The 288,358-nt window shown below is 44.2% G+C and overlaps 1 long non-coding RNA gene across 13 annotated transcripts; it reads left to right on the top strand.

Annotated features, from left to right (window-relative positions):
* The first annotated feature begins 50,879 nt into the window (after positions 1-50,879).
* LOC109285791 (uncharacterized) lies at positions 50,880-217,922 on the top strand. 13 transcript variants are annotated; one of them, XR_009462683.1, is made up of 7 exons: positions 50,880-51,149; positions 62,955-63,149; positions 67,345-67,506; positions 71,246-71,593; positions 117,514-117,651; positions 121,095-121,188; positions 126,802-126,939. It is a non-coding gene; the product is annotated as an uncharacterized LOC109285791 (long non-coding RNA). The 13 variants fall into 13 exon arrangements; XR_009462680.1 differs by lacking the exon at positions 67,345-67,506 and adding an exon at positions 71,095-71,160 and having other exon boundaries at positions 50,881-51,149; XR_009462681.1 differs by lacking the exon at positions 67,345-67,506 and having other exon boundaries at positions 50,882-51,149; positions 71,249-71,593.
* Positions 217,923-288,358: the final 70,436 nt, after the last annotated feature.

Here is a 288,358-nt window from a genome sequence, read left to right as displayed (position 1 = left end):
TTCCACAGACCCCAGGACTGCCTGAATTAATTCTTGTTTCAGATCCAAAAACAGTAGTTAAATTGGAGCATATCTTTTAGAAAAGCACTGAGCTGTGATTTAAAAACTGCCAATGATGGGCAATCCAACACAATCTTTGTTAAGTTGTTCCAATCCTAAATATGTGTACCTTCCGTTCAGTCCACCTAGCTTCAACTTCCAGTCATTAGATCCAGTTAAACATTTGTTTGCTAGACTGAAATGATCAGATTTCTGTGCCTTATGTGCATACTTACAGGCTGTAATCAAGTCACCCTTCTCTTTTATAAGATTGAACTCATAAATCTCTCACTCTAAAGCATGTTTACCAGTCCTTTAGTCATTCCTGTGACTTTTTTTAACCCATTCCAGTTTTTCAACATCTTTCTTGAAGCGTTGACAGCAGCACTGGACAAAACAGTCCAGCAGCAGTCATCAAATACATAGGAAATATATATTTTCTCAACTTCCTCTAGCTAAATGTTAAATAGCCAGGAAATAATCCCAGCAGGTTCTCACTAGAAATATAGCTCAACAATGATTTCCTGGTCACAGTTTTATTTTGAGACTGATCCATTTGCCCAGTTTTAATCTATTTAATATGACATGGTGATTCTGTATCATTCTAGTTCCTTAGTCATGATATTTTGCAGCACCAAGTCAAATGCCTTCCAGAAGGCTATGTATTACATTAGTACTACTTCATTTACTACCCACACTTTTAGTGCATGAAAAGGCATAAAGTTAGACAATTTTATTTTCCACAAACCCGTAGTGATTCACATTAATAATACTGCGGTGCTAACTAGCCTGCTAACAACACTATGGAGATGCAGCTACATACCTTTGAGTTTATGAGATAGACTGACTAAAGCACTGCAGAGTACTTGAGGATGCTACTGTTGGGTACAGAAAATTTCCTACTTTGATGTGGCTTAAAAATATGTTCCTGCAAGTCATTTTGTGGAGCACAGCAGGTTCACAAATTTGTATGCCTAAACACATGTGCAAAGAGAGGCTATGGATGAGTGAAAACATAGTAAGGCCAAGATGAAATCCTCCGCACAGAACACAAAACTCAAAAAACACATTGCATGCAGACTCCCTTACTCACAGAAGTGCAATATAAACTGGGCATAGGTGAAGTCTAGACATTTCTGTGGAACAGAGGCTTCAAAATGACTTATCATGGTGCTTCACCATAGGACTGAAGCAGGCTACTAGCCAGAAGCAAACTGGTGGCCATGCTGGAATGCTCTTATCAATGCAGCATTGCATTTCCCCATGCATTCAATCCAACTCCCCAATTTTCAAGTTGTGCTACTCTACAATACTCCACCTGCCTTTCAGGATCAAGCATCATGTAATGTTAGTAGTCTCCATTATTAAAAAGGGTTTCTGGATGGTTCAGGATGTGATGATAGGATATGAGATCCTTCCATTTGTTATTGTCAGCTCAACTCAAGCCCTTCTCCATAGATATATGTAGTTATAACTACCTGATGGCCATTTGGTCTCCTTACGTGAAATAGCTGCAGGTCCCACTTCAAGACAAGGAACCGTGGAGTGATTCTAGTCTCTCCCCAAAACAGGACTGCATATTCTGAAAGACTAATGCACAACTTAAAAAGCTCTCACAATAAAAAAAATGTATTGATATTCAGACTATAATTTCTTCCTTGTCTTAAAACTATATGTGCCAATTTGCTGGATAATGTTATATGGCTGGACACCTACAACTTCTATGAGTAAGCTCAGACCATCGAACACTTTGTATGCATGATGAAAGATTCTTTATTTTAACCTCATATTATTCCTCCTGCCCCATACCCCCAGGTATTCAAAATATGTGATGAAGCTTTGAAAACAGTAAATATTAAAAAATCCTATAGGGGACAGGACTAGAAGCAATGATCTCCAACTATAGCAGAGGAAGTTTAGGTTGGAAATTAGGAAGACCACCTTGACTCTGAGGGTGGTCAAGCATTGAAAAAGGCCAAATAAAGAAGTTGTGGAATTTCTATCTCTGGAAATTTTCAAGAGCAGGTTAGACAGGCACTTGGCTGGGATGGTTTAGTCACTGATTGTGACTAAGCAGGGGGCTGAACTAGATGACCTCGTGAGGTGCCTTCCAACCCTACTTTCCTACGATGCTGTACAGCAAACCACAGAAAACATTATAGTTATCATAAACAAGCATTATTTTTCCAGTAGAACAAAACAGAACATGCAACATGTCAGATGTTCTCTTTCTAACTGAATCTTATCTGCTTCTGTAAGCCTGGACACCATCGACCAACCTCGAAATAATTTAATAAAATTTTTGCTTTTAAACAGTAAAATAGAATAAAACTCAAAGAAGATAATTACATGAGCATTCTGTTTTAATGTGAGATTGTACCTTAATTTGTTCTTGTTTTCATGTTATAATTTTATTAAAATGAACAAAGATTATATTGCAGCATTGCTGCCACCACTAGGACTACACTCCATTCAAAATGCTGGAATGTTGCCATATCAGCCTTCACATAGGCATCTAACCAAGAATACATGAAGCATACAATATCAACTGTAGTAAACAATGTGGCTTGGTTTAAAACTACACACATTGAAAAAAAGCTAACTTCTGCTTTTGTGAGACACCAAACAAATAGAAAGAAATGACCTTTTGTTCTTGGCAGTTTCAATAGCTATAGTTTAATCAAATAAAAACTGTACGTGGGTGGGAACGAACACAGTGTGGGGGATGTTTCTGAGGAAAGTGAGGGAGAAGAGAAAAGAAAATAATTTTGAATCCATGTGCTGTATCTTCAAATTCTATTTTTCCCTAAAGTCAAGTATTTTGGTTCTGAACCATTCTTTTTTGGATGAACTGTTTATTCAACAGGGCTGTGGTGAGCAGGACTCCAGCCTCTGACTCTAAATTGGTCCAGCTTTTTAGTAATGCCAGAACCACAGACAATTTCTGAAACATGGCTTATTGCTGGTTTTACTCATGTCTGCAGGATCTGTTTGTACGTAACAGAAGACATACTCTAGTGATCAAAGGGTAGCAAGCTCGTCTGTATAAATTATGATTATATTTGCAAGGAATCATGACAGCCTGTTTAATACAGATCTTATAAAGTACACATGGAAATTTTAAGATTGTTAGAAGATTGCATTTTTGTTTGAGCACAGCTTGAAGAATGTTGCTTGATTTAATAAGAATTACAAAGGGTACTTTGATGGCTCTTGAGTCTTTTAAAAATAAAATATAATGCAACAGAAGTCAATTTCATTCTAGCTACCTTCAGAACATGCTCCCAAAGGTACTGGAAGCATTATTTCAATTATCAGTAGACAATCATTAGAAATTGATACAATGGTAGTAGTATTACTAGCATAAAAAAACCTTCATAGGATTCCTTTGTATAAAATTCCTTCTTTTTACTGGCTTTCAGACAATACTCAAAGTACATTTTAAAACTTTTGTTCACAACCAGGAGAAATGTCCTTTGTTTTAAATAAAATTAAGATTCACATGCAATCACTTGATTCTAGGAGCTGTGAGTGTAAGAAAAATACAATACACTGCAAGACTCTTGATTAAATGATGAGTTGACACATCTCAGAAGTGATAAGCCAACACAGGGCACATTTACATGTACATTAATGCACGGTTGCTACTGCGCATTAAGTTTAGTACCTGTAATATGAGGTACTATATAAATGCACAGTAGCTGGGACTAATGTGCAGTAGCAATGGCGCATGGTCTTTTTCTGATGCTTAATGAGCAGCAGACAAATTCTATTGTGCATTAGTGCATTAGCACAATTTTGCCATGATGCACTAATGCACAGTAGAATTAGTCTACTGTGTATTAAGCATCTTGTGTAGATGCGCCCACCATATTCTAAATATTTATTGTTGCTGTTTCTCCCAGTCGCCCACTCTAAATACTACAGTCCATTGAAAATGGTAGGAAGATATTTGAGAGGAGAGTGCCAACAGGACATTATGTTCTTATGACTTCAGGATTTGTTTCCTAACAACCTGGAGAATCACAAGGGCAGATTCTGGCTTCATTTAAATCCATGCAGCCCCACTGGCTTGTTTACAAAAAAATATTTGTATTCTTTGTGTGCATGAACTCTGCCTGAAAACAGAATTGTAAGACCTTCATTTTCAATACATATTGATATTTTCTCCCACACTATTCAGTTTTGGTAAACATCTAGAAGTAAACTATGTAGATAAATAAAAAGTTCTGGGACCATCCCACACTGCCAACGCATCATTAAGAAAATAGAAAAGAAAGTAATCACTGCTGACTAGAGTTATTCATAGTCTGTGTAAATGCTACTTTACCTGATCTTTACAGATACACACTTATTTTACTACATCAACTTAGACATATCAAAACAGTTTGGTATTTATAACTTCATGGCTTCACAATGCTTAAAGCCACAAGGAATGATTCAGTTATCTTATCTTACATCCTGTATATCACAGAGCATTACATTTCACCTAGATATCCTCCTTTCTAAGCCCAAAGAGTATACTTAGGCTGATAAAGCATTTCAGTCCTCAGAAAACTAAACTGTGCGCCACAGGTAGAGAATAAGAGAGATTGAGGTGGTATCCATGGTTGAGATTCATGCAATCTCTGGGAACTAATGAGGTGAGATACACCCAGATGTTTCCAGATGATCTTCAGAGGAAGCCCAAGCATACCAAGTTACTTGCCAATCTAATCTGGGGAAAAATTCCTTTCCTAACACCAGACCTGGTGATCAGTTTTAGTCTGAGCATGTGAGTAAAGCAAGTCATCCAGGTACCTTAGAAAGAAGATTTCTATAACCACCCCAAAGTAGTAGTCTTATCAATCCATCCAAAGACTATTTGCAGATGCAGCCAGTATCTTAGTTAGCACAGTAAACTGGAAAACAAGAAGCACAAGACAAAACGGAATATATCTGGCAAAACATGTTCTGAAGTAAAGAATTCCTTTCCAACCTTGGCAGCCAACCAACAAACCCCTTAAAATATGAGATTTGAAGGTGGTTGTTGTCTTAAAGCAGAGCTGCAAGTGTTATGTTGAGGATAATGCAAGCAATTCTGTACTCTCCCAGGCCCACGAAAGAAAGGAATAAGCAGGAGCATTAACACATTCACGTGCCTGAAGGGACCACCATGATCATCTGGTCTGACTATCCACATGTGTAGCATTTTTCCCAGAAGCTGTATTAAGACATATCTTTTAAATCATACCATTTTAAAGGCTCTAACCCACAGGGAGTTCTCCACCATTCCTGGAAAGTTGTTCTTTTGTTTAATCATCTTCACAGCTAGCAAACTGCATCCTATTTCAAGGTTAAATTTGTCTAACTTTACTTCCATTGGATTTTGTTATGCCTCTGTCAGCAAGACTGAAAAGCCACCCACTCTCCAATATCTTTTCCATGTGTAAGTACCTACAGGCAGGGATCAGGTCACATCTCAACCTTCTTTGAAAAACTGATTAAGGTGAATTCCTTAAGACTCATAATGCTTGTTCTCCAACCCTCCCTGGAATTCTCATTAGTATTTCCACATTCTTCTTGAAGGATGGACATAAGAATTGCCATAGTCCTTGCTTTTACATTTGATATATCAACACCAGTATTGAACAAATGTACAAGAATTACCCCTGAACTCACTGACATATAACAGGGTCATCTAACAACTGTGCAATACAGTGTCCCTTGTGAAAAGTGAAACTGAAATCCCAAACTCATGGCTCCACTCTCTCACTACCTGGGGCCAAAAGTAATGTGAAGGAAGCACACACATCCCTTGGAGAAAAAGAATCATGTTTCATAGCTGGCTGTGATGAGCCCTCCTGTCAAGTGCTGAGAGTGGGAGAGAGAATGTAGTGGGACACTCCATTACACTGGAATATGGTTCCTGATGCCTGTGGTCACTATGGAAGGTAACAAGGAAAAAAAAGCACAGAGCCATAAGGCTCTAAGAGGGATACAGAGAATCGTTTGGGGGACAGTGGTGAGCCAGAATGGAGTACTTGCCTATCGGATGGAGAAGGCTGCCGCTTAAGATTTTCACCAAGGTTTAAGTTGATTCAGAGGCAGAGTATCTCTCTCACACATACATACAAACACACTCTATGTCAAGAGATTATTTAATTCCCATAATTTTATAACACTTGTTATTGCAGAATGTGAATGGAATAATTACTTGCAGTACAACACACTGGGCACATCTATACATGTTCTTACAGCGCTGTTGTTACTGCGCCGTCATTTAGTACTTTCTTTCAGAAGTACACAGTGCACGCAGCACATGGCTATTTTAGCTCCTCCATTGCCATAGCGATATGCTGTACTGAGGGAGTCCATTGCTATGGCAACATAGCTGCAGCATCTTGGTTTTTACCCGCGGATGTTATGTCACTGTAGCACGTTGCTACAGTGACACAGCATCACATGTAGATGCACCCTATTTCTAATTGATCACCTGGAATGATTTTAGCCAACCCCTTTAATATAGCTCATGGCTCCACTCTTGAAATAGCTCGAAAGGGTGCAGAGAAGGGCCACCCACGTGGCCAAGGGCCTAGGGGACAGGCCATATGAGGAGAGACTTTGGGATCTGGGACTGTTCAGCCTGAACAAAACAAAGAAGAGAGGAGACTTGATAGCTGCTTACAATTATGTCAAGGGAGAACACCAGGACCCAGGTGAAGAACTTTTCAGAAAAGCCCCCAGGAAGATGCAGACCAATTGACACAAGCTAGTTGAGGAAAAGTTTCAGCTGGACATAAGGAAAAACTTCTTTTCTGTACGGGTAACTAGAATCTGGAACACACTTCCAGCAGAGGTAGTGCAGTCACCATCTCTGGCAGTCTTTAAGAGGAGGCTGGACAAATACCTTGTTGAGCTCGTTTGAGCCCAATTACCTCCTGCCTATGGCAGGGGACCAGATTTGATGATCTTATAGGTCCCTTCCAGTCCTTCTTTCTATGATTCTATATAGTAATCTTCAAGAATATTTTGAAATATATAGATATCCATTATAATACAGGATAGTAAAGTATAAAAAATAGATAGTAAATAGTTGGGACCATTTATTTATTTAATAAATTACTTTCCTGATGGATTAATATTAATTGCTGATAACATGATATAAATAGGAACCAAACAGAAGTTCATTATATACTATTTCAGCCCCAAAATGTAATTCCATTTCATTAATTGCAATTTAGTTTAAGTATTATTTTCAAAATGGTTCTTATTTTTTCAGGTTTAATAGAAAATGGTTAAATGATCAATTTCTCTTAGCTGATGGTGTTTTACCACTATCATCAGGTATAAAAACCTGGGCTAGGGACAGACATTCAAAAAGCCCGAGCCTGAATTAATTCAATCTTTGCAGGTTAGACTAATGTGCAGAGATTGAACTGATTTAAAAGTGGACAAACATTAACTTTTGAATCAGGAAATGCAGGCCATGTCTGCAGTGGCTCAGGCTCACAGGGGTCTAGAGTGAGCCCTCCCTTCCCTTCCATAATGTTGAGCTGAGGAGGGGAGGGGAGCAGGCCCCGGCAGGACGCTATGATTAGGGAGGGGTTTAAACCCCTACCCTGGCCTGCACAATCCCCAGCTGGGGTGTGCCTGGAAGGGAAGGGGGAAGCAGCCTTTGCCAGGCTTTTCTCCCGCTCACTGCTCAAGGGGCAGAAGTGTTGCCAGCCCCCATCTAGCACTTTGAGGCAAGATGGGAGGCGGGGGAAGAACTGCTTGTGTGGACTGCATGCATTGGTTGATGATACTGAGCTTTTCAATCTCTCTCTCCCTGATTCTTCACACTGTCTGCAGCAAACTGATGGCACTCAAAGGTCCCATGCATTGTAAACCAGGTCATTTCTCACACCTCTCTTTGTCCCCTGTTGAACACTGCAGGCTTTGAAGCAAACAAAGTGATCAGAAACTGGATTAAACCAGGCTTTGAAGCAAACAAGCTAGCAGGCTTTGCAGGCTTTGAACCAAACAAGCTAGCAAAGAGCTTGTCAGAACACAGAACTTATCAGCATATCAAGCCCTACAAAAGAAAACAAACACATCTCTCTCATTAGTTTCAAGCTTTTCTTATCTGCAGTGTGCATTTGCATTTGCAAGCCACTGGCTTCTAGCCCTAAGTAGACACTGTTCTGTCTGCCTTTGTTCCAGTGAAATTGGAGACACACATACAGACAATTCTCAGCATTAACTAGCATGTGGGTGGTCAGAGGGGGCACGGCCAGATGCTGGCTGGGGTCCCTGCTGTGGGAGAGGGGTGGGAGGGGGGAACTCTGTTTAAGCAGCAAGTGGTAAGGGGGAGGTGAGGCAGGGGGAAGCCTGGAAGACATTGCAGTCCCCCACCTCCTTCTCAGCTAGCTGGAGCTTCAGCTAGAGAGAAGAGGAGTGGGCCAATCCTGCTCTCCAGTGCAGTCCACCCAGCCCAGGGATGAAAAACATGCTGGAGGACTCTGATTTAACTTAAACCAGGAAGGGGTCTGGGACAGAAGTTCCATAAACTGGTTTGACCAAAATCATTTAAGTCTGACACTACATTTAACCAGGTTTATCTTAAACCAGTTTCAGCCATTTTGAAACTGGTTTATGTCCAATGAACTTATGTTCTGTTACAGGTTTAATCCAGTTTCTGATCACTTAAACTAGTTTATGTGTACTTTTGGGCTGTCCCGAGCCCAAAAGTAGAGCCAGAGCGCATATCTAGATGTCCCTATAAGTCCTCTCTCCCTGTTGATAAGGCAACATATGGCAGACTTTTGGAAATACCCCTGAAGCAGGGCTTAGGTGAAAAGGGTGTTAGTGTGCTGGCAACACACAAGTTGCATATATTCAGTGCTTTGTAAGTGCCTTTAGTGAGAAACTGGACTTGGAGAAATTGAAAGAAGAATGCTTGGATCCCAGTTTAGCAGGTCTATATCCTGAAGGGAGGCAAATATTGAATGGCTATGTTGATGTAGCAGTGTCCTTTTCCTGGCCTTGGGCTTTCAGATTCAACATCATCACAAGTCTCTAAGCAGCAGTGTTTTGGCCTGAGGTCCCTATGAACATTATTTATCATGCACTTGAATTTAGTCACACTCCCACAATTAAAACTGCACTGTTTCAGAGCTTGAAAAATCACTACTAGGTCCCTCCTTGTCCAAGCCCCCTCATGTTCTTAGAGCTATTTTCACATCACAAATAAAAACACCATTGTTAAAAAGTATCATGTTTTCAGTTCCTCAGTAGTCTTCATCAGAACTGGACTTGCTATATACTGGGCGTGTCTACATATGCACTTTAATGCACATAAGCTTATTTTAATGCACATTAAAGCATCACAAAAAACCCCATGCTCTTTAGCTAATGCACATTACAATAGGCTAATGAACATGCTTCTAGTACCTCGCAATAGCGGTACTAGATTTAATGCACATTACCTAAAGAGCATTAATGAGCATGTAGATGCACCCACTAAGGATTACTATTTGTGTTAATTAAATCCCACTTAATTTCATAGAAGTTGTTACCAGTCATAAAAACCTAGTAGCTGTATTTGCTATATGATAAGTAACTCTGAATATTAGGGCTATTCACTTATTGAGGTGATATCTCAATAAACTATAAGTATAAAATTCAACTACATATAGACAATTTGGGTGTGTTTCCACATCACCCTATATTGCTGTAGCAACGTGCTACATCACTGTATGGTGTACTATGGTGACGTAGCGATCAGAAGTCTACGCATGATTGGCAGCTACTTTGCCACAGAGGCACGTTCCCCCATTTTAGCATGCTGCTACAATGAAGTAGTGGTGAAATCTAACTGTGCGCTGTGCACACAGCTCAGTACAGGCAGTTACTGAGCCATGCTTTACTACTTCCAAAAGAAAGTACTAAAGCACGGTGCCGTAGCAACATTGCCATACAGTGACACGTAGATGCAACGTTTAAGACTCTTTCATTCAACACCTATTGTTAAGTGTGTTAGATACAGATATAGATACATTCAAACCTAGACAGGTGTTTCTTTTTAAATCCTCTCTCCTGCTCTTCCTTTCTCAAATAAAGTAACTCTGCTAATGTTTATGAACATAGATGCATGGTGTCACAGGAAAGAACAAGAAGGGGGCACAACAAAGCAAAGAAATGAAATAAATAAAAACACTTACCCGCAGCAGGAGCGGTAACGAGGCGGGAGCAAGAAGAGGAACCTGCGCGGCTTGTCAGACGCGTCTTTATTCAATTGAGACTGGCCGATGACGTCATCAATAATTGCCGGCCAGCGAAGATAAAGATGGCGGTCGGCAGTGAGAGGGGAAGAGGAGGGAGCTGGAGAAGCGTGCGGGCGGAAAACACACGCCTGGAGATCGCTAGGAGGCACGAAGCCTCGGATAAGGAGCCAGAAGAGGCTCCTGAGGAGGAGTGTGCCGGCGGCGGCAGGGAGCATGCTAGCAGCTATACAAACAAATTAAAAACAGTCTTTGCAGACTGTGGAGACGGCCACTGCGAAGAAGGGAGGAATGAGCCCACAAGGATCCACAAGATATCAGGTGGGAGCCAGGGGAAAGATGGGGAGGAGGAAGAAGCAACCCCGTGGGGAGAGCTTCGAGAGGAGCAACGGGGAGGACTGCGGAAGAACAGGGCGTTTGCCCCGAATCCAGAAGGCGAACAGCCACGTGTGGGGAGGCCATGAGACACCTGGCTTAAGCCATTCCAGAGAGAGGGGACTACGGGTACACGACACACAGAGGTCATACCTGGGGTGGACCCCAAGGGAGTGAGGCTCACAAATCTGTAGACAGGGGACTACCTAGAGCCCTGGCTTGATGCCAAGCAAGGCACTTTAGAATTTCATTACTGGTTTTGATTGATTTTTATTTCCCCGCGTGAAGGGGTTGAGAGGGAGAGAGGACAGGATTAGCCAAACCAAGTCCACACAGGGAAAGAGCTTGGGGCCCCAGGGCTTACCAGTGTGATTTTGTTTTTCTTTTATTTTTCCCTGAGCGAAGGGGTTGAGAAGAAAAGGGAAAGGGCCCAGGTACCCGAGTGCGTTGGGGCAGGAAACTTAGGGATCCACATTGTGATGTAATCCAGGAGGCCAAGATGGGTGTTGATCAAGCACAGGTTCTTCAGTCTGGTATAAAAGAAGGAATCCAGGACAAGGGATTAGCCGGATACCCTCGACTGCACCACAGAGGAGGGATTTGGCCCATCCAACCGGCAAGGTGCAGTAAGGATGGGGTGTAGGGGTGGCGGAGCCCCTTAAGTGACTGTCGGACAAACTACACCCGACCGAGAGACCCCGAGGAGGCAGCCCCCACTTGAAACATTCAAAGTCGTATCAGGCAAGATACGGGCAAACCACCTTGGAATTGAACAACTACTTGGTCAGCAACGAGAGTGTGCAAGATGAACATCACCTATCATACAAAGTAAAGTTGCACGTGACTGGGTGTTCGAGTCCCGACGGCCACACATGGTTTTAAAGTTTTACTTGCTTGTGCATTATAAAGCTAATCATGGGATGTTTAGTATTCTTGAAATTTAGCTTCTTCTATTAATAAAACAGAGTTAGAAAAAAAAGTGGGGTGAACAACAGAAACGAAAAGCTCTTGGAAAGCCACAGCTGATGCTGATTTTTTTTTTTAACAGTCATTATTCTCTCTCCTAATCTTGTGGACTCAATCACAATTTTCAGCGAATCAGAAATTTACCCAGAAGGGCACTACTGCTTATATCTCTTGCTTTTTACTTTAAGGAACTACCCTATGAACTCTAAACACTCCTTCCTGATTTCAGAAAAGATCACATCAATCTACAAAGAGAATCTTAGTACACTGCAGATAAACAGGTGATGTGTGAGAGACCAGTGGATACAATATAATCCAATCAGTCCTGTCTATGTTAATGAGAATTTCTATACCATACATATGCCAGATAAGAAGTGGCAAAATCTCATTCATTGTTGTCCATGGGACCATTTGTAAGATATAGTTCCCTGTGGCCACCAAAATGTAAGAAGAGTTTAAAGTACAGTCACCCCACTCCTAATTCCATTTGGGACACCAGGGGCACATCTACACATGTATTTACCCCAGCCTAGATTTACTGTGCAATAAGCTACTGTGGGGTAAGGATATTTGGATAGGTGTTTACACATGAGGAGATCAGGGAGAAAATTTGCCTCTAGTTCCCTGCAGCCTTGCAATGGGCCCCTGCTGCCACTGAGGGGAACTTCGGGTTCCACCTGGGTGCTAACCCAGGGGCTGAAAGGGAGCACTGGGCCAGGAAACAGCTGTCTCTTGGCCCTGGGGGGGCTGCCTACTGCTGGAGTGGGGAAAATGTCCCCCTGGCCTGGCAGCAGGGAGCTCCTGGCCCTAGCTCCCTGATCAGGGTCATGGGGCTTGGAAAGAGCTGCAGGGGAGGGCAGGTCCCAGGTCTGCCAATGGGGCAGCTAGCAGTGGAGCCCATCCTGGCAGCATGTAGCTTCCAGAGGCAAGGAGTTATCTCCTGCCTCCTAGTGGACGGCTGACTGGGAGCAGATTTTGCTCCCAGTTGGGTGTCTACATGAGAACTATGGCACCCTTACTAATGCCAAGTATATTTGCTACTTGCATTTCCAGGTAACAAATTTACTTGGTATTAGGGAGGTTTACAGCAAAGTACGCATGTGCAGAGGTAGACGTACATGCTTACCTCACAGTAAACTATGCTAATACAAAGTTAAGCATCTCATGTAGATGCACCCCAGAAGTCTCAAAGCTAAAGCTTTTTTGGCCTCGCCTCCTCTATCATTGCCATGTAGTTGCATGCTCATAAACAGCAATCCCAAAACAAACCAAAGCACACTAAGCCTACCTATATAAGATGTAAATGCTGAATAAGTGCTGGCTTCCAGTAAAAATGCACCCTGATTTACTGGCACATCTACATCAGATGCTACATCACTGTAGTGATAAGCTATGGCTACATAGCTCATTGCTATGGTGACATAGCATCAGTGGGTATAAACCATAATACCAACACTACTGTACGGTAGCAAGAAGCTACTGTGCAGTAAGGTCGTAAATGACCCATGCACCACCAGGACTGTGCAGTAATGGTGGTTACTGCACAGTCATTTAGTACTTGCTTTAGCAACAACTTGCTTTAGTAACAGCTGCACAGTCAGGGGCACATGTAGACTTGTCCACTGTGTACTAGCCTTCCTACAGAGACAGGCCTTCTAATTCTACCACGATAAGCTCGGTGGAAGAACATGTTTAGAACCCAATAAAACTGAACTTTTAAGGAAGGGAATTTGCTCGCCCTGTGATGATTATTTGTACTGTTTTCTCAAAACTGTCTTAAGCTTGTTCTTTTATTTCTCATTGCATTGTGAAAGCACAATAAACACCTGCTCTTACAGTTGAAACACCAGATGTTTTGTTTCTGAAAATCTTCCCAAATTAATTTGCTTTTGTTACTTCCTCAGTTTATCATATTTCTAACTCACTCCCCTTTTCACTTCCAAAGAATGAAAGAGAACAGTTTTTATTAGTCAGGAGGGTTCTTGAGGACAAACAATAATATACCTTCAGTTGTACACAGTAAGAAACCTTTTACTAAGAAATTTTTCAAGGAATGTTATGATTGCCTGACTTGAAAGACACCTAGCCAGAATCTTTTCATTAGATTTTCAAACATTTAACAGCCCTTTTTACTAAATGATCAAAACTTACAAAAAACTGATGGCAGTTTCATAACTGTGATTATGTAATGGACTTCCATTTTAACAGGGAAGATGGGCCTGATGGAAATGTGTATTGGAACGTATTGTCATCAAAGCCAATGCTCTTCTCAAATTTGGAGAACATGGACCTAATGGGAAAGAAGATTTACAATCAGTTTATTAGTGTAATTAATGGTTACTTTCCAAATGAAGAGAGTCTTTCACTATCTTCATACATCTCCACAATACCATTTCCTTACCAAGAGAAGCTGATGAACTGGGGCAGAAAAAGCATTATTTCCTCTCTCTCTCAATATAAGAATTAGGGGTCACAAAATGAAACTAGTAAGTAGTAAGGTTAAAACTAGTACAAGGAAGTTCTTTTTTACATACCATGTAATTAAAGTGTGACATTTATTGTCACCAGATATTGTGGAAGTTGACCTTTTAGCCAGATTGAAAAAAGGAATTGAACATTTTTTTGAAGGAAAGGGCCACCAGTAGCTATTGTGCATGGGAGTTAGTGATACACAGCCTCTGAATCAGAACTTCCTAGATCTTAAATGCTAGAGGCTGCAAGTGAGAAAAGAATAGTGGAAAAAACCCTGGTCATACCCTATTCACTCTCCCTTTCAGAATCTACTCTCTGCCACTGTGACACAGGACACTGAGCAAGATGGACCTATGGATGGGCCCACTAAATGACAATTCTTATGTTCTTATGTTTGTAACATGAATGTTTCAGAAGTATGAAGCAGTCCTGCAAGAAAAGGGTACCCATCTGCGATGCTGACAGTGCACATAGGATGAAAAGAATAGAGCTTAAATGCCCAGCCAGATAAACTAATATTTAGACCATTCTTTCCTTCTCTTCTACCCAAGTGCTATGGACCTATTTTATTCTGAACACAGAGGAAGGATGATCATATTACTGCTACCTAGTGGGCAGTATGCAGTTCCCTGACCTCTTCAAACCCTTACACACAGGAGGAATTTTTGAATGTGGGGCTAGGGACAGAAATTACACATACACTGGTTTAAGTGACCAGAAACTGATTTAAACCTATAACAGAACAGAAGTTCAACGCACATAAACCGGTTTCAAAATGGCTGAAACTGGTTTAAGATAAACCTGGTTGAATGTACTATCAGATGCAACTGATCTGGCTCAAACTGGTTTATGAAACTTCTGTCCCAGGCCCCTTCCTGGTTCAAATTAAATCACAGTCCCCCAGCATCCCAGCATGCTTTGCAGCCCTGGACTGGGCTATGCTGTCTGCTCCAGCAGAGAAGGGTTGGACTTGCACCTCTGTTTCCTACCTGGAGCAGTGAGGACTGGTTGATAAGGTGGGGGAGGGGGCAAGCCCAGCTGGGGATGCAGCCCTGTCTGTGGGGGTGGGGACAGGACTGTCCCCCCAGGCAAACCCCAACTGGGGTTGGGGGCAAGGGATGGGGTTAAACACCCCTTCCCCCGCTAAAACTTACTGCTGGCTGTGACTGTGGACTACAAATCCCAGAGGCACCTGGAAGCAGGAAGAGGAAGTGATGAGCAATCCTGCAGAGTCCCGCTGTTATGATTCTGGGCTAAAAATCCCAAAGACCTTGGGGCAGCAGGAAAAGTAAGCGAACAAACAGTCCATGCTGGCTACATGCTAGAGAACCATGCTTTAGCGCCCCCCCCCCCCCCCGCCAGCTTCCGGCCTGAGCCACTGCAGGCATGTGGTTGTATTTCCTGACTCAAAGGTAAATGCCTGTTCACTTGTGTCTCAATTTTATCTCTGTAGCTTAGACTAATCTGCAAAGACTGAATCAATTCAGCCTCAAGCTTTTTGACTGTCTGTACTTAGCCTTGGAGAGGCTCCATAATGGTTTAGGGTTGTATATTAAAACAAACATTTACAATGCTATATTGTCTAAAAGCAGCATGTATTGCTCATGCATGCAAATGCCTTCCAGAAACATGAGTTTTCAGATCGTGGACTCAGCAATATGTATCTTCTGTTGATTCCAGTATAGAAGTTCCAAAAGAGGGATGAATACATTTGATCCTGACTTTTAGGGTTCTGGTCTCAATTTCCTACATAAGGTTTTCTACTTCCCATTTCTATCACATGTACTCAATGCCAAACTGCTATGTAATAAGCAGATACATTCCAACTTCATTCATTTTAAAAATTCTTTTAAAGAAGACCTAGAAGGCCCAGCTATCCTTTTCATAGCTATTCAAACCAGAGCATATTTCAGGAATACTGTCATTATTATAAAACAGACACTTTACGAGGGTGAGGACTGTAGGACATTTACCCTGTTAGAATAGATTTCTGTTTTCCATCCTGTAGCAGACTGAGCTGAGGTATTGCTGGAGTTGTTCCCAAAACTTTGAAAAATATATAGCCTGCTCTTCAACTTGAGCCTAAGGCACTTCATGAGCTGGCTGTCCTGTGGGGGTCAAACAGTAGTTCTATGTACATGGAAGACTCTGATCTCACTAGCTGTTCTACACAGATAAATCTCTGAACCTGCCACTGAGTTCTGCGAAGCACACCAAGGCTGCACTGATGTATGCAGTATATAGAATCACAGAGAACATTGCTCAGCCTGATAACCTTTCCTCCCAACCCAAATATACACCTAATGATCTCATCTCTCTTGGTTCACTTTCTAAAATATATATTGCTGCTGATACCACTTTTTCCCTCAGCCACTTCCTAATCCCCATGGGAAAGTAGGTGGCCAGAAGATGGTGAAAGGTAATAAACTGCTAAAGATTTCCAGCATATTTGTAGTGAGCATAGCAGGCAAGGTGGTCAAAGGGGAGAGAAGGGGTTTAATAGATTTCATAGATTTCATAGACATTAGGGCTGGAAGGGACCTCGGAAGATCATCGAGTCGAACCCCCTGCCCAAAGGGCAGGAAGTCAGCTGGGGTCATAGGATCCCAGCAAGATGAGCGTCCAGTTTGCTCTTGAAGGTGTTCAATGTGGGCGCTTGAACCACCTCCGGTGGCAGGCTGTTCCAGACCTTGGGGGCTTGGACAGTAAAGAAATTCTTCCTTATGTCCAGCCTGAAACGGTCTTGTAGTAGTTTATGACCATTCGACCTAGTCGTCATCCCTTGGGGCACTCTGGTGAACAAACGTTCCCCCAGATACTGGTGGTCACCCCTGATAAACTTGTAGGTGGCCATCAGATCACCCCTGAGCCTGCGCTTTTCCAGGCTAAATAGCCCCAGGGCTCTCAGCCTGTCATCGTAGGGTCTGCTTCCCTGACCTCTGATCATGCGCATGGCTCTTCTCTGGACTCTCTCATCTTCTCCACATCCTTTTTGAATTGTGGAGCCCAAAACTGGACGCAGTACTCCAGCTGCAGCCTCACTAAGGCTGAGTACAAGGGGAGAATGACGTCCCGGGATTTGCTTGAGAAGCATCTATGGATGCAAGCCAGTGTTTTGGTCGCTTTACTAGCCGCAGCATCGCACTGCAGGCTCATGTTCATCTTGTGGTCAATGATGACCCCCAAGTCTTTTCCTTGCATAGTGTTGGCCAACATAGCACTGCCGAGCCTATAAGGATGCTGCGGGTTTTTCTTCCGAAGGTGGAGAACCTTGCATTTATCGGCGTTGAACACCATCAGATTCTCGTCCGCCCACTTGCTGAGCCTGTCCAGGTCAGCCTGGATCACCCGCCTGTCTTCTGGTGTGGATGCTTTTCCCCAAAGTTTGGTGTCATCAGCGAACTTGGTCAGTCCACTTCTGACTCCAGTGTCCACATCATTAATGAAGATGTTGAACAGTATGGGTCCAAGGACAGAGCCTTGGGGGACACCACTGGTCACAGGACACCACGATGAGTGACTTCCAACAATTACTACCCTCTGGGTCCGACCCCGGAGCCAGTTTTCCAGCCAGTGGATCGTGGAGGACCCAAGGCGACAATTGGCCAGTTTCTCTAATAGGTGATTATGGGAAACCAGGTCAAAGGTTTTTTTGAAGTCAGGATATATGACATCAATCTCTTCTCCCTTGTCCAGGTGATAGGTCACCTGGTCGTAGAAGGAAATGAGATTGGTCAAGCAAGACCTACCCGCAACAAACCCGTGCTGGCTATCCCTTAAGATGTTGGCGTCGGCCAGTCTATTAAGGATGGCCTCTTTGATAAACTTTTCTAAGATCTTCCCCGGGACAGAAGTCAGGCTGATGGGCCTATAGTTAGCTGGATCCACTTTCCTCCCTTTCTTGAAGATAGGCACCACATTGGCCTTCTTCCAGTCTTCGGGCACTACACCAGAGCGCCAAGAGTTTTCAAAGATCTACGCTAGTGGCTGGGCTATGATGCTCGCCAGCTCCTTGAGTATCCTGGGGTGAAGATTGTCAGGGCCGGCTGACTTGAAGGTATCCAGCTTCTCAAGATGTTCCTTCACAAAGTCAGCATCAATGGAGGGCAGGGGTCACCCTCATCTGTACTTCCCTGTCCCGTAGCGGGCATGGGCGTCCCATGGGACTGATGAAAGACCGACGCAAAGTACCTATTTAATAGGTTGGCTTTTTCCTGGGCGTCAGTTGTCAGTTGCCCCATCTGGTTCAGCAGGGGTCCAACGTTGCCCCTGCTTTTCCTCCGGCTCCCCACATATCTGAAAAAGGACTTTTTATTGTACTTGATGCTCAAAGCTAGCTGGAGTTCAGTTGCAGCCTTGGCTTTCCTGGTCTGCTCCCTACAGGACCGGACCAGTGCAGAATAATCCTCCTTGGAGGTGACTCCCATCCTCCATCCTTTGTAGGCCTTTCTTTTTAGCCTCAGGAGGTCTGCTAGGTCCCTGGAGAGCCAGAGGGGCTGCTGTGCCCTCTTGCTGCCTTTCCTCCGAGATGGAATAGACTTAGTTTGTGCATTGAGGATCACTCCCTTGAGGAGCAACCACTCTTCTTGAACTCCCCTCTCCCCGTGGTCATGGTCCCTTAGGGCCTCACTGACAAGCCTCCTGAGCTTGTCAAAGTCGGCTTTCCTGAAGTCAAGGACTTCCGTGTTGCTGACTGACTTGCCAGCTTTTCGGCGGATGGTGAAGGTGACCAGCTTGTGGTCGCTGTCACCCAGCTTCCCATCAATCACTAGGTCGCCGACTAGGTCATCCCCAGTAGCCAGCACCAGGTCGAGCAGCGCTTTGCCTCTCATTGGCCCATAGACTTCTTGAGTCAGGTAGAGGTCATCCACACACGAGAGGAAGCTTTGCGACCGCTCAGATTTTGCTGAGCAATCCTCCCACGAGATGTCCGGGTAATTGAAGTCACCCATGACAACCATGGTCCTGGAACATGCGGCCTCAGCCAGTTCCCGGGCAAACTCCTGGTCCAGCTCAGGACTTTGGGTGGGAGGTCTGTAGTAGACTCCCACCATTGTGTCCCCTGTGCCATGTTCCCCACAGATTTTAACCCAGAGGGTCTCCAGCTGTCCACCCTAGTCACCAATATCGACTTGCAGGGACGTGTGGCTTTTCTTAACATAGAGAGCTACACCCCCGCCCCTTTTCTCTACACGATCCCTCCTGTACAGGATATAGCCTGTACAGGAGCTGTACAAGGTTGTGCTTGTCTTCACTGCTGTGTTAAATCAAGATAAACTAGAGCATTATCAGTAACACAACTCCTATCTTCACCCCCAAATCCTAGCTAAAGTAATGCTTTAAACTTGACCCAGCTACCCCATCCTGGGATATGGACTGACCTTTGCGTTTTGATGATGGCAATGCAGTGGGACATGGCTACAGACTACAAATGTAAATTGGTATAAATCAACAGTTGGTGACAGATTACAGAACAAAGAGCAATGGTCTCAAGTTGCATCAAGGGAAGTTTAGGTTAGATATTAGGAAAAACTATCTCACTAGGAGGGTAGCAAAGCACTGGAGCAGGTTACCCAGAGGTTTTTAAGACCTAGCTACACAAAGCCGTGGCTGGGATGATATTGTTGTGAATGTTTCTGCGTAGAACAGGGTGTTGGACTAGATGACCTCCTAAGGCCACTTCAAACCCTAATTTTCTATGAACAGTTTGTAAACAAATCATGCCCTGTACCTTCAATGTCATCTGACAACTAGGCTGGACTGAAGAAAATCAAGCAAACTGTCAGAATGGAAATAAACATTTAGAGGTCACAGGTTTTAGAATGCCAGCTCTTCTTCTGGAGCCAGGTTTTTTGTACTGTAGTGCTTCTTCCAAATGCCAGATAGGCCTTCTCTCCATGTCCTTCCCTCCCTTCCCCCAATCCAATGCTACTTTACAAAAAATGTCTCCTCCTATGATAACTCCATGACATTTTCCTAAAGCTGGAAATGTTATTTGATTGACATAAGACTTTCCCCTTCAAAGATAAGGGAATATATGTAATATCCACTCTAGATTCATAAGGTGTTTTTCAGGGATAGAGGGGAGTCCTTGCTGCTATAAAATTCTGAAAAACATGAAAGCTTGATATTGTCAACATGACTATTCCATGACACAAAACAAAATCTACCACATGCAACTGCTGAAGCATTTTTTTTTCTAAGCAGAATATAGCAGAAGATCATCATAACGAGCTAAGAGAGGAAATCATTCCACATATTACTTTGGTTTAACATTGGTCCCAGACGTTTGCTATATTTTAATCTGGATGGTTAAACTCTGTGTCCTGCCAAGGAAATACATGTCTTTTATAAAAATGAACAAACAAAAATCTCCTACCATGGAAAGTCCCAAAGCTGAGAAATTATCCTGGCCTCCACCCATTGTCTGCTTTAAAACTTCCTCTGTGGTTTTGAATTACATCTTTTTAATGTAAGTAAGAGGAAATCAGCTGAACAAAGACATTAGATTTCAGCCATAATAATAATACCCAAAACATCACAGTTGTTTCAAGAATGAGAACCTTTTTGATGAATGTTTTTCCCTAATCTCCAAAGAAATGAAAGAATCCTTAAAAGAAATGTTATATACACCTAAACTACAATTTCCCATTGGTTATTAACTAAGTAGAAAGATGCGTGTGAACAGCATTACCTAGAAATTAAATACCGCATGGAATTCACTGGTTTGTGACCTGTATGCTATTGCCCTCTACTGGGCAGATTATTTATATTCATTAATGTTAAGCAGTTAGTTCTTTCTTGGGACCAGGATCTTATGACCCCCGCCATCCGTAAGTGCTCAAGTAAAGGGCCTGTGCAAGGGATTTACTTTATTTCTGAGATGGTGTTATCAGTGGCGGCAGCAGTACCTCAGAAGTAAGGATGACATCCATCAGGCTTGATGGATCCTCAGATGACTGAGGAGCCCAATTTTAGATACACACATTCTTTGGCAATGGTGGGATTCACAGCCCTGGGTTGGTCTCCTTCTCCTTCTTCTGCTGCCGCTGTTCCACCTCAGTATCAAGTTGTTGGGCCTCGAAGTGGTGTGCACCTTGGTGGACCAGATGGTGACCCCATCCCTGGCCCCCAAATGGTCAGCAGCTTGCTCCTCCCAGCCATTGCTGTCAATGCCTCCGTGCTTGAGGGCAACCTTGAGTGTGTCATCGTACAATTTCCTTTGGCCACCCTTTGAGAGCTCGCCAACTGAGAGCTGGGAAAAGAGAATCTGGAGAGGAAAGTGGTTCTCAGACATCTGTCTGTTCTTCTTCTTCTCCATCCATTGGAGTTGATTTCTCAAGAGCAAGGCTTCAATGCTGGTGGACACAGCTTCATGGAGGATGCTTGCACTGGTCCAGCAGTCCTCCCATTTGATCCCCAGGATTCGATGAAAGCACTGCTGGTGAAAGTGCTTGAGGGTCTGAATGTGGTGTCAGTAGATAGTCCAGGTTTCACCACAGTAGAAGAGGGTGGGCATGACAGCCTGTAAACCAGGACCTTCGGTGACTTGTGAAGGTCTTTATTTTCAAAGACACATTGTTGCAGCTTGAAGAAGGTGGCACTGGCACAGCTGACCCAGTGCTGGACTTCATCAATGGTAGCCTGTTGAAAGAGGTAGCTGCCAAGATACGAAAAGTGCTCCACATACTCCAGAACCTCCCCGCCTTATAGATAGAACGAGGGATGTTCAGCTGGCTTGGGGAGGGTTGGTGGAGAACCTTTGTCTCAGTGATGTTCAAGGACAGGCCAAGTCTCTTATATGAAGCATTGAAGAGTTCTAAGGTCACTTGCACATCCTGTGTAGAGTGAGCCATCACACAGCAATCATCTGCAAACTGAAGGTCATGGATGTCCTTGGTGGTGAGTTTCATTTTTGCTCAGAAGCACCCAACATTGAAAAGCTTCCCATCCAGTCAATACTGGATACTGACACCAGCTGGTAGATTATCTTGAATGAGGTGGATGATGACGGTTAGGTAGATGGTGAACAGGGTGGGGGCAATCACACAACTTTGTTTGACTCCATTCTGGATGCAGAAGGCGTTGGTTTCAGATCCTCCACTCAGGACAATGGCAGTCATGTCATCATGCAGGAGCTTCAGCATGGTGACAACCTTCATTGGGCAGCCAAGGCATTGGAGGATGGTCCACACAGCTTCATGATTTAAGGAATCAAACTCTTGGTCAGATCAATAAAGGCGAGGAACACTTCTTCATTTTGATCCTGACATTTTTCTTGGATCTGCCTGGCAACAAAAACCACGTTCACAGTGCCCCAGGATGGTTGGAAGCACCATCACCTGTTTCTTCTCAAGTTTAACCCTTGGCCATCTCACCCATACACTAACTAAACAGATAGGGTAGAATTCATCTCTGGACTGAGGACAAGCACAAGGAGTATGGACCACTTAAATTCCAATTAAGTCCTCAAAATTGCACTTAAATGGCAATTGAATAGTTTGTAAAGGTTACACTTGACCCTCTTTACAGAGACAGAATTCACCCTACAAAAGAAGACACCGCCCCATGTCACTTGCTCTGGTTGTCGAATTTATAATGCCAGTTCATTCTTAAACACTGCTATAATTCCCTCAGTATGGAACATAAAGACCTAACCTTTAAAAAGGTTCTCAGCTATTTTTATTGCTTGCTTTGGTTACAGTGGTTCAACACTGGTTGAGGGTAAAAGTTTTTAAGCAAGCATAAAATAGAATGGCAGAAATAAGACATAAAACTAAAACAGTTTTAAATTGTACATGAATTCCTCTTTATATATTTTATTGCTTTTTTAACATTACTAGTTTTGCTTCAAATCCTGAGAGCACATTAGAGTTGCCCTTAGAAGGAGAAATACCCAAGTAATTTATAGATAAAATTCAAGAAAAGCTTAAACCTGGCAAAGTTTTTATACGTATTAGATAAAGGACTTAGAAAACAGATGCTTCTTCCTATATGCAGCCAAGATCTTCTAATATGCCAACAACTTGTTAATCAGCCAACATATGGTACCACTTTAGGAAACACACTGCTCAGACTTTGCATTTACATGTTCTTGTCCTACAGAACTATTGTCAAGATTCAGCCATTGATGTGGAATCAAGTGGTAGTAATTTTTCATCCCCACATTTCAAAATTAATCTTAAAGTGCAGAAGGGAATAGAAGGTTATTTCAGTTTTTCAAAAGGCTAAAAAATGTGTCATACATTTAGACATTATAACAAAATACTGAGCCTCGTTTGCCAGAGTTCATGTAACACATGAATTTAATCAAGTATACTTTTATAGCAAGGGGATGATCTTCTCTCCACTGCAAAATTGCTAAAATTATATTAGGATTCACAGAAAAACTACTGCACTGAACAGGTGTTAAGGGTTTGGCTATAACCCACAAAAACTAATCAAATCATAGGTTAGGGTCATACCTCCATCATCAGGGCAAAGTTGAATAGAGAGCGGTAACAGCAGCATTAAATGGTTTATCATCTAAGAGTAAACAAGATAGGCCAGCTGCTGAACTGTGATTTTTTTTTTGGTTTTTATTCTAAGACAGTATTAAATAAATAGTTCCTGTTTAATTTTTATGAATGTGAATTTTGAATCGCTGGCCTACCCATCATCCATATGGTATACCATATTGTCTCTTAAAGACCTATTATAATTCATGCCCAATACATTTTTTAAACATTCACCCAATAAAGAAAATCAAATTTATTTTAATTAATCCTAGAAATGTATTTAAATATTACAGTAGCATTGGGTATACTATCCTAGGTTCCCACAATCCTTGATCGACATAATTTACTTATCACCCATCTGTTAGGCCTTAATTAGGCTTCTGATGTTGCTGTTCTACTGTACTACAGTTCTGTTCTATTAAGACATTTATTCTATCCACATACGCTGCACATAGAAAATTGTTTACTATGTATATGGGGTCTACAGTGTTTTTTCATGATACATCTATAGTGTACCATAAGCATTGTTTATTCTGCTTACTAATAAAACTGTGCAGAACAAATGTCAGTTATCATTAAAGTCACTGTGAATAATTGTGGTTTTTTTTTTAAAGAAAACTCTTGCCATGATGAATACACAAGCCTATCACAATTTAAACTCTTAAACCCATTTTCTTTTTGTGAAGAAAAAGGCCAGAGGCTTTTAGTTTTAATGGCAACTAAGGTTGGATTGTGGTAAACGAAACAAGTCACTTGACTAGACCTTTTCACAGCAGTAAGCACATATGTAGAAAAAACGTTTTTGACTTCCAACATGGTAGAAAAAGTACTACACGTGCTAGTTCTTATTAATCCTCATTAAGGATGAATTATTATTAGGCATTGGCTAAAACCATTTCTGTTATGAACTGTGATTAAATAATATTAAAACAACGTTAAAATCCTAGAAAAACCACAACTTTTCAAAGTTTCATAACTGCAGAATAATTTACCCAATTTATGTCAAACTTTTAAAAATGTTTATTGAGCCTAATCAAAAGAAAGGAGGTTCTTTCAGTTTAGAGGACAAATATCAGGAAACTACCTAACAAATAATTATGGAGTCATTGGTGGTTTGAGTCAGCTGAATGCCAACATACTAATAAAATTCAATAAGGTTAAGTAATCTAAACAACAGCTCTAATACAGGAATTCTAATCCCTTGCATAGCATGGGCCACATCTTAAAAGTATGAGAGAGAGAGATTAATTTGCAATTTTACAATATTTTTCTAGCAACTATGGCAATTACTTACAATGAAAAAGCAATGCTAGGGAAGTTCTACATATATTTTACTGGCCTTTAGTGTGTTATTGTTCATCTCTTGCTTGCAACTGTTCTGATGCTCTTAGCTTGGAAAAAAAAGTAGGAGGAGCCATCCCAGGCAGCAAGAGCTAAAGGGACCCCAGTTTGGCAACTTCTTTTCTATTGCATCTGAGTTTTGCTGTCACTTCATAAGACATTACAGGCAGTCCTCGACTTACAATATTTCGAGTTATGTTTTGCACTTACAACGTTTATGAACTGACGCCCTGTTTCAACTTTACAACGCCAGATTCGACTTACAATGCTTGATCCAATGCAATGCCATGCCAGTGAACAAGTTCGCTGCATTGCTCATCTCCCTGGAGAACATCTGTCCAAACTTCCTGGGACACTTTCTTTAAGAAAGCAGACAAGACTCCAGAAAAACATGCAGCCAAGACCCCTGACAGGACTCCAGACAAGAACCCTTCAAAAAGTCCAACCAAGAGCCCTTCAAAAAGTCCAGCAGTCACCTCAAAGAAGTCTTTCCAAATCAAGATGATTGTTACTTACACTATAAATACATTAATGTAGCTATATTACTCATCTATAATTGATTGAGTACAAAATTCTGGAGTATTTTTGGTGAAAATAGGGTATCAGGCCTTGGTTCAGAAACGAATCCCCCTTTTATAACATTGTTTCTTATGAGAAAATTGGTTCCGAGTTACAATGTTTCGACTTAAGATGTGGTTTTCTGGAACCAATTGTATTGTAAGGATGAGGACTGCCTGTAGTTTTAAAATGACAAATACTTTTTTCCAACAAACTTACTTCCATTATAAGTTTTCTGTAATGCCTGTGAAGTGCCTCTTAATAGGATGGTAGGTTTAGGCATGTGAAAAAAATGGAGGATGTTTCTGTTGAGTCATCATGCTAGGTGCATAGATCATCTCTCCTGATTCATTCTGCTGTTAAATCAGGTATGTTCAATTATAGAAAAACCTCCTTATTACAAAATGCAGGGGACCAAAAAAAAAAAACTGACTTCAAAATAACCAGGTTTGAAATAAACATATCCATAGTAATTTGCATGTATCCAAAATACTAAGGGTACATACAAGACTTAGTTCACCTGCATGCAGACCTTGCTACAAACAGAACAGTTGGTTGAACAGTTTGGCACTTACACTGTCCTAACCAGAGAAAAGAGGGCCCCTAATTCATTGCTGCTGTTCTACATTAGGAATTCCTTGTGCCACAGAACCATGAAATCTGCTTAATTGGTCACTGGCATAACTCCTCACTTTGTTCTTATCAGTTAGTAAGGTCTGCAAGTGGGTGAACTAAGTCTGTTGTAGTCGGTATTTTTTGGTCCTCTGCATTTCAAATTGATGATGTTTTCCTGGTTCAAGGGATCAGACAACAGCTTCAAATTTCAAAGTAGCCATATTTCAAATTATCCATATCATAAAGCATAGAAAAACCTATCCTTTCAGCTAGGGAGTGAAAATAGCTTCAAAGTATCTGAGACTTTGACCTATCTGATATTGAACCAGTAAGATAAGCACCCAAACAAATGATTCAGGAAATACAGCCACATGCCTACAGTGGCTCACACCAGGAGACCATAGGGCATGGGCGACTGGTGCCACCTTAGTTGGGGGGGCAGGTGAGCCCCTAGTGACCAGTCAGCGACCGGGAGGGGCCCATAGCCAGTCTTGCTGATGGGGGGGGGAGAGGGGGGAGAGCTGTGGCCACTTCCAGAAATGGCTGTGGTTGCTTCTGGAAGTGGCTGTGGCTGCTTCAGGGAGCACCCCAGCACTCCTGCTCCCCAGCTGGCACTTGCAGGGGGACACCAGCACACCCGCCTACCTGCCTTGCCCGACGCCTAACTGGAGAGCATGGCTGGTTGGGGGTGCACCGGCACTCTCACTCTCCCTTGTGCACCCGCTATGCATCACCACTGCCAAAGGGGCTAGAGCATGGCCATGGCTCTCTTGCACTTCCACCACCTGCTGCCCCCAAGGTCTCTGGGATTTGCACTACAACATCACAGAAGCAGGACTCTGCAGGGTTGCTCATCACCTCCTCTTCCTGCTTCTAGGTCCCTCCACAGTAGCAGCTAGCAGTAACTTTCAGTAAGCTGGGCAGGGCAGGGCAGCTCTGTACTTGAGGAAAGCTGGGTTTAACCCTTCTCCCTGGCCTAAGACCCCAGCCAGGGTTTGCCTGGGGTGGAAGTCCCTGCCTCTCTCTCCTCTGCCCCCCCCCCCCCCCAAACTTTCTCTGCTGGAGCAGACAGCACAGCCCAGTCCAGGACTGCAAAGCATGCTGGGATGCTGGGGGACTGTGATTTAACTTGAACCAGGAAGGAGCCTGGGACAGAAGTTTCATAAACCAATTTGACCCAAATCAGTTAAGTCTCATAGTACATTCAACCAGGTTTATCTTAAACCAGTTTCAGCCATTTTGAAACCGGTTTATGTGTACTGAACTTCTGTTCTGTTACAAGTTTAAACCTGTTTCTGATCACTTAAATAGGTTTATGTGTAGCTTCTGTCCCTAGCCATGAGGAGATAGTTTTGGATTGCATACAGTGTATACATACTGCATTTGGCAAGTTGAGACCTCTATGATTTTTTTTTCCAGAAGGCACAGCTATGACATGATTTAAAAAAACAAAAAACAAACTTAAAAATCTTCTAAAGGTTTGCCTTACAATTGGATGTTTTAATAGCCAATATGGCAATGATCACATTGCTAGAACAAGTTAATTGTTGCTGTATCTGGCCAATGTCTAATATATTTAAAAGTCACTTTTTACAAACTGAAAATAATTAGAGATCCCTTTAAAGTAATGACAACAAGTGATCCTTACCAATTTTCATTGATGACTCCAAAGGCTAGGACATGGGACTGCTCTTAAAATGTACAGCATTTGATTTCTGGCTAAGAGTAGAAACGGAATTGTTACAGGGTTTCTGATAGAGTTTTCTGGATGCTGTATTTTATTTTTATTAAAATAAAATGCTTAATAAAATTTCTTCTTAGTAAAATATTTCCTATCTAAAATTACTGGCCATAATTTTGTAAAATGTACTTGTGAATGAACCTCTTATCTAAAATACAGCACAAACAGTTTCTGATTTTGGCACAGATGCTATATAAGCTACAAGACAGCCCCAAACCTGCTGCTTCATGTGCAAAATAATAAGAATGTCAGGCCATGTTTGTTTTCATTCTTTTGGGGGAAAATAGAAAAAGGGGCACACAAAATTAAAGTGTGACTTCTTTTGATGGCTAACACGTGCAAATAGCCATAATGTCAAAGGGTGGCACACTGGGTATACAAGCAGCTTTTTTATGAGTGAAACAAAGACTGGAAGCAACATTTTCAGCTTGGGAGGGATGGCAGAGGATCCTTTGATAAATTACTTAGCTACTGACATTTTTTTCCACTGTTCTTTCTCTTATTTATTCATTCTATTTATTTATTCTGACCTACATCCAAATGAGAATGTCTATCTTGAGCTCTGATATGATGCCACATTTTTACCCAAAACATAAATTAGCTTAGCAGCAAGCAAAGTTAAACTTCCCAAAGAAGAATTTAGGGTCTGGGGATACAGACCATCTCTTTTTTTGCACCCTTGGATCCCTATCACTACTAGTGAAATCCTAACACAGCAAGTATTGTTTTAACGCTCAAGGGGTGGGTCTACACATGCAATTAATGCTATTTGGCTTTACTGTGCAGTAAATGTATTACCTGCATTAACTGCACAGTTAGCACCTGCACGTGTAGATGGTGATGCTTTACTGCTCAGTAGATTAGTCTCATGTAGACAGCCAAGGATAAGGCATATAGGTATGGTTCAAATCAGAACTAATCAGAATTGACTGAGATTTTAGACTTTTTACCAAAACCATTTGTTCACTCAGGCCAATAACACTAGTCTATTTGTGGTATTATAGCATATATTTCTGGGTAAGGTTAAAAACTGTACTCTTTTTTTTTTTTTTTTTATTATCATCCTCCTACTTTTAATCCAGCTAAGAGAAAGTACAGTTATGCAAAAACTCATCTAATAACCTCAGGCTTTCCTGAAGGTAAGTGTATATTGTACCAACATTTTAACAAATATGTTAACACAACCATTTGACTCCAAATTTTTGACCAAAGCCCCCAAAAGAGTCTGAAAAGTCTGATGAGAATATGGGTATTATACGAATGCAGATTGGCAATAGTACTTATGCCCAATCATCCTATTTCTTGAAAAATAAAACACAATCCAAATGCCTCGGACAGATACCTACTTAACCTGTTTCAATGTTTGATACCGGTAATTGAACCTTGTGTGCTATTGTTATGCACTGTATAATAACATTTGGCATTCCAGGATCACCAAACTGAGTTTTACTGAGTTCAGTATTACTGTGCACGATATCTCATATTCCCCGTCCCCCAAGAAACAAATAACTCATTTTATAATTCAGACTATAATTTGCAGATAAAAGTCAAACTGCATGAACCAAAGTTACATTCTGAACTTTTAACTTACTTAACAATTACTCTTCTCCAGCAAAGCCTTCTGCCCCAGCTATTAGCAACAAAGAGTAAATTTCCTCCTTCTCATATTATCCTTGACACAGACTACAATGAGTCTTCCTTTCCAAGTTAGCTTTCAACAGCAAAAGGAAACTACTTTCAACTCTATGCTTATCTACAGGCAAGAATGACCTCCGTACAAGAAAAAAAAACACCAACAACCCAACCCCCCCACAAAACCCTTAAGTTTTTGGCTGCAGTTTCACTGAAAGTCAGAATAGCAAGAGAGCTTTAAGGGAGATGAACTATAAAAGCTTTGAACAGGCAGGTTTAAAAGTTCTACAAATGCAAAAACCTAAAACCACAGCATAGTGTTTAGTACTCTCTTTTCCTCTCAGGTCCAGAAAAAGTCTTTGTTAAAATCAGCTGTAGTAAGAAAGACAGTGTTCACTGATCTGTACTAATGAATTATTATAAGTAGTTAAATAAAGCAGCAACAGTTTATGGATAGTAACAGGGGAGAGAATGCCTTCCTCTGGAATGTTAACTCAATACTTCCCGTAACAGCTGCATCTACATAATAAATTCTGGGAAATCTCCCACTATTGTATCACTAACAGCAGCCAGAGGGCTCAGCTGTTTTCACCATGATGGTCTAGCCCTGCTCAAATCAGATCTCCTTGCAGAGTAAGGCAGGGGTAGATGTTCCACAATTGTTTAATCATGTGGCTTTATAAGCTTGTGCTACACTGTGCAGGATCACTTTGATTCTAAGAATTCAATGACATGGAACCTGAATTAATATCTCAACAAACAAATAGAGACTTAATTGAAGATAATGTTGATTTTATGACTGAGCATATACAACTGTCCAGTTTTACAGGCAAACTTAACATTTCAAATCAATTGGCAAAATTTTGTGATTTATAACAGACAAAGAGAAGTGTGTTCTGTTCCAAAACCAATGGACACAATAATCATAATTTTATTCTCTACTAGGGCTGTGCAAAATTTCGCCTGCTGTTTCATTTCAAAACTGCTTTGATACATTTCGAGCTCAAAATAGCAAAACTGAAATTAAACAAATTCCTTCAAAACAGTTTCAAAATGAAACAAGGGCACTCAAAACATTTTGAAAGTTGCAAAACATTTTGAAATTCAAAACCAGGCTTACTTGGCTTCAGCACCGGTCCCAGCTGGCAGCACCAGCCTCCTGTCATCCAGCAGGCAGATGGGGGGCTCACCTGCACCCCCAGGAGGGCTGTGGAAGTTGTGCCAGACTACTTCTGGGGGTGCAGACCCCCGATCTGCCTGCTGGACCACTGGAGTTTCATAAAATAACTTTTACAACTTTTTACAAGGAGAAAACTAAGAACATTGGCAGATGCTTAATGAGCTCAAAAGGAGAGATCCCAAACTGGATACAGAAATGTGGAGAAACAAATTATAAAGGAAACCCAAAAAGAACATTTCTGTAATCAAAATGACAGGGAAGAGTGTTGAAATTAATGGATATTTTCTACTGGGAAAAGTATTAAGAAATATAGGAAAGACACTTCCCCTAATTATCTGGCAAAAAATCTCCCATTAAAAACAAAGAAATAAAACTGAACATACTTCTGGGAGAACTGAAAAAGACAGCAGAAATAGCCTGACATGGAAATATGTCATCTGATTACAATGAATGCTACCACCAAACACACAAAACATAGACAGGGTCTTTATTGATAATGTGAATCCTTATCTTGGGCAGATACTGCAGTGTACTTTAAATCCCTTACTGTCACAATATTTGTTACTTATCAATTCAGAAAATGATTTTTATTTCATGAGGAAAAAAAGAAAGAAGTCATGCTCATTTTGTTTCCATATTAAAATCCAGGTTCCTCCAAATTCTGGGCTAAAAGCTAACAGATGATGGTTTGGTCTCTGTGTTTAAAATCCAACATATATGCTGCATCTAAACTTGTATATTTAAAATAATATGAGAGGCAACTATTGCTGTGCATGATATCTTTTACTGGATCAACTGAAAGGTTGGGATAGATGCAGACAAGCTTTCAGGTGTTACAGTAATCTCTCTCAGACCTTTAGGAGAGAAGCAGACACAGCAGATCTATGTAGAAGATGGAAGAAAAGCTTGTTTGAAACTCCATTTGTAAATAAAAGGAGGATAGATTATCAGGTAGACAACACGTAGGAGAGATGCAGTAAAAACCTGAAAATGGAAGGATAAGATTGTTCAGAAGAGTAATTATCACTTGTGAAGTGCAGCAGTTAGTATACAGTAGATTATAATAGACCATGAAGTCATTGTCTATGTCAAGTCTCTGGAATTTAAATGACTTACAAATTTCTGTTCCCATGCTCATCTTGTAAAGGTATTTGGTAATGAGTACAAGTACTGTGAGGCCAAAGAGTGCTTTTTTTTTGTGTAAGAAATATTCTCCTACCTGTGCTCTAGTGCAGTGGTGCCCAACATTTGGCCCCAAGGGCTGGATGAGTGATGTGGGGTCAGTCTGTGAGACAGATACAGTTCATGAGACCAATCTGGTGAGCAAAACCATCTTGACTGGAGCCTGATCTGGTATGAAGGGCCAGCCCAGCAAGGGCCCAATCCAGTGTGCCAGATTTCACTCACAGCCCCAGCCCTCTGCACAGGAACACATCTTCTGGCCTGCAAGGCTTGGAAATTCGGCAGAGGAGGGGAGCAGTGGCAGTGCTAATAGCCACTGCTCCCCTGCCACCAAATTTCCAGGTCTATGGGGAGCCCTATGGGCAAAATGACATGGCTCTGCAGGCTGGATGTGACCTGTGGGTTAGAGGTTGAGCACCACTGTTCTTTTGTCTCTCTCTTTTATCTTTTTTTGCTGAACATTCATTCTAGTGCATAGTTTTTGTCTAGTTTTACCCACATTGTTGCCATGTGGACATTTTGGTGCACTGGATGAGGTATATTGCATTCTTGGATAGACATGTGTAATCCATCTGTGGATTTGGATGGCTTTGTTGTGGGAAGTGCTGATTGTGCTGGTTGTGGCAGTATAGAAGTGTTGACAGGTCTTGTTTTTCTTGTTAAGGCAGGGCTGGGACCCATTAGGTGCCTGTTGATCAGCAGGGAGTTGATGGTTAGTTGGGCAAGGTTAGGGGGCTGTTTGAAGGATGAGAGGGAAGGGGCCTGGCAATATTTTTCTACAGGTCTGCTCTTTTTCAAGCATAGGCTGTAGTTGTTTGATGAGCCTTCTTATAGGTTCAGGTGTGGGATGGTAGGTGACAACCAAGGGTGTGAAGTCAGTGGGACTTTTTCTCTTTTATTGTAGTAAGTTGCTCAGGATATTTGGGGGCCTCTTTCAAATTTCAAATAATGTCTTTTACCAGATCCTGGATCAAGCAGCCATGTTAACTATATCCCTAGGATAACATTTTAAAATGGAAAACAGAGTGATATGTTTTTACTAGGATGCCAAAAAAATAGACTCATTTAGTAATATATGGACATATCTCCTGGCCATGAAAATAGAAAAAGCCTAAAATGGAAAAATTAGATGTAGTTCCAAAGGCCCTGGAAGTATTTGGGTTTTAGCTACTGAGGAAAATAGTATAACTTTCCTAGCAAATGAGGGACACACCTCACTTTTTCTTGTCAGAAAATTTATCAAGTGCAAATTCAGTGAGCAGGGGGATAATGAAAAGGACGAGAAGTTACTATTCCTCAATATGGAATATATCCTTCAAATTAGTTATTACCACAAAATACTTTCATAAGAATTCTGTACTAGCTGAAGTATTTCATAAGTATTCTGTGTGGATTGATTCATTGCAGAGGGAATGTGTGATATCATTTGCCTACATCTACAGATGTACATATATTTCTTCTAATTCTTTTTTTACTTGAACATAAATATCCTGACAATTCATGTTTTACACTCCTGGTTTTCATTGTCCTTGCAGCATGCACAAGAATACATTTACACGACACAAAAATCTGTACCAAAGACAACTTGCGTTTAAAAGTCTTAAGAAATACTTAGGTTTTGACTGTGAACCTGAATATCTGTATACTGAGTTCATAGTTTGGAATTCAGCCTCCAATATTCTTCACTAAGTCAGTTAAAAAGGTCACTATTGAATGCACAATTAGTCACATCATGACTATTCAAATTCATCTGTCTTTTTTTTTCTTTTTTTTTTGCTGGCTAATGGTAACACCCACAATGTGCTAGATAATTTTGGTATATTCCAAAAGAGCTCTTGCTTGCTCCAAGCACTACAGAGACTAGGAACAAACAGACAGACAAAAGGTGAGAAGAGAGAAATAACTGGATAGTTATATACAAATCAGCTTAGTTCAGTGTAAATAAAACAGCCGAAATAGGACTTTAAAGGACAGTAGCCTAACTAAGGGTGGAGGCACATGAGCAAGGCACTAGCTCCAGGCACCAATTTAGGCAGACACAAAAATAGCTGCCGCTGCCCAAGGTGCAGAAGTGCCCAGATATACCTTTGTTAAGAGGGACTGACACAGCTTTCATACATGAGTTCAGATGGAGCATCTCTCACACAAGGGGCTGTTTGGGAGTGTAACAGGGGGTCATGCCTCTGTTACAAAGAGGGAGGAGAAAAGTCCAGAAAGATGGCCCTGGCCCCTTTAAGAACAGGACCTTTTGGGCTAACAAGGACTAGTAGCCAAGTGGGCCACATGACCGGAAGGAGGGAGTGGTCTGGATAGATAAAAGCTCATGCAGCAGAGGGGGAGAGGTCAGTACGGTTCTGACTGTAGGGAGAACTGGATCACGCACTTGGAGGAGAAAGGGCCTTGCTAGACTCTGTAAACAGTCCCAGTGGGGAGGAAGTTTTGTTGAAGTTTTCCTTCTGCTACTGGTGTGTTAAACAGCAGGTCTATGGAGCAGACCCTTGAGATAGAACTGAGTCCAACACCCTGGTTTCGTTTTGGGTTCCAGTCCTGGAAAGGTGGAAGCCTGGGAGTAGCCTGGAGCTTGAGGCAACCAAACTGGGAGATAGAGACTGAGAATCAGAATGGAGAAAGAAGAAAAGCCCAGGCAGAAAACCCAGGGGGGCATCTGACACTCAGAGTCAGCCTTAGGATTCCTCCCTTCTTCCGCTTCAAGCAGGAGTAAGACACCTGCCAGATTAACCCTTTTTACAACAAGGCATGGCAAATGAGTGGGACTGGGAGGCCTGGAGTGAGTGGTGATGGCAGGACTGGCCATAATGGGACAGAAGGACTCCCCTTCCCTCTGAGTCCTTTCCTAGGGAGAGATCACGGAGACAGTAGGAGAACACCATCACTTGTGGACAAGCCCAGCAGCACTGGCAAAGCAACTCTGGAGGGTGAGGGAGTGTAAAGCCTGACAGCAGACTAAAGAGGGAAAGGCTGAAATAGGTAGATCTTTGAAGGGGGTGGTACATGGGGGAGTCAATGGAAATGTCACAGGCAAGTGAGGTGGCATGAAGATATATAAGATAAACATAAAAGTTACAATTAGAGATGGATCACCAAATTAAGATTTACAGACCAAATGGGCAAGGAGCCTCACTTACCCTCTCTATCCTATTACAAACATAAACACCTGTTGAAGCACAGTTGCATGTAAGGGTGGAAATTTGCACTGCTGCTGGCATTGTGAATGTCCAGTGTCTAGTATCATTTATCTAACTTAGGTTAGTGCTAAACTCCCTGTGTAAAACTCAAGCTCTGGTCCTGCTACCTTCTCCCTGTCTTCCTTTGTTTCTTTCTATTCCAGAAAATTGATAAATAACTTGCCCCAAATGGAAAATCATTATCAGGATTTGAGAGGTATAACTGAGAGAGAGAGAAAAAAAAAACTTCACAGCCTTAGAAGGTGAAAGGCAAGTAGCAAGAAGCTCAGGAAAAAGGAACCACAAACATCTAAAAATAGAAGGTCCAGTAGGAAGTTCCCTCAGAGAGCTTTAATTTGCTATTGTACTCAGATCCTGGCACTACAAGTAAAACTCTACAAGAAGTCATCATCTTTACTACATCATCTCCTTCCTGTTGTTCCTTAAAGCAAAGGAGCTGATTAAACATCCTGCCACACTCTGGTAACTCTAATGTTACATTTCTTCATTTCACATTGTAAAAGGTCAGTCACATGCTAAATTGCTCCTTTTTGTGTAAATTTACATTAATCACAAAACTGAGTCAATAAGACTTGCACTTTTGGTTTTTCCAACCAACCGTGAAAGCATTAAAAGTAGCATAAGGCAGCCAATTTCAGACACATGTTGAGAGAGAAAAATATTTGTTTTTAACAAGCCTGACTTTTACATTAATTCAGTTAGACTCCAGTTTTTCACTTCTCTACCTTCCCTTCTTCTACAGAAAATGAATGAGGAAGGTTCTGACTACATATATGTAACTTTTCTTGATCTCTCAACTTTGTTACAAGCATAGAAGAACAGATGGTAATAGCCAACTTTTAAGCATTGCAAAGCACATTACAAAAGAGGTTACTACAATTTCCCACATTTAGAGAGGGAGCGTAAAGATACTTCTTAGAGGAAATGTGATGCTGCAATTTTATTTAGTTTTTTTTAAAACAGTTAATAGGCTCTTAATGGAAAGACTAAAACACACAATACAAATTTAAAGCATTAAAGAAGTTAACTTCTATTAGCTTTTTCTTTTCTAGAGCCAATGTTGCTCTGAACATAGCTATTTATGAGCAGCTAAGTTACCAACTGGAGAAAAGCCACTTATAAACTCCTGCCAAGTTAAACTGGTGAAAATGCATCAGATTCTTCTCTTCGGAGAGACAAAAATGGCAACAACTAAAAGAATTGTAGAATCTCAGCAGTGCAGTTTGCAAAGTCCCTGCTGTTACATGGTGAATTTTTTTAAAGGCTTTTGTGCAATTTTATATTATTAGAGTTCATAAAGATCTTGGGATTAGGTAGTTTGTGGATTCACATGAAACTCCTGTTGGAAATAAATGGGAGCCTAAGCAATGCTGTGATCTCCCACTGCAAAGAACACTATCCCATGGATGAAGTACTATATTACAGGTCAAGAGACATGGGTTATATTCCTAGCTACATGAACTTGGGCAAATCACTTCCCCTCTTTATATCTCTCTGTTTTGCTCTCTGTTGAAGAAGGGAATGATATTTGTATTCCTTTGTGACCCATACATTATCAGAGATAGATATCCTTGTTTTCAGTGGCCAGCACAGCTCTGCATTGTTTTAGTGTATTTTTGTATACTAAACACAATTAGATTGCTTTCATAAATTGTTTTTAAAAACAAACAATAAAATATCCTATATTTCTGGGTGATCATGCTGTGGGATAGCCATCATCCATTTCAGCAAGGGAGGTGCTCATACACAATACTGATGGCCTGTATCTGACTACTCAGGTAATAAAGACATTAAAATTCTATCAACAGGCTCCTGCCTGCTTTAACAGAATATTTGTTTGAAACAAATCAAATGCATACATTTTATACGAATGAAAATGAGATCGATCCCAGATTGTAAGACCCTCCTCCTTTCTACCATATCACAAACTGGACTGTGGCTGGATTGCTCAGGACGGTACCTAAGGGGGTGGGGGTGGGAACTAGCAGGGCACCAGCCCTGTGTGCCAACTTGGCAGGGGGTGGCCCCAAAATAGCAGCTGCCATTGCCATCCAGGGCACACAACTGCCCAGCTACAGCTCTGTGATAGCCTAGAACAAGGGCTGGAAAAGTCTGGCCTGCAGGCTGGATCAGGCCTGTGGTGGACCCCATTTCCCAGCAGCCCCTGCCTACGTTGCTGCAACTGGTTTCCATGGAGACCCCAGCAGTGGTCAGCGGTGACAGTATGGGGCCAGGATTTCCATTGAGACCAGCCCCAGCAGCACTGGCAGGGCACGCAGCTGGGCAGGGAGCTGCTCTGGGACTGGGATCTTGTGGTGGTTTCAGCGTGGTCCAGAGCTGAGGCAGACCCATGATCTGCTGCTCACACGCCCCAGGCAGGGGCATGCAGGAAGTGGATCATGGCTCTGCCCTGGCTCCAGACCACACTGTCACACCACTGCACTATCCCAGCCCCAGTCCTGGAGCCCCTCCCTGCCCAGCTGCGCACTGTACCAGCACTGTTGGGGCAGGTCTCCATGAAAACCCTGGCCCTGCGCTGTCACAGCACCACTGCTGATGGGGTCTTCATGGAAACTGGCTGCAGCAATGTGGGCTGGGGCTACTGGGAAACAGAGTCCAGCTGCCAGCCGGGTCCACCATTTTGCCCACCCCGCCCTAGAACATTCTGAAAACAACAGTTCATGTCTGCTCGTTTGACAGTGACAATCTCAAATAATTTAGAACATCAGATAATAATAGTAAAGCACTACAAAAACCTCACCCTTTGCTTAGTTACTGTGTTTAAGAATTTCTAACCTTTTTATAAAAAAATTAAATGAGTGACTCTTTTCCCAGTAGGGAATTGCACAGACATTACACAAAGACTCACCAACAGCCCTCAGGAGGAAATAGAGTGCTGAGAACATTTAAAAAGTGCTACTGCCTCAGACCTCATTTCTTTCCTTTCCACTCTTCAGAGGCTGGAATAAATGGGGCAGAGGGAACAAAAAGATATCCCCTGCTCCCCTATAAATTGGCTAGGTACAGCCTCCCCTGCTTCTGCCTTTCCTGAAGATACCTTCAGCGAAGAGTACTCCTCATTTCTAAGTACACAGCATTCTCACAGGCAAGCTGGGAAGGACGGGCTGGATGAATGTACTTTAAGATGGATAGAAAACTGGTTACAGCACTGGGCTCAGACAGTAGTAATCAATGGCTCAATGTGTAGTTGGCAGCTGAAACCAAGTGGAGTGCCCCAGGGGTAGGTCCTGGGGATGGTTTTGTTCAATATTTTCATCAGCAACCTGGAAGATGGCATAGAGCATGTGGCAGAAATGCCACCATCTGTGTCCCTCTCCAGAAATCTGTCTCTGCCAGCATGAGAGGCTGGTGTTGAATTCCTCAGGGAGGGGGATTTTCCTCCCTGCCTACATGATAAAAGCCTAGTGCCTCAGATGTGGATTCTCTGGTCACCTGGGGAGGGGGAGGGAAAAGCCCCAGTCACCGGTCCAGGTGACCCATGATGCTTTTTAAATTGGTTGGATAGGGGCCAGCACTGGCAGCTTCGATTGGATTGGGCTGCTGAGGTCAGAAAGGTTATTTAAAGGCCCGTTCCAGGAAGAAGGCAGCCATTAGCCATGCAGTCATTGAGGTGAATCTGAAACTGGGAGAGGAGCTTCACCATCTGAAACAGGCTCTCTCCTCATAACCGCATGCTCAAAGAGTGACCTGCCTCCAGAGGAAAACTCCAACCACCTCTGGATGATGTGTGTGAGTAGGCTACTCGAGATTCGACTAGATATTTAGCTTACAGTAACTAAGATGCGGGATCAAAAGGCTACCTCAGCCATACTGGTTTGCTCTATGGGGATTCCTCTGATATTCCTCTGATATTCCTATGATACTGCTCTACCTTTTACCCTGTTTTCACCCCACCCCCTGTAATCAATAAAGTTCTCCTTGTGACCGGTGTGGGAGACTTATTGAGGGGTAGGTCTAAATTATGCCAAGGAAGTCCCTTAGGTCTGTGGACCAAGGGAGACTTTCCTATTAAGCCCCTGGCTTGGGGAAGTGCCCCAAGTGCTGGTATTGGGTCTAATACCAAGTGGACAATCAGGCCTGTGTTTTCCAAGGTGCGCAGAGCCAGAATTGAGTCCAGAGCCTTGGATGGTGGCAATGGAAACCCCAGGCTAGCGGGTGTGCTCCAGGGAAGGGGTCGGCCGGATGTGAGGCACCCCAAGGGAGGCACTTGGAGCCTGGAAGGTGGTTGGGCACAGTGAGGTGGGTGGCTCAAGGCAGGAGAGTCCCCCTACTGGCCCTCCAGAGAGCACATGCTCAGCAAGTTTACAGACGACACCAAGCTGTAGGGAATAGTAGATATACTGAAGGGTAGGGCTAGAATTTGTCTTGGCCGGGAAGAGCCGACCGAGGGAAACGCTGGTTAATTAAGCGAATGTCAGGCGGGCTGGTGGATGAAGAGGCGAGACAGCGTATTGGTTGCAAAATAGTTTTTACTTATGCCGCTGGTGGCCGCGACGCAGGCTGTAAAGGCTGCTTACGTAGTTGCAATGAGTTGCTCCAACTGGCAAGAACCTGAGCCAGTGAGTCCACAGACGAACTGGGCATGCAGGGGAAGGGTACGTCGGGGATAAGCGCTCGGCGACGGGGAGAAAAATCGGTAGTTGATCAGGCTACTGATTCGCTCTGCCACAAGTCAGGAATTCTTTTAAGTCACTCTGCAGCATGCTCAAAGTTCTCCAACTTGGGCGGAAGTCACGCGGATTTTTATACGGCTAGCGAGCCAATTACTAGCCGTTAAGTAGGAATAATTTAGAATCAGCCAATAATGGGGTGCGAATTTACATACAAATGGCGGGAATCTCTTTGCACCGGGATTTCCTCTCTGCAGCAGAAAATTCCACCGTGCAAAGAAGCTCTAGTGTGGCGGGAAAATTCCACTGTGCCGAGGCATCAAAATCATTGGGTTATGACATGCCCCCTTGCCGATGGCACAGCTGGAATTATAAACACGTGTATGTGTTATAAGTAATTTTTGTCTAAGGACTCATCGGCTTTACAAAACTTAAACAATTAACAAATACATATAAACAAACAACTCTATAGACCGGTCTTCAACAAAATATAAAATACAATAACATAAACATATAACAACAATTATTGGTCGTCATCTGACTGGAGAACATCTATTTGGGACTCCCCTTTTTTACTAGTTAGTGAAATGTGGTTCATAACAAAGTAGTCGCCACGGAGCGTCCGTCTGTTTCCATAGCAAAGAATGCCAACTAAAATACTTACAAGCATTAGAAAGAGAGTTCCACCCACTGCACTACCGATGATGGTACCCCAATTGCCTTTCTGCATTGCTGTTCAGGTTAATGTTGACGCTAAACCTGTAATGCTATTAGTTGAAGGATACCATGAAACTGTGGGCGGTCGTGTGGTAGTGGTGGTAGAAAGATCTAATATGTAAATAGTCTTTTGATCGCTTCTTTGACCAAGGGAATTTGTCACCCTACAAATGTAAGTCCCAGCATAACTGTGGGTTAGTGGGCTATTGAAATGCAGAGTATTGTTTATAGTCAGTAAGCCTTTAGGCCATTGTCCATCTAATCTGGCCCAGGTAAATTTTATAGGTGGTAGATTAGAATTAGCATTGCACTTAAGCTGAACATTTTCCCGTCTAATAAACCAATTTTCATCATAGCCAGTTATTGACACTTCAGGAGCGTACTGAATGTCTAGTATATAAGAATACCTTATCTCCTTGTCCAAAGCTGGGTGACTTACAACACAAGTTATGCATCTTCCGTTTGCAAATCTAGTAGGAATGATTTTATATTGACTTACAACTGTCACTGTTTCATTTGGAAAGGAAGCTGAACTAAATTCTTTTTTACCAAGATCTCCCTCCCAATCAATATCTGCAGCAGGTTTTCCTGTGGCTGCTATACACATGGCTGCTACTGTCCAATTTTTACCATCTATTAAGGGAGTTGGTCCCTTTGTAAAGTTCACAGTGGGTTCAAGAATTACAGTTATAGTTGTTATTGACTCTGCATTTCCTAGTGGGAATTGAACTGCTTTGCATACATACTTTCCTGCATCAAAGAAGCTCACATTGTTTAGGTCGATTGTTATATCACTGAACGAGGCGTTTTTAAATGCCACTCTTTCATGGTATTTTCCTTGAACAGAAAACCCATGTTCAGGATGGTGTACAACAATAGTTTGTGCACTTTTACCATGCAGTTTTTCCCATGAGATTTGTATTATGGTGTCATTTATATTAATTTGCACTTTAATGTGACATTCTTTCCTCAAACTGCTGTTACGTGTGGATCAACAACTGGTTTGACTAAAGCACCACAGCAGAAACAGGAAAGAAGCAGTATAAGAACAAGTTCTAACCCAGCGAACATTTGCCGTCTCGGTGTCCCCGCGGCGGTCATTGCTGCATTGACTTGAAGGTGCTGCGATTTGGTGCTTGGTAGATCTAGTGATCGAGCAGCTGTAGATTGCCGCTTCGTTATGGTCGGACCTGTAAGGAAACAACAAAAAAAACAAGAGAAAACCATAATCGGGTTCACTATAAGGAAACTGGGTGAACGTCAGAACGGCGAGTCATCCAGTTGTGGTGAGCGATAATAGAGGGACGATTGGGCTTTTCTTCTAGTAAGATGGAATAGGTGTTAGGATACTTTTCCGAGCGTTGAACTATTCCCTTGTAGACCTGTGGATGAGATTGACGAGGGTGCGGTACTGAAACCCATACTAACTCATTTGGTTGGAATTTAGGTTCCCAAGTTAGAGGTTTTTTGGTTTTAGCCTCGTCCCATAGTGGCTTTGAGATGTTCAATGAAATGAGGATGTCATGATTATGCTTAGCCCAATTTTTGTACGTCCCTCCTCCCTTGAGACGAAGTTGTTCCTTATATAAGCCGATGTGTCTCTCCACAATGCCATTAGATTGCGGGTGGTATGGCAGATGGAGATGCCATGTGACGTTATGAAGACGAGCGAATTTGTCCAGAGCGCTAGAGTTGAAAGGGGGTCCTCCATCAGACTGAATTTCATGAGGAGGTTCCCAGGCGGCAAATGCAGCGGTTAAGGCAGAGACAACAGCAGTGGCGTTGCTCTTTCGTAAGGGGATGACCTGTAACTGACGTGTCCCCAGATCAACAATGACTAACCCCTTATTTGGCGGTTTAGACCCCGGGAGGGGCCCAAGCAGATCTACTTGCCAGACCTTTCCCACTTGGAACTGTGAAGTGTCGAAAGCCCCAAGTTGATGTTTGGTTCGATGGCATTTCTCCTTGGCACATACCTCACAGGCTTGTGCTACCTTTTCCCAATCACGTCGAACTCCATACGAGGTCGTCTCGGTAGTGGCTTGGCGCCAGCGTCGATGGCTGGCCCGCGGTCCTGGGTGACCCCAATTTTCATGAAGCCACGCGAGGAATGGGTTTACTTCAGGACCGAAAGTAGAGGTGATAGGCAAAACTATGTCAGTCCGGAGTGGGTCTTCTAAGAGTTTATCAATGACCTCATGCACTGGGTCAGTATCCGGACGGTGTGATTTGGTATGCTTAATCAATGGGAGTCGTGTAAATTTAGTTAGAGTTTTCCAGGTGTCTTCCCACTCACCTAAATTTTCGCTGGGAAGGGCTGTACCGGTGAGAATCTTATAAATGTACTGTGAGTCAATTGCAATAATTGGAACTGGGAGTGTGTCATCGTGGTGTGCTAAACAGTGTTGTAATACTTCAAAGAATCCCAACAATTCACATTTTTGGACAGAGGTGTCATTTGGGTGGACCCAGGATATTTTCACATCGTGGCAAGCCTTACAATAATACCCATAGCCTCCACCATGTCGGGAGGTCCCATCTGAAGCCATCCAGGCCGGGGCGGAGGTTCCATATAGCGCTGGGAGATTTTCCTCATCCTCCGGGCTAGGACTAGGTTTTGTGTCCTCAAATTTCCAGCAGCACCAGTTGTAGTGGTGGGTAAGCACCAATGTGTTCCATGTCTTAGGTTCCCCCTGAAAATGCGGATCGATTTTCTCTGCATCTAGCAAGGGCAGCAATGTGGCAATGGGAGCGCGAAGTGTCCCATGCCCCCTTGCTAATGGCTCCACTAGCTGTCCAGCTAGGAGGATTTTTCCTATAGCTCCATACTGATGTTGTGCTGCTTGAAGAGTCTTATGGGCAGTGTATACCAGTTCATCACGAGGGTTGTGCGCAACAGCCCACACGTAGTTTGTGGTGAATCCAAAGGTTATGATCAATGGTTCACCAAGATTGATTGCATGGAGCTGCGTACTCTTGACAGCGGCTAACAGGCGAAGCAGATTCTGCTGGTCCCCCTCCGTCCAAGGTGTGGATTTTCGGGACTTGTTACGGATCTGTTGCTGTAATTTAGTAAGGAGTGCTAGATGACTAGGGTTAACATAATGCCGATACCAATTTAGGTGACCTAAGAGCTGCTGAAAATGTCTTTTAGTCACAGGCAGGGATTTCTTTAATGGGTCGATGTCAGGACCATCATGTAAAATTCCGCGGCGGATGGAGCCAATGAATCGGGTGCCAAGGAATGTGATGTCATCTACGGGATGTAGGCATGACTTTTCCTCGTTAATCGTCCATCCCTTACTCTGAAGGTGGGCGGCCAGTTGGTTGACTATGCTGGTAACGATGGAACCGTCACGACCCATGATAGCGATGTCATCAATATAACTCCAGATTCTCAATTCCTCTTCTGGTGGAAGGGTATGTGAGGCGCGAAAGTTCTTCAGGGTATCATTCATGGCACTGGTGGCTAGTGATGGGCCATTGCAGTATCCCTGCGGGCAGACCATCCATCTGTACATGGTGCCCTCGGCGCACATATTTAATACTCCTTCAGGGTCAACTATCGGAATCAAGAAGAACATGTTCTTTAGGTCCAGTGTGACCCCGACCCATTCGTTTCGCTGGAATTGAGCCATTTCAAACATACATTGTGGTAGGGTAGAAGGGTTGGGTTGCTGAAGCACTTGACACCTTTTGTTGGCCTCCCTGTAATCAATGACTAGCCGGGCTTCGTTGGGTTTCCCAGGCTTTGCAACTCCCCACCCCAGTGACAGGTAAGTACTGGCAGTTACTGGTTTGATGCAAACTTGTTGTTCCAGTCGTTGCAGGAGATCAATGAGGGATTTTTTGAGGGGGCCCTTGGTTGGAATTGGTCGGTATCACCAGGTGGAGGTGTTGTAAAGCGTCAGTTGATGCCAATCCGTCTTCGGGATAGTGATGGGTAGCGCTTGTAACACTTGTTCCTTGAGGTTAAGCGCTTTGATTCCCGGAATTCTCAGAATATTGATGCCCCCTAACACTGCCCCTAGAGCGCGTTGATGGCCTTGGACAGTAAATCTGACTTTTGTTGTAACTGCAACAGCGTTAAGTCCCTGTACCCTAATTGTTTTTGTGGTTTTCTGGTGGGGTATTGATGAAGTAATTACATTAACTTGAGCTCCAGTGTCGAGGAGGAAGAACACTTGTTGTTGATTACTTGGATCGGTGGGATTGTAGACAGTAAGTTCGGCGTAGGGACGGAGATCAGTGGGGTCAGGCTTGAGTTGAAGAAGGCTGCTGGCAGAGCCGACGGCCGTTATTCGTTTTTTGGCCGTTCCCCAAATTTGAATCCCAGTGCATCAGCTAGACGACGTTGGCCCTCATTCCCAAGGATACGCAACTGCTGCTTTGTAAGTCCAGAGTGGCTGAGGAGGAATCCAAACATAACTCTTTCCTCCGCTAATCTTTGGGGTGACCACCATGGCTCTCGCCGTAAGTCAAATTCCTGACCCCTTGGTCTTGGTGCTCGAACCAGATGCGCCAAAGGTTGGTCTTTTGTATCAATTGGAGTTTCCTCGCTTTGCTTCATGAGCCCCTGTAATCGTGGGAGATGACCCAAGAGGTTTCCTACCGGTTGACCTGCTACTGAATTAAGAAAGAGTCGGAGTGTGACAGCGTCCGTCCCTCCGTACACCTCTACACAGGCGTCTATAGCTTCCAGAGGCGTTGGAATTGCTCCAGGGTTTGGTAAGTGGCGATGAGCCCATTTTTCCCTACGCTGGGCAGCTGTTAGTCCCAGTGGATGCATTCTTGGGTTCCACGTGAGGTATGACACTCCAATTATGGCCAAGAGAAGTTGTTCCGCGCTGGTCTTTTGTGGGTGGCGCTCATGCCAGGTGTGGGATTTATGGGCTACCTGTCCCACCACGAGCGCTGGGAGAGGAATGGGCCAATGTGTGTTTTCCGAGACCACGTTCAGATCAGTGGCACGTCCTCCACTCCACGCCACTTGTTGGGTCAAGGTACTTGCCTCTTGTAGGTCTAGTATGTCGGATGCAAATTCCACAATCAGTCGTCCCAGCCATATGGCCAGAGTTTCCTCAGGTTTCATTTTTGAATCCCTACAAAGTTCTTGTATCTCTGGTTGGGTACGCGTACGAGATGTAATGATAGTACATGTGGTACCTTCCTCATCTGCGACATGCTTTATTAGTGCTACTGGGTGAGCCGCAACCGAGAAAGGGTTAAATTCATCAGGCGGGAGCATTGGATACATCTTTCCTCCCATTGCCCCCTCCCCGTGGCAAGGAGGCGGTGCTGTTGGGAACGACGTCACTTCCGGGGGCGGGCTTGCTGGGCGGATCCCCGCCTGTTTTTCTGAAGCCCCACCCCCCTTTTCCGGGTTCTCCGGACAGCTTGTGTTTCCCTCAGTGCCATTTTCTGGCAGCGAAGCCATGCGACCGGCACTATTTCTAAACGCCAGTTTGGAGTCCTCTACCGTCCGCTCCAGTGACTCCTTGCCCGCTGTATATAGCTGAGCCTCTAAGTTTGCATTCTCCCGTAGTAGACCCGCTACTGAACGGAATAACACATTTATTATTTTTCCCTTTTTCCACTTTGTTATTCCCCATCTTGCCACGTGGCGACCCTCAGTCTCCAAGCCTTCTCGGAGTTGAACAAGGAGTTCATGACCACGCGACCCAGGCACTAAGGCCGGACAATTAAACCAGTCTGTTGGGGTGGGTTCCCCTCCTTCCCTCAGGTACCAGGTGCACTGGGCAAACTCCTGAGCGGGGGTCAGCTTTTCCGCCTTCCTCACCTTCACCCCCGCTAGGGATAGGGTCGGTGTTTCCTCTGGAGGTCGATAGTAAACCTGCTCGCTGCTCATTACACACCCGAACTCCCCGAGAGACAACTTTGTTCTCAACTCCTTTATGACTGCTCCTTCCCTTTTTACTGAGAAGTAGCCGTCAATGTTTCTTCTATCCCCTCCTTCCACCTAGTGGTAGGCGATATGCGCCCAGAGCTCGTTTGCGCTTTCTACGCAGTGGATCCCGGTGCGCCAGGGGCAGCACGCAATTAGATTCATCTCCACCACTGTGCCCTTAGATCCTGTTCATGACGCCATGTCTCGGCCGGGAAGAGCCGACCGAGGGAAACGCTGGTTAATTAAGCGAACGTCAGGTGGGCTGGTAGATGGAGAGGCGAGACAGCGTATTGGTTGCAAAATAGTTTTTACTTATGCCTCTGGTTGCCGCGACGCAGGCTGTAAAGGCTGCTTATGTAGCTGCAACGAGTTGCTCCAACTGGCAAGAACCCGAGCCAGTGAGTCCACAGACGAACCGGGCATGCAGGGGAAGGGTACATCGGGGATAAGCGCTCGGCGACGGGGAGAAAAATCGGTAGTTCATCAGGCTACTGATTCGCTCTGCCACAAGTCAGGAATTCTTTTAAGTCACTCTGCAGCGTGCTCAAAGTTCTCCAACTTGGGCGGAAGTCGCGCGGATTTTTATACGGCTAGCGAGCCAATTACTAGCCGTTAAGTAGGAATAATTTACAATCAGCCAATAATGGGGTGCGAATTTACATACAAATGGCGGGAACCTCTTTGCACCGGGATTTCCTCTCTGCAGCAGAAAATTCCACCGTGCAAAGAAGCTCTAGTGTGGCGGGAAAATTCCACTGTGCCAAGGCATCAAAATCATTGGGTTATGACAGAATTCAGAGTGACCTAGACAAATTGGAGGATTGGGTCAAAAGAAATCTCATGAGGTTCAACAAGGACAAGTGCAAAGTCCTGCACTTAGGATGGAACAATCCCATGCACCACTACAGGCTTGGGACAGACTGGCTGGGTTCAGAGCTGAATAACAATAAGCTGGACAATAAGCTGAATAAGTGGACGATAAGGTGAATATGAATCAGCAGCATGCCCTTCTTGCCAAGAAGGCTAATGGCATACTTGGCTGCATTGGCAGGTGTGTTGTCAGTAGGTCAAGGGAAGTGATTCTTCCCCTCTACTCAGCACTGGTGAGGCCACATCTGGAGTCCTGTGTTCAGTTTTGCCCCTCCCCCCCACTATAGAAAAGACGTGAACAAATTGGAGACAGTCTAGTGGAGGGCAACAAAAATGGTGAGAGAGCTGGGGGACATGACTTACGAGGAAAGACTGAGGGAACTGGGCTTATTTAGTCTAAAGAACAAGAGACTGAGAGGGGACTTAATAGCAGCCTTCAGCTACCTGAAGAGGGGCTCAAAAGAGGATGGAGTTACACTGTTCTCAGTGATGGCAGGTGACAGAACAAGGAGCAACCATCTCAAGTTGCAGCAAGGGAAGTTTGGGTTAGATATTAGGAAGAATTTTCTCACAAGGAGGGTAGTAAAACACTGAAACAGGTTACCTAGAAAGGTGATGGAAGCTCCATCCTTGGAGGTTTTCAAAACCCAGCTAGACAAAGCTTTGGCTGGGATGATCTATTTTGGGATGGTCTTACTTTGAGCAAGGGGTTGACCTCCTGTGGTCCCTTCCAACCCTAACTTCCTATGATTCTATAATTCACTGCAGTAGTGCAGATGGTCTTCTTTGTAGCCCAAGGGCATAAGACACATGTGGCCAAAACACAATTAGTGGTGGTGAAATGACTATGCAGAGACCAAAACAGCTTTCCAATCTGAGTAATGAGTACAAACCAACCTTAGTAGTTGCAAAATGAAGCTTGTCAAATTTATGAATGGGATTTTAGGACAATAGCAGAAGCTTGGACCTGATGACCCAGAAGTTCCTTTGCAGTCCTATTTCCTACACAAAACAATCAAGCAAAAGGCAGAGTATCCCCAAAGCTATTTGGGGGTCAGACTCAATGACCTATTGAGGTCCCTTCCGACCCTAACATCTATGAATCTATGAATCTATTCTAGGCTGAAGCCCCAGCCAGCAATCAACCCATGTCAACTGCACTGAGTAGAGATGAGTTGCAGCTGAGTATTGAGCTCCATCTCTAAATTCCTGTAAGTTGGAAGGTGTTATAAAATATAAGTGATTATATATTTGCTGTGCTAATAGTGGTGCTGAATATAGTTTCTGGTATTAACAATGTTTCATTGCCATCTGTGCTCTGATCCTTGTTTCACAGGAATCTGATCTAATTAAGAAAAAGGCCTGGACTGCTCCTGGAAGTACTTCTCTTCATTTATTTGTGCATTGGCAACTGTTATCTGCAGAAGGAGCAAAATGTACTTTAATAAGGTAGAAAAAGAAATATTTTTGTAAATAATATGTCTGGCTTGGTCTTTTATCATGTCTTTTCCTACCTAATAAAAGGTACCACACTTTTGCCCCCACACAATACGTATAACACTAGGAAAAGGACAGACAGTTAACCACATATGTAGGACCCTTCAGTTAAAAATATAGAAGAAACCTCATCTTCATGTGAAAAAACCCCAGTCTAACAAAATGAACATATATACACACCATTCATACATTTCTCAGCATTTTCATTCCCAGACCTTTGAATCCAATAATAAAACCCTAACATTTTTTTAACTTAGTTTCTTGTATAGAGGAATGCTGTCAATGCATCAAAGAAAGACAAAAATTCTGCTCTGTGGAACAGCTGGACAAGATACCACCAGAATATCATTCACCTAATTTTATTTTGGAAAATGCACCAAATGAGGATCCTTTTAAGCTATGCTTCATCGAGCTTTCCTTTGCAATATACTACAAAGAAAACGTGAACACAAACTCATGTGCAGCAGAATCCAGTTACTGCACCATCCTACCCTTCCCCTAGAACTTGACATCAAGGTGGGAGGGAAGAGGACCTACAAGAGAGAGACAATACAACCACTTGTATCAGCCAGGAGGTGTTGTGGGGTGAGAGTGGCACAGAGAGCTTTCATGAGGGCCACAGTTACAAGAAAACAATACCTGCAGCGTTGGAAGTCAGAACTTTTGCATTAGCAGGAGAAATAGTTAGAAGCCAAGTAGAGGTCACACCATGCTTTGAATACAGAGGGTTGTTTTTCACTGAACAATGTGTCAAGCATGATAAGAGGTAATTTCTTAAATTTTGTAGAAATATTCTCTTTTGATTTCAGAGTAAATCTGGTTATTTTCAGTCCAACAATCTTGACTGAGGGTGTGCAGAGTGTGCATTTCTGACTGCTTATATATAGTCTTATATTTAGTCTTCATGCCCAAGAGAAATAGCATAGGCTGCCCAAATTGGTTGTTTTAAAGGACAAGATGGCTTCTTGTTCACTAATGATAGAAGTCACCCAGCTGGAACTTGCACAATCTGTATCACATCCATTCTGCCCAGCAAACTGTCTCCCAGAAATACATTGGTATAAATTAATCTATTGGTAAGCACCTAAAGAATAAGGAGATAAGGTATAGCCAGGACATGTTTTTTTCAAGAACAAATCATGTCAGAAAAATCTGATTGGTCTCCCTGACAGAGTAACTGGCTTAATGGATAGAGAAGAAGCAAGAGATGCAATATGGCTTGACTCTAGTAAAAGTCTTTTGACATAATTCCCCATGACTGCATTTGTAACCTGGCAGTGCCCTAAAAATCTTACATTCTTATAAGCACAATAGGGAAATAATTTCAAAATGAAATTACTGTAAGCTGGGTGCATAACTTGATAATAGTTATTGTTCACTGTCAGATAGGGACTGTAGGAAGTGGGGTTGTAAAAGGCTTTTGTCATCAATATGAAACTATTCTATATTTCATTAGCAATTTTGATGGACTAGAAATTATCTCCTAACTGAGCATGGGATATGTGGGTTAGAAAGAACCACGAACTAGTAAAAAGTCAAGAATATGGTGCTTTTGCAGAATAAAAAAGCAGCAACAAATCTTATTCTGGTATGTTGTACACAAGACATTATCATTTCCTCATTTCCCTCTACTTGGCAATGATGGCTGTTAGGGTAACGATCTAGATTTTGGGGAGTGCTGGGTGTGCAGCTGAATACGTTTTTTTCCTGTGTCTCAGCAAAAGCTGCTGGTCACAAGGCTGGATGATGTATTAAAAGTAACCTCAGCAAAAGTCGCTAGTCACAAGGCTGGATGATATATTAAGAGCAACTAACTTGGCTAATGCTTAAGTAAGTGGATTCTTAACAAAAGGATAGGGTGCAAAGTGCATGATATGTTGAGTAAAAATAGGATATAGCCCACCAGTTATCATTAGGGGACAAAAGCAGAAATATGGCCTTGGAGATGGTACTGAAGTCAGCAGGAAAACCAGAAAGAACCAGTGAGAAACCGCAAGTGACTGAAAGAAGATGGGGGTCAAAGTCTTATGCATACACTCTTAGCAGAGGAGCATGTAAATGAATGAAATGCATAGGCAAGACCATGCTAAGGAAGCAAACAGTAAACAGAGGTGGAGCTTGAGATGGGAGGAGAAATGGGTGGAACCAAAGGAGGGACATAGGCAGGGTGAATGTTAATATGTATGAACCAAGGTGTATAAAATGTGAAAAGAACTAATGTTCAATGCTGCTCCCCTGGTTTCACGGGCTGTGTGTCTGTGAGAGAGCTCGCCCGAAGCTGTCTCCATTCTGAATAAAGCTGTTGAGAGGAATGTGTGCTGGTGTTTGCTCCCTGCTTGCTCTGTCTAATGAGTACCAGGATCCATGAGCAATTGGACCGTCGTCTCCCTAGTCACTGAGTGCCGCATGGAGTCGGGGTCTAACAAGGGCCTAGAGATCTTCTGGACTGCATGAACCTGATCTCATCTGGAAGCTAAGGTACTTCCACGCCTGCCCACTGCTTGGATGGGAGGTCACTTAGAATCCTGTGCATGTAGGCCCTAGCCAAGTGGTCATGACTTAATTCTTCTGGAATATTAAACTATAGAAACAGAATGAGCAAAAATACTTCATTTGCTCCCAGCATCACTCCTGAGTTAACAGAGGAATAAAAAACAACAAAGAAGTCCTTTCTGGTAAGACCTCTCACCCGGAGAAAGTGTCTGGTGTTGGTCCCTGTAGTTTAACAGAGATGTTGACAAACTAAAGAAGCTTCAGAGAAAAAAAAGAAACTAGACCAATAAGAGGTCTCAAAAACATGACATGTAGAATGGTTAGAATCAGGTTTGCTTAATCCACAAAAGAAAAGACCTTGGTACAACATAGTGACAGGCTTCCAGTATATGAAAAGTTGTTATAAATAAGAGGTGATCAACTATTCTCTCTTTACTGACTGTAGGACAAGAAACAAATCAACTTAGTTCACAGCAAGGGTAATTTAGCTTAGATATAGGAACTACAAAAATAATTAAGCACTCTAATGGGTTATGGAGGGAGGTTGTGGAAACCACATCATCAAAAGTTTTAATACAGACAGTGATCATACAGACAGTGATCAAGGTGTATTTTATTTTGCTTCAGAGCAAACAGACAGATTAACTGACCCTTCAAGGTCCTTTACACACTGTATTTCTATAATTCTTTGGCATTTGTAAGAGATGAACTTGAAAAACACTCCCAACATGCTAAAGTACATTATGACGACATGTTTCATTGTAAAGTTCAGTTTCACATTCAAACTTTCTAAACAACATGGTTAGGGAGACAATCCAAAAATAGTGCCTATGCTGCCTATAATTTCTCGTTGTTTCTAATGTCTAACTGCAAATACAGAATGCAGTAAAAATTCATCTGGAATCAAATGAAATGTTTAACACCTCTTAACATGGGGATGTGCTCAAACTCCCCAGAGACTTGGAGTCAGAAACTGTCCAACTTATAATAATAACAATGATTATAGTACTCTGCGGTTTGTGCTACTTGTAGTTAGAGTCCTTCCAAAACATTTGTAACATCCTGTGGTTTTTAGACTGAAGATTCCTCAGCTTGCACAGAAATGCAGCAATTTCTGAGCTACATTATGATAGCAATCCTAGGCTAGCAACATCTTACAAAAGCGTTTATGAAGAGAGGTGAAAAAGAATTTCTCTCTTTGCAATGACAGATGGATTTATCCTTTAAAAGTAGGCAATGGAGTTTTCCAGACTGAAATTAAGCCAGAACATTAGCACTGAAGTACTATTGGAACTTTAAGGATGAGTACTTATTTTGAGGTTTCATCTAAAAGGCAATTATAGTAGGCAATACATTTAAAAAGTACCACAAAATTTAGCCCAAAAAATATGAATATAATGCTATAGAAAAAAAATTTGTAACTACAAGATTTTGCTATACTTGGAGTCTTTGACCCTGGTTTATCCTGGAGTTCAATCCCTGATAATCTATGTCCTTGAAGCTCATCCTGGTGGATAATGGAAAATTCTGCTCCATTTCCTCTGGGACTTCATGCTCATTAGTCACAGCATACCAATTAGAAGCTTTGTTAGAAAACCAGAAGAATGTGACATAGCACATGTACAAACCAGGAAGCTGCTTTCACATATAACATGGATGAATGGCTTTGTATGGAGTGCCAAGCATCACATTAGTAGGTCGTGTGCATCAGCACGCAAGATCAACAAAAGAAGCACAAGAATTTTTAAGTCAGCACTCTCAGTAAGCAACCAATTCTAAGCCTACTCAGTAAGAATTCAAATACTTTCTGTAGCCAAAAACTCCCCAAACAACATTTGAAACAAAATTTGTAAAAGAACATGTATTCTTATGCATACTGCCCTCTAAAAAATTACAGTGCCACTAGCTGTTGACCAAATTCTTTCGTTAACTATCAGAGGTGAAATTGGGGTTAGTGCCCTCCCAAATGGCTTATGAACCAGAACAACAACTATTTTCAAAAGGGATTATTGCCGCTATAAACCATTGTCAAGTGTTTGTAACAGCAATTCTTAATTAGGAAAATAATAGGACTCAGCGTCTGTGCTCTGATCATGCAGCTAACAACAGACTACACCTCAATCAAAACATAGAATGAGATTCAATGCACATGCAGATTTACTTTTATGATTTGAGTTAGAGATCTAGGCCAAATAATTTACTTTAAAAATAATGGTTGGCAGGAGCTGCCACACAATTACATTGTTTACAGGATTCTGAACCCCTCAATTCTACTTTAGATATTTTCCTAACAAACTTTTTGCTTTGGAAAAGATATTAAGGGTTAATATCTCCGACTGCCTCTTAGTAGAGGCAACAAATTCTGCCTTTCAACTTAGATTTTCCTTTCTAGAATTCAAGCAGTGATGTTGGTGATGTTTTGCACATATTGTATATTATAGAAGGAACATTTTGCAAAATGTTCCATCTGTGACAGAAATCACCAGAAATTATGCATGAGGGGTGCATCACAGAATAGAAGCTCTTTCTGAAGAATGAAGGGACCTTAAACTCCATAAATCCTGTGAAAAGGGAGTTGGGACTACCTGGCACAGAACTTTTAAAATGTTATTAGAAAATGTTAAAAATTATGGACATGGTTTCATAGAGTTGGAAGACAACATAGGACTCCATGCATGGTAATTACATGGGTACGTAGTTGGTGTCCATTAATACAGTCTAAGACATGCAGTTAGTTATGCAGCCTACAGGGGAGAATGGTTAAGAAGTTTCAGTGCAACACTGGAAAGAGAGACAAGACCCCTGTGCATGGTAACCATATTGGTACACACTTGTGAAGCTGTAAGTTATTCTTAGACAATGATTTTAGCATGCAGTGTACAACTAATGGAATGGGGAATATTTAAGGGCATTAACAGACTTTGCAAGTCTATATAGTGTGTGTGGGGAGGAGGGAGGCAGGTTCAATCGATCCCCTTGGTCTCACTTCTGGTATGTGATCTTGGATGGTTATCTTCATACTGGTGATGGCTTATAATGTGCTCAGTGTAGATATCCCTTAACCATCAGATGGTATCGGACACCCTGAGGAGCATCATCATTTTTGGGTGGCACCACAGTACTCTGCAAGCTCACAGGATGCTTTCGTTGCTCAGGTCCCATACTCCGAGTACCCCAGTGATCTGTGCCTGCACTGTTCTTTTGTGCCCCTTCTCACTCAGGATATCAGCCAGTGGCTTGTATTTGGCTTTGGCAAAAGCCTGCCACCAGGCCTCAAATGGGTTGGTCACATTGATCATCAGGATCTTTTTGTTGTCCTTGTTTGTTACAACAATGCCAAGACACAGCTGGCTGTCATAGCCTGGGACAGCATGGTTCACAGCTATTCTCCTGACTGATGCTGATATGGGCTTCACCAACCAGTCACATATGACATTGTGACAAATTTGCCCAGCTCTCACATGGGGCTTGAAGCCATGCAGGATGTGGAACAGGGTCTTGCTCTCATACCTCTGACACTTCATGTCTCTGTAATCACAGCAGATGACACTGTTGAATAGGAGGCTGTTTAGACAGATCCAATGGATGAAACACTAGTCTGTGAAGCACATTTCAATTCCAATGAGGCATAAACTGGTTGCTGGTCTCCCACTTTCAGATGACCTCGAAGACTTTGTTGTCATCAGGTTTCACCTTCAAGCCGCTAATGTACTTGGCCTGCACAGCATCCTTTAGGAACTTCTCCTGGCAGGTCCAGACTCAGGGTGATGATAATTCAGTTGGTGGTCCTTGCATTAATATGTGGGGGATGAGGAAGGTGTTCAGGGCATCAATATTCTGCCAGGGGCCAGAAGTGAGGAGTCAAGTTTGTAAGCATCCTAAGTGATCCCTCAGATCTTTTAGTATGAAAGATCCTTAATCTACTTTCCTTCTCTGTGGATTCAAATAGGAGTTGCTAAAAAGGAGAATATGTAGACTAGCCAGTGTACTGGTGCTACTAGGTAATCATAAGAAGGCTTGAAAATGGAGACCACATTTAAAATGTCACATCTGACATGTTCACCTGGACAGCAATGTACAAAAAGTAACCACAATATGACATCTAATGTGAAATACATCTTTCCTAATTGTTGCCCCAGGCCCCTCCATAGGCAATATCAGCATCCAAGTTTTTGAACTCAACTCCACTCAGCCTCTACTATGGACCCTACCTTATATCACACTTATCACAATGGATCATTCCATAAAACTCCTTTTTGTTTTCCAAAATCTGCTTAATAAAAATATGGATTTCATTACTTTTTCTATATTGAGGCAGAAGGCAGGATAGAGATGAACCTTATAGGCTTAGTAAATCAGACACGTATAAATTTTTATGAGCCCACACTAACTTCATCAGGTGCCATATATTTTGCCTATTTGACAACATCTCTGTCCCGGAGTATCATAAGAACTATGCCAGGCCCCAGGACTAAACTGATGAAAGTAAAAAGCTGCTAACCAGGCCAGAAAAGAGACTCAGAGGTTAGACTCCCTCTGCATGCATCTCCTATGAGAAATACCATATTTTCTTCACTTCTAGGTCTATGGGTGCTTTTATGAGAGGAGAAGCAGCTATGGTTTTGTGAAGATTAAGAAAAGACAATGGTGCTACTGCAACAGTAAACAAAAACAATACACCATTCTTTCTAAATGCAAAGAGTGGGATTTAGATTTCTTAGGTTGTGGGGGAAGACATTTGCAAGTTTTGCCCAGTGCTAATTATAAATCCAGTTGTTGGTGTGAGGCTGTAACCTAGTGCAAAATTTCTACAGCAACAGTGCTCAATCTTTTAGCTGCACAGGCCAGATGAGTGGCAAGAGGGAGGAGGGAGGGTTCAGACCTGTCTAGTCCTACATGCCAGGATCAATGCCCTGAGCTCAATGCCACCTTCGTCTGGCCCCATGCCACCTCTGCTTGGCCCTGTGTGTTGAGATCCGGACCCCATGGCCCCCAACTGCCTCTATCTGGCCCTGTGTGCTGAGATCAGAGTCCTGCCATGGATATGGCCTGCAGGCTGGGGGTTGAGCACCCCTGTTCTACAGTACTTACAGTACTGCCACTCCAACTACTCAGAGCTAGAACATCAGGCCAAAAAAATTCATGAGATTACATTAAAATCAAGTTTAAAAATGAGCTTTTGGTGATTCCTTCTATTTTCTTCGTCATTTCTTTGCCTTTGACTACAGGCACGTCATATTTCCAAATGTAATTGTTTAATCATGAGGGCTAGAAAATTTGGGTTTTAAATGAAAGCTGAGATTCTCATGCGTTCACAAGACTGAAGGGTTTCCAGCTTTAAGGAGAAAGAAACAAACACAAAACAAACCCCCAAATCCCATAAAACTCTGGATAAAATCACTTGTGATAGCAATGCTTGCTATTTACCTAAACAATTACTCCTCAGATTTAAAAAAAATAGCCAGTTCAATTTATACTGAAGTTCATTAAGAAGAAAACAACAGCAATGTGTCAGGTTTCTTTGACTGTAGGAGCCACAACCTTGATAAGAGTTTTAATTCACATTATTTTCCAACCTCTAAATGTCTGCCATTAGGGCACCCTGATGTCTGCTTGTAACAATTCTACTGATTTTAAGCAGTTGAAATAAGCCAGTTTGGTTTGGTTGATCAGTGTTGAGCAGGACAAGCCACATATAGCAAGGCACTAAAAACAGACGGTAGCTGACTACAAAACAGTATATTTATGAACACTAAAATGACAGTGTTGCATGAGTGCACTGAAAGCAGAATTTGGCTCACTGCACTGAGATAATTGCACTGACTACATTTTCACTAAGTAACACATTAATAGTGTGCTGAATTTAGATGGAATGTTGGTTTATCTAAAAACCAGAATTCCATCATGAAAAAAACCTTGAAAGTTTCTACATTTTAGAAAATGAAGCAAAAGGCATATTTAAAAAACAGTATAGGTAAAATACCAGTTAGAAAACAATCAGATTAAAAGGTTTTTTTTACTGTTTACATACTGCAATCAGCCTGTATAGAAAATAAATTTCTAATTAAAAAAATTATATATTTATAGAGAGGGGTAGTACTGTATTCACGTCATTACAATATATCATAGTAGTGAAAATTTAAGTAAAAACTACTTACCTGCAATTTTATTGTTACAATAACGCCAAATTTCCAATTAGTACATAAATGTAAAGCACCTGAAAACTGTCTTGCTGCAGGGTATAATGGAATCATGGATTCCTTCACGTTACATTTCTCAGCATGCCAGAATGGTGCTAGCAGCTCTTCTTAAAAGCACCAAACTTTTTTTTACTAAGCATCCCCTCACCCCCCCAAAATACACAGACATATCATAAGGAATATGTAATCCAGCAGAGTCACTGTGAACCTTTGAACAGACCCCTTGTATTCATAGTGACATTTATTGTCACCCAGGTTGTCATGTTACACCAATGTGAGGACATTTGAAACAAAGTGAAATGGGCCTCTGAAGCTAGTGTGTTAAATGAAAACATATGGAGGATTTCCTGCTGTGGACTCCCCACTGAGGCAAACTTCAAGGGGGTGTAGAATTTACTTGTTAAATCCTTCTGTTTGCTAGTATCCATCATACAAATAAATCTAGCAATGAATAGATGAGTTTATTACTACTGCTCTTCAGATAACTCTCCAGTACCACTTCCTATCCCTAATTAATTCTCATTGTAGACATGGATAACTGAGAGCAGGAGAACACTGACCTTTGTGTTTCAATGCCAAATGTTTTTCTGATCATATTTCATCTTACAGGAGCAAATAAAAGTATATGTTCTGTGGGAAAACGCTGTGCAAAGCCATATGCTTCTTTGACTTCCTATCCCCTCCACCCCTCTCCTGCCCCTCCCTATGCCCTTATCTAAGATAAGCAGCTTCAGGTTACACACACAGTACCTTGTAAAAGCATGGTCTGGAAAATTAATTCTTGAAAAGATTAAAGGTTTTTTCCCCTCCTTTTGCAAATATGTTTCTGCTTTTGGGGACTACATTTCAATTTATAAACTGAAGGTGCTGGCTGCTTTGGCATATAGAGGCACTTAACAACCATACAAAATGAAACCCATATACCTAGTCCAGGGATAGTTTGTAACTCGGGTACACCCAAGGGTGTACCCTATTCTCAATTGGATGGGATGGGTAGGCAGGAGCGGGTGCTGTGAGAGGAATGCTGGAATTTTGAGCGGATGCCTCTTTCCTCTATATTGTTAGCTTAGGCCCAAAGTTATTATATACAATTTATTGAGTTACCAACATTTATATATAAAACTCTTTAAGATAGATATAATTACAGATACAGATACAAATATACATATAAAGGTCTGTTGGCAAGAGGATGTCTTCCCTAGGGAGGGCATTCAGGTAAGTACCCGAGCCTCAGGCCCACAAGAGGGGTGGATCCCAGGACAGTTAATCCAGCAAGTTTATACCACAAGTGGGTTAGCTAATAAAGACATCCTGACAGAGCCCATTATAAAGAATTAATATACCCAACTATTTATAACATCAACAATAACTATCGATACCAAAAAAGAAACATAACTGTACCAGATATTAGATGCACCCTACCTCGGTTCCAACCACTTAGTCCCTCAAATAGGATAGGGTCTTCTCCCCCTAGGTCCCCTTCGGGTTCGTGTATATTTGGGATCTCCTCCTCTTTAACTCTGGAGAGCGCAGAGTGTGTGGGGCCTTCCCCCCTGCCCACTCCTCCCAGGGTCCCTTGCCTGGGGGCACTTCCCCTGTGGGACCCGAGTTCCCAGTAACTCACGGTCCTTCCTCTGGGGGCTACTGATTTGGCCTCTGGGTCCCCACACCATCTCTGGCCTCCTGGACCCATTGGCCTTGAGTTGAGGGTCCTTCCCTCTAGGCCCTGTGCCCCATGTTGGGCACCCAGGGAGCTTCTATGGGAGCCTATGGGAGCCAAGCCCTCACTGGCTCCGGTTCCCCAGCCTCATGCCTCACGCCGGGGGTCCTTCCCTTTCCCAGGCCCTGCTCTGGGCACCGGGGCTCTTTTAGTTTAATGCTGAGCCACATTGCGGGGCTCTGGTTATCCGGCCTGGAGCCAGGGCTAACTTGAGCTGCCTCAAGCTGCTCCCAGGGCTGACTCTCTGTGCACTGACCTGTGCACTGTGTGGGGCCTGACCAGCCTCGAGCTGCTCCCAGGGCTGGCTCTCTGTGTGCTGATCCATGCACTGCCTCACCCAGCTGCTTGCTGGGTTTGCAGGCTCAAGTTGCCTTGAGTGCCTCCCAGAGCCTAAGCACCACATGCTGATCCATGCAAAATCGAGACTCAGGCAGGGTCCGGATGATGGTCTTCCCTGGAGCTCCTCTCTCCTTGCTGTTCTTTGCTTCATCTGCAAAAGCACGTTGGGCTTTTATTTACACCGGAGTCTGAAGTCTGATGGACCTGCAAAGCACAGTCTCCAATCAGGTCCAGGGGCTCCTCACTTCCCACTCCTCACTCCCCACTGTTCGAGCAGGGGCGGGGTGATCCCTTCCCAGCTGTTGCCTGATTGGTGGAAATGTTCCACCAATCCAAAGTGTCCTTCTCCAAGCCAGGCTTGCCGGGCAAAAGCAGCGAGCCTGCCCCAGTTTATCTGAGAAAGTAAGAGTAGCATGGTCTGTCTTACTGATGCAGTTACGCAGAACTGTACATAAACTAATCACTTAAAAAGAAAAAGAAAAAAGACCCTGCCATTTTATAATATTGTTGTTTGGGGCGGGGGGGTGGGGGAAGGGCATTAAGTTGCTTTGCCCCGTTCTCTCTCTTTTGTAATACTATTTTAGGCATTTGATAAGAAAAGTGTTCCTACCAATCTGCTTGTCCAATTTTTAAGTGGCAAGCATTCCGTTTTCTCCAGGTTTTGAATGGAGCTGATATTACAAAGATGCTTGTTCTTTATATGAGAGACTTAAAAAATATTTTTCCCCTCCATATTGTCACATCTGCCAAAAAACCATCATCATGACCACCCAAACACTCACATAGCATTCACATGCAGCTATGCAGAAAAAGAAACAAAATCAACTCTGTTTTATTGCACCAGGCCTTCAACTGTGTGAAACTGGTGTACCTTATGGCTAGGGACAGACATTACACATAAACCAGTTTCAGTGATCAGAAATTAGTTTAAACCTCTAACAGAACATAAATTCAGTGCAGATAAACCAGTCTGAAAATGGCTGAAACTAGTTTAAGATAAACCTGGTTGAATGTAGTATCAGACAACTGATTTGGGTCAAACCGGTTTATGCAATGTCTGTCCCAAACTCCTCCCTGGTTTAAGTTAAGCCAGAGTCCCCCAGCATCCCAGATGCTTTGCAGCCCTGGGCTGGGCTATCTGCTCCAGAGAGCAGAGCTGGCCCTGCCCCTCTTCTCCCTGGCCAGAGCTCCAGTGGAGACTGCAGAGACAGCAGGGTCTGCTTACTTGCCCTTCGCCCCCTCCCTGCTCGCTGCTCAAGCAGGGATTAACTCTGCAGAAGCATTTAGGATACTCACCAAGAAGGTACCCTTCAACAAAAGAAGATGAGAAGAGAAAATGAGAATGAAAAAAGAAGGAAAGTAGATTCAGAGACAGGGCAGAGGAAAAGCGAAGGAGAATCAGTTACAATAAACATAGGGCAGAAGGGAAAATGAAAATAAAGCTTAAAAACTGGGTGAAATAAATAGTAAAAAAAAAAAGATGCAAAAACTGAGCAGAGAACTGAGGGGAAAAAAGCATGAAAGGAACAAAACAGAAGGGAAAGCAAATATGAGAAAAGCAAATGAGGAGACAATTTCTCACACAAAATTTGAATCTCTGGAGCCCTCTTCCAGGTTATGATATATATAAAGACAACTTGAAAGATCATCTTTGACCTATTTGTAGACAGCACCTATTTTCATTATTTGCTCCTGAACCAGAAATGTCCATGTTGTCAGATACTGTTCTTAAATTGTTTAAAGGCCATTTATGTATGTGTGTAGGGAAGGATGGTGAAGCTGTAAATTCATATCTAGACACAGTATAAAAATGTACGGGTTAGTTAGTGAAAAGCTAGAGGGATTAACTGTGCTTCAATAATAAGCATAATCGAAGAGGGGGAATGTGATTCTCCAGTACTGCCACTGGGCAAACACAGGTACTCCTCACTTAACATCGCCCTGGTTTGTTTTGTTATTATGTTGCTGATCTATTAGAGAACATACTCCTTTAAAGTCACGCAAGTTTTGGTTATAACATTGTTTGGTCACCGGAAAAACAGAGTAAACCATGGAGTTTAACTTTTACCAGAGGCAAACGCAGATTTCTCATTTCACAAGAGAAACCCATGGATTTTGCCATTTTGCAGTGAGCTCCCTGTAGGCTGGCAGAGTTCCAGCCTGCAGGGAACTGGGAGGGGGTGGGAGGAAGGCAGTGAGACAGGGGGCACCATGTGCATGGACATGCATGTGGTCCCAGGCAGCCTGCAGAGCAGCTGGTAAGTTGTTTTTTTTGGGGGGGGGGAGGGGGATTGAGGCCCCTGTATGGAGGTAGCTGGGCAGGGCTGGAGCTGCTGTCCAACCGGGTGGGGCTTGGGGTCCGGGGCCACAATGCACGGCTGCAGAGCCCCAGCGGGGAGCAGGACGGGGCTGCAGGTGGCTCGTCTGGGGGAGTGGGAGGGCCACCTCTCTGCTCCTGTGAGCACTCCTGGCGGGCAGGGAGGACCTATGCCCCCAGATCTGTGCATGGGGCAGGCTGTGGGCGTGGGGTTCCACCCTGCTTCCCTGCCCTGGGACCTCTGCAGCCCAGCGGGCACGCTCCCTGTGTGGGGATCTCCTCACCACTGCAGGGTCCCCGCCCCCCCGCCCCCGCTGCCCTGGCAACACGCCCCCTACCACTGCAGGCCGCCCCCCGCTGCCCTGGCAACACGCCCCCTACAATTGTCACTGCTTTGAGGGGTGCAGCCCCGTGCTGCTGCCCTCACTGCAGCCCCACAGGTAGGAGGCATGTCGCTGGGGCAGCGCAGGGCGAGCAGCAGTGCGGAGATCCCCGCACAGCTCCTTTGCTCCCTGTCATGCTGGTTCATGGGGGTGGGAAGCAGGGCAGCAGGAAACAGCAGGCCTAGGCCAAGAAGCTGCTCACTGCTGTTCCCTGCCACCCTGCTTTCCTCCCTCATGATCCAGCATGGCAGGGAGCTCAGGAGCCACGCAGGGATCTCCTCACTGCTGTTCACCCCGCGCTGTTCTGGCAACTGTTACAACCCAAAGTTGTGAGTTTTTGTTTGTGTGTGCTTCAGCAACACTAAATTATGTTCCCGCTAAAATTGCAGCTTCCTTGCACGGTGGAGTTCTCTGCTGCGGGGGAGAACTCCGGTGCAACGGGGAATTTCCCGCCAAATTTGTAGCTTCTTTGCATGGTGCATTTCTTTTGCATCTCAGAGATGCACGGTGCAAAGGAGTTCCCGCCATTTGTATAAGAGTTCGTGCCACATTATTGGGCAACTCTAATATATGCATACGTGGCGGCTAGCGATTGGCTTGCTAGCCGTATAAAGAGCTTGAGTGGTTTCTGCCCAAGTTGGAGGATTCCACGAACATCAGGAGGAGGAGACTTCACCCTGTGTGAAGATCTCTAAGCGCTGTGGATCCTCACGGACCCAACGCGTTTCTTAAGCAGGCAACAGAGGTTTAAACAGCCTCTGGCCTCTCCCCGTCGCCGAGCGCAATCCTAGACATATCCCTTTCCTATATACTCAATTTTCGAACCCACAGAGCCTTAACAACTCTGGGGCCTGAGAACCGAACAGAGCCCACGGAGCTTTGACAACTCGGTGGAAAAGAATTGCCGAACCTGCGGAGCCTTACAACTCCGGGGCCAAAGAACCGAATTTGTCATAGTCCTCCAACGAGGATTTAAGTGGAGCTGCACCTGGAAACTGTCCAGCCTACACCGCGACCATCTTGGGTGTAAGTAAATAATCTTTCAATCAACCATTACGCCTCTGTGACTAATTCTAGCCCGTGCGTGCCTTGCCGCCGCGCGGTTTCCTCCGGCCCTGCGTGCCCGGGCTGCTGGCCACAGCCCGCGTGCGCAAAGACGGGCCTGGCTCACCCCCGGCCCGCACAGCAACATGCCTCCTGCATACGGGGCTGCAATGAGGGCAGAGGCATGTGCCCCTTTAATGCAATGAGGGCTGTGCCCCTTGAATCAGCAGCAGGCGCAGGAAGCGCATCACCAGGGCAGCAAGGGCAGTTTTTTATTTCACTAACATTGCCATGAATCTAGACCAGGGTTTTCCCAAAGTTTTTATACCACGGCCTGGCAAACCACGGCCCAGTGTCGCAGCCGACCACAGCTAGAATTTCCAGCCAGAAGACAGGTAAACATATCCCGACCACCCAGGCGAGGGGTGGGGGAGATGGGCCAAACCCTGCACTGCTGTGGGCCCTGTGGAAGGAGCTGTGGCCTCTCCACCCGGCTCTGGGGGGGCCACACTTTGCCAGTCTGCAGCCACTTCTGGTCTGGCAGCTGACTATGCTGTGGACCCGCAGCCAATCTGCCGCAGCCCAGCACCAGACTGCAGCCCGGGGATTGAGAGCCCCTGATCTAGACTATCCCAGCTGAAGCAAGTGCACTTGTGCTCTTTTAACCAAGATTGGGTCGGTGTCTATATATGCACAACAGAACAATTCACTTGCAAAGAAAATGCTAGTATAAAAGGCAAACAAAGCAAAGAGAAGAGTTCACAGCTGGAAGATATCCCATAAAATCACTTATGAATATTACACCTTTGCAGGGATCATTTTGTAGTGAAAATGATGATTTCCAACATCTCCTCAGCAAAGGGCAAATATTCTCAGGGGAGAAAGCATACAGCAATGCCATCAACACTAAAGCAGTGTCTTTCGTGCACATTTATGTCTTCAACATTTCACAAACCAAAAAACAATATAAGATATTTTCGATACCGGTGTTTTCCAGCTTAATGGGACTTAATTCCTTAAAGCTGAAAAAGGAAGTCTAAAAGCTGCATAACTAAAGCGACATTACAAAATATAGCCTGAGGCTGCAAATATTTTTATGTGCATTGAGGAAAAGATTGCATTACTGAGCTAGTCCAAAAGTCATTTCCATAGAGTCCCTTCATTCTCATTTACTCCATACATGGCTGCTGTGTAGGGGATTACCTTACATAGCTCTGCACTAAACCCATTTATTCCCTTCTACTTTTTTAATCATACTATACAAATAATCAACTCAGCTACTCATACCAATCAGAGATAAGAATTGTAAAAGATGCTATTCTTTTGATATATATTTTCTCCTCTGTGCTAGCGTGACAGCAGTGAAATTTATGTCCCCTATAAGTTGCAAGAAAATGTATTTTGCTTCATTTTGGCCAACATAAAATATAATTATAAGCAAACTGCAAAATACAGCCACATTTAGCACGTCAAGATTTTATGTGAAAAAATTAGCACAATGCCAGCTACAGTGTGTTTTTTTTCAGATACATAGCATCAAAATCACTTTAAACAAAATAATAATAATTATGCAGCAAAGGAAACTTCTAAACATCAGAGAATGTTTAGAAGTTCAAAAATAGATTTTGTTTTTGCATCAGGAAAAATAAATACTTATTAATATATATTGCATTGAGAGATGACTTTCCAAATGAACAAGCAAAGCAGTGTTCTAAGTGTTATTGTTTATATTTAATTTTTGAGGGATGCAAAATACATAGTATTATTTCCTTCTCCAACATATTTCTCTGCAAAAAGGGATATGAGGCTACTATCAAGATTATTTTTAGGTAACCTTTTTTCCTGATTTCTTTCTTTCTGAGGAACACAAAACTGCAAAGGGACTTCCTGGATTAAATCCAGTCCCTTGCTATAGCAAAAAACCACATGAAAGAGTCCCTTGAATAGTCCTATCATTTTCCACTTTAAACCCATTATGTTTCTGCCTACAGTATTCCCATTGGAAAGTTATTGCGGAATCTCACACATCTGATGGTTGGAAACTATTTTCTAATTTATATGCTAATTTATCCATGCATGACTTATATCTATTTGTTCTTTTGCTAACATAGTTCCTTTGCTTAAAAAGCTTTTCTCCCTCCCTCTTGTTTTCCAGCCCTTCACTATACACGGACAGTAACCATACCCCCTCTCAGCCTTTGTTTCTGTAGGTTAAATAATACAAGTTCTAGTCTCTTCTAGTCTCTTCTTATAAAATATGCTTTTCATTTCCAAGTTATCCTAAAGTTCTTTTTGCACTTGTTCCACTTTGAATGAATCTTTCTTGAACACGGGCTCAAGAACTGTATACAGTGTTTAAAAAAGTATCATGCCAGTGACTTGTAAAATGCAGAACATTTATCAGCTCTGTTATCAATTTTTATCACCCTATCAGAAAACAAAGCCTCTCTCATTAGTTCAAGCTCTTCTTAAACAACTTTTTCCACGAAAGGAATGGAGGGACATTACCAGCTACCTTTGTCCTGTCTCCCACAGCAGGGATGTAGCCAGCATGTGGTATGCTAGCTAATGCTGATATGTGTCTATGTAAGGCAGAGGGGAGCAGGGAATTCCTGCTTAGCCCTGTGCGGGGTGGGGGAGCAGAGGGAAGCCAGGCACATGCCTGCGGTCTCTGCTGGAGCTCCAGCAAGGAGTAGAGGGAAGGGGCCAGTTCTGCTGTGGAGCAGAGAGACCAGCCCAGAGAGCATGCTGTGATGCTGGGGGAGTCCGGTTTAACTTAAACCAGCAAGGTGTCTGGGACAGACATTGCATAAACTGGTTTGACCCAAATGAATTAAGTGTGATACTACATTTAACCAGGTTTTACTTAAATCAGTTTCAGCCATTTTCAAACTGGTTTATGTGCACTGAACATCTGTTCTGTTACAGGTTTAAACCAGTTTCTGATCACTTAAACTAGTTTATGTGTAATGTCTGTCCCTAGTCTTTGTCTGTAAATAATGCGGAGTCGCCATATGTAAAGGGGCCCCTACCCTGTTACTAGAATGGGAAGAAGAAGCAGGGGTATATAGGTGTTTTCCCCTCCTTCATCCCCCTCCCTCCACTTTTTCCTCTCTTACCTTTTGTGTGTTTCCTACTGCATTCTGTCCTTGGTAGAGGTCCCTTCCCTCTGCTTTCCTGGCTATGTATTTTTGATTCTCCCTTACCTTTCATTCCCTTCCACTACATCTCTGTGTCTATTCTTTTCGTGCCCTAATGGTGATGCCAAAGGCAAACTACAGGCAGGGGATCCTGAAGCAAGATGGCCACCAGCTCCAGGCGCAGGCAGGGCCTGATGACCAAGGAAGAGGAAGTAGAGGGGTCATGTGAACTAGGGAGCCCTGTATAAGCCTGAGCTTCGAACTGGACAGGGCCTGCCTCTTCAAAAGCACACCTTGCCTTCTGTACAGCCTCCCCAACTAATTTTAACATCAAGGCATGACACATGAGACTACTGAACAGGGGGTGGACCGGAGGGTGTAGGTGCTAGTAGGCCTCTAGAGATGGGTACCCTGTAGTGGGATTTGTAAGTGGCCTGCACCATATCCAGTGGTGACATGTAAGAAGTGTATGGGGGTGCACATACAGCTCCTGAGAGCACTGGTGCACCCCCTGACAGACCATGCTCTCTGGTTAGGTGATGGGCAGGGGGGGCAGGCAAGAGCACCAGCACCTCCCCTGCGAGCACTGGCTGGGGTGTGGGAGCACTGGATGTAGTGCCACGGCCACTTCTGGAAGCGGCACGGCCTCTTCCCGGTCTGTGCGTTTTGTCACTGGGGAACCTCCCCTGCCCCGATCGGCAATATTGGCACATCTCCCCCCCTCCACCCCCCCCCCAAGATGGCACCAGTCACCCACGACCATATCAATTCTGGTTTGTAGTCATACAAGTGCCCCTCAATACAGCTGTTAGCCCACCATGGTCACAGTGGTGATATGATCCTGTCTTCAGAATATGGGAGTGAATCTTCTGTGTAGTGGTAGGAAAATGATTTGTGTTCCTCATACCCAGGTGCCAGAGCTGCAGGTGGGCTGGGGAACAGAAATACAGCTGAGACTTAGAAAAGCCTCAACTTGGAGAAGAACAGAAAGTTAATGTAAAGCTGGTAGGAAGCAAGAAATAAAAACTCCATTGCAGGAACTTGGAGGGAAGCCAAGCAGCAGGCCAGAAGCAGAGCAGCTGCTGGAGAAAGGATTTACATCCAGGAGTCAAAAGAGGAGGGGCCAAATCCCAACAAAACAGAAATATGGTGGGAAGATGAAGCTTAGAGCACACAGCTGGATCCATATGACTTATGAGGTACAGAAGCAGAAGCTAAAAACAAAACTAAATATTACATATTTCTTAGAGCAGAATTAGTGTGCCCATGATCAGATGTCTGTAATGAGATACTGAAGGATAAAAAGACCATATTTCCTGAAGAGAAGCATATATTGTACTAATCGCAAAACTAGGTAAGGATCTATCTACTTTTGTGTTGTACAAACCTATATCTTTATTAACCTAAGATGCAAATATTTCTTTAGCAAACAGATTTAAAAAAATACTCCTTAAGTATACTAATATAGACCAAACACAGTTCATAATGAATAGATAATTGACTGATAATATCCATAGAATATTATATCTGTATTTTCATACAGAATCAAGTAATGAACTCCACCTGTTCTTATCACTGGATGTTGAAAAAGCTTTTGATAGAGTCAATGGGCAAATTTAAAAAAATGGAGATGCTTTTGGACTAGGACCTAAATTTCAAAGCTGGATGTCAGCTAAATACTCTAATCCATATGCAGCCATAAAAGTAAATGGATGCTTATCAGAAAAAAAATCCCCTTTAATGGTTACACATCAAGGATGCCTATTATCACCCTACTTTTCCTGTGGTAATGGAATCATTTGCCCAATCACTCATAAATTATCCAAATATACAGGGAATAAAAATAGGACAAGGGGATCATAAATTAGTATTATATGCTGCTGATGTTATGTTATTCATTACAAAACCAATTCACACACTGTCTGAACTATAAAAAGAAATAATAAAATATGGGAAAGTTTGGGGATTTAAAAGTAACAACAAAACATCAGAACTCCTAGACATTGGTATAGGAGCAGGTACACAAAAAAGAAATAAATAATAGATATAATATAAATGGGTAACAACTTCATTAAACTACTTACGGGTGAATATTATTGAAAAATGGCAGGAGCTGTACAGTTCTAATTACCCTCTTTTGATTGAAAGAATCACAATAGACTTAGAAAATTGGTCAAAATATGAAATTTCATGGCTAGATAGAATTGCAGCAGTTAAGAATCAATATTTTAGTTCCAATGAATTTTCTATTCTAAACTTTAGCTATTATAGTGCCAACAAATCTCTTAGATGAGTGGCAGACTATGATAAATAAATTGATTTGGTGCAATAAGTAACCTTGATTTAAAAATTCCATCCTGGAAAGGCCTTGGTAGATGGGGGAATTTATGCTTCCAAATATTAAATAATACTATCAAATTGGCCAACTTGGAAATCTGGGGTATTGGATAACACCAATTCACTATACGGACTGGTTAAAAGCAGAGTAAACATACTATCCAGCAGTCAAATGTAATATATTATCATGGCTAAAGAAATCTTCCGGGCCAAATTCAATAGATTACCATGCCTTTATGAGAACAACAGTGAAAACCTGGACTAACAAATATAAGAAATTAAGTTAATGCCCATTACCTTTAACACCTATGCATAATAATATTGAATTTAATCCTAACAGTTATTAGGAATCTTTAATATCTGGGAACATATTGATATAATCAATTTCAAAGAAAACTTATTTAGATTTTTTGAAGAAATATAATGCACTGCAGATGATATAAAAATCCCATTTTTCCAATACCTGTAATTGAGACACTTTTAACACATTCCCAAAGACAAATAAACCTCAGTAAAAAATTGACAGAATTTGAGAATTGATTACACCTATGAAACCCATAGGCCTAATTATTTTAAAATCCTATATTGATGGTATCTCACCCTGCTTAAAATTAAACATATTTGGGTACAGGAACAGGCAAGTGTGAGAGGGAGTACAGTCAGCTGGGAGAATTCTACTACATATTGTGGGTATGTTCCAGAATTAAACTGTTCTGGAAGAAGGTTGGAGTAAAATAAAAGGATGCCAGCTATCAGCTAACCCCTTAATGTTCTTACAGAAGCTTTCTGAGAATTCTGAAACATATGAGACATAAGGAAATTAATTGTTCATCTTCTAGTGGCTGTGAGAATTGGAAGTGCAAAAGCCTGGAAGAGAAGTGACACCCTAAAATCAATGACGGGTTTCCACTAGTTTGGGAAATTAAAGTACTGGAAAAAAATAGGACTTGATGTCCTATCAAATCAGTGATTTACAGGGGAGAAGGAAAAAAAGATGCTCACTTGGAAATTTGGTGGAATTGTTTGAATTTGCTAAAATTTGCTAAAAACAAACAATATTCCTTCAAACAATATTGAAGGAAAGTGCAAGTTCTGTGAGATAACATACAAGAATACATTAAAAAGCAAAAATGAGTTAAAAGATAGTGGGATTTGTATTATGCAGAGTTCTAGCGAAAAAGAAGGGGCAAATTATTATATTAAGATGAAAGAATAAAAAAGCTCAATGTCAAAAGACATTGATTCCTGTGGACATGGACTTGGGTTAAGGAAGCACTGTTGATGGAAGATAAATACTGCATCTGCTTTCATGCGTATTTTATGGGCTCGGATGGATCTTAAAATATTATAACTGTTATTTGATAAATTAATTGGTTATTAAAGTAAAACAAAAAGGAAAACAAAACTAACAGACAAATGAACAAAATTCCCACCAAATTCAACAGGGGACCAGGATTTCACTGAAAGAGTGTGCAAAGGAATATATAAAGTATTTTCAAAGAACTGTAGAGCCAATGTCTTCCATAATCCCTGCCAAAATATCTTGTTTTACTGATAAATCACTGTGGCCAGAAAGGATAAAGGATTATGAGCAGTTTTGTGCTTCCTCAAGATGTGTTAACAGGAGTGAGCAATGCATGCCAATTTAATTTCCTCACCTATGCTAGAAGAGTTGAGGCACACAACATTCTGATGACATTGGACAAAACTTGGAGTAGATGAAAGCAGTGATGAAAATGTGGTGCACACATTTTTTCAGAAAAATTTAGCAGCTCCAACAGTACACCAACAAGTGTTAACAAAAATAATTTGTTAGTCCCTAGGAAAGAACAAGATTGCTTAACAATACTGGTGGTTTTAAAAGCAGTATATGATGGGTATTTTCAACTAAGCCTATGAGGTTCGTTTTTTTTCTTGTAGCTCTGAGATCTAGGAACTTAAAAAAAGGAAAAAAAGGAAAGCTGAGATTCTGGTGTAATCATATGGCTCCAAGAGCTTACGTTTTAAACAATGCCACATATTTTGAGAGTCTTGATCAGACCATGACAGTTGGCAGCCGTGGAAAGTGAGGAGGAAAATTTCAATTTTGTAAGAGCAAAACAAATTAATACATGTGCATTAATGCACTTTTCCAAATGCTCATTAATTTAGTACCTCCAGGATGAGGTACTAAATAAATGTGCATTAGGCTGCGCTAATGCGCAGTAGTGCAAGCCACTTTTTAGGTGATACTCAATGCACAGTAGTCTATTCTACTGCTCATTAGTATCTTAGCACAGTTTTTTATGCTCCATTTTAACACACAGTAGAATAGGCTACTGCACATTGAAGCGCACATGTAGACACACCCACAGATTCATAAACCTGAGACACAATCATGCAAGGCTTTACATGCAAGAAGCAAATAAAGGAAAAATGTGGCTGCTCAGATAAATTCTTTCTATTTACAGCTGTAGTTTCACATTAGGAACAAATCTGCGCATATTGTCTTTCAAACTTCAACATTGATCCTCCAGGTATTGTTGCATTTTTTTCTGTCCTTTTGTTTTTGATGTGTAATCCACAATAATTATAGCAGAAAACAGAAAGTGGTTTCTTTAGCAGGAAGAATCAGCAGACCTGTCACCTGAATAGGTCCAGAGAACAGGAAGATAATGCTTCTAAGCACACAGACATGAGATGTGGACCTCAATTTGAAATACAAGGGAGTGGAGAAAAACTCACTGGCTGTGTCCAGATGCACATTCAGTTGTTCTCCATGCTGCAATGGAGATGAATAGCCAGGGTCAAAAAACCCTATGGAGAAAAAAAGGAGAACGGCACATGCACGGGCAATGTGCACTATTCAGAAGTGGAGCTGGGTCACCTGGAATTGTGCTGAGACTGCCGCCAGGCTCCACATGGCAGAATTGCTGCTGCTGCAGCCCCAGGAGGTCCCCAGGACTCCAGGTAAGGCTTCTGGTGCCAGAGGGCACGTGGCATGGGCATTTCCCGGGGACAACTAGTGGCAGCATAAGGTGCACCGCTTCTAGTTGTCCCTGGGGAACCAAACATCCACACCATGTGTGGAAGCGGGCACTGGGTGCATCTACACATGTGCTTAACTGTGCAGTTAATTTGCTGCGGTGTAAAGTGTCACAATGTACATGTGCAACACGATTAGACTGCAGCAAACTAATTTTTACTGCCGTAAGATAGTATTGTCCCTATCTTATGTATAGCACTATCTTACAGCAGTGAAAAAAACTGTGCCTAAACTAACTGCATAAATGCTGACCTGAGAATAAATTGTACCCGGTCAGCCCAGGCAGTGGGAGGCCAGACCCCAGGAAGCATATAAATAAAAAGAGAACAAGGAAAGAGGAAGTAGAATGTTTTACAGTGAGCATTGTCAAAATTAAAGATTAATAAAAGTAAAATAATTATTTTGTCTCTTTTTTAATAAAAAGGATTACATTGAATGCAAATAAAAAGGATGATATTGATACTGAAAAGACAGAATGGCCAATGAGAGTGAAAATACTGAAATGGAAATGACCATATCAAAGGTAGAAATAGAATTTAAATAGCTTAATGTACTTAAAACTGGGAGTGAGGGTAGATAATCTTGATCCCAAAACTGACTGTTGAAATTGCAAATTTGGTAGCAAGCGTTTTCAATAAATCTATCAAACCCAGATCAGAGCTATATGATGGAGTGCACCAAACAGTACCTGTATTTGAGAAATAGAAGAGAATAGGTGATCCTGGCACCTACCGCCCTTTTAGTCCAGCCTTAATAGAGCAGTGCCCTACAACAGGGATGTTAAACTCACATGCTCCCTTGGGCTGGATCAGGACCATGTGGCTCCTCGCAGACTGGATCCAGACTGCAAGGAGACTTCCAGGCTGAATCTGGACTCGGCAATGGTGGTGGGGTAAGCAGCAGCAGTGGTGACAGGGCACCTGCACCCTACACGTGTGCCCATTGGGACTCTGTTGCTAGGATCTCAGTGGCAGACCTTGACTCTTGATTTCCCAGCCCCTCTAAGACCTCCATAGGCTAAGTGAAATGGCTCCACAGGCTGGATACAGCCTGTGGGCTGCATAATTACAGATATATGATGCTCCGTGACCACAACTCAAATAATAAGACCACAGTAAATTGCTAAGGACACACGCATAGGAGACAGAGGTAGTTAGCTATGTTAGTTTGAATTCAGGTAGATGGCAAGGTAGATTTGCACCTTACAGACTAACCATATCAGAGATGTAGAACAGACTTGGGAGGAAAAAATATTACACAGCCCTTTCTTTCTCCCCAGGTAGAATGTTATCTGAAAGCCAGCAAGCCTGGCCCATCTCCTTCATTCTGAGAGTGGCAGGATTTAGGGTACATCCTGCTGAGTGGTGCAGGATTGTTGACTGTGTGGCACATTCTCCCTCACTGGCAACATGCACTGCATGTCCAGGCACCATATCCTTCTGTGTTAGTGCTTAAGTCTAGGGACAGCAGGAAATGTGTGCCCATTAGGTGCATCAATATTTTAATGCCGGTGCAATCCCATTTTGGGTAGCAGGACACCTACATTTATTTCATTAGAACAGTCATTTAAAAAGATAAGATGTGTCCTCTGGGGATGCTCCATTAGATTCGGCTTCCTTTAATGATGACATGTCTGACTTAAATAGTTCAACAGAACTCCTCAACAAGAGTATAACACAGAAAGAGTTAAAAAAAGATTTTCTTTGAAGCTGGCTGTGATGGGAAACAAGATTAAAGAAATAAAATAGAGTCTAATAAGCATAGTCTTTTAAAAGTACTATTCATATTACCATATTGAGAAGGAGTTTTACATAGTATACAGCCCTATGGTTAGATTCACTGTGCCACAATTTTTTCAACTAATGGTAGAGACAGTAAATATACCTGAAGTCAAAGAGTATTACATTATTTTGACACCTTGAACATGTTTATACTCTGTTGGTCAACATTATTTACTATCATTAAGCAGGTATCTTCTAGAGAGCCACATCCAATAAAGTATTAGTGTTCTTATTGCAGTTCTCCCTTAGAACTCATCAATTGCTAGGACTGCAGCAAGCTGGGCTGATGATGCAAACATAACTCATTGCTGCCCTGGGGATGCTACCTAGACAGGCCTTTCATTCCTCAGTCAGCAGAATTGATGTGCACAGTCTTCAGGAGTTAGCTGGTCCATACAAAAGCACTCCTTGGCTGCTAACCCCCATGTTGTATTATAATAGTTTTTAATTATAGAAAACAACCAAGCACTAAAGGTGTGCAGTAGAGAAAAATAAAAAACAGTTCCCAGGCTCCCCTCTACATGTTATAGGTGTTGTGCAATTAGCTGATTAATTGTGAAATTAATGGAAACAAGCTATACCTATCACCCATATGCAGAGAACCTATCATACCATGAAAATGTCCAACCAGCTATAAAGATACAGCTTGAAAATGTATGCTAACTTTAGAGCTGATTGGTATCCAGCTTTAATTTGTATATGTAACAGGGTCTCACCTGTGGCTGGGAGCCCTGTCAGTTGACCAAGGTCCCAGGTGCAGAGGTGCACCATGCCCATGTGGGACTGGAAGTCCCACAACTGAGAGGACTCTCAGGCATAGCAGGTGCTGACCCTGGGTCATGGCAGCACCCCGCAGCTGCCAGGGACGCTGGGTCCCAGCAGCATACTTCCCAGTACCAGAACCCAGCTGGGTCCTAGCAGCCTCAGAGTGCAGCTGTGATCTCCCAGCCCAAGAGGTCCATGGAGCTCTTGGGGCTGGGAGACTGTAGCTGCTGTTGTCTCCCAGACCCAGGGGTGCATGAAATACAGCTGGGAGCCTTCCAGTGAGTGGGATCCCAGATGTAGGAGCTTGTTTCTTGCCATTGCAGGGGGAGAACAGGATCAGTTTCCTCCTGTACTGGCAATAAGGCATAATGGAATCTAATATGCGATCCCACAATCATACCTCCTGCCTTGCAGAAAGGACCCTAAGAGGTAGATGAGGTTAAACAGCAAGGGAGAAACATAAAAAGAAGACATTTGAAAAGTAATTCACATTGGGAGAAACAATTCAATATTTACATTTTAAAAATGTCTTATCCATCCTGATATGCACGTGCTTTAGATTCAAACAAAAAAGGACAATTAAGCTGGACTTCCATATAAAAAAGTCCACAGAATATCACCCGTTTCCCCCTTTCCAATAACTTGTTTGACAATCATCATCTAAAAGGCACAGTGGTGCTACTCAAAACCGGAAGTGGGCTGGCCAGACCCATGCTGTGGCTGCTGGCCAGGCTCCACACAGCAAAATCACTGCTGCTGCGGCCCCAGGAGGCCTGCTGCGGGTTAAGGCTACCAGGGCCAGCCCAGTGCTGGCCGCAACCTCCCCTATCCCACCTGGGGCAACTTGCTGCATGCAAGAGCACATGTAGCACAGGTGTTCTCCAGAGACAACTAGTGGCAGCACAAGATGCGCCACTGCTAGTTGCCCCTGGGGAACCAAATGTCCGCACCATGCATGGATGTAGTCATCAGTGCTAAAATTGTGGCAACCTGGGGCACCTTTTAAAGCAGGGGTAGGCAATTATTTTGGGGGGAGGGCTGCTTAACGAGTTTTGGGGAGCTGTTGAGGTCCACAAGGGTAGGCCCCTTGATGGTTGCCCCACCCCTTGTCACCATCTTGGGACTGGAAGTCCCACACTTAACCCCTGACCTCTGCCACCAGAAGTCCCTCTCCTTATTCCCTGGAAATACTGCTTTTGGGGGGGTTGTCATCTTAGAACCAAAGAAAAATACAAATCATACACTAAAAGTCAAACACCTACTATAACATATTTTAATTTTATTATGAAAAATATTTTTGGCATGGTTAGTGTTTGCATAGTGTATATAGAGGTGATTGTATAATAATTCAAAAATAAATTCTTAGTCTTGTATATTGTGGCAAGGGTGTTTGGTCAAATATGTGTGTGTGTATGTATGGCGGGATAAGGTGTGTGTATGTATGATGAGGGGTGTGGGGGTGTGTGTGTAGGGTGTGGGGGGGTTGTGAGGGGGTGTGGCTATGTGTGGGTGCACAGGGTATGTTGGGGCTTGTGTATATGTGGGGGGTTGTGGGGGGGGATGTGGTTGTGTGGGATTTCTGGGGTGTGAGGGAGGATGCAGGTGTGTGGGGTTTGCGCCTCCCCCCCACTCTCTCCATGGTGCACAGCTCCAGCAAGTGGTGGCAACGGCAACAGCAGCAGGTGGGTGCTTGTGCCTCATGCAGGCGCCCAGTGGGGCACAGCTCTGGCCAGTGCTGCACATTGCAGTGAGGAGTGCAGCCTCCACCAGGCCATCTGTATCACTGGCACTTCCTGTCACTCACATGCAGCCCATGCGCTTGCCGGGCACGGGAGGGAAGCTCCAGGCACTGAAGCCAACTGCCTTCTCTGCCCCGCAGAAGAAGGTACCTGGGGTTTCCCTCCCTTGCTGCACAACTCCAGCGGGGAAAGCAACTTGCTCCAGCATGTGGGGCTTCCCTCCTGTGCTCTGAGAGTACAGGGACTGCGCATGAGTGGTAGGGAGTGCTGGTGATACAGAGAGCCTGGTGGAGGCTGCACTCCTTGTTGCAATGTGCAGCACTTGCTGAAGCCATGCCCTGCCTGCTTCTGTGTCATGGGAGAGTGTAGGGGGGGGTCTCCACCAGCGTTCCCTCTAAGCTGTGCAGTGTGTGCAGCTGCATTGATGCTGAGCTGCCGTGTGCGTCTGTGTGGCCTCAACCCCCCACATACCCTCCCCCACACCCATGCTCTGCTCAGCCAAGCTTCATGCTGTTACTGCCCTCCTGCGAGTGGGCTCCATGCTGCTGCCAGCCCCAGTCCAGCCCCACACTTGGCACTCCCGCCCAGCTCCAGCCCCACCCCTGCCACTTCCCTACCTGCTGCCCAGATTGAGCAGGAGACCGGGGAAGCAGAGCAGGTCCCCAGAGGCTGCATCAGCCCTACCTGGAAGCTGTGTGCTGGCCAGGCTGTGTGCTTCTGCCCACGAGGGTGGGAGCGAGGCGCAATAGGGTATGTTTGGGGCTGTGCATACATATAGGTGCCTCATGCGCACCCTCGTGCATGGAAGGGCTGGGTGGGACACAATTTGTTGATGGGTGCTGCGGGATAGACAAAAGTGCTTGGCAGGCCGGATCCAGCCTGCAGGCCATATTTTGCTCACCCCAGCTTCAAAGGATCTCAAGGCACCCCAAGTACCACAGTACCCTGATTGAGAACAGCTACCATAGGGCGCATCCACATGATCGTGCATGTGTGGTTTTGGCCCCACAGTCCCATTTGCGGTGCTGCAAACTGCACGTGTCACATATACAAGTGTTTATGGTGTTGCTAATTTGCAGCGCAGCAGGTTTTTTTGACACCAGGAGATCCCAGTGTTAAAAACCTGCACCAGAAAAAAGTAAGATGACAGACATGGTGGCAACATGCACCACCCAAAACCAGAGTCTGGCTGCCCAGAACCACGTTTTGGCTGCTGGCCAAGTTCTGTGCACCTGGATCACCACCACTGGAACCTCATATTTCCAGGGGAAATCATAAACCTGGGGCCAGCACAGGTGTTGGCCCCAGCCTCCCCTAACCTACCCAGAGCATTTTTCCTGTACTAATCCCATGTACAAGAGTGTGCACTAGGGTAAAAAGCAGCAGCATGAATTTGTGCCGCTGCTTTTTATCCCACAGCAACTGCAGACCCCTGCTCATGGGGATGTGACCTTGGAGCCTAACTTGTTCAGAAATGGATAAGCTTTTGTAGGCAAGAGTATAGCATCAGATGAAGCAGGCTGTTGCCTATGAAAGCTTACACATTTCTTCCATGCTGCCCCGCATTCAGTTTGACTTCATACTAAAATAAATAACTGCTTCTCTTTAATCGTCCTCTAGGTATCCTTGGTAAACCAGGATTGTAATGTCTTATTCTTCCCTGTCTTTCTAATTGTTGCCCCTACCATTATGTCACAGCAAAAATTAGATTCTGAGCTCCTGCAAGTAAATTTTGTGATTATTTAACTGTATCACAAATTACCAAGCACACTTTGGGATTTTGTAAAAATCAATCAGCAATAAACAAACTGCTGCAAGGGATGAAATGTTAGTACCAAAAATACAATAGAAAGTAAATTAGCTCTGTTTAAAGTGGATAGTACCAGTATCAAGTATCAAAAAAGAAGAGATTTTTTAAGATTTGGAATGGGGGTAAATATTTCACAGTATTCAGTTACCACCAACCCACCAACACATCCTCTACATTCCCCCAGTCATCATACTTCCTGGATTCTTACCATACTGCTGACTTCATAAGGCTACTTGAGCAAAGACCAAGTTGTTATCAATGTCCGAAGTTGTGATCTAATATAACAACTGGTTTTATGCTTTTATACTTTAGGAGGAAATTTTTCTGTTTGTTATTTTGTCAGTTTTAAAAACATTTGATCCCTATGAACTGAGAAGTCTGAAAAACAAGAAATGCCTAGGGTTTAGACAAACTTCTTGTAACTTTACAGAAAATGAATATTTGTGTTTTCTCATTAGTTAGAAAAATGTCAAAGCTAAATGAATCAGAAGTATATTATTAATCTTATGTCATTGATTACTAGGTATGAATTAAAATAGAAAGCATAGGAGCAAAAATTATAAAAACGTTTAGGGGGAAAACAGAAAATCAGATATAGCTATTGCAAAAAAGATTCCAAACAGATTATATCCAGCAGGTGTTGAGAAAATTTTGAGTGGATTGTTGATTACACAATACTACTGAGTGTGTCCTAAATGTTAATGTTTTCTCAAATATTTTATGCATGGTTTGCTGGCTGTAACAAAACTGTATTGACTCTTAGCTAATTATTATAACCCCCGATTGTCCTGACTCACTAGCAAACAAATCAGGCAATACAATTTTTCTCCTATATATATTTGTCTAGTTTAATAATAAATATGAAATAGTGCTGAATACAGAACAAATTATTGTACAGAGGACCATTTTTGACTGCTGTTCCCTCTAACCATATTCATCATTGGCAAGATGATAAACTCATTCATATTATTTCAGCTTCAGATGGCACATCTACATGTGGTGATTTAAGGTGAATTAGCTATTTTTAAGGTTCATTAAGGGCACAGGTCTACATGTGTGTGCCCTTAATGCACCTTAAAAATGGCAATTTTAGACTAATTGCAACTAAATTTAATACCTGGTTAAAGCAAGTATCAAATGTAGGCATAGTTAGTTAAGGCTCCTTAACCCACGTGTAGATGCTGTAAGGCACCTTAACACTATGTGACTAAGCAGGCCAGAGCCAAGCCCACAGGGCCCTGCATTGCCGCGGTGTGCTGCCAAGATGAAGAAGCAGTACAAATGCAGACACTGAAGCTAGAGCAGTGGTTCCAGCAGCAGCGGTCCCTGTCACTGTGTGGTAAGTTGGCAGAGGGGGCAGGAGCCATCAAAGCACAGGGGAAAGGCCTCCCCACAACCCCTGGCAGGGGAAGGGGGCAGCGCAGGCAGCACCTTTGCTAGTGGTTCCCCCATGCCTCTCTCTTGGGGTGGGTTTGCTGACTGGGCAATGCAGCCCTGCAGGGATGGGATGCCTCACTGCCCGCCCAAGATTCAGGCACCCTTAAGCTAAGGCGCATTAATTTTAGGAACCTGTAAATTCAAGAGTAGTCACACCAGAAAGATACAAAAATCATGATTGACACTTTTAAAGCTTATTGGTATTAATTTTCTACATCAGTAATTGCTTAATAAAAGTGAAGATGCCTTACCATATTTTCACTTTTTTTTTTACACAAACTGTTACTGTATTCTTCTCACATATGAATAGTTTCATTATTGAACATATGTTCACAAACCCTCTATTAGAAATAATAATACTGATTTCTTACATACATCATCTTTTATTCCATAATCTTAAAGTAATTTATAAAGAGAAAGTACTACTATCCATATTTTAGTACAGTGCAACCTGAGTCATAGCAGTTGGAAACCTCTTCAAGTCACACAATGGATCAGTGAGTCAAGCATTAAACAGGTTCCATCAGGCCTAGTTCCCTTCTCTTTATACCTATGCAGCTTCAAAATTTGGATTCAAGCACTGCCACAGAACCCTAAATCATAATACAGGACGTATGACCTATGACTTAGGGTAGGGCTGTCCAACTAGTAGGTGTTAACATGCAGCTCATAGACTCCCCCTGCTCTTGTGATGGCTGGGATCTCTGTGTTCTCCCTCCCTCCTCCTTCTGGTTCCTGCTCTCATTCCTGGTGATAGGACAGTGCAGCAGGAGAAGGCCAGGCTTCCTGGGCTGCATGCACAGCAGGGATGGGTGTCAGGCTGCATGTGCTGCTCACTTGGAGAAAGGAGGGATCCAGACTGCCCATGTTGTGTGCTGCAGGTGGGCTGCCCGCATGATATACATGATCAGGAGGGGTGTTGGTAGTGCTGCATACATAGCTGAGGGAAGCTCAGCAGTCACCACAAGATCATTGAGTTCAGGATCCTGAGGAAAGGAATGATGGAGAGCAGCAGAGTAAGGACCCTGGACTTCAGAAAAGCAGACTTCAACTCACTCAGGGAACTCATGGGCAGGACCTCCGGTAAGCCAGTCTGAGGGGGAGAGGAGTCCAGGAGAGCTGGCTGTACTCAAAAGAAGCCTTACTGAGAATGTAGGAACAACCCATCCCAATGTGCAGGAAGACTAGCAAGTATGGCAGAAGACCAGCCTGACTTAGCAGGGAACTCTTCAGTAAACTAAATCACAAAAAGGCAGCTAATAAGTGGAAACTTGGGCAAATAACTAGGGAGGAAGATAAGAGCATTGTTTGGGCATGCAGGGATGAAGTCAGGAAGGCTAAAGCATAACTGGAGTTGCAGCTAGCCAGAGATGTAAAGGGTAAGAAGAAGGGTTTGTTCATGTATGTTCCTAGCAAGAGGTGGATCAGGGAAAGTGTGGGTCCCTTACTGAATGGGGGAAGCAACTTTGTGACAGAGGATGCAGAAAAGGCCGAGATGCTCCATGCTTTTTTCACCTCGGTCTTGACAGGCAGTCAGCTCCCAGATTACTGCACTGGACAGCACAGTTTGTGGAGGAGATAAGCAGCCAATGGTGGTGAAAGAACAGGTTAGGGACTATTTAGAAAAGCTGGCCATACACAAGTCCATGGGGCTGGATGGGATGCACCTGAGGGTGCTGATGGAGTTGGCTGATGAGATTGCAGAGCCAATGGCCATCATCTCTGAAAACTCATGGTGATCAGGAGAGGTCCTGGATAATTGGAAAAGGGCAAACATGGTGCCCATATTTAAGATAGGGAAAAATGAGGATCCTGGGAACTATGGACCAGTCAGCCTCACCTCAGTCTGTGGAAAACCATGGAGCAGGTCCTTAAAGAATCCATTTCTAAGCACTTGGAGGAGAAGGTGATTAGAAAGAGTTAGCATGGATTCACCAAAGGCAAGTCATGCCTAACCGAACTGATTACCTTCTATGATGAGATAACTGGTTCTATAGATATGGGGAGACCCGTGGATGTGGTATACCTTGATTTTAGCAAGGCTTTTAATATGGCCTCCTACAACATTCTTGCCACCAACCTAAGGAAGTATGGGCTGGATGAATGGACTGTAAGGTGGATAGAAAACTGACTGGAGCATCAGACTCAGAGGGTAGTAATCAATGGCTTGATGTCTAGTTGGCAGCCAGTATCAAGTGGAGTGCCCCAGGGGTTGGTCCTGGGGCTGGTTTTGGTCAAGGTCTTCATCAACGACCTGAGAGATGGCATAGAGTGCACCCTCAGCAAGTTTGCTGGGGGGAGTAGTAGATATACTGGAGGGTAGGACTAGGATTCAGAGTGACCTAGACAAATTGGACGATTGGGTCAAAAGAAATTTGGTATAGGCTGGGGGCTGACTAGCTGGGCAGCAGCTCTACAGAAAACCTAGTGGTCCAGCAGAGGACAACAATAATGTTGAGGGGGCTGGGGCACATGATTCATGAGGAGAGGCTGAGGGAACTGGGCTTATTTAGTGTGGAGAAGAGAAGACAGAGGGGATTTAATAACAGCCTTCAACTACCTGAAGGGAGCTTTGAAAGAGGATGGAGATAGACTGTTCTCAGTGGTGGCAGATGACAGAACAAGGAACAATGGTCTCAAGTTGTAGCAAGAGAAATTTAGGTTAGATATTAGGAAGAATGTTCTCAAGAGGAGGGTAGTAAAACACTAGAACAGGTTACCCAGAGAGGTGGTGGAATCTCCATCCTTGGATGTTTTCAAGACCCAGCTAGACAAAGCTTTGGCTGGGATGATCTAGTTGGGGATGGTCCTGTTTTGAGCAGGGGGTTGAACTTAATGACCTAGGTCTCTTCCAACCCTAATTTTCTATAAGTCCATGATTCTATGTGGCCAGAAGGATGAGCTGGGCTGCACGTGCGGTGAAGGGAGAACTAGGTTACGCATGTGGGAAGCCGGGAAGGGCTTACAGGGGAGCAGCCCCCAGGCTGTGCAGTCCCTGTGTCTGCATCCTGCATTGTGTGGCCCCCAGCTTCCCAGATGTTGGACAGCCCTTACTTAGGACAGCCTTACCAAAAAGCACACTCCACACACAGTCTATAACAGAGGCTCCTCTAATTTTTAATGGCTAAAGTATATCACAATAGACAGACACTGGTTTAGAGACCTTTGCCTCCCCCCTTCACAATTACATAACATCTCTTTGACAAATACAACAATTGTTTACATGGAAATTAGTAAAACCTTTGAAACGTATGGTAACTACTTTTAATGAACTTTATATCTAGGGTGAATGATACAAATCAGAATGAGATACCTGCAGACCATTTTAAAAACTTTTCTTCTAACCTCAGGAACCACTCACCCCATAAGTCGGCTTCTTCAAGGATACAGGTGTATCAAATTCCTACTGTATGCTTTCAGAGTGTAGAGTTTCCTCACTGTGATGAGATATAATATTCATCCTGACAGCAAACAAGGACACACTGACAAACTTTCTCTGGTATTTGTCTAAATCAGCTGAGGAGTTACTGAACCCTGGATAACTGGAGTGGGGTGACTGGAGCAACCCTGGGTATCACCTTTGGGGAGAAGACGGGGGGCAGAAAAACAGCTTCCGTCACAGCCATGTCTAGCTGTACCACTGCCATTGGCACCAATTATTGTACAGTGCAGCTGACTGGGGGCAGATCTGCAGCACTGATTTAATATGATCAGTGGCTGGCTTTATTGGCTTTCTAATAAGCAGCTTAAAAGGCTTGAGTTTAGCAAATTACAACATTTTACCTGAGTCTGTAAATATTTTATAGACAACACAGAACAGCTCTCATCGTTACATGCATGACTGGATATAATTAGGAAAGTAAGGCTGGAAGGGACTTCATGAGGTCATCTAGTTCAGCCCCCTACTCAAGGCAGGATCATCCCTGACTAAACCATCCCAGGCTTGCAATGGTCTAAGCTGCTCTTGAAAATATCCATGGATGGAGATTCCACAAGTTCTCTAGGTACCCGATTTCAATGCTTCACCATCCTCATTGTCAGAAAGCTCTTTCTAATCGTCAACCTAAATTTCCTCTCCTGAAGTCTGAGGCCATTGCTCCTATTTCTGTCCCCTGTGGCAACAGAAAAGGCTATTTCCATCCTCCTTATAACTGTCCTTTAAGTAGTTGAAGATTTACCAAATCTGCCCTCAATCTTCCCTTTTCTAGACTAAGTAACCCTAGTTCTTTGAGACTTTCCTCAGAAATCATGTGTCCCAGGCTTCTAATATTTTTTTCACTTTCTGTTGGACTCCTTCCAATCTGTCCACGTCTTTTATGAAGTGTGGGGCCCAAAACTGGACACCATACCCCAAGTGAGGCCTTATCAGTACAGAAAAGTGGAAGAATAATTTCCCTTGATTTGCAAGCAACACTCCTGGTAATGTAACCCCATATGCTGTTGGCTTTTTTTTCCAACAAGAGCATATTGTTGGCTCATTCAGCTTATAAGCCACTGAAACACCCTCAAAACCCCGAGTTGGGAGAACATCAAGATTTCATACTTAAACACTCAATAGTTAGGAAATGCCACAGTTAGGGTTGCACCCATTATATGCTGCCAATATTTTAATAGAAATGCTAACAAAATTTTCCCCTTTGCCTGTGATAAAACCTTTATTTATACTCAGCAATGGGGAGATACCAGGTAGGCTAACATATACATATTCTACCTATGCTTTAAGTTATTGTTTGATATTCATTGATCATACCTGCTCCCCAGCAATTGTTAAACATTTACTGGGTGTTTCAAGAAGCAAATGTAGAAATCTGTAATAAGGTTATTAAACTGTTTCACCTCTATGAATCTCTGTAAGTCAGCTTTGATGGAATAAATTTCCATGTCATACATAAGTGGTATAACATTTCTTGCACTTCTGTCCTCAAAGCCTCCAGCTTTGAGTTAAAGGCAGTCTCTCTATTTCTTGAAAAGTGAAAGAAGATCTCTTGGCAGACAGGGCTCTTTGGGTAAATCCGATATTTGTTATTAGACCAACTCAAACAGTTGGCAAAATTCTTCTTAGCAAGCTTTCGAGAACAAATGCCCTTCATCAGGCTGAGGAAGCATCCGCAGATGGTCTTCCTCAGCCTGACGAAGGGTGCTTGGGTCCGAAAGCTTGCTAAGAAGAATTTTTCCAACTATTTTTGGTCTAGTAAAAGATATCATATTTACCCACAGAACCTTGTCTGCCTATGTCCTTAGACCAACACGGCTACAACCTGTACCCCTGAAAGATGATCTCTTTTCAGCAGTAATCTGAGTGAAACATAATGTGTAAAACTTACAGTATTTATGGGACAGAATCTACTATCCTAAAAGAAAACTCAAGACCACACTTCCTGAAACACCAGGACCTTAAGTCAGGTACCTATGTCTACATTTAGGCAACTAAATAAAAGCAGCCTCATTTCAAAAAGTGCTGAGCACCAACTGATCTCATTAAGTGTTACTGTGTTGCTTATTTTTAAACAGCCTTTATTTAGCATGGTTTTAAACATGACTTTACAGTCAGTGTAAAAATAGCCCTTGTGGCAAATAATGTGGGTAATGCAACTGGAACTAAAGGGTTAACTACTAGCAAATGAAACTGTTAAGCATGACTTCTGCTCCTCCATGATGACTGCAAAGTCCTGCTTACTCTTGGGCTGGTTACCAGAACTCCTGAGGGTGGTCTTCTAATATGACCTGATTTTCAAGTAAAGACAAGCCATATAAAAGCGTGGCTTATGTGGGAAAGCAAAGGAATTTTCTGGTAAATTAAGTTCTTTTGTCTGAGCTTGTTACCTTTAATCACTTCCGATGTGCTGTCTCAGTTTCCAAGAAACTCTCCTATGTTGAGACAGAGTTGCATTTGAGTATAGGAACCTCATTTTTCGGATATGCCTAATTTTTTATCATCAAACATGGATTTAGCTTGCATTGTGCAAACCATTTTTTAATGGTATGTGTAAAACTAAGGCTATTTTTCAAACAAATTGAAACTAAAGGAAAAAAATTGAAGTTTTCAGCTTGAGCAGTAAAAAACACAAGGTACTTTTTCAGGTGAAATTAAAAAGCAATGAGTCATTCTTGACCTAACTGTGAACTGCACAGGATAAAAGATTATTCATTTGATTTTTCTTTAATAATGCTGTGATTTTATAAGCATCCCAGAAGGAATTATCATGCTCTCTGGATTTACCTTTCAGTTAGCAAATTTGAGATTGAAAATAAAAGATATAATATGTAATAACAAATAATAATTTTAATATCTCATATCTTAGTCCTAGAACAGCCCTCACTACTAGCCTAGTTTCTGTCTCACTTTTATAGGTTATTAGCATAAAATAAATGACATGCTGCAGAGTAAGATCACTATCCAAGAGATTATGCAGACTTTAATCATAGGGTGTCTAGTCCTCTGGTTCTCACTTTTCCAGAACCAAACTGAGTAATGTTTCTTAAAACCAGTGTAACTTGTCAGAAAACAACTGTAAGTGGCAAAGCAATGTGACTGAATATTTTGCATTCAATGGGAGTGCAAACCAATTTCAGTGTATGCCTCTATGTCTCTTTAGTCTTTGGGGGAATGGGCCTAAACTTAATCCCCAGTGAAGCAATGAACAGTAAAGTTGATGAGGTGGAACTTGTCCCCAAGAGTGTTGGAACAGAATGGTTTAATACAACACAGGGTTTGATTTTTGCACACTCCTGTTAGTTGCACAGCCTAGTATAGCCATTTTGCTTGTAAATGACTTATCCTGCATGCTCACTTACTGCCAAATCTGTCCAAGTTACTGTTTTTTACTTGAATCCATTTCCTGAAACTTATAGTGCAGTTTATATTACTGCTGAATTTGTCCCAGAAGTGTCTAGGCTTGTATCTTTATCTCTGGCTGCACATGGCTGATTTTAGCAAGCATTTAACTGTTTGTCTGTTGGAAGCCTCCCTATGTTCACTCTAATGGTTTCCAAGTCCTTGACTACATATCTCAAACAATCTCTTGACCCTGCCCAAGCCCAACTTGTTTGAGGAGGCAGGAATGAACTGGACACTGCTCTCCACAATGAAGCTATACTTCTATTACACCAGGGAGAAAACAAAAACCTATGCCAGGTGGCAACATTAGGAGGACCCCATAGGAAGTTACCTATATGTATTCCCCAGTAATAGTGCAATGCTCCTTGTTTCCAGCTCCTAAATACCTTCCTATATATTTGTGGATGTTTGTATACTTCTGAACTCTTAACTATTCAGGTGAAAAAAAGTATGAAGCCCTGGCATTGGACTAGGCTACTCTGTTGGTGAAAGAGACCAAGCCATGCACCCCAAAGGCTGGGAGGATTGAGACCAAGAAGAAGCAAAGGGTAGTAGTGCTTGTCAACTCCGTTCTGCAGGGGATAGAGGCATCCATCTTACAGGTGGACCTGTTGCCATGGAAGGTCTGCTGCTTACCAGGAGACCAAATCCAAGATGTTTCAGAGAGCTTACTGAGACTTCTCCAGCCCTGTGACTACTACTCCATGCTCTTTGCCCACATGAACACTCATACTGCCAGGGGTTACACCAAACAGATCCAAAATGACTACTTTTCCTGGGCATGACATTGAAGTGGGTAGGGGCTCGGGTATGTTCTCACTGATCTTTTAAAGCAAAGGCAAAGTCCTAGGCAGGAACATATACATAGAGATGAACATGTAGCTGTGCAGATGGTGTCACCAGCAGGGTTTTTTCTTCTTCAAACAAGGCATGGCATTTCAAAAGGGACTGTGGGGCACAGACAGCATCCACCTGACAAAGTGGAAGAGCATCTCTGCATACTGCTTCACAACCAAATAAGAGGAGGCAGTATGGGGAGCTCTAACAATTTTCTCTGAGGGAAATTAGTAGAGCAATTGGCTAGCCACCTCAAATATTTATACACTTATGCAGAAGCATGAAAAATTAGAAATCCCAGTACTATCATAGAAGTATGAGGCAATTGGGACAACTGAGACTTGGTAGGATAGTTGATATGACTGGACTGTGCCATGGATGGGTATAACTTGTTTAGGCAAGACAAAAAAGGAGGTGGCTTACACTTGTTCTGAGGTGCAGTACAAAATGGAAGGAAAACCTGCCAGAAGCCTGTGGGTCAAGAGAAAAAGGGAAAACAGCAAGAGGGCAGGTGTCTGCTATAGACCATCAGCTCAAGGGAAGGAGTCTGACAATGCTTTTATTCAAACAACTAATTAATGTAGCCAAATTGCAGGACCTGGTTCTCCTGGGGAACTTTAATTACTGTAATATCTCCTGCGGGGGTAACACAGCAGTGCACAGGCAGTCCAGCAAGCTTTTGCAGTGTACTGGGGATAGATGGTAGAGAAGTAAGTTACGGTGAATGCTATTCTCAATTAGCTGCTCACAAATAGGGAGGAGTTCATTGCAAATGTGAAGATATAAAGCAACTTGGGTGACAGTGACCATGCAGTGACAGAATTAAAAGCAAAGGAAGCAAGGCAGCAAGAGAATAAAGAAACTGAACTTCAGGAAAGCAAACAGACTTTAACAAATGCAGGTAACTTGGTAGGTAGGATCTTATGGGAGGCAAGTCTTATTGGAAAGGGGATTCAGGAGAGCTTGTTGTCTGTGGGATACATGAAGAGCATGAGTATTCATGAACACCAGGCAGTTCTGCTTTTAAAGGTATTGGTCCCTTGGATATACCATCCGTTTTAGTTTTACTGGTCCTGAATTCCATAAAGGTGAACGTGTATTTGCCTTGACTTGATGCCCAGCACTGTTTCAATGCATCTCATCTGTCAGAGCAGAAGCATCCATGGGATTGTCACATTCACTGTGTATACAGTGACGTGATTTGCAGTCAGGTAGTTCTTAAGCTTCTTTTTAATAGTCAAGAATAGAAAATCCAGTTTGTAGGAGCTATAATATTCATGATTCTGCTCTAACTCGATCAGTTCCCAGATGGTACATGTGCTCAGACTCTCCCATCTGCACTGTTCTTATGAGATTTTGGTGCACAATGCCTGGCAAATTAAGTATTCAAAGGCCTCCTGACAACTTGCATACCATTGCATAGAGCTCCTCTTGGAAAAAAAACCATCCCATATAAGAGGAGGGAGGGATGCAGCCAGCATGCAAAAGTCCTAGTTTAGATTGATGTCATGACAGGTTTTTGGAGGAGAAGGGAGGCAGATTTAAGAACTGTCAGTAACTCCTTTATCTAGCAGACTGGTTAACCATCTTGTCTGAATTGGTCACTGGACCTCCTTCTGGGCCTCTCACTGACTGCTAGGCTTTCTCTTCACCATCAAGCATGGTTGAGTAACTGAAATAAATCTGTACCTGTTTATCCAAATGAATGGACGGGGTAATTCAGCAGAAGGAATTGTTTAGACCAAGTGCTGTGGGGCTGGAGGAGGCAGGGCTGAAGTAAAATGCCTTTAAAAGTGAACTGGTTTGTTGGCAGACTACTCCCATGTTTCATGTGATGGTGTTGTGAACCTCAAGCTGCCTTGGGAGTTTCAGTGCATTCTTGCTCGGACTAGGCTTTGGTTAATAAAGCCCAGAATATGACTGATAGTTTAGATATGCCTCCCTGGGTTCCACCTGACCTCCTGTTTTCTTAAATCTTGAAAGTCCACATCTACGTATAGGACCTTAGGGACAACTGCTAAATATAAAGGTCACAGATTTCTTCTGCCAGTGACTTAACCAGATCTGGAATCTGGGCATTCTAGCTTCAGAATATTAACTAAAAGCTAATGCCAAAATCTGAGCATTTTAAGGGCTCATTTTATACATAACATATGTGATGTGATTAACGTGTTACAGGCACTATAACTGGCAAGAGTGCGACAGGTGCACCCCATTTAAGGTGCCATAAAATGGCAAAACAGGCATAAAAATGTTCCACATATAATGCAGACCCAGGAGGCACTAGTCACTGAGCCAGAGTGTGGGGGGAGGGTCCCCTGTGTGCTCTGCGGTGGACCTGGAAGTGGACCAGAAGTGCTTCTGGTCCACTTCCAGGTCCACCATCAAGCACACTGGGGACCTTCTTGTGCTCCTGTGGGACGCTTCATCCACCCCAGCATTTCAGCATTTACAAGCTGCCTGATACCTTGAGGTATGTAGAAAAAACATTTAAAGCCATCTGTGTCCGAATCATTGAATCTGTCTGTATTGATTCGGAGGGTTCCGATTAGATTCGGAGAGATTAAAGGGTCTCCTGATTTGATTCGGATTCAGAGATTTGGCAGCTGAATCGGGCCGAATCGAATCAGTGACCATAACTTCACATAGCCCCACTAATTAGCACACTCCAGTAGACTTAATTAATCAAGTCTGCTCCAACACGCTGTAATTACAGTGCATCAGAGCAGCATCCCTCCACACCTATATGCACCCATACTGATTAATATATTCTAACCTCTTTAGTAGCCCAAATAGTCTCTGCCCAAACTCTCTGTCCCTGGCAGGCTAAGGCCTAATCCCCTTTGCTGCAATGACTGCTGTTTGCATATGCTCTGGATAAGCTGAAGGTTGATTTTCAATTCCTGTTGCCTGGACCTTGGCATCTTTGTTTCTTCTGGCTGCTCTGGACTGTAGCAACCTGGACAAGGTGTGGCAGCACTTTCAGCAACTTTTATGAGTTTATTACAAATCTCACATCACCCCTGTGATTTTCATAAAGACCCAGCTTTATGGAGCCATGGAGTCACATGAATGTGGGAGAATCCCTACTTTAACCTTTAAAAAGTAAGCTTCTATCCCTTATGCTTATAGATTGCCACAGGAAAATGTGGGCCTAATAAATGCCAAAAAGACTCAAAACCCAGAAGGCAAATATATTAAAAAAATGGTTTCCTGTTCAAGTCGCATGATTTTCCAGTCACATTCATGATTCTAGAGGGCCTGATGCATGATTTTTAATGTTTCAGGTTGGAAATACTATAGAAGTTCATACGGCAAATCTTTATATGGGGTTAAACCATAGTGGGTTGTGATCTTAAAAAAAAATCTCATAATTTTAGTTAGGCCAACTCTGGCCAATACTTAGATAGAAAAGGATTACGGGAAAAAAGACAAGTACTATTTTCAAGCTGTGGTTTTTATTTTAATATATGACATATTTTCCTTTGAATAAAGACTGAGGCAGTTTTCTAACATGGCATTAGGCCTGTGGTGAGAGGCACTGTAGTGATTACAATTCCATCTTCCAAATGCAATGTAAGAATAGCCTCACTAAACACCCTGCAGTTCTATTTGGTTGAGTGGGATGTTTGCCACTGAGACCTGCCCTGCCTGTCTTATAATTTCAACAGCATGGAGAAATTTTTCTTCCTTTTCTGATTGTTGCATAACATTGGCATTGCTGTGCATTATTAAACAGCTGCTACATTTACTACCTATGTAATGCTACTCCCTCTCCAATAAATCATTCCCCATTTGCCCTACAAAATGCCCCCACTCCTACCTGTGTGCAGGCGTCACTTCTGCTTGTGCTGCCACCCCCTCTTTGCTTCTCTCCTCACTTTCCTTTTATTCCTTACTGCCTTCCTCTTTGGTACTCCTTGGGTGCATCTACACGCAATTATGAAGCACAAATAAACTGGAGAGCCTATTGCTCCATAGTTCATTGTTCCTGGACATTGAGTCCAGGAGCAATAAACTCTGGAACAACAAGCAATGGAATTTATTCATGTGCAGTATGTTGAGCCAGGGTGGAGCAGCCCTGGCTGGAAGAGAGTCCGGCGGCTAAGCCTGCCAGTGTGGGACTGCGCCCCCTGGCTCAACCTGCTACCTTCTGGAGGGGGCACAAACATCCTCGTGCCCTCACCAGCCCCTCTGGTGTCTACACATGCAGTAATCCAGAGTTTTCACTCTGCAGCAGCATAGTACTAATTATTTACAAGTATTATCCTGCCGCAGAGTTAATTAGTTTATTCTGGCCTAATAGGGGTACACGTGTAGACACCAAGACATTTACTGCACAGCTAATTAGTCAACTGTGCAGTAAATGTCTCATGTAGATGTGCCCATTGAATTCTCAGGGCTGTAGTGAAATTGGTAAAATATTCCAGATTCACTTTATTTCCTAATCTAGTATAACCCCTATAAACCAGATCATGCGATCACCTTAATTATACAAACTAGCAATGTGCACAATTTAAGAATGTCTATATATATTTTAAGAGAACATATTCCAAAAAGAAGAGCAATTCTCCTATTTATTCTGTATTTCAAACATGCCCTCTCAGCAGGAAAAATTTCCTTCCATCTATCTTACCTTTCCAGCCCATCTGAATTTACAGTTCTTTTTGCTATCCAGAAATGCCATAATAATAGATAACAATATCTACTCTATTTGCTACTGACATACACATTGCCCATTTCACCTGGCCAAAAAACAGTGTTTGCAGTATGCCTGAGATTTGATTATGGTCGAAAAATGACATTTGGCCTCCCACAGAATCCTGGACACTTGAACAACAATTTCAAAGGTGGCTCCCTAAACTTAGTCACCTAAATAAGTGCCCTGAATTTCAGAGGTGCCAACCAACAATTTTACAAACTTAAAAAAATGTGTGTATACTATTAAGAGAAATCTGATACAAATCCTAATTTCACTACTGGTTCTGAAAATATTACAGCCTTTACCATAATGTCTCAATAAAATCTCTGATGTTGTAAAAATCTCTGTATTGACTACCCAGAGATGTTTATGAAGAAAACATGCACATACTGGCAGTAAAACTAAAGGGAAGCTAACATTAGCTTTGGGTACTCAAGAATCTTCTATAGCCATATGCTCACCAGGAAATAATTTGCTTATAGTATCTTTATAAATATTAAAATAGTGACATAAAAAACTAAAACAGAGTTAGATAAATATAAAAATCCTTTGCTCCCTTAAAATTTTAATAATGGACTTCCTTAGAAAGCTAACCTATAGTCCTACACATGTTCCCTATTTGTAGATACAGCTCAGTCAGGAAATACTGTGAAATAGAAGTTCCTGACGGATGTAGCACTTAGCCTTAAAAGTCCTACAGATGTTATTAGTACATCAGAAAGTATAATATTTCCTAATCTAGGCCATAGATTTAATATTCTTTATAAAAATTTTAAAAAGCTTCCAGTCAATTAGTAATTTACATGTGTACTGTACTAGCATTGTTATTTTGTATCTTACAAGAAATACCAGTTTGTTCAAATTCTTGCAAAATATGTAAATAATAGTAGTTATTTGTTCCGTACCATGCATATGCACTGATACCTGGGTTCTACTGGTCCATTCCCCTAATAATTAGGGATGAACAGATGGTTTTTACCTAGGTCTGGATCTATTTGACCATATAGATTCAAGAATTTTATTTATAAAATTTGAGTTTGCATTCTGATTAGCACAGTGTGCAAAACAAAGTGCAAAGAAAGAAAGAAAGAAAGAAAAAAAGAAAGAAAGAAAGAAATCTGATGAAAATACAGGCCAAAAATGAAGCAGGATGTAGGAAAAAATGGAAAATAAATATACAGATTATAAGAAAATGAACAGAGAAAGAAATTCAAAGGTTATCATTAAAAAATAGGAAAGGATATATAGATGACACATACAGGGTACCCATTAATGGTCTATTAGCTATTTTGGGTAAGAGAGAGAGAGGGCAGGACAAGGAACAAGAATGCAAGCAGGTCCTCTACTATTAACATAGTATGTCATAACTGCAAAGTCAGTTTCTAAACTGTATTTTCCTAGAAGAAAACAGGCAAGGGGAAATGTTTATAAAATATAATTGTGGTTATGAGCATAGTGAATCCAAACAATAGCTGTGTTCTTTAAACCTCAAATACAAACCAGGGATCAAAAGTGGAAGGTGACACACCAAAACTACATAGCCAAAGGCAAAAAACAGGGCATAATCCTGCCTGAACTGAGGTCAAACATTGCTGTTGACTTCAATGAGCCCGGAGTTTTACCCTAAGTATTCTGGTATAAGAAAAAATTGAGATTTGTTCAGAGCAGCCCTTGAAGTGACAGAAACTGAGGAATGTAACCCCGAACATGAAAGGAAACTTCCTAGAAATAGTGAAAATCTGAATTAAATACATGATAAATTCTGGGTAAATTAAAAGACTGAAGGAAAAAATGTAAAAATACTATGTGTTTGGGATAATGTTTCACTTACATGTCAATTGCCATAAGGTACAGATACAATAATTTAGAGAAGTTGGGCAGTCACCAAGGTTACCTTTTTTTCCAATGGGCCTTTATGGAAAACTCTAAAAGTAGAAGCTTTTTTCCAATGTTTTATGGGAGCTAACCTGGTGGAGATATATTTTAAGATCTATTTTAAGAACTTTTTCAGCTGTGATGATAGAAGCAGGATTGTAAGGTCTGGAAGCTCTTAATTATGAACTGGCACAAAGGCAGCAGTTACAAGAAGGTCACCTAGCACTTCAATGAGGTATGGGCATGATTCGGCAACTGTAATTGTGACTGAGCATCCCTCTACAGGATCCACACTGCTCACTCCACATGGGGAAGGAGCTAGGAAAAGGTGCCCTAAACATAGCCTGTCTACCCTCTTCCTGACTAGATAACCATGTCCAGTAGGATCACCTTTCCTGCAGTCAAAATCAATGAAGGCACATAATCAATTTTGGGACCTGGAATGTCAGAACCCTCATGGATAATTCTAATAGAGAACGCCCAGGGCACTGCACTGCAATCCTGGCCTGAGAACCCAGGTGGCAGCACATCAATGTTGCTGCACTGAGTAACACCTAGCGAGTGGGAGATGGGAAGCTCAAAGAGCGTGGAGGTGGCTATACTTACTTCTGGAAGGGTAGACAGGAAGAAGAATGCTGGCTTCATGGAGTTGGTTATAAATGAACTCATAAACAAACTAAACAAGTCTCCTATTGGAATTAATCATCAGCAAGGAAGGAGTAGGAAAGGTCAACTCCAGTGACATCCTCCTCTTGACAAAATGCATGGAACATGGGCTCATCACCACCAATACCCTGTTCCACCAGAAAAACAGGCACAAAACATCACGGTGACACCCATGATGTAAGCATTGACACCTGATTGACTATGTCATAGTTTGTGCCTAGGATCACAAAGATGTCTGCATCACCTGAGTTATGCTAGGAGCTGATGACTGCTGGTCTGCTCACTGACTCATCCACTTAGCTATGTCACTCAAGCTGGCTCCCAAACAAAGGTGGCAGCAGAAGCAATGCTGACAGAAGATCAATGTCAAAGGACTCAAGGACCCAATCAAGTGTAACTTCTTGCACCAGTGCCTCAACAAAAAGCTAGCAAATTCCAAATCAACAGGAATGGGAGAACGTTGGCAATGGTTTGGGTGCCTTCAAGTCCACCATCATCAGTGCCTGCAAAGAGACATTTTGATTCTCTACTAGGAAACATCAAGACTAGTTTGATGAGAATGACCAGGAGATACAAGAGTTGACTGACTGCAAGCACAAGGCCTTTTGTGCTTGGCAGAATAACAAACTCCAAGCAAAAGAAACTGAATCATCAACAAGCTAAGGCAGAGGTCCAAAGCATGATTCACAATATGAAGAATGGATGGTAGGAAGACAAGATGAAAGAAATTCAACATCTCACTAACATCCATGGTATGTGCAGTGTTTTCAAAGCCCCTAAAGTTATCTATAGTCCAAGCACTCAGGGATAAACCCCTTGAAGCCTAAGGATGGAGGAGATCTGATCAAGGAAAGGGAAGCCATCAATGCCCATTGGAAGGAGTATTTTGAAGACCTTCTCAATTGAGACTATTGTTGACAAGAGTTCTCACAACTCCATCCTGCAACACCCAGTCAGAGATGATCTCAGAATCCCTCCAACCCTTGGTGAGGTGAGGAAAGCCATCAAGAAGATGAAGAACGACAAGGCATCTGGAGCAGATGGAATCCCCACTAAAATCTTCAAGCAAGAGGGAGAGGAGCTCATATCACAGCTGCACGACCTCATCTAAAGGATTTGGAATGATGAGGAAATCCCAGATGACCTCAGGAATGTCATGATTGTGACAGTCTTCAAGAAAGGAGACAAGTCCAACTGTGGAAATTACAGAGGGATCACTTTGCTGTCCACCATAGGAAGGATCATTGTGAAAACCATCCTGAACCATCTCCTTCCACTTGCTGAAGAACTCTTCTCAGAATCTCAATGTGGGTTTAGGGCATCAAGAGGCACAGCTGACAAGATCTTCACTGCTCACCAGCTGCAGAAAAAATTCCAGGAACAATATAAACTTCTCTACTTTGCCTTCCTTGACCTCATAAAAACCTTCAGCTCTGTCAACCGAGAAGCGTTGTGCAGACTCCTTCTGAAATACAGATAACCACTGAAATTCACCACCACACTTAGCCTGCTCCATGATGGTATGTGAGCAGTGGTTTTCAGTAATGGATCTATCTCAGATCTCTTTAAGATTAAAATGGGAGTTAATCAAGGCTGCATCCTCACTCCAGCACTCTTATTGATATCCTTACCATGATGCTACATCTGATCAACAAGCTTGCAGTCAGAGTGTAACTACACTACTGAATGAAGGGTAAGCTATTTAATCTCAGCCAACTCTAAGCCAAAACCAAGACCACCCCAACCTCAATCATCGAGCTCCAATACACTGATGCTGTAGTCTGTGCTCACTTGGAAGCAGAACTTCAAGCAATTGTTGATGTCTTTGCTGAGTCATACAAGAAAATGGAACTGATGCTCAATACTGAGAAGACTAAGGTCCTCCATCAACAGGCTCTTAATGAGCAGTCTCCAGCTCTGGTAATTCAGATTCATGATGAGACTCTTGAGAACACTATTTCCTGTACCCTGGAAGCCATCTCTTGCAGAAGGCTGACATCAACAAAGAAATCCAACAGTACAGCCTTTGGACACCTGAGGAAATGGGTGTGTGAATGTGAAAATTGCAACAACAGATCCAAAGCCAAGCTCATGGTTTATCAAGCAGTCATGATCCCTACCTTACTGTACAAAGCTGAGACATGGAAACATACAGGAAACACCTCAAGTCATTGGAGAAGTACTCTCAGTGCTACCTGTGGAAGATCCTTTGAATTCAGTAGGAAGATAGACGCACCAACATTAGCATCCTCTCATTAGCAAACTCTACAAGCATCCAACATCAACTTTGCTGGGCCGGCAACATAGTCTGGATGTCTGACTCCAGACTCACAAAGCAAGTTTTATTCTCCCAGCTTGGTCAAGGTGTACGCTCAAGAAGATGCCAGAGAAAGCACTTCAACAATGTCCACAAGGTCACCTTGAAAAAACGCAACATGGATTTCAACTCATGGAGGACTACTTCCCGGGACTGCTCCAAAGGAGGAAGAGTCTTCTGCGAAGATCTCAGTACTCTGAAACCTTACGACAACAAACAGAGATAGAAAAATGAGTGTGGCAGAAATGGCATGTCTCTGACCAAATCAAGAGTCTGAAGCCACCCACCCCTCATAGAAACATGATTGAGTTCCAGCAAAGTCTGACGAGCCTCATCAGTCATCTTTGGACCCACAGATCAGACAATTATCCTCAACTGCAGTGGGTTACCAAGGACAGATACAATAATTTAGAGAAATGGGGTATTCACCAAGATTTCCTTTTTTCCAAATGGGCCTTTAACGAAAACTCTAAAAGTAGAAACATTTTCCCAACGTTTTATGGGAGCTAACCTGGGGAAGATATATAATAAGATCTATGTTAAGTGCCTTTTCAGCTTTGCCCTGCCTTTTACTTCACCATTTAAGTTATATATAGCAAGCCCCAAGAATGAGGGAAATCCCTTTTTCAGGTACCTTTTTTTCTGTTGTATATGGTATCTTTATACTAATAATCATGGTCTTATGGAAGGTCCAGAAGCTACATGATATTCGGCAATAACGAAATATTTAACAGTTTTTGTGCTCGACTCTGTGAGGCTATACTATAAAGGGAGAATAAATGTGTGATAAACTGGAGAGGCATGAGACAAATTTTAAATGGATACAACAGGCTCACCTTGGACTGCTGTCACCAGTTCTCTAGCTCCACAAGATCATTCACCCTTTAACCATGCCAAGTGTTTCCTTCTTTACCTCAATCTACATTTTTTCTTTAAATTATACTATCCATGAAGCCCAAGTATGGGTAATATTTAACCTTGGGTCCATACAGTTTTGAAAATAAAGTCGGTGTTAAGCTCTGATATTCTGAGATGTCCCTGAGTAAGAAATGGCAGTAGTTTTTACCCCAGGGAATGAGAAAGCTCTCAAATGCCCTCTGAAACTCATTTCTAGACTTAAGCAGCTAAATATACTGGACTTTATAGCCACTGCACTGTTTATATGGAAATGCTATTTCAGACTATTCTGGTAGCTGTTTTATAGTTAGTTGTTTTAAATTCCCTCCTTCCAAGTCCTGTACAATTAGACTCCTGGTAACTAAGGACTATACCTTTGCATAAGAAAGAAAAAATATGCCCAGTAAGTATTTTCAAGTCTCTAACATTCTCAAAATAAATTTTATTCTAAAATACATGACACATTACATTTATAAACTGTTCAAAGTATATTCAGTGTTCAAAGAATATTGCAGTTGCTAAGAATTAGGAAACTCCAGAATTAAGTTTATCTGTGCAACATTCATTCTTGGTGCATCTACACGAGATGCTTACTGCGAGTTAACTCAAATACACTGTGGAGTAGCATTTTCATGGCAGAAACCATGCTAATAGCCTACTGCACAGTGTTATTAGGCTAATGGGCAGTAAGTGTCACTAAATCACTTTTCATTCCATCCAGGAAGAGCACACACCAACTGCTGCAGCTTCCTTAGCCTGACGAAGGGTTTTTGAACCCGAAAGCTTGCTTAATAACTATTCTCCAACCATTTGGGTTGGTCTAATAAAAGATATGAAATTCACCCAAGGAACCTTGTCTGACTAAATCACAGTAGCACCAGCACACAGTTCAGTAACTCTAGTTACTGCGCATTCAATTAGTACTTTATTAAGGAAGTACTAAACTAAATTCACAGTAATTAGGGTACATTAATGAACATGTAGACACACCTCTGAATATGTATTATGATATAACCTTGCACTGCACAATAAATTATTTTTTCCTTAGGATTCCTGTCATGCTTGGAGAACAGAATAGATGGTGCTCACTTAAATGAGCATCTATACAATATTTTATGTTGTGTTCTCATTTTTTCAATGTGCAGCCCCATACTTTATTTACAACAGACCATTCAAACCCTGCTCTGAAGACAGAACTATGAATTTCATAGGCTTTGCTAAGGCATCATTATTAGATTAGTAAAGATATTAAATATTATAGAGTACTTTCAATACAAAACTTCTGGTAGTTAAGGGTGTGACTGTAGGTATGCTTTTACACCCATTTTACAGATCAGTATCTGTGGACCTAAGGCATACATAAATGTAGGTAAAAATTTTTTGCTTGTTTTAGGTGATCAATGTTTGTGATTTGGACCTGTTCTTACATTGTACTTAGCAGTAGATAGCACTTAGAAGGTTCAAAGCACAATTCTCAATGATCTGAGTTGCAGCTAAAAGCACAAGATCACAATTTGGACATCTAAAGCTGAACATTCATTTAGTACCACCTGCAAAACTTTTGAGTTTCCCAGAACCACAAAAAACCTTTGCGACAAGGACAGAATTAGAATCCAATTCTCCAGGGCTGTTTTCAACCACTATGAGATCACCCTCTCTCTTCTGGAAACTCCCTGCTTCATTCTTGACATTTTTTTCCAATTTCAGAAACAAATGAGGCAGGGGTTCTGCAGACAATAGCCTCCTACAACCCTGATTCATCCAAAGAGCACAACCCATTCCAAAATGATGCAGAGGTCCTATGAAAAAACAGTATGAAGTCATATGGTTATAAGCTGTGTCACAATGTATGCAGACAAGGGTACCTGCATTAAGGTTGCACAGGCAACCTTGCTTCTGGCATTTGATAACTCCTTGTGGTAAACTTTGCAGCCATCAAGTTCATTTAATGGGGGTGGGGGAATGGGATCAGATTTGTATATGATTTCCTTGATTTTTTAAAAGAAAAAAAACCCAACAAAAAGCAAACAAAATTCCATTATGGGTCATCATATCGATACCTGCATGGTCCAGTGGCAGTTAGATACTTTTGCTCTACAACAGAAGCCTCTGCCCCTTGAGCTAATGGAGTGACTGACTGCAGTAGCTAGTTGTTATCTTTTACAGAAAAACACTTAAGGTGATGAGTTGCATGCTTTGCCACTGGCTTTCATAGATATTTGCTGGAAGAACAGGAATGTACGACTCATGAATACAGAGTTCCATTTTGGATTGTGTGATAGCCTTCTTTCCTATTCCCCTGAACTTGGCTCCTTCTGACCCCAGCCTTTCCAGCCTATTCCTGTTCCTCCAGCCCTCCAAGCCTCTCTTTTCCTTCATCCCCTGCCTCCCCCCACTGTGCTTCTCATTCTGGTCTCACTGTCCTTACCCAGCTACTTCTGGTCTGTGCCTCTGGGCTCCCAATCCAAGTTACAATCTTTCTAAACCAACCTAACTTTTAGTCTCCTTCACCTGATTCCTCATCTTAGTTTCTGCATCTATCCAGCTCTCATCTATTTAACTTCTCATATAATTTCCATGGGGCTTCCATTCAGATGTCCAGTACCAGATTCTCATTTCATTCAGGTTCCTTGTCCTAAATCCATTCTCAGGGTGAGCAGTAGGGCTGTGCAAAGCTTCAGTCCCTGATTTGATTTGACAGAGATTTGGCCTGATTTGGTGGCCAAATCTCTGACTCCGAATTGAATGAGGACACCCTTTAATCTCTCCGAATCGAATTGGAACCCTCTGAATTGATTCGGAGAAATTCAGAAAGATTTGGTGATTTGGACATGGACACAGTTTTAACTGTGTTTTCTACATACCACAAGGTACCAGGCAGCTCGTCAACGCTGAGATGCTGGGGTGGATGGAGTGTCCCACAGAAGCACGGGGGGCTCACCAGTGCACTCAGCAGCAGACCAGGAAGTGGACCAGAAGCACTTCTGGCCCACTTCCAGGTTCACTGAGGAGGGTACAGGGCCCCCCCCACCCTCGGCTCAGCCACCAGTGCCTCCAGGGTCTGGGGGGGGCACCTCCACAGCCAATCGCCAAGCCAGGGGGCATGGGAGGGCCCCCCTGTGTGCTTCCTGGCAGACTCAGAAGTGGACCGGAAGTACTTCTGGTCAACTTTCAGGTTTGCCTGTGAGCATGTGGGGTTGCCCCCTGCGCTCCTGTGGGATGCTCCATCTGCCCCACCATCACGAGCTGCACCTGGTACCTCAAGGTATGTAGAAAAAACATTCAAAGCTGTGTCTATGGCCGAATCACTGATTCTCTGAATCAGCAGTGAATCTTCAGATTCAGATTCAGCCAAATTGAAATCGGGGACAGTGATCCGAATCAATGAATCAAATCAGTGTCCCCGATTCAGGCCAAATCTGAATCGAATAAGGCCGTTTCACACGCCCCTAGTAAGCAGCTCTTCTTCAATGTACTGCTTTGCATACTAGAGGCAGTAAAATCCTTCCAATAAAACGTTTTCCTTGCCACTTAGCTTCCTCTGCTGCAGATGCTGCTCTTCCAATAATTATCTGCCCACTTGCTTCTCCAGAACAGTATCTTCAAAGTCAATACATCTTGGGCTTCAGTCCCATGGCCCTATTGACTAATACAGCTTGGATCATGACAAATGTACACTTCCACATCCTTCACACAATGGGGTGTCACTGTTAGACATTGTTCAACAATATCTTTTGTTCTTCACATAAAGATTCTGCCTAGTGTACATATATAAACTCAGTGCAGAAACAGGGATTAAGTCATGCTCTAGAAAAGAGTAAGCACTGCACTGGAAATGCTGAATGGATAAACAAGGTTTCAATGTCACTTTTGACCATGAGATTTTTGTTTTATAGAAATCCTATTTACAATACTAACTAGTGTTTGCAGTCACTGTTATTCATTGGCAGAGGAATATGCAGTCCAACAAACATTTAAATAAAGCAGGTAAAAACATACCCTTAGAGCTTAATAAAAGTTACAACTCTTAAAAATAACCTACTGAGTATTCTGTAAAGTCTGCACAACTTCCTTTCCAAAAGCACCAAATAAATGAGGGGCAAAGGGGACCAGCTACTGTTTTAAAAACCTTACTGTGTTTCTGGTTGCTGAGTTAATTTTAAAAAGGCATAAACAGTAATTATACAGTTACAGTTGGCATCTGGTAGAACTTGACAAAATTTTGTTGGGAAATATAAGAAACATCATTTACCATCCAAAATCAAGTCAATGTATGGCCAGTGCAAGTAGAAAAAAATATTGTATATCTTTCTCTTTTAAGTAAAGGTTTCAGTTTCTTTCATACGTCATAAGATCAAAGCAGCATATCCACATCACACAGCCAAATCTGCAAGATGGTCAAGGAGTGAGACCAGCCATTTAGCAAATAAAACCTGCCTGAGGAGGCCTTATTTTCTGCCTTTGATAAAGTGCTTCAAACCCAGTTTCCTTTGTACAGACAAACAGATCATCCATTTCACTGGATAAGATTAAGTGTCATCACCTCTCTTTCACTGTGTAATAATAAAAGTCATGCTGCAAAAAGAAAAAACCTTTTAAACCTTACTCAGGCAAGAACAGAAATTGTGACCTTTGATGCCTTATGTGTGAAGTGAAAATATACAGTTTCAAGTTACAGAGATCTTCAATTTACTTTCTTTTGCCCGCTTTATAATGGAAAGGGATGCTATTTCCATTAAGAAAGAATGGGATCTTGCTCACATTAAAAGAGAAAAAAAATTATTAAAAATCCAGTTTTAAGAACAGTGTTTATTTCTTAGTGCACTGAAGCATCATCACTGGTGTTCACTATGTAGCTTAAATGTCTACTTTCCATCACAGTTATAAAGAGCAATGTATCAAAAACGTAGTAACAAATACATTAAGCACTCTTTAACAGACTAGTGGAAAATACCACAATCTTAGCAGTCACATTGCTAATACCCTATGCACTTGTCTGTATTGCAAGATCATACAACACATTTAGAAAACACATTCACCTCTTCTGTTGCACAAAAAAAAAATCTGAAAATTGACTTGCTGGGACCCATGAACAGAAGTTTTACCTATTATATTAAATAAAAAATTCCTTCAGGGGACTGATTTTTCTACATGATTTCATAACTTCAGTCCTTGTAAATAACACTCAGATGAAGCTTCACATTGAAGAGAGTCTCAAAAAAGTAAATGAACGTCTAGGTTATAATTTAGGTTGCATACCATAACATAGTTATAGATAAAAATTAACTAACTGAGAGCGCTTTTAGTTTATGAACTCTCTCTCACAAACACACACACTTTCAAGAATCTATTTCTGAAACTTCACAAACACAGTCACATGTATACACTGAGTGGTGATATGAAATAGCCATCATTCATGTTTCTTTTAAAAGTCTATGACTGCACAGATTTCTCTCCTTCTCAAGATGGAATAAATTGTTACCTTTCAGAAGAGGAATCTTCCGTTGAACAAGCACTTCTGTGGTTGGCACCTGCTCTTGCTGCTGTCTACCCAGGTTTCCTTCACTGCCAGCTCTCAAAATCTTTTCCCCTAAACTAATTTTTCTCAATTTTTTACTGTTAAGTTCCTCTTTCCTAGATGGAGGCACTTTAGATGCTGTATTAGTAGGTAAAGGTCTAGCCAAGCGACAGGGTTTGGACATTTTGAATATGCCGGAATATTACCTGCTCCAACTGCAAAGGCTAAAAATCCTTTTCAGCTTTACTTTTCAGCAGACAGGCTCTGGAGTTACTCTGTGCTGTGCAGCTGGATTTAAAGTGCTGCACTGCCAGTTCGATCAGATTTAAACAAAAGGCACTGGGTGGTCACACAGACAATTTACCAGACCTGTGGAATGTAAACGTGTATTAGAATGAAACAGATGACTCTGCTCCAGTGGTGAATTCTCAGACTAGCAGTGAAGAGCAGTTGCTCTATCAGGGATTGTAAAAACCTCCTGACATGTACAGACTAGACATCGGGCAGCATTAAAGCTGAACTAGAAAGCCCCACCTACTCAGGTAAAATAACACAGAATAACTCAGATGCATGGCTAACATTTGAATGAAGTATGTTATTCATTTCATTTCCAGATATCAATTTCAAACAAATACTTCCTTGTTATAGTATATTTCGCTGTTCTAAACCAAGAGTTGACTGTTTAAGGATTGTACACTAATTGTTGTCAAGAATACTTATTTTTCCTACGGTTAAGCATATTTAGAGCTACAACTGGATTAAATGATGTCTAGCAGATCTGCTAATTCAACAGACTACAAGGGGAGCTGACACACATTTAAAAGGTGGCTCAAGTTCCTTATTATTAACAAAGTAATATTTATCCCGATAACTGGATAAAATAAAAGTAGTACCATCCTGTAGAATTCTATCCATTACCCTTTTGTGCACTGAGTTTATTCTTATATATGCACAGAAAAAAGGTGACCTTTTCAACACCAATGATAGCAATTTTCCACCTTTGCCCACCTTTTCCACCTTTGTCTCCAAAGAAATAATTTTATGACCATAGGCTGTTATTTCAAATGTAAACTACTGGATGCTCTCCTTTGAGACAACCTAAAGCAAAGTCTATATGACTGTTCTCTTCACACCTTGTGTCTGGAACTGGTTGCAAGATTCAAAGAATATTTGGTCACAGAAGCAGAAACCTTCAGTCAAAATGCCAACACCTGAATTTTCACCATCAATTCTCTATGAAGTAAATCCATGTGAACCAGAGAAGCAGCCACAGGTATAATGTCAGAGTTACAATAAAGTCTAGAAACTGAATTTAAAAAGCTTTTTTTTTTGGCACAAACAAATGGCATTTCACATCAAGAACAAAAACCTTGTGGACCATATTATTCCACACCTAGAACCAATATTATCTCAGATAGATCCACATTGAATAAGTAATCATTTACAGGAAATGGTTAGGGAAATACAACATATATTTTGCTATATGGAAAATGTTAAAATATAATTTCTTGACCATCTGGGAATTTAACTTCATAATCTCAGTGTGATGAAGAAAGATTTTTTTTCACTGAAATTTCTTGGCTTATATTTAAAAAGGAAAGGCAAATATCATATTCTTCATTAAAACCTATGTACTTATGCTTTGTGAATGAAGTGTGATGTACTCATCTGTAAAATGCCTTACAATAAACAAGGTCCTCTGCCCTGCAGAGTCCACAATCTAGTCCAAAAATGTATAGATATGGGAAGGTAGCTGGGCTGCATTAAAAGCAAATGAGTAACTGACTGAGTGACAGTACTGTCTGCATTTTGAGAATTCAATGAGTTTGGTAATTTATTTCATTTAAATATAGAAACATTTTGTTCTGTGATAGCAGTGGCTAGTCTAAGAAACCATATGGAAGACAATATTTCCATATAGGAATTAGAAGGATGAGGGAAAAAAAGAAATATGTTGGTCTCACTTAAAAAAAGACAAGGACAAATTAGAAAGAGTCTAGCAGAGAGCAAAAAAAGTGATTAGAGCCCTGGAAAACATGACTAATGAAGAAAGTTTGGTTAAAAGACCTGGGATTATTTAGTTTGGAGAAGATAAGATTGATGGTGGACTTGATAACAGTCTTCAAATACCTGGAGGCTAGTTATATGGAGGCTGGAGCTAGATTCTTCTGTTGCTTAGGATGTCCCTTCCAGCCTCACTTTTCTATGAATCTATGGCTGGATGAGGGTAGCATTTTCAGGAACAAGCAGGCTGATGTAAGAAAAAAGAGATAGGAAGTCAAAACATAAAGGGGGAAGTTGGTCACACAACTAAAGTAAGTGAAAATAACATGGCAAGGGAGAAAATCATGAAGAACAGTGAAATATGCCATAGTTAATTTGTACAGGATGTGGAAAATGCATTTTTAATTTTGTTTTGGATGTATATAGAGTCATAGATTGTAAGGCCAGAAGGGACCTTGGAAGATCATCGGGTCCAGCCCCCTGCACCAAGCAGGAAAGATAACTGGGGGTCAGGTGTCCAGTCTCCTCTTGAAGATTTACAGGATAGCCAATTGCACCACCACTGGAGGGAGCCTATTGCACAGTCTGGACACCCTGACTATGAAGAAGTTTTTCCTAACTTTGAGCCTGAAACGGTCTTCCAAGAGTTTGTGGCCATTACTCCTGATTTTCCCTCAGGTGCCCTGGTGAACAGTTGCTCACTGAGCCCTCGATGTACTCCCTTAGTGTAGTGGTAAGCTGCTACCAGGGTCCTGCTCAGCCTTCTTTTCCTCAGACTGAAGAGTCCCAGATCCCTCAGCCTTTCCTCATATGGATTGCCTTTTAAGACTCTGATCATATGGGTGGTTCTTCTTTGGACTCTCTCAAGCTTGTCCACGTCCTTATTAAAGTGTGGTGCCCAGAACTGGATGCAGTACTCCAGCTGCGGTCTCACCAGTGCTGAATAGTGGAAGAATCATACTCTTGGCTTTGCTGGAGATACATCAACTGATGCACGCTAGAGTATTATTTGCCCTACTGGCTACAGCATCACACTGACTGCTCATATTCATATTGTGGTCTATTATTACCCCCTGGTCCCTTTCATTTGTGGTGCTAGTCAGTTTGGTGCCACCAAGCCTGTAGGTGTGTTGGAGTTTGCTTCTCCCAAGATGGAGCACTTTACATTTCTCAATGTTGAACTTCAACAGGTTCCAATCCACCCAACTTGCTAGCCTGTCTAGGTCCTTCTGTAATTGTAACCTATCTTCAAGTGTGACCATGCTTCCCCATAACTTGGTGTCGTCTGCGAACTTGCCAATGAGCTCTTCACTCCCACATCCAAATCAGTAATAAAGATGTTGAAAAGTACTGAACCAAGCACTGACCCCTGTGGGACACCGCTGCCCACTTCTCACCAGGATGAGACAGATCTGTTCACTATGACTCTCTGAGTTCTATCTTGCAGCCAGTTTCTCACCCACCTGACTGTCTTGGAGTTAAGCCCATAATCCTCCAATTCTCTCGCAAGGACATTGTGGGATACTAGGATCAAGCCTTTTGGAGGTCAAGCTACAGTGTCAAGCTGCTCTCTCATGTCCAGGTGGCAAGTTGCCTGGTCATAGAAGGTTTCTATATATATATATATATATATATATAGAGAGAGAGAGAGAGAGAGAGAGAGAGAGAGAGAGAGAGAGAGAGAAGATTTTACAATGCATTTTTATGTATACCTGCCTAGAGTTGGTTGGCAGCAAATAGCAAATAATCTTACCTCTGTTTTTTGCAGCAGATAAAGATGTAAAAACTATAACCATTACCTCTTATGAGTATTTTTAATATTCTACTTTGTTTTGCAAATATCATTTTTTGAAAATCTTCTACTAAGGGTAGAAGGCTGTTTTACAGAATTAAAATATTCTGTGTTTAAGGATAGTTATTAACTATTGCTGATAACATTTATGATAGAATAAGCTTTGTTAACCTTCCCAACCACAGGGCAAATGTGGTCTCTAATTCAGTTCTGACTGACAATGTAAATGATAAGTGTTTTCAGAAATACCACTACACATTGCAGGTATAGATTTAAAGCAGACTGTCATGCTAAGTTCTTTTAATAACACACACACTTTCAGAACAACATGAAAAAGTCATTAGCTCAGGTACCCCCCCAGGACTTAGACTCAGTACTCAATGCCAATATGGCAGTATAATAATGAGAGCTGGGGTGTTCTACAAAGACACCATCCTTCATACAAGGTATTAAAACTGGTGTCTCATTACTATCCATGTGGCTCTCATAGTGCACATAGCAACTTGTGAACAGTAAGACTGCACCGATGTCCTGACCAATGTGAGAACTCTCAACTTTAAACAGGCTCTTTGTTTCAAAGCCAAATGGGAAAAATTGCTTAATACAATTGGTAGATTGGAGTGATGTGATAGCCATGAAGGTTCAGCAAATACGCGAGAAGCAAGGATTTGATTTTTGATCACTGAGGCCAGATCTTTAAAGGCATTTGGGTGTTAAACATGGAACTGGTTTCCTAGTGGATTTTCAAGAAGTGGCTATGTCACTCAATAGCTTTAAACATCTGGTCCAGACAGCTTGACAAGAGAAATTCCCAACCAATCCTTACTCCACTGAGGCCTAGTAGTACAACAGCTAGGCATACTAAGGGTTGCACTAGCATAGCGGTTTCGAACTTACGGTCCATGTGTTATGTGGCCCATAGAGAGATGTACAAGAATTCAGGGGCAGGGAAAATGGTGACTGAAACCTGGAGCTCAGAGTACTCCCGGTGACATCCTGGGGGGGCGGCGCGGGGGGTGGTTCTGCTTTAACCCCCATGGCTGTGGCTGCTGCTCACTCTGTCACTGCCACCACCGCATCCAGGAGGAGCCTTGAGGTCTGGATCCAGCTCAGAGGACAAGATGAGTTTGGAACCACTGCATAGAGTGAACACCCCACTCCCCAACATCTGTGCTCAGGGTGCATTACTAGTCCATTACTGAGGGCCCAATTTCCCTTCCTTCCCCTTCCTTCTGACTGAGCTTCTCTCTCGCTTGGGGAGAGGGAGAGGAGAGTGAGGGTGGAACAGAATTAAAAAAAAAAAAACAGTCTAAATTCTCTTTCCCAAGGAACATGTCATTTACATTTATTGTACCGTTCACTTTTCTCAGATACAAAGTGGATGGTTCCAGTCCTCCACTAAATATTGTCCTGATTTCGCATTTCAGCCCTTTCAAAAACAAAAATACATGGGAAAGTCAGTTAACCACAGCAGCCTATACTTTGTATTTTTTGCTTTTGAAAGGGCTGAAGTGTGAGATCATGAAGATATTTAGCAGAGGACTGGAAACATCCACTTCATATCTGAGAAAAGTGAGGGTTACAATAAATGTAAATGACACATGTTCCTTGGAAAACCTTCAATAAAATGTATTGGATAATAAACGTATCTCATTATTGGGATAACAAAGCATTTAAAAACCTGTGGTCCAAAGTAATTTCCTGCAACACATTTCTTTAATTTGATGATGCAGAAGTCTTTCCTCCCTTCTTGACTAATTCCCCTCAGGAAAGGAGTGTTCCTTCCTAGCCCTGTTGTACTCACCTTTCCTCTGATCTCTCCCTTTCTCACTACAGGATCTAATGAATCTCCCCAGGCATTAACCTTTTTTCATTAGCTCTTAAATTTTCTGAAGCCCTGAGGTTTCCTCTTGAATTGCTTAAAAAAAAAAAACTTTTTCCTTAGACTTCAGAGTTCTAACTCAAGCTATTTATGAAATACACATCATATTGATGTAACATACCATTAAGCAACAAAATAGCTCAATTTGTCAGGTTTGCATTTAGTATTGTGGGAAGTTTTCTACCGCTTTAGGTCAATGAATAAGCTCTGTCATTGCTTTACACAGTAGAACTAATGTCAGTGGATCAACAATGCAGCCTTTTCTTTCTAATAACCAAAATTGAACGCATGAAAACAAGTAATATTTTTAGAATACAATGTACTTTCCACATGCTGTTTAAAACAATGTTCTATTAGTTTCAAAATGCAAGTCCTTCCTGCCTAGAAATAAATTTCTCCTGAAATATGACAACAGAAGTTTGTTACAAGTCAACTAACAGAAGGCATATTAAATAGGTTGTTATGCTCCTGTTAACTCAAGGGCACATTTGTGCCCCTAGCTTTAAAAAAAAAAAAGCGCATTACTGCAGATGCTATTAATCCAAACAAAGCACTCGCAAGGCTCAAACTTTCCTTTTTTGGATACCCACACAGATCCAGTTTACATTCTAACATGAGGAGGAGGGGAGCAGTGCAATTTGAATCAGAAAAAAAAAAAAAAAGCTGATCCCAGATATTGCACGTTCCAGGATATATATATTCCAGATATTCTAGTATCTGGCATTTTGTGGTTATGCACAGCTTCTTTTCTAGATAAAAGAACCTCTGTTTCCTCTCTCACCCTACCCTATTCCATACTTCAAGTTGCATCTCTTTGAATAAATGACACGAGCACACACTATTAATGTTTTTGAAAATATTTTAGAAAAATGATGGGGTGATTCTAACAGGTGGTGAAAGCCAGAAAGTGCTACTGAACTAAATGGAAGTTGCAGGTGCTCCAATGTTAAAGCCCAAGTAAATGAAGTCTTATCTTCACAGAACTGAGCGAATAACCAGATGGCTTAAAATTTTCAATCAGAACTGAGATATAAATATATATGTGAAGGAAGAACAAGATCAGTGATGAAAACAATTTCAGATGCAAATCACAAACAAGCCTGTAATGCACCAAAAAGGTTTAGTGTTTCAAAAAAGTGCATTTTCTGCTAACTGAAGCATGTAAAATTAGTGACAGGTTAATTCTACAGATGTTAAAGCTTTCTTACAACTATCTGCAACTGCTTTGTTTTCCCCTATACGATTACTGAAATTGTTATATATTATACATAATACATAAGGTACATTATGCTCAATATTAAGGCCCATTTTAAAACATCTCACATACCATGATAAAGACATTTTCCTTGAGGCAGGGGAAGAGGACCACAAACATGAAAAAATGCAGTCATTTTCTGGCTCCCCAACCCTTTCACTCCATCACAACAAAACAAAAGCCCCAATTACAGCAAATGGTGTTACTCTTTAATTTTGTCTGCTAAAATTTGTTTAGGATTCTGCCATTATCTAATACCTACCTTTAAAGGGGCAATAATTAAAAAGTGAGCTATAATTTTGATCAGAAAATCCTATTCTCAGCAATTTGTTACTCAGTAGTCAATCTTAGCTCAAAGACTTTTAAAAAAATTACATTTAGAAAAAGAAACTCTACGTCTGATTAAAATTTATTTTCCTAGTTTTTTAGAAAACTATGCAAACATTAACTTAATCCTTTAGAAAGTACAGGACTTACAGCTCTGGAATCTCAACCCATTTTATCTACCCAAAGATACAGCAGAGGTAGGGGTAAAATAAATTTCTCATTACTGTTCTACCATTTCTCAGTCTTAATTTTAACCCCATGTATTGTGTCTAGGAGGGGAGAGAAATATGTCTCAGAACTCAGCTTCTTTGGCCTGATCTGCCTTTTTTTTTTCTGCTATAATTATGTCAATAATGTGGGTTTTTTTTAAACCAATATGTTTATACCAGTACCATCTCTAGCATGACATGATACTGGCAAAGGTGTAACTAACAAGTTTTATACTCAGAGGCAGGGCCGTCCCTAGGGGGGTGCGAATTGTGGTGACTGACCCAGGCCCCACACTTTGGGGGGCCCTGAGGAGCTGGGCCAACATCACGTGCAGCCAATCGCCAAATGCCTCCCCCCCCCCCACCATTGTGTCCTGGACCTGTGCAGGCTGATTTGCCGTTGGCCCCACACCCTGCTGCAGTCAACTCTGCTCAGCAGAGAGAGGAGCACTAAAAAGCTGGGCGATAGGGGGGGAGGGGAAGGAGAGTGGCCAGTTTTACCTGCCCTGGAGACTCAAAGATCCCTGCTGCTGCTGCTTCATCTTGACACCTAGCTCTTACAGCCAGGTGTATACAGAGAGGAGGGAGAGGGGAGGAGATGGGGAAGGGGCTGCTTTTGTGCAGCTCCTACAGTCAGGCATCAAGGGGCTGCTCCTACAGCAGCAAAGACCCCTGGAGGGAAAGAGCCCCATTCTGGTGTCCTCTCTAAGTCTGCACCCAGGGCTGGTGTCCCACTCAACCTCTCCACCCCAGTTATGCTACTATATACTAGTATAAAAATGCTTTATATTAGTACACTGTGAGTGCATCTACCTGTGCAATTAATATGAAGCAATAATCTCTGGAGCAGTCTGAGCTTGAGTAAACTGCTCCCAGGCACAGTGCCTACATATATGCTTAGGACAGCAGCAATTTGAGCCAGGGCAGAGTAGGCCCAGGCAGGCAGGCACACAGAGGGTCAGCCCTGGGCTCTGGGTTGTGGCATCGGGCAGCGGACAGGCTGGTTGGGGCACAAGGGTGATGAAATTGCAGAGCAGTGTGGCTAGGCAGGAGACAGGAGTCTGGTCCCCAGCTGCATGGCACAATTTATGTCCATGGTCATTATTTATGTGTGTTCTTAATCACACTAAATTACCCTGGCAGAAGATAGTATTGTCCCCAACAATACTATCTTACTGAGGTGTTAATTAGTTTACTGCAGCCTAATACTGTTGCACATGTAAACAGTGATGCTTTACTCCACAGCTAGTTAGTCTACTTCACAGTTAAACCCATGTGTTGATATAGCCTGTATTCCTGTTACATAGGAATAACTGTCCTGGCATAAGCAATTTATCTGGGTATAACTGCATTTGCACTGGGGTAGGTCCCACTGCATTATCCCCACTGGTATACATGACACATCCAGAATCATGGCAATGTTGGTGTAGTCACACCCTTTTCAGCTGTGGGAAGCCTGACTATTAATAAGCTCTCTTCACTGCATATGTGCCATGCAGCCAAAGGGGTTGTGGCTGTAGTCCTTCACTGTGATCTGGGATGTCAGTGAGCTCTCAGAACTCAACAGCATGTCAGCACAGCTCCTACTGGAGCTCCATGCATAGGCGACTGGGGGAGGGAAGGAGGCACGTGGCCCTCCTGACAGGGCCATCCCCACTGCCACTAGTAGCTTCTGCGGGTGCTCATCAGCCCTGTCCCTGCCGCCACTGCTGGCTTCTGCAGGTCTCCCCCCTCATACTTGGGAGGCACCAGTTACCCATGGCTTCATGTGTTGTATGCTCTATAAACAAGCGGTGTGGGGTCTGCTTAAAGTTCCTGCTTTCAGCTCCAGAGCCTGCTGTTGTTTGCTCTTCCCTTCCCTGTTCACCAACTCCCAATTCAGCTGCAGGGGAAAGCAGTGAGTCCTCTTTTCTCCTGCTGCTGAATATGGGGGGGAAAGGGTGGGGAAGAAAGTGAGGAATGAGTGGAAGAGCAAACAGCAGCAGGTTCTGGACCTGCTTGAAAGCGGGGACTCCAGGCAGATTATTCAGTGAGCTCATAGAGCTCATGGCACATGCACCCAGGAGGGGATGGACGGACATGCTTGTGAGCTCAGCACTTGGAGACACCTGACTGGGAGCTAATCTGCTCCTGGTCAGCCAGTTGACAGGGGGCGGGAAATTGTTCCCTGCCCCCAGGGCTCTGCCATTGGAGCCTGGGCAGGGATTATGTCTCCTGCCTTGGCAGCAGGGAGCTCCAAGCCCCCTGCTCCAAGATTGCGATTGGGGAGTGGAGGCTAGGAGAAACTTCTCCTAGTCCCTGCCCCACCATCGTGATCAGGGAGTGGGGGACTGGCACTGGTGGGGGCCTCCCAGCACTGGCCCTGAAATCACTGAGCTGGTGCTGGGAGATTAGGGTATCCCAGCTGGAGCCCTGCAACTGTGGAGGTCAGGCTGGGAGATAAGAGTCTCCCAGTGCTGGCCACACGGTGTGCAGCTGGTGCTGGGAGCTCTCTGCTGGTAGGGGCTGGTAAGTCTGTTCCCCACCCAGATCTGCAAGCCTGTAGCTGGGCGGGGAACAGGCTAGGGAGTTAGTTCCTGACCCAGCTCTGCGCTCATGGAGCTGAACAGGGAACAAGCCCCCCAGCCTGTTCCCAGCCCAGCTCTGCACTTATGGAACTGAGCGGGGAACAAGCTCACCAGCCTCCATGCCACATGCAGGGCAGGCACTGGGAACTGTCCTGGTCAGAGGCAGACAGGTCCCAGCCTCATGCCCTGATCTGGTGATCAAGGCACAGGGCTTGGAAAGAGCTGCAGGTATGGGGTAGGTACCAGCCCCTTGCCCCGATCTGCTGGTGGGGCAGCTAGCAGCAAGCTAGCTGATATCTGCCCCACCAGTGCATCACAGCAGGGAGCTGATACCCGCCTCTCCCCTGCAGCTCTTTCCAAGTCCCCCACCCCTGATCTGGGATCCAGGGCCAGGAGCTCCCTGCTGCTGGAGCAGGGGGACATTGTCCTTGCCCCAGCAGCAGGCAGCCCCACAGGGCAGGGTGTGATGTCCTAACCCCAGCCAGGAGACAGCTGTCTCTTGGCCTGGTGCTTCCTGCCAGCCCCTAGATAGCACCCAGGGAGAGCCTAAAGCTCCCCCTGGTGGTGGCAGGGCCCCATTGCAAGGCCCCAGGAAGTAGGAGCAGTTTGCTGCCATTAACAACAAATCTGCTCCCGCTTCCATGCATGTGTAGATGCCTGCCCAGGAGTGTTTACTCACGAGTAGTTTACTCATGAATAAACTGATCCTGAATCAAATGCCTGTGTAGACACACCCAGTGGGTGCATCTACATGAGGCACTTTACTGTACATTAGATTGATCTAATGCACAGTAAAGCGTCACAGTCTACACATGCACGAGACTCAATGTGCAGTAAATTAAGCTAATGTGCCATTTGTGAGTACCAGGAAATACAGGTACTAGATTAATGGTACATTAGTTACTGTGCAGTAGCACGTGTAGACACTGACCAGAGCAATTTGCTCTTGGTCAGCTGTGGCAGCAGGTGGCTATGGGGCAGAGGAGCTCTCCACAGCTCCAGTGCTGCTCAGCTCCCAGCTCCTGGGGGGAGCCGGGAGCTGAGCAGTGCGGGAATTTGGGAGCTCTCTGTCCCTGGTCCCAGGGATGGGGAGTGGGAGTGACTGGGGTGTGTGCTGTGTGGGCAGTGGTAGGGCTGAGAGACAGAGTTGCTGCCCATGCAGCACATGCCCCAGTTGGATCCCACTTTCTGCCTGTGCCTGGTGGGGAGCAGTGGCAAGAACAGAGGGAAATGCAAGGGGTAAGCAGTGCTGAGACTGAGAGGAGGACATGAGGAGGAAGTAGTGCCAGGCCCCAGTACCAGCTCCCAGTCCCCAAGGGGAAGCAGTGCTGGTCCCCAGTCTCCAGCATCTTCACCCCAGTCCTGGCACTACTCAACACCATGCTTGAGCATGGGGCATTGCCCCAAGCCAGCACCACTGAACCAGGCTGTTATCCCAAGCTCTGCACAGCTGGAAGCTGCCCCCCACTCCAGAACAGCTCCCCCCTGTTATCTAGAGCATAGGCCTAACCCCCATACTCCCTGCCAGCCCAGGGCTGAAACTGGGGGAGCCTGGAGTTCTCATTGGCTGCTACAGGGGGGCAGAGCAGGGCAGGGGGGCAGGAGCAGCCCTGAACTGAACTGTTCCTGTTGAGAAATTTGTTCCCAACAGGGGCACATGTGTAGACATGTGCCTGTGAATGCTTTAATAAGCCTGAATTTTCTCTGCAGAAAATTCTGGTAGATTCATTGCACATGTAGATGCAACCAGTATGATTTACCAGTCTCTTAAAACTTATGGTCTTCAGAATATTTACAGTATTTGTTCTATACTGATTAGTCACTTGGCACTGTAACACGCAGAAGAGTTGACACTGCATAATTTTAGTGCAAGTTATTTGTTTGCTGATGTTTTCATCACATTTAATGAAGAAGGTTAATTAGAGATTCCTATAAAACTGTAACTAGTGATCTCTCTAAAACACCAGAAGTTACTAATAATGAAGTAATAGTAACCAGCATAATTTTATTTTACATGTCTGTGGTGTCTTTCACAGGAGGCCTCCTATAAGCATTTAAAAAACATGAACTTATTTAAAAAAAATAAAATTTTAGTTTAATTTATATTTTTATTAAAAGAGAAAAGCAATGAAGTTTCAAACCAACTTCTGAAATTATGCAAGTTAAAATGTTCCTAGATTTTTGCAGTGCTACTTTGCATATGCCATCACGAATTTGAATGGAGGAGAGAAAAGAACCCTCTGAAAAAGTGCACAGATGTTGAAGAAAAAAAATGCTGTTTTCAAAAGCCACTCTCTCTCTATTTCTTTATTAACATCATTTTAAAGCTACCACTCCCTAATTAAAGATAAAACCTAACCCTGAGAAGAGTTCTAATATATCAGAAGTATATTGTGAAAGACCAGAGAGTTTTATAGAAACTGAACAGGTCTTGGAACCATAACCCCACATTAATGGCTTTGGAGCAATACGTTGCCCACAAGATTTTCCCATGTCACTGTAGCTACAAGAAATTTGAAAGTTAAAATTGAGGTTGACAGGGAGAGTAAAGCATAAAGTTTTCCACAGCACATCACTTGTTAAGTATTATTGTCTGTGAGTTAGCAAAGATTGAGAATCACTGTACGCAGTCAACACTTTACACAAAGAACAACAGTATCAGTGCTTCATCCAGTAGGTAGTAAATTCTGAATTCCAGTTGCTTCAACAATATGTAATGGTGCCTCACATTGGGACAAATATTCCACTCGTGTGGTGTCAGAAGTGGTGTGCGATGATTCCCCGGTTTGTTGATGGGAATGGTGGGTTTTTTCAGTTTGTGGAAATGGATATAGGGGTTGGCTACAAATATGGCTGGTATTTGAAAATGCATTCAGATCCCAGAGAATGAGTGAAGGACCCCAGATATCAGTGAAGGACCCCAGACCACCACAATTCTCTTGCAGTGCTTCTCCCCTACAGATGTTAACCAGGGCATCCTCAACAGTGGTTATGAACAAAAGCAGGGGAACAAGCTAGACAGAAAATGTAACATATCTTTGAGATGTGTTATCTCCCAAAGAGGATTCTTCCACAGGACAATAGGTATTTTTTAGCCCCACTTATACCTCATATACTCTTGACTCTGGCTTTCTCAGGCTCTGCTTCATCCATGTTACACATTTTGAATTTCAGGAAATGCCTCCACAGACTTCCAGAAAAGTAGGAGACATGAACACAGAAAGGGCCATTCATTGACAGGTGCAAGAAGAACAATCTAGGCCAGAATTCTGATGCTCTCCAAGCTCCTGGGATGCACTCCTGGCTGCCTGCATGATGCAGTTGTGTGCATGCACATGGCATTTATTGGCAACATCATTGGCCACATCAGCCCAAAAAAGCCAATTGCTAATAATGTCAATTTTCCTTTTATCAGTGCCAATATGATACGGACCAATCTATCAGTGCACCTCTACTCAGTTCACATTCAGGTGGCTATTTGTGGAAATTTAAATTATGCAGTTGGTATGACTTAGCTTGCTTTCACCACTCCTGAGCCTCTGACTGTAATTTTTAAAGGCCTGAGATAACCAATATTTTTATAAATTAGCCTGTTGTGCTCGCCCAAGCACTGTAGATGCTTTTTTTGTTGTTTGTTTGTTTTTTTTTCATTCCTAGCTTTCAGAAAAGCAGCAGTTATAATTCCCATTTAAGAACTAAGTGGAAAGAAAATATCTGGGCATTTTACAGTTGATTTTATATTTCTTTACAGTATGCTCCAGAGCCCTTCATGTGACAAAACTTCAAGAAATTGGTGTTAAATTAAATATTACTAGTGACTTAGCTACTGTCCTTTAATGTTGAACGTGACAATTTTATAGTGAATTCAACATCTCTAAACTGTTGACTGTTTGATTTTTTCCTGTCTGAATATCTCTACAGAAAACAGAATGTTAGTATAACCTGCAATAAAGAGATAGCTAACTACAATTAGTTAAATGTCATAGTGGACAAGCAACTCAGCCAGATCACAGTGTGTGACAGAGGCAAAAAAAAGAGTGAATATGACTGTTCAATTTAGGTATGTTCTGTTTAGTTAAATTCCTTGTTGAGTTAATTTAAGTTTAATATAAGTCTCCAAAAAGCCCAGCCAACATGACCTCATGTATACCAGCCACCTGGAAACATACTTATTTTTACTTGATTGATGCTAGTAAAGATTAATTTGCATATCGGATAAAGATGCATCAATGTATTTACCTATATATTAGCAAATGTCATTATCTGCACTTGGGTCAGAAAAGAGTGCAGCATGGAAAGAGTTTTAGGAATACAATAAATGCTATCCTTGCTGGTTTGGAGTCTTACCTGCAGTGGTGCTGGCAGCTTTGGTACCAAATTATTGAGTCTCTGTCACTGGTTTTTGCTGTTCTTGAGCTGGGAGAGTAAATCCAGTAGAATAACCAATCTGAATTCCAACAACAAACAAAAATAGCTGGCAATGGAGTAAAGCTAAAATGGCAGAGTCTTTATTGCAACAGAGACCTTGCAAACAATAGCTAAAGTTATTTAAAACTAGTAACAGCTAATACTATAATGTAAGAGTATATAGAATACTGTGTTAATAATTGCAATTATTTTTTCCAGGGAAAACAAAACTAGTCACCATGCCAACTGCAAAATGTGCACACTGAATATCTTTAGAAAGGCAATTAAATAGCCATTTATGAGGACAGGCTAAACCTGGGAATAAAATTAGAAGACAGAAGAGGCTGTGTGGCTGAAGTACGTGGACATAAAGTAGCTAAAACTACTAATGAACATTACACTAATTTAGTTCTCTCCTGGGCACTTGATTTCCTGGAAAGCCTAACTTGATTGACCTTTAATAAAGAATTAAAGAGAAAATATGGAACATAAGTAAAATAGGCTCTATTTTACTTTACATGATTACCATACAAAGAAAAACAGAAAAGTAAGGTCTACAAAAAGGAAGAGAAAAAAGAAAAGGGTAGACAAAGAATGGGTAGAAAAACATAACTGTACTGTACTAAACCAGTGAAAGAAGAGTAGGAACCTGAAAAACAATCTGTTGCAAGAGAAGCTTCAACAGGATTGCCAACCCAAGACAAAAGTTTTTCCTAACTATCTATAGGCTTTTTAGTGACTACCAAACTTTTTAACTGACATGTTATTTACATAATGTAAATAAAACCCTTCTATCAGGCCTGAGGCAAGGGCCAGGTTCAAATTTTGGGGTTATACACCAATGCTAGTAAAAAAGTAAGGTTCTCAGTAAAGTCTACAGATTAGCAATAAAATAAAATGTTCTTGGGTTGACAAACCTGATAGACTGCAGCAATAGTTTTACATTGTGCTGCCCCCTACCCCAGGCATCCCCTACTCACCCCCACACCCTAATGCCCCTGATCACACCATGCTGCTGCCCCAACATGTACTTGCTGGCCCCTCTTTCCTGTCCTGGTACAGACCTCCAGGGCTAGGGACAGAAGTTACACATAAACTGGTTAAAGTGATCAGAAACTGGTTTGAACTTGTAACAACAGAAATTCAGTACACATAAACCTCTTTCAAAATGGCCACAACTGGTTTAAGATAAACCTAGTTGAATGTAGTATCAGACATAACTGTTTTAGGTCAAACTGGTTTACAGGACTTCTGAAGCAGACCACTTCCTGGTTTAAGTTAATTCACAGTCCCCCAGCATCCCGGGATGCTTTGCAGTCCTGGGCTGGGCTGTGCCATCTGCTCTGGAGTGCCTCCTCACTGCTCCAGCAGCAGGAGCAGGAGGTGTGGCCAGATGCCAGTAGCCTGAGGGGAAGGTGGGGTTTAATCCCCCCTTGCTCCTGCAAGGGATCCCAACTGGAGTCTGCCTGGCATTCCCCCCCCCCCCACACTCGCCACTTGAGCAGAGAGAGCAAGAGCATGGCTAGACCCCAGCCTTGGGCCTCTGTTAAAGGGGTGGAGGAAGGGGGGGGGGGAATCACAGAGAAGTGAGACTGGCAGGGACCACAGGGGAAGGGCTCTTCCTAACCGGCTGCCAGGGGATCTGTGAGGTGCTGCCTTGGGGGTCAAGGCAGGAAGGGCTCAGTGCTGGACCCTGCTGTTGGGCGGGGGAGGAAATCTAGCCTCAGGAAGCCCTTGGTGGCTTTTTTCCCTAGCACTACAGAGTCCCCCTGGCAAACAAACCCTCCACTCTTTAGATTCCTGCACCACACAGAGCCCCCCTGCCCTGTGGCAGGGGAGAAGGAGGAGGGGAAGAGCCCTGCCCAACACAGTGGCTCCATGACAGCCCAGCCCAGCCTGGGAGTCGGGAGCAATCCAGGTGCATAGTTCCCACAGCCCCAGCCTGAGCTGCAGCTGGCTGGGAAGGGCCCTGCCCTCATGATCCCTGCCAGTCTCACTTTTCTGTGATTCCCCTCTTCCTCACCCACTTTGCCTCAAGCCTGAGGCCAGGGTCTGGCCATGCCCCCACTCTCACTGCTTAACCCTTCAATGCCAGTCAGGGGCTGGGGGCTGGCCATGCTCCCCCCCAAAAAGCCTGGCAAGGGCTGCTTCTCCCCTTTCAGTTCAGCTTCCCTCCAGCCTTCTGGCCACTGGCAAAGAGAAGGGAGGGTGCACTTTAGTGCCCCCCTTGCTTCTAGCCTAAGTCACTGCAGGCATGTGGCTGTATTTCTGGAATCAAAAGTGAATGTCTGTTCACTTGCTTCTCGGTTCAATTTACCCAGATTAGACTAAACTGCAAAGATTGAATTGATTTAGGCTTTTTGAATGTCTGTTTTTATCCCAAAGGACTACCGTCTACTTAACTGCAAGATGGTAGTGTTACAGACATGTGACAGGATGACACAGCAGCAGCAGCAGCAGATGGCTTGGGGGAGGGGCTTACGAAGGCTCAGAGGCTCCCATGGGCTACGAAGCCTTGAGAGAATGCTCCCTGCAGTGTGCTGTGGGTGCTCAGATACTAGGTGGCACTGACCTGTTCTATTGGTCTTTCAACACTTTTCCTTCAGCTTCTTTCTGATGAGGGATCTTTAAGCAAGGTCCTGATTGCTTAGTATATTTTTCTGGATGGCAGCATTTCTTGAGGGAGGGATTTATGGACAGGCTGTTTAACCTTGTTTGTTTGTTTGTTTTTTTATGAACTGTCTGTAAATATACAGATAGTTGGCAACCCTGGACTTCAACAAAAATGCTGCCAACTCAACTAAAATGTAATCAACATATCTATCTACTGTATCACTATACACTTGGGAAAATAACAACCTAAAGGTTCCAAAGCTATTTAAAACTAACATTACAAAGCATAGGCAATCCAGCAATTTCTTCCTTATTTTAATAATTTTCATGAGGGAAGATTGCAGAAATCAGTCCCTATACACTAGCTTAACAGTTCTTCCTATTCTAGTCTACAGCCATGTCTGGTTTCATATATAACAACTGTTTAAGATGAGAATCAACACTGAAAACAATTTTGTAAATGTCATTGTAGGATGGACAGATTGATTTATCTCACTAGCTTCCATATTTAAATGTGTTAGTCTCTAAAAATAAAATAATGTTTTCCTTAACTCTTCAACTTGTCTGGAATCTGAAAGTTAGGTTTGGTTATTTTTTTTCCCCCCTTCATGTATCACCATGAAGTTTTACAAGTGGGAATTTAATTAACAGTCTTGTAGGTCAGGGGTTGACAAACTATGGCCTGCAGGCCAGATATGAACCACAGAGATATGGGGCTTCTGCAGCATTTTGGCAGCAAGGGCCTTTAATGGTGCTTCAGTGGCCAGAGGCTTCTGCAGGGATTTCACCCTGGTGACAGGGAAAAGCCATGATGGTGGCACTGCAAAGGGGAGCAGTGAATATGACTGAAAGTAGCCTGCACTTGGATATGAAGTACATGCAACTTTTTTTGCCCTGTCTTGCACTGCAAACAGTGTGACTGCTTGCACCACTGGGTTTTCCAGACACTTTTAAAGTCTTTCTGGTGCATTAGAATAAAACTCAGACATAGTTTAGTTTGGCTCACCACAAATTAAAGAATCATGTGCATGGATTTGTTGCATGCAAACACAAAGGGACTCAAAGACATGTAATGAGCCTTTGTCCACCAGGTGGAGCTATAACTTCTTTGTATTTCACCCCTTCGAATTGCTGCCACTTTCTGATTGATTCCACTTTTTTTTTTTCCTTCTTGTGCCATGTGCCAGCTTCCTGTACCCACAGCTGCATGGCAGAGCATGGGGTATGGGGCCCCAGGCCAAGAGGACAGCATGGGCCCATCCTGATTTCCTGCGGTGCCAGGTGAGGACCAGGCTTAATTCATTCAAAAACCTAGTGCGTGCAAACACTGATGCGATGTTCCAAAGCTTAATTCATTTGAAAACCTAGTGTGTGCAAACATTGATGCAATGCTCCAAAATAAACAAGTTTAAATTTTATAAACCTATTTAATTTAATGAGGATTAAACTCTGTGATGTGTACAGGTGTGCAAGCTCTGTTAAAGCAGCTTCCACTCCAATGTTGTTATCTCTACTATAGATGATGCACAAACATGTGTGAGCCTAACTCTCTTGTTTAATACATATTAATTCTGCAGCATTAAAATGCAGGGTTTTTCTATACAATGAGCTCCACCGAAAAAGCCTCCTGAGGAGTTTATTGCAGAATTAAGTTCTAAGGCCCAACACCCAGTGTTATACACCTATGCATCCCTTTTGAAGTCAACCCAACCTCAGAGGGCATTTGAACAATTTGGACATTTAGTAAACAAAACGTCAACCCATTTGGAAATCCTATATCTAAAGCAGTACAGGGGGCTCAATAACCTAGTAAAGAGATGTTTAAATTAGGTTTGCCAGGGGATGGAAACCAAAGCTGTGAGATAAGTGGGGAAGTGGGTGACCTGGAAGAAGCACAAGGAAGAGGGGACAACAAGGGAGGTCTTCTCATTTTTCCTGAGAAAGTAGGGCAATCAGTTAGTTACCTCACGCGTCTGTACCCCAAGCCCACTAACCATTTTTGTTGCCCTCTGCTGGACTCTCTCCAATTTGTCCATATCCTTTCTGTAGTGGGGGGCCCAAAACTGGACACAGTACTCCAGATATAGCCTCACCAGTGCCAAATAGAGGGGAAGAATCATTTCCATTGATCTGCTGGAAACACTTGATACCAGCTGCCAACTAGACACTGAGCCATTGATTACTTGATTGTTTGGGCCCAACAATCCAGCCAATTTTCAAACCATCTTACATTGGCTAACTCCCTCAGCACCCTCCGGTGTATCATGTCCAGCTCCATAGACTTGTACACATCCAACTTTTCTAAATAGTCTCCAACCTGTTCTTTCACTACTGTTGGCTGCTCACCTTTTCCCCAAACTGTGCTGCCAGGTGCAGTAGTCTGGGAGCTGATCTTGCCTGTGAAGACTCAGGTGAAAAAGGCATTGATTACTTCAGCCTTTTGGCTAAGCAGCAGCTCTGATGAAAAGGACCTAGGGGTTACAGTGGACAATAAACTAAATATAAGCCAACAGCGTGCCCTTGTTGCAAAGAAGGCTAACGGCATACTGGGCTGCATTAGTTGAAGCACTGCCAGCAGATTGAGGGAAGTGATTTTTCTCTTCTATTTGGCACTGGTGAGGCCACATCTGGAGTACTGCATCCAGTTTTGGGCCCCCCATTAAAGAAAGGATGTGGACAAATTGGAGAGAGTCCAGTAGAGGGCAGCAAAAATGGTTAGGTGGCTAGGGCACATGACTTCTGAGGAGAGGCTGAGGGAACTGGGCTTATTTAGTTTGGAGAAGAGAAGATTGAGGGGAGATTTAATAGCAGCCTTCAACTACCTGAAGGGTGGTTACAAAGAGGATGGAGCTTTACTATTCTCAGTGGTGACAGAAAAAGAACAGTGGCCTCAAGCTGCACCAGGGAAGTTTAGATTAGATATTAGGAAAAATGTTCTCAGTAGGAGGGTAGTAAAGCACTGGAACAGGTTACCCAGAATAGCTATGGAACCTCCATCTTCGGAGGTTTTTGACACCTGGCTAGATAAAGCCTTGGCTGGGATGATCTAGTTGGGGATGGTCCTGCTTTGAGCAGGGGGTTGGATTAGATGACTTCCTGAGGTCCCTTCCAACCCTAATTTTATGATTCTATAAATCAATAGCTGTAATTCTAAATACAGGAAGTGATTTCTGGTTGAGTATAAAGATGACATTTTAACTGATCTTCAATGGAGCCACACCTTAATAGGATTTGAACAGCGACTCTACTTAGCACATTACATGGGAAAGAAAGTGAATAATTAATGGAGTTTAGGTCCACAAAGGGACTATAAGAAGGTCTGGTCTCCTGTATAACAGACTATTGAATTACACAGTTATCCTTGAATTGAGCTCAGAAATTTGTATTTGACCAAAACATCTACCAACATATTCACACTTCATTTGAAGATACCACTTTCTTAATTTGTGCGTTATTTCTAATTTGAAAGTTGTTCAGTTTCCAGCCACAGCTTTTGTACTGGTTTTCTCTTCTACATCATTAGTAACTAATGTCATAATAAAGAGGTAAATTCATCTCCCTCATTTTGCTCACTGTTTACCTATTTATACAGCTGAGAATTATATTCAGTCTTTTTTGCCACAGTAACAAATTTTGAGCTCAGGCTTGTCCACTAGGACATTTAAATCATTTAAAGAGTCATTGCTGCCCAGGTACAATCCCATATTCATGTTAATATTGCTTGCATTCCTTGTTACTAAATGTATAACTTTGTATTAGGGTATATTGAAAATGAAAGCGCATTTCATTTGAAGGGCCCATTAGGAAGACTCCACTCAAAAGATGATACTGTGACGAAGTGGGAACTCCCTGACCAGCCATAGTGCTAGTTTCCCCACTTGCCTCTGGGCATGGCACCTACCTGTCTCTCCTGCCATGCCTTGTTGTTACTTGAGGGGTTAATTAAGGCAGGAGGCTGCCCATTCTTGTCCCGATGCCAGGGGGCTCTATCTGCAGTGCCATTCCTCCCCTACACCACAGCCCAAGCCTCGCAGATGACATCCAGATGACGCACTGCTCCCAGCCTACAGCCAGACCAAGCTTAGGCCTCGTTGTCAGGTATCAGACGCACACACATTCATACTGCTTTCCTCTCACTATGACCTCTTACACTCCATCCGCTCTCACGGGGTCTCTTTCATGCCTCGACAACTTGTACTGCCTTGCTCCCTCTTGCAGTGGGCCCTTTAGGCCACAGGCTTTAGCTAGCTCATACCTTGGGTGGCAGATGTACCGTCTTTTGGGCCTCTCCCATGACCCTCACCAGGGTAGTGGCCAGCCAATTTCCCAACCGGGTCTAAGCTTGCCTTTTCCCTTTCCCAGGGCAACTCTGTACACTCAGACAATACTGGACTCCCAGCCCTCTTGTTTTCCCCCTCACTGGGGCTCCTCATCTCCACCCCTTCATGGTGGGCTCAGGTTGCCATAGCTGTGCTGGGCCCCAACTACCTCTCCCCGGGGTCTTGCACCCCACAGGGCCCAGGTAGCCACAGCTGTGCCTGGCCCCCACACTTGCTCCTTAAGGTTTTGCACCCCCCCACTAGGCTCAGGTGGCTGCAGCCATGCCTGGCCCCACTACCTCCAGTGATAAATGACCCACCCAAAATTGAAGGCTGGGATTAAGGCGCTCCTACCTGCCTTTCACCAGAGTGGTAATTGGCCTGGCCTTTCCTGGGGTCTCCCACACCACTGAGAGTCCCACAAGGCCACCCACCCCCAGGAGGGTGCAATTTTAGGTCATGCCCAAGACCAGGACCAGGAGCCTCCAAGCCATCCCCTACAGCTCCTGTCCTTACCTTCAGGATGTTGAATACAGCCTTGCAGCTAGGCAATGTTTCTGCCTGTCCTGCCAACAGCAAACTACTCTGTTTATATAGGTGGCCAGAGATCTAAAATGGCCACTGCAATCAAGCACCTGCTGGCTGCTTGGCTCAGCTCTTAAAGTGGCAGGCACCAACAGTGCCCTGCCACAGATACACCACTGACAACTACTTTTTGAGATCTGTTAGTGTGTTCTTAACCAATGTAATATGTGCTTTATAGATATTATATAGAGATAATTTAAATCAAATAGCATGTAGTACAAAGGCGAACACCTTACAAAAGTCAGTTATATCTATTCAGTCACGAAACTTGGATCTCATGAGAGAACATAATGAGAGTTTTCTGATGAAATGTATGTTCTAGAAGAATATGTTGATCAGCATTAATTATCTTCTCATTTTTTAATTATTTTTCAACTCAGTCACATGTCTGATATTTTGGCCTTTGAGGTTGTTAAAATCATGCATGTCTTAGAATAGCCATAGAGAGGCTAATTTATCCCCAAGGACTATCTCAGAATCAGGGAAGCACAGAGATGTCTTAATGCTACCTAATGCTAACACCCTCCCCCCCCCCAACCCTGCCTGAAGTGACCTAGGCTGCAGAAACAAATCAGGTCTTCTGTTTTCAGAACATTTCCAGTTTGGTAATCTTTCATGTTCATTCCTAGGAAGAGAGAGAAACAAATTCAGACCTGGTGTTAACAACTGGTTGTGCAATTACCATACACAAAATCTGAATTTAGTTTCAAGATATTCTATTAATTTTGAAAAACACATTGTAAGGCACCTTTCTTGATTGTTAAATACTACTGTGCATGAATCAAACTGTGCATTCATAACAGATGTTGCAACAGTACAAGACTATGTTGTGGTCATGAATGTGTACTTTAAAAATACTGAAAAGAAACTGTTGTGTGATGCCTAATGCTCATTTCTGATGAGGAAAAAGTCTCCCTGATAAGCAAGAGTAGCACAGTCATCCAGGACCAATTGTACATTTTAACCTTTTCTTTAGCTAAGCAATGATGATAGGTGCAACTTGCTGTTCTCAGCAGTCTGACTCTTCATTTGCTAGCTAATGGTGGGTTGTCAGTTAAATGTATGCCTGGGTGGTTTAGGCTGCATACAAGAAGATTTAAGATGCTTTACTATGTAAGAAGTTTAATTTTATATGGATGCAGAATTCAAAGAACTGTTGATTAGACCCTGAACAACAATTTCTTATTAATTAAGGAGAAGAAAAAACATTTCCCATTATATTCACAATATAGGAATTAGGATAAAAGAACAGATCAATAGGTTTACATTTATCAGTTGCTGTTATTCAGCAACTAGAGTTAAAGCACTCTGATAAGGAATATTTAATTCTCTCTCTCCTTAATTACTGTTGGTTTACTTTTAATTAAACTCAAGTTTAGTAAGAAGAAATAGCCAATCTTCAAACTATTATTGGTAGCTAACAATGTCAGAAGCTAGGTATATTCTTTATTTAATTAAAGCCATCCATATTTATCTAGTTATTTCATTACTTACTTCATAATAAACCATCAAAGATCAAAACACTAAGAGGGAGGGGATAATTAGTTTGTTTAGCTGAATCTATGTGAACTTCAAAGCTCTACACTCTTGCAGCAGCACAAAAGATAACTAATGGTTCAAATCAGACTCTAAAAAAATAAAAGTGGTAAAGTACAAAAAATGTGTAATATTTAGGAAAGCCTACAAGACTGCCAACCAGGCCAGGCTGAATACACATATCTATTCTGATCTCTTAAGCAACCCTTGGCCTGGCTGGTACTTGGATGGAAGATGAACTGAGAACTTTGAAGTCTATGGGAAACAAGACAAACATTAATCCAAAGAAACTGAGTATGTCCTAATATTGCTGCTGAGCTGACATACATGTGGGGAAAAAGCCCAAACAACAACCTACTCTCTCACCTGCCTGTTCACCCCCACCCCTCCAAAATCCTACAATAATTACAGTTGAGAATTATTTTGTGGTTGATTTTTTTTTTTTTTTTTGCAGGAAAAATAAATGTTAGGACGATGAGAACAGCCAAACACCATGGTTGAAAAATCCTTTAAAAATTCTGAAAAATAAACTTCATTTTAAACAAATGAACAGCTTAAATTACAAATTAAAATTAAAAAGTCACAAATTAAACCAAGTGTCCTCCTGAGTGCTACTCTAATCTCCTTTCCCTGCCTGATCTGCTGCTCTGGTTTCTGCTTCCTGTCCCATCTGCCACTGTGCTGCCTGCCTCCTCCCTGACCTGCCACATGCCACACATGTAGTCTGTCAGCGTCACTTGTGGCACATGGGCCACAGGTTGGCCACCCCTGATTTAAATAATTGTCATGATCATAAACAAACAACCTATCAAAGAAAGAAAATGAAAGAAAAAGAAAAGTACTATCTAGAATCAGCTCTTCATTCAGTTTTATTATGTTTTTCAAAGCCATTTTAAGGGCCTTGTTTAAATTTAAGGTCTCTTGCCTCTGCAGCTAAGAAACTCTATTTTGTACAACAGAAAAATTAGGGAGAAATTCTTAATTGACAAAAAATACTACTCAAAGTCCAATTCAGGAAAGCTACCTTTAAAAATTATCATTGATGTTGATTCTGTTCTTGTTCATAATTTCTTTGTCTATGTTAAAAAAAAAGCAGTTTGCTGTTGTAAAAATGAACTCACTCTGAACTGGCTAGTTTAAAGAGCTAAGTATGGCAGCTACAGGGCAAACCCTGTCTTCGGTTATGATACATTAGGAGGGGTCTCAGAAGGAGAATGTTATGTTCTAATTGTTGCAGGCAGACAAAAAGCTGAGAAGGATACCAACGTACCATAAACTGCTCCAACATTACCTTTAAAGCTTGAGTGGTTTTGCTACATTTATCCCATTCCCAGCTTGTCCAAACATAAGAACTAGAATGTAACAGCTGCTGCCCTTATGAAATACCTCCAAATATATGTGGGTTTATACCCTTAGATTCCTTTTAGCTTGTTGAGTTTAACTTTTAGATGGCATGCCTTACTTTTTGCACCTCATTCTATCTAGAACAAAATGATCCAGCCACTCAGTACTTAGTACTGCAATTACAGCATATGGTACACATCCCCACCCCATTTTTGAACTGTAGTTCATCTGGTAGCAGTCTAGCTGCAGCAACACAGAGATCAGCCTGAAAAACAGATTTACTAGTTGAATGGTCAGCTTCCTCTGAGATCAATGCTGCTATAGCCACTGGTGCCTGTGTTGGCTAGTGACTATACTACAGCCATACCTTCAAATGGGAACTCTGGGCTACACTCCGAGTTTGCAAATGCACTGGCAGCATAGACCCAACTAATTTTTGGCATTTATAATGCTTACCCTTTAGAAGCCTGTGACTGCATATGTTTGCAGTGAAACAAAAACAGCTTCTCACAATAAAGCATTTTTCTTTTCCTCCTTCTGGGGTACAAACTGTTAGGAAAATAGATTAACATCATGAGAAGCCTAGATACACACTTCCTCAGTTATGGCTAGCATCTCCCCGTGTAGCTCAATTAGACCCAGGTCATTCCCACCTCTGAGTAGACACAATTAGCCTATTCTGCACAGAGCACACTCTCTCTATCAACATCCCTGTTTCCTGTGAGAGTCAGCTTCCATCTATTGACAGCCTCCTTCCTGAAGCCAATATTGCTAGGGTTAGGATCCTCTGTGAAACCAAGCTCAGCTGTGGGAAAACTAAAATCTTCCAGCCTGGATAGGTTTTATTACACCTAACCAACAGATTTTCTTTCCTCCAGAATTCTTATCTGCCTCCCAGAATAGGAAAGAAGTGCTTGTAAAGACCTGAAGAGGACATCTAGTCCAGCTCCCTGCTCAAGGCAGGTGTTCCCTAGTCTAAAGCATCTCATCCAAATTTTCACTTAACCTGCTTTTAAAGGCTTCTAGGGATGCAAATACGTTTCTATAGGTAACTTGTTTCAATGGTTAACTGCCCTCATAGTTAGAAAGTTCTTCTAAAAATCCAAACTAAATATTCTTTGTTGAAGTGAGGGGCAGGACAAGGCTCTCACTGGGATTGTAGAGAGGCAGCAGCAGGACTCCAGACTAGGCCAAGTCCCGGAGGACTGGAAAAGGGCTAACGTGGTCCCCATTTTCAAAAAGGGGAGGAAGGAGGACCCAGGCGACTATAGGCCAGTCAGTCTCACCTCCATCCTTGGCAAAGTCTTTGAAAAAATTATCAAGGCTCACATTTGCGAGAGCCCGGCAGGACAAATTATGCTGAGGGGAAACCAGCACAGGTTCATAGCGGGTAGATCATGCCTGACTAATCTAGTCTCTTTTTATGACCAGGTTACAAAATGCCTGGACACAGGAGTAGGGGTTGATTTTCTTCTATAACTAGGGACCTACCAAAAAAGCGATTTTGTGTTTTTCACAGGAAACATGAAGTCAGACGTATGCCACAAAAAACAGCTGGCTCTGTGATTTTGGCAGACTTGGTAAGAAAGAAACCCCCCAAACCAAAAATATATCAGTAAGCACAGAAAAGGGCAGGAAGCCCTGCAGTCCTGGAGGATGCGGGGGGGGAGGGGGGAGGGGCGGGGAGGTGGAGAAGGGGGCAAGCAGGGCTGCTTGCAGCAGGCAGCAGGCAACAGGGAGTCTGTAAGCTGCCTGGGCTCTGTGGCTGGCAGCAGGGGCCTGCCCACAGCCTAGGCCCAGGTTGGCTGTGGCAGGCAGCCGGGAGGATGCAAGCAGTTGCACGGGGTTTGCAGAGTCCAAGCCCAGCTCATTGCAGGCAGTGAGTGCATGCACACCTCAGGGTGGATGGTGGAGAAGGGGCTAGAGACAGCTCAGTCCCAGCCCCTTCCCAGCTGTAGGCCCTAAGGCACATGTGCACCTGCCGATGGCAATAAACTAACCCAGAACTCATCAGACCCCAGTGTAGCTGTTTGCAGGAAGCCAATTTTGAGATTGGGGATGACCCAAAACCTCAGGTTAATTACCCTGATTAAGCCTAGGGAATCTATTAATCCATCTGTGATCTATCACTGTATTTGAGGAGAAGGAGGGGCTAGTAATATTCAGTACGTTAGACAACATGACATGATAATGTAGGGTTTGAGGGAGCAGACAGAGAAGACTTACTCACATTCTTGAAAAATGTAACTTTTTTATACTTAATAAAAATAACATGTAAGATTTAAGATTTCCATAACTAGTTATTTCTAACTTACGTATAACAATACTGAAATAAGGTGACAGTCACCTACATGGTCAATACTTAATAACTACAAAAAATCTGTTAAAGTTGCCTATTTTAAGTGTTTGTATTTTGGAATAATATAAATGATCCTTTTCATAGATTTCATAGACATTCGGGCTGGAAGGGACCCCGGAGGATCATCGAGTCCAGCCCCCTGCCCCAGGGGCAGAAAGTCAGCAGGGATCATAGGATCCCAGCAACATAAGAATCCAAGTGTGTCTTGAAGGTGTTCAAAATGGGTGCTTGAACCTCCTCCGGTGGTAGTCTATTCCAAACCTTGGGGGCTTGGACAGTAAAGAAGATCTTCCTTAAGTCCAGCCTGAATCGGTCATGGCAGAATTTGTGACCATTCGATCTTGTCATCCCTTGGGGCGCTCTGGTGAACAGACGTTCCCCCAGATCCTGGTGAGCACCTGTGATAAACTTATAGGTAGCCACCAGATCACCCCTGAACCTGTGCTTTTCTAGGCTGAAGAGGCCCATGGCTCTCAGCCTCTCATCATAAGGTCTCTTTTCCTGACCTCTGATCTTGCGCGTGGCTCTCCTCTGCACTCTCTCAGGCTTCTCCACATCCTTTTTGAATTGTGGACTCCACTGGTCACAGGGCACCATGATGATTGGCTTCCGTCAACCACCACCCTTTGGGTCCTACCATGGAGCCAATTCCCCAGCCAGTGGATCGTGGTGACATCGAGGCTGCAGTTAGCCAGTTTTGCCAAGAGGTGATCATGGGATGCCAGATCAAAGGCTTTTTTAAAGTTAAGATATATGACATCAATCTCTTCACCCTTGTCCAGGTGATAGGTCACCTGGTCATAAAAGGAAATGAGATTGGTCAAGCAAGACCTACCCACAACAAACCCATGCTGGGCATCCCTCAGGATATTGCCGTCAGCTAGCCTGTTAAGGATGGCCTCTTTGATAACCTTTTCCAAGACCTTGCCCAGGATAGAGGTCAGGCCGATGGGTCTGTAGTTTGCTGGATCTACTTTCCTCTCTTTCTTGAAGATAGACATGACATTGGCCTTCTTCCAATCTTCGAGCACTTCAGCAGAGCGCCAGGAGTTCTGAAAGATCCATAAACTGTAAACTGATGTGTAAACCGTCAGGGCCAGCTGACTTGAAAGTATCCAGCCTGTCAAGGTGTTCCTTCACGAGGTCAGCCTCGATGGAGGGTAAGGAATCTCCCTCACCCAGGCCTCCCTGACCCACAGTGGGCAGGGGCATCCATGGTACTGGTGAAAAACTGATACAAAGTACCCATTTAGCAAGTTAGCTTTTTCCTGGGCATAGGTTGTCAGTTGTCCCATCTGGTTAAGCAGGGGTCCAATGTTGCCCTTGCTTTTCCTCCGGCTCCCCACATATCTAAAAAAGGACTTTTTATTGTCCTTGATATTTGTAGCTAGCTGAAGTTCCATTGCAGCCTTGGCTTTCCTGGTTTGCTCTGTGCAGGTCCAGACCAGAGCAGAGTATTCCTCCTTGGTGGAGGTTCCAGTCCTCCATCCTTTGTAGGTCTGTCTTTTAAGACTCAGGAGGTCCGCTAGTTCCCTGGAGAGCCAAGGGGGCTGCTGTGCCCTTTTGCTGCCTTTCCTCCAAGACGGGATGTTTGCACATCCAGGATTGCAACCACTTGTCCTGAACTCCCCTCCCCTTTGGGCTGTGGCTCTTTAGGGCCTCACTGACAAGCCTCCTTAGCTTGTCAAAGTCAGCTTTCCTGAAGTCAAGGACTTCTGTATTAGTGACTGACTTACCAGATTTATGGCAGATGGTGAAGGTGATCAGCTCATGGTCACTGTCACCCAGTTTCCCTTCGATTGTTAGGTCACTGATTAGGTCATCCCTGGCTGCCAGTACCAGGTCTAGCAGCACTTTACTTCTTGTTGGCCCGTAAACTTTCTACATCAGATAGAGGTCATCCACGTGCGAGAGAAAGCTTTGCAACCGCTCGGATTTGGCCGAGCACTCCTCCCACAAGATGTCTGGGTAGTTAAAGTCTCCCATTACAACCATACACCAGGAGTGCGCAGCTTCAGCCAATTCCCTGGCAAACTCCTGAAAAGATTTTTGTCCCTAAGAGAAGCAGCACACATATGACCCACAAGTTCTGTGGGTACAGGTACATCCAGACAGAATCCCTTGGATGCTGCAGTATTTTTCATCCCGTGTGGCTCTGGATTCTCCTCTGACAACATACATGCACTAGAACAACACTTCCACTGACTTCCTATCAACATCTGTTCTATACCCCCAGACAGATGGTATTTCTCAATGAAGAGAGAGAGCAAAAGTAAGACAGTAAACATGTTTAGTTTCTTGCGCATTCTTTGCAGGGCTCAGGAGAGAAACACTGACATTTTCTCCATGCCCAATCAAACCTCCCACTTTCCACAGTCAAGGGACCATGAGTACAGAGGGTCTTCCAGCTAAAGTAGGGATGGAAGGGATAAAAAATACAGTGCACCAGAGGCAACTAAATCCCCTTCCCATGTCAAGAGGCAGAGATGCATATGACCTGTCTCACTGCTTCTGAGGGCTTTGAAGAGAGTAGCATTTATACTTGGTGTGGAACACTATGAAATCACCTGTAGTTACTTCAGTGATATTCTGGATTACTTAACAACATTACCAGGATTCATTTTGCTATAGAATATTTTTTTCTGTCTGTTAGTTACATTAATGTCAATACTTTAGATAAGAATGCAACCCCACTTCTACAGTGATCTATGGTATATTGAAAGCATACTGACAAACCAGAACAAAACTGTATCATTGCAAATTGTTGGGCAGATTATATTTCCCTTGTAAACTTTTGTCTTCAATCAGAAAAGCTGTACTTTCTTTTTTTCAGCTCTATTAATCTCCCATAAGGAGATCATTCTCCCACTTTCCTGACATATTCCATGTGGCTGGTCAACAGCATCTGAAGTGGTCAGTTCATCTCCATGGGAAGGATGGACAAATAGGCAATGCATGATTTGGACAAAACATTAACTGTACTTAGACAATGCTCAACTCTGAACTGAACATGTACCATATTAACAGAGTCCATGTTGACTATAGCAGCCTATTTGAAGGTGGGATATGCTTTTTCATAGGTGCTTTTACATATGAATCAGAATGTGATCTAGAATGACAAGGCTTCTGGCTACATACCAGCTAGGAGGCAGCTGACCTCCATGAGACGCAGGAGCAATCATGTGTCTTTTGAAGAAGATTATCTAGAGCAGGGCTGTTCAACTTCTAAGCAGCCAGGGACCCCATGCTGCATGGTTCCCCATTGCCTCCCCATCGTGGGGGTTCTCATACTATGCAGACTCCCTGAAATACCCTGCCATATTGGCTGTGAAGACTCCCTGGACTCACTTGGGCCACCCTGCCCCTGCATCAGGAAGTGGAATCTAGTGGCATGAGGAGGAACCTGGAGACCCAAGTAACAGCAAAGGAGTTAGGGAAGAGGTGTCCAGGTGAAGAGCCCACTGGCCACAAGTTAATGCTTCTCAGGCCTCATGCAGCCAATGGGCCATGAGTCAGACAAAGCATATTGCAGGAAGAAAGGAGATGTGAAATAAAGAGTACAAAACCTTATTCTGCAAAGCAATGAGCATCACTTGTAAGAGAACCAGCTCCCTCATGAGATCATATTCATAACTTGCAAGCCTAAACAGATGCAAGCACATTGTTGGAGTGTTTGTATGTCTGTCACAGCTGGACCATAACAGATGCTTATATTTCAGAAATACTAAGAGAGTCAAAATAAAATTCAAAGCATATTATGCAAACATGAGAAGAAAGAGTTTTGATCTGATTATACCTACACAAAATTTATTACATGATTTAACAAAATTAAAAATCTTCAAATAGTATATTCTCAATTAACTGAGCACTACTAATTCCTGTTGACAGAGTAGAAATTGAGGTTGTCCAAGAGCTTAGAGGTTTGGAAGCCAAAGAAGGAATTGGCTTTAGGAAACTGCAATTTGAGATGAGAGAATGGTTTCTTTGGATTTTCAATATCCTTTCTGCCAACCTTCTGCGGCTGGAGATCTACAGAAAGGGATGACAGCATGGCATGGACTTCTGTTCACATATGGCATGTTTAATTCAAAGTTCAATAAAATCTGGTATCAGACAATGACAGAAGAACTTTAACTATGGGAAGGACTGCATTTTGGTAGGCATTCAGTGGAGAGCAAGAAGGAAGAAGGATTGCAGAAAAAAGGGTATGAAAGTATCTCAAAGCAGAAAAATGTGCTTTCATAGCCTGTGGTGTCTATTATCAAAACTGTATTACCATTAAATCCAAGAGGCTATTGTTGCCAGTGTGATTTGCAGTCTACTACTAGTCCCAAAAGCTGGAAGAAGCCTGCATAAAGCATCCAACAGTGCCTGTTTCTCCACCCACTCCGATACCTGACTCCTATCACCTTACCCTCCACTCTCTTATATAAGCTCAGGGAGAGGAACACGACATGTCGAGGCAGCATGGCTCTTCCTGACCGATGACCATACCTCTGGTAACTCTGCTGGCTTCCTGGAAGTTTGTACAAAACAGTGATCAAATTAGTACAAAATAATCAATCTTTGTGGGTGCATCTACATGTTCATGAATGTGCCGTAGTTACTGTGTGTTAAGTTTAGTACTTGGTTAGCCACGTATTAAATCAATGCACAGTAACTCATGCTACTGTACACTTATGCCGGCACATGGGTTTTTAGCGACACTTACTGCACAGTAGCCTAATACTACTGTGAAGTAGCATATTAGCACAGTTTTTGCCCAGCATGCTAACTAGCAGTGTTATTAGGCTGCTGTGCAGTTAGTGTCTCGTGTAGAGGCACCCTCTTAGTGCTAAATCTAAAAGGTGGCTGTCAGGTAGTCAACTCTTAAACTTAAATGCTAAAATATCATACTAATTCAATCAAGTAAGAGAGTAATTCTTGTAGTCTTCTTAATTCTTACTGAATTGGAGCTGGAACATCAGTGAACAAACTACATTCTGCTGACACAGTACTCATCACTAGATGGCATCCTTCAGGTGCAGGGAGACAATTCCAAAACTGAGTGGGCTGGTTGCTGATGTTGTGGCTTCCCAATATGAAAAGTCCTGCAGAGACAAGGAGGTTGGAGTTTCCTTAGGTAGGCTATTGATCTAAAAGGCAAAAGCTCCTCAGGCTCTTCATTCTTCAGTTTTGTGAACCTTCTTGGCCTTCCAGCACCTGTCTCCATAGTCTTCAGAAAAATGGGATGCAAAGCTCACATGACAGCCTTGCACCTTTTTCTAAATCAGTCTGTGTTAGATCATTCTTCAAGAGCATTAGTTTGAAAAAAAATTCTGCTTAAATTACAATTTTTAAAATACTTCATATTCATACAGGTAAATTTCACTGCTATGTTGCCATAGTGGCACACTATATTTGGAGCATGCACCACTACGGCAAAATAGCTAGTGATCACATGTAGACACATGAAATTGCTATGTTACCGTAGTGCGCTGTACAGAGTCAGAGTGCATCGCTACATCACTGTAGGGCAACATGTAGACACTCAGCAATATGGGAAGAGTTCATTAGAAAACTCCTTAAAATAACCAATTAAATAAGACACCAACAACAACCAATCTCTTATCAATAACATTAAAAATAAATCCAGAACTATGATAGGTTTAATTTCTGCTTTTTTTCCCCCCTGAAAAAAACATATTTATAAAGATCTTTTTATTAGGAAATGAGGCTATAAATCAAACTGCTGAACTTGTGGAATCTTCAACTTGCTGTAAAAAATGTACTTAAGAGCTTATCCAAACGAAACCCATTTGAAATATAAAGTTTAAGTTTATACAAGGTCTGTATTCTGTATAAGCAATTTCCAGCACCATAGCCTCCTGTGAAAATGGGTATGTGCTATGTGCCATAGGTAATGTAGAAAAAAAAAAGTATTTTCCCCATAGGTACAAAAACCCTGAACCTTCACTGTCAAACTTCCTGAAATAATTTACTTATTTATAAAATAATGCAAAATGCAACCAAGTCAGACTGGTAGTGTTTTAGAGGTACGTTGCATGGATGTAATTAGAATCTAATCAGAGCCACAACAATTGTAATACTGCCTGGTGGGCAATGTGATAGCGGAATTTGTTTATTTATTATAAATTCCCTCCCCCAGAGTGGCATGCTCCTTTAAGGAACTAGGCAAATAACTTGCAAGAGGCAAGGAATTTTTAGGGTGATATCTTTTACTGGACCAACTGCATAGCTGGGAAAGAGTTAGACAAACTTTCGAATGCAAACATTTTTTTTCAGGTCCAAATACTGTGGACACCTACAAGCAGAAGACAAAAAATAATAGTTTGTTTATCTAACGAGACCTGAAAACAAGGGCTTGTTCTAGCTGAGGAGCGTGCTTTGTTCTGCTCCCTATCTTTATTTTGACAAATTCTGGAGAAAATCACAGACACCACAAACTGAGCCCATCCTACTCTTTTGCAAATCCTTATGATAAGATCCTTTGGAAGTGAACTGGATTATCTAATTCATTCACCCCTACAAAAGTGAGGATGTCCATGGATCATAGGCAGTCAGATAAGATTTTCAACAATGCTCAGCCTGGAATTCCTATTGTCCTCAGTAGAATCTGCAAACACTTATTGTTTCAGTTTGGTCATACATTAATGAGCTTAAGTAGCATTCCTGCAAACTTGTACATTCATTTACATTAAAAGAATACTATTTTCTTTAACAATTAGTCATTTTTGTATTCATACATTTTTTTCTTTTCAGCATTTTTTTTGTTTATGCCATGTTGTTTTTTTAATTTAGTGGGGAAGGGGTGTATATCAGAAGATTGCTACTCTCTCACCATGAATACAGACCATAACCTAATAATCAGAAAATGACTGTGAAAATTACTGTGCAAAATAATGAAAATTCTAAATATGAATAACCAAGAGCAGTGTTGTGTTCAAGGCACAAAATAACCTGATATAGGAAGATCTGAAAAATGAAAACAACACATTTATATTTTGGTGCTATAGATGAGGTTATTTTACATTCTATGTAATTCATCCTAACTAAGGAACAAATGGATACATTCAGTTCCAAATAACTACTATTGTGTCACTAGCATGCGCAGCACAAATATCCTTAAGAAAAGTCTCTATATAACAGGACAAATTCTGCTGTCAGTTCATAGTATCATAGTACTTAGGGTCAGAAGGGACCTAAACAGATCATCAGGTCCAACCCCCCGCCCCAGCAGGAACGTGTGCTGGGATCATATCACTCCAGCCAAATATCTGTTCAGCCTCCTCTTGAAAACCCCCAAGGTAGGAGAGAGTACCACCTTGGTTGGGAGCCCATTCCAGAGCCTGGCAGCCCTAACTGTAAAGTAATGTCTCCCAATGTCCAGGCTAACCTTCTCTCTAACAATTTGTGGCCGTTATTCCTAGCAACCCCCAGTGGTGCCCGGGGGAACAGAGCCTCCCCCAATTCCTGCTGGTCCCCCCTGGTGAGTTTGTAAATGGCCACCAGATACCCTTTCAGCCTTCTCTTTACAGTTATACACATAAAAACTACTGACTTTAAAACATGAAGACTAAGGCTATGTACATGAGTTCAAATGATTTGGGAGAATTCTCCCTGCTTTTTTTCCCTGGTAGAAGTATTTACTCAGAGATGCCTGAGGAGACATTTGAATGTTGAGCTCCTGAAGAATAGAGAGGTTGCAGTGCTGAGGCTGTGCAGCAAGGGTGCCCCTTTGCAAGCATCTCTATGTGCTCTGCAGGCTCCTTCCCTCCAGCCTCCAGACAATCAGGGAAGTCCTGATTGGTTGACTCAGACCGCTCAGGGTCAGCCTGTGTCTCCCTGCAGCACAATGTAGAGATTGTGAAAGGGGTTTGTGTTGCTCCCTGCTCAGCTGGAGAAGGAGAATCCAGTGAGTGATATACTGTCTCCCTGGGTATGCTGGATGACTCTGTAGGGTGCTGGAGGACTGTTCTGTGGCTTCTTTCAGAACAGAACACATACATGTTTCCCTTAATTTATGTGGGTTCTTTATATGTGAATTCGCTCTTATGCAATGAGAATATTTAGACCCATAATTTGTTACATGTGAGGTAAATTTGCTCTTATGAGATCAGCATAGATGAGCCCCCCACCCAAGCAGGTAAGTCTGTGGGGAGAGGGGAAAGGGCCATGGCCGCACTCACCCCAGCCATGGCTGCATGGCTCCCAGGAGTGGCCGGCGCTAGCAACCTGCAGCCTCTGGGCTGCACCTTGCTCCACCTGTCCCCCAGTGCCTGGGCTGCACCGTGCCGTAGTGCAGGCAGCTTGTGTTGGCTGCTCCTGGGGCTGCTTCAGCCCGGGTTGGGGTGAGTGCGGACAAGTGGAACCCCAGGAGGTGCCGGGTGCAGCACGCACCCCAGCCCCGGCTGCAGCGGCCCCTGCACCAGGGCACAGCACAGGAGCAGAGGTGAGTGGGGACAGGTGGAGCACTGTGCAGCCCAGCGACTGCAGGCAGCTGGCGCCAGCTGCTCCTGGGGCTGCTGCAGCTGGGGCTGGGGTGAGTGCTGATCTGTTCCCTCTGTTTTGCTGCCTTGTGTAGCCCCAGGAGTGGCATCCCTCCCCGAGCCCCTTTCCTAGTCCCAGCCTCACTCCCTCCATCACCACCATGGGAACCTATTCCTATTTGTTACATTGTAAAGTGGGTACGCTTTATGCAAATTCGATTTATTTGCCATTCTCCGGGAATGTATGTACAGCATAAATCGAGGAAAACCTAAACAGACATTCAATCTCCCAGGAGAAACTCACAGCAGTGATTTAATCCTGGTTGTTGCCAGGATATTTTTCTCACAGAGTGGCCATTTTTGCTTTCGATGAAAAAACACAAACATCTGTACAATAGTAGTTCCTCCTGGGAGAGCAATGACTCTCCCAGGAGAAAATCAGTGTCTGTACATTGCCTTTTGCTATCAATAGGGTTGGGTGAAAGTGGCATTGTGGAATCTGTCCCACTGCACTGACCTCATCTAAAACCTTTTTTATATTCTAAATACATCTACTGTCACAGTACAATGTACCAAAGTCATCCCACAAGTACAGGAAAATAAAGTTACAGAGTAATGTGCTTTCTATGAGAATATTAATGGAGTGTGAACTATATCAAATAAGCACAATGAAATTCATTTGCTGCATATTTTACTCAACAGCAGTTCAAACTAACATCCAACCAGACATAAAAAATAAAGTAAGAGTTGGACAATATCTATTTTATTATTTCAACAACCTACTCTACTGATGAAGAAAAAACTTTTGGTCATAAAAAAGGCATCATTAGTCACTGCTGACAGTACACTCTCCTTCTCCCCTGAAGTTAAGTGGCAGCTGGCACAATTTCAGTGCCCACAAAATGAATTGACACTTGAAAGCAATCAGTTCTTTTCTCCTATATTTCAAATGCTTATTATCACTTTTTTTTTTTATAATTCTTAAATTAAGTATCTACAACAGATGAGAATGGTCACTATATGGCCTTGATCATTATAGAAGCTACATTGGACAGTTATAGTCAAATGTTATGAATTTCTGCAGTGCTGCCATACCCTATTTTTCAGTAAGCCAAAGGATGATGTTTAGTTGGTAATTAAGGTTAAACTAAAATGTGAAGCAGCAACAACAGAATGAGAAATTGTTGGGGCAGAAGTAAAAGTTATAATGAGTTGATGCTCAGATATTTCCATTCATAATACAACACCTGATATATGCATTTTGGCATAAGAAAACTAGATTTGCAGTTACAAGATCTTCAACACATTTTAACAAGCCTGTTGCAAATCTTTCTGAATAACAAAGAATTGCTAAAAATATTTAGTAAGTAGGCCTTTACAGCTGCATAAAAATTACTCAAATATTACTGAAGTGTTTTACTACTACAAGTAGCCATTTTACTACTACAGATAGCTGCTCATTGTGGCAGAAAGTGGAGCCAGGCCACCAGCTCCATCACGCACGCCCTGCACCCCTGCACCCTATTGCTCACATACAGCTCTTGGGACTCAGCCAGACCCATGCCCTGTGGGGGATGGAGGGAGCGAGCCTGACATGATGGAGCCAGCAGCCTGGCCCAACTCTCTGCTGCCACATGCAGCTCCTGGGACTCCACTGAGAAGCAGAATGGTGCCGAGCCAGCCTGGCTCCATCACATGGGGCTTCCCGCCACTTCTGGCAGAGTCCCAGGATCTGCATATGGCGGCAGGAAGTGGGGAAGGCCACCAGCTCCATTGTGCAAGGCTCCCCCATAGCATGCAAGTCCTGGGAACTTCATGTGAGCTGTGTGAAGCCCCAAGTAATGGAACAGGGCCAACCCAGGCTCCATGCTCCCACTTCCCTGCTGGGCATGGACTCCACACTCACACTGGCCCAAGCCCCACACTCCCACCCAGCTGCAGCTTCTCTCCACCAACTCCCGCTTCCTTACCTGCTGCAACAGGGAGAGCTGCAACAGGGATATGAAGAACTACTGGAGGCTGGGGCAGCTAAGCAGTTCCTCGCGTGGTGGCCAGAGTGATTTCGCTAAAAAGCTGTGTGCTGGCCAGGGCTGGGGCCAGGGCCCTTCCATGCACAAGGGTGGGAGTGCAGTGCACTGCTTCAGTGGGAGTGGGAGTGAGAGGGCTTGGCCCTGTTCTGAGTGCAGCAGGGGCAGCCAGGGACTGGGCAGGATACAATTACTTAGTGGGCACCTGCCTGCAGGCCGGATGAAATCACCTGGTGGGCTGGATCCAACCTGCATGCCGTATTTTGCCCACGCCTGCTCTGGAGCTATAGGTCTCAATCATTTTAGACTCAAGGCAACCCTCATTGGATTTAAGGCAACATCTGAAAATGCCAGGTCTTAGCTTTTATTCATGTTTGAACAATGGAAAAAATAATAGAGCAATTCTTCTCTTGCACAGAAGTTGGACAGACCACAACAGGTCAGAATGTTTTTGACACTCTGGCTTCCTAATTGAAATCTGAGTCCAGGGAGTGCGCATGTGCATTTCCCTGGGGCGAAGAGCAGTGGGGCACAGTTGTGCCACTGTTTCTTGTCCCTGGGGAATGTCCCTGTATGTGCACTCTGGTGCATGGCAAATTGCCCCAGGTAGGGTGGGGAAGGCTGAGGCCAGCACCTGGGGTGGCCCCAGCAGCCTTACCAGGGGTTCCGGGGGCCTCCTGGGGCTGCAGCGGTGGCAATCCACATGTATGGAGCCTGGTCAGCAGCTGGAGGGTGGCTCTGGCTGGCCGGGCTCTGGTTTCAGGCAGCGTAGGCTGCAGCCATGTGCACAACCCTACTTTTTTTTCTGTGTTTTTTTTTAGATACCAGGATTTCTCAGTATCTAATTTTGCCACCACACTGTGGCGAATGGATCCACATGTACCATGTGTGTTTTGAAATGCTTCAAAATGCTTTGAGGAGCTGCAAACCACACATTCCTGCTCACGTGAACATGGCCTCTAGGTTTATCTTGTAAAACATATATAGGTGTCTATACAATGCTAACACTGAATGGCACCCTTAAAAGGTTTTCATGGCACCTGGTTGAAAATCACAGCTCAGTGATGGATAGTGTTACAGGGAGAAAATCACCAACAGCTAAATGGCAACGCAAAATTCAGATTCTTACATTCTCACTGCTATGTTATCTTGCCACCTCTCTTCCCAATGTGAGAAGATAGCAGAGGTTAGCACACCCCTGTCTGAGGACTACTGTTCTCCTAAGCTCATGGGATGAAGAATATCTCCCACCCCCAAACTCACATGGACAACACAGAATGCTTCCATGTGTCTAAGTGTGGAAGGGAAAGATTATATGAATCTCAGCAGCTCGATGTTAGTTCGTTTTAAAACCGAACCACTATTTTAAATTCAGAATAGCAAGCTGAAGGGCCATTTTTTAACGTGCACATGGGGGACTCAAAGTATTATGAAACATAATTAAATATAAATTTATTTAGCTATTAAGAAAGAGACATTGAAGGTTATGCTACAGATGTATATGAAAAATGCACGTGAATTTAAATTAAAATAAGCAAACAATTGTTCACAAACTTTAGCCTGCAGTCCACTCTAAAGATATTTCAAAGGCTACAAAACAATATCAAATTACAAGAAAATGAATGTGCCACATGGATTACATTTTAAAATGTCTATTCCCTAATTTAACATAATATTTGACAATTTACCACTTGGGCATATAGTAATAGAATTGGTGTGCTATGATATTTTAAAAATATTCACTGACCTATTTGGGACGCCCAAGGTGAATTTTAAAGATAGCCTAACATCTAGGAGTTGGTGAATGCACCTATCTCTTCTCTACCTCAGTTAATGCTGGGACAACTTTTTAGGGACTTCTTTCCTGTGACTATAGTTTGAATGCTACAACTTCAGTCAAGTCAATTTAGGCCCAATTCTGAACCCAAAGTAAACATTTTAAAATACTCCCTTGACACCGGAGGCTTAATATGCTTCTTCAAACCACAACCCACAACAATGACAAAGAAAAACCTCCTACATTCAAGCAATCCACCAACCACAAAACCAAGGCAGTGAACTCAAGAAGTGATCATGCTCACATGTTTGCACTCCATATTCTCCTTCTGAGTCTCTGACAGGTCTGTTTTCTTCTTGTGAGCAGGCACCTGTAAAACACTCTCCTTTCAGCACCCTGCCTGCTTCAGCAAACCAGCCTAACAAAAACATATTCACAAAAAAGCAAAGCTAATATCTCTCTCTCTCTCTTTTTTTTATCTACTGATCTTTATATTTCGCTTTTAAGTTAAACCTTCTTTTAAAAAGATTTTTTTTAACATCTACCAGGTTATGGTTTCCTACAGCAGTCAAAAGAACAGACACCAAAGGAGAACGTATGGTGTGCTGATGCTAAAGAGCACAAGAATTATCTAGGGACATAGGGCTCCAGTAAATCATTTTTGTAAGCTAGGGGAAGGTTAGGTAACAACACACAACAGAAGAACATTTTTAATCAATGCACTGTTGAACAGAAACCAACTTATACTTAGCAATTTCTTTAATTTACTGAGAAGTATTATAAATAACCCAAGATCTGACTAGTGAGAAAATAAAGCAGAAATAGATTCAAATACACATAAGCTACTAGCAATATGCTTTTTCTAAGGCTAGCCATAGGTACACAGATGTCAAAATACTGTCGAACACAGCTGGATACTTCCTCACACGGTAATGACTGTTGAGTGCACATTACATGTTTAAATGGCAATCTGCACTTGCAGTCAGAATGAATAGTCACCATCTACACAGTCCTAACAGCTTAGCACTCCCCACTGTGCAGCATGCCTTTGTCTGGAACTCTTTTGATTACTATCCAAACTAGAAGTCCTGAAAGAAATAAAGGCAGAGCATCTTAGTAGCAAGCTCTCACAGCTGAAACATGTTTTTGCTAAAAAAGTGCATACATTTTTGCACTTTCAGGACATATTTGAACAGTAACCCTTAAAGTCAAAGACCTCCTTACTGCAAACATATTAGGATCCTAGTACTGAGGAAGGCTGAAAGGCATGGGCTTCCTCTGCCCCTTTACTTAAATAGACATCACATACTGGATGTACAGCTGTGTTATATTGATGTCTGTCAGTAACAATAGAATACTGTTTTAATACCCTGCTATTTAATTTGGTCCTTTGCTTGAGAAATTTAGTATGTTACTGCAGAAAATCTAGAGAAAAAATTCTGTGTATACTTGACTTTCTAGGGCAGATGGTTGCTATTTGCTGTATGTTTGCACAGTGCCCAGCTAAGTGAGGCCATTAGGTACTATCACAATATAAACCAACCTGGAATATTAAAATTTCCATAGTATTTGTGCACAGTGTGGTTCAGAGGAGTACAATTTAATTATTTTAAAATGCCTGACTACACTGACTAATTCTTTTAAAATGCTGATATCTACTACTGTGGCCAGCTACAGAGGTTCAAAAAGCCCAAGATGGATTCATGCTCTCTTTTTCTAAGTGCCCTAGATTAGTTCAGGAGCAAACAGAGCTCACCTTCACCCCTTGGGGGTTGGGACACAGAGATGGCTTGCGATGGCAGAGGCCAGCGGGCTGTGGGCGCCCCAGAACGCCTCACAGCAAGGTGCCGGAAACTGCCGAGCCCAGCAGCAGCTGGGGAGGAATGGAGTCCCTCGCTGTGTGCCTCCTCCATATGCTGGCTAAGGTCTGGCGGAGACAGAGCCGGGGCTGGGACTGGGGCCAGGGCCAAGCAGCTGTCTGCCAGGTGGGAACTGGGGGCAGAGCTCCCCACTGTGTGCCCTCCCCACCCCCAGCTTGTTGGCTCAAGTCAGGGGGAGAGGGGGGCAAGATGGATCCATGTGGCAGGGGACTCCACTCTCCTCCACATGCAGTGCCCAGCGCAGTGGACAGCTGTGTGGCTCTAAGCCAAGCCACAGTTCCTGTTTACAGCTGTAAGGCAGTCGGGTGGGGGTTGAGGGAGCAGAGCCCTCCATCATGCAGACTCCTTGGCTGGGTGTTGGTGGGGAGCCCTGCTTTCCCCCACACCCCGACTGCCTTACAACTGCAGATAGGAGCCATGGCTCAAGCTGTGAAGCTGTCTGCCACGCTGGGAACTGAAGCCCCGCACCACATGGACCAGGCCTGACTCCTCCCAGACCCAGCCAGAATGGCCTACACAGGGGTCTCTACTCCTCCAACTCCTTCCAACCACTTGACAGCTGCAGGCATGAGCTGCAGCTCAGCTCAGAGCCGCACAGCTCTTTGATGTACCAGAAATGGTGCGGGGAGCAGAGTCCCCCACTGAGCAGTGCCTCCCACTGGCTGAGTCTGGGGGGGGGGGGGGGGGGCATCTTCCCCCCTTCACAGCAGGTCGGGGGCAAGGGTGAGAAAAGAAGCCAAGCTGGGCCAGTCAGCGGGGAGAGGGTAAGCCCCTGCTGTGTCTCCCCCCCAGCTGCGCTGGCTGGGGAGGTGGGGTCGGCAGGGTGGGGATGTAAGCTCCACTCGGCCCCCCCCGGCTGACAGACAAAGGCAGGACTCAGGACTGGGGAGCACAGACTTTTCTGGCTCAGCTCTGTGACAACCCAAGGGCAGGACCAGCCCAGCACTCAGCTGGAGCAGGATAATCATGGGCAAAGGCTAACCCACCTTCCCTGCGAGGAGGGGTTAGCAGGGTCCCACGAAAGATCCTGGGATGCTGGAGGACAGTGATCTATATTGAGTCAGGAGGTGATTGTCAGGACGTAAACGTTCAATAGACAGGTCTAATCTAAATCGATTAAATCTGATACTACATCCCTCCACGTCTATCTTAGACTGGGTTCCACCATTTGTAAACCAGTCTATGTGCACTGAGCTTCTGTTCTGTTACATGTTTAAATTGGGTTTCCAATCACTTATACCAGTTTATGTGTAATTTCTATACCTAGCCTGTGTGTCTTGTAAACTCACTTATACACATATCAGCAGATTTTACAAAACAGTAAGCAGCAATTTCCTCTCAAACATGCAAAAATCATGTGGTTCGCTATGCTTAGCACTAGTATATTTAATTATCTGTATTATTGTTGTGTGTAGGACCATGTTGTGCTAGGTCCCATACGCACATATGAAAGAGTCCTTGCCCTAAAGAACTTACGCTATAAAAACAGTAGAAAATGTCTGAGGAGCGAAAAAGGCACAGCAGAACTACTAGGTCACACAGCATGTCAGGGCAAAGCCAATAACTATACGCTGGCATCTTTCATCCCAATCTAATGCCCTTTTGCTAGACTACAGTGCCTTCCAAATTTAGGAGTATAATGGAGCGTATTAATTACAAGTATATAAACATACAATTCAATAATGGAAAATCACAGAAGGTATAAAACAAGTAATGTATATTTCTATGTAGTACTTTTGCTCCTTCCCAAAAATATGCATATTTTTTAAATGTCTGGTAAGTTTTTTTCCTTTGAAAGCCACATAACAAACAAAGTATAAATTAGCAGGATAAAAGGTGTGATCTTGCAAGATCCTAAGCAGGAATTCTCTGTTACAAGATACAAAGTAGTACTGCAACCATAGATGTGAATGTGGCCATATAAGAGGGTGGAGGTGAGGAGTATTTTTGCTTTTACAGATAGTCATTGCATTTTTAGAATTTATCAAATATAAGTACACTTTAATGCCACGTTTCAGGAAAGCAGCAATAAAACAAAGGCATAAAAATGCCATATCCATGTGTCAGCTATTTTGTTTGCTAACAGCTCCCTAGATCCTTATGCAGATACAACTGACTCACATCTATTCAACGCACAATTAGCTTATTTCAAATGAGGCAAAAGGCATCAATATAGAAATATTTTGGCATCTCACCTGATTGTTCTTAGAACATATTGTATCATGTTTAAAGCAGTGGACCAAGAATCAAAATTCTTGGATTCTGTCCCCAGCTCTGCAACTGAACAACTACAGGACTTTTGGACAACTTGCTTACTCTTATGGTGCCTTGGATTCCCATTTTCCATGTGTAAAATTGAAATGATACTCATTAGATACCCTTGGGACATTGTGGGCCTTGTTTGCAGAATGTTTTGAGAAACTCCCTTTTTATCCCTTGTATCCCAAAACCTTAAACATCATATATAAAATAAGCCAGAATATAAGAAACATTTAAAAAATATTTTAAGATTTCCTTTCATTTTAGTTAAAGATATTAGTTGATCTAGTGGAGAGAGGGCAAGCAGATTTTGTATTTAACCTATATTTGGTATGGCAAACAGATTTTTTTTAATGATGGTATTTTAAAAACCCTCACTAGTCAGGAATGTGAAAAGTAGATCCAGCACTAGCATGGCAAGTAACATTCCTAAAGCTGTGTGATGAATATATATCCTTATTCTGCAATTTTTCACCACCATACATACACACGTGCATTTATATGTACTTGTTGAACATTATGTGCATAACATGCTAAAAACAGGTCCAATTTTTTAACAAAGCATACACCGTTATTACCATGGGTCAGACACAGTCTCTAATGTTACATATTTTACTATTTAAAAATGAAATGGCCTAAATTTATGTTGCATGGCTGTGGCAGGGCACCGTTTGTGCCTGCCACTTTAAGGGCCTGAAGACAGCAGGCAGCAGGTGCCTGATTAGGGCAGTCATTTTAGATTCAGGGCTGCCCATATAAACAGGGCATTTTGCTGCTGGAAGGCTAGGCAACAACATCACCTGCCTGCAGGTATCATCTGGAGGTAAGGGAGGAGCTGTAGGGGATGGTCAGGAGGCTCCTGGTCCTGGGCATGACCTAAAACTGCACCCTGCCGGGAGTGGGTGGCCTGGTGGGGCTCTCACTGGTGTGGGAGCCCCCAGGAAATGCCAGGCCAGTTACTACCCTGGTGAAGGGCAGGTCGGGGCACCTTAACCCCAGCTCCCACAACCAGGTGGGTTACCCCCTTGTAGGGTCTGGAAGGTGGACCCCAAAAAGAGCGTGAGGCCACAGACTCAGGAACCTGTCTGAACATCCCCTGACTGGTCCATGCTGGGGCCAGGACCGGAAGGGTCAAAGGGCCAGGGACCCACCATGAGGAATGCCCAAGGGCTGCACACTTGGGGTTCCGACTGGCCTGGAGGTGTGCCAGGGCCAGTAGAGTCAAAGGTCCCGGGGGGACCACACCTGTAAGGGGGAGCAACTCAGGGAGCTAGGCAGCTGGGAATGAAGGCAGAATAGGCTGCTTGAATGGGGGGATCTAAGTGGGATTCAACTAGTAGGATTCTGGGGCCCAGTGTGGGCCCGGTGATGTTGGTAACATCTGGATGCCATCTGCGAGGCTTGGGCTGCAGTGTAGGGGAGGAACGGAGCCACAGATAGCGCCCCCTGGCATCAGGGCAAGAAATGGGCAGCCTTCTGCTTAATTAACATCAATTAATTAATTAACAACAAGGTGTGGCAGGTGAGAAGGCAGGCAGTTAGCCCAGAGACAGGTGGGCAGGCCACTGGGAAATCGGCCCTGAGAAGACCCCCTGTTACAGTGGCCTTAGCATTTAGAGTTTCTTTAACTTATTTTTTTAGTTAACCCTTTGCAAATATTTAATAAGTATAGTGTTTAATGCCAATTTAAATGTTTTTCTTTTTAACTGGACTCAAAGAAAGAAGTGGAAAAGACCACTCAAGGTATAATGCATGTTAAGATTCACATCTGGCAAGAACTATAAATGAAAATATAAAGTAAAGATGGTTTAATTATTAGGTTTCAGCTGCCAATAAGTCACAAAAATAAACAATAATATAGAATATCATGGTATTTTATGGAAATTGTATTTTATTAGGGTTTTGCTGAAGTCTGTAGTGACCCATGAAAATTCCTACCTTTAACATACATTTTAAGGAATTTCAAATAATGCTTTCCAATGAAAATTCCACAATTCTCAGGAGGATCTAAAACATCTTCCTCATTCTAGTATTTCTGTCAGAATACAACTTCCATGTGATAGTGTTTGTAATGCACTGCAGTCTTCCAAAGTTACAGTACTCTTTTCTAAGCTATTTAGTTTATGATGTAATCACTAAGCAAAGTTTGACTTACTACATCTGACTCTTTCCTCCCACTTCCATTTTTCAAATGGGACTTATTTTTCTTCCCTGTACCAAATGGCTGGTTACCCTGGATATAGTAAATCTTGGTTGATTTCATTTGTGAATACCATGAAGAGTATTCAAAGCATTTGTTAAGATGAAGAAACAAGACTCAAACGAGATTCACTTAAGTTTATTTGCAACTTATGTATTTATATCATATTCCTCATTTTTTAGCCTAACCTTCATTTCTATGTTTATCAGTTGTTGATGAGCATAGAAGGAACAGGCAGCTGCAAGCTTGAGAGTGGTGCGTTGTACAGGCAGTCCTCGACTTACTTTTCCAGTTGCAACGAATGGCATTTACAACATTTATAAACTGCATGAATGATGTGTGCCCCCAGTGGCTGGGGGGGCATGACAGTGGCAGAAGTGTAGCAGCTGCGGTAAGCAGGAGCTCCTGTAGATGCCACCAATGCTGTCAGCAGTGGGGGGGAAGGGTGGTGAGTGCTGAGTTGCAGGGATTGGCAACCACCTGCAGACCCAGTGGTGGCCAGAAGGGATCGCTGACTGCCCACAGACACCACCAGCAGTGTTAGCCAGGGGAGGGATGACAAGTGGCGACTGCCCACAGGAACCACCGACAGTGCCTTTTTGTAGGGGTTGCACTGCCATGCTCAGGGGGTTTATGTGCACCCCCTACATGTCACCCCTGATAAATTGGCACCCTGTTTTGACTGTCTGGCATCAGTTTTGACTGTATGATGCTTGGTCCAACACCACACCACACCAGAGAACAAGTTCGCTACATCACCCATCTCCCTGGAGAATATCTGTCCAAACTTCCTTGGACACTTTCTTTAAGAAAGCAGTCAAGAATCCAGAAAAAACTGCAGCCAAGACTCCTGAGAAGATTCCAGCCAGGAACCCTTCAAAAAGTCCAACCAAGAGCCCTTCAAAAAGTCCAGCAAAGTCACCTCAGAGAAGTCCTTCCAAATCAAGATGATTGCTATTTACAATACAAGTACATTATGTTGCTATATTACTCATCTATAATTGATTCAGTACAAAGTTCTTGGTTATTTTTGGTGAAATAGGGTATCAGGCCTTGGTTCAGGAACCAATCTCCCATTTATAACATTGTTTCCTATGGGAAAATTGGTTCAAAGTTGCAACGTTTCAATTTAAGATCCGGTTTTCAGGAACCAATTGTATCGTAAGTCTGAGGACTGCCTGTATGTGTGTTTGTGCAGGGTGAGGGGGGTCATTGTTTTTGGTTTGTTTTGTCTTCAGGAGAAAGAGAAACTTATGGCACTGGGGCTTCTTATAGAGCCCTGATGTGCACTAGGAAGGTAAGTCAGAGAGGTGACACGGGACTTCCCCAGGCGAGAACAAGGAAAGTCAGATTTGCAACAATCAGTCTCTGCCTCAGGAAACCGGCATGTGTCAGAACCACAAAGAGAATACCAGGAAGAACAAATGATGAGGTATCTAGGTAGATGCAATGATGCCAGTGCTGAACCAGACTCTTGCCTGCTTGTCTTGTTTTACAGATGAAGACTATATCTCACCTCCTGCTCATCCTATTTTGTATTGTTGGAGGAAAGGAGTGGTTGGTTTGTTTGTTTACCTTCAGTTTCACAACTATTTTATTTAATCGGTGTAAGAAATTATTTTTATAAATAAATAAAAGTAAGCTACTTCAAACACTGCTCCTGAGGGGAACTGTAGCTTCCTGTTCAATTAATCTTCTTCACAGTTCTCTAATTATATTTTCTTTGTAATACTCTAGGCAACTTGCATACCATTTTCTTCTTATACCACAACACATTATAAGGTGTGTAGATATCATATGGTCAAAATGTCTCATCCAAATGTAGCCAAATATTAACAGAATTATAGATTTAAATTTGAATTGGAAAGTAGAGTTATGCATTCAAAAATCCTCATTGTGAATTTTCTAAAGCAATGCCCTTGCACACATGCTACCATATCTCATTTTTTTTTTTTGCATAATTCATCATGTAAATATGGATTAACATTGCTTCTGGGTACAGAAATAAAATACATCTCACTGTATTTCTTGTCACAAATATTAAAAGTGAGGTTTTACTCTCTTTCTGAAGCTTTCAGAAAACTCTTCAAGTGCTAATTTTGCCATTACATTTATATATACATAAATGTATACACACACACACACACACACATAAATGTAATGGCAAAATTAGCACTTGAAGAGTTTTCTGAAAGCTTCAGAAAGAGAGTAAAACCTCACTTTTAATATTTGTGACAAGAAATACAGCGAGATATATTCTCACTGTAGTAGTTTAGCTATACAACTACACTAATAAGTATCTGTACAGCACATATATATGCATATGTGCTGTACAGATACTTATTAGTTTAGTTATATTCTCTTAGGATTAACTAATAGGGCTGTGCGAGGCTTCGGGGTCTGAAGCAAGCTCATCCGGGCTGAAGCGCTGGCCTCGTTAGGCTTCCCAAAGCATTTCGGAGCTCCCAAGTGCTTCGGAGCTGCCTCAGATATCTGGCCATAGGGTATAAGGGAGAAACAATAAAATATCTATGACTTTGTTGTTTTTTGTCCAATTTGGATGAAAATTTCAGGAGTGGTGGACTCTGCAGAGAGGACGAAGCCTGCCAAGGTTCAAGAAGATCAGTGCTGGAGTTTGGGGGGAACTATACCCCAAATTGTTGACAGCAAAGCTCTTGTCATGTCTAGGCATTACAATATAGCGAGGTAAAAACTGCAGGGTTGGCAGCTCTTGCTGAGGCCACAAAGCCTGCTGAGTTTCAAGATTGGTGCAGGGGTTTGGGGGGAACTGCACCTCAAGCTGCGGACAAGCAAAACTGGTGCCATGGGTGCTTGTGGGGCTGACTGTGTCTGTCTTGGGGTAGGGAGGGGAGACACTACTTCAGGCCTGGCTGCTAAGCTACTGTGTTACCAGTTACCAATCAATGAATCATGATTCACTCGGGGACCAGCTCCATGTACAGGACCTAGCTACTACATAACGACTTAACGAGCATCAATTAGCACCTACAAAACCAGGCTAAGGAAAAAAATCAATACACACAATCACCTGCCCCACGGACACAGTCTTCGCACGAGTTTTGTCTGTCAGCAGCTAGGGGTGCAGGGCCCCAGACTCCCCCCACACCGATCTCCTCAACAGCTGGCAGGCGTCACAGCAGAGGCCACCATCCCTGCAGCTGTCACCCCGCTGCGCCTTAACACACACAGTGCCACCCATGGCATGAGTTTTGCTTGTCTGCAGCTTGAGGTGCAGTTCCCCTGAACCCCTGCACCTATCTCCTTGAAACTTGGCAGGCTTTGTGGCCTCAGTAAGGGCTACCAGCCCTGCAGTTTTGACTCCCCTGTGGTGTGACGCACAGCCGTGACATGAGTTTGGCTTTCAAGAATTTGGGGTACAGTTGTCCCAAAACCCCTGCACTGATCTTCTTGAAACTTGGCAGGTTTCATGCTCACAGCAGAGGCTACCAGCCCTGCAAGTTTCATCCAAATCAGACAAGAAACAACAAAGTCATAGATATTTCATTGATTCCCCATTATAACCTATGGCCGGATCTCTGAGGCGGCTCCAAAACTTCGGAGCCACTTCGGCCGGATCAAAGCGGAAACCCGGTCCAGAGCTCCGGATCAGATCGTGGCCATCTGAAGTGGCCGGATCTGAAGCTGGATCAGATCGCTGCCAACTCGCACAGGCCTATTGACTAACTTGGATGCTCAACCCCCTGCCCGCAGGCCAGATCCAGCCTGTGGAGTCATGGCATCCAGCCTGCAAGGCTCCCCACAGGCTGGCAAATTTAGCAGAGGAGGAACATTGGTAATTAATCTGACACCCCTCCCTTGCTGCTGTATTCCCAAGCCCCAAGCAGCTGGGCTAGAGCTGGATCATGCTCCCTTCCCCTCCACGTGACCAGGTTGCCCACTCCTCATGTACAACTGGGTTGTCTAGTTATGCTCCCTTCCCCCTGCAGAGCAAGGTCATGCCATGCCCTCTCCCCCCATATGGCTGGATTGGGGCTGAGCTTTGCTCCCTTCTCCCTGCAGGGCTGTGCTGGAGTTAAGTCAAGCCCCCTTCTTTGACACAGCTGGATCAGGGTCAAGCTGCCACTCCACCGCCCTCCATGCAGCTGGATCAGGCCCCACCACACCCACCCCAACGTGCCAGTTTGGGTCCACCAGTGGAATCTGGCCCATGAATGGTACGAGGCATTACCCATCTGGCCCCTGGGGCAAAAAGGTTGGGCACAACTGAACCAAATGGAATTTTATTTAAACATACATATTTGCATTGGTTCCCCCCTATGTGACTGGTTAAAAGGGAGACAGAAGTCTAGCAGGTATCCTCATTTTTAGATAGTAGGTGCTTCTGGGAAGGAAGTAAAGTTTTCATTCAGATCATGGGGAGCCAAAAGCAGTACTAAATAAAAATAAAAACATTAAGAAAATTAGGATGAAAATTAGAGACAGAACAAGGATGAAGAGACGGTTTCACTTTTCTCAGTTGTACAATATTGAGGCTGTTGTGCATTCTCCAATTTTAACATTGGAGCAGGAAAAGAAATAGAAGAATAATCTTGAATTCCCACCATACATGCTGAACTGACGGTGCAATGGACAGCATTTGCAGAGGTTCAGCCCTGCAAAAAATCTGTTATTAAAGGCTTCAGCAATTTCCTAGCTTTTGATGGAAGAAGCTCCTCTTGGTTTATTGCTAAATCTTAATCATTTCTAGAAAAGAAACTTATCCTGAAGGCTTATGAGAAATACTCACTATGGCGAATTTCTTCGTTGCTGCCTTCAGAATACAGTAAATGGAGCTCCCAACCCTCTACTCTATCTCCCCAACCACAGCACATGCACCTGTGCCCATTTAACAGAGGATACAAGGAGACAAGTTTGTAAAAGCTCCTTGTTAAACAACTTGTAGAATAACACTCCACAAAACTTTGTGATAAATAGAGGCCAAGCAGAACCAGAGTTCCATTAAAAATTTTAAATACTGAAACTGCATTTTTTTAAAATGGTTAGTTGTTCAGAAGTGCCAAGGAATCACATCAACAGCCCCAGTCAAAATTTTCAGTCGTACACAACCTCATCTCACTACCTGGACTCTATTCCTGGTTCTGCCAGTAAATTATTGTATGATCTTGAGGAAGTCTCTTACATTTCTGTGGCCCAGGCTTCACATCTTCATAATAATAATAATAATGACTTGTGTTGCACAAGTACTTGAGTACTTGAAATGGGCAGATTTGTAAATACTTTTGACATCCTCTGATAAAAATAGGTATATGGATGACAGATATTAAGGATAATATGCAAGATGCTGCAGCAGGTAAAAATAATAAAGGAAAGAACTGGAGTGTGTTTACAGTGGGCGCTTCTGCACTAGACGCTATGTCGCTGTAGCAATACACTACAGCAGCGTAGCATAGGTGGGCACAAACCATGATGCTTTCTTGCTATAGCGTGTTGCTATGGTGATGTAGTGGCTAAAAATAACCACGCACCACCAGCACAGTGCAGTACAGGCTGTTACTTTTGGAAGTACTAAATGATGGTGCAGTAACAACAGCACCATAGGGGCACATGTAGACACACCCAGTGACTAGCACAATGACAATCTGGTCCCTGACAGCTGTCCCATACAAATTAGGTGCATGCTTAGCAAGTCTGTGGTGATACCAAATTGAGTGGAGTTGCAGACACTCTGGAGGCTAGGATCCAGAATGATTTGGATAAACTGGAGACATTGTCTACAGTCATTTAGATAAGATTTATCAAGAACAACTGGAAAGTCCTGCAGTTGGGACAGAATAATTGCATGCACCAATACAGACTGGGGAAAGATTGGCTATGTTGCAATACTTCACAGAAGGACCTGGGGGCATGAAGGATGCATGCCCCTGGAGGCTGGGGGAGGCACAGCAACTGCTCACAGGAGGCAGCAGCAGGGTTGGTGGCAGGGCCATGGCACGGCGAGCGGGGAGCTCCCGCAGGCAGCCACAGCAGTGTCAGCGGGGGGCGGGGGAGGGAGGGGAGGTGGCAAGCACTGACCCATCAGGGACTGCCCACAGGTGCTGACAGCAGTGTTGTCAGCGAGGGGGAGAGGTGGCAAGCAGCAAGTGCCCGCATTTGCCACCGGCAGTATCGGTGGGGCTTTTCACAGGGGGTACACTGCCAAGCTCAGGGGGTGCACATGCACCCATGTGCACCCCCTACATATTGCCAGTGCCTGGGGGTTAAAGTGTACTATAAACTGAATATGAGCCAACAGTTTGCTCTTGTTGCAGAAAAAGCCAACAGCATACTAGAGTGTATTAACAGGAATATCACTTGCAAATCAAGGAATATGATTCTTATGCTCTTTTCAGCACTGGTAAGGCCTCATCTGGGGTACTGCATCTAGTTCTGGGCCCCACACTTCAAGGAAGATGGGGACAGATTGGAAACAGTCCAGCAGAAAGCAGCAAGAATCATTAGGAGCCTGAGTAGCATGACTTATGAGGAAAGACTGAAGATCTAGGGGTATTTAGTCTGGAGAAGAGAAGACTATGAGGGACTTGATAACAGTCTTTATAGCTGAAGGGCCATAATAAAGATGATGGAGACAGCCTTTTCTCCATGGCCACAGGGAACAGGAGTGGCAGCAATGGCCTCAAACTTCAGGAGAGGAAATTTAGGTTGGAGATTAAGAAGAACTGTCTAACTATGAAGGTGGTCAAGCACTGGGACAGGCTACCCAGAGAAGTTGCGTATCCTCCATCCTGGGAAGTTTCAAGAGCAGGTTAGACAGACACTTGACTAAGAAGTTTTAGTGAAGGATAATCCTGCCTTGAGCAGGGATCTGGACAAAAGGACCTCATGATGTCCCTTCCAGCCCTGCTTTCCTATGATGCTAAGTGACTAAATAATAGTAAAATATCCATCTGCTTTTCTTTTCAATGTCAAAGCAGTGAAAATCTGTAAAGCAATTTTAAAATTGTAAAGCAATATATGTGCTCTTATGTAGCAATTATACAACCAAGATATATATTGTGTTCTTAAAAAAAGCAACTTCGCATAAAAATTGTCTTCTTTGCATCTACATGTTTGCCTGAAGGTTTCAAGAATTCTTCCACAGTAACTCTCCTCCATGGTCAATATGATGCATCATGTTTCAATTCAGCAGATGTTTCCTCTTATTCTTTTTCCAAGATTCATTATTTATTCTACATTAATCTGTATTGCTTTGCATCTGCCATCTGTTAACCTAGGCATATTAAAAATCTAAATCCTTTTGCAATTGTCTGCAGTGCTCCTCAGTACATACTGTTTCCCATAGTTACACAGATTCTCATTTGTGGATAGATCCTAGGACCCTCATGCAGGCTGAGTAGTCCTAATCTATTCACAGTAGTCCCAAGAGCTATTCAATATTAGTAAGGGTTGCAGTTCTGGGCCCTCACTGGGATCACTGCTTTTATATTTAACTTCAAGCTAAAAGGAAACAAACCAGAACCAGTAAAACATTCTTATGGTGTAAGCCCTTCAAATACAATAGTGATATGCATGGCATTAATGTCTAAACCAATCATACTGGGGTGATGTAGCCACGACGGTCCAGGAAAAATGTAAGGGACAAGGACTTTCAGGGCCAATATCTTTTATTGGACCAACTGTGTAGTTGGGAGGGATATGGATATGCTTCCAGGTACCAAACTCCTTTCCTCAGGGTACCTGAAAGCTTATCCATATCCCTCCCAACTGCACAGTTGGTCCAATAAAAGATATCGTCCACACAAAATTCTGTTCGTGCCTTTTGCATATATAGATAATGCAAATTATTCTGATTTACCTGAAAAAATCTAAAGCAAGTAAAGATTACCACATTGTTATCACATGTAAGCGTAGGTTACTGGCTTCCTAGGAAGGCTCTGGGATGGGTACCAGCAAGTACCCTAACACCCAAAGAAAAGTACACCATGCCCAGTTGTGAGGAAAGAGGAAGGAAGCAGCTGCTAGCCCTGCTTCCCACTTGCAAAGACAAAAAAGTGGTAAACAAAAAGACCCTGTGGTTTCATACAGATGACAAGGGAGAAGGGTGGAATAGTCTCCTGGATGCCAGTAGCAATTCCAAGCAAACATAGGTTAGGGACGAAATTACACAGAAACTGGTATAAGTGAACAGAAGCCAGTTCAAATCCATAATACAACAGGGCTAGGGAACAGCAGTTACACATAAACCAGTTTAAGTGAGCAGATAATGGCTTAAACCTGGAACAGAACATAAGTTCAGTGCACATAAACCAATATCAAAATGGTTGAAGCTGGTTTAAGATAAACCTGGTTGAATCTAGCATCAGACAACTGATTTGTTTCAAACCGGTTTATGCAACTTCTATCCCAGAGCCCTTCCTGATTTAAGTTGCAGCCCTGGGTGGGGCTGTGCTCTCTGCTCCAGACAGCAGGGCTAGCCGCGCCCCTCTGCTCCCTAGCCCAAGCAGGGGTGGGGGCATGGCCAGACACATAGACCCCTGAGGCAAAGGGAGCAGGAAGGGGGTTTACTTCCCCCCACTACTGGGGGACTGTGGCCCCTGTCAGCCATTCCCCCCATCCCCAATCCAGCAGCAGGGGAGGGAACATGGCCAGAGCTGGCTGGCATGGCCCCTGCCATCCACCTGCCACACCAGTGGCTGAGCCCAGATGGCCTACTAGTGCTGATAAGGGCAGAGGCAGAGGGGCCAGCCCAAGCTGGGAGACCGGGTCTGGGTCCTTCCCAGCAGACTGCACCTGGGGCTGGGGCTGTGTTGCTTCTATTGCCCAAGCTGGGCAGAGCTATCATGGAGCCCTAGCTGGCTGGGCAGGGTCCCACAGGACAGCCCATGGGGCCAGGGCCCTTCCCAGGCTGCTGCAGCTGCATGACAGCCCAGCCCAGCAATACAGGTGGGGGGCTGGCTGGGGAGCGGGCTTCCCAAGCCAGCTTGGAGGTGGCAGCAGGCTCTGAGCCTGGCCGCACCCCCTCCCCTGTGCAGCACCCAGGGCTGCAGCCGTACAACCCAAGCTGGCCAGGCAAGGGGGACTGTTGTGCCTCACTGACCTCCAGCTGCCGCTGCCTTGGCTGCACCGTACCACTCTGGGTGGGAAGCTTCAACCCCATGGCTTCTGCCCTGAACATGGAGCTCTGGCTCCAGCTCCTGGATGCCTTGGAAGGAGGAAGTCATCCAGGTGGAAGGCATCCAGAGGCTGCAGCTGGAGCTCCATGCATGGGGCAGACACTGCCAGGCTGAAGGAAGCTCACCTAGCTCCGTGGGGTGCTGCAGTGTGACAGGAGCAGGAGCCACAGCTGGAGATGAGGGGAGAAAAACAGGCTTGCTAAGCCAAGCCAGCTTTCCCTTGCCTCCAGCAGCTACTCCCCCTCCCATTCCTGCCACTGGTGTGCCACTCCAGGAGGCAGTGGGGGTGCTTTAGCCCAGTAGCTTCTGGCCAGTGTGTGTCCAGCTGCAGTCCTCAGACGCCTTCCACCTGGACAGCTCCCAAGGTGTCCAGCAGTTTGAGCTCCATGTGTGGGGCAGAAGCCACGGGGCTGAAGCTTCCTGCCCCCCCAACCCAGAGCAGCGCAGCACGGCAGCGGCAGCTGGAGGGGAGGGGGGCCAGAATAGCCCCCCTGACCCTGGGCCAGCCCACTTCTGGTTGTGTCACAGCAGCCCTGGATGCTGCACAGGGCGGGGCACGGCAGTGGTGGCTACTGGGCTTGTGGCCCACTGGCACCTTTGAGCTGACCCGGGAAGCCTGCTCTCCAGCCAGCCTGTGCCTGTGCTGCAGGGCTGGGCTGTCACACAGCCGCAGCAGGCTGGGAAGGGCCCTGCCCCCTGCTGCTCCCACGGGGCCCTACCCAGCCAACTGGGATTTCATGACAGCCCCACCCACCTTGGGCACAGGGAACCAAGAGCAATCTGGCTGCACAGCCCCTGCAGCCCCAGCCTGGGTTGCCTCTCTGCCTCTGCCCTCAGCAACACCTTCAGGCTGGCTGAGCCCAGCCCCACAGCTCCAGCTGCAGTCACAGCCCCAGCCCTGGGTGGATAGCAGGGCCATGCTGGCCAGCTCTGGCCAAGCCCCCAGTCGCTCGAGCAAGAGCAGGAGGGAAAGCTGGGCAGACTCCAACTGGGGTCTCGTGCCCCGAGATAGAGGAGTTTAATCCCCACCCCTTGCCCCCACTTTGCCTGAGGTGCTGCCCCAGCTGTTGTCTGGCCCCACAGACAAGCCTGGCAAGGGCTGCTTCCACCTTCCCCCTCCAGGCATAGCCTGGCTGGGGTGCCTACAGGCCAGGGTGGGGTTTTAAATCCCTCCACAATCATACTTAGCTCCTGCAGAGGCCTGGCTATGTCCCCCAGATCAGCTTCCTTGCAGCTGCTGCAAAGGAAAGGGAGGGCTGCTCTAGCACTCCCCAGGTTCTAGTCTGAGTCACTGCAGGCATGTGCTTGCAGTTCCAGAATTAAACATGAATGTCTGTGCACTTGCAAATCAGTTTAATGTTTGCAAGTTAGACTAACCTGCAAAGACTGAATCAATTCAGACTCCAGCATTTTAAATGTCTATCCCTAGGCCAGAAGTTCAGTACACATAAACCACTTTCAATATGGCTGAAACTGGTTTAAGATAAACCTGAATGGATGCAGTATCAGAGTTAACTGATTTAGGTTAAATTGATTAATTGAACTTTTGTCCCAGATCCCCTCCAGATTCAAGTTAACTCATGGTCCCCCAGCATCCCAGGATTCTTTGCATCTGCCCTGCAACCTTCCCCAACCCCTTGCAGGGTGGGCAAACTATCCTTGGCCCAAGCTGTCTGCTCCAGCTGAGCAGGGAGGTGTGCTTTAGCACCTGCCCCCTCCCCCAGCTTCTGGCCTGAGCCACTGCAGGCATGTGGCTGCATTTCCAGAATCAAAAGTGAATGCCTGTCCACTTGCTTATCAGTTCAATCTACACAGATTAACCTGTGAACATTGAATTGATCCAGCCTCAGGCTTTTTGACTATCTGTACTTAGCCATAATGGTCTAGTTGCTACCAGGCAAACCAGCTACAGAGGTTAGATTGAAAACGTCCTTGTAACGCTAACACTGAAGGGTCTCCATAATACTAGAGAGGAGTTTTCTCAACAGAAATTCTTAATTAAACTGCACATCCTAGTGACCTCTTACAATCTGGGAAATATTGTAATAGTGGCTACTACAGATTGCTGAGTAAAGGAGAATGTGTGCATTGTCCCAGAGGATAAGATGCTGAAGGTCAGTTAATAATTTCAGAATACTGCTTCTGATATATTTGATTTGACTCTCTCTCAATTGATATCAGAAGAACCCAAATTCACAATGGGATAAGCAGAAAAGAGAGAAAAAACATGGAACAAGGCTTGGAGGAAAGCACTGGGAAAAATCAGTGTTAAGAAGCCATAACTGACACAAATATTTATGTTATGAGGGAATGACAAAAAATGCATTTAAAAAATAAGCATCTATAAAAATATGAATATTCACAAATGTGGATATTCATGGTCTGCCTCCAAACACAATTTGAACCTGGAAATCCAGATACCTAGACTTACTTCTTAATTAAGGAGGTACCCATATTTTTTCATTGCATACATCAATGGTGCTCAAACTTTTTAGCTCCACTGGTGAGATGGTCCATAGGCTAAATCAGGCCCCATGCATAAGAAATGAGCCCCACTCTGCCCCTACCCAGCCTCATATGCCTGGATTGGTGTCTATGTGGCCTCAGCCAGACCATGTATGCCTGAATTGAGCCCCATGTCTGCCCTGCACACCAGGATCAGACCTCATGCTGGCCCAGCATGCTTCGATTGGCCCCCACGTGCCAGTGTCAGGCCCCGCACCACCCAGCCACACACACCAGGATCATGCCCTGGAACCCTGCACTACAGTCGATTTTCACTACAGCCCTGCACCAAAATCAGGCCCTATGCCACCCCGCTACCCAATGTAACACTCAGGGCCATGTTATCTGGACTGCAGGGCTCCCCACAGGTCCAAAAACTTGGCAGCATGGGAGCAGCTACTAATGCTGCCACCACTCTCCTGCCACCAAATTTTTTGACCAATGGGAGCTGGATCTGGTCTGTGGGCCAGAGTTGAACACCCTGGTGTGCACTAAATACTACAGACTGTCAAAAAGCCCAAGATGAATCTATTCAGGGTAGTCTAAGCTGTGTAGCTTGAACCAATAAGCAAGTGAACAGACATTCACTTTTGATTCTGGAAATACAGCCACATGCCTGCAGTGGCCTAGGCCAGAAGCTGGGGATTGCTAGAGCACACCTCCCTGCTTGGCTGCAGCAGAAACTTGATCAAAGGCTAATCTGCCCACCCTAGAAGGAGGGGCTTTTAGAGAAGGGTGCAAAGCATCCTGGGATGCTGAGGAACTACTGTGAGATAACTTGAATCTGAAGAGGATCTGGGACAGAAGTTTAGATTTAGAATTCTAGAATTTAGAATTTTGAGAAGTTTAGATTTAGAAATCTAACCTAAATCAGTTAAGTCTGATACTGCATCCATCCAGGTTTAACTTAAACAAGTTTCAGCCATTTTTAAAGTGGTTTATGTGCATTGAACTTCTGTTGTTTTACAGATTTTAACCAGTTTCCAATCATTTATACGGGTTTATGTGCAATTTCTGTCCCTAGACTTACAGTGCAAATTTATTTCCCTTTGGCCATCCAAACTGCAGCTCTGTAGATCAGGTGTCATCCAGTCCCACTCCAGCACACCTTCTGAATGTGTACCCCTGCACAGCCAGTGCAGGAGACATGTAAGGCTAGGAGGAAAACAACAAGTTAGAGTGTGTGGCTGGTTCAGTGAGATGGCTATTGCCAAGTAACAGAGCAGGCCTGGGATTCTGTCCTAGAACCTTACTGCCAGGCCCTTCACCCCCTGGAGGCAGAGGTTAGACCAAAGTCACCGCCCAGGACAAGGGAGAACTCAGGAATCTCCCATACTGTCCGGCCAGGAGGTTGGACCAAGGTTGTCAAAGGCCCCAAGGACTGCCGCACCAAGGTCGCCTCTCCTCTGGGGCTTTGCAACAGGTACGAACCTCTTGCAGCCCCAGTTGAGCCAGCAGAGATGCCAGTTCCTGTAGGCAAGGGAGGATCACCCACCCCTACTCTCCCTAAGATGAAACACAGAGTGGTCATCGTGGGAGACTCCCTCCTGAGGGGGCAATCTGCCACCCTGACCCCCTAGTCCAGGAGGTCTGCTACTTCCCAGGGGCCCACATCAAGGACATAGTAGAGAGGATACCAAAGATTATCCGGCTCTCTGACCACTACCCTATGCTCCTTATCCATGTAGGCACAAATGAGACGGCTCGGAGCAATCCCAGCCAGGTCAGGAGAGACTACAGAGCTCTGGGAGTGAGGCTTAGGGGGTTGGGGGTGCAGGTGATCTTTTCCTCGCTCCTCATGGTTGTGGGTCATGGGCTGAGGAAGGAGAGACAGGTTGAGGTAGTCAACCAAAGACTGTGGTGCTGGTGTCATCGTGAAGGCTTCAGCTTCCATGATTACATAGGACACTTGCCAATGGGACACTTGCCTGCCCAATGGGACACTTGCCTGCCTGTACACCAATGCCAGGAGCTTGGAGAATAAACAGGAGAAACTGGTACTCATACTAAACAAGAATGACTATGACCTCATAGGGATAATGGAGACCTGGTGGGACTCCACCTATGACTGGGCCACAGGTATAGATGGCTATATCCTGTACAGGTGTGATCATGCAGATAAAAGGGTGGGGGTGTAGCCCTCTATGTCAAAGACAGCTACACATCTTTCCAAATTGACATTGGCACCCAGGAGGGATGACTAGAGTCTCTCTGGGTCAAAATACATGGGGAACATGGCTCAGAGGACATCATGGTAGGAGTCTACTACAGACCTCCTAACCAGAAACAAGAGCTGGACCAGGAATTCACCAGCAAACTGGCTGAGACTGCATGCTCTCAGTACATGGTTGTCATGGGAGACTTCAACTACCCAGACATCTCATCCGACCAGTCGCAAAGCTTCCTCACATGTATGGACGAGCTCTGCCTGGTTCAAGAAGTCTATGGGCCGATGAGAGGTAAAGCATTGCTGGACCTGGTGGACATTGGTGTCAGAAGCGCACTGGCTAAGTTCACATTAAACTTTGGGGTATAGCGTCCACACCTAAGGACAGGCCAATGATCCAGCCTGACTTGGATAAGCTTAGTAAGTGGGTGGACACAAACCTGATGACACTCAATACTAATAAATGCAAGGTACTCCACCTCAGGGAAAAGAAACCCACAGCATACTTATAGGCTCGGCCGTGCTACACTTGCTAGCACCACTGCTGAAAGAGACTTGGGGGACACAAACCTGATGACACTCAAAACTAATAAATACAAGGTACTCCACCTCAGGGAAAAAAACCCCGCAGCATACTTATAGGCTTGGCAGTGCTACGCTTGCTAGCACCACTGCTGAAAGAGACTTGGGGGTCATAATTGACCACAAGGTGAACATGAACCATCAATGCAATGTCACAGCTGGTAATGCAAACAAAACCCTGGCTTGCATTTATAGATGTTTCTCAAGTTAATCTCAGGTTATCATCCTCATGCTGTACTCAGCCTTGGTGATGCTGTAGCTGGAGTACTGCATCCAATTCTGGGCTCTGCAATTCAAGAAGGATGTGGAAAAGCTTGAGAGAGTCCAGAGGAGAGCCACATGCATGATCAGAGGGCAAGAGAATAGGCCTTATAAAGTGAGCTGAGAGCCATGGGACTCTTCAGCCTAGAAAAGCGCAGGCTCAAGGGTGACCTGGTGGCTGCCTATAAGTACACAAGTGGTGTTCATAAGGATCTGGGAGAACATCTGCTTACCAGAGCGCCCCAAGGAAAAACAGGGACCAATGGTCATAAACTCCTACAAGACCATTTTAGGCTGTACATGAGAAAACATTTCTTTACTGTCTGAGCCCCCAAGACCTGGAATAGACTCCTTCCAGATGTGGGGCAGGCGCCTACTCTGGACTTATTCAAGAAATGCTTGGATGCTTATCTTGCCAGGGTCCTTTTACCCTACCTGACTTCCTGTCCCTGGGACAGGGGGGTGGACTTGATGATCTTCGAGGTCCTAACATCTATGAAATCTATGAAAATGGGTAAGGAACTAGTTTAAAAGGAGACAATAACTATCACAACTTTGCACCACCACTGCAGCTCACCTTCATAGCTATGGTGACGCAGGACTCCCTCCCACACCAAGTCCTGCCCACTGAGCTATGGAAGTGGCTCCTGCCTGGAGCTGGCTTGGCTAGACTGCAGCCCCATACCCCATGGTGGGCACAAAAATCTGGAGAGGTATGTGTTGCCCCCCACCTGACACATCACCTGTGCCCACCCCCTTTCTCATACACTGGAGGTCTGAGGTGAGGGGCACCAGCAGGGCTGGGGGGCTGTTGGTTGGGAGTGAGGGGCACTGACAGGGCTGGGGACACTGTGGCTTGGGAGTGAGGGGCAACAGCATAGGCAGGGTCCAATATTGTTTAATATATTCATGAATGATTTGAATGATGGAAGCTAGTGCATGTTTAGCCAATTTGCAGACAACACCAAGCTGGGTGGAGTTACAGAAACTCGAGAATAGTGCTAGGATCCAGAACAACTCAAAGGCTACAGACTGACATTACACATTAACTGGTATAAGTAATCGGAAACTGGTTTAAATCTATAAAAGAACAGAAGTTCAGTGCACACAGACTGGTTTCAAAATGGCAGAAACAAGTTTAAGATAGACCTGGATGGATGTTGTATCAGACTTAACTGATTTAGGTTAAATCAGTCTATTGAATTTCTGTTCCAGATCCCCTGGTCTCAGTTCCCTGGCATCCCAGGATGAATCACAGCTCCCCACTAATCCCCCTTCACAGGTTGGGCAGGCTAGCCTCCACCCCAGCTTATCTGTTTCAGCCAGCTGGGCAGCCCTGTCCCTGGCTGTTACAGAGATGAGACAGTCTCCCCAGCCCCACTAGTGGAGGTACAGGGGCAGTCAGGTGGAGGAGGTGAGAAGCAGATGCTCGACTGGGCGCTGGCTCCCCCCCAACAGGGGTCTGCACAGTGGGAGTGAAAGGGTGGGGGTTTTCCCCTAACTCCCGAGCCTCACTCCCTTGCCAGCTCCCCCACCTCTCAGATATGAGGAATGGGGGTGGGGGGAGGGGGCTGGAGAATGGACCCATCTCCAGCCCGAGCCTTCCAGCCAGGGTCTGCACAACAAGTATGGGGAAAATCCCCAAGGAATGGGTTTTCTCCCCATGACTCTGCTGGGCTGTGAACATCCCAGCCCTGCCCCCTCACCAGCCCTATGCCTGTCAGCCATGGGGACAAGTTGGCTGGGGGGGAAATGGACCTCCACTCTGTTCCCCCAGCTGCAGTCTGCACATTCAGTGGGAGGGAAAGCCTCTGAAGCCTTCTCCACCCCCACATTGCAGCTCTACTGGGCTGCAAATGTCCAAGCTCTGCCCCTCACTAGTCACCTGTCTGTCGGCCCCAGGGCCTTTCCCCCAGCTGTGTAAAGCCTAGGTGGGGAGCTGGAGTTAGGGGGTCCATTCCCCCCCCACCCCCCCCTTGCAAAGCTGATAGTGGGAGCAGCGAAGAGGCAGGGCTAGGGCATTTGCAGCTGGGCAGAGCCATGCTACAATGGGAAAAGCCCCTGCCATGGGGGCCTTTCCCCCCACCCATTGTGCAGACCCCAGCTGGGGAAGCAGGGCAGGGGGGATCAGTGTCACCCCCCACCTGACCCACTATGGCTGAGAGGCAGGAGCCAGGAGCTGAAGAGAGGGTGGGGATGGGGTGTTTGCCACCCAGCAAAGCTGGAAGGTGTGCATGAGTGCTCCCTGCCTTCTGGCTTTGGCCAGCACAGCCATCTTTCTACCTTGGCCAACTGATGAGTGTATGTATACTCCCTTTGTTAACGGCCCAATCAATGCAGCTTAGAGAAAGCTGTGTAGATTGGATCGATTCTGCCACCAGCTTTTTGACTGTCTGTATTTAGCTAAATAGACTGGAGAAATGGTTTGCAATCAATCAAATGAGATTCAACAAGGACAAATTCCAAGTCCTGCAGTACGGATAAAATAATTCTATGAACAAATATAAACTAGGGAATAATTAGGTTGTAGAACTACAGAGAAAGCCAGGGGTTTACAATTAGACCATAAGCTGAATATGAGCCAACAGTGTGCTTGTTGCAAAAAAGACAACATACTGAGTTGTTTTAACAGAAGTGTCACGTGTAAATCAAGGAATGTGATTCTTTTGCTCTGTTCAGTGCTGGTGAGGCTGCACCTGAAATATCGTGTCCAGTTTTGGGCTCCACACTTCAAGGAGGATGAGGACAGTTTGGAAAGAATTTAGCACAGAGCAACAAAGATGGTTAGATGCCTTGGAGGCAAGACTTATGAGGAGAGGCTGAAACAACTAGGGTTATTTAGTCTGGAGAAGAGAAGACTGAGGGGTGATTACAGAGAGGAAGGAGATGGGCTTTTCTCTTCGGATGTATGGAACAGGCCTAGGAGAAATGGCCTCAATCTGCAGCAAGGAAAATTTATATTGGGCATTTGAGGCACTTTCTGACTATGAGAGAGGTCAAGCATTGGACCAAGCTACCTAGAGAGATTATGAAATCTCTATCCTTGGACATTTTCAAGAGCAGGTTAGACATATATGTTGTTGGGGTGGTTTAGTCAGGGATGATCCTGCCTTAAGAGGGAGAAGGACTAGTTGACCTTGTGAAGTCCCTTCCAGCCCTACTTTTCTATCTTTCTATGATCCTTAGATGTTTCTGGTAGAAACAGGAAGAGCTTAATGCCACTCTACAAGGCTCTAACAAAACTTTACTTGTAATACTGTGTACAATTATAATTGCCCAAGTTACAGCAAGAATAATTCAAACCAGAACAGGTGCAGAGAAGGAATGCTATGATCATAAGGAGAATAGAGAACTGGTGTATGGAATATGATTACATTTGCTCTTGGAGTGCTACAAAATGCTAGTGTGCAGGCATGTATGGGGTTTGTAGCACTATAGACATGACCCACAGACTACAGAAAAGTAGAGCTATGTTTCATAATGTCACATGTAACATCTGTTACATTACATGTAGCACTACAGGGGTCTCTAGAACTCACAGCATCCCATAATGCCCTGCTCCCCACCCAAAGGTTGCAGGAGAGGAGAGAGAACAGAGAGCAGCTGGCAGGTTTTCCACCAGAAGCAAACTGTTAAAGACCCCTGATGTGACCTACCACAGAGGTCATGGAAACTCTTTCTATAGCCCCTGCAATAAAAGTCCCTGTTTACTTCCACTGTTTTATAAGTAATGATTGTTAATTAATTTATTTGCAAATAACTAGAATAGAACCAACAATTGTACAGAAGCAATACAATATGTACAAGGAAACAGATGAACAAACCAAATTTGTGGTAAATGTTTAATGTGTAGGAATAATTCATACAGCCCATCCTAATAATATAGAAATTGTGTTACAGGATGTCCTTGTTAACTTTAATAATGATCAGTATAATTAATTCAAGACTCGTTCAGTCCAAAACTTGGCTGCCATTACTGGTGTCCTCAGATGTCTTTTTAAATGAAAATTTCCTGGGCCCTTGCACTTGGCATCCCAGAATTCTCTGCGATTTAGAAACCTATTGCAATTTAAATCTCCTGGGTTCTAAGGGATCCCAGCTGTGGTGCAAGCTCTCATACACTTCAAGCACTCTTCTACTTATTACAAGATCCGGTCCCAACACTAAGCCCTAGGTCCCCTTCCCCACTAGAACTCGTGTTCCAAAGGTAATTTATAAACACCACAGTAGTGCATCCAGTAAATGCACATACATTAATTGTTATATTTAAAGTCTGCACATTTCAGGGAGGTACCATTGTGGTACTTACAAGAAACAAACCTGTTCTTCTGGGTCAGCGTAATCTTTTGCTTCTGCTTTAGAACAGTTTATGCAATTAGGTAAAAAAACCAAAACCCTTCATTAATGTAATGCAAAAGCTGTAAGGTTAACTCACAAAGTCAGAACCACAAAAGTGAAGTTTCCTAAACCAATGTTAATTTTGCCAGATTATACATGTCTTTTTCTATTTCTGCTTTGCCTCCTGAACACATAATCAGTCTGGATTAGTTACCATATTTATTTGAATATAAGATGAGGTTTTCTTTCTCACTTAGAATGGGAAAAAAGCCTCTTGCCTTATATTCACATACTAACAAGCCCCCTCCTTCCAATTAAATATATTGTCTATTATTAAATTGCTGCTAAAAGCAGCATGCACTCAGTCATGGAAACTATCTTTGAAGTTGACTGGGTGCAATCTACACATGTATTAATGTGCTGTTGTTACATCACATTAAGTTTAGTACCTGTAATAATAGGTACTAACTTAATGCGTAGTAACTGGCACTACTGCACAGTAGCACCAATGCATGGTCCTTTAGTGATGCTAATGCACAGTAGATTAATTCACATTAGCACAGCTTCTGCTAGTCTTCTACAGGAGATGCTAAATCTACTGCACATTTAGTATCTCCTTTAGACAGACCCAATGAATACAATCCAGGGTAAGCATGCCCATAAAACAGAACCACTTTTGTGTGTGCATGTGCTTGTGTGTTTGTGCGTGCATTCCCTCCACAGAGAACTGGCATTGGTCCTGGAGGCCCCACCATACCAGGACAGCACTGGGAGGGCTAGAACCAGCCTTGACACCCCCCATTTGGTGCCAAAAATACTTGATCTTAACCAAAAGGCTGAGATGTTGATAAGAACCTACCACAAACCTAGGTTAGAATTGCCCATCTAAATAAGTTATAGTACCCATTGTGCTCAGTCCCCCTCTGTGCCACCTCTTTTTTTCAAGTCATGGTGAACTACTTCATCAAATACATTTTGACCTCCTCTTCACTCCCAGAGGTGAACCGTGCCTTTCTTTCCCATTTCCAATTATTCCTGTTTCTTCACAAACCTTAAATATCTGATAAACATCACCAAACTTATATGTAGCTGAGAGGCTCTGTCACCCCCTCTCTTAGCCTGTTGCATGTGATTAGTGGGGCACCTATTGCAGAGGTGTGTGGGGAGTGGCCCTGCACTGTCACTGCCCTGCGATACCAATCTCAGCCTTGGCCCCACCCCTGCCCCTGCCCACCCATCCTGCTCCCAGATGCCAATTCCTGCCCACCCGCAGCACTATCCCAGCCACCTGGTATAGTCAGGCAGGGAGCTTTGGTGAACTATTGTGGGGCAGGGAAGAAGGAGGGTATGCTGATTGCTGACCTGGCCCAAAACTGCTCATCAAAGCTCCCTAGGTGGCCCTCCAGCCCAAATAATTGCCCGCCCCTGCATGTGAATCCTCCCGGAGGTGGGGAGATGATATCTGGAGTACAAATGTATACTGAGCAGTGCTGGGTTGTGGGACCACCAGGGCTAGAAATGCTCTTGACTCTGCTGGGGCCTAGTCCAATGAACTGTATAGAAAATCATTAGCCTTTTGGTTCTGAATTAATATCATGCACAGTTTACATATAAGTAGGTATACAACTGCTGCTCAGAAATGTGTTTATGGAGTACCGGTGCTAAAACTTGCATCAGTTAAAATAACCAATTTTGGTTAACTAAATCTAGAAGTGCCCATAGTAATTTGCCATTACTATGGGCATGTTTATTTGAAAGCCAGCATTTTTGGTCCCTTGCATTTCAAATTAACAAGAGGGGAAGGGGTGGAGACAGGCAACTGCTGCACTTCTGACCCTGCCCCTTGTTATGGGTCAGGGCCAGAGTCAGCCCCTCTGCAGCTTCTGCCCTCCCCTCTATCCTACCCCCCCGCTTACTGTCATGTGCAGTGTCATGTGCAGCTCACTTCCATATTGTGCTCAGGGAGGGAACCGAACCTTAGCAGTACATGACAGCAACAGGAGACAGGAAGGCTGCAGGGGGGAAAAGTCAAAGGGGCAAAAGGACAAGGGGGTCACCTGATCCTCCCCCATCTACCATTGGCCCTGCTGTAGTAGTGAGAGAGGGATGTATTCAAGACAACCCTCCAATAATTAGATTATACACCTGGAAAATTATAATAAATTAATAATTTTCCATATATAGAATCTTATTATTGGGGCAGTTGTCTTATATTGAGGATCATCTTACATTTGAACAAATATGGTATTTACATTGCTAAATATATTCAGTTCCATAAAACATGAAATGAAAACCAGGTAACTAAACTAATTGCGTTGTGGGACCCTTAACTTAAGGCTGATCTGCTCTACTGGACAACACATCACCTATTGAGGAACAGGAGGTATGGGTAAGCACAGATCCTGATGAAGGGCAGCACAGGAACCAGGAAATTCCCAGCACCCCATGCTTCCATGCCAGGACCAGTGCTGGCCTGGATGCATGGGTCAGTGTGGATCCTGGCATGGCAGGGTTGGGAACTTCTCCAGTTCCTGTGTTGTCCCACGCTGGGACCCCCACCAAGCCATGCCTCGCAGGAAGGCATGGGTCAGCATGGGTCCAGGTGTGAAGACACAGGTCACTGGGGATTTCCCATTTTCCACACTGAGACCCACAGTGACCCATACTGCCATGTGAGGCACAGGTCAGCAGTGGTTTCTAATGTGGAGGCATAGTGTCACACAGGTCCCAGCATGAAAGCATGACATTTTGGGGATTCTCTGGGTCCCAAACTTCCATATTGGGAAAAATGCATGCTTTCTCCACTTACGGGGAGGTACACATGGAGATCCTGTGGTGGGTCTCTGTATATGAGGAAAACTGGGTAGGTGCTCCAGGGGCTTGAGGTGCCTTATTCTGCCCAAGGTGTGGACAATCAGGCCCTTCCAGCCCTTGAAGCATCTTCCCACGGTGGTTGGAGAGTATGGGCAGATCCAGGCTGCCTGCACTCTCCCGCCTCAGAGCAAATAGACAACAGCTGTAATCAAGTACCATGATTTATTACTACTTCTTGTTGCTGTCACTGATGTGACATGACAAAGGGTAGTGGTGTCTATCTTCTCACCATTTGTTCTGCTATAAAAAATGTTATGTCTGCACAAATGTAATACCACGTGATATCTGTTTCTACCCTGAGTGTAATCTTCTGCCCTAGAATACATATTTCTACTATACCACACAAGTCTGCCTTATTCTTTTTCCCCCTCAGGCAAAAATTAAACCATGCAACATCAAAGTCAACATCTAACAATGAGCATTGTTTTTGATGGATTGTTTTTGTCCTTTTTCAGATTTATCATTACACTAACATTTAGCCCAAAGCCATCATCACAGGAGCCTGTTAATTTACATACAGTCTAAGAAAACCTGTAAAACCTGACATTAGCATGGGATGGAATGTTCTAAACAATTTACCCAGGTTTGAGAAGAGAAAAATGCAACTGTTTCTCTACTGAAAATGAACTTCTGGCTGTTCATTTGCAGCTAATATTAAAATCACAATAGTTAGACTAACAAAGTGAGATTAGTTCATCTAATGAATGTAAACATGATGGTTGATATTTTTAACCATGTGACAGAATATTCAGCATACTAGTAAACGAAGAGTTATTGTCTTAACAGGCTGGCTTTTGCCAGGGCAAAGAGAAACGACACAAAGTAGATTCAAAGCTTGTATTGCGTAGGCATTGATATACCCATATTTAGGAGGTTTGCAGAGAATGGAGTCCATGGGAAGATTGATAAGTGGTTTCTATGCTTTGGTCATTTCATTTGCCAGCCTTTTGGAACTTTGTTTCTTTGATCTCAACTTCAAGGACATTTCCTCACTAAGGATTGACTTCTGTACCCATTAAGATGAATGGTAATGTTTGTATTGGTGCCAGACCATGCCTTAACATTCCTATGTACACATCTAGAGGTTTTGATCTTTTAATCACATATTGCTGTGCTGTATATTTTTGAGAGGAAAAGAATGAGAGAGCAAGGAATTACTCATCCATTATTAGCTGAAAGTGAAACAATACAGAATAAAGATATGACAGAATTTTATGAGTGCAAGATGCCTTTTTTTATATATTATATTCCATAAAATGGCCTCCTTGGTTAGCACACATACCAAAGTTCACCAGCAAAATTAGGGACTGTATGCGAGGTAGAAGGCTGTAACCTTGCAGTTACATAGTAGGTCACATGCCTATTCTCTCCTGTATCCTCATACATCAACCCTAAGAAGACTTTTCCTGCCTAACAAACCACTAGGTCTCATAGAGAAATATCCCCAGTCTCTCCTGAATAACTTTTTTCTGTCAAGACAGATATAAAGCATACATTATACATTACATCAGCAGAAGTCCTTGTCTAGCAAGGATAGGCCCAGCTGCTATTTCAGATTTGTCCTCAAGTTGATGAATATACTTAACAGTTATGCATTTAACCTAATAAATGAGTTTATATGTTGCATTTTAATCATATGATCTAAGCAACTGTCATATCACTGAGTTTATTGTCAGATAAATGCACATACAGATGGATTTCAGTGTAGTGCCCAATTACTGATATCAGAAGAAAGTGTTTCTACCAGAGAAAAGTAATCTTCCTGATTACAACAATTTTTTTTTAGGCCCTGGGGTTTGAATTACTACATTTTCCAAGGTATAAGATGCATTTGTTTTTACCCAAAATAGAGGTATAAAAGTAAGGTATGTCATATTTCCCAAAGCTGTGGAATAGAAATTACGAAGCAACTGAAATGAGATATCAGTAATTCAACAGTGGCATCATAATCTTGTTGTGGGGCTCAGCCCAAGGATACCAGGGAGAGTCAAAAGGTTTGGACAGAAAATAGCAAGGACAAAGGGAATTGGTGGCAGTCCCCACCTCCACATATTGGGAAGCTCCTGCACACTCTGGGGCCCTGAGCCTAGGGCCCACCACATTAACATGTTGTTGTTAGGGAACTTTTGGGGAGAGTGGAGGGGGCAGCGGTCTGTAGTGACCAACCCCTATCTTCGGTGTGACTCCAACCAAACCTCAGAGGATCGCTATTGCCATCAGTCCACCCCCTCACTGTGCTCTTGTCTTTCTTCTTTCCTCACACATAGCCCAAGTCAGGCTCATGAGCAGAAACCTTGTTGCTAGCCCTGTTCTCATGCCCTTTGCCTCCCTGCTGACTCTTGCACATTTTTATCAGTTTTTTGTGAAGTGAGTCCTCCTTATCCCCCTTCTATAATTTGTCCAGTATATAAAGCACTGACCTAAGACTCAGGAGACCTGGGTTACATTTCTAGCTTGAATTGTTAACCTAGTTGGTAACCTGGGACAAGCCATTTCCCTACTCTATACCTCTGTGCCTCTATAAAACGGGGATAACAATATCAATATCCTTAATAAAATAATTTGAGATCTACTGATGAGCAGGACTTTATAAGAGCTAAGTATTCTTATATAAACTTATCAGAAAGTTGGTTGCACCAAAATCCAAAGGGGGCCCTGTAACAACAGGTCAAGTCTCCTGTTACTTTAAGAGGGGAGAGCAGCAGGCTAAAACTGCATTTTGATGAGAACAGCCGCATTGGGGCCTGCTATGAAGTAAGCAGCCAAGGGGCAAGCTGGCTGTGATGAAAGGTACCTTAAGTGGGGATTCCCTGAGTGATACACTATCCATCTGGTGCAGGGCCCCTCCTCTCAACTCTCCTGCCACGACTTGATGTTAATAGATAAAGGGAGGGTTCAGTGGAGATCTTCTTCCTGGGTTGCCCCCGGGGACGGCAGTACTCACAGTTCAGGTGCGATGTTCCACAGGGCTCCACCTTCCCTAAACCCCGTCCACTTGCCAACCGGGAAGGGTGCCAGCGATGTGGTTTGGTTATGCTCAATTGACCCCTGCTTGCCTAGAGGGGGAACCCACGTCCGTGTGGATTCTGTTGGACTTGTCAGTCTGCCTCAATGAGTAGCCTTCTCGTTGTGAAGACTGGCAAGCTGGACTAAAGATGGCTGGTGCCTACTTCAGTGCCTCAGAGTAGGGCACTTCTGATCTTGTGCCTATTCTTCTTTTTGTCAAAAAAAATAGACCCCTGGGGAGGAAAGGGGTGTGGAGTTGCCTCCTTCCTCCCAGCCTCCTACAGGGTGCTCAAACGCCTCCTCTGCTCTGCCTGCCAGCGTCAAGCTGGCTGCGCTGCTCCTGTCTGCTGCTGCTCCTGTCTGCTGCAGGATCCTCAGCACGCTTGGTGCGCTCCACGCCAGCGTGCTTCCTCAGTCTCTCCGGCCCCTGGGTTCTGGTGGGGCTTTTAAATCTTCCTGCAGCGGCCGGAACGGCGTTACACTGGCTGTTTAATCAGCTGTTCCCTGGGCGGGGGTAAAGCCTCGCCTTCCAGGGGCCCACCACCTCGTCTTTGTTCTTGGCCAGTTGAAATTGCCAGATGTTTTGGAACAGGGGTTCTTGCCTCTGCTCCTCCCAGAAGTATTCATCCCCTATGATTTGCTCCATGTCCAGATTCTCTTCGTTTTCCTCCTCCAATTTCCCAAAGCAAGCTGCTCCTGGGTCCTTTACCCACTAGCGTCCTCTCTTTGTTAGGATCTGGGGGACATGGGACAGAGGAGTGTCTCAGCTAGGCCCATGGTGATCTCTTCCGTGCAACCCAACACTGTGAGCCAGATGCGCCAACACTCATAGGTGTATGAGGCCCCATGGATGCAAACCATGCTCTTGGGGCTCTGCATGTGGGGCAGGAAAAGATCTGCCCATACCATTTACTGCAAGCAGCCCGTGTCAACAAGGGGGTCGTGGGGAGAGGGATGTAATGGTGGGCGTGTGTACACCCAGTGGAAAGGGGGGGCGATCTCCAAAGAGGAGTATACCTCCACTGCTCGGGCCTGTAGGGGGGCTGTTAGGAAAGCTAAGGCAGACATAGAGATAGGACCAGCTTCCAAGATCAAAGATAATAAAAAGTCCTTTTTCAAATATATAGGGAGGATGAAGAAGGCACTGGGAAATGTGGGGCCCTTGCACGATACGCTGGGCAATTTGGTGGTCGCGCCAGAGGAGAAGGCAGACCTCTTTAACAAATTCTTCACCTCCGTTTTCTTGTGCAGGGACCGGGACTCCCCCACCGTGTTTCAAGATGAACTCGAGGGGAATGCCTCCAGACCTAAGGTTGAGGAGGACTGGGTTAGAGTGCTTCTGGAGGGGCTGGACGTGTTCAAATCAGCAGGTCCAGATGCTCTCCACCCCAGGGTGTTGAGGGAGCTAGCAAGGGTTATTGCAGGGCCCTTGGCTCGGCTTTATGAGTGCTCATGGTGCTCGGTCCAGGTGCCAGATGATTGGAAGATAGCCAATGTAGTCCCCATCTTTAAAAAAGGGAGGAGGGAGGACCTGGGCAACTACACTCCTGTCAGTCTTACCTCAATCCTGGGGAAACTCTTTGAGAAGATCATCAAGGAGCACATCTGTGATGGGCCGGCATCGGGGATGATGCTTAAGGGCAACCAGCACGGTTTCATTAAGGGCAGGTCATGTCAGACCAACCTGATTGCCTTTTACGATCAGGTCACAAAAGCATTTGATGCAGGTGTCGCCATGGATGTAGTCTTTCTGGACTTCAGCAAGGCCTTTGACACTGTCGACCACCCCATCCTCATTAAAAAACTAGGCGACTGTGGCATCGATGCCTACACAGTCAGATGGATTGCAAATTGGCTGAAGAGTCATACTCAGAGGGTGGTGGTGGACGGATCATATTCAACCTGGGGGGAAGTGAGCAGCAGAGTCCCCCAGGGCTTGGTCCTTGGGCCCGCACTGTTCAATTTCTTTATCAGAGATTTGGACCATGGGGTGAAAAGCAACCTGTTCAAATTTGCTGATGATACCAAAATATGGGGAGAGGTGGGCACGTTAGCAGGGAGGGATAGATTGCAGCAAGACCTGGATAGGTTGCAGGGGTGGGCTAACAAAAACAGGATGCGTTTCAATACTGACAAGTGCAGGGTGCTGCACTTGGGCAGTAGTAACCAGCAGCACACTTATAAGATGGGAAACTCCCTTCTTGAGAGCACGGAGGCAGAAAGGGATCTTGGAGTCATTATTGACTCCAAGATGAACACGGGCCAACAATGAGAGGTCACGGTCGGCAGGGCTAACCGGACCCTATCGTGCATCCACAGGTGCATCTCAAGTAGGGCCAAGGAGGTGATCCTCCTCCTCTACACGACACTGGTCAGGCCACAGCTGGAGTACTGTGTCCAGTTCTGGGCACCCCACTTCAAGAGGGATTTGGACAACATTGAGAGGGTCCAGAGGAGGGCCACCTGCATGATCTGGGGACTGCAGGGCAGACCCTGCAACAAGAGGTTACGGGACCTGAACCTGTTCAGCCTTCACAAGAGAAGGCTGCGGGGGGATCTGGTGACCGTCTATAAGCTCACTAGGGGGGACCAGAAAGATTTGGGGGAGACCTTGTTTCCCCTAGCGCCCCCAGGGATAACAAGGAATAATGGCCACAAGTTGTTGGAGAGTAGGTTTAGATTAGACATCCGTAAGAACTACTTCACAGTTAGGGCGGCTAGGATCTGGAACCAACTTCCAAAGGAAGTGGTGCTGGCTTCTACCCTGGGGGTCTTTAAGAAGCGGCTTGATGCCTACCTGGCTGGGGTTATTTGAGCCCGGTTTCCCTCCTGCCCAGGCAGGGGGTCACACCTGAAGATCTGCAAGGTCCCTTCCGACCCTACTTCTATGTTTCTATGAACAACGGCGCGGATGATGGTGTCTCCCACCCTGACTTCGACTACAGGCTTGTTCTGGTGGTGGCCAAAGCTGCAGTCCATCTTCTCGCTGTGGGAGTTGTTCATGGGTGCCTTGGCTTGGGACCTTCAGGGGAACATCCAAGATACGTGTCCTTGCTTCTTGTATCTGTAGCACACTATTTTCCTGGGGTCCCAGGCCCGGGATTCCCTACCGGGATTCTGAGCGTTCTCGCCCCTCCTTTCCTGGCTGGGTCCTGTCTGTTGGGGCCCCATCACCGATCCCCCTGGACGCTCCTTCCTAGGGGTATCTCCTTCTCCCTTGGCGGCAGCATAGACCTTAGCCAGTTGCAGATCTTCTTCCACTGTTTTTGGTTGGTGGCGCCAAACCCAACGCTGGGTATTACTTCCAAGGTCCATCAGGAATTGCTTCAATACTATAAGGTCCACTACTTCATGGATCATTCTCGTCTTGGGCAGTAGCCACTGCTCCACTAAATCTCTGAGCATCTGGGCCAGCAGGCAGGGGCAGATCCCTTTGGCCCCTTTTCGAGTCTGGAACTTCTGATGGCACGTTTCTGGGGAGCTCTCCAGCTGGTATAATATGGCTTCTTTCAACTTCTGGTAGTCCCTGGCCTCAGTTCTGGTGACAGTCCGGTAGGCCGCTTGTGCTGGCCCAGTGAGAAGGGGACCTATCCATACCGCTCAGCTGCTGGGGTCCCACTTCGCAGCCATGGCTGTCTTTTCAAAGGCTACCAAGTAGGCTTCCACGTCATCTTGGGACATCCAAGAGAACCTAGCCCCTTCCCCATCTCTTCACAATGACATCTGTTAGGCCTCAATTTTTTTTTTTCCACTCGGATCCTGTTGGCAAGAGAATAGCCAAATCCATGCCTTAGCTTCTTGAGTGCATACCCTAACGAGCTCCTCCAGCTGGGCTTGCTGTCCCTGTAGGAGTCGTAGGGTAATGCTGTGCGCTTACTGCCAGTCAGTCAGGACTTGGGTATCCATGGATTCCATAGTTTCTCGGGTCTTCTAGGGTTCCCAGCCAATGCACCAAATTTTGTAAGGGGTGGGACAGGGTCTGCCTTGGTCTCCCTTTGAACTCTCCTGCCACGACTTGGATTGAAAGGAAAAACAATGTTTAGTGTTATTTTCAGGGGTGAGAATATTATTCTCCTGTGGCTATCCTAGTAATGGGGCTCCTGCCTGAGCCCCTGTTACAATGAGTTTATATAAAGTGACTTCTTACAGGAAGTAGGAAGCAGAATTTTTGGCAGAGTCTACAATGATCATTGTTTTGGATTTCATTTGTTGAGGTACTCATCTATGGCAGTTATATACTATTCAGTTTCTCCTCAATCTTTTGGAAGTTCTAGTTACTTGAAGTTCCAGTTACTTGAGGCTATGCAGATATTGTATGTGAGCCACCTTGTGATGGTGTTCAGCCTATTCCTCTGGAAGTTCTGGGTTCTAGTTTTGTGCCCCATAGCTAACTGAAAACATCTACCTGAGAGCATGGGCATGGTTGTCCTTACACCAAAGCTGGGAAGACCTTTTGACATTTTGAACTGACGACCATGGAGCCAGATGGCATTACAAGGCTTCTGTCATGTCAAGGACACCCAGTTTTCTTTTTCTCTTGACAGTCATTCCCTGTGTCCTGCAATTCCCAGTGAATGTTGGAACTGGGTAATAGCTGCTTCAGTTTAGTCAGAAACCTGCCTGATAACTACTCTTTATTAAATACCACCTTACATATTGATAGGTGGACCCCTTGTGGATTGTATCTTTGTACCAGGACCAGCAGGAACCATTTACTGCAGTGGCAACAATGAATCCATGACTCAAGTATCATACAAATTAACTTGAATTTTACGGCAGGTAGCATGCATTTCCTGTTTCTAAGTAAATATTTTGACCTTCTAAAAATAACACAGGTTCTTCTACTTAAATATGTTTTATTAAAGCATCCATAGCTTTTTATATATTGATTCTTCAAAGCATTTTCTTGGTCTGCTTGAACAGTGCTGGTTAGGAGTGTGCCTGTAGAAGGACTAGGCCTCAGGGGCAGCATGCAGGGCCAGATTGCCAGCCTGGCTTCACACATTGGGCTTATGTGCCCCAGAGCCCCACCTCTTCCTGCACGTGGCTCTCCAGCCACACACAGGGGTTCCTACTTGGGCTTGATGGCCAGTGTGGCGGCGAGACACCCCCACAGACTCCAGAAAGGGAGAGGGCAGTCCCTGCGGGCCCCAAACCCCACAAACAGCACCCCCATGGGGGGAACTTGCCTCCAAGAGCTGATTAAACGGCCAGCGTAATGTTGGTTCGTGTGGCCGCAGCTCCGGCTCTGGCTCCAGCTCCGGCTGTTTATCCAGGGTTTCTCAGAGAAAGCAGCACCCCAAAGGAACTGACCAGAGGCCAAAGGAACCTAATCAAGTGGAATACAAGTGCCCTGCGTGCCTTTGAGCAAATCAAGGAGGACCTATGCCAACACTCAGTCTTGCACACCCCACACTTCAAGAAAACTTTCTTTCTGCAAACAGATGTGTCAGGCACCACATTGGGGCAATCCTCTTCCAGGAGGATGGGGGAGAAGAATGGCCTATAGCCTTCACCAGCAAAAAAATGACCCTGGCAGTGACCTATTACTCCACCACTGAGCAGAAGTGCCTAGCTATCCGGTGGGGGGGGTGGAGCTCTTTTGTTACTACCTAATAGGGCGGGAGTTTGTACTGATCACAGACCATGCGCCTCTGCACTGGCTATGAACAGCCAAGCTGGATAATGCCAGACTGATGAGGTGGTCCCTTGCCTTAGAGCCCTTTTATTTTACAGTAAGACACTGAGCAGGGAAGAAGAACGGGAACATCGATTTCCAATCCTGCACAGAAGGAAGATGAGATGACACCTTGACAAAGTATCAGACAGGAGCCAGATGAAACCACCAACTTTAGAAAATCTTCTTTCAATATTCATTGAACTAAGGGGGGAGGTGTGTAACAGGGGCTCAGGCAGGAGCCCCGTTACTAGGATAGCCACAGGAGTGGGTAACTATAGACAGCACCTTGCACCGGTGAGGGGAATGACACACTGGGGCAAGATTAGGCTAATTAGCCCGCCACAGCCAGTATAAACCTTGCGGGAAGCGAGCACACTTTGCCTTCGGGCACTGGAGGACAAAGGGAGGACTGCAGAAGAAGAAGAAGAGAAAAGAAGAGAGAGATGCCCAATCCACAACCCAGGGCAGTTCTGGGACTGCAGACCCTAGGACAACCCTGCCTTGCTGGTAAAAAGGCAGTGTACTCACCTGAGACCTGCAGCCAGTCCGGTGAATCCAGGAAGAACTTGGGTTTGGGTGATCACCATGCAGAAGGGAACTCTAAGGGAGAGTGCTCCAGGGTAGCATGCAGGCAGCAGAAGTGGCGTGAAGGCATCCACCCCACCAGGACAGCTAGGAACAGAGCCGGGTCTGCTATTAGGTAGGGAGGGAGCAATGGAGGCAGCACCCATCTCAGGACTCATGGAGGTGCAGAGAACGCACCCTGCTAATGAGCTAATTAGTGGAGAGGACCCAGCTTGGTACAGAAAAAGATTGAGGCATCCAGGGCACTCTCAGGCTTCCAGAGCTCTCTCCTCAGCTATATTGGTTTCCCTCACTAATGAGGTAAGTAGCAAAGTGAACACAACTTTGTAATCCACTGCTAGGAATAAAACGCACTGTGTGAGTTCATCACGTGGGTGGTCTGTGGTGTTTGCTCACACCTGAGAATAACATTGAACATCTTTTTCCTTTCAATCCAAGTTTTGGCAAGCGAGTTCAGAGGGAGACTGAGGCAGACCCTGCCCCCCCCCCCCAACACACACACACACACTCTTGTATAGATGCTACTTCCCTAACACCAAGAACAGCTGGGCAAATATGTGCCTACACCACTCTCAGATACATAGTTTAAGCAGTACAGAATTATGATAGGCACACTAGCTGAATCCAGGTGTTGAAGCATGTGCAGTTTGTGGCACTGCAGACCTCTTTGCAGTGCCACAAACCACCTGTCTGGAATGTTAAAACATGCCCTGTGCTGCAAAATTGCAGCACAGGCACAAAATTTACTACCAGGAAATCCTGGTAGCAAAAAAACCAGCATGGATAAAAATGGTGTAGCACATGTGAGAGGAGCATGCACCAGCAGACATGGAGGCTAGGTCCTCCAGGAAGATGCTCTGCCCGCTGGCCAGAGCATCTCTACTGCTTTAGTTTTACCCTGGCTCCCCCAACACAGCAGGAGCTGGGAGGAGTGGGGATATGGCAGTTTCCCCACAGCAGAGCAGATTGCCCCACACCAAACCACATGTACAGGGGCAAGCACACACCCCTGAATGTGGGGATGCACCTATAGAGGCCAAGAAAACTTGCATGATTGCCAATCCTAGCCTACAATGCTCCACTTAATATCTAGCATCAGAATGTAGCCAACAAGCTATGTTCGAAGGTATAGCACACATGTCATTGTCCAAGGACATAAAGGATCCTCCCTGCTACTGATTGCATGTATGTAAAATCTTACCTGGACAGAGCTGCACACTCTCCAAGTCTGAGAAGAGCATCAGCTCCCTACAGAACAGAGAACTGAAGAGAACCTCTGACATGATCAGGAATTCCCATATTCCTGACCAGAAAAGGGCAGATTCTTTGCTGTTGTCTCCCAGATTGCACCTGAACTTCCTAAATTGGTTGAAGAAGCAACATAGCATACTGTGGTCATACCTGGAGCAAATGGGACAGTCTACCATTCACCTCTGCTGCTGAGGTGAGTGCCAGATAATGCTGTAAGACTGGTCTTTTTGTGTTGGATTCCCTGGCGGTTTTCTCAAGCTGAGCTCAGAGACCAGGGGCCGGCTGCAGACCACTTAACTGTTTCTTATGTTCTTGTCTTGGTTATTTTGCTCAGATGTATTTGCTGTACTGAAACTATCAATTTTCAGCCCCCATGGGTAAAAAAGTACTTTGTTGTTATTGATGGCCTGTATTCTAATGAATGAAGTTGCTTTTGCTTTCAAGTATAGCTCTCTTCAAGTATAGTATGCTTAGGAGGATTTTTCCCCTAATATTGCAGTTTGTTTTTTTCTGGCATCATGTTACTGTTTTTGTTACTTCTTTTGCAAGTATTGGAACAGCATAACTATAGAAGCCACAAATGTTAGAAAACATTCTAGCAGTGAACTATAACACTGTTAGAGTGGAGAATAATTTAGGCACATTTTGAGGTCAAGCAATGAAGTTCTCCATTTACTGTCTGCACAAATTAAAAGTGTACCTCTGTTAAGATAAGGGCCTTGTTGTATGTTACACTTAGGATGCATTTTATTTTGATTGTAGTAAGCACTACTATGAGTTAAAGTTTCCTCAGTAATGCTTACTACAGTCTAAACATATCCTAAATGCTGGAGACCTTGAAGACTTTGTTGCACTGCTGTGTGCTGTGTGGGGTGGGAGCAACAAACTGATGTTTGTCAATCCTAGCCTCACTACCTCATTGTATTATCTCTGTGGAATAGTTGGATATTAGTTCAACATGTGTTACATAATAAGACCTGAAGATACTCCTCATTGGAAAAGTCTTAACTTTGCTGTACTATGATAGCACTTAGCATGCATTTTACTGCTTTAATGCTCAGATGACACTGTTTTAAGTGCAGTTACCATGCCCACACAATGTTTGATGAGGCCCTAAGAATATTTACATCATCTGGCTGGTTGATAGGTATATAAGAACAGACTAGATGTTCTTAATGACAAATTTTTAGTAACAAAAGATTGTGTTCAAAGAAATGAAAGCACGCTCCTTTGGAAACTGTCCAGCTAGAACTTCAGAGAGCTACTGTAGTAATTAATAATGAATAATCAGCCATAAAAAATTACTGGACATTTTGCAGTTTTTGCTCTGCATTAGTATTTTAGCATTATATTTTGAAGTAGCAGCCTAAGTGACTGCTACACTGACCGACACTGAATTTGATCCCGTATCTTGCGTTTGTTTTACCAGCAATCTTTGTAAGGTTTGAAGGTGTGAGGTTAGTCATCATTACTCTAAACCAGGGCTATGTAACTAGCAGCCCATGAGTTGCACGCAGCCCTCCAAGGGGTTAACGTGTGGCTCCTGGGCTCCTGACCAGTCATTAATCCCTCTGTTGATCCTCCTGCTATAGTGGCAACCGGGGGCTCTGGGGCACCACAGCATGGCAGGAGGAGGCCCAGTGTTCCTCTGGCCCAAGTGGTGGTGAGGGGTAGCTCACACTGCCCACGTGGCAGAGGTCCTAGTGAACCACTGCAGTGCCTAGTGACCACTGTGGCATGTAGTCTGCAGGGTGCATAACCCCTGGCTGCTCAGAATTTGGGCAGCCCTGCTCTAAACAATCACAATGTAGACTGGTTGGTTATCACAGCAGCAAACAGTCCAACCTACAGCTGTTTGTGGTTGGTGTCACACAGCTTTCACAGGCACAAGTCTGGAAACTTTCCTTGTAGGCACCTGTCAAGGGCTGGGGTCTCCGGAGGTGGCCATGATACCCCTAGGCTCCTTGACCACGCCAGTTCAGCCCAATGAGCACCCTCTTTCTCGCCCACATCTTGCTGGTAATAATTCTGAATAGGGAGGCTACCCTCAAGTTTATGTTGGGCACGGTCCTGCTGGACCCCACTGGACCCTGTGGGTTCTCGGACCCCTTTTGGGTCCCGCTCTAAATGGATGTCTCGGGACAGCATCAGCCTTATGGGCTAGATACGTGGCTCCACACCGCCCCTTTACCATGCCCCAAGCCTCACAGATGGCATTCACAGTGTCCCTGTGAGGCCCTAGTTTCACTTGGCCTCTAGTCGTTACTGGGCTCTCCTCAGCCCTGTCTCTCTCCCTCTGTGCCCACAGTGGCACTGAGGTCCCCACACTGTAGTGAGCCCCCAATGAAGCCTCCTCCTTCCCCAGTAGCCTCAGCCCAATGCACCAGTAAATAGAAATCAAAGTACAAGCCCCTGGGCTATAACATAATGTAAGCAGCTCAGGGTGTGCTCTGCCCCTTTAAATGAATCACCCTTCCCCCAGCACAACATGCTTGTAGGCCAGGGTCTGGTGAGCTCCTGGAATCTCTTAACTTTGCCAGCAGTAGGAGGAGATGGGTCGTCAAGCCTCTTCCCTTAGCTTCCTCTAGGAGACCTCCTCCCTGCTTAGCTGTTGGCAGAGAACTGAGCGTCTGGTCCCAGACCTGGGGTTTATATATGCCCCAGGCCCTGCCTCTGCCAGTCAACTCACCGCCTGCTAATGCCCTCATTCCTGTTGCCATGGTAACTTGCAGCTGAGGAGTTCCTGACTGATTGCTAGAGCTCTCTCCCTAGCAGTTTCAGCCCTCAGAGAAGCAGGCACCTTAGTGCCCTGCGGCAGCACCTGTGGCAGGGCACTGTTTGTGCCTGCCACTTTAAGGGCCCAGCCAAGCAGCCATCAGGTGCTTGATTGAAGTGGCCATTTTAGATCTCTGGCCACCCTTATAAACAGAGCAGTTTGTTGCTGGCAGCAGGCAGTAACATTACATGGCTACAAGGCTGCTTGGAACACCCTGAAGGTAAGGGCAGGAACTATAGGGGATGGTTTGGAGGCTCCTGGTCCTGGGCATGACCTAAAACTGCACCCTGCTGGGAGTGGGTGGCCTGGTGGGGCTTTCAGTGGTGCAGGAGCCCCAGGAAATGCCAGGCCAGTTACCACCCTGGTGAAAGGCAGGTCAGGGCACCTTAATAACCCTAGCTCCCACAACCGGATGGGTTACCCCATAGAAGGGTCAGGAAGGTGGACCCAAGAGAGAGAGGGCTATAGACTCAAAAGCCTGACTTGAAATCCTTTGACTGGTCAGTGCTGGGGCCAGGACTGGAAGGGTCAAAGGGCCAAGGGCCCACCGCAAGGGATGCCCAGAGCCTGGGGTTCCAACTGGCTTGGACGTGAGGCCAGGTTCAGGCTTTTTGAATGTCTGTCCCTAGCCTTGAAGTCCCTTCTAACCCTAATTTTCTAAGATTTCTATGATTCTGTGAATGACGATGATAGTGGGCTAATTGTTTTGTTTCAGAAAATGAAAGGAGCATTAAGCAAGGAGACTGGGAAGAATTAATTAGGTAACAACTAGTGAGTGGGGGCGGGAAGGGGGGCATGGGGAATCCAACAGACCCTGCTGTGCCTGCAAGTCTGCGCTGAGCTCCAGCCAGGGAGCAGAGAGCCCCGCCCAGCCCAGAGAGCATGCTGGGATGCTGGGGGACTCTGATTTAACTTAAACCAGCAAGGGGTATGGGACAGGCATTGCATAAACTGGTTTGAACCAAATCAGTTAAGTCTGATACTATATTTAACCAGGTTTATCTCAAACCAGTATCAGCCATTTTCAAACTGGTTTATGTGCACTGAACATCTGTTCTGTTACAAGTTTAAACCAGTTTCTGATCACTTAAACCAGTTGATGTGTAATGTCTGTCCCTAGCCCAGGAGGTCATCCAGTCCAACCCCCTGCTCAAAGCAGGACCACCCCCAACTAGATCATCCCAGCCAGGGTTTTGTCTAGCCAGGTCTCAAAAACCTCCAAGGATGGAGAGTTTACCACCCCTCTGGGTAACCTGTTCTAGTGCTTCACTACCTTACCTTCCTTGTGAGAGTTTTTCCTAATATCTAACATAAACTTCCCTTGCTCCAACTTCTTCCATGACACTCCTCATAAACATGCCACTCACTTGAAATTCTCTTCTCTTTCTTTTATGTAAGTCTTCTACCTCTTTTTCTTTCAAATTTCTCCTTAAAACTCAACTTTTCCATGAAAATTTTTAATGATAGTCCATAAGGTGAAAGATGACAATTAAAAACAAGTAAAACTGGACTGCTGGAGCCTAACCTGCTATAGGCATACTTGACCTGTTCAATGATCTCTTAAGTTATATCTTTAGATCTGAAGTTTCATTTTCTCTCCAGGAAAGTCAGTGACACTTCCCCTCTCATTTCTCAAGAACAGGGGTTTAGCAATTATTCTAGGAAGTGGCTGAAAACTTTAATGTAGCCCAGACCTTGGATTAGTTTAAAGACTACAAATCCTTTAATAATATATCTTTAAACAGAAGAAGTTGAATTCTTTTTAAATGGTCAAAGTATTTACTTGCAATCAGGAAATACATGCAATCTAACCCCCCCCCCCCATGGAAGTAATTTTTATGATACTTAGGTAGTGAATTCATTGTTGCTATTGCAGTAAATGCACTTATTGAGAATGTCATCTGGTGATGCAGGTACAAAAATTCAGTCCAATTAATCAATGTCACTCATTGTCATTAATGAAGTTATGTAGGGCAGTGTTTAAAAGTGAAATTCTCCACACAATCTAGAAAACATTTGAAAATCTGGCAATAAGCTTTTCTTCCTCTACCTATATTCAGTACTTTATAGTCATATACACTGAACTAATGGAATAGCTATTCCTTAACAAATAATGGTGCCCTCAGCACTATAATTTATGTTCTGTTTCAGTGAACCACAAAGTAAATAGTTTTGAAACAGCTGCTCTAAATTTAGCATTAGCTCTTATACATACAGAAAGGAAGATACATTGTATTCATTTTTCTCTTTGATGTTCATTTTGGTATCTGCAGGCATCAACATAGGAGAATTCTTCATGAACTCCCTTTCTTGAGCAAGAGAACAATTTCTCTCATCTCTAACTCATTTTTTACTCAAAAACATTATCTCCTCATCAGAGAGCTATATTTGCTTGATCAAGGCAATGGAGGTTATAATCAACACCTATGCAGAAACTCCCACTATCTGTGGCTTCCAGTTTTGAGTTCTTCAAATATGAAAGAACTCTACCAGCCCTCTCTGCTTCCCTAGCTAAGAAAGAAAGTCTTGGCAGAAGCCCAGTAAGCTGAGAGACTTCACTTACAATAGACAAACAGAAAATTAGTTAATAAATGAGCAATACAGTTTCGTTTTCTGTGGCCTAGTCTAACCTATCACAACACACCAGAAAGAGATCAGAGCATGAACCATAAGAAGAAGCCTGAGAGAAAGTATGGGGGAAGATGGCAAATAGGAAACGTTGGTCCCTTCTTCCACTTCTCTAAAGAGAAAGCTTCTTGTAGAAGCCCTCTACTAAACACTTACATGCTCAGATACCTGTATATTCAACACAGAGTGTTTAATGTAGGGCAGTGTTTATCAAAGTTTGTGGGTTTATGCTTCAATGTAGCAGCAGTAGCCACTCTCATCCCCCTCCCTTCCCCCACTTCACAACTCAAGCTATTGCTGCCTCTACCTCCTGCCCCTGATTTCTGCCAGCAAAGGGAATCAGCAGCAGTCCATGGTGGGAGGAATTAGCCCTCACCACTCAATCCTTCTGCCTTCAACTGCCGCCAAAGGAACCAAAGGCAATTGGCAGCCATGACTTGCACGTGCTTGTCCCCACCAGGAACCTTCTGCATCACCCCCAAGGGGACAAGACCCATACTTTGGGAAACTCTGACATAGAGAATGCTAGCAACAGCTTTGCCAAACCTACAAAACCATTGCGACTGTCTTGCTCTGACTCAAGAGGTGTCCATAGATCTAGAAGGTATTCTCAGCCACAGTGCTGGGCCATCCTAGGGTGCCACCAGATCTTTTGAAAAGTTCTGTAAATTGGGAGAAGATAAGTGAGGTGTTAGGAGAAAAGCACATAAACTAAGCAGATAAGTGCAGGCTCAAGCTTGTCCCTGCCTAGACAGTCCTCCACCCCCACTGCTAGATCCCTTTGCAAGGAAGCAAGAACTGTAATCTATTAATTAGTTTTTGAAATTGGGGGCCACAATTCACAAAAGTTATGGAGGGGCACCTTGAGTGCAAAACATTGAGAACCTCTGCTCTAGTAGATTGGACTACTACTCAGTTTTAGGAGAGCTCATATCATTGTAAGACTCTTGATTAACAACCCTGACCTATTTGGCACAATGGAACAACTGACTCCTTTCCTTGGTGGAAGAGAATCTATTTTCCTGAAGGCAGCTGATCTCCCTGAGCAGACTTTGAACTAAATGTGATTTCACTTTCTCATACCTAAATAGTGCTTATATAGATGTATAATGACAATTTTTAGCCCTTGAACACCATCTAGATATTATCTTCACTTGTAATGAAACAGAATCATTCTCCAGGCGTACTTGCCAGAAGCGAAGTGGAGGAGGTTTCCTGCTTATGCAGGGGGTCGGACTCGATGATCTATTGAGGTCCCTTCCAACCCTAACATCTATGAATCTATGAGGTGGTAGGGCTTCCCACCTTTTCACCTAACAGCTAGCATGCTTGCTCAGGAAGTGGGAGATACAGGTTCTAGGCAACCTGCATCCAGAGAAGGTTTGAATCTGCATCTCCCACTTCCTAGCCAAGTGCTCTACCCTCTAGATCATGGGTTCTGCATTGCCCAGACCATTCTTCAGCTCTCCTCTTGATCCTGCTCCACTGCCCTTTCCATTTAATACTATTGGCCAGACAGACCCATTAACAGCAGACCTAGGCTAGAATTCAGACACCCATCTTCCAGAGAAGCATCCATCTCTCTGAATCACTCTTCCTTTAGCTTGCTCTGCTTTTTCAGGCACCACATATCTTTTCTTCCTGGCCACACAGTGTGCCAAATTCTACAGGAGGGTTGGAGAACACTCTGGGCAATGCGTAACCCATGGCAATGTGGCTGAAATATTGTGTTAGGGAGCAGGAAAATACAGGTTCAAATCCCATCTGGGTGGAGGGGGACCTAGAACCTGGGTCTCCTGCTACGTGGAAAGTGCCCTAAGTATTGGCTAAATGGGACCAGAAACTTTCATTCCCCACTATGCATGGTTCCTGCGCTAGAAGTTTCAGGACTGACGTGGCATTACATGGAATCCAAACTATTCATAAGTGCCAACACCAGCAATTACTGGTATGTGTCTGTAAATACTACCTAGGCATGTGAAGGTGAAGCAGGATTTACATCCTCATGATTCAAATGGACCTTCAAGATGTCAGTTCAGAAGAGGGGATTTCTAATTCTTTAAGAAAACTATAAGTGAATTCTGCCCATAGTGGATCCAGGAACAGGAAAAATGGGGTGCAACCACCAACAATTTACTGTGCCATGGATGCCCAGGAAGCCCTGAGCTAACTGCCCAGTCAGCACAGGTTCATGCCAGAACTCCACATGAACAGTGGACTCTGAGCTCACCAGCTGATGCGACAGGGTCTGTCAGGAGACCCTGCTTTCACATGGTTTTAGAGCCCAGGTGACAAACTGATGTTGTTCACTTTTCTCCTCCTTGCTGAATTCAGGAGAAAGGAGGGGACAAGTGGCAGCACTAACCCCCTGGGCTCTACGCTGAGCTCATGTGTGGCACAGCCAAAGGAGGTGTTAAGTCTCAGCGCTGTGTTCTTGGGGCACAGGACACAGCCTGTCTGACTCGCAAAGAATTCCCCCTCCCTCCCCTCCTCTACCTAAATGAAACTGATTAAGATGCAGTGAGAGACGCACCTAAAACTCTCCAGATAAGGGTAACAAGAGTGAAACAACTGCCCTAGGTCTCATTTGCATCCGAGATGGAACCAGATGACCATTCATTTACATGAGAGATGGAGAACAGAAAGCCTGAAGCAGAGACTGCAGTGAATTCTGGGATCAGAGAAGCAGGGGAGCACTGCATGATGGGGAATCTGTGCTCCAAATGCTAATCAACCCATGCTCACACACCCAGCTCAGTATTTATCAGACCAGTTCTAATCTGGATTTACAAAGGACTTCCCCCCCCCCCCCGACACACATACACACCTCTAAGTTTAATAGGCATCTCGGGCCGTACATTCCCCCGTCCCACTATGGGAGGCCTATTTAAACTTGATTGACTAAAACTTGGTTGCCGGGTTAGGGAATGCTGAGCCAAAGAGACCGAGTCAGAGGGGGTATGGGCAACATTTGTACAATGGTCATGGGTTCATCAGTGTCCAGCCTGTTGGAGCCCTAACCACAGGTGTTGTCATACTTTTCCCAGGACAACTGGTGGAAGTCCTCCTGCCCAAAAGTTATAAACACCCCAATAATTGCCTTAAGTCTGTTAAAAGACTATAGTAAGATCTGGAAAAGTCATGCTAAGCTGAGGCTTGTTCACAACAAGTAAAAATCCAAAATCCTGATGCTGCAAGCTACCTATTGTTTCTGGAGAAACCACGAGTTATCCCATCAGTATATCTGCTATCCATAGGAATTTCAAGCTGGCTCCCAAGTGTCTGGGTACTCCCTAACCTTATGTGTTTCCTGATTATCAATCAGTTTGTTGAGATGTTCCAAACCAGATAACCCCTTGTCAAGAGAAAAGACAATGATTTACACTATTGAGAATGCTTCGAAGCAGCTGAACTGAGGGTATAAAAATCTGTAAAAAGCAGCAGTGTGTGCGCTTCAAGAAGAAAAATCGTGTGCTGACATCACCCGCTGTTGTTCTCGGGACGCTGGGAGAACATATGGTCTCCTTTCAAGGATTGTGCTAGGAACTTTACCTGTCAGCTTTGAGACCCAAGTGCCTTGGACGGATGAGATCTCAGCTCTCTCTCTCTCTCTTTCTCTCTTCTCTCTCTAGGCATAAATTTCTGAACCTGAACTGTACTAGTTAAACTTGAGCTAAGTTTCCCCAAATACTTAGTGAAACCAGGGTAGTATTGTAATTGTTTGTGTTTGTTTTCCCTTTGCATGTCTATTACTATTAGTACCATTATATATTTTGTATACTAAGCAATAAATAACTTTTGTAGTCAAACTGGTAGTAACTGGGTACATTTTTCCTTCTCTACTTCTCCTTCCACACGTGCTCTGCAGCAACGCTTCTTTTACCTAAGCTAAAGATCCCTGTGAAGCCCCAAAATACTGTGGGGTCTGCTCATCAAGAGACCAAAGATTGGGACGTGCTGAGCTTGAAACACATAAGTGGATCAGCTTGTACAGACTGATTGACCCAGTTTGACTGAGACGTGCCCTTATGAACTGAATGCTGGCCCATGAGTGTGTCAGCTGGACACCTAGCCGGATTCAGAGGGATTCTATTCACCTGTGTGCTTGCAGATGACTGCAGTTTGTTGTTGCTCTGATGAACTGATTCTTGGCATATGAGGGTATCTGCCTGTCCATGCTGATCAACCCGGCCGGGTCAGGTGTATCACATTAATTTGTGTGTATTTGTGTGTATGACTGATTTGGTGACTGGAGGAACCCAGCCCCATTGAGACTGAGTCCTACAAGATAGCTCCATTGGTGGGGTGAGGACTTGCGCAAGGGAGATATACAGCTCCGTATAGAAACACAAGTAACACAAGCAGCACATGGACAGAATTACCAAGACCCTAGAAACGTATCCCTTAAAGGGGCACAACCCAAAATAATGGGCAAATCTGGTAACAGAGGGTGCAACCACACTATAGGACCCCCTGTGGATCTGCCCTTGTATGTTACTGTTAACTTTTTATAAAGCAATGTGCTATCTGATGCTTACTAAGAGAACATTATGCATCCTTATGCATTGGCAGTAAGTAAATTTACTTGGCATAATTACCAGATTATTGCTCTTGGGTGATGAGGGAAAATGAGATCTCTGCTCACAAAAAGTTCCTCTGGGAACCCCAAAATCATCAAAGAGTACTGGAATTGCAGGAGTGCAGGGAGGAGGACTGGAATTGCACAGTCCGGCAAGGAGGAGGAGCAACATAGTGCACCAGGCAGGCAGGCAGGCAGGCAGGCAGGCAGTGGGGGTAGTCTCCCAGATTTTTTTAAAAGTAATATCATCACCCTATCAAAGAATAAACTTTAAATAGGAAGTGCAAACACCCAGTTTCTTACTGTGCACCAATATGAAAGTTTACTCAAACAGTTATACCTATTTTAAAAACTTATCTAACAGATGTTACTCTTATTTATCTCTGCTCTCACACAAACTTAATGCATGCTGTATCATAACAGTCCTGTAGGGAAATTAAAGGAAACCCATTTAATGTTTGTTATTAGTTGTGGAACAAAACTGTAAGCCTCTGAACCACTATACTTACCGAACGCAAACCAACATACTGACAGACTTTTTTGCACATCATTGAACATATTAATTATGAATCCCACAAACATGCAGAGTAGATTTTTGCCATAGACTTTGGAATGTCTGCTTCTGAAATGCAAACTTTTAAAAGTCTATGGAGGTACTACAGTTTTCATATATAAAATATTAAGTCCAATTAAAAATAAAATAAGCTTGCCTGACACCTCTCTCACCTATAAGTTGGTCCAATAAAAGATAACACAAAAAAGCCTTGCTTTTTGTACATTAAAAATAAAATCACCTTTTATTGCATAATGCTCTGAACAGAGGAAACAAATCCCCCTCACCCCCAATTCTTCATTCTCTTGAAGTGAAAGCTACTTAATTTTATTAACAACATAACCAATTTTCAGGAGGATTGAAGTAATAGAAACAATCAAGACTCTTCAAATAACAGTTAATCTATTTCCAACTTTAAATATATATCTTCAGTATGAATATGAGATTTTACAGGTCTCCTTCCTATGAAAAAGGGTGCAAAAACATTGCTAAAATTCTCTTCATTCTCCCTGTTCATGGGAAAAATAGTTTTTCACATAATTATCTAATTTATTCAGAGTGGAGAAAATGGCTTATTAATAATCTCTTTGGCATGCCAGTCAACCACAAACTGTTTATCATAGGTGACTCAATCCCTGAACAATTGTGTCTTTTAAAATAAGGAACCCACAATAACGTTTAAAGCATAAACACTTTGCAAAGGGACTAACAAAGGGATCAGATTGAATGATTTTAAGGTACATAGTTTTGCATTTTTAAGGAAAAACAGCATGTGTTACAGCCAGCATACAAAACACTGGTTGGATCACCACACATACAATAGATTAAAAGTCTGACTGCTGCAGGGCGGTAGCACAGTTGCAAGCTTTTTCCTACCTATAAACATGCCATTTGCTCCACTATGCTCACCTCGGGGCTTGTGAAAGCAAGATCAAGATTTTGTTTTTGTTTGTTGGAAATTTCCAAGTAAATACAAATAGAATAAATGAGAAGTCAGGCTGAAAGAGTCCAACCCCCTGCCTGAGTCACAATCATCCTTATCCAAACCATCCTATACAATCCATAATCTAAACTTTCTGTAAAACCACCGTTAACCCTGACACAACACTGATATAACAACCTAACCTGCCACAAGTAAAGCAGAGGAACCATGACAGCAATATCCTGCTTCTGTGAAGGCTGTCATTGTATGCTCAAAAGATCCCAGGTAGAGGGTTGCGCCCCCCCCCCCCCCCCACATACAACTACACAAGGTGGCAAAAATCCCCACAGTCTGTACCAATCAAGCGATGAGGTGATATTCCTTCCTGACCCCAAGTAAGGTGATCACTCTGACACTAAGCAGATGGGCTTAGTCTGCTTAGGGACTCTCTAGCCAGGAACCTCTGGCTTGGTCCCAGCAGGAGGATAATCCCAGTCATAATCTCCAGCTGTGGCTACAGCCAACATCCAGTGCCTCTGAGAGAAGTTTAAAAACAACCTGATGCATGCAGCAGAAAGGAAGAGCAGAGGCAACCAGCAAAGCCTAGAAACATGGGAAATACCCATAGTAGAACATCATCCCTGACCAGTGGTTATCCAACCTCTTCTTAACACCTACAGTCATGGAGAGACCACAACTTCCCTAGACAGTCTATTCTACTGCCTCATTATTCTAAAGTTTGTTTTTTTTTTCCTGATATTCAATCTAAACTTACTTTGCTGCAACTTTAAGCCATCGGTTTGTGTCCTCATCTCTGCCCAGTGGGCCAGATGCCAAGGCTCTGCAAGCCAGAGGTTGAGGACTCCTGGCTTAGCTCCATTCAAATCAATGAAGCTATGCCAATTAACACTGACTGAGGATGCAGCCCATACAACCTGGCCTAGTAGATGTGAAAATACAGCTTGCATCTTCACATTAAGATACTATATTTCCATTGAATTAACATTTCATAATGATGTTTATACCTTGATTTTTTTTCATTTTTGCATTATTTATTTCAGATGAATATCTACAAGTTAGGGCCCTTTCCAATGGGATACTTAGCATGTTTCACTTAGATTACAATAAGCATTACTGAGAGTTAGAAAATTTTCTGAGAAGTTGCACTGTAATACTTACTACAATCTCAGCCCTCTGGATAGGGCTGGAGCCAGCTGTGTGGTCAACAAACAGCTGATTCTCAGTTCCAGCCTGTGCACCACACCAGAGTCTTAAGCCAGCTCTGGTGTAGTGCAACAGGGGGTAGGTGGGAGAGGGAAGCTCATATTTTCTCCATGGAAGAGTCCTATGATAATATAATATGTATTACTTCACATAAACTGGAGATACTCCTTACCTAAAAAGTCCTAACTATACTACAATATGATAGCACTTAGCACATATTTTCCTAATTGAATGCATGGACATTCAGGTTTTAAGTGCAGTTAATGTGTGACAAAGCCCTTAGTAAAAGTGTGTCCCCCAGGAGAAAGTGGGAGGAAGGACCCTGAACAAAAAAAGAAGAACCCTGAGAACAAAATCTACAAGAGGAAGAGAAAATAAACTTAAAAATAAAACAAAAAAAACCACTTACCTACAGCAGGAACCACGGCGCAGCTGGAACGGGGAAAGGAACCCACGTGGCTCATCAGCCGCGTCTTCATACAGCTGAGGCCAGCCGGTGACGTCACCATTAATCACCAGCCGGCAGGAATAAAACAAATCACCAGTGAACACAGCGGCAGAGAGGGAGTAGACCCGAGGAGGGCACCACCACAGGGTGCCTCTCGGGAGTCCCTCAAGGAGGGAGGAAGACAGCCTGTCTGGGCAGACGAGGAGCCGGAGGAGGCTCCTGACACTGATCCTGGCAGTGGTGTTGAGGGACAGCTCGTCAGAGTGGGGGACAAGCCAGAAGAAGCTCCTACAGCTGAAGAAAGCAGCAGCAGTAAAAGGAGCAGAGAGGTGGACTCAACGATTTTCACCACAACAGGTGGAAGTATTGGGGGCATTTGGGAGGTGGAGGAGGCTTCCCCTTGGAGAGACTCCAGACAGGAGCAGCATGAGGGGCTGCAAAGAGACAGGGTGCTACCCCTGGAAGTAAGGAGTAGCCAGGCATACACGGAGGGGCCATGAAGCACCCGAACAGTGATGCCACTGAAGAGGAAGAAGAGGAGCAGGGTCATATCCCGGGAAGAGCTGGATAAAGTGGGAGAGACGACCCGAGCAACGGGTCACAGGTACCTGGCCCCATGTAGGGGTCATCCCATAGAGAGGTCTTAGGGAGTAAGACACCCAGGACCCTGACATAGGGGCCAGGAAAGGGGCTGCACGGACCCCCTCTAACCATAGTAGAGTATTATTTTTATGTTCTCCTTTGTGTTTCCCTGTTTGGAAGGGTTGAGGGATAGGAGTAGACAGCATGGCCGAGGTAGCAGCTGCAGGGCTCGTAGAGGCTTCTCCTTTTGGTTTAAGGCACTGAACAGGTGACATACCCTGGAGGGAACAGGTTTCAAGGCTAGGACTACTGACTGCAAGCAGCCCTAGGCTGACTAAAGGAATCAGCCACGTGAACCTGTATTCTGGATGGGAGGAGACTAAAAAGCCTGCCGCAGCTCAACAAGAATGAGTGTGTGGCCCGGAAGACTCAGTAATCCATCAAGGTGTGGTGTAAGGTCGGGGTGTAGGGGAGGTTGGAGCCCTGCAGGTGACTGCTGGACAGATCCCACGCCACAGAGGGACCCTGAGTAGTCACCCCACCACTGGGGTAACATGCGATGTTGTGGCAGGCGAGATTGGGGGAGGCCACTCTGGAAGCGAACACCTACTTGACAGATTATTTGAATTTGGGGGGCAAACACCACCAGCCACTCGGACCAAGGCCACATGTGACCGGATGTTCAAGGCCCAGCGGTCATAGTGTGAAAGGTCCTCTAGAAAGTCAACAAGATACTTAGGTACAGTAAAAGTTCTGTTAACTGGCATCTTACAAGCCAGCACGGTCAATTAACCGGCATGCCGGCTTGTAAGATAAAATGAAACTGGTAGTGCCCACCATGGCAGTTTCGGTTTTTCCAAGCCCCCACAGCCAGGGGCAAAGCAGCCTGCGCTGCCGAGCTCCCATGGTTCGGGGGCATAACGGGCTGTGTGGGGCCCACCTCCCTGTCCCATGGGGCCCGCAGGGCCTGCAGGAGGGGAAGCAATGCCAGAGGGGCGGTGGGATGCCCCAGATGCGGCAGGAGAAGCGGCGGCCTGGGTGGCTGAATTAACCAGCATATTTTGTTCTCCCCCATTCCTGGGGGATGCCAGATAACAGAGCTTTTACTGTAATTCATATACTTACAGAATCCACAAATTTAAATACCTTGCTTTAACTATCTTACCCTGTGATACCTTTCACATGAAGATATATATGATTCACAAAGCTTCATGGACCATACGTTTCATATACTATCCAAGGATTTTTTCACTTTCCTTGAGATGAAATTACTTAATTTGAAGACTATGTAGAGTGAGCTGGTATCATAGGCTAAAGTATATGACTAAATACAGACAGCTAAAAAGCCTGAATCGATTCAGTCTTTGCAGATTAGTCTAAACTGCAAAGGTTAAACTGAGAAACAACTGGACACACATTTTACCTTTGATTCAAGAAATGCAGCCACACGCCTGCAGTGGCTTGGGTCAGAAGCTGGGGGGCACTAGAACATGGCTCTCTGCACTTTCTCTTCCTGCTGCCTCCAAGGTCTCTGGGATTTGCACTCCAGCTTCACAACAGCAGGACTCTGCAGCATTGCTCATCACTTCCTTTTCCTGCTTCCTGGTGCCTCCACAATCACAGCCTGCAGTATCTTTCAGTAAGTTGAGCAAGGCAGGGCAACTCTGTACTGGGGGAAAGGGGGTTTAACCAGGGGAAGGAGGGTTTAACCTCCCCCCCCCCGGCTCCAGACCCCAGCCTGATGGGGGGGTAGTCCCTGCCTCTCCCTCATCCCCCTCTCCCCTGCCCCCAACCCTTCTCTGCTGGAACAGATAGCACAGCCTAGCCCAGTGTTCGAAAGCATGCTGGGATGCCGGAGGACTCTGATTTAACTTGAAACAGGAAGGAGTCTGGGACAGAAGGTTCATAAACCAGTTTGACCCAAATCAGTTAAATCTGTACTATGTTTAGCCAGGTTTATCTTAAACCAGTTTCAGCCATTTTTAAACTGGTTTATGTGCACTGAGCTTCTGTTCTGTTACAGATTTAAAGCAGTTTCTGATGACTTAAATCAGTTTATGTGTAACTCTGTCCCTAGCCTTCGTGTGTAGTACGTGCAACATATATAGTACTTCTGTTCTTCCCTTAAAAAATAAAAACCTATTTCTTGAGTTTCTGGTTAGGTGACATCAAGCAAGCAATAAGTAAAGATGAAGAGCCAGTGTCTACACTGAAATCATCAGCACAGACAATATACATTAAATAATAATTCATTTATAAAATACTTTTTGAAAATTAAAAGCTCAAGAATAAGCTATAGAAAAAAAGCATTAACAACTCTTATGAATACAGCACTTTTTAACAACATACTAAGTTATTTACAAATAACAAGTAGTCCAAGCTTATAAGACACTCATTATATGAAAACATAACAACACTTGGTCAAATGCTTTCAAAATAGTATTAAACATTTCATTTTTACTTTACAGTCCTGATTTCATCAGAAGGTTTACCTGAAATATTATCAATGCTCTTTCTTTTCACAAAGAAAAATAACTATTGTCAGCCTGAATCCAGTCATTTCTTAATTACTTCTGAGGGCTATAGACATAGTAAATATATATGCTTGCTTTACACAAGCCTAGTTCAAAGTGCAGGAACTAGCTCAAAGTTCAGGAAGTACTCAAATATATTTGGAAGACACCAAATCACTTAGGAGTTGACTGATACATTTATATGCAAATATTTGCATCTTTCTTTTTGAAAAGAAAAACAATAGGAATCAATAAACCCAACCTATAATATTAAATTCCTATCACCATAAACCAGGGATGGGCAATTATTTTGGGTGCAGGGCTGCTTACTGAGTTTTGGCAAACCATCAAGGGCCGCATGACAGGCAGCCCGGGGCAGATTAATACTAATTTTCTAAATTTTTAGGGGTCCCGCGGGCTGGATAGAATGGCCTGGTGGGCTGCATCCGGCCCACAGTCCACATTTTGCCCACCCCTGCCATAAACAGAGAATTTCAGTGTAAACAAATGGGAAAGACAAAGATCTCTACAGAAAACCTAAAAGCTGAATAGACCCATCACAAAAAAGTGGAATATAAGCATTTTTGCTAAACTGACAGAAATATATTAATGGCAGAAAGTATCAACTAGTATAATAACTGAAGAGTTCATCGTATCTCTCTGGAGATATGGTGGAGGTTTGGGGAAGGGGGAATCCCGCACATGAGGTCATGCACTCACAGATACCTGTATACAGTGTGTGTTCAAAGAAAAACTGCCAGAAAAGCAAATCATTGCAACCAGGTTAAGTAGGTGAAAGCAGGAGGGCTTAGGTGTGGTGTTAGTCTCCACTGCCAGACACAACTCTTCTCTGAGAGCTGTCTGTCTTCCCTCTTTTAGGAAAGGACAAACTCTCCATCTCTTGTCTTCCATGGCCCTGTTGTGCATCAGTGTTGTACTTTTTAAAGCAGCCTGCCTCGCAAAATTCATTCTCTCTTCCACTGCTTGCTATGCCATAGCCTGCTGCTTTAGACTGATCTTACAAGCTGGTCTGCAGCCATGAAGCTCCTTTCAAATAGAGAACCAATCTATTAAATTGCTAAAACTAGGTAGCTTTAAGTGAGCAGCAGAGGAACAAAGTGAGGCCCTGACCCCTACAAGAAGGCTACTAGAAAATGCTGAAAACTGCTTTTTCTATTTGAAGGCTGAAAAGGAACATCTCCAACCAAACAGAATCATGAAACTAATAAACAGTTTCTCTTACTCTAATAGCCAAAGTATACTGCACGGGTGTACCCAAGGGATACATGTGATACTGTATTTTTATCAAAAATAGTCATGTATCAACTATCAGTTGTGCTTAGCACGATCTTCTGAAAGCAGATTAGTTTTTCAATCAAGCATAAGAAATCAAGAGAAAGAAATCAAATATCCAAACACTGCTGAGCTTCAATGGAATCTGACAGCTCTCTGAGCCTACTTTAAAAAGTCCCAGCCCTAATATATCCTGTGATTCAAGAAGCAATCTTGAGAGACACTATGTTCATTAACATAAATGAATTTGAGAGCCCAATTTAGGAACATTTAGGCAAAATGTAATCATTAACAGACTGCTGAAAAAACAAATTACGGCTGAAATTTAAGTAATTCAGGTTAATACTGGATATTCTGTACTCACATGGTAGCGCTTCAGAAGACAGAAGGTTAATCAGAAAACCATGGCTGTCCAGATTAATTACAGCTCATACATAAAAATATTAAGACAATGAGACATGTTCAGATAATGACTCAGTTTAAATCTCTGATACTGCAATTAATCTCATGAATCCTCTTCTTCATCTAGTAAAAACAAATAACTTTGTGAAAGTCTGCAGATTCTCCATTGTATTTAACAATTCCACTGGAAGTTTGAAAATTAAGATTCTCTCTATGTATAGATTTAATCTCTACTGAATAGTTGTTTTATATTGCTGGCTCTTCTTACAAAATGACTGCTGACTCCCCTGTCTGGGCATTAGTATTGAGACATCGTTGATGAGGTCAACAGAAACAATGTTGACTAGCAAACTATTATGCAACTTGGAAAAAATATAAAAGAACCACTTGAACTGTACCAGCTAATCCTTAATTTGTACATCCAAAAAACGGGATTTGGTTGAGGGGAAAAAATATACCCCCCTCTCCCCTCCCATGGCCTATTTTTATATTCTATGTAGGATTTGTTTACTTTTTTTCTCCCACTGATTTCTGGCAGTGAACTCAACAGTGGCAATATAGTTCTCAATTGCAAACATTAGTAATAAAACAGACTAAATATATCTTTTCACATGCAGATATTTGGAAGAGATGAAAGGCACAGAACTTATTCTCCATATTCAATAGCACAGCAGCTCCCAGCACTAGAGAACAGCCTGTATTGAGGGCATTTCTGGTAGAGTGAGACCAGGACACTCAGATGGCTCCTCTTGGAAGGGAGCTAGCCTCTCCTATTGAAAAAAAATAGCAAAGGCCCCCGCTCCTTAAGGGTCTCCTGACACCTAGAGGTACTATACATCTCAAAGGTACAGTACACCTTGAGATACTATAAATACCTAGAGATACTAACACCTCATTGGTGAAGCTACCCCACTCTCCAGATAAACTAAATTCATAAAGTTTGTCATAGAGACCAGAATATAAAGAAACACCTGGATACAGATAGTCTAAGTACACCTAACAGAGATGCAAGACAGCAGTATGATTAACAAGTATTATGTCTGTTGGGAGATTTTCAGAGGATGTTTGTGCACGAGTTATGAAACTATGCATCCATATGGATAGATAAGTGCCTGTATAGCCATGCATATAAATTTGTCACAATTTGCATGCAAGAGTGTATGCAAAAGTTAAGTGTAAAAGTATTCCTTACACTGAAAATAAGATTCAGTACACCTATCAATAAATTCCACTGGGAAAACGTCAAGGGTCTTTTTACAGATTTTTCTTAACACATAGGAAAATATGATCTGACTATTTTATTTTCAGCATGAAGATGCTAATTTGGCATAAGAAAGAATCCCAGTAGATGCCCCTCTCTTACTTTATGGGATCAATTTCTCAATAAACAAACAACTTTGCTACATGTTCTGATATACACTTCTATACTGTTTCTTATGCTCTTTCTCAAGCCTTAGCACAGGGGCCAGATCTGGCCCCCAACACCATGTCATCCAGCCCACAGGGCTTCCCATGGGTTAGAAAATTTGGCAGAGGAGAAATGGTGGCACCACTCCCCTACTGCTGAATTTCCAGACCCATTAGGGGCCCTGCACCCTGAGCACTAGATTGGGTGTGTAAGGTAGTGTGGGGCCCAATCCTGGTGTGTGAGGATGGGTAGGGGTGGCGCAGAGACAGCACAAGCCACCAGAGCCCAATCCTGGCATACAGGGCCAGGCAGAGGGAGTGTCGGGCCCAGCCCTGGCAAATGGGGAAAATCCAGCCTGTGGGCTGGCCCCACACCACTCATCTGGCCTGTGAAGACAATAGCTCGAGCACCACTGCTCTAAAGCATCCCTTACTTGTCACAATAGGAGTCAGGATACTAGACTAGATGGACCTTTGTTCTGACTCAGTAACATTATTCTTTTTCCCAGCCTTTCCGGCTGCAATAACTGAATTACAAGGAAGGAGGTCAAGTGAGTAGCTCACAGCACATGATGTAGTTTAATCTAAATTACGTCTGCTGTAACCTACAGCCACATCCCTTTCTTTAGTGAAGACTCAATACTAGCTGTGAAACACATTTCCAACTCCTGCACACCATGCTTAAAAGGAATTAACAGTTTTCCTGCTTTTCTTGTGAGTTAATGTATTTCTTGCTCCTCCAACCAAATACAGTTCCAAAGGCTCATAGCAATACATAGGTGCCTGTACAGCTAGAAAGTTTTGGTAAACATGTTGTTGCATATAGGAACAAGGAACAAAGAGGGAGAATCAATTCTGCTTCCAATAAAATAGCTGATCCCATGCTTCAGGTTGGAATCAACGGGAACCTTGTCCGATAGAATATGAGTAGCCACAGTTTTCTTGTGCTCCCTTAAAAACAACTGAAATGCTGACACAGAAGAATACTGTCACATCATAAATTCTTGACCAATTCCTCACAAAAGAACTCTACATCTGGCTATTTCAAAATACCCGGCAATTTACTTTAATTGATTAGATTAAAAAAAAAGCCAAGGTTAATGCATTTAAAACTGATTACTGTGAGAATTATATCATTCTTATTATATTCAAGTGAGTCTCAGACTCTCTCTATAGAAACTCTCAACCTAACACTGATTACACTGAAATCAAAGGTAAAATTCCTACTGATTTCAACAGAAGCTCAGTGAAGCCAATACTGAGCGCTTTGAAAAAAAAATCCCAACCCTATGCTCTCTCTTACCTTTAAAGTGGGTTTTGTTCATCCATCAGAGCTCAGATTTGCTGCCTGACAGTCAAACAGCAAGGAAGGTACAAGTAACCATTAAGATCTTTTTTCAAAACACCTGCATCAACTATGAAATCCTTCTTAAAATATTCATCCAGATGAATATTCTTGACATACTAAAATTTACCCAAACACACCTTAAAAAGGGAAAAAAGAGAAAAAAAAATCAACCACATGAATATACATGGGTGTTCTCATCAACAGAAACCAATTTGGTAATTCTAATATAATAAAAGCCTTTGTCCTTCTGTCTGTCATGCTCTGGGTCAACTGTGCCTGCACCCCCGACAGGGTGGGCAGCGATTAGCTAACCCGGGCACAGGCACAACTTCGCACTGGGGCTCAGGAGAGGAGGTGAAGGTGGATGGGGGAGAGGGAGCTGCTTTGCTGCGCCATGCTGCGTGTTCCCCTCCCACAACAGCCAGCAGGAAGGGAGGGGAGTGGGAAGAGGTGGGGGAGGGTCATGGTGGTGCTGCCACCAGTGGATGGGCTGTGGGGCAGGAGGGGTAGTGGGGCTTGGGCTATGTTGGGCTGTTCCTTGGGGGGGGGGGGGGGGTGCAGGCTACACTCAGGCTGAGCCAGGTCATAGAACAATGGGAGCCTCAGTGGGACTCACATGGCATTGTGCCTCACCGCTGTCAAAGCAACAGTACCGAGGCAGGCAGCAGAGGCTAAGCGCAGCCTGCAGCTGCAGCCCACCCTTGCCCCACTTCGGCTCCAGGCCTGTTCCCCTCTGGAGGAGCCACCGGGCTCTGATTGTCCCACAGACCGGCCCAGCCGGGGCCGCATTCATGGTGACTGGGACCCTGGCTGGGCCAGGTCGTGGGGCAATCAAAGCCCAGTGTCATCAAGGAAAGAGACTAGGGGCATGTCCACACATGCAGGCATGCGCACTTGCAGCAACTCAAATGGCAAAGCCACAAATTTGTGCTGGAGATTTGTGCCTCAGCTCATGTACCTGAACATGCATTTTGGTGTGGGGCAAATTGTGCCAGTTGGGGCAAACTGTCCCTGCCCAGCTCCTCCCAGATCTGCAGCTGGGGAAGCTAGACGCAGTATAAAAATCTGCCCTGGGAAGCAGCTCAGGGCTACAGCCCCTCAGGAGCTTCAGAGGCCCAGTCACTTGGTACCTGGGGACACTAGCCCCTTGTGCAGTTGGACTGCTAAAGCAGCCCTAACCTAAAGTCATCCCTGTACCCTCTACCCACTGCAGCAGTCTGGCAGTGGGGGTTGCTGCCTGGCTGTGACCTGCTGCCACCTGCAACAGCATCCACCCCCTTGGACCTGTGGGCCCATGGCATAACACCTGCCAGACCCTGACAGGGACAGCCCAGCCGCCTGGTGCCTCCACTCTGCCATCTGGCTAGCTACTGCCCAGACGTGCTCATTGCAGTGGCCTGCTTTGAACTGTGAAGGTGTGTCCTCTTGGCCCCAAATGGCCAGGTCAGCCACCTTGTCTGCCCTCCAGCTCTGCCCGAGTATTGCCGGTTCTCTGACTGGGTATCGCCACTTGCCTCACTAGCAGAGATCCTGGTGTTTCCTGTTTAAAAATGACAAATTCTCTCATTAAAAATGCCCCAAATCCATGTTCTTCTTCGATTAAAATGAAACACCACTATATATAGAGAGATCAGTTGGGCAATGTTTTATTGATACATTTACAATTTTAAAGCAATATGGAAGCCTACCAGTGCCTCCAGCATCATCATAAACAAATTCTAAGCATCTATACACTTTGGCATTTGCTTTTGGTTTTTTTATACTAGAAAACTCAGAGACGCCCCTTCCCCCTTCACTCACCAGGATGGGGGACACTGAGCAGCACTGATAGTCTGTCCTGCCTCCATGGAGCCAGCCTGGCCCAAGAGCATGTCAGGTACTTGGAGGCAGGACCCAGCTTGGCCTGAGGCTGCATGGCTCTTGTGTGCAGTGCCAGGGGTTCAGGTGACAGCAACAGTGGCCGGGTCCTGCCCAAAGGTGCACATCCCCCTGGGCTGGGCCGCGCACAGTCTGTGCTATGTGGCACAGGCAGTGCCAAGTTCCAGGCAGCCAGGGCTGCGCTGCACCATGCGGGACTCTGCCAGTAACAGGCCCTGAGAGCCCTGACAACTGCTGCTGCTGTGAGGGGGGAGGGCTGTGGGCCGTGTGGAGGATAGGCAGTGGACCTACCCCTTCCGAGCATTCCCCCTCACTGCCCCCCCCACACCTACACAATCCCCAATCACCCCCACACTCCCCCCACCCCCACGTTCCTACATACCAGGGACAGTGCCCAGGTCTAAGACACTGCTGCAGCCTTGCCCCACTCCTTTTTGCCCCAGCATGCTGAGGCAGCATGCTGGAGCAGCAGGGGAATGGGGTAGGCATAGAGACACTCTGGCCAGGTGCCAGAGCATCATTTTGGACGACCTAGCCTCTGGTTGCCTCAAGGCACACTGCGCCACTTTTTTTCAGTGTTTTTTTTTTTTTATACCAGGATTTCCCGGTGTCAGAATTAGAGCGTGCAGCATGGGGAATATCTTTTCATTCCCCGTGTGCCTCTTGCGGCATCTCAAGCTGTTTTGAGATGCCTCAACAGTCTACTAGTCTGGACTAGCTCACTAGTCTGGACACACCCTAGCATTTCTCATCTGAAACTAACTTTCTCAAGGGAAAAACTGGTATAGTAGAACAATAATACATAAAAGGAAGTATAAATATTAGCACAGACAGTGCTTAACTGCTCTATATTACTAACACACTAGGGAGAACATAAGGTAGAATTTCCAAAAGTTGACATCCGTTTGAAATGTAATGACTCTATGGTGGAAGAAGGGAAATAACTGATTTTTGCCTTATGACAAACCCAAGGGAATGAATCCCTGTTATATTATACAATCACTGCATACTTCCAATGTTGCCTATTATATTCCTGCATGAAATAATGAAGTGCTATTTGCCTAAGTTCAGCTATCAGACCACTCAATGACTGATGAGTTGCAAATTCTCTTTTACAAAACTCAGTGTCCTTATTAACCCCCTACTGCTCTAGGTACTTCCTTTATGCTTTTGAGACTACTCTTTCCATTATTTTCTGGAAGGATGAGTGCACACGTGCAGTTCATAGATTAATTCTTAACGGAACGTTGTGAAGACTGGTTTGTCAAAAATGCAACCTCCGCTTTCTATTATGATAACAAGCATATGAATGTAAGTAACATGAATATAAGCAACACTGTACTCTGTGTCTCCCCTTTTCCTATTTGAGAATAGAACAATAGACTGTACAAGAAACTGGTATTAATGGACACTCATATGTTTGCCTATTATTAAAATGAGGAAAAATTATCTAGACCAATGATTCACAACCTTTTTAGACTTGAGGCATCCCTCCCTAACTTTTCAAAATTTGGTGGCATCCCAGGTGAAACCATTGCTCTAAAATCTAAGCTACTTTACCATGGAAAATACAGAAAAATTTTAAATGAAAGTTTTTTGAAGAAAAAAAATCCATCTTGCCATTTTTAAATAATTATAACTATGACTATAATTATCTAACTGCTTATTGGAGTTGTGTTATAACACAGAATTGATCTAAACTTAGTGCTCATCAAACATCTACTTCATCCTATTTGGTATTTACTTCCACTACATCTGGTGAACAATAATTTCATTTTGTGAAAACTGCTAAGGGTTTTGACATGCTTTATCCCACATTGGAACAACAACAATAAAATGGACTCATACCTATTTTATCTACAGGCTGCTGCACGCACCAGCACAGCCAGGTGGAACTGCCCTGCGCATCTCTATTTCTAGGAGGGCCATGCAGAGCCAGGCCAAGAGAAATACTACTGGGAATTCTACAGTTATGAGATGCAAATTTGCCAGATACAGATTAAAGACCCAATGCTACTGATAATGGTAGAACCCAGATATCCCTAGATGTGATAACTGGCAAATTTTTTATCAAATAGTCACAGAGCCAACAAATGGCGATGCTGCTTTACCCTGGGTTTGGGTAATTCATGGGGGCATTACAAAAGAGGTGGTCAAAGTAACTTCAGATGAAGTAGTCACAAGATTATTCTATTTAATTTACATGGAAAAAATATTCTTAATAAGATTTCAAAAGAACAAATAAAAAAAAAACTAAGGAAACCACTTAATCAAAGCTGTCTCTTTCGGGGTGCAAATCGGGGTGACCGCCCCGGGCCCTGTGCTTTGGGGGGCCCTGCAAACAGTGCCGTACAGGCCCTGCGGACAGTACCATTGGCACGTGGCGAGGGTGCCACCACTCCGCACCATCAGCTTTGTGCTCCGGCTGCTCGCCACCCCCCTCCATCCCCCCCAGGCCACGCACAGACTGATATGCTCCAGGCCCCATACACCCCTAGGGTCTGTTCTGTGCTTAGTAAGGTCAGCTGAACTGAGGAATTCAGGAGCTTGACTGTGGAGGATAAACTGAGAACTGCCAAAATTAGGAGCTGAATTAGGAGATGACAAACAGCAAAAGTTTTTCAGCCACATAAATATAAGGACATAACATGCAAAGATGATGTAGGACTATTCTGCCATGAAGATAGAGGAGAGATTAAAGATATTCTCAGTGGCCGCATCCACACAAGACGCTGACTGTGCAGTCGTTACTTTGCAGTCATTTAGTACTTATATAAACAAGTACTAAATGACTGTGCGGTAACCAGAGTTACTGTGCAGTAATGTTGTTGAATGGCTTTTTTGTGACGCTGACTGTACAGTAGCCCGAGACTGCTGCATAATAGTGTCACATCATGCTTTCTGCCATGCGACACTCCTGCACAGTCAGCGTCTTGTGTAGATGCAGTCAATAAATCCTAAAAGCTAAATGTGTATTTTACCTCTGGTTTCAATAAAGATGAAAATGAGAGCAAAGACAAGGGGAATAAGAGGAATGAGGGCACTGGAATAAAATTATTTTACCTACAGTGGAAGAAAAACTCAAAGTGCTTATTGGGACCAGATGATCTCCCTCCCAGAAACCTGAAATAACTAGCACATGAAATTACTGTTCTAGTAGCAAGTATTTGTAACTAGTTTATCAAATCAGGGGTGCCCTGTGACTGGAGCACAGTAACAGTAGTGCTTATTTTTAAGAGGGGAGAAAAAAGTATCCTGGCAACTACAGACCTCTCAGACTGACCTCAATAGTATGCAATAATTTAGAACAGCTTTTGAAGGAAAGGATAATATAAGACATGGCATAATATAAGAAAATGGGATGAAATGCAACCTGAGTTCACTAAAGGTAGATCAGGTCAAACTTACTGGATAATTTTCTTTGACAACATAGCCTATTTTCTAGATAAGGGAAATGTAGTACATCTCATTGATCTGGACTTCAGCTAAGATTTTGAAAACTGTTTTGAGAACTCCAAATGGTGCCAGTTGGACAACTGTTAATTAAGCTGGAGAAGTTGTGGATTAGGAGAGACGTAATAAAGATGAATAAAGAGCTGGTTAAAGGAGAGACAGCAATGATGTTCCAAGGAATGATATTAGGCTGGAGGTAAGTTACTGGTGGAGTTTTTCAGTCCCAAGACTGGTCTTGTTTGTTAATATTTTAATAAATGACTTTGGCACAAATATTAGCAGTGTCCTGACTTGCTGATAACAAATTTAGAATCACTGTCACTACACAGGAGGATCAAGAACTGGGTGTAACAGGGGTGAAATTCAGTTGCACAAAATGCAACTGAGTAAGGTTGGAAATAAGGTTCCCAAGCATTACAGTAACTAAGTGCTAGAACACTCTTCAGATCAAAGCAGGGGGGCCAACAAGCTGATTTAAGTTACGCATTGACAAGTTTATGAAGTGCATTATATCATATAGTACCTGCAATAGCAGGCAACTGCACTCAGTGACCCAGGAGATACTTTCCAGTTCTGCATTCTTACAAGTATGCCACAACTACAATCAAAAGCAAAACATTGGTCTGCTCTAGACCAGTGGTTCTCAACTTTTTCAGTCAGGACAACCCTCCCTAATTTTTTTGAGAGTGGCAGTACCCCTAGTTGAGGACCACTGGTGTGCTCAACTTACCTCTGTGATTCTCAGTTGGGTGCCTCTGCTACCAGGTAAAACTGTGCCATACAGCTGGAGGGTTGGGGGGGAGGGGGGGGTTGGGGAGGGAGGGGCGGAGAAGAAAACAGGAAGGGCTGCAGTACAAGCCAGCCATTCTGTCTGCTTTAGAGAGCCCTAATGCAAGGGCAGCACACAAATGCCATAGTCCTGCATGAAGAGTACTTCTACCTTGCTGTTGCAGCCATAGAAACAATATCTGTAGCAGCACTGCTGAGAGGATCTTGTAGCACCCTGGCTGATAACCACTGATCTAGATTCTTTGTACAAAGATGTGGTACAGGCAACCCCCACTTAACGCTGCTTTGCTTAGCGCTATTTCACTATAATGCTCATTTTAAATTGATTCCTGATTTCACTTAGCGCTCAGCGAGTTTTGTTATAACGCCATCTTGGGTCATTAAAAACAATTGTGGTCACCATCTTGGGTCATCAAATACTTTCAGTTTCGCTTAATGCTTGTGTCACTTAATGCTCAGTTTTTCAGGAGCAAATTAAGAGCGCTAAGTGGAGGTTGCCTGTACTTCAGTTGGTTGAAAAAATGCATGTTTGATCTGTTTTGCAGGTCTGCAAAGTGACTTTCTATTAAAGATTGTTTCAAATGTTAAAATATTGCAATTATTTAAAACTGCAAATAGTTGCAGGACTTTTTGTTTTTGTGGGTCATCAGAGAGGATAACAGAAAAATAACAAAGTTAACCTGTCACTACAACTAGGAAGCTTTAAGTCATTTAAAGTGTTTTCTCCATTTTTTAATACAGAAGAAGCCCAGAAGGTACTCCTTTTAACACAGAAGTTTTCACCAGAGAAACCTCTAAATAAAAAATAACATTTTTTTCTTTTTTGCCATATGCTAATATACATAAAATATGTATCCCCTTTTGCAGAATCATTGGAAAATGGTTAATTTTAGCTCAGAAGTATTATTTAAATCTTTTGTAATTATTTTAATTCTGTCTGATAAGTTTGACTACATCTTCCACATTATGCTTTGCCATTGTATTTCCCAGCAGAATGCCAACTGACAAGTAACGCACATACTTATAAGTTCTTAATTTAAAAGATGGTGACTCATGTACACACTTGAATACTTATCTTTGTGCTATTGTGCCATATCTTTTACTAGACCAATTATACAGTTGGATGAGATGTTAGGTATGATTTTGGGGCACAAAATATGTGAGGACGTGAGGGAGGGCATTTTGTGCCTGAAAGTTTGTCTCTCCCAACTATGTAGGTGATCCAATAAAAGATATTACCAAATAAATCCTGCTTTTCATGTATTCCCTGGACCATCATGACTACAACAATGCTACTATTATTTTTGTGCCAGTACTTACTTCTAGACTCTGGACTCTTGCCCCACCGAGCGAACCAATACTAAGCATGTAACAAAAGAAGATTAATTTAGATTTTCAACATAGTTTAGAATTCAATGATGCCCTGGATGGATTCCCTTGTTGACAAAAATAACCCTACTTGTTGAAATGATCATTTTATTACTGTTTGAGCAGTGAAAGATATAATAGTCAATATTAGCAAAAAATTTGAAACATGTCTTTCTTTGTCCAGCTTGATATGAAGTCATACGCAAACAATGAACTACTTTATATTGAAGATTTCAATATAAGGATTGAATTGAGGATTTTTTAAAATAAAGAATGTACAATAAAGTATTCAATAACTATGTTAGCCTTCTCCAGTTTAATAGTAATTTTCTTCTATGTATGAATTAAGTTACTTATGCTCCCGTTGTCATGTTTTTAAAGGGGTATCAGTCAAACAAGAGGCCAGCCAATATAAAAGTAGACACAAATAGGAGGAAGATACTATTTTCCTTGCAGGAAGATGGACACAAAATCAGGCTCAATAAAATATTTTACAATTCTAAAGCATTTTAAATAGTCTTCCTGTAACATATTACATACAAAAAATACAATTTGGTATGCTGTGGCATTGGCTTAAATGCAGGAAAGCACTTAAAACATGTTCTTACTTCCAGCCCAGTAGAGATAATCTCTTAGGCATCTGCATAACTAATTATTATATATACAGAGGTTCTTATGTCACCATCATAACCTTCTAATACTGGAGTGTTGAGTGAACTTTTTATCCTCTTGCAGAAGAACTGTAGCACAGCATGATGTTTTGTTTTGTCAGGGCTTTTGTTGTTGTGTTGGTGTTGATTTTTGTGCTTCAGTCATTTACTTAAGAGTAAATTCTTTCCAGAATCAAACCATTCTTTTGGATAATATCCACAAGGGCACATGAGACTGTCACCAAAACTATGTGTAGCCACACATACACATGCACTTACCTGCACATGCATGATGCACATGCTTCAACAGTCTAATACACCAGAATAGTTTAAATAATAACAGAGGCCATGTTAAAAGTGGTCTTGGGCTTTATACTTGGTTTTACATTTGATGCTGTAAATATAATCTTACTGCACTGTCTCTAACCTCTGCTTAGAAGCCTGAAGGACACACAGTTTGTTTATACATTTGTGTAGCTAGTGGAAAGTAGTCATGACTTTTGAAAGCAAGCTATGCTGAATTTCAGTCTCTCTGCTGCTCTCTAGTGAGCAACTTCAGAATGAAATGCTCTTGTACCAGTCTCACTTATTTTAGTTTTTAAAGTCTCTATTTTTAATTGACTTCAGTATAAAATATGGACATTTGTTTGCTATTGCTTTTTCTGAATTTATTCTTCCATACTGTGGAACACTTAGACTAGAAAAATCATTAGAAAATCACAGTGGAACAATCTTAATCTACCACAAAAAAAGTCTAGATTGGCCCTGAGGTCTTTTTCCTTTCTGACTTCTATGATTTTTTTTGCCAGTGATCTTTTCATACCAAAGTGATTTTTTAAAATCTAACCTGAGACATACATTTTAAATGAGCGTATCAAAGGAATATTTCTCATCATGAGGTGATTATTTGTGTTCCTTCCTCAAATGGTTGTGCTGCCAGGCAAAAAGAGAATGGAAGTGAGAGCAACTTTTCAGTATTACTTACAGATACTTTGAACAGTTCAGTATCTACAGTCAGAGACAGCAAATTATATTTTATATTAATGACTCAGAGAAATAAGATTCAAGGCATATTGTGAAGGTTACCATATTATAACCATTTTCTATTTCTCTGCTCAACTTTTAGCTTTCTCTCTGCATCTTTCTGAGGATTAAGCAGATGGTAAACAGCAGCTAATGCCAGTGTAACTCTCCATCTGGCTAATAGATGCATTTTTGCATAGGCTCATTAGAATCCTTGTTCCATCCCAAATCCTGCATAACAGAGTTTCATCTCCATCTATACAATCTTCAACACATAGTTAATAAATGCAAAATACATATACTAAGTTAAAGTTCATGTGGAACATAATAATCTTTTAGCTAACCAAAACATCAGAAGTGGCAGTGGGCCCAAACCTTCTCAGGAACAACAGCATTTGCTGTTTGCTTCATTATTTTCCCTGTTCACACATTCATTGCTTCTTAATTATCTGTGATTTAGCATTTCACACAGGCTATATATGAGACAATAAGTAAAAGGACAAATCGCTGTAAGGATTTATAAATGTATAAGCTTATTTTAGAAATAGCTTGATTTGCTATGGTAGAGAGGGTTACTTTGAGATTCCCAAAACCAAGAAAAAGAGAAATCAGAACCATTTTTTTCTTTCCATTCATTGGAGAGTTAGTAGAATTCCATCTTTGTCCTCTTTGACTAATTCTAACAATATCAAACAGTAGCAGTCAGAAAATGTATAACCTGATAATTTAAAAATAGATGGATATTACTGAGAACCAATGCAATCTCCAGGGGTAGAATGTGAGGTGGCAACAATGATAAGCAAAACAGCATCTGATTATATGAAGAAATGTAAGCAGTATGTTGAAGACAAGACTTGGTAACCAAGCAAGGGCCAAGAATGCAGTCGTGTCACATACTGTCATTACCTCAGTAAAGGAATGTCCTCGCACCATGAACTTGCTAGTGCGGGGGTAGAGAACCTGCAGATCAGGCTGGGGAAAGGGATTGAAGTGGCATTTGTGGAAAGTATGGGCTAATTTGTGGTGCCCTTAGCAAACACATAGGATCCTATTTAGCAGTTTGTGAATAATCAAACTATCAAATTGTAAACAGGAAGCACTCAAGTCTCCTATCAGAACTCTCTAATGTGTTTAAGATGATTACAACAGTGCGTTCATCTGATTTTGAACGCCCGCTCATGTGCTGCCTTGGTCCGGGTGGTAGAGGGTGTATGCTTTCTAGCGTCGTGGGTTCCCCTAGGTGGACTTCAGTTGTCCCTCTGGCCTTCTCCAAACTCACCTACCATGGCTTTGAATGTTATATCAGTGTGGCGTTCTGCCTTGAAGTTCCTCTCAGGGATGCCCACTCCACTTGTGGGATGTTCGTGGGACTCCACCTCCCCTACACCCCAACCTTACACCAACCTCTAGTGGGGCGCCAGATCTTGACATGACTGTCTCTCCAGTGTAGATGTTCCTCATGCCCTATCATATCCCTCTTTATCCTTGGGGGGAGGATAATTAGCTGGCCTGGGCTCTAAGCCTGCGATCCCCTTGAGCCAGTCGGCTCTCTTCTCGGGGTCTGAGGGTGCCCCTGTCGAGCAGGGATAAAGGAAACATTGCTTAGCATAAGTGTAACAATCGTTTTGTAATTTTATAGATTAAGTATAAGGGAAATAGTGTGTGTACAAGGCCTGTGGTATGTCTGAAAAGAAGTAATGAAAGAAGAAACAGTATGTGTGGAAATGCATATAATGAGACAGTCTGTCTTGCACCTCAGACTAGAAGTATAGAAATAGCCTTTTGTGATATAACAGCCAAAGGTTACAGCAATGTCCAGCAGTTAAGGACTGCAAAATATAAGTTCAGGTTTTGTTTTAATGGCTAAAGAAATTGCTGACAACAGATGGAAGAAATTGCAGACCACAAAGTCGAAGAGTCTGTCAATCATAACATCATAACAATCATAATAATCGTAACTGAAGAGGAGGATCATTTCATCATCAAGGGGATGTGACACAGCAAAACCAATAGATTTGTATGGGGAACAATCACTATAAAGATGGACAAGAACAAAAAACCTTTGTGTCTGTCCTGCAAAGAAAAAGAAGAAGCATCGTAACGCATCAGACAAAGACCTGGCTTCACCCTCATGGTTAACTTGGCTGGCCACCAAGCTAACCTGAGCATCTTAAGGACTCATAAAATCTTGCTATGTGCAGGACTGTCTGTCTGTCTCCTTTCATACGTATGTGAAAAAATGGGTATGTATGTGTGAGTGTATGAAATAGGAAACACCACCTTCTGTTGTTCTTTCTTTTGTTTGTCTTACGTTTTCAATAAATGCAGTGTTTTTTGCCTTATTCCCTGATAAGATTCCCACGTGTCTTTAATTCACACTGTATGCCCTGTGCATACAACACAGGGAGACAGCTGGGAGCAGCAACTGGCAGGGGTCAAGTAAGGGGGGGACAAGGGACAGGCCATCTACCTCCCTACCACTGTTTTCTCTGCCACTATTTCCTTCTCCCCACCCCTCCCACCCCTCTGCTGTTTTCCCCACCACAGTGGGGAAGGGGGGAAATTTATGATGACCCTCTGATAATTAGATTCTATACATGGAAAACGATAACAAATTTATAATTCTCCAGATATAAAATCTGATTGCTGAGAGGTAGTCTTAAATTCAAAGCTGTCTTGGATTCAGGTAAATACAGTAACTCATGAGGCATATCTAGCTCTATCATCTAGCTCATTTCAAAATTTTTCCACAGAGGCAAAGCTTGGAAAAAAATATTTCAGGTCAATCAAACACTTTGTTTTTTATAACAATAACATATTTTGTTCTAATCTATTTATTTTTATACTATAAAGAAAAAATTATCAAGATGAAAAAATGCAATTTCCTGTTGTAAAATGGCAAAATGTAACATTTTAATCTCAGTCACACCAAAATTGTTTTCCCTCAGTAGAAAATTTCATTGAAATCAATGTGTGCCCGTGGGAGGCATCACTTCTGATAAAATAGTATCTTCCAGTGAAAAAAAATATTGGGTAAAAAAAAATTAGCTAGCTCTATTCCATATTGATCAGCTTAAAAACTAAGTTCATTAACTTGGATGAAAAATACTGATCCACCATACTTTTAAAGCCATAACATGGCAAATTTCAAAGAGTAAAATAGTGGTATACTATTTATTATGTAGTTCTATCACCACTTTTGGCACTTTGTTTCCTCCTTCAACAACTCTCTATATAAAGCAAACATGAAAGCATATTGCAATCCACTCTTATTCCATTCCATTCATTCATTCATTCATTCAAGGTGGGCAAAACTGCCTGTGACATCTGGAATCATTATGCTCACCCATTTTCAGAGGAAAGTCTGGCAAGTCTTTTCCACTAATTCTTTAAAAACATCCATGACCCATTATTATTTATCTCCGTTGGAGGTTTTGGAATATGTTTCTAGAACATATAAAGCCAAATGGAGAACTACTACTGCAGGACAAATGGCTAAAAACAACACCCACCAATTTACAGCCTCCAACATTAACAACCCACTAGGATTTGTGAACAGTCTTTAGGGAGCTAATACTGGGAATGTTCATCCAAAGGATATGTGACAGACTCACTGAAGACCTTGTACTTTAGCTCAACAAATCCTACCTGTGAAAATGTAAATCTTTACTCGGTTAAGATCTCAAAATCATCCGTAATTCAGCTGGAACTCAGGTTCCATGGACCCTTCTTTACAAAAAGTTCTGCATTGTGCTGTGTTATTAATCCAGCACATTATCAACAGTCAATATTTTGGAGCGTTAATTCCTGTTGTTCAGCAATACACTTCTGTACATGGCCCTCTACAAAACTTTTAGCACTGGACACTTCCAAGTATAGTGTTATCTATTTTCCAGATATCAGCTGGTAGCACATATGCAGTTATACCAGGATCCCAGATCACGAGCATCCTATTCCTTGTATTATTACTCGGAAGCATTACAAGGAATTAAAGTATTCCAAGAGCATATTTTGTTGTGTAACAAGCTATAGTATTTCAGTACATAAAGCGAATACTCCTAGTTACAATTTTTTTCATTATATTTACTGGAGAACAGTAATAATTTTCTCAGACTAGCTCTGTGACATTTCCAAAGATAAAATACAACTTTCACCATGAATGTGCTCAAATGCACTCAGCATAATTTTAAAGTGTCCTACTTGTGGAATAAGTAGCTTCAGTATAGTTTTCCTCAAAATACTGCAAGGAAGAAAAAAGGTACAGAATAAATGTATAAAGTTTACACTGTAGGAGAGGAAATTTCTGCATTGTGCAACAGGTTGGATGTTAATGAAGCACAAAAAACCCCACCAAAATGCCATATATTTCTGGCCATGGTTTGCCAGCTATGTTATGCAGTGTTCCAGTGCCTTTAGTTAAGACCAGGGTTGTCCAACTGTTTTGACACCCTGGCCAGATCTGGACCTCAGGGCTCCTTGAAGGCTAGATCCAGACCCACTTTCTGCATGTACATTAGCAAAAAAAGGAAGGTCAGGAAAAGTGTGGGTCCCCTAGTAATAGATGATGAGGAAAAGGCTGAAGTACTCAATGCCTTTTTTACCTTGGTCTTCACAGGCAGCACAGCTTAGGGAGGAGATCAGCAGCCCTCAGAGGTGAAAGAACATGTTAGGGACTAGCTAGAAAAACTGGCATATGGGTGTGGTGGCCAGAACCAGAGGGGTTACTATCATGAGCAATAAATATATGCTTTTACACACATCCAGGCAATTGTTTAGCAGTTAAGATTAGCTAATGCAAAGCTTGCAAGTTTGCAACCTGCAACTGGAATTTGTCTGTCACAATTTAACCAAAGTATTGAATCTAATTGTTTGCACTGATCATGGACCCCCAAAATAAACAAACTATAAGATTACCTGATCTAACAGGTGTTTTAAAGGCCAAGCCATAACAAGATCTGACCACCTAATATAATTAGCACATTCCAAGGAATCCAGGAATAAAAAACTAAGGGGTTGAGCTTGGGCAGGTAATGCTAATTTCACACCTCAAAGTAATGTGGTATAATTTACTTATTGGGTGAACCTGAGTTTGGGTGGTAACCTTTCATGATAATTTCTAACACCTTTTGATCCCATAGGGTAACAGCTATAGGGCAAGACTGTGAGTGGCTCTAAAGCCAACAGATTAGCATAAGATAAGGCATAAAGGAATGTGCATGTCAAGTGACTAGTTAGAAAGACAGGACAGAAGGACCATTGCTGTACCAAGCCTGGACTCTGGACTCCCAGTGTGAGTGAGGACTGGATCCCAACCAAGGGACCTTCCCGGTGACCCCTCGGATGCCAGCTGGGCACTGATTGATTGGGGACGCCTGACTTTGCTGGAACAACTTGGTGTGCACCTGGCATAGAGGGGCTGCTGATAAGTTGCCAACCCCATGTGGGAACTCTTTGTCATTCTGTCTATCTGTTGTTATCATTCACTATTAGCTCTTTATTAGTGTACTATCTGTTTGTCACATTAACCTTTCTGTTAACTGTTGTATGCTAAGCTATAAGTAAATTTGCCTTTACTTCACTCCCCACTTGCCTCCTTGATCCCGAACCCAGCAGTCTAATGGCTAATACACTCACAGCGCCTAGCCGGCCTGTGACACATGGGGCCAGATGCAATGCATCCAAGGGTACTCGGGAAGCTGGCTGATGTGATTGCAGAGCTGCTGGCCATTATTTTTGAAAACTTATGGGGATCAGGGAAGCTCCCAGATGATTAGAAAAGGGCAAAGATAGTGCCCATCTTTAAGAAGGGGAAGAATAAGGATCCAGAGAACCACAGACCAGGCAGCCTTACCTCAGTCCCTGGAAAAATCATGGGGCAGGTCCTCAAAATTTCCATTGCTAAGCACCTGGAGGAGAAGAAGGTGAGTAGAAACAGTCAATATGGAGTCATCAAGGGCAAATCATGCTTGACCAACCTGATTGCCTTCTATGATGAGATAACTGGCTCTGTATATGCGGAGAAAGCAGTGGACATAATATACCTTGACTTTAGCAAGGCTTTGGTTACCATCTCCCTGTGACGGCCAGAACGAAATAAATTAATAAGCAATAAATATGTGCTTTTTAGAGGCATTTGGAATTTTTGTCTAATATAAAGCTTGTATTTTTGTAACCCGCAAATGTAACTTGTGTTTGTGGAACTGACCAGGCCTCAAAGACAAAGCTATAGCTGTAAAATTAGCTGACCTAATAGTTTTTTCTTGATCAGAATTTAGCCTTGATAATGATAAAAACTAGATTCAACTGCCTAGCCTACCCAGTACATTCCAGGAAAATACATCTCAAAAAAGCATAGCCAGAGAGTTCTAAAGGGGTTGGATTTAGGCAGAGTAATGTTAATTCCAAACCTGAAGATTCTGCGTTGTAATTTGCTTATTAAATAAACCCAAGTTTGGGTAGTGAGCTTTTATAATAATTTTTAACACCTTTTAATCCCATAGGGTAACAGCTATAAAACAAGATTGTGAATGGCTCTGAGGCCAGCAGATTAGCATAAGACTAGGTATAAAAAGCGCATGCGTCAGGTGACCAACAGGAAGGAGGGAACAGGATGGAAATTGCTGTTCTAAGCCCGGACTCCAGACTCCCGGTGAGAGTGAGGATTGGATCCAGATGAAGGGATCTGCCCCGGTAATCCTTCGGACAGCGTCGATTGGGGACGCCTGACTTCACTGGAATCACCTGGCGTGCACCTGGCATTGAGGGACTATCGATAAGTTGCCAACCAATGTCTGTCTATCTGTTGTTTTAAACAGCCCAGGGGCTGATACCTTCGCAGTGCCTAGCTGGCCTGCGACAGATTGATCTATTTATCTGTTGTTATTATCTATTATTATTTACTATTACCTATTTAATACTGCATTATCTGCTTATTGCATTTATTTTTCTGTTAACTGTCGTGTGTGTGTAAGTTATAATAAATTTGCCATTGCATTACTCCCAACTCTGCCTCCTTGATTGTGAACCAAACAGCCTAGTGGCTAAATTGATATACTCACAGTGCCCAGCTGGCCTGTGACAATCTCCCACAGCATTTTTGCAACCAAGATGAAGAAGTATGAGTTGGATGAATGGACTGTAAAGTGGATAGAAAGCTGGCTGGATTGTCAGGATCAACAGGTAGTAATCAATGGCTCAATGTCTAGTTGGCAGCCTCTATCAAGTGAAGTGCCCCAGGGGTCAGTCCTGGGGCTGGTTTTGTTCAGTATCTTCATTAACGATCTGGAAGATGGGATGGAGTGCACCCTCAACAAGTTTGCAGATGACACCAAGCTGGGAGCTGTAGTATATACACTGGAGGGCAGGGCTAGGATTTAGAGTGACCTAGACAAATTGGAGGATTTGGCCAAAAGAAATATTATGAGGTTCAGCAAGGACAAGTGCAAAGTCCTGCACTTAGGACTGAAGAATCTCATGCACCACCACAGCCAGGGGACAGACTGGCTAAGCAGCAGCTCTGCAGAAAAGGATCCCAGGGTTACATTGGACATGTTACCTGGCTACACCCAAGGGTGTGCCCTATTCTCAATCGGATGGGATGGGTAGGCAGGAGGGGGCGCTGTGAGAGGGATGCCAGAATTTTGAGCATCTCCCTCTTTCCTCTATAGAGTTAGCGCAAGCCCAAAGTTCTTAACTATATACAATTTATTGAGTTATAATATACATAAACATAAAACTAAATATCATATCTATATATTTACACAGTGAACATTAACTAATAACCAAGGTCAAACCCTAAATAACACTATTTACCCATCACAATAAAACAGCTTCAGCAGCATCAACACAATACAACATCACAATACAACATTTCAATTACAAAAGATAAGGCATAAACATGAACTATCTTGATATAATCTATTCCTTAAAATAGTCCGAGACCCATGGCAAGAGATGGTCCTCCTTCCAATGGGGTCCTTTGTGGGGAGGGGGGGAGAGGCAGGAAGCACCAGGGGCCCCTCCCCTTAGGGCCTTGACTAGGTAGGGGGCTGCTCCCTCAGCCCCTTCTCTGGGGTTGCCCGCCCCAAATGTCTTTCCCCTGTGGGACTCAAGGGCCCATTAATTCATGCTGCCTCAGGTGGCGGTGGTCAGGGCACAGCTCAATGGGGTCTCCTCTGCTGGAGCGCCTCTCTAGACCTCTCCCATGCTGCTGGGCTCCTCCCCACCCTGAGCCCTGCTCCGGGCACCAAGGGCTCAGCTCCTCTCAGCTGCTGCACCATCACACTGCTGCTGGCTTCTGGGTGCTGGGCCTCACAGTGTAGCACTACTATTTCCCTGTGCCCTGGCTTTGGCTCTGAGGGCTCTTTATGCACAGACCGGGCCCTTCAGGCTCTGTCCATCCGTCCTCACACTGGGTGGCTAACCCAAGCAGCCTCTGCTGCTCCCTGGCTCCCAATGCTCGGGCCCGTGCACTGCTCTGAACACCACAGGACCTGGCCACTTGCCGGGAGATGGGGCCTGAGCCACCTCACTGCAGCCCCCAAGGCCCTTGCCCCATGTGGTGCTCCACACACCATGTGGCCCGCTGGCCCTGCCGGGGTTGTAGGTTCGAGCTGCTCCCAAAACCTGGGTGGCTCCCAAAGCCTGGGCTCCATGCACTGAACCATGCACAATGATGGGCCCAAGCAGTCTCATACCGCTCTCAGGGCCAGGTCTCCCCACACCATCCCCATGTGCCGTCAACAGCTCACACCACTCCCAAGGCTACTCCTCCAGTGTTAGCACTGGGAGCCTTGGGCCTATTGCCTACTAGGAGAGAGCTCCTCAGCATTTTTTGGCTCCACTCTTCTTCAGTCCCTCGCCATATCTGCTCAGCCTGCTGAGTACACACCCCTTTTATACTCTTCAGATGCTCCACCCCTGAAGTTCTCTGGAGGTGGCTGGTGCAGTTCTGATCCAGGTCCAGCTGCTCCTTGCCCCCTCCCTTCAGAAAAGGGCAGGGCATTCCTTCCCTTGTGCTGCCTCCGGATTAATTGGCGGGCTCCATCAATCAAACAGCAGACCCTTGATCTTGGGACTCAACCCAAGCTCCAAAAAGGTAAGCCTGCTACAGACAGTAAGGTGGATATGAGTCAGCAGTGTGCCCTTCTTGTCAAGAAGCTAACAGCATACTGAGTTACATTAGTAGGACTGTTGCCAGCAGATCAAGAGAAGTAATTATTCCCCTCTATTCAACACTGGTGAGGCCACATCTGGAGTACTGTGTTCAGTTTTAGGCCCCATAGTATAGAAAGGATGTAGACAAGTTGGAGACAGTCCAGGGGAGGGCATTGAAAATAGTGACGGGGCTGGGGCACATGTCTTCTGATGTGAGGCTGACGGAACTGGGCTTATTTAGTCTGCAGAAGAGAAGACTGAGGGGGGATTTGATAGCAGCCTTTAACTACCTGAAGTGCAGTTCCAAAGAGGATGGAGTTAGACTGTTTTCAGTGGTGACAGATGATAGAACAAGGAGCAAAGGTCTCAAGTTGCAGCAAGGATTGGATATTAAGAAAAATTTTCTCAATAGGAGTAAAACACTGGAACAAGTTACCTAGAGTGCTGCGATCTCCATCCTTGACGGTTGAAGGTTTTTGATGCCTGGCTTGACAAAGCCTTGTCTGGAATGACTTTATGAATTGTACCCACTGTTAACTATAAATATGAGTGAATGTCATACCCATGACATGGAGTCACGCATGTTTATAGTTGTGTGACATGCAAACTTTGGAAAATAACCTTTAAAATAAACCCTAGTGAAGCTACCTCAAAAATAACATTTAGACCAAAACTAGAAGAACAACAAAAAAGAAAAGCTTAAGTAGAAAATCAGAATGTGCAACACAGCACACAAAGAACTCGTATGCACTTACACAAACACAATGCTCTTTTTAAAGAAATTCCTTGATGTTTACAAATTGTTTCTGGCCAGTCTTCTCCTAATGCTGCTTTAATTAGTGGAAGTCATGCAGTTATTAAAAGATTTTCTACATGTCATAGTTTTTCATAGGAAGAAAACATACATTTTACAGTAATATACTAAATCATAAATCGGCTTTTTAAATTAAAGAAGATTTATCACAATACCTTACTTTTGAACAAACTGCATAGTTTTGGAGACAATCATTACAGCAGAAAAATCTTCAGTTCTAATGAAACTATTGCCCACAGCAATGTGTAATCTTTGTTCATTTTTATTCAGGCAGAAAATTGACATTTGAATGGCTTATTTTTAAAGGCAATGCAGTCTCATCATAAAAAAAGAAACTTCTGTTTATACAAGTACCTGCCACACACATTTGAACATCTGGTAAAAGTGATTAACTTTATTAGTAAACATACAAAATAAACATTTAACAAACAAAATGGGAGACAAGTACAACTTATGCCCTATTCCTCATGCCTAGGAGCATAGAAGCATATTGTCACAACCCAGTGATTTTGGTGCCTCGGCACGATGGAATTTTCCCGCCACATGAGAGCCTCTTGCAAAGCAAAGGTTTTCTGTCGCAGCAGAAAAACCCCGATGCAAGAGAGTTCCCGCCATTCGAATGCAAATTTGTGTCCCGCTATTGGCCAGTTCTAAATTATTACTACGTGGCGGCTAGTAATTGGCTTGCTAGCCGTTTAAAATTTTGCATGACTTCCGCCCAAGTCGGAGAACTTTGAGCATGCTGCAGAGTGCTTCTAAAAGAGATCTGACTTGCGGCTTTGCTGATCGATAGACTGATCACCTATCGATTCTTCTCCCCGTCGCCGAGCGCAATCCCAGACGTACCCTTTCCCCGCCGGCTTGATTTGTGGACGGATGAGCTAGCCTGAGCCCTGCCAGCAGGAACAACTAACATAGATGACCGGACCATCAGCGTCACAGCTACAAGCAGCGTAAGTAAAGTTTTGCAACCATTAAGCTTTGTCAGCCTCTCTATTCACCAGCCCGCCCAACGAACGAATAATTATTAAATCACCTTGAGTCGGCTCTGGCCGTCCGAGACACATATGAGCACTACATTAATATTATCAAGATCTCCAAGGTTAAGGTTCAAGGTCTTGTCATCACACAGCACACCATCATCAGAAGATCTGACCCACTGCTCATAGCAATAGTTATGTGATGGCACCATTTGCATACCTTTTGATCAGGAGATAAGATATCGCAGGGGTTGTCAACCATGGGTACGTGTACCCCTGGGGGTACTTTGAAAGGTCCCAGGGGGTATGCCGAGGTGGGTGGGGGTCGAGCGTGACCACCCTGTGCCGCTGCCTCGCAGGAGCAGAGCCAGCACGGAGCGAGAGCAGGGCCACACAGACGCTGCGCTGCTGCCACTCGCCACACCCCCGCTCAGCACCTAGTCATTCGCCACTCCCCCTCCAGGGGTACACTTACTAAAAAGGGGGCTGCTGGGTGCACATTTATTTTAAAAGGTTGAAAACCCCTGAGATACTGTACTTGGGAAAAAATGGTAAACAGGAACATAAACTTCACTCTCTGGCTTAGTCAGTAATAAAGGAAAATGATGCTTTGGCAAAAATGGAAGGCAAAGGAAGAACCCATAATTAAATATTACAGATGAGCAGGAATGCAAGGGTTTGTTTTTTAACCAAGGATGTCCAACCTCTAAATGGGTCACACTAGCAAGGGTCAGGGGCTAAAGCAGTGGAGATCATAGGCTGAAGGAGCTGTATAGTTCCCTACCCCCCACCCCACAGCTGCACTCCATACCTGGGTCACCCCTCTGCTACATCCCACCACTGCTGCACTCTGTGCCAGCTATGTGCCTGCGTGCACCCCCCCTTTCTGCTGTACATCATGTTCTGTCCTGCACCACATGCCTCCCTGCTACTGCTTCCTACAGTTCCCTGCTGCACAGCAGCCACAGCAATCCTGCTCCCCATGCATCCTCACTGCACTGTGTGCCCCAACCTTTAGCATCTTGGCCATGAACTCCTCCATTGCTCAGGCACCCTGAGCTACAGCCTTCTCTGGCACTGATAGCTGCACCACCCTACCCCCTGTTGCAGGGACAGAAGCAGGAAAGGGAAGCCAGAGCAAAGAGGAGGCTGGAGCCCTGAGCTGCTACTGCTGCTAGATCAATGAAAGCTGTGGCCGGGTGGGTGCCTGAGGGCTGCAATTTAACACCTTGTGGGCTGCCCTTGGATAGCCCTGTTTTAATGTATTAGACCAGACCTGTTATTTTGACATGTACAAAGTATTTGTTGGTTAGAGCACTTCAGAGTAAGTTGGTTTCATATCATATCAATCTTTAAAACTAACACCATTTTTTCTTAGTGCTATAATTTACTTATTTGCACAAGGTTTTTTGCAAGAGCAACAATACTTTGAACCATTAAACTGGGTTATGGAAACAGAAGGCAAGAAAATTGCCCAGAGTTCCATTGGAGAACCTCCTCATTCTTCCATAGCGCATAGAAATGATAGCTTAGATAAAATCCTGGCCGCACCGAAGTGAATGAAAAACTACCACCGACTTCACTAGGTCTAAGGTTTCACCCCTGACTTCTACAGATACCTGGAGTGAGATCCTCACCCCCTGCTCTGGTCTCCATACACCAAATATGATGCCTGGAGCAACCGTCATACTTCAAATTCAATAACCCTCTGCCACTCAGGTAGTACTGGGGACCACTTTTGGGCTGGAGTCGATGATCTTCTGAGGTCTCTTCCAGCCCTAATGTCTATGAAAATCTATTAAATGAACATGAACTCTCTCAGGGGCTGTGGACAGTATACAATTTTGCCCTGACATTTAAGTAAACCTTACTAGAGAGGTACAAGGTTAGGATTTGCCAAGGACAGAGCCATCTGTACCAAAGCTGAGCCAACATATTAACCGTAGGGCAGCATTACCAGGGAATTCTACACCAGGAGTAGCCCCTTGGCTCCCTTTACATTGGCTTTTCAGTGCAGAGGAGGCTCAGTACAAAATACTGTGTGAGAACGTGCAGTTCCCATGGAGTTTGGGAGGGGTTTATTGTGCATCCTTCCCCAGTAACCTGTTCCACACTGACACACCCCTGAGGACAGTTTTGAGAAACGGCCAAAACTTTCCCTACATTCTAGGCAGGGAGATCTGCATGTGGGTTGGAAGGAGATGATCACCCCCACTAAAATAAAGACAGTGAATTTAGTCAGTGGTATATAATGACCAATTACAAATTACTAATGCAGCTAGACCCAGGGGTGGGTCATTTAACAGGTTTTGGTGAGCTGCAGAGGGCCACACACATACAATCTTTCAGAAGATATAATTTGAATGAATTATAGATAAAAAAAATAAATTATATAACATAAATCAAACATCTTTTAATTTTTAGTAAATTAACGTAATAATAACATATTTTAATTTTTATTTTAAAATATTTTTGTTCTGATTTATATTTTTTAGTAGTATATATAGAGGCAATTGCCTACTAGCTCAAAGTAAAATCTTACTCTTGTATATTGTGTTTGAGGGGAGCACTGGGGTTATGAGAGGTGGGGTGTGTGTGGGAAAGTGGGTTTTCAGGGATGTGTGGGGGTGGGTGTATGTGTGTGGGGAGGGTGTTGGGGGGCATGTGCTTGTGTGTGCAGGGTCTGGTCCCAGGAGCCAGCCAGGGGTGGAGGGAGTGAGGGGGGTCAGGGCGTGCATGCAGCAGATTTCAGCCCAGCAGTGCAGATGCCACCCACCTTCCCCCACATCTGGCCCATGGCTGCCCCTGCAGCACTATGCATGGGGCCAATCCCTGCCCACTCCTACCTGGGCTAGCCCATTCTGTGCCCCCACCTGCACCCATCCTGTGCCTGCTGACACCACCACCCTGCCTGCAGCCAGTGCACACAGTTTCCTGGCAGGGCTGCCCCCCTCACACTTCCCCCCTCCCCATGCCTCTAGCAGCTCCTCCTCCTACTCCTCCTGCCACTGCTGCACCACTCCAGGCAGCAGTTAACACTGGGAAGCCATGGGGATGTGTGCCAGACAGCAGATGCCCAGCCAGGAGGAAGGGAAGCTGCAGCCAGGCAGTCCTGCCCCAGCACATGGGGCTTCAGCATCAGCTCCCAGCCACCTTCCACCCAATCAGTCACCCACAGGTGGCTGCTCATCACACCAGGCAGACAGAGTGGGTGGAAGGTAGTCAGGAACTGAGCTCGAGCTCGAGCTGGAGCCCTGTGTGCTGGGTCAGGATCTACCCGGCTGCAGCTTCCCCCATGCTCAGCTGGGAATCTCCTGCTGGGTACAAATCCCCACAGCTTCCCCACACTACTTGCTGCCTGGAGCAGTGCAGCAGGGGCAGGAGGAACTGCTGGAGGCAGAGGCAGCTGAGCAGTACCCGAGTGGCTGCAGCTGTACCAGGAGCAGCCCTGCCAGGAAGTTGTCTACACTGGCCAGGGCTGTTGGAGTACAAACTGCCCCAAGAAGGGCACAGCCCCATGTGGAGCACTGCAGGGGCAGCTGCAAGCTAATTCCAATCAATTGACAAGCACCCACCCACGGGCCAGACCCAATCATTTGGTGGGCCAGATCTGGCCCATGGGCCATATTTTGCCCACTCCTGAGCAAGACACACTACTGGCCAAGCTGCAATTCTTTGTTGTTTCATTTAAATCATTATCATTTTAGTTTTTAGAGGTTTGTGTAACTGTAAAACTTAAAATTACTACAGGAAATTCTGCTCACTCTTAGATCATTGAAATTAATTATCTTTAAAAATGTTTACACTTTGATGGATCACAGCTGTTTGAGAATTCACTACAATATCAAAATTCATTAAGGGTTACATTTTCCATGAAGGTCTACTGTACATCTCCTATTAGCAATAACAATGATTATTTGCCAAAATAATATTTATCAGACTGAAAATATAACTCATGTCATTTCTTATAGATACAGCTGGATTACCTTGTTTTATAAAACTACATAGCAACTATAGGCTATTCTTCTTAATTACTGTTTGATGAGAGATTTTGATCCATTTACTCTGTATAATTTCATAGATTTCATAGATTTCATAAACATTAGGGCTGGAAGGGACCTCGGAAGATCATCGAGTCCAGCCCCCTGCCCAAAGGGCAGGAAGTCAGCTGGGTTCATAGGATCCCAGCAAGATAAGCATCCAGTTTCATCTTGAAGGTGTTCAATGTAGGCGCTTGAACCACCTCCGGTGGCAGGCTGTTCCAGACCTTGGGGGCTCGGACAGTAAAGAAATTCTTCCTTATGTCCAGCCTGAAACGGGCTTGTAGTAGTTTATGACCATTCGACCTAGTCATCATCCCTTGGGCCGCTCTGGTGAACAAACGTTCCCCCAGATACTGGTGGTCACCCCTGATAAACTTGTAGGTGGCCATCAGATCACCCCTGAGCCTGCGCTTTTCCAGGCTAAAGAGCCCCAGGGCTCTCAGCCTGTCATCGTAGGGTCTGCTTCCCTGACCTCTGATCATGCACATGGCTCTTCTCTGGACTCTCTCAAGCTTCTCCACATCCTTTTTGAATTGTGGAGCCCAAAACTGGACACAGTACTCCAGCTGCGGCCTCACTAAGGCCGAGGAAAAGGGGAGAATGACGTCCCTGGATTTGCTTGAGAAGCATCTATGGATGCAAGCCAGCGTTTTGGTCGTTTTACTAGCCGCAGCATCGCGCTGCAGGCTCATGTTCATCTTGTGGTCAATGATGACCCCCAAGTCTCTTTCTTCCATAGTGCTAGCCAACATAGCAGTGCCGAGCCTATAAGGATGCTGCGGGTTTTTCTTCCCAAAGTGGAGAACCTTGCATTTATTGGCGTTGAACACCATCAGATTCTCGTCCGCCCACTTGCTGAGCCTGTCCAGATCAGCCTGGATCACCCGCCTGTCTTCTGGTGTGGATGCTTTGCCCCAAAGTTTGGTGTCATCAGCGAACTTGGCCAGTCCGCTTCTGACTCCAGTGTCCACATCATTAATGAAGATGTTGAACAGTATGGGTCCAAGGACAGAGCCTTGGGGGACCCCACTGGTCACAGGACACCACGATGAGTGACTTCCATCAATTACTACCCTCTGGGTCCGACCCCGGAGCCAGTTTTCCAGCCAGTGGATCGTGGAGGACCCAAGGCGACAATTGGCCAGTTTCTCCAAGAGACGATCATGGGAAACCAGATCAAAGGCTTTTTTGAAGTCAAGATATATGACATCAATCTCTTCTCCCTTGTCCAGGTGATAGGTCAACTGGTCGAAGAAGGAAATGAGATTGGTCAAGCAAGACCTACCCGCAACAAACCCGTGCTGGCTATCCCTTAAGATGTTGGTGTCGGCCAGTCCATTAAGGATCGCCTCTTTGATAAACTTTTCTAAGATCTTCCCCGGGATAGAAGTCAGGCTAATGGGCCTATAGTTAGCCAGATCCACTTTCCTCCCTTTCTTGAAGATAGGTACCACATTGGCCTTCTTACAGTCTTCAGGCACTACATCAGAGCGCCAAGAGTTTTCAAAGATCCGTGCTAGAGGCTGGGCTATGATGCTCGCTAGCTCCTTGAGTACCCTGGGGTGAAGATTGTCAGGGCCAGCTGACTTGGTTTGATTTTCCTGATTTTATTCAACTGAACTTGAAACACTGTTTAAAGAAATAATAAATTCTAAGCAATCACATAAAGGTTTGCAGAAAATATTACATAATGACATTCTACATGAAGGACTCTTTTATATTTCCAGGCAAAGAAAATTAATAACACTTTTATGTGAATATTTTGGTCAAAGAGAGAGTTTTTTAATCAGCATTTTCCCAGATAATATGTAACTTGTGTACTTAACCAAGAAAAAGGAAAAGTAGAGAAGGGAAAACAGCTTACAACACTGAATTTGCTAACTCAAAAAAGGCAATGCTGATTGTAAACACTACTATAATTATCACGTTTGCCTTTCACCTGATGCAGTTCTAATAAGGTCCACTACTGCACATTTGAAAGGAAAAAGCAATAATATTTAAAACAGTGAAAGTAAAGTACTGTGAGGGTCTCTCTCACACTCAGAAGAAAATATTACTTTTAAATTATTCAGATATAAGAACAACTGCCAATAAGTGCATATTTTGAAAAGCTACCGTATGCTTGATACATAAACTTAAAATAATATTTCCAGATCTATAAGCTAGAAGAGAGGGACAGGCTACAATTAGATCTGGACGGGTTACAGAGGTGGACGGATGAGAATAGGATGGGTTTCAACACGGACAAGTGCAAGGTGCTGCGCTTGCAAAGGAAGAACCAGCAGCATACCTACGGGCTGGGGAACTCCCTTCTCATCAGCACAGAGGCAGAAAAGGATCTTGGAGTCACTATTAACTCCAAGATGAACATGGGCCACCAATGCGGGGACATGGTCAGGAAGGCTAACCGCACCTTGTCATGCATCCACAGATGCATCACAAGCAGGACCAAGGAGGTGATCCTCCCCCTCTATGCAACATTGGTCAGGCCGCAGTTGGAGTACTGCATCTAGTTCTGGGCACCGCACTTCAGAAGGGATGTGGACAGCATGGAGAGGGTCCAGAGGAGGGCCACTCACATGATCAGGGGGCAGCAGGGGCCCTATGAGAGGTTACGGGACCTGAACCAGTTCAGCCTCCACAAGCAAAGGCTGAGAGGGGATCTGGTGTCCGCCTATAAACTTGCCAAGGGAGACCAGCAGGCAATGGGAGTGTCCCTGTTCCCCCAAGCACTACCAGGAGTAACAAGGAATAACAGCCATAAGTTGGCTGAGAGTAGATCCAGGCTAGATATCAGGAGGCACTACTTCACCGTCAGGGCAGCTAGGATCTGGAACCAACTTCCAAGGGAAGTGGTGCTCACTCCTACCCTGGGGGTCTTCGAAAGGAGGCTAGATAATCACCTAGCCGGGGTCATTTGACCCCAGCATCCTTTCCTGCCCATGGCCGGGGGTCGGACTTGATGATCTGCTTGGGTCCCTTCCAACCCTACCAACTATGAAACTATACTATAACAAAAAGTTAACAATGGTGGCAGAATATCATAGATATCTTTAGGGCCAAATGTGTATAATAAATATTATGAGGTAAGGACAAAACTTTGAGATACATCTCTGGTTATAAGAGTTGGACTATTTAAGACAAAACTAACTGTATTTTTGGGAATAGGAATAAGAAAAGGAATGGCAAAATACAATAAGTTTTACAAAAACTATTTTTTATTTAATAGTATCTTGAGACTCATGTGCCAATGTGCTAAGCATTGCACATACAAATAGTAAAAGACTGACTTAATCCTGCAAAGCTTACATTAGAAGGCTCCAGTACTGCAAAGTGATGCTCACAGAGCCCTCCTTATGTCAATGAGACTCTATTTGTATTCAGGAGTCTGCCCACACATACCACATGACAGGATTAGGGCTTAAATAGACAAGACAAAAAGGAAACATTATTTGCTATCATTTATCACAAAGGTGTCAAATTCATCTGGCCTGCTGAGCCACTCCGTGGGCCAAACTGGGACTGACCAGCTATGCAATACGCATGGCACTGAGCCCAGTCCATACGCAGCACATGCCAGCCCCAGGGCTTGCTATGCACACAGCACCCAGGACTGGAACAGAGCACGTCCTGCCCATGGTACATGGGCTGAACCCAGCAGTGCACATAGCACAGGGGTTTGGTCTGGCAAGGTGCTACATGGACTGGACCAACCCCTTTGCTGTGTGCAGGGGACCCATGGTGGCTCCAGCCTGCATGCCATTTACAGTATGCACAGCCAGGGCCAGTGCATGGGGCTGGTCCAGAGACCCATGGGCTGGATCATATGGTTCCACTGGCCAGATCTGGCCTGCAGGCCATGTGTTTGATACCCCTGATCTATCAGATGGGGAACTGCATCATAGAGAAGTTAGGTGACTTTCACAAGGTCATACAGGAAGGCTGTGGCAATAATGGGAATCCAATCTAAATTTCCTTAGTGCCAGTTTACTGCCTTAACTGCAACACTAACCTTCCTAAATTTTTAAAAATTGGGAAATATACATCAATCTGTATTTATCTCTCAGACCCCAAAGAGTTTGTAATCATAGCTTCTCCTGGAAAATGTGGTCAATTCCCTTCTAATCTAAACTATATGCTGCTAATCTTGGCAGTTTGCTCAATATATAAACCAACACATAAAACAGTATTCTGCTAGCACTCCTGCTTGCAGAAAACACCTACGATTTAGTAGGGCTAACAGAAACCTGGTGGGATTCTTCCCATGACTGGGCGGTACATATTGAGGGTTATAAACTGTACAGAAAGAACAGGGTGGGGAAGAAAGGGGGAGGGGTTGCGCTCTATGTCAACAAGCAATATACATCGACCCTTATCAAGATGGAATCAAAGGAGGAGAAAGTAGAAGGAGTGTGGGTTAGGTTACACGGGGGTCAAGGAGAAAGGGATTTGGTGGTAGGGGTCTGCTACAGACCCCCACAACAAGGGGAAGAGCTAGATTTGGGACTCCTGAGGCAGCTCTCGGAGACCATAAAAACTAAGGAGGCGGGACCTAAACTACCCAGATATCTGCTGGGAGACGCAGACAGCGAAGTCCCAACGTTCACACAGGTTCCTATCCTGTGTACAGGACCTCCACCTGACACAGGAGGTACATGGTCCCACTAGGGGGAATGCCTTACTGGACCTGGTATTGGCAACGGGGGATGATATGGTAGGGGACCTACAGATTGGTAGTCACCTGGGGGACAGTGATCACCAAATAATAGAATTCATCATAAGACGTTGAGTGGGTAAGGTAACTAGTAGGGTGAAAGTGCTAGACTTTAGGAAAGCTGATTCCAATGAACTCAGGCGATTAGTCAAGGACTCACTGCAGAGTAGGAGTTTTGAAGAGATGGGAGCCCAGGAAAGGTGGCTGTGCCTTAAGGAAATGATCCTTCGGGCACAGAGGGAGATGATCCTGATGCGAGGAAAAAGAGGGAAAGGGGCCAGAAAGCTTCCCTGGCTGACCAGAGAAATCAAGAGCAGTCTACAGGCTAAAAGGGGGGCATATAAAAAGTGGAAACAGGGAGAGATTACCAAAGAGGAGTACACCTCCTCTTCTCGCGCTTGTAGGGAGGCAGTTAGACGGGCCAAAGCTACCATGGAGCTGAGGATGGCATCCCAAGTTAAAGATAACAAGAAATTGTTTTTCAGCTATATAGGGAGTAAAAGGAAGGCCCAGGGTGGAATAGAACCCCTACTAAATGGGCAGAAGCAATTGGTGACGGACAGGGGGGACAAGGCTGAACTCCTCAATGAGTTCTTTGCCTTAGTGCTCCTAAGTGAGGGGCAAGACAAGTCTCTCACTGGGATGGTAGAGAGGCAGCAGCAGGGCACCAGACTACCATGCGTAGACCCTGAGATGGTGCAGAGTCACTTGGAGGAACTGGATGCGTTTAAGTTGGCAGGCCCGGATGAGCTTCATCCAAGGGTACTGAAGCCACTGGCTGACGTCATTGCGCAGCCACTGGTGGGAATATTTGAACACTTGTGGCACATGGGCCAGATCCCGGAGGACTGGAAAAGGGCCAATGTGGTCCCCATTTTCAAGAAGGGGAGGAAGGAGGACCCAGGCAACTATAGGCCAGTCAGTCTCACCTCCATCCTTGGCAAAGTCTTTGAAAAAATTATCAAGGCTCACATTTGCAAGAACCCGGCAGGAAAAATTATGCTGAGGGGAAACCAGCATGGGTTTGTAGCAGGTAGATCATGCCTGACTAATCTAGTCTCTTTTTATGACCAGGTTACAAAATGCCTGGACACAGGAATAGGGGTTGACGTCATATACTTAGACGTCAGGAAGGCCTTCGATACGGTATCCCACCCCATACTGGTGAACAAGTTAGGCTGTGACTTGGATGACTACACAGTCCAGTGGGTGGCGAATTGGCTAGAGGGTCGCACCCAGAGAGTCGTAGTGGATGGGTCGTTATCGACCTGGAAGGGTGTGGGCAGTGGAGTCCTGCAGGGCTCGTTCCTAGGACCGACACTCTTCAATGTCTTCATCAGCGACTTGGACGAGGGAGTGAAGTGTACTCTGTCCAAGTTTGCAGATGACACAAAGCTATGGGGAGAAGTGGACACGCCAGAGGGCAGGGAACAGCTGCAAGCAGACCTGAACAGGTTGGACAAGTGGGCAGAAAACAACAGAATGCAATTCAACAAGGAGAAATGCAAAGTGCTGCACCTAGGGAGGAAAAATGTCCAGCACACCTACTGCCTAGAAAATTACCTAATTGGTGGCACGGAAGAGGAAAGGGGTCTTGTAGTCCTAGTGGACTCCAAGATGAACATGAGTCAGCAGTGTGACGAAGCCATCAGAAAAGCCAATGGCACTTTATCGTGCATCAGCAGATGCATGACGAACAGATCCAAGGAGGTGATACTTCCCCTCTATCGGGCACTGGTCAGACCGCAGTTGGAGTACTGCGTGCAATTTTGGGTGCCGCACTTCAAGAGGGATGTGGATAACCTGGAGAGGGTCCACAGAAGAGCCACTCGTATGGTTAAGGGCTTGCAGGCCAAGCCCTATGAGGAGAGACTGGGGCACCTGGACCTCTTCAGCATCCGCAAGAGAAGGTTGAGAGGCGACCTTGTGGCTGCCTATAAGTTCATCATGGGGGCACAGAAGGGAATTGGTGAGGTTTTATTCACCAATGCACCCCCAGGGGTTACAAGAAATAATGGCCACAAGCTAGCAGAGAGCAGATTTAGACTGGACATTAGGAAGAACTTCTTCAGAGTTAGAGTGGTCAAGGTCTGGAATGGGCTCCCAAGGGAGGTGGTGCTCTCCCCTACCCTGGGGGTCTTCAAGAGGAGGTTAGATAGGCATCTAGCTGGGGTCATCTAGACCCAGCACTCTTTCCTGCCTATGCAGGGGGTCGGACTCGATGATCTGTTGAGGTGCCTTCCGACCCTAACATCTATGAATCTATAAATCTATGAATCTATTGCTAGAATTGGTCATATACTTGTTCCCTTCCTTAACGTTGGTTCATAACTTCAGTTTTTTCAAGTTCCCTCAAATATTTTGCTCAAAACAGTGTGTTCCTTCCAAAAGATTTTCCCTCCTGTCCCCAAAACCCATCCTACTTAATTTCTTAGAAATATATCAAAACCAAAAGCAAGAATCTCATCTTCATAATTCATTCTCCCATATCCTGATTTATTTTACTTTCACGTGCTGCACTTTCAAACACTAAGCCTGTAATGAGTTTTAACGCCCTCCCCCCCAAAAAACCCCTACATATAAAACTAGTAGTTTAGATACATAAGAATAGTGTAACATGCTTTATAGCCATATCACTAAGTTCCCTGTGATTTACAGTGCTACTGCTGAGGAAATAAATGTTAGGCCACAGGAGACTGTGGTTTACTTCAACCATCCAAGGGCAGAATAAAATATAAATGTTGGTTTGTTATTCTATCCCCTGATGTTGCATAATTGGTATATTATACAGACAGCTGAGGTTTACCCCTTTTTCAACCTCTTTTTTCTCCAACAAGAAATTCTGAAATGTTTCACTTCATTGAAACAGTTCATAAAAATTCCTGCTTTGAGTGATCTACAAGATTGAACACAAAAGCAGAAATATCTCCTTTGTCAAAACCATGAGTCAAAGACAGACCAAGATGAAGGCCATCACTTTTCATGGTCAATTTTAGGACAAATTATTAGAGGACTTTGGTTGTGTAAATGGCTACTATAAGATTTTTTCCAGCTCAAAGGCCAGACCTTGAACTTTTGTTCATGTCACAACTGAAAATAAATTAGACCCTCTAGGCACAGAGCAATGGTCTCTTGCAGATGTCAAGGAATTGATAAAAGGTTAAAAATAAATTGATGGAGTAAATGGTCTGTCTGTCAGAAAAAGAATCCCCACTGCCATCCACAATCTTCAAAATTTGTGCCCGTTTCCCAGAAGGACAGAATGCCTCAAGGTTTTGCTCAAGAAAAAAATATCAATAAATAGACCCAAACCAGAAAAATATTCTGGTACTGTAACACAAAATTAAGGAGAGCCTCTGTTTTTATAATTCAGGGCTGTCCGACTTCAACTCTGGGCCATCCACACAGTCTGGCCCCCAGGCTGCACACTATATGGACTTCAAACTGTGGGGGTGGCTCCCCTGAGATCTCTGGCAGCCAGAGCAATTCTAGATCTTTACCTGTCCTTACTGATGTATACTGGGGGAAGGAGCTGATTTTCCTAAAATTTAATCTAAAAATGTGAAGCCAGAGGCTGGAGGGGCAGGCGGGGGGGGAGGGGGAGCTCAAACAGCTTTCCTTCTGCTTGGACCTGCCCCCCTGTCACCTCTGCCCTCTGCCAGCCCCTCCAGCCTCTGTTCCCCCTCCTCACCCCACCCCTCCAGCCTCTGCTTGCCCCTGACTCCCCTCCAGGCTCTGGTCCCCTCCTGCTTATTCTTGCTCCATATGGCAGGCTCCATCCCTGTTCTAGCCTGGGGCATGGAGCATGACCCCAGCCCCACTCCTGTAGCAGCCACATGGGCTACTGCTCTAGAGCTGGGCTGTTGCCATGCTCAGTGCCCCAGGCTGCAGTGTGCACAGAGCATGCCAGCACAGAGGAAGGGTAAGGGGGGAGAGAGAGGGGCAGGAAGAGGAACAGAGGCTGCCTGGGGGGGAATGGGAGGGTTACAGAGGCAGCAAGGAGGATGTGGGGCAGGTAGAACCCTCGGGTAGCAGCTCGAGCCCAGACCACAGCAGCTGCCTCCCTCCCCTCCCTACACGATTCCAAGACAGGGGGCTTTCCCCTCTTTTTTCAATGCAGCGCCCTCATCTTAGAATCAAGTAAATGTAAATATAGTACATAAGAAGCGCTAGTATGAGCAAAGGTTGAATTAGGTGCCAGAACACTATTAAAAATGTACTTATAAAAACTGTTCCACATGTCTTCTAAAAATGCAGAGCCTAAAAATTTAAAAGCAGTAACACTGAGGGCAAGAGATGTCCTGATGTCCCTCCTCAATGGAAAATTTACTTCTTCTAGAAACTGCACTGGCTTATTATTAAGGTACTTCAAACTTGTCAGTGCAGTACACTGTAGTGACAGCCCACAGAGAATGACTTTCAAAGCCTCATCAGTTGTTTCACTTATGCCTGCCAAGAGTATGGTCTTAAAATCAGCTTAAAATCAGCAATGTTATGGGCCAGAACACTGGTTTACCACCAGCAATCACAATAGGTGAAAACATCTTGGATGTTGTAAGTAAATTTATGTACCTTGGCTCCATTGTTACCAACAACTTGTCACTTGAGTCTGAACTGAATACCTGTACTGGCATAACATCAGGTTTCATTAGCATGCTGAGCAAAGGACTGTGCAATGAAAACAAATTGGCTGTTAGGACCAAGGTCAACATATATCATACTTGCATCCTCAGCACCCTTTTGTATGGCAGTGAATCCTGGACCACATACTCTACTCAATAAAAGCACCTGAACAGCTTCCATTTAAATTGCTTTTACCACATTCTATAGAAATTCCTGGGAAGGGCAAAGTTGCCTATGCTGAAGTCTTCAAACGTGCCAACACCCTGAGCATCCAATCTCTTCTTAGTCAGCATTGACTTCACTGGCTTGGTCATATGAGGCCATATACTTAAGTTCTCCCTACAAGAGATCTTTTTACAGGAAGATGACCATACAGGCATCCTTATCTCTGGTTCAACAGTGCTTGCAAGAGAGATATGAAGGCAATGACCATTGAGTCAGATGACTGGGAGAAGATTGCTGAGGACCAAAGCAGATGGAAACAGTCTATAAAGCATGGAATTAAAGCTTTTGAGGAAAGAAGAGCCCAGCATGAAGAGGAAAAAAGAAACCTCAGGAAGAACCCTGCACCACATTCAGGATTACTTGATATGAACTTCAAATGTGATAAGTACAAAAGGGACTGTCACTCAAAAATTGGTCTCTCCAGCCACACACACAGATATTCAGTGAGCTGATGCCTCACTTGGAACAATTCTATCATCTTGCAAGACAGACAGATGCCTCCTACTACCACTACTTCAAATTTTGAATGCTGCAGTTATCTAGAAATGATTCAGTAATTAATTAATTATCCTACTGATAAATCAGTTGACAACCCAATCCATAAAACAGCTGCCAAAAGAACATCTGAAACACAGTTGCTTTGTATGAAATTAATGTCAGTATTGTCATACATGGCTGGGTTTTGAAACTTGCACATTTTATGTATATATGGAAAGCTGGTAACAACCTCTTAGATGCTCTAAAACTGTCCACTACAAAGGTTCTTGCAACTTATTTGTAAAAAGTTTCTAAACTTCCATTATTTGTAGCAGGCCTTTGAAACTCAGCAGGGTCAACACCCGAAGACTAGGCAAGTGTCTTCTGCTTTTCCGGTGAAATTAGTTTGTATGTGTTTTTAATAGATACATGTAGCTCCCACAAGACTCCAGCCTCATTCAGAGCAGTATATGTGGACAAAGTAAGAAAATTAAAGGTGCACATAAACCATAAATCTGGCATTTCCCCAGTTCCAATATGCGGCTTTTCATGCTTAATATTTTACTTTTAAATGTAGGTTTTTAATGCAATTTACAAACACACAAATACTGAACAGTTAAAGCAAACCAGATTGCCAGAGAGTATTTTTAAACAGCCTTCAAAGCATACCTTTTCCTCATCTCATATAAGATAAAAGTGCAGGGTTGTCCTGTGCCCAAGTATATATCATATTGCACAATGCAGCTGTCAGACAATTTTCCAATGTATAATTTATAAAGAAAACCACAAGACCATTGCAATGGTTGTCCACATATACTGTGTTCTGAATAAGTCTGGAGCCTTGTTGGAGCTACATGAACCTATTAAATACATGCAAACTAATTTCATTGGAAAAGCAGAAGCCACTTATCTAGCTAGTCTCAATGTGTTGTTCCTGCTGAATTTCAAAGGCCTGCTACAAATACTGGATGTGTGAAAGCTTCTTACAAATAGGAACGTTCTAGGGGATGTGCTCTTCTTGACCTGCTACTCACAGACAGGGAAGAGCTGGTGGGGGATGTAGTAATGGATAGCAACTTGAGCAGCAATGACCACAAGATGATTGAGTCCAGCATCCTGACAAAAGGAAGAAAGAAGATAAGCAGAGTACGGACCCTGGACTTAAGGAAAGCAGACTTTGACTTCCTCAGGGAACTGACGGGCAGGATCAGTCTGGGAGGAAAAGGAGCACAGAAGAACAGGCTGTATTTTAAAGAAACCTTACTGAGGGCGCTGAAAGAAACCATCCCAACGTGCAGAAAGACTAGCAAATGTGGCAAGCGACCAACATGGTTTAACAGAGAACTCTTCGGTGAGCTTAAACACAAACAGGAAGCTTACAAGAAGTGGACACTTGGACAGATGACTGAGGAGGAGTAGAACAATATTGCTCGGACATGCAGAGATGAAATTACGAAGGCCAAAGTGTAACTAGAGTTGCAGTTATCAAAGGACGTGAAAGGTAACAAGAAGGATTTCTACAGGTATGTCAGCAACAAAAGGAAGGTCAGGGAAAGTGTGGATTCATTACTGAAAGAGGGAGACAACTTAGCAACAGATGATAAGGAAAAGGCTGAAGTACTCAATGCCTTTTTTACCTTGGTCTTCACAGGCGAGCTCAGCTCCCAGACTACTGCACCAGGCAGCACAGTTTGGGGACAAGGTGAGCAGCCCTCAGAGGTGAAAGAACAGGTTAGGGACTAGTTAGAAAAGGTGGATGTGTACAAGTCCATGAGGCCAGATGCGATGCATCCAAGGGTGCTGAGAGAGTTGGCTGATGTGATTGCAGAGTCGCTGGCTATAATCTTTGAAAATTTGTGGGGATCAGAGGAGGTCCCAGATGACTGGAAAAGGGTAGTACAGTACCCATCTTTAAGAAAGGGAGGAAGGAAGATCCAGGGAACTCCAGACCAGTCAGCCTCACCTCAGTCCCTGGAAAAATCATGGAGCAGGTCCTCAAGGAATCCATGTCTAAGCACTTGGAGGAGAAGAAAGTCATCAGGAACCATCAGCATGGATTCACCAAGGGCATGTCATGCCTGACCAACCTGATTGCCTTCTATGATGAGTTAACTGGCTCTGTGGATGCAGGGAAAGCAGCAGACATAATATACCTTGACTTTGGCAAGGCTTTTGATACCATCTCCCACAGCATTCTTGCAACCAAGATGAGGAAGTATGGTTTGGATGAATGGACTGTAAGGTGGATAGAAAGCTGGATGGATTGTCAGGATCAACAGGTAGTAATCAAAGGCTCAATATCTAGTTGGCAGCCTGTATCAAGTGGAGTTCCCCAGGGGTCAGTCCTGGGGCTCGTTTGTTCAGTATCTTCACTAACGATCTGGAAGATGGGATGGAGTGCACCCTCAGCAAGTTTGCAGATGACACCAAGCTGGGGGCTGTTGTATATACACTGGAGGGTAGGGCTAGGATTTAGAGTGACCTAGACAAATTGGAGGATTGAGCCAAATGAAATCTCATGAGGTTCAACAAGGACAAGTGCAAAATCCTGCACTTGGGATGGAACAATCCCATGTACCACTACAGGCTTGGGACAGACTGGCTAAGCAGCAGCTCTGCAGAAAAGGACCTGGGGGTTACAGTGGACAATAAAAAGGATATGAGTCAGCTGTGCGCTCCTGTTGCCAAGAAGGCTAATAGCTTACTGGACTGCATTAGTGGAAATGTTGCCAGCAGATCAAGGGAAATAATTATTCCCCTCTATTTTGCATTGGCGAGGCCATGTCTGGAATATTATGCCCGGTTTTGCCCTGCTGCCCCCCACTATAGAAAGGATGTGGACAAGTTAGAGAGAGTTCAGTGCAGGGCAATGAAAATAGTTAAGGGGCTGGGGCACATGAGTTATGAGGAGATACTAAGTGAACTGGGCTTATTTAGTCTACAGAAGAGAAGATTATGGGGGAATTGCATAGCAGCCTTTAACTATCTGAAGGGTGGTTACAAAGAGAATGGAAATAGACTGCTCTCAGTGGTGACAGATGACAGAACAAGGAACAATGGTCTCCAGTTGCAGCAAGGGAGGTTTAGGCTGGATGTTAGGAAAAACTCTCTCAACAGGAGGGTTGCGAAGCACTGAAACGGGTTACCAAGAGAGGAGGTGGAATCTCCATCCTTGGAGGTTTTTAAGGCCTGGCTTGACAAAGCCCTGGCTGAAATGATCTAGTTGGGGATGGTCCTACTTTAAGCAGGGGGTTGGATTAGATGACCTCCTGAGGTCCCTTCCAACCCTAATTTTCTATAAATTGATGATTCTATAAAAAAGAATCATGGGATTTGTGTTACATACCACTGAGTTACTGAAAATTTTTGAGGCTACTACTATTTTTTTTTACAAAAATATTTCTGAAATTCAACTCCTAAATTCTTAGTTCTTCCTCCTACACCTCTCTGCCCCATGTTAAATCAATATTTCCTTTCCTGAAACTATGCTGACTACTCCTAGTACTTCCTTTCCTGAAACTATGCTGACTACTCCTACTCCAACTGTAGGTTTCCAAATGTTCTCCCCCTTCATCTGATAAAATACTTTTTAATACTTTATTTTAGAGTTGTACTTCTGTGATTTCTTGTTATGTTCTGAAGCTGTTTCTTAAGTACTGGCATCACCCTGGCTGCCCACAGGCATTCCAGGGTGTCTCTGAAGCTAAGTGCACTTTAAAAAATATTAGCCATAGTGCACCCTTTAAGATTTCTCAGTTTAGTTTATTTATTTGGGTGCTTAAAATTAATTTGGAGGGGAAGGAAGGTGGGTTTTTTTATATTTCCAAATTGAAGAAATCTTTCCCAGTTATATTTTTCATTTACAGAAGCAAGCTACCTTCTCAAACCCACCTCACTTCATCTTGAAAAATCCAATGAAATCAATTAAATACTGACATTATTTTGTAACCCAAATTCTCCATTATTCAAAGTTAAAATCCTAGGCTGCATCCATACGAGCATTTACATGCCTGTTGCGGCATCTCAAAGCAGTTTGAGATGGTGCAGGAGGCATGCCACAAATGAAAAAATGTTCCCCGTGCCGCAAATATGCACTGCGGACTCTAAGTTTGATACCAAGATATACTGGTATCAAAAGAAAACACGGCAGAAAAAAGTCACGCAGGAGCAGCTGGAGGCTGGATCCTCCAAAGAGATGCTCTAACACCTGGCCAGAGCATTTCTATGACTGCTGCATGCTCCTGCTGCTCTAGCACATGCTGCCTCAGCATGCTGGAGGAAATAGAAACATGGTAAGGCTGGCCTGGACCCAGACTCTGCCCCCAGTAAGCAGGGATGGGGTGGGGGCTGTGTGCGAGTAGGGAGACTGTGTGGGTAGGGGGACTGTGTGAAGGGGTGGGTCCCTTGCCTGCCCCCCATCCCCACAGTGCACAAACCTGCCTGCAGCTGCAGCAGTCAGCAGCAGGGTCTTGTCTTGCTCTTAGTTCACTGTAGGCAGAGTCCCCCAACAGCGGGCGGCGTCACCTGAGATCTGGGGGCTACATGTGGTGCACAGAGCCAGCCCAGCCGGCTGGTGCATGTCTTCACACAGGACCAGCCCAGCACCTGCTGCCCACCACCTGCGGTTCCTGACACTGCAGGCAGGAGCTGTACATCATGCCTGCCATCTCAAGGCAGGAGCTGGCCTGGCCCAATGGCATGAGGTTTCTGCTCCTGTGCAAGCCTTGGGTGCCAGCAGGAGCCAGTCTGATCCTGTGTGAAGGCAGCACACTGGGCTGGCTCTGTGCACCACATGTAGCCCCCAGGTCTCAGGCAGTGTCACATGCTGCTGGGGGACTCTGCCTGCAGTGGGCCATGAGCAATGTGAGGGCCCACTGCTAGCTGCTAGATGGTGCTGTGGGGAAGCTGTGTGCCATGGGATGATGGGTGGGGGACTCACTCCTCCAACACAGTTCTCCCCCATACGCACACAGTTCCCACAAAAACCCCACACCCACAACTCCCCCCAGAATCCACCTACAAGCTCCATTCCCACAAACCACTCCCACAAACCCCCACCAAAACTCACATAATCAATCACAAACCCCACACCCACAAACCTCCCCACAATCCCCACACCCCCCACAAGCCCCACACCTACCCCTACACTCACTCACAAACCCCAAAACCACCCCCCATTAATCCCCCTCCACACACACCCTCACAAACCTCAGAGCTGGGCTTAGAGTCCCCCTACCTTCCTAGAACAGCCTGTGAAGGGGGAGGCTAGCCTGGAAGGGACAGGGCTTGCCCAGCCCAGCCCAGTCCCTGAGCCCCAATCAAGGGCTTCCCAGGAACAGCATGGGGATCACTAGGGATTGGGCACAGGCACAGGGAGCAGAAAAACAAGGGCTGGCACTCGTCAGAGCAACAAAGCAGCAGATGGCACAGCTGCAGCTGGACTCTTGTCCTGGTGCTGGGATGGAGCTGATGCCAGGAGGGAGCTAGTGGGGGTAGGCAGGGGCTGAGGGTCAGGAGTGACGGGCACTGGCAGGGCTGTGAATTGGGAAGGAGGGGCAGGAGCAGGGCACCAGAATATCAGTGCTGCTCAGTACCACAAAGCAGCTGGAGCTGCAGCTGTCCCTACATCCTGGTGAGCCAAGAGGGCAGGGGCAGCTCTGTTTTTACTATGATAAAAAACCCAAAAGCAAATTTGGCATATAGATATTTAGAATTTATTTTATTATGATGATAGCAGCGCTAGTAGACTTTCAAACTGCTTTAAAATTGTAAATATATCGATAAACATTGCCCAATTAATCTCCCTCTCATATATATAAATACCACTATATCTATCTCTCTATCTAGATAGATATAAATCTATATATATAGTGGTGTTTCATTTTAATCATGGAAGAACACAGATTTAGGGTATTTTAATGAAAGAATTTGGGGTTTTATGGGAGAATTTGCTATTTTTAAACAGGAAACACCAGAATCCCTGCTGGTGAGGCAAGTGGTGGGACCCAGGCAGAGAAGCCCCCCCAGGGCCAGCACCAGCGACCCAGCTGGAGGGCAGAAGAAGCGGCTGACCTCCTGGCCACTTGGGGCCAGGAGGGCACGCTTTGACAGTTTAAAGTGGACTACTGCAATGAGCAAATCTTCCAGTTGCCCATGGCATCAGAAGACATGACTGCAGTGCCACCCAAAGGCCAACTGTGCAGCCACAACCCACTGACAGCTGATCCAGAGGTGCAGGTGGCTCTGCTGCAATGCCTGTACCACAGCCCAGGTGGCCGTGCAGTCCCCATCCGGGTCTGGCAGGTATGCAGCCATGGGGCCACAGGTCCAAGGGGGTGCATGCTGTGGCAGGTGGCAACAGGTGACAGTCAGGCAGCAGCTCCCACTGCTAGACTGCTGCAGTGGCTAGAGGGTGCAGGGACCACTCTAGGTTAGGGCTGCTTCAGCAGTCCAGCTGGCACAAGAAGCTAGTGTTCCTAGATACCAAGTGGCTGGGCCTCAGAAGCTCCTGAGGGCAAGTAGCCCTGAACTGCCCACCAGGGCAGGTTTTTATACTTCTGGGGACAGCATAGGTACTGGCCCCAGCCTCTAGATCCCCCTGGCTGAAGATCCAAGAGGAGCTGGGGATGGTCAGTTTGCCCCAACTGGCACAATTTGCCCCACACCAAAGTGCATGTTCAGGCACATGTGCGGTGGCATAAATCTCTGGCACAAATTTGTGCCACTGCTACATGCTACAAGTGCATGTGCCTGTATGTCTGGACGCACCCCTAGACTGCATCTGCACATGGTGTCATTGTTTGGTTCCTCAGGGACAAGTAGCAGTGGCCCCAGGAAACACCCGTACCATGCGCACTTTGGCACATGGCAAGTTACTCCTGGAGCAGTAGGAAAGGATGGCCCTAGCAGCCTTACCTGGGGACCTCCCTGGGCTGCAGCAGCAGCAATTCTGTCACATGGAGCTTGGCTGGCAGCTGCAGCGCTGCTCCTGGTGGCTTGGCTCCGCTGTTGAGCAGCACGCACTCCCTATGCGTGTGTAACTCTGCTTTTTTTTCCTGTGGGTTTTTTTCACCCCTGGATATCCAGGGGTAAAAAAAAAAAGCAGAGCCGTGCATGCAGGGGCAGCGCTCCCTTGCAATGCAGAGAACACCTGAATGTGTGGTATGTGGCACCGCAGATGTATTTACAGCACCACATACCACACAGCCATGCCTGTCTAGACATGGCCGTAAAGTGTAAAAATCTTTTTAGCAGGCTAACCAAAATGTTTGTTGTTTATCCAATATGCACAATATACCATTTTTACTTTTTAAAGAGCTTCACTATCATCATTTTTTCATTTCTTTCAATTTGTATATTTATTTCAAAACTATGAAGCAGAATTCATGCTTTGAGCCAGAATTTAGTCAGACTGAAAAAGATCTACATAAAATTATAGGCATAGTTAAACTAAAATTCCAGGAAATGTATAACCAAACTATAATTTTGGGCTCTAGCTCTGGCTAAGATTAATACATACCTGTGGAAAATACTATGTTGAATGTGTTCTCCCACCAGGCACCTACGCAAATGAATCTAGTTTCCATGCATGTCTATACTTTTTGCTTTTATAGCCAATGAACGATCATAGAAAGATCAAATTCCACTGATCCGCATAAAGTCTGTATTTTAACAACACCAAGGGCAAGGGTGTTGCTCTGAGCCGAGATCCACGTCTGTCTCAGAGCAGCTGCTCCAGCCTTTGAATTAAAATAACTGCAATTGGTTTTTCTCTACCATTGTGCAAGATGTTAAGATGCTTCAGTTAGCATTAAGGATTCTTTAGCCCAGCAGTAAGCAGTTTTTTTCTGGCTGCAGGCTGGAAGGACCCACCCTGGGATGAAAGCAGATAGGCAGGCACTAGGATCCTGACACAGCCAGCACTTGACACTGCAACAGCATGAAGAGAGTGCCATCTGTCAGCATTTATCCCTGCTGATGTCACTGAAGCCCCACATCCACAGGCCAAATCAAAAGGGCCATAGGTTTCCAACCCCTGCTGTAGTCCAAAAAATTTACCACACTAGTCTTCATGCTGGCCTGTCTGAGACTGGAGCAGAGGTAAAGTTGTTTTAATTTGTAAAAACACCACATTTAGGTCCAGAAGTTATTAGGCGGCAAAGAATATTATCATATTTACTCAATTTCAAAATAGGGAGGGAAAAGCCCCTCATTTTGGAATTGAGCATGGGGCAGTGATGGGGCAAGCAGCTGCTGTCTGTGCCCCCTCCACCCCACAGCCTCTGCATCCCCTGCCTTTCCCCACGCTGCCTTGGGCCACCACCTCTTCATCTCCCCTACCGCGTTACTTCTGCCCCTTCCCCCTGGCAGCCCTGTGGGAACATCTGTGCCACTTGTCCAAGGCCAGGCTGGAGCCTTGCTCTATTCCCCAGGCTGGAGCAAGGACAGAGGTTGCTAGCAGAGGAGGAAGGGTAAGTGGGGAGGGGAGGGACAGGGTGGGGAGAGGCTTCAGGGAGAGACAGGGGGAAGTGGGGGCAGACAGAGTGGGGGGCAGAGGCTGCAAGGGGCAGAAACAAGTGGAGGGGGACAGGCAGCAGGGGGCAAACTGTCTGCCCCCCCACAGTCTCCCCCAACACCTATTCCCTTACTGCCTCCCCTACCACCTGACCCCACTTCCTGCCTCCCTACCACTGCTTTCCCCATTGCAGTAGTTGTGGGAATGAATTTAAGTGGATACTCCAATTAGATTCTATACATGGACAAATTATAACAAAATTATAATTTTTCCATGTATACAACTTTATTATTGGGGGCTCATCTTAAATTCAGGGTCATCTTGGATTCAGATAAATACGGTAAATGACTGCATGACAGTTATGACAGAGGCAATTTCCATTGTAATTGGTGGATTTTGATATGATGTTATTTTATAGATATTTTTCAGAGTAAGATAATGTTTTAAATTATATTTTCATTTTTATGAACTAATCCATAAAACAAAAAGGATTCAGATTTAATCAGCCTAACTGTTCATACAGCATTATTTTTCACTATGTCTTTGTAAATATGAAGCAGAAACATATACAGTTAAACTTGTAATAAAATGCATACTACATAGATTTAATAAAGCAGCATTACCTTTTAATATAAGAGCAGCTTAAGTAATGCAAAGAACTAGTAAAAAAGGACCAACTTTGATATAGGTTTCCAACTGTCCAACTTTGACATACGTTAGCATACAACTAATATCCATATAAACTACCAATAGTTAAGATGCTCCATTTAGTTTGTGTCAAGAAATTTTGCTTTATTTTTTTATACACATTTTCTTTGCCAAAAAATATATTTTTTATGAAATATTGAACATCTAATTAAAAATTAAACAGTTGTACAAAGCAATTAAAAGACAAAAGGTAGGAAAACACCTTGGCAGGAGCAAGCTTTAAATATAGATGTTGATCTGATATTTTAATAAGATAATATTCTTTTGAAATAGAGATCTATAAATTAGTGATCTACTTTACAGCTTTCAAAATGGAACTTAGATCTTTTCAGAAGAATACACATCTTAAAACAATTATTACATCTAATTATTTTTCCACAATACTTTCAAGGTTGATGGGGCTTTTGGCAAGAAAGGCAAATATTTTATATGCTTAAGTGCTTAGTAGTGACTTTAACTGAGAAAGGAACAGTCATGTTGGTCTGCTGCGGAGGGATTCTTTGATCTAATTACTACCACTAGCAAATGTTAACTTCCTTTTTCCCATCAAGTTATTTGTTTCACAGCAGGAGCTCAATTAATTTTCCCCTTAACAGAAGGGAATATTTATCCCTATCCTCATTAAATATTAAAAAATCTTAGCAACTAAATAACATGTGTTAAACTACTTTGTACCTACAGTTGTCATGAGTTAAAAGTTAAGTGGGAAATACCATGAGAAGAAAGGTGACAGCACTGAAATGGAGATCAAGGCATAAAAATGAACAGCATCAGAAAAAGGAAAATGAAAAATAGGAGTAGTGAATTTTCAAGAACTGGGGAAATTACCTGTAAGGTCTAAATCCACAAAGATATTAATGCACCTATGCTCCTAACTGCCATTGCTGGCACTTGATTCCAACATTTAGGTATTACTGATGTCCTCACCTTACCTGCTGCTTAATCCTGGAGATACCAGATGACTCACAGGCAGCTAAAATCTGCCAGTAGGTATGCACATGCTGATGATATGCATTTTCAGAGCATGCCTACTGGATAGGACATCAAACAAAAAACAGCAAGGAGGGGTTTGTGTTGCTGTTGGTAGCATACCTTTCCAATAATATTCAACATTTCAGCGGTTAGAGTATTCATCTGAATGCTGGAAGTCTAAGTGTAAATCCCTCTCACTCTTCTGCCATTGTGAAGCAGAGAGTGGAACCCAGATCTATCAGGTGCATGTCCTAAACAGCAGACTGTGGAGTCATTCTTATACTCATTCTGGCCCAATAAACATTTAAAGCAGAGCTTCTCAACCCCAGCCCACAGGCCAGATCTAGCTGTTAGGGTAGCCTGTCACATTTAGCTTTAGTTGCACCTGTTTGAGTGGTAAATTATAGTATTATTTGAACTTTTATTTTATTTTCAGCCTTATTTAACCATTGTTTAAATTTTTGTATAGCCTCATTATTATTTGAACTTCTCTTTTTTCATTTTATATCTGCATTGTCAGCTAGCCTTGAGATCGCTTTCACAGGCAGCTTATGTTCCAGTGTTATCAACACAGGCATGTATAGTGCAAGCCTTGTTACTAGCTCAAATGAACTGAACTTGGCACTAACCAACTGAATCAGAGGGATGACATGATTGGATATGTTAATAAAAGGTGATAAGAGGGGACCAATTGGACAGTGCCCACGGTTTTGATGGAAAAAACGTAATTAGGAGTCCAGGGCATGCCCAAATTAAGACACTGGTGAAAACAACAAGTTAAGATGTACACGTGTGATGGGTTTGTTGGAACAAAGGAATATGCTGACAGGATAAAAATATGAACAGTATGATGATCACAGGGAAACCAGTGTATGATATCTGGAAATGAAGAGTGATCAGGAGTAGTAAAAGAAAAAACACAAAAAGGGAGCAACGACAAAGTTGGGTATGGGTCATTGTCCAATAACATCTGGACTAAAAACAGCCATTACCCACAGATGACTACCCTCTACTTTCAGGAACTGATTGTCCACCTTTTCTGTGAAGTGGAGTAACATCTGGGATTGGGAGAGACCATTAAACTAAGTGGTTTTCTCCCTCTGTGTAGAAACTATTAATATATTGAATGTTTTAATAAAGTTAGATTTTAGTTAAGTTGAATGCTGTGAGGCATATTCTGTGTTCACTAAGGGCTAATTTTGCTTTAGCGATCCTTTAGCACAGGGGTAGGCAATGTTTTTTGGCCAGACTGCCGAAAAACCCACAATGTCTACCATGGAAGGTGCTGGAGCGCTGACATGCAGCCTCCCAGCTGCAGCCAGCCCACAAAGCCCGGTCTGCTTGTGGCAGGGTTTGCAGACTCCCAGTTGCCCGCTGGAAGCAGCCTGAGCTCCGTGCCTGGCAGCAGCTGCTTAAAGCCCAGGCTGGCAGTGGTGTGCTGAGCAAAATGGCCTTGTGTGCCATGCTTGGCACGCGTGCTGGGGGTTGCTGACCCCTGCTTTAGGGCCATGGGTGCGTAACATAGCTTGCCACACCACAGGGAGCCCTGCAGTCTGTGGCCCTCAGCACTAGATCAGGCATGCAGGGTAGTGTGGGTCTCGATCCTAGTGCACAGACCTGGACAGGGGTGGTGTGGGGACAGGGGCTTTGCACAGGAGCAATACAAGGCCCAACCTGGCCCATGGACCAGCCCCGTGCCATTCATCTGGCCTATGGGACCAAAACCTTGAGCACCACTGATTTAAATTATTTATACAGAGCAGAACAACTTTAACTGGGGAAACAAGGAAAATGCTCCTTAGAATGCATAATAGCCTACTGATTAGAGCAGTGGTTCTCAATTGGGGTGCCATGACATAGGTGCTGCCATTATAGCAACAGCAAGGTAAAACTGCTCTGTGTGAACTCCTGCTGCATTAGGGCCCTCTGATCAGCCTAAAGCAGGCAGGAGCTGGTTTGGGCTGTTGCCCTACCTGGACTGGCCGCACCACGCTCCTCCTTCTCCTTGCATTGCATGCCTCTATTTCCAGGCAGAGCATGAAGGGGGCTGGGCAGTAAACGGTGACAGTTTGAGCCAGAGACAATCTGCTTTCGGCTGATGAGAAAGCCCGAATGAAGGAGGAGAATGCTCCTTCCTGGTCTGGCTGTGCAGCAGGCTCACAGGGCAGTTTTATCTGGAGGCAGCAGCACCCAGTCAAGAGGCAACAACATCCACGGTGATTCTCAATTGGTGCCACCATCACATTTGAAAAAGTAGTGAAGGGATGCCCTAACTCTAGACAGGCTGAGAACTACTGAATTACAACATTCACCAGGGAGGTGGAAGACTTGAGCTCAAATACTGAAGAAGAAAAAAAGGCTGACTATAACTAAAAAACATTTAGCATGCCTGTGTACTAAATGAGACATATAGATGTTAAATATGCAGTGGAATCAGGGCTAGGGCTGTTAAATGATTTTAAAATGTAATAGCGATTAGTTGCATGATTTAAAAAAATTAGTCACAATTAATCCCAATTTTAGTTGCACTGCTAAAAACTCTAAGTTAAAGGTAGAAAACTCAAAATTATGAAAAATTATGCAGGTACTTTGTATGGCTGGGGTGTGGGGGTGGGGTGTGTGTAGGGGAATTTGTGAAAGTGTGGAGGCTGTGAGTTTGTGTCGGGGATTTGGAGCCTGGGGAAGGAGGGTCCCCACAGGGAGGTCTGGAGCCTGGGAAAGGGGAACCTCCACGTACCTTTGCAGGATGCAAATACTATGGGTCAGGAGTGAGGGGCAGCAGCAGGATTGGGGGGGGTGCTGTGGCTTGGGAATGAGAGGCAGGGGAATGGCACAGGCATATTACTCCCCCCCCTCCCCCAAACACACACACACATCCTGTTTTTGAAACTGGAAATATGGTAACCCTACAAGAATGCAGCCTGGTGGTGTGCAGAGCAATGCCCAGCAAGTAAGTCTGTGCAGGAAAAGGGGCGGGGGTGGGGGGAAAATCAAGGCCCACACAGTGAGGGAGGGAGTGGGGCAGGGGCAGGGGCTGGGGTAAATGGGACTGCAGGATCAGGGTGGGTCATGGAACAGAGCTGTGGGAGGCTTGTCCAGAGGGTGCAGGGATGGAGGGGTGGCTCCCTGCTGCTGCATGCACCCCAGGGGAGGAATGGGGGGGGGATGTGCCCCCTGGATTTGTACGTGGGGCAGAGGCTGGCTGAGCACTGTGGGCTGGGGCCCTGTGCCCTGCTGCCTTTGCTCTGGAAGCTGCACAATGCCATGTTGTCCTTCCTACCGTTGGGCAGGCAGGGGATACAGCACAGCCAGGATGCGGCTCCCAGGGCAAAGGCAGCAGGGCACAGAGCCCCAGTCCACAGTGGGCAGCCCGCCTCTGCCCTGCACATAAACCTGGGGGACACATCCCAACATGCCTCCCCCAGGGGTGTGTGTGATGGGGGGGAGCTCCCCCCCACACACCCCTAGATAAACATCCTGTGGCTCTATCCCATAACCTGCCCCAGCCCCAAGGACCCATTCACCCCAGCCCCTGCCCCAGTCCCTCCCTCACTGCGGGGGGCCTCAATCTGCCCACCCTGTCCCTTCCATCTCCCCCTGCCCCTCCCCCTCTACAGACTTACCTGCTGGGCACTGCTCTACACACCATCAGGCTGCATTCCTGGCTGCATGTATGCTGTGACTGCATGCCTGCGGTGTCCTGATATGGCACTGATATATCAGTGCACCTCTAGTGTCTGTGGCCATGTGTGTCTATGTGCCATCCCCCCACCTCCCGACCTTTCTGCTGCAGCAACCCAGAGCTTGCACCCAGCCTCCCCTGTGGCTCCTCTGCACTACAACCGCTGCCCCTCTGGGCAGCCCAAAGGCAGTGGTGACAGCAGCAGAGAGGAGCATGGGTACGGGCTCCAAAACTATGTGCACAATTTACATGTTAGAATATTAACGCATTAATTGGTTCTTGTCTTAATTGCGCACATTAACAGTGATTAAATAACAGCCCTAATTTTAACCAATATAGCTTCTGTTTTTCCAACAATGAAGATACTTGCAAACAAAACTAGGAGAATAGTACTGTATTGAACATACTTACAACCTACCAGGTTTTCAGTTGGTATAAGCCAAGCTCTTATAGTTTAGAAAAAAAATCAGAAAAAACATATTACAATTCACTTATCTATTTACAGTAAATCATTCACATCTACCATGACCTTCCAGAAATTAGCTTCACAAAGTCAGAGCTATCCAGCAAGTAATCTAAGCTGAATACAGCAGTACCTATGTCTATAAATAAGTCTATGTGGTAAAGTAATCTAATCTTTTACCTTAGTTAGTGGTTATGCTCAGTCTGAATGGCTTCAGAACAAGTCCTGGAGTTGATAAAAGAAACCAGGGAAATTGCAATAACGATGAAGATTCTTATACTCATCACTGAGGTCAACTACTTCTATGTAATGACAGACGCTGACACAGCTTGAAGCCAACCATCCTTGAAACAATTAGTGGGGTAAATTTACAGTATAATGATACACTGTTAAGGATCTTGTTTAAGAAATGTACCACAAGCTTCCTTCTGTTTTAGAAAAGAATGTTAAACATAGGGAACAAGATGTCAGTAATAGCTTTTCTATATAGATATTAATAAATTCACAGCTCATGTAACCTTAAAAAGGGGTGGAAAGCCACTATGTGTTTCAGGTAATATATACAGAAATCACAGAAATCATAGAGAAGTAGGGCTGGAAGGTCCAGAGGTCATTTAGTCCAACCCCCTGCCTGAGGCGGGATCATCCCTATCCAAACCGTCCTATACAATCCATAATATAAACTCTTTGTAAGACTACTGTCAATACTGACACAACACAAAACATAACACCCTAACCTGCCACAGGCAAAGCAGGGGAAGCTCAGCACCCAAAGTTCTGCTTCAATAAAAGGCTGTTAATATATGCTCAAGAGATCCCACATAGAGGGCCACACCCTTCTACAGAGGAAGACAAAAACCCTTAGTACAGTACACACCATCAGGCCATGAGGTAAAATGTACTGATTAGTCTGACCCTGAGTAGAAGGGCAAGACACTCTAGCCAGGAACCTCCATCATTGGTTCCAGCAACAGCATTGGCATATCCCAGTCAAAATCCGCAGCCTTGGCTGCAGCCAACACCCAGTACCTCTAAGGGAGCCTTAAAAACACTGTGACACATGTAGCTGAAAGGGCAGAAGGGGACAACAAACAAAGCCCAGAAACATGGGAAGTGCTCATAGTAGAATACAGACATAGCTATGCCTAGATCATTCCCGACCAGTGGCTGTCCAACATCTTCTTGAACACCTTCAAAAATGGACAGTCCACAACTTCTCAAGGCAGTCTATTCGGCTGCCTCTCTATTCTAACAGTGAAAAAAAATTTCTTGGTATCCAACTTAAACCTACTTTGCTGCAACTTCAAGTAGATGGTCTGCATCCTACTCTCTTTAGCAAAAGAGAAAAGATGCTTTCCCTCTTCTTTATGGCATCCCTGCAAGTATTTGAAGATTGCTATTATGTTCCCTCTTAATCACATTTTTGCAAGCTGAGAATGTCTAGCTCCTTCAACCTCTCCTCATATGTCTTGCTTTCTAAACTCTTTATCATCCTTGTTGCCTGCCTCTGAACTCTCTCTAACTTCTCCACATCCTTTTTAAAACATGGAGCCTAGAACTGCACACAATATTCCAGATGAGGCCTAACCAGTGCTGAGCAGAGAGGCCCTATTGCCTCACATGTCTTGCACCTAATGTTTCTGTTGATGCATCCCAAAACAGTGGTTGCCTTTTGTGTGGCTGTATTACACTGCAGACTCATATTGAGTCTATGATCTACCAAGGCTTCCAGATCTTTCTCCATAGCGCTACAATCCAGCCAGGTATCATCCATTTTGTATTTGTATTTTTGATTACTCTTCCTGAGGTGTAGCACTTTGCATTTGTCTTCATTAAACTTCATCATGTTAGCTTCAGCCCAGCTTTCCAACCTGTTGAGATCCTTCTGAATTGTGTTCTCTCCTCCAAGTGCACAATCATTCCCAGGTTCATGCCATCTGCAAAGTTTCTCAAAAAGCTTTCTATGCCAATGGTCAGATTATTAATAAAAAAACCCATGTTGAACAGCAATAATTAATAAATTTGCCAAAACCAGCAATGACCATTAATATGGATATTCAGATACATGGGTTTTTAGGGTATTTCCCTCCACTAAACTCTGTCCATTTATGAGCACTTAGATCCTTTATGCCCAACCCTATGAAAGGGTTGGGGGCCATACCCCCACAGTGTCCTATCACTGTGTCACACTATGGACACCCCCAGAGCCAGGGGCTCCCTGGACCCTGAAGGCCATGCAGTACCACCCTACCCCCAGCGGAAGGGGCAGGAAGCTAAAGCTGGAGGTGGAAGAGGAAACCCAGAGACCTCAGCAGCAGCCAGAACCGCGGGAGGAGTGCCGCCCACATCAATGCCTGGGAGCTACAAATTGCACCTCTCCTGAGCTGCAAGTTGGACAGTTCTACTTTATTTCATTAATTCATGAAACAGAAGCAACTAGCTAATGTAACCAGATCTTTTACTGAAACAATCCATGCTAGGATTAGCTGTGATGATTAACAATGTAATGCATGGCTCAAAATACTTTACACGTACGAAGGCAACTAGAAAAGCTAGACATTTACAAGTCAGCAGGACCGGATGGACTTCACCTGTGAGTGTTGAAGGAGCTGGCTGAGGTCATCGCGGAACCCCTGGCAAAGCTCTTTCAGAATTCATGGCGCACAGGGGAAATCCCTGAGGTTTGGAAGAGGGCCAACATTGTGCCCATCTTCAAGAAGAGGAAGAGGGAAGACCCGGGCAACTATAGGCCAATCAGCCTAACCTCTATCCCAGGGAAAATTCTGGAAAAGCTCATTAACAAATCTATGTGCAATACGCTCGCAGAAGGTAGGATTCTGAATGACAGCAGCATGGCTTTGTCGCGGGTAGGTCTTGTCTTACCAATCTCATCTCCTTCTATGACTGGGTCTCTTGCCACCTGGACATAGGAGATGAGTTAAATGTTATATACCTAGGCTTCCAAAAGGCTTTTGATATAGTATCCCACGATATCCTTGGGGGAAAACTGGAAGATTGTGGGCTCAGCTGCTCGATGGTTCAGTGGGTGGGAAACTGGCTACAGGGTAGGACCCAGAGAGTTCTCATGAATGAATCTGTGTTGTCCTGGAGTGAAGTGGCCAGTGGTGTCCCTCAGGGGTCCATGCTTAGACCGGTGCTTTTCAACATCTTTATCAATGATTTGGGTGGGGGAGTGAAAAGCTCACTGGCCAAGTTCACAGATGACACCAAGTTATGGGGCAGTGTGGTCACACCAGAAGATAGGTTGCAGATACAGGCAGACATGGATAAGCTAGAGAGTTGGGCAGGCCGGTACCAGTAGAAGTTTAGCATTTTCAAGTGTAAGGTGCTCCATCTGGGGGCAAACAATCCTCAACATACATACAGGCTTGGTGGTGACAGCTTGATTTGCACCACAGCCAAAAGGGACCTAGGGGTAATGATTGACCATTGCATGAATATGAGCCATCAGTGTGATATGATGGCCATTAGGGCAAATAACCCAGTGGCACGCATTAACCGATGCATCTCGTGTAAAACTCAGGAAGTGATACCTCCACTGTACTCAGCACTGGTGAGACTGCAGTTGGAGTACTACATCCAGTTCTTGGCACCGCACTTCAAAAAAGACATGGAAAAACTTGAGAGGGTCCAGAAAAGAGCCACCTGTATGATCAGGGACTTGCAAGGCAAGCCATACGAGGAAAGGCTGAGGATCCTGGGCATCTTTAGCCTAAAGAAGGGAAGGTTGAGAGGGGACTTGATAGCGGCTTACCGCTATATCAGAGGAGTGCATCAGGAGCTCGGTGAACAACTATTCACTAGGGCACCCCAGGGAAGACTAGAACCAATGGATACAAACTCCTGGAAGGCCGTTTCAGGCTTTGCACCAAGAAAAACTCCTTCACAGTCAGGGTTTCCAGACTGTGCAATAAACTCCCTCCAGAGGTGGTGCAGTTACTTACCCTGGTGGTTTTCAAAAGACTGGACAGTCTTGACCCCAGTTGTCTTCCTGCCTAGAGTGAGGAAGCTGGACCCGGTGATCTGCGAGGTCCCTTCCAGACCCTAACAATCTATGAATATATGAATCTATATTAATATTTCCTAATGTCCCTGGATCTAGAACAAGCTGTAGAGAGAACTGCTTTGATCCCGCAGAAGACACATGTACACACACTAGAGTAAGGAATGCTCTGACCAAATGCAGCATGCTTCTCTTCGAAAAACAGCACTAACGCGTGGAAATGCTGCATTAGAAAAACCCAAAATCAACATCAGAAATGGAATTATTTGAAATCCATAGTTACAAATGCCTTATAAATACTTCAGATTTATAATCTTAATCATTTCTTAATAGGTCACAATTCTTTAAGTGAGACCAAAAAAACCTAAAAAAAACCTTATAAGGCTAAATACTATTTTAAATAAACAAACAGCCAAACTCCTTCACAGGTTAATAAATATAGTTCTCTGAAACAGAGCGTGTAAGTTGAACAGCAGTGACAATACTTGAAGAAAGAATTGCCTTACAACAGCTGAATTTGTAAATTGTTGAAAGTTTTAAGATGATTCAACCCAAATGACTGCATATTTTGACAAACTGTGTGTACAGCACAGGGTCAATTATCTGGAATAATGAGTGTCACCATCACTCTGGTGAGTTAATTTTTCCAGATAATCAAACACCATAATCTGAAATGCTGAAAACTATGCCATAGTTACTGTACTGTACAGCAAACATAAAAACAATGACAAATAAACATGCAATGTTGTGTAATATTTTATAATATCAAAACAGGATTAAATAAGCAATGCACGGTTGTCTCGCTGGCAAGAAAAACCCAACTTCAGACTGATGGTGTTATTAATACAAAACCTTTTGCTTAATTGACTTCACTGTCATGGACTCTCCTCTATCTTGATAAAATCATGGACTCTCTGATATATCTCAGGGATTAGTCTGGCCATAGATAAAAAATAGTGGGTGGTTGCACAAAGCTGAAAACATAGCTGTACAGTTTTAATGACTGCTGCAATGTGTATATAAACATGATTTCTTAATGCAGTAAAGTTTTAAATGTAGATTTAAGTGAATATGAAAAAACAGAACAATGCCCGGTATGAAATAGGGCTGCAAAGATTTTGATCCAAGTCAAAATAACACACTTATATGTGGCTGTACACTTTAAGAAAAGAAGATGACACTCATTAGCATCTATTTCCTTGGAAGAGAAGCAGATAGTCATTTTGAACAAAACATAAATTAATCAGTACTTGGAAAAATTACTCCTGAGTCCTAATGTCTACATCGCAGATGAGAAAATGAAGCATGCAAAACACCACAGAACAGCAATATTTACAAAACTGATTTGAAGGGCATGGAATCTAAACAGAAAGAAACAAAACAAAAACAAAAAACCCCAAACCTCGAAAAATGACAGTCCCTCAGCAGAACGCACCTAGAGATAAAGGGAATCATATCAAAGTCAGCTGCCCCTCACCAGTCAGGTACATTTTCAAGTCCATGTTCAGTCCTCTTTTTTCTGAAATAACTTTTTTTAGAAGCACCAGTGAAAAGAGTATATACACAAATTAGAAAAGTCTTGTTATTGTGTACTCACAACATTGGTATTGGAAGCATGAAAAATGCTTTTCAAATAAGTTTTGTGAAATATTTAAAAATTAATCTTCTGTATTATCCGAGTCTCAGTACTCAAGGAAAATTAATAAACTAGTATACTATGTTTTAATTTAGAAAAACAAAAAACAGGAGATAAAGCTAAAATTATTTTCCATGATTCAGAAGGGTGACAATTATAGTCAATATGCAACAGATTTGCACCTTCTAGATGCCCCCTTCCTTCTGAAATCAGTAACAACTTTTGATCCCCTTGAGCAGCCTCACTATACACAACTGGCAAGGGGGGATGTGGTTTCTATGATATCCATTGTTTGCATAAGATCTTTCCCTCTAGAATTCTGAAGTTTTGGGATATAAAAACTTGAGACAAAATCATACCAACCATCTGTGGTCTGGATTAGAGCACCGGTTGTTCACTAATGATGCACTGCTGCTTCTGAAAGCTGAAATTTCTACAATATCTGTTGTCAGAAGAGTGACAAAATAGGATTGCCTTTAGTTTAATATTGTCCTTTATGTTTTGCTATTCTCAAATAGCTTAAGCTATTCAGTTTATTGATATAACCAGAGTCCAAAGGTTTGTTTACTTTTGAGGACTAAATCATGGAAAAGTAGGACTAAAAGGGCCCACCAGAGATCATTTATTCCACCCCCTTGCATAAGGCATGATCATCCCTATCCAAACCATCCTGTACGAATAAACTATCTAATCCAGTGGTGCCCAATCTTTTCAACCTGTAGGCCAGATGAGCAGTGCTGCTCTGTTTGCATGCCAGATTCAGTCTGTGGACCTGATCCAACACACAGTGCTGGCCCAGCCAGGACCTGAACCAGCCACACAGAAATAGCCCACCCGGGGAGCTGTCTTGGGCCTGGGCCTGGCCCCTGTGCCTGCATTGGGCCATGCCATTTCCACACAGCTGGATCGATCCAGACGTGCAGAAACAGGGCCCAATCTGGATGCAAGGGTCTGGCCTGGTCAGACCCAATCCAGATGCATGGGGCTTGGAAATTTAGTGGTGGGGGAACGGCGGAAATGAGCATTTCCAGAACCATGGAAAAACACGAGGGCCAGATTACATGGCTCTACAGACCGATTGTGGCCCACAGGCCAAGAGTTGAGCACCTCTGGTCTAATCTATTAGCAAAATGACACAGTCAACTGACACAACCATGGGATATTACATCCTAACCTGCCACAAGTGAAGCAGAGGGACCATGGTAGTTAAACATACTGCTGCTGCAAAGGGTGTTAAAACACACTCAAGAAATCCAAGGAAGATAGGCATGGCCCCCACTACAGAAGGTGGCAAAACCCCACAACATACTAATCTGACCATGGTATAAAATTCCTTTCTGACCCCGAATATGGCGATCAGTCTGACCCTGTGTGAAGGGGCAAGACCCTCTAGCCAGGAACCTCCTGGTTTAAGTCCCAGCAGAAGTACTGGCACACCCTACTCAAAATCCTCAGCCTTGACTGCAACAAATGCCCAATGCCTCTGAGGAAGGCAAACCCTCCCTTCCCTCCCTCCTTCCCTCCCCTTCCCCCCCCCCCACCTGGCAAGACCTCTCCCTAACACATATGGCAGCAGGAGTGGGGCTCTGAGGGATATTGGCAACCAGCAAAACCCAGAAGCATGGGAAACATCCATAGTAGAACAGGCAGGCATAGCTGCTCCTAGATCATCTCTGACCAATACTTATCCAACCTCTTCTTTAATGTCTCCAATGATGTAGTCCACAACTTCCCTAGGTAGTCTGTTCCACTGCCTCACTGAAGAAGTTTTCCTTGATATCAAATCTACACCTGCTTGGCTGCAACTTCAAGCAATTGGACCACACCCTACTCTGCAACAAGAAAGAGAAGGTGTTTTCGCTCTTTACATCAGCCCTTCAGATATTTGAAGACTGCCATCATGTACCCATTAAGCACCTTTGCCACAAGCTGAACATATTTCCTTCAACATTTTCTCATATGACTTGCCTTCAAAGCCCTTTATTATTTTTGTTGCCTGCCTCTGGACCCTCTCATTTCTCCACATCCTTTTTTAAAATATGGAACCCAAAGCTACACACAGTACTCCAGCTGAGGCTAACCAATGCCAAGTAGTGTCTTGAACCTAATGCTTCTATTGATACATCTTAAAACTTCATTCACCTTTTGTGCAACTGCATCACACTGAGGCCTCACTGAGCCTGTGATCTAGCAAGATTTCCAGATCCTTCTCCATAGTACTGCTATCCAACCAGCTGTCACCCATTTCATATTTGTATTTTTTATTATTCTTCCCGAGGTGTAGCACCTTACATTTGTCAGCACTGAACTTCATTCTATTAGCTCCAACCTACCTTTCCAATCTGTCAGAATCCTTCTGAATTGCGTTTCTGTCCTCCAATGTATTTGCAATCCTTCCCAGTTTCATCTGCAAACTTGCAATAGAAACTCTCAATTCCAGCCTCCAAATCATTAACAAATGCATTGAACAGCACTAGGCCCAGGACAGAACCCTGTAGAACACTACTCAAAACCGCCTGCCATTCTGACAGATCCATTCATAGTTAATTTTGTCTAGCCTATATTTCTTCATTTTTTTGAGATGGTCATGTGGGACCATCAAAAGCCTTGCTGAAGTGCAGCTTTGGGGAGAATAAAAAATGTAGAAGCAGAAGAGGTCCATGTTGGAAGTGTATACAGATGGTCACTACAGGAAAATCATCTTCCATCATGTGGCAGGGCACTGTCGGGCCTAAGACAGCAGCCGTCAGGTACCTGATTAGGACAGCCATTTTAGACTCAGGGCTGCCCATATAAGCAGAGGATTTCACTGCTGGAAGCCAGGCAACAACATCACCTGGCTGCAGGTATCATCTGGAGGTAAGGGAGGAGCTGTAGGGGATGGTCAGAAGGATCCTGGTCCTGGGCATGACCTAAAACGGCACCCTGCCGAGAGTGGATGGCCTGGTGGGGCTCCCAGTGGCACGGGAGCCCCCAGGAAATACCAAGCCAGTTACCACCCTGGTGAAAGGTGGGTTGGGGTGCCTTAACCCCTAGCCCCCACAACCAGGTGGGTTACCCCTTTGTAGGGTCTGAAGGGTGAACCCCCAGAGAAAGAGAGTGAGGCCATAGACACACACCTGTCTGGACTTCCCCTGACTGATCAATGCTGGGGCCAGGACCGGAAAGGTCGAAGGGCCGGGGGCCCACCGCGAGGGATGCCCAAGAGCTGTGCACCTGGGGTTCCGACTGGCCTGGAGGTGTGCCAGGGCTAGTGAGCCAAAGGTCCCGGGGGGACCACACCCAGAAGGGGAAGCAGTTCAGGGAGCTATGCTACCCAGGATGAAGGCAGATTAGGCCACCGGAATGGTCCTGATCGGAGAAGTGTGGGGCCCGGTGTGGGGCCGGTGACTGTTGAGAACATCTGGATACCATCTGCGAGGCTTGGGCTGTGGTGCAGGGGAGGAATGGAGCCGCACATAGCGCCCCCTGGCATCGGGGCAAGAAATGGGCAGCCTCCCGCTTAATTGACATCTATTAATTAATTACGAACAAGGCATGGTGGGTGAGAAGGTGGGTGGTTAGCCCAGAAACAGGTGGGCGGGCCACAGTGAGATCGGCCCCAAGAAGCCCCCCATTACACATCAAGATGTCATTGTGGCAGTGCACTGTTTGTGCCTGCCACTTTAAGAACATCAGGCAGGGTGTGGAGTAACCAGCAGGTGGGCTCAGACTCAAACAGGCAGTCACCTGGGGCTCTGTACTGTTACCGGGGCATTAATCATAGCCTCCATCCTCCCTTACAGCCGTACCCATGCTTCACGGGTGTTACTTAATCACATTTGTTAGGTCCTTTGTTCCTATATCGATTTCTCGTCACTTGGACCCCAGCCCTGCCTCTCCCACTGGGTCCCGTGACCCTGTTCACTCTGTCTCAGGGTCCTGGGCCCTGTCTTCTCTAATTCTAGGTGCCCTGACCCTCTTTACAGGGGAGCCAACTCACTGCATCCTGCTTGACTTTGGCCCACACAACCCCAGGGTCTCAGACCCTAGCAGGGTTTTACCCTGACCTCAGGCCTAGTAGTGGAGAGCGCCACCCAGGTACCCTGCCTGGGGTCTCCTCCTCCCCTGCAGTCACAAACTGGTCCTCTGATCTTTAACAGTTCACAGTAGTCAAACACCCAGCTGGCCTCACTCACTGCTAGGTGCCTCAGTGCAGCCTTTCCCCAGGTTCCTATGCTGCTCAGCTAACCTTTCCATAGCTCTGGGCCTACTGCTTCTCAGCTTGGGGCCAGGAATTCTTCCTTCTAGCACAGCCTGAGCCAGACTCACCACCCTGGTTCTGGGACTGGGCTGATACCTCCCCAGGCCTTATCCCTTCTGGTCATAGGCCCTTGACCAGTCCTAGTTGTGGCTCAGCCGCTCAGCAAGCAGCCTGATCCCAACAGCATTAAGGTAAGCTGAGCTGCAATCCTTCCTCCATGCCTAGAGTTCCCAAGTTGTTACAGACAGTCCTATACCCCTTCTCAGGGCTTTCTTCTTCTGTTTACTCCAAAATCAGCTGGCACTTGCTCAGCTGTCTCCAGCAGAACAGGACTATGAGTCACTGTTATAGTTATAAATCAAAATCTCTTAGAAATCAGCAATTTATTTTGTTGCTTTTTTTCAAATCTTGAAATTAAAGTGGCCTAAAGTTCAAATTGAATTATTATATAAGAAACATTCATATTTTAGACATAAAAATTCTAATATTATAAATGCCTTAATCTATCCATCTCTCTGTAATGCTTTATTTGTGCTCTAATTGGCTGACAATTGGCTGCCCTGTTCCCTGTAGGTGGTGATGATGGAGTGGAGAGGGGGTCAAAGCCACCAGAGCTGGCCTCGCTCCCCCCCCTCCCATTGCTCCTTGGAGGTGGTGGTGTGGGCAGGGAGCAGGATTAGGACGCCATGGTGGGGTGGTGAGACCACCGGCACTGGCCTCAAGCAGCCCTTCCCCCTTTCCGTTGTCACTGCCTGCAGGGCTGACCTGGAAGTGGGGGAGGCAGGAGTGGGCCCAATGCTGGGGCGAGGAGGAGTGGGCGTGCTGCAGCGACAGTGGTGGCGATGGGGGAAGGGGAGGCCTGATGCGGGGGTAGGGGGGAGCAGGCCCAACGCAGCAGGGGTGAAGCAGCGGGCCTGGCCCAACACAGCCCAACACAACAGTGGCTGGGGAGGGGAAGAATGGGCCTTCTCCCCGCCTTGGGCCCACACCAACGTGGGCACTGAGCCCACTCCTCCTGTCCCCCCACCGCCACCGAGTCGGCCCGGGCCCACTGCTCCCTCCTGCCCCCCACCCCTGTGGCAGCAAGCGGGGGAGCAGGCCCAGACCCCAAACAGCAGGAGGGAAAGGAGGAGCAGGTCTAGACAGGGGGGAGGGCATGGGGCTCCACCCCCACCTGCCCCCCCATCATTCTTGACAGGCAATTGGCTAGTTACTACCATATTTACTCAAATACAAGACAAGGCTTTTCCCCCCAGTCAGCATGGTGGCAGGGAAGCCTCTTATCTTACATTCACCTACAAAGAAACTGCATTAAATACATTGCCTATATCTGAACTACTGTGAAAAGCAGCATGTGCTCCGTAATGGAAACCAACTATGACACTGATTAAATGCAGCCAATACTGAGCATGACTATAAAGTACATGGCCCATATTAGTATGCAAACCATCTGATCACCCATACAGTAGTGTCAAGAGAGTACAGTCCCCCTCAGCATCTACTCTTTTTCAAGTAATAGTGACCCACTACACTGCACACATTTTGACTTCCTCTTCACTCCCATAGCTGAGCTGCACTTTTCTTTTCCCTTTCCAGTGATTCCTGTTTCTTCACCAGCCTTAACCATCTGGCAAACATCACCAAACAGGGTCCCAAACAGTTCACTCAGAATCCCTCTGTCAGTGTGGCCCTGCCCTCCATGGGTGCATCTAGACAAGCGCGCACATGCCTCTTGCAGCATCTAGCAGCCAAAGACATGCGCTAGCTGAGTGGGCTGGGCTGGACTGGGTCACATCAGGCCCATTCTCCATGAGGGTCAGGTGGCGATGTACATCTGTGGCCACAGCAGGCACAACTCTGTGGCCGTACATCACCACCTGAATATCATGGAGAACAGACCCGACACAACCTGGCCCAGCCTGCCCAGCTAGCACACACCTTTGGACAGGAGCTGTGAGTCCCAGAGCGGCATATCCTGGTCCTGTCCAAAGATGCATTAACTGGCCATGTCAGGCTTTGCTGGGTCGGGTCACACTCGGCCCATTCTCCCCTCACAGACTGCAGGTCAGGCAGCACTGCCATGGGCTGGCACAACTGACACCGCAGGGGTGGGGGGGCAGACATGTGGCAGCACCCCCTCAAACCCCACACAACCCCCACATCCCCCCACCCCCTCCCACAAACCCCACCCCACCCCCATGCCACCACCCCCACCCCCTCCTGTAAACCCATCACCCTCACACCCACCCCCACTTCCCACACCACCCCCACATCCCCCCACACCCTCATGCAAACCCAATGCCCCCTATACCCACATATTCTATGCCCCCTCCCATGCCCCCAGACCCACACACACCTCTTCTCACCCCTATCCTGAAAACCTCATGTCCCCACATCACGTACCCATCATGCTGAGCTGCCAGACAGGATGAGACCTCCTGGCAGAAGCTGTGGCTGCAGGGGTAACTGTCCCCACATCCTAGTTAGTGATAGGGTCAGGGGGAGCTCTAATTTTTCTATGATAAGAAAGCCAAGAGCAAGCATCAAAGCATATAGATATTTAGAATTAATTTTATTAGGATAGAGACACTGGTAGGCTTCAAAATTGGTTTAAAATTGTAAATAAGTCAATAAAACATTGCCCAACTGATCAATGTGTGTGTGTGTGTGTGTGTGTGTGTGTGTGTGTGTGTGTGTGTGTAAAGAGAGAGTGAGAAAGAGAGAGAGATCAGTTGGGCAATGCTTTATTGATATATTTACCATTTTAAAGCAATTCGGAAGCCTACCAGTGGAGAGAGAGAGGTGTTTTGTTTTAATTCTGGAAAAAACATGGACTTGGGGGTATTTTAAACAGTGAATTTGGGATTTTTTCATTAGAGAATTTGCAGTTTTTAAATAGGGAACACCAGGATTCCTTCTAGCGAGACAAGTGGCAGGGTCCAGGCAGAGGAGTCTGCTCAGGGCTGGCACCCAGGACCCAGCTGGAGGGCAAATGAGGTGGCTAACCTCCTGGCCATTTGCGGCCAGGAGGACATGCTTTGACAGTTCAAAGCAGGCCAGCAGACTGAGAATATCTTCCAGGCAATAGCTCCCCAGATGGCAGGGTATGGGCACACATGGCAGCAGTGCCATACAAAGGTGCAGTGCTGCACAAACTGTGCAGCCATGGCCCACTGGCAGCTGACCCAGAGGTGCTGACACCTCTGCCGTGGCCATGCAATCCTCGTCTGGGTCTGGAAGGCACACAGCACAGTCTTGGGCCCGTATGCTGTTGCAGGTGGTAGCAAGTCATATCCAGGCAGCAGCTGCCACTGCCAGACTGCTGCAGTGGGTAGAGGGTGGAGGGAACTCTAGGTTAGGGAGGCTTCAGCAGTCCAGCTGGCACAAGGAGCTAATGTCCCCAGTTACCAATTGGCTGGGCCCCAGAAGCTCCTGTCTATTTGTCTCATTCAATTACTGTGGGCACAAAGGCCCACCTGGCTAATTAGTAGCCCCTACTGTACAGGGGCTAATGGATGAATGAAACAACAAAATTCTGGGAACAACACAGGCAAAAAACAGGATGAAAGTGTCATATATGCCAAGGGGTCAAAATGTGAAAATGATTGCTTCCTGAGGGGGATACCAAGCAGAGCCCCCTGGACCACACCCACCAGTCCCCAAATACATCTAGGGAGCCAGTGGACACCACCCAGTGGTGCTCTGCCTGGAAACATGTGCAGACCAATGCGAGGAATGCAGCCCCACAGTCCCTAGGCACCTTCCTGGCCAGAGCCTCCTTCCTGGTCACATATAGTGCCCACTTGGCCAGGGACAGGAGGAAGTTGATCAGGAGGTCCTGGGATTTGGTGGGGCCATGGATGGGGTGTCTAAAAATAAAAAGATGGGGGAGTGAAGTTCATCCGGAGCCTCAGAAAGAGGTTACAGAGGTGGAGGTGGAGGGGCTGCAGCCTGGCATACTCAAGGGTCATGTGTGCCAGGGTCTCCCTCTGCCTGCAGAAGGGGCTGGAGACCTGAGTGTCCATGAAGCTTGCCACATACACACCCATGGCGATGGCCCCCAGAAGCTCATCTATTTGTATCAATATGTTATATTGTACATTTACTAAAGTACTCCTTCCATAAAGTTTAGCTTTCCTTCCCTCAATTTTGGTCACTGAATTCCCAATAAATAAGTCTAAAATAAAACTATGCTTCCATTAACTCAAAACATATTAATCCAAACCTAAATGTGTGCAAACTGCTCCTCCTAGAGAATAAAAGTAGTATCTGTAAGACCCTATTATTCAATGTTTTACGTAAAGATATGTAAATTTTGATTTTTCAAAGGAAAAAAATTAAATGACTACCAGGTAACATACTAACACAGCAGGAACATTTTTAAATATAAAACTCAAAAAAACTAGAAATGGATAAGTCCATAATTAGTTTACATTTGAAGTACTTTGCAGGAGTGACCATGAGATGATGATATCTTTTCACTCCACAGTTCTTCAGTCAATCATACCAGTCAACTTAAGTAACAAAGTAAATTGTTTATTGATTCTCACTCCTGTTAGAACTGCAGAGCTAAAGTCATGAAAGTGAAAGTTTTCTATTATTATTTGTGCATCACCAGCAGAACTTTTTACCAAGTTCCAAACAGTTATTCTTGTGTAACTCCTTTCCTCCAGTAGAGGTAGTTAGTAGTATCCATCTAAAGTTAGGCAAAAAGCAAGTTATGGACAAACTAACGTGAGCTTTTATACACTATATTCAATGGTAGCCTACACATTAGTTCCTGTATGTATCGGGGGAAAGTAAATTCACAAGAATGTATCAAGCCTTGCAGCAGTAACACAAATACTACAGCCTATAAGACGCCACCTTGCCCTGACTTTCTGTCTTTCAGCTGGTTTGCAAAGGTGCCACTGAGGGAATAATTTGAAGCAGCTAATATTGTCACAGTCATCAGTGAGTAAAATTTGACTTCTAGAATCTTTATTGATGATGATTCTGAGTGAAAAGGAAAGAACTAGCATGACTCAAGTCACTGATTGAATTTGAAGGAATAGGGAGGGAAAATATCACATATTTCAATTTGCAATCTGAGCAAATTTTAATTGGAAACCAATTAAAACTATAAAACCGTGTCATTTTACCCAACTGTCAGCACAGAATAGCACTTTAAAACAAGATATTATCAAAGGATTTCAAGTCACACAACCTAAGGCAGGGGCAGGTTCATTCCCAAATGATTAAAATTATCTCACAATTAAGAATGTTTAAAGTAGTTCAAAGTTACCAAAGAGAGGTAATTAACCATTTCAGTCTGAAGCCGGACAGAAAATAAGGTAGAGTTGCACATTATAGATTAACTAAATCAGAGATGCGTAACATTTCATAAGCAATAGCTTACTTTATCAGATGCTATGAAAGAACTATCAAAACTTAAAACAGAATCAAGAACGTAAATCAAAGCCACTAATAGTACACAAGTGACAGAACATGACGGTTTAAATTGAATGTTAGAACAAACAAATCTTTATAGAGTGAGATATTATTTTTCCCCACACCATGAATCTAAGTTGTAAGCAGTATATGAAAATGTCAGACAAGGGGAACAGAAAAGTTTAAACTCAAATGAGCTCTTAGAATTAAAAATGAGATAACTAGATGAAAAATTGACTGATTATAGTATCACTGATTACTATTCTAATACAAATACAAAAAGTTGAATTGGTTCAACAGCACTACATGGAATAAGATACTGTGTTTTACTATCATCTAATTCAGTAGTGCTCAACCTCTGGCCTGTGGGCCAGATCTGGCCTGCAAAGCCATGTCATTTGGCCCCTTGGTCTCCTCACAGGTCCAGATAGTTAGTGGTGGGGGTGTGGTAGCAGCATTCATTGTCACTCCCCTGCTACCAAATTTCTGGACCTGCAGGAAGCCCCACAAGGCTGCACCTGACATGCAGGGCTGTATTCCCTCATCCAGTTCCAGGGCCAGAAGGTTGTGCACCATTGATTTAATAGTATCTTTCAGTTAACAAACACGTCAGGATTATTTCTTATCTTGAAAAAAACATAAACACTACTAGGTTCAATATTAATAAGAAAGAATACCTGTAAATTTTCCAATTATAAAAACAACAAACACCTCAAATAGCACATAGATTTGAATTTGCATCATCATTATTTAATAGATATTACCTTAGTAAGCAAATTAAAAAATATTCTCATAGTTTAGGTTGCAGAGAAATAAAGATGACAACCACCTCCCTGGCCATGTCCAGTCAAGCGAACGTATGCCTGTTGTGGCACCTGAAAGCAATTTGAGATTCTACAAGAGGCACACTAAGAACAAAAAAATGTTCCCCACACTGCAGCATGGACTGTAATTTTGATACTGGGAAATCCCGGTATCAGAAAATAACACGCTGGGGAAAAGCAGCGCAGGGCACAATCTTGGAGCATGCCCTGAAACAACCAGAGGCTGAGTCCTCCAGAGAGATGCTCTAGCATGTAGCCAGAGTGTATCTATGGCTGTCGCATGCATGTGCTGCTCAGCCTGATAGCACACAGCTTCTGCCTGCATTGCCAGGAGCCCAGGTAACAGCAAGAGCGGCCTTGTTTTGTTTGAAGGCACGTGCCAGTGGGCCAGGCCAGCACTGTGCACCATGTGCAGCCCCCAGATCTGAGGCACTACTGGGAGTGGGCCGGGAGTGCCCCAATGGCTGCTGCTGCTGTTCTGCGGGGTAGGGGGGAAGGACAGTGCAGGGGGCCTGCGTGCTGTGTGGGGGTTGGCCAGGAGACTCACCCTTACTGAGCAGGCCACCAGAGCTGGGCTTAGAGCCCCCCTACTCCCCTAGAAGCCACCAGAACTGTGCAGGGACAGGCTGGCTTGGAAGGGAAGGGGCTTGTGAGGCAAGTAGCAGGACCTGGGCAGAGAAGCTGCTCAGGGCCAGAATTAGGGACTCAGCTGGAGAGCAGACAAGGTGGCTGACCTGCTGGCCATTTGGGGCCAGGAGGACATGCTGCAACAGTTTGAAGCGGGCCACCACAAGAAGCACATCTTCTGGGTGATAGCAACCCAGACAGCAGAGCAAAGACACCAGAAGACATGACGGCAATGCCACCCGAAGTCCAGCTGGGTAGCCATGGCCCACTGGCAGCTGGCCCAGAGGTGCAAGCAACTCCACTGTAGTACCTATACCACAGCCCAAGCAGCCATGCAGTCCCCATCTGGGTCTGGGAGGCATGCAGCCATGGGGCCACAGTTCCAAGGCCATGGATGCTGTCGCAAGTGGCAGCAGGTCACGGCCAGGCAGCAGCCCCTGCTGCCAGACTGCTGCAGTGTCTAGAGGGTGCAGGGACCACTCTAGGTTAGAGCTACTTCAGCAGTCCAGCTGGCACAAGGGGCTAGTGTCCCCAGATACCAACTGGCTGGGCCTCAGAAGTTCCTGGGGACAAGTAACCCTGAGCTGCTTGCCAGGGCAGTTTCTTATACTAGTGGAGCCAGCACAGGTGCTGGCCCCAGCCTCTAGCTCCCCCTGGCAGAAGATCTGGGAGGAGCTGGGAATGGTCAGTTTGCCCCAAGTGGCACAATTTGCTCTACACCAAAATGCATGTTCAGGCATGTGTGCTGAGGCACAAATCTCTGGCACAAATTTGTACCACTACTATTTGAGCTGCTGCAAGTGCACATACCTGCATGTGTGGACATACTTTATGGGTGCATCCAGATATGTGTGAATGTTTGGTTCCCTGGGGACAATTAGCAGCGTGAACCTTGCACTGCAGCCACTTGTGCCCAAGGAACACCTGTGCCACGCATGTTTCAGTGCGTGGCAAATTACCCTGGGGGCAGTAGGGAAGGCTGAGGCCAGCACTGTGCTGGCCCCAGCAGCCTTACCTGGGGTCCTGTGGACCTCCCAGGGCTGCCTATGGGGATCCTGTTGGGCAAAGCCTGGCCAGCAGCTGCAGTGTGGCTCTGGGCAGCCCAGCTTGACTTTTCAGCAGTGCATGCAGCCCAAGTGTGTGCTGCTCCGGGGGTTTTTTCCACATTTTTTTCCCCCTTAGATATCCAGGGGTAAAAAAAACCACAAACCAAAACCCAAAAAACAAAAAAACACAGAAAAAAAGAACTGGTGCAGCTCAGGCATGGACAGCATGCCCTTGCATCACAGAGAACACCAGACTGTGGGCTTCATGGCGCTGCAAATATATTTGCGCTGCCACATAACCACACAACCATGCTCGTCTGGACATGCCCCATGGGAGCAAATTTGATAACTGCTTTGTTCGTGTTTTACAGTTAATCTAGTGATCACATTTGAGGCTGTATTCTTCTTACTTTATTACTCACAGACAGAGAGGTGTTATAAACTTGAAGGAAGAAATTATTTGCTTTATTAAAAATACTTTTTTTTAGAGCTGGATAATGCATATGGAATGAAAGCAGAGTATTTGACAGAGTGTCTGTTTGACAGCAGAATGTCTGTTTAACATAATTACTTTACCAGAGTTCATTTTGAGGGTTTGAAGATAATGCCTTTAATTTTTTTTTACACAAATTAGCCACATCGGGAGTAGGTAGATATTTGAGAGTTACTCAACTTTGCAATAGCAGAAGCCCTACATGAAAGTAATTTGGATGACATTATTATATTTGTTGTAAATAACTCACAAAATGAAGGCCCTACATAAACATCTTAACACCAGCTGAAGTTTTTCAATTAAACTAAACTTTTCCACTACAGACCACAAACATACGAAATGCCAATATCATCTCTCTCTTGTCACTTCGCTCATTTCACATTGTTCTTATAATACATCTACAAAGAGTGTAGTTGTTAAAGAACAGCTGTTTCTCAAATAACTTCATGTGTGGACATGTGTAAGAGGGGAACATCCACAGCCCCTGTTCCAAAGGGAAGACACTAGTGTTGGGGGAACCAACTTACCTGGACACAGAGCCGGCCAGCCATCGTCACCAAAAGCAGTGGCAGGGACTCTGCTGGGGAAAGGAGGTGATTTTCCAGCACATACTGAGGCATGATCCAGGAGCTGGCACTGATTGGTTCAGAAAACTGGAAAGCAGAAAAAAAAAACCTGCCAGTTCACACTCCCTGGGGAGGGGAATTGTGCAGGCAGTTGCAGGCTGCAGCACAGTTTGTGTGGAGGCACAGAGTGAAGCCACAAACACTGGGAGCCCAGAACGGGACCGAGCACCAGAGAAGCTGAGAGGAGAGTCAGCACAGTGAGTTCTGGTTGGGGGCCAGCCAAGAGTGTCTGAATTAAGAGCCATGGCTGGGCTTGGGAAAGTAGGAACCCTGCTGAAGGGGAAGACTGCATGAAGCGAAGATCCAATTACCTGCTAAGGAGCTGGAATCAACTGAATAAAGAGATAACTGCATGTCAGACTGATTGTAACCCAGGCTGGCTGACTGAAGGAAAAGTCCCCTCTTTACAATCCTTCAAGCAGGGATTTGAGAGTGGACTTGCTCCCAGGAGAGATTTGGGTAAGTGCTGATTGATGACGGACAATTCCTCCAAGAATGGAGTGATTTATTTAAGGACTGATGGAAGACTGAGGGCTCCTTCAAGGACAGAGCGATTTATACAATCGATTGAGAATTCCTCCAAAGAAGAATTAATTGACATATGGACTGATTGATGGCTGATAATCCCTCTAAATATACATATGAGATTGCACTGACCATGCAGTACACGAGTCTGGATAAGTTGGATTCAATGCACTCAAGGAACAAAGGAACTGGATGTGTTTGTATGAAAGAGGTAGATACCAACCCAGTCAGGTATGGTGAGGACAGGGTGTAGGGGAGGTGCTATGCTGTGGAAGAGGTCTCACTGACTGGGCCAGTTTAACCTCATAGTGGGCCCTATGCAAACAAATTTGTGGGCCCTGGGCCACTTCAGACCCCCCTCCCCACCTCAGCACTGCTGCCCGTGGGAAGCATGGCTTGGAGCCATTGCTAGGAACCAGACACCATGGTGGCAAGGCTGGTGGAAGGGAGTGGAAGGAAAAGAAAGGGAGACAGATGGGGCCATGAGTACCGCCGCCACGGAGGAAAGTACCAGGGACCCCCAAAACTCAGGGCCATAGGCATTTGCCTAGTTTGCCTATGAGTTAATCTGTCCCTGCTCACTGAACTCGCATCCCCATATGGACCAAACTGACTGCTGACCTCCCCATTCCTGTTTATTTCTCTTTAAAATCAAGGCATGGCAGGTTAGTGAAGTGGAGGACAGAGGTTGGGACTGGAGCGGATGGAAGCCTATCAGAATCACCTGCCTACAACATGCTTATTCCAGAATAAGCATGCCCTATTCTTGTTTAGCTACATCCCTTTGAAAACCAGCATAATGGAGTGCAAATTCATGATTAGATTTCAACAGCATTATGCTAGTGCACATAAATAACTAAATAAAATATTAGTATTTTATAAACATGGAATAAAATATTTTCCCTTACTTGAAAAATTAAAACCAGGTATTTCTTGGGAGCCAGGGATCAGAGGGGTACTTGGGGAGGGTCAGGGCTTAACTTGTGGCATGCCTGCCAAAAAAGGTTTGCTCACCAATGATTGTAATGCCTGGATCTACACCAGTTGGAGCAAAGGACAGAATTTCTCTTGACTTTACCAAGAGCAGGAAAAGGCAACATACAAAAAGGTAAAAGTAAAATAATATATATAATAGTTGGACTCAAAAGGGAATGTGTGAGTAGTAATTGGCATGGAGAACAACAGCAAAAGGACTGCAAGATGCAGTGAGTTTTAAAGAGAGAAGTAAAAATGTAAATTACTCAGAAGACAGGGAAAGGAAAGTTACTCCTATTATAAGAGAAAGCATGATAGAATGAGAAAAGATGAGAGGAGTTGTGCAGCAAAGAAAGCATCAGTGCAAAAGGACAGGGTGCAGTTCAGTGAGTGATAGGCAAGTAATGAGAAAATGAGAGCAGACAAGTACATGCGGGGAAAAATTTGTAGAGGTTGGGACAAAAGATTATTGAAATTTGGTTTCTTATCTCTTACAGAGTCACTGGAGAGGGTTTAATTATCTCAAAGCATTACAAAACAATACATTTTCCTCTTTCCTATAATTTCTGAGGATATTATAGAGAAGACATTGCAGCCATAGAGGATATAAGTGGTTAATAACAATTAAGGCTAATAGAAGTTGGACACATTAATTCCTGTACGCATTAGGGGAAAATTAAATCTACAATAATTTATCAAGCCTTGTTGCAGTAACAGAAATGCCAAAATCAAAAGGAAACACGCAAAGATGACTACTTAGTAGCTTGGAACAATGAAGAAGAGCAATGTGTGTATCCTATACCTTCTGGCAGACTGAATCTGGAATAAGACCATCAGTTAGCCAGTCTCAGGACTGGACTAATACAAAAGGAAGCCAAATGATTGAGTTGCTCTAGACATATAAACTTACCACATCTGTGTAGAGCAGCCTGAATAAGACCAAGACAATTATGGTAGCTTGATGAAGCTGCCGAAGGACTAGGCTGAAGTTCTATCTGCTCCCATAACTGCAGATATGTTTCCATTATTGGATACTACATTTTGCAATGTAAAAATCTTACTAGAATACTGATTCTGTAGACCAGGGGCTGGCAACATACAGCCCAAAGGCTAGATGTAGCTATAAAGTAATTTCACCTGACTTGCAAAGCTGGGACATTGGCGACAATCTGGCAGCTAGTTACACGTGTCAAGACATTAGCAGCTGGGAGAATCAGCAATAGCATCAAGGAATGTAGCAGATGGGTTTTATGTGTATTGGTGGTAGAGGGAGTGGCAGTCAGGTCACAAGCAGCCACCCACCTTTGGAGTGAGCTGTGCTAGTTTGGCCTGCAGCTTCTAAAAAGTTGCCAACCCCTGCTGCAGACCACTGAATAGCAGCCCAAGCCTACCAAGAGGATCCTACCAGGTACATACCTTTATTAACTGGAGACTTGTTCATTACTATTAATTCTACATGACCTATACCTTGCATTGACCATTCAGAAGAAGATATGGTACTAAATGTGCCAGCTTAATTGTTAGAGGCAACAGCCTATCTAAAGTGCATGATGCTTAGAACAGTATTGGATGATATACCTGTCCTACAAGGTTTGGCATAGTCTGAAATCATCTTAGGACACTGCATCTCTCCTCCAACACACTGCTGAGTTAAGTGGAGACAATGTAGCTGGAGAGCCTTTTGTTTAGAACAGAGATGAGGTTGCGGGTGGGGTATTTTCCACAAGGGCACTATAACTCAATCCCCACAGTGGTATCCAGAAACTGTTAATTAACACACCATGCTGGGGAGCCAGGCCTTTTGAGCAGTCATCTCAAGATGAGTGAGGTAGCTGGAACTATGGCTGGAAAATCTTTTGGAAAATCAAGAGGAGAGATTCTGATCTCAAGTATCTGGTGGCTGCACATCTGGGCATTCTGTTTTTTTGATTCTGTGATTATATTTGAATTGTGTATTAGTATATTGTAGGGAAATTAGAATTTGGGATGGACAGACATTACTTTATGTGCACTATTTTTAATCCCCAAATAAATATATACATTTAGGGGAAAGAAAGAAAATGAAGAAAATCAAGATGTTCAGCTCTGCTTATCTATTCCAACTCTACATCTAAAACTGACAATCTTTGAGTGATTTCCAAGCAACTTAGACTGAAAGCTTTATTCTGAGACTTATATGGAATGCTTGATCTACATGGTAGATATCTCCCCTCCAGCATCAGACTAGCTAATCTTTTAAGATATGTTCCAGTTGCTTTATATGTTTTTGTTAGTAAAGTGAACGAGCCATGAAAAGAAGTGACTGATGGCTGGTAGAGAAGAGAAAAGAGATACAAACTAGAATCAGGTGTTAGGTAATGTAATGATGGAAATAAAATACATATAGTTTATAACCTGAAGGAACAGCATTTCCTTTAAGAGTTGGCATTACAAAAGCATACATCCTTAATAATAGCAATGTACATCTTGTATAGCATACATGTATTACTCCTCACACGTAATGATATAGTTACTCCACCCATAAATTATATAACTGCTATTTCCATATTTCCTCACTTATGATGAGCACCCCAATTTTCAGCAGTTAATTTTAGAAGGAAGGCTTATGTTGTATGTGAGAAAATACAGTGTATATATTTTCTTTTGAAAATCGTGGCACAAAGTAGGTAGTTAGATGTTGTGGTGTAAATTTTATTGGAATTAATTCAAACTGACTTACATAGCTTTTAGAGATTAAAAAGGTTTCTAACATATCATGCTTTTATATATTCTCCACACGTACACATGCCCATGCAATTGTAGGAATAATGCAGGTACATGAAGAATAACATATGTGTATGAAGTGCTGTCCTCAGATACATGCAGAGAAACTCTGTTTTAAATCAACAAACCTTCTTACACATCTAGACTGCACTTCTAGAGCAGCCAGGTCAGAGCAAAATAAAAAAAAAAAACATTTCCTCCACCAAGGTTAAATGGTTGGTTCCCGATTTGGAACCCATAGGAGGACCCAAATTGGGTTGGATCCAGCACCCAACCACATGTTTGGTAGCACTGCAGCCAAGGCCTTCACCCACAAGCCCAGAAGATCTAGGTCTGAGTTCCAGAGGTCCTGGCACTATGCAGGAATAAACATGTAAGAAGATAAACTCTTGACGTTCTGTACACACCATTCATCGGCAGGGGAAAGCTGCTTCTCTGTGAATGAAGCAGGTGTTTCAGCTTTAAAAGCCATTTATCCTGTGGAGGATTTTCAGCAGCACTGGACCCTAAATTCCTTTCCCTTTTCCCTGTAAGGCACTGGCAGCATGGCTGCAAAGTTGATGGCTCTGAAACAGCCTCCCTCCCAGAGAGTCCAAAGCACACAAGGGAAATGAACAGAAGCTGCCTTGACAACTAGGAAAAGTTAACGGTTAGTAAAAAGCTACCTTCCACCAAAGTACTAACTCTGACCCCAAGGAAGTTACTGCTAAGTGACAAGTGTATTGTAAAGACTACTGTGCAGTAATTTCTCCATGTAGACAAGAACTTCATCTTTCAAAAACTTACAAATGAGCAACTTTGCTCATACAAAACTACTCCCATGGTAATTGCCTGCAGAAGCAAATGCTAGTCAATGTTAATTTTTATATGGATTCCTGTAAGAGTGAAGGTCAGAGATAATAATAAAGTCCAAAATATAGTTAAATTAAACAAGTTGACAGTTTTTCTTTCAAGTATAAATATCAGCAATGTAGAGTTCAAAAACATGAAGTATGGTTCCAGCCAGTTTCCTTCTTACAAGGCGTATCTACATGCGCATTTACGTTGGCTCAAATTTACTGCGCAGTAAGTAATAGTAAGTAGGGAATAGGCTGCTGTCTACACATGCAGGCATTAATGCTGTGTATGGACTGAACTGGAACTGAAGTGAGTCTCAAGTCAGTCCACACACACTGTATTACTGCATAGTAAAGCATCTACACATGCATTACTGTGCAGTAACTAATTGGGAGTAAATTTGATACCTGCAACATGTAGGTATCAAATTTACATTCAAGTCAGCATAAGTTGCCATATTTACTACACAGACAGGTATGCACATGTAGGCACATGCCCATACTGCACAGTAATTTCAGTTACAGCACAGTACATGTGCAGGTGTAGATGCACCTGCAGTGAACTGAATGGCAATAGTCAAAGTTGATATTTATATTGATATTAACTCTGACATAACCTTCTCCAAAGCTGACTTTGACAAGCTAAGGACGCTAGTCAGTGAGGCCCTAAAGGGCCACAACCCAAAGGGGAGGGGAGTTCAGGACGAGTGGTTGCAATCCTGGATGCGCAAGCAAAGTCCATCCCGTCTCGGAGGAAAGGCAGCAAAAGGGCACAACAGTCCCCTTGGCTCTCCAGGGAACTAGCGGACTACCTGCGTCTTAAAAGGAAGACCTGCAAAAGATGGAGGACTGGAACCACCACCGAGAAGGAATACTCTGCTCTGGTCCGGACCTGCACAGAGCAAACCAGGAAAACCAAGGCTGCGATGGAACTCCAGCTAGCTACAAATATCCAGGACAATAAAAAGTCCTTTTTTTAGATATGTGGGGAGCTGGAGGAAAAGCAAGGGCAACATTGGACCCCTGCTAAACCATATGAGACCACTGACAACCAATACCCAGGAAAAAGCTAACTTGCTAAATGGGTACTTCGCATCAGTTTTTCATCAGTCCCATGGGATGCCCCTGCCCACTGCAGGACAGGGAGGCCCAGGTGAGGGAGATTCCTTACCTTCCATCAAAGCTGACCTCATGAAGGAACACCTTGATAGGCTGGATACCTTCAAGTCAGCCGGCCCTGACGGTTTACTCTCAACAGTACTGAAGGAGCTGGCTAGCATCATAGCTCAGCCCCTGGCATGGATCTTTGAGAACTCCTGGTGCTCTGGTGAAGTGCCCAAAGATTGGAAAAAGGCCAATGTCGTGTCTATCTTCAAGAAAGGGAGGAAAGTAGATATGACAAACTACAGGTCTGCCAGCCTGACCTCTTTCCTGGGGAAGGTCTTGGAAAAGATTATCAAAGAGGCCATCCTTAACAGACTAGCTGGTGGCAATATCCTGAGAGATACCCAGCACGGGTTTGTTGCAGGTGGGTCTTGCTTGACCAATTTCATTTCCTTTTATGACCAGGTGACCTATCACCTATGACATCAGATTGATGTCATATATCTTGACTTCAAAAAAGCCTTCAATCTGGTATCCCATGATCATCTCTTGGCAAAACTGGCTAACTGTGGCCTTGACCTCACCACGATCCACTGGATGGGGAATTGGCTCCATGGTAGGACCCAGAAGGTGGCAGTTGTTGAAAATCAATCATCATGGTGCCCTGTGACAAGTGGGGTCCCTCAAGGCTCTGTCCTAGGGCCTATACTTTTTAACGTCTTCATCAATGTTGTAGACATTGGTGTCAGAAGCGGACTGGCCAAGTTCGCCAACGACACCAAACTCTGGGGTAAAGCATCCACACCTGAGGGCAGGAGGGTGATCCTGGCAGATCTTGATAGGCTCATGAAATGGGTGGATGAGAACCTGATGGTATTCAACACCGAAAAATGCAAGGTTCTCCACCTTGGGAGGAAAAATCTGCAGCATGCTTATAGTCTCAGCAGTGCTACACTGTTTAGCACTACAGATGAAAGGGACTTGGGGTCATGATTGACTACAAGATGAACATGAGCCTTCATTGTGATGCTGCAGCTAGTAAAGTGAGCAAAACACTTGCTTGCATCCACAGATGCTTCTCAAGCAATCCCAGGACGTCATTCTCCCATTGTACTCGGCCTTGGTGAGGCCACAGCTGGAGTACTGCATCCAGTTTTGGGCTCCACAATTCAAAAAGGATGTGGAGGGACCCCACTGGTCACAGGGACCCCACTGGCCTTGACGGACCCCACTGGTCACAGGGCACCATTATAATTGATTTCCATCAACCACCACCCTCTGGGTCCTACCACGGAGCCAATTCCCCATCCAGTGGATCGTTGTGAAGTCAAGGCCGCAGTTAGCCAGTTTTGCCAAGAGACGATTGTGGGATACCAGATCGAAGGCTTTTCTGAAGTCAAGATATATGACATCAATCTCTTCTCCCTTGTCCAGGTGATAGGTCACCTGGTCATAAAAGGAAATGAGACTGGTCAAGCTTGAGAGTCCAGAGGAGAGCCACGTGCATGATCAGTGGTCAGGAAAACAGACCTTATAATGAGAGGCTGAGAGCCATGGAACTCTTCAGCCTGGAAAATTGCAGGCTCAGGGGTGATCTGGTGGCTACCGATAAGTTTATCAGGGGTGTTCACCAGGATCTGGGGGAACACCTATTCTCCAGAGTGCCCCAAGGGATGACAAGATCAAACGGTCATAAACTGCTCCACGACCAATTCAGGCTGGACATAAGGAAGAACTTCTTTACTGTCCCAGCCCCCAAGGTTTGGAATAGACTGCCACCAGAGGTGGTTCAAGCACCCACTTTGAACGCCTTCAAGACACGCTTGGATGTTTATCTTGCTGGGATCCTATGATCCCTGCTGACTTCCTGTCCCATGGGACAGGGGGCTGGACTTGATGATCCTCTGGGGTCCCTTCCAGCCCAAATGTCTATGAAATCTATGAAGTCTATGAAATCCTTCAATATTTTCAGAAGAGCTGTGTTTCAGAAACAACTCTTTGGGCTGCATTCTGATTTCAAAGTGATGTTATACCAAAGCAGCTGCTCCTGATTCACACTGGAATAAGGGAGATCAAAATACAAGCAAGCCCCACTTAGCACTCTTAATTGGTTCCTGAAAAACTCAGCGTTAAGCAAAATGAGCGTTAAGTGAAATCAAAAGTATGTGACGACCCAAGATGGTGACCACAATTGTTTTTAATGACCCAAGATGGCAACTGTGAGCGTTATAATGAAACTTGCTGAGTGCTAAGTGAAATCAGGCATCACTTTAAAATGAGCGTTATAGCGAAATAGCACTAAGCAAAATAGCGTTAAGTGGGGGTTGCCTGTATACAAATATGTACTGTGTTGTTTCCAAATGAAGCAACTTAGAGAAGAATCTGATTTCTAGCCTTTACTGATTAGAAAACAAGACCTGTTTTCAAAAGAAGAGTGAAAGTTAAACAGCTTGTTGTTATTAAAAACAACCACACTTTTATTTTTGTGAGTGTCTCTTCAGTATTTCTATATGAAATCACAAAGCAAAAACTTTTAAGCAGTTGCAAACATGCTTTTGAGGTCTGCCTTTACACTTTCAATTAACACATTTTAAATGTTATGGTGAAGTCTTACTAAGTAAAAGGGAGGTGGGGATGGTACGAGCATGCAGCTTTGTACATAATTAATTTACAGTGAATATTATTTTTAACCTATGGAGAAACAATCCAATTAGAATTATGGTTGAAAAATAAGGATGTTAAACAGCCATATACCAGGTTTTGACAAACAAAATCAAAGTTCTAAAGTGTGCTTTTCCCTTAATGTAGACTACTTAGTTTGGATTTCAAATACACTTCAGAAGGTTCTACAATTACTGTAACAGCTTTGTCCATAGTAAATAAAAAATTACCTTGAATAGATCATTTAAAATCCAATTTATCTGGTTAAGCAAGTACTAATAACGGCAAAGTTCATTTAAAAATATTTTACCTAAAAAAATAAATAAATAAAATAAAACACTTCAGATATGCATACTAGTGGCAAAAATATTTCCTGGTTTTGTACAAGCAAGGAAATGTGTTAACTCTGAATGAACACTAGGGATCTGGGTTTTCCATTTGCCATGGAAAAACATGGATTTTCTCCTTTAAAAGGGAAAAATTCAGGAAACCATGGGTTTCCTCAAATAGACTGGCAGAGTTCCAGCCTGCAAGGAGCTGCCTGGGGCTGGGGAGAGCAGGAGGAGGCCAATCATAGGCAGGAGGGGCACCAAAGTTCATGTTCATGTGCACACATGCATGTGGCAGCCAGGAAGTGGGGTAGACAGTAGTTCCCACAGCTCCCCACAGGTAAGTCTATGGCGGGGTCTGGACATAGGTGAGGCATGGGGGTCATAGGCAACATGTGAGGGTAGGGGTCTGCAGGCAATGTGTCAGGGGGCTATGTAGGGGGCACTTGCTCCCTCAGATTTGTGTACCCATAGCATGCACGGAGCTGCCACCTGGCCAGACTGGCACAGGCAAGAGCTACCTCTGCAGCCCAGTGGGCAGGACCGCATGGAAGGGTGGAGCAGGGCAGCAAGACTCATTGCCATTGCCACCATCAGAACCCCTGTGCCAACTACAGAAGGAGTAATGGACTGGGGGGCAGGGCCGCACAGCCCTCAACTCCTCCCACTGCCAGCTGCTTGCATGCCAGGCCATGACTGTACTCTGGAAGGAAGGTGGAGTAGGGGAATAGTATAGGCCGCCTAAGGAGAGTGGCAGTGGCAGCTGGCCATGGTGGTAGGGGTAAAGCCACAGTCTGGTATGCAAGCAGATGGCAGTAGGAGACGGTGAAGACAGCATGACCCCTCCAGTCCATTACTTCTTGCACTGCTGGCAGCATGGCTGGTGTGGGGCTCCTGCTGGTGGCAAAGAGTCACGCTACCGCACTCCACCCTCCCATGCTGGGTCCCATCCACTTGGCCCCAGAGGTGGCTCCTGCCAATGCTGGGCCAGCCAGGCTGCAGCCCCATGCCCCACTGTGGGCACACAAATCTGGAGGGGCATGTCCCCCCCATACCACACCAACATGTCACCTATGGTTGGGCACCACCCCTGCCTCACACCCCCCCTTATTGCCCCACACATACTCTCTCTGCCTACACACTGGAGAGCTGGAGCTTGGATACAGGGGGATGTAGGTTGGGAGTGAGGGGCACTGGCTGATGAGAACAGGGGGGCTGCAGGTCAGGAGTGAGGGGCACCAGTAGGGCTGTGGCTTTAGATTTACCGGTACCCCTCAATCAGGCTGCACAGTGCCACAGAATAGCATAGGGCACAGCTGCAGTTGGACCCACATCCTAGTGAGTGAAGGGAGAAGGGGGAGCTCTGATTTTCCATGATAAAAAAGCCAAAAATCAAACACCGAAATATATAGGTATTTAGAATTGATTTTATTATTATGATTATTATTATTATGGCACTGGTAGGCTTCTGAATTGCTTAGAAAGGTAAATATATCAATAAAACATTGTGTGCAACTGATACCTATATACATATAGTGGTGGTTCATTTTAATTGAGGAAAAAAATGGATTTTGGGGGTTTTAATTAGAGAATTTTGGATTTTTAAACAGAGAAAACCAGGACCCCTGTTCACATAATAGAACTGCAGCCAAAGTAAGGGCTAGTAGAAATGAGTGGCAAAAAGATTATATGTTTAAACTATGGACATACAAAGAGTTCTAAAGAAAGTAGTGAAGAGAATTTTGAAGTAAAAAGCTCATGAAAAATTTGAAAAAAAGCTATACCCACTTGGACTATATTTCAAAAGTCATTTTTCAAATAGGCAAAATAATAAAAAAAAGTTTCAAATATTTTTGAGCTGTAAAAGAATCAACATCCTAAATTAAAGCAATTGTTCTGTATGTCCACATATGTCTTACAGCTGCAGAACGTATTCAATTTTTATTCATAACAGTTGTCTAAATTATTGAAAGAATTAGAGAAATGAAGAGACACACAATTATAAGGGGCTCCAACACAAGGAAGAAGCAACATTACTGTACCTGCCTCCGCTCTAGTAGGTGTTCCCGCGCCACCTTCGCCCAAGCCCTAGATCTTGCGGGCCCCGGGCTTACAGGTGGGCCCCGGAGGCTACCTCTGCTGAAGTCAGGAGGACCCCTGAACTCGCCTGCCATGACTTTGAGTGTAACCTCAGTGGGGGGTCCTTCCTTGGGGTAGCCACCAGAGTTGGCGTGGTCCCCAGCGGGCAGTCTTGGGGCTCTGTCCTTCCCTACACCCCAGCCACTCGCCACCTGTAGTTCTACCTTTTCTTGGCTTCCCCGATGTCCTAGGCCTGCCGCTGTCTCACCCCCAACCTGCCAGCCGTCTGTCCAGGTCTTCAGCTCAATATGACGTTTGCTGGGGTCGCCAGCCCAGACCTTCCACCTCGGCTCCTTCCTTAATCTGGCTGCTCGTCCCGGCACTGGCTCTGCTGCCTGCAGCACAGCCGGTTCCTCCACCGGCTCTGCTGCTCAGGATGCCACTGGTTCCTTCCTCGGCTCTGCTGCCCACAACGCAACCAGTTTCCTCACTGGCTTTGCTGCTCCAGATGCCGCCGGTCCCTTCACCGGCTCTGCTGCTTGCAATGCCGCCGGTTCCTCCTTCAGCTTTGCTGCCTGCAACGCAGTCAGTTTCTCCTCCGGCTCTGCTGCTCCCGACACCGCCGGTTCCTCCACCGGCTCTTCTGCCTACAATGCAGCCGGCTTCCTCACCAGCACTGCCGACCACGTTGGAGCCGGTCCCACCGTCAACACTGCTGCCGGTTGTGTTTCCGGCTTTCTCAGAGCCTGCCCTGGCTCCGCCCCTTGCTCTCGCTGCAGCCGAGAGTGGCGGATGATCTCCTCCATGCTGGAGTTCCCTCCCGTGGTCTCTCCTCATCAACTGCCCCGCTGCCTCAGCGGGGCCGCTTTTTGTTTCTTCCGGGAGGTGTCCTCTGCCCCCGCTGCTCTGCCGCAGCTAGATAAATGCCCAGCTGATCACCCGTGCCGGCGTCCTCGGCGTACGTGCCTCCCCCGGCTCTTCCAGCTCTGCAGGAGGCGAGTAGGACTCCTTGCTGCCCCGGGGTTCCTTTGGCGTCCCAGCTCCCCTGGGACAATTACCAAGATACTAACTTAAGCAACTTGATGCATGTCAGCATTACAATATATATAAGTATATGTAGTTACATATATTATTGGTGAATTTTGCACCATTTACACACCAGACACTAGGAACAATTATAAGTTGATCACTAACGACTTCCTTATAGTTCTACATTTTTTTTCTTCAGTAATCCTATCATTAATTTTTTATATTTAGGTCCCCATTGAAACCCCACTTTTACCACGGTGCTTACAAAAGATCTTTGACATAAGAAAATTTTAAAGAATAAGTTGTTTCTCTTTCCTCTGTAACCTGAGCCCCATGTGGACATTTGCAGGACCTGATATACGATCACGTGACTTGCTTTAAGTGGTGTAATCGTAGATTGGGTCCTTACATGTGCACGTGTTCACTAGTAGCCAGGAGGCGTTCCAGGAACCCAATCTCAGTAAGTTGGGGGAAGGGTTAATGGGATCAGGGAGTGGGGGGGCTAGTGCGTCTGCAGGGGAGGCTGGGTCTGCAGGGGGGAGCACTGTCTGTCCAGGGTTGGGGCAGGGGTTGGAGGGCTAAAGCTAACCAGGTTGGGAGGGCTGTGGGTTTTCTTAGTCTCAGGGCTATACTCCAGACAATTGGTCTGGTGGGCCACATGAACATGTTCCCAGGACCCAATCTAGAATCACATGGCTTACTTTAAGTCATGTGATCATAGATCAGGTCCTTCATATGCACATGTTCACTAAGTGCCTGGGCTTTCCCAGCCCCAGGACTGCCCTCCGAACTTGTGCAGATGTTTGGGAGCCTGGGCTAACCTGTGATCAAGCTAACTTAGCATATCTCTCGGGTAAACTAAGTTAGATAGCACCAGCTATCTTTTTTGCCTGATATAATCTCCCTGAACATATGTACAAGTCAGTACTTAGATTGACCTAACTAAGGTTAGTTTAATCTAAGTGTAAGGTCTGCACATGAGTGAAATAAGTGAGATCAGGCAGCCATTTTTTACCCTATCTAACCTTCCCAAACACATATATAGTTTGACACTTAGATGAACCTAACCCTAGTTAGGATCAGGTTGTTTGCAGGACCTAACCCTAAAATATTTACTGAGAAGAAATATATATTTACTAAGAATAAACCCATTCATTTTAAATGGAACTGCCAAATCATGGTAGTAAAGTTAAGCATGTCCCTAAGTGTTTTCAGGGTCAGGCCCCATAATAAGATCTTTAGGTCAGGGACTTTATTCTAATATTCCAAACTGTAAAACAGCATAAACAGATATTTTTTTCTTTTTCCTTTTTTTGGTTACCTACTGGAGGTTGGAAGTCTTGTCATTTGTGAAGGCTAAAAATAATTACCTTTTATCTCATGGAAATACTCAAAGTTCTATTCCCCGTTACATATATTATATTAATTTTAAAAGGGTTATTATTGCATAGCTACATTTTACAATAATGTTTTGTTACTAAATTATGATACTCTAGAAGCATCAAAACAGATCACTTAAACTCCATTCTGACTCTCAGCCAGTAGCAGCAGGAAAAAAAGATAAAAATCAATGCTCTGATTTAAGAATGAATGAACTTCCTTCCAGCCAAAACACAGAAATTCACCAGCCTGAGTTCAAATCCCAGTATGGTCATTAAGTTTCTGATTTTCAGCTGAAAAGGTTCATCATGGGGTTCACTCATCAAACTGCAGTAGTAAAGCACATATGTTGCAAAGCACAATGTAAAAATAGCAACATGAGACCACAATAATATCTAAAACCTATTAGGAACAATGCTACAACACGTTAAGAAAACTTATTATTTTATGAAAGGTGTACTCTAATCTGTCATTTATTCTAAGATACCATGTCGTAACATATGGGTTACTTTATATTAATGAAAATAAACCTATGTGTTGTTTCCACACTATACATTATTCGTTAAGGCAACTTAATGTTCCAGCAATGCAAAAGAATGCTCATACATTGGTCAGTATGCAATTGCTTGGACTCAAATTATTAGTCATAGTCAATAAGGTTAGTGAGTCTCTTGTTAGTTTGATGTTGACTGAAAGAACCACTTTCATAAGAATAATTACATTCGTGAGTCATATTTAACAAAAATTCCTATATAACTATAAAGATGCATTTTTTTCAAATCTGATAAAAAGCTTTAATCTAGAATCTTTCCAACCATGTAATTGGACACATATACACATCCCAGCAATGAAATCACTTTCCTTTCCTCTGATAAAGTCATATAGAAACTCAAAGAAAAATGAAAAAAGATACTTCTTGGTTCATGCAATTTTTTATCCAATTGCTGTTTAACAATGTAGTGAGCAGCAGAAAGAAGAAACAAATATTTTTATGTTAAATATCACCAATGTGCCTAATACACTGAAAGTGCATCTCAAGAATATCACTCAAATGTGAAGTAGTAAATTCTGCTATTTAATGCAGACAAATCTAGGTCTCAAGCTAGCTATTTAAGTCCTAAAGGCACATTTAAGCAATCATATATTTTTCCTCAAGTATATAACATTTAGAATTCTTGAAAAGGAAGAACCTGAATGCTGATATTCCTATCCCACTCTGATTTGAACCTTTCCCAATATATGCCAGACATGGGTTGTCTACAACAGGGGTTTCAAATGGGCTTGGCCTCTCCAGGGCCAGATCCAGACTGCAGGACTCCCCACAGCAGATCTAAATCTATCTACAGCAGCAAGGCAAGTCACTATGGCCAGGTACAGACATTACACCTTTACGAGTATAAGTGGTCAGAAACCGGTCTACACCCATTACAGAACAAAAATTTGGCACACAGACTGGTTTAAAAATTGTGGAACCCAGTCTAAGATTTGCCGTCCCCAACAAAGGGTGAATGTGTGTTCTGTTCGCTACCAATATAAACTACACCACTTACAGAAGACTACCTAACTTAAATAGATTCTGCCTTGGGCTTTTTGAATGTCTGTACCTAGCCTGTGTCAGCAATTAACACGATCATAGCTCATTCCACTGCTGCTGAAACATGTCCCCAGCAAGGCTCCATACTCTGGAATTCAGTGGCAGTCCTCACCCCTAATCACTCTGCCCTTCCGAAACCCCACAGCCCAGGTAACACCTCCATGACCTGGATCTTTGATACCCCTGATCTAGAGCCATGACCCACATTCCTTACACAAAGTCTCATTGCAGATAATGGAAGTGTGTAAGGCTGGAAGTGTCAGGCCCACACATTACAAGTAATACATGAAGGAAGTACAAGCAGGAGGGGGCAACAGAGGAAGGCTTCTCCATACCCGAGGCATCCATACACAAATGCACAGAGCCTGGGAAACCAGAAGGAAGAATTGGAAGTCACAGAACTATGATGACACCAAGCTAGGGGGGAGTAGTAGATACACTGGAGGGTAGGGGTAAGATTCAGAGAGACCTAGACAAATTGGAGGACTGAACCAAATAAATCTCATGAGGCTCAATAAGGGCAAGTGCAAAATCCTGCACTTAGGACAGAAAAATCCCAAGCACTGCTACAGGCTGGAGACCAACTGGATACATGGAAGCTCTTCAGAAAAGGCAAGCTCTTCAGAAAAGGCAGGTTACAGTTGACAAGAAGCTGGATGTGAGCCAAAAGTGTTCCCTTGTTGTGAAGAAGGCTAACAGCATACTGGGCACTGCCAGCAGATCAAGGGGAGTGATTCTTCCCCTCTATTCAGCACTGGTGAAGCCATATCTGGAGTATTGTGTCCAGTGAGCCCCCCATTACAGAAAGGATGGGGACAAGTTGGAGACAGTCCAGTAGAGGACAACAAAAATGATTAGGGGCTGAGGCACATGACTTGTGAGGAGAGGCTCAGTGAATTGGGATTATTCACTTTGGAGAAGAGAAGACTGAGAGGGGAGTTAATAGCAGCCTTCAACTACCTGAAGTGTGGTTCCAAAGAGGATGGAGCTAAACTGTTCTCAGTAATGGCAGATGATAGTGTGAGAAGAAAGAGAGCAGGGTGAGAGAAAAGCCCTGAGAAACTGGAATGGAGAATACTTATCCCATCAGGGGTGGAGGGAAGCCCGACTAGAGAAGGGAGTACGCTGCCACATTTCCACAGCATGTGCTCCCTGCGGATTGGTGGAGGGAGCATGCTGAGTAGTGCTTCTGGGCCCGGAGAGGGGCAGCTGGAGGAGGACTAGGTCAGGCAGACGAAGAAGATGCCAGAGGTTTTCTCCGCCGACCACGTGCCATACCAAGCAGCAGACGAGGAAGGCAGGCATGGGCCAGAGTGGTCAGAAGATCATTAGTGAGTCCAAGGAAGCACTGAAGCAAAGCACCCTCCAGAACAGCCTGAAGAAGCTTAAAAATGGCCTTAGGATACCTGAATAACTATAGGTGAACTCCTACATGCTCTTTCAGTAACCCAGCATTCAATGCGCTGGCTGCTGAAAGGCTACAGGACCCTGAGCCTGTTGGGCACCAGTCAGGATGTGGTAAGAGTGGGGTGCAAGGGAGGCAGAGCCCAATGAAGAAAGCCCTCTTGGAGGAACTAGCAGAAGTGTCGCTAATCCCACATCCAACTTCCAGTAGCAAAAACATACAATCAAGACGTGGCAAGGAAGCAAGTAACATTGGCAGTTGGGGTGATGACACTAACAGGCTCCCCAACAGCCCACTCAAGCAAGACATTAAGCAGGTGCGGGCCACAGCCATACAGCACCCATCCCAACAATTCGGTGTACTGGCCAGGAACACTGACAGCAGCCCAGCTCCTGAAGACATGGATCTTCAACCAGCAGCGATGGCAGGGGCAGAAACCCTGCAACAGACGCTGAATTTGATGGGTCAGCTTCTGCAGCAGCAGCAACAGCAGACAGCCAGGCAGATAGCTTTGGAAGAAAAGCTAGTCCAACAATAAGCATGGGTCCAACAGAGCTTGACTGAGTTGAAAATTCCTAAAATGATTTGTCATGATGACCCGGAATCATTCCTTGAGACTTTCAAGTGGGCCAATGTCATTCGAACTGGATAAGACTGGATGGGTTGGACAGCTAAGAATTTTACTTATCAGCCAAGCCCAGGCAACACACCATTCAGTGTCAAGGGTCGATGCTCAGGATTATGATAAAGATAAGAATGAAATTCTATACCAGCTAGACAAGAGAAGCTGGTAAGAGAATTAAATAGTGTAACAAATGGGGTGAGGGGTGACCAGGGCACCAGCCCTAGGTGCTGATCCAGGAGTGGGGAGGGGAGGAGAGTGCAAAAAGAGCAGCAGCTATGCTGTCAGCATTGGCATTGCTGACATCTGCAACAGCACAGTCCATGATGCTGCCCCATGCAAGGCTGCCTCCCAGGGTGCTAAAGTGCCCAGTTACACCTCTGGAAGAATATGCCAATTATGATTAGGGGTGCACTAATAAAAATGTTCTTGGCTGATACTGATGGTTGATTATATTAAACAACAATATTGGCTGATACCAATCCAACAGTGGATTTGAGGCCCCCCATGCCTCCCCAAGGGTGTGCAGTGGCAAGAAGCCCCCTCCCCTCTGCACACCACCCCCCGCCACCGTGCCCCCTGGATGAGCTCCATCCCACTCCTGGAAAGGTCGCATTCACCAGCCTGGCTTGGAAGTGCCTGCCCCTGCCCCTGCCCCACTCCCTCCCACACTGTGGGGGTACTTGATCTATCCCCCCCATGTCCCTTCCCATCCTCAAGCCTCTTCCTCCCCACAGACATACCAGCCGGACTCTGCCTTCCAAGCTGCCAGGATGTATTCCCTGCTGTGTGCATGCTGCATGTGCACAGCATTTATTAGTGACATTATCAGCTACACCAATCAAAAAAAGCAGGTTGCCAATGATGTTAATTTTCCTTTTATTGGTGCAAATCCAATATGTGACCAATATATCAGTGCACCTCTAGATATGATCAATGCCGTCCTCTCTTTTCTATTTTACTCCTGGGGCTCTTTTTAATTTCCTCCCTTGTTTTGGTTTATTAGGCACATTTCAGACACAGAGCCCTGGCATATTTAATCACAATTCTGAACATTTGGAAGCTTCATCCAGCCATGATTTCAGTAAAGTGACTGCATGTTCATTGTGCAAGGTGATGATAACAACAAAAACTTGGATCTCCTCTTTTTGACAACAGAAGTAGGAGAAAATACACTCTGACAGTACCCAACTCCCATCAGTGGGGCCCAGTTCTAACTTACCACAACCTCTTCTAGGGGGTAAATGTTCATTCAGTTTCCATGCTCGTTGAAATGTGCGACTCCTCTAGAGGATGCCAGTCAAGGGAACGGATTTTTGTAATGTGGACACATGCATTAAAAACAGGACTAAGACCAATAATTCATTTTGTAGCCTACTAACTAATTAGATTATAATGCTCTTCAGTCACTACATTCATGGACTGAATTTAAACCAGAACTTTAAGAGAGATTAATTCCATTTCCCACTACCAATCCCAACAGCTATCTAATTCTACTCAAAGCACTACACATTTTAAAGTGCAAATATTTCTACACCATCGTCAGTTGCTATGCAACACTAGGTCCTGTATTTCCTAGAAAGATGCAAAGGAAATTGGACTCTTGATCCTTAGCTTAACTGCTATTGCTCAATGCTGTATCTGTTATATACGACTTGGATTAATACTCATTGAAGAAACCAGGTTATAGTCTTTAACAATTTACTTTTAGAATCTGGGCACTCTTCCAATGTAATTCCCCCATTTAAGATTTTTTTTTAACATGACCTTCCCTGTAATTTTAAGAAAAGCCATCTGAGTTCTTCATTCAGCTATA

This window comes from Alligator mississippiensis, chromosome 5, assembly GCF_030867095.1.
Source record: "Alligator mississippiensis isolate rAllMis1 chromosome 5, rAllMis1, whole genome shotgun sequence".
Lineage (NCBI taxonomy): Eukaryota > Metazoa > Chordata > Crocodylia > Alligatoridae > Alligator > Alligator mississippiensis.
This window is presented reverse-complemented; position numbering and strand designations above follow the sequence as displayed.